The sequence below is a fragment of the Pogona vitticeps genome, chromosome 3 (genome assembly GCF_051106095.1).
Source record: "Pogona vitticeps strain Pit_001003342236 chromosome 3, PviZW2.1, whole genome shotgun sequence".
In the NCBI taxonomy this organism is placed as follows: domain Eukaryota; kingdom Metazoa; phylum Chordata; class Lepidosauria; order Squamata; family Agamidae; genus Pogona; species Pogona vitticeps.
This window is the reverse complement of record NC_135785.1, coordinates 185,949,805-186,238,162: the sequence shown is the minus strand read 5'-3', so window position 1 is coordinate 186,238,162 and position 288,358 is coordinate 185,949,805. Positions and strand designations below refer to the sequence as shown.

Here is a 288,358-nt window from a genome sequence, read left to right as displayed (position 1 = left end):
TTAAATCTGTAAAATGGCTTGAAGCTCAGTAAGGTGTGCCATTTCTTTCAATCATTCCTTGTAGGATTACTGTGTGCTGAGCTCCTGGGGCCCTCCATCTTGGATATATGCCTGCCTTCCTGCCAAATATCTATCAAGGATCCCTTTCCTTTTTGCCTTTTTTCCTTTGGGGGCGGGGTGGACTTTCCTCCTATTTTTAAGAATATTATCCCAGTCTGATTTCTTGGAATTATTTTTTTTCCATTTTTGGAAAATTATTTCTGGATGTATATATTTGTGGGGGGGTGTGTGTCACAAGAGTAGACTTTGTGACTGTGCCAGTGTGCCACTGGGCTGTGGGCCTGGCTGTCGTTATTGGTTAGGCACTGCTTGGGACATGTCTCACTAATTCTTTTTGGTGTCATGTTGTTGTTAGTTACTTTGGTAAGTGGGTATCTCTGTGTGCTAGGCAGCCAGTGCCTGGCTGGCAATAAAAACTAATACAGTATAGTTTATCTGCCAGCCAGGCATAGTCAGATAATGATTTATCTTTGTCATCTGTGTCATGATAATGATGTTGTTGTTGAATGTAATAATATAAAGAAGTGCCTGCATAGGTCAATTAAATGATTTTGCCTTCTCATGACCATTGCCTGTTTATAGAGTAGACTGATATTCTGTTGCCATGCATCTGCTTTTTTGGAATAGTTTTTAAAAGTTCTTTAGGGCTTTAGGAGTACCAGAAACTACAAATGAGGAAACAGAAACTCAAAAGAAGACTTCCGTTTCATTTAAAATGAAATCACCAGTATATAAAGTATATGAAAACAAAAGAATGATCCCCAAAAGAATCTGAACAAAAAGAAAGAAATGATTTGGTTTTGCCATACATCTCTAATAATCAATTTGTCGCGTGTCTGATACAATTTGGACTTTCTATCTTTTTTTAAGGCAAAGAAGTTTCAGTGTATACACAAGATATGCTATATCGAGATCTCCATAAGATGGCACTATGACTGCAAGAAAAGATTTCTCATAACTATAGCTGTGATAATCTGTTTCAGTACAACAACAAAAAGAAAGAAATAGAAGTCTTGTGGCACCTTTAAATTGAACACATTTGTTTTAGCATCAGCATTTATGGGTTTCAGTCCAGTTCTTCAGATGCAAGGAATCTGTGCACAGTTTTCCATCCTCCGTTTTAATGTTCTTATCCAGTAGCAAAAAAACAAAACAACAACAACACCCAGCTAAAAACTGTGATTTGTTGATTTGTGTGATATAGATTGCTTGTTTACTTGGAAAAGTAGAGTTGCAGCATTATTAATGAGACCACATTAAAAATAAACTTTTTTTCAGTGCAAAAGAAGTGGATGTTTGATTGGTAAAGACTATTTGCTGTTGTCCCTAATCTTTTTTTGAAGAGGAGAAAGAATACAAAGAGTAAATCCAGTTTTCTTCCTTCTGTGATACTCTGGAGACTGAGATAATCAGTGGCTGAAATCCATTAGTAAGTAGCAAGTAGAGTAGGCCCATTGTATCAGTGGAATTTATAGAGGAGTTGACTCACCAAATCTCCACTGATCCAATGGGCCTATTCTAGTGCAGTAATCCTGAGTAGGGAAGACTGGTGCTGCTCCGAAATGATCCAGTGCACATGTAGTTAGCTATTTATTTCAATAATTAAGTTCCCTCCTCCATTATACACACTCCTAGTGTTGCTTGCATTCAGGCAACACCAACAAAAAGCCTGCAAAATTAAGAACAATTTTTTTAAAGGAGATAAAAGCGGTATTAAAAATGCAGCACAGATTAAAGGAATCTGGGGAAAGCATTCCATAACCAGCATCCCATTCATGCACATACCATAATAGAACACAACACAACACATCAAACTGGAGGTTATCAGAGTAAGGAGAACTGCAGCTAGGCAATCCCTGTTACCTCTGTGTAGCTCCCTGGTGTCTATAATGGATGCATTTGGGGGACTGGCCATGGTTGGTATCAGCCATAGTTTGTTGCTTACGCTGTACCGCAGACAATTAGCCAGACTATGTTTGTGGTTTGTTTCTCTCCTGAGTCTTGTCTCTCTTTTCATGTCTTATTCCAGGTAGGGAGGTGAAGAAACTAGAGATGGGTTCAGAGGTCCATGATGATCTGTACGTGCAGCACCACAGGTGCACACGTTCCCTTCCCCCACCTCCCTGGAAGGATCCCCCGCTCACCAGCCGGCACGCATTCCTCTCTTCCTCTTCTTTGGCTATTCAGCAAGTCTCTGGCAGGAGCATGGGCTTCCCTGCCCCGCCTCCTCAGCTGATCGCCCACTTAGACAAGGAGGCAGAACAGGCAAACCTATGCTCCTGCCAGGGACTGGTTGAATAGCCAAAGAGGTGGAGGAGAGAAGCACGCCCCAACTGGTGAGAGGGTTATTGACCAGGCAGGCAGGGGAAGAGAATGCACAGCATATACCACATATACAAATCAGCACATATCTCCGAATTAAGGCTTGTGCCTATCTCTAGAAGAAACCAGTTAGGGACACGCAATGTATTTTTTGGTTCAGATGTGACAATAAGCCACAGTTTAAGCAAGGTTTAATAAAACAATTTCTGCCTTCTCACCATTCTCAATATTTTTTGCTATGGCCATAAACACAGTATGGAAGACATACTGTATACTGTAGGCTGAATCAGGATTGTGTAAGCCAAATAATGAAACTTACAAGGAAGGTATTGTGTGAAGAGTTGTTTCCAGTTTGTGGCCCCCTTCAAATGTTCCAGGGCCCCCTCATAATTTATGAGAAAAGGGCATCAATTCTTTCTCACTGGTGAAAGTGTTTCTTCATGTTCACAGTGAAGCAGTCAATAAAATCAAATTAAACAAGTTTTCTCTCTCTGTTCTTTATTGTCCTGATTCACCCTCTTTAAGTGGCTCTGTTGACCAAAATATTGCAATAGTTTCACACACAAAAAAGGACCCAGAAATTACCCAGTTACTGCCTTTGTTAATCTTGTATGCTTTTTGCACTCCAGATACGGAGCATGCATATTGTACATGGATGTCAAATTGACAGCCCCCACCCCTTCCCCCTGTGTAAATATTAACACTGGTGGAGGGTGAAGGCAGGGTGGGCCAAGGAAAGACGAGAGCAGAAGCAAGGAATAATCAACCAGCAATGTGCCAAATTGTTCAGCTGCTGCTTTGGAGCACTGAGAAACCCCAAAGGCATAGGGAGTGGCATGAACACTGAACTTTCATAAACACCTATCTCCTTTTGACTCAATATCTTAAAGGAAACACACACAAAACAAACCCTATGCACAATCCAAAGGATCAAACATTGTGATTCCACTTGAATGTTCTGCATGGCAGATGCACAGGGGCTTTTCTGTGGGAGCAACTTGATAATGGGGCTTCAGTCATGGCTTAGTTTTAATAGTAACATATATAAAATGAATACATTTTATAAATAGTCATGAATATACAAAAAGTTCTGTTGTACAAAAATGCTGGAAATACGCCTGTGCAATGGTATAATCTTGGGTTGCCAAAAGTGAAAAATTGCCCAGGGGTGAGTGAATTGGCATGTAACGTCATGTTATTCATCTTGCAAAATATTAATTAAAGCATTTAGCTGAAGAAAAAAATATCTAAAACATCAGTTTACATAATTCAAGAGCAAGACATCTTTAAAATATTCAAAATATATAACAAATTTGTTGTATTTGTAAATAGGAGGAGTTGATCATGATAAGTTGCTCCAGATGTAATCTCTCTTGTGTAATGAGTCATTAGTGGTAATAAATTCAATTACATGAATGCTTGCCTGGGACACATTTATTTTGCCCTCATTATCCTCAGTGCACAATATTATACTAGAACATTTACACTTGGCACATGTTGCATATGTTTTTGTACACATGAAATATGAGGTGGCACTAATTTTCCATTGTTCAGTATTTTGAGAGAACAAATAAGTATTTTCATGTATTTAAGGTACTGTTTAAAGATGGCCAAACATTCACAGAACAATATGTATGTTCTTGTAATATGCCGAACCAGCTTTTCTTCACAATGGTGTGTCCCCCCAGATTTTTTGAACTACAACTCCCATCAACCTACACAATTGATGGGAGCTGTAGTGCAAAGGATCTAGCAGGCACCAGGTTAGGGGAGGAAAACACAGCCTTAAATGTAATGCATCAGAGCAGGAGACCTGGCTAATATTTCTGTCAGTTTAACCTTGCATGAGTTGAACCGACCAGGAAGAGAGCATTCATAATATTCTACTCAGTGTATCCATGACATTGTTACTTTTTAAGATTGTGTAATACTGTACTGTCCCCTGACTTCACATTTTCCTCAACTGTTTCCTAGTGATATACTGATAAAACTTAAAATGACAGTCCCCATACCTAGCCCCTTCCCTCATAAGAAAAGCCCCAAAAGCACAGCCAAATCATTCCGTATTGACAAATCAGGCCTTTTGTAAAGTTCACGGCTTTCAATTTTCCATTCAAAACCAAACCATCCTCAAATACTTTGCACTTCAACAAGGACAGGTTGCAACAGTGTCCTGTTCCCAAGAAAACCCCTTTTCCCCCTCAGCCAGTGTGAAAACTGGAGCTGAGTTCAGAGGAAACAGGAAAGACTGAGGGGCATGGGCTGATGATGTCATAGCCCTTGCTACTCAAAAAATCTTGGGCCTTTGACCCTGCAGCCTTGATTCCATTACACCACTATTTAGTTCTTTCCTGCATCCTCCTAGCACAGCCTCAGGCTCAGAAGGTCAGAATCTCATTGTGTATCCAGAATGTATTTGCAAGGGCAATGGCACAGCTTAGAAGAAATCCTATGTCCCAGCTCTGAAACAAGGGCTGAGTTGCAGCCTCCTGTGTAATTAGTAAATATGTGAACACTAAATCAGTAGTTTCTGGGATGATCTAAGTCCAGTTCTGGTAACATGGAGCCTTACAGTGTCCAATAAACATATTAACCCTGCAATCCTATGTATGTCTGCTGAGATATAAACCCTACTGAGTTCAATAGGACATAATACCAAATCAGTGTACATAGCTTGTAACCTATATGTGTTGTTTGTTTGCTTGCTGGTTTGCAGATTTGCTAGTTTGCTTGCTTATGTACTCCAATCATCCAACTCAGGATGCAGCAAGAAGCATCGTAAGTTTCACAAGGAATAATAAATTTGAGAATGAACCATCCTTGGCTTCTGATAATGTGGTCAATTTTAAAGTCACACTATATTACTTATTAATAAATGTCTGATTGTTTAAAAAATCACTAGTTCTAGCAAAGAAACAAAGAATTTCAGGGGATTACAAATGTAGTTTTGGATTATTTAGAACGTCCCTTTTTTTAATCAAAAGAATGAAAAGCTCAGTGCATTGGAAACAATAAATGAGAGTGGACACGTTAACTAAAAAGAAATTGAAGCCGACCTAAGTTCAGGAAAAGTATACGTAAGTCATTACGTTTTAAATGCCCTTGGGAAACATGTTTATTGAAAGAGGTAGAGGGGAAAATGAATAATTTGGAAACGATTCCAACTGATGAATTTTATAGAATGAGGGAAATTAGAAAGGGTTGTTAAGGTGTTAAAGTACTAAAGAGAAATACAGGTAATCTAAAAAGTGAGATCTGGGAGCCTAAAATCTATGTTAATGCTGCTGCCAGTGGAAGGATGGAAGAGGATGTATGGCTTGGCTTGCTTGTAGGAACAGATGTAGAAATTAATTTAAGCAATGATATCCTGGATGTATTGGACAGACATGGCAGCAGAGGAGTTTGTAAAGGCCATTCTTTTTCCACTGTCAAATATATATTGAGGATAGGGAAAGGATTATATGGTTGGCTTTGGCTGCATCTGTTTCCATGAGATTTCTGCATGACTGGAAGAAAGGAGCTTATTAAATATTGTGGGATTGGAAAGAAGGGGAATCTGCCAGCCCAGAAAGCATAAGTAAATGACATCTTGCAAATGTGATTTTTACATTATTTTCATAGCATGCAGTGCCCTTCTTTAGAGGCATCAAAATTACTGCACTTAAAGAATATAGAAGCTGTAGAAAGGAGAGTTCACTGAGTACTGTTGCATTTTTCATTTCACTGAAAAATCAGATTTATGTACTGTATTTCATCTATAGAAAATGTTGATGTGCAAGCCCTAGACAACTGCTAGTAGTGTGATGTGACAAATGGAGAGCAAGACTTGGAGTGACAAATGGAGTACAAATTACTGTATTTCTGGTTTCCTGTCAAGAGGGGATCAGAAGGAGTTCGGACTTTTTATGTAGCATTTTTACTCCTAGGAGTGTAAGCTTGCTTAAAAAGCAAATAAATGAAATGTGACAAGAAAAGGAGTCTTTTTAAACATTATGAATGATTGAAACAGATGGCCACAGGCACCAGCTTCTGGAAACTTCTCATTAAGTGTAGAATGAAGTATTGAATATAAAGAGTTCCTAATATAATGTGCCCTAAATGTACAGTAGTAGTGTTTAATGTGTTACTAATTATGTATCCCTGGTTAAAAAACAACAACATATGCTTAGCCAGTTAACCCAGAAAGGTGTTATTTAAATAATATAATATTTTTCATGTAAGGTATTTTTTTTATTTTAGTCACCTCAAAAAGAAAAATAAGCATGAACTCTGTAAGCACAATTATTTGTTGCTGCTATCTGCTACTAAGTCTCTTCTGACTTACAGCATTTTAATAGGTTTTCCATGATAAAGAAAGCTTAAATATGCCATAAAGGAAGACATATCTAATACTTTAAGAAGAAGCATTTAAGTCCTAGCAGAAATTAGCAAACCTAATTAGTGGCACATTTGTAACACCTTTAAATCCATATTAAGGATTTAAAGGTAAAGGTAAAGGTTCTGCTGGTCTTCTGACCTTGCAGCACAGAGGCTTCTGCGGTTTAACCCACAGTGCCACCACGTCCCTTAAGGATTTAGTCATACGTAAATCATTGATCCCAACAATTTTTTGCTGGCCTTCAAAATAACAGTTTAATGTAAATTGGACTAGCCTTTGAGGAAATAATTCTCATCTATGACTTCTGATGTGGTTTATAGAAAGGTGTAACTTTTAGTGCAGAGAAATAACTTCAGTGGTAGATTGATAACAATGTTTGATCATAGGATTTTTTAAAAAAAACTTCAGCAATTTAGGATGGGCTGGAAGGGGCAACTGTTACACATCTAATGCTTAATTACATATTAAGAGTGCATCATGACTGAATGATTTAGAACATAACCATCCCACCCAGTACAAAGCCTTGGGGGAGCTCAGGTAACACAAGCGAATGTCAGCAACAAAATGAAGTTTACAATGCAACTGTAGCTCCAGAGTCGTACTGGTTGCAGGGGGTTAGCAATATACAGAAGTCTCATCTGCTAGTAGAAATTCTCTTATGCTGCTGAAAACATCCTTATGGGGACAGAATCCAATTCTGCCAGCTGAACTGTTCTGCTGACTAAGGTCTGCCAGCAGAAGAACTGTGATAAAAAGGGCAGAGAAGTGAGAAAGGAATTGAGATGCCAGTCCATACCTGTTCCAGTTCTGGTGCACAGCCACTTTACCAGAACAAAGTTATACCAGGATAAGAATAGTCCAGTAATTTTCAACACCCTGAGACTGGAAGAAACTTGGATTCAACTCTTGTGGCCCTCATTCAACATGGCTAGTCTGAACTGTGCTTTAAGTGTCCTTGTTTATCTTGGTCAGGTCCTGTTTTCCAGTAATTGTTCTGGTAAATCATTACTCCCTTTTGCCTTTTGGAAAGACCTTGTTAATGTTTTCTTAGTGTGAATTGCTAGTACAGCAATGCCTTAGTTTCCCATTTCATGCAGTGGATTTTTAATTTGTTCAAAGACAAATACTTTATTGGTTTTAAAAACAGTGATGGAAAGATGTCTTAAAACAGAAAGTGTCTGGTAGCAGGTAAAATCTGAGTCACTGGGCAAAAATCATGTGTATACAGGTTTTACAAACATGTCTATATTTTCAAGTGTTTGCTACTAGAAGGCACAGGATAAAATTTTATCCAAATTGATAATTATGTTTCCTCAGTATTTTAAATATCAAAACTGTGAAAGCTACCCAGAATATAGAGATTTCATAATGCTAGGGATTTAGTGAATCCATGGTGGGATGGAACTCCAAAATGAGGGAGGGGGTCACCTTCAGGAGTGTGAGAGTTTTGTGATCAGTTTATCAGGACAAATTCTAGCAGCATTTTGCTGCTTGAATCAGAACAGTCAATAATACAACCTACGTTAGCGCCAGAGAGTGATCTAGTCTGGGTTGCTTTGGAATGGTTTGGAATGATGGGGCTTAATTAGATCACTCCCTCCATTCACATGGAAATTGTAGCTCCTGCAGGTCCTGTAGTTGTAGTCTGGTCAACCATATGCATGTTGCCATTTTAGCTCACTTTGTTTTGGTTTGTTCAGTCACAGTGTGCCCCTCTCCCTTCTCCCTTCCCGCATCTCGCTTCCTGCCTTCTCTCTTGCAATCGCTACGAACTGATTGAGAAATAGGTTGCTTCTGTTTGCTTGTGGGTGGGCATTAATGCTTTTTTTCTGTATGCACTAAAAGAGGGGAGGAGTACAAATGGCCGTTTCTGCCCCACATTTTTCCTTTTCTCCTTTTTAAAAATTAAGCTTTGGTAAGCCTAGTGCCCTCCCTGTGGACATTCAGGAGGCAACTGAAGATGGGGCTTTTCAGGGAGGCTTCCCAAACCAATCCTAGCTGACCACCTTTTGTCAGCCATTTTGTTGCTCTATAATTTTTGCACCATCTGGTTTATTGGTTAGCTCTTATCTTTGTTTTAAATATGTTTAGTTTTATTTTGGTTTTGTTTATTATTGTAAACTGCTCAGACTTGTGCTTTGGCACTAATGGGGAGCAGTATACAAATTTAAATAATAAATAACATTTGGTAAGTGGCATAGTGTTTAAGTGATGCAGTGCAATAGTAGAAAAGTATTGTTTTTAACTGAAATATGCTTTTCTCCACTCCAAAATGGGGCAGAGGGTGCCATCTGCAGTAATGTTCCAAGTAAATAGCAGGCTCCAACCCTAGACCAGTGTAGCCAGCCTCACACCGAGTAAAGCTAGTGCCAGAGTATGTCCATGTTATTTCAACACTTGAAACTGAAAATCCTGTAAGCCGCTGTCCCTGGAAGCAAAACATTCAACAACAACAAGAAGAAGAATGACAAAAACTTGGCTGCTTGAAGTGTCTACCTCGCCCTTTCCCAGATTCAGATTGGTCAATCAATATATGTATAATATGCAGTCACAACAGATAGAAGTCAAACACTGAAACTGTTTCTTGTTCTGTAGCTTATTCAGTAATATTTTATTGTTATGCAGGGGGCAACCATGCTTATATATTGGTGTCCCCTTATAGCAGGGGTCCCCAACATTTTTCACCCCGCAGACCAGCTGGGGAAAGTGGGGCACCCTCACTCTTGTGCACATATGCGAACAAATGCACGCGCAAATGAGCAAACAAGCGCATGCGCAAACAGCAGCATGGTGCTCGTGCAGGCGTGCCCATGCTGGAGCATGCACGCATGTGCAAACCAGCTGTGCAGGGTGAGTTTGTGGGGTGGGGGTGGGCGGGAGGTCTGTCTCTGCAGCCTGGTCTGGCCCAGGCCATGGACGGGGGGTTTGGGATCTCTGCCTTATAAAATGGTTTCTCCTTTGAGTTCCAATGGTTCATGTTTCCATTATCGAATAAGACCTATCTGGTTACCCAGTCATTTTCCTGATAATTTTCCTGATTATTAATTAGAGATGGGAGTATTCGTATACGAATATCCCCCCCCACAGGTGGAAATAATGAGGGGATGGCTCCATGGGGCTGGACTGTCCACTCACTATTCCACCACATACTCACCCTCGACGGAGCCTTCCTATTGTGTTGTTGTCTGCAATAGATTAGCCACTCCTGGCAGGAGGTGGGATCAAGCCTCTCTGCCAGGTCACAGAGTGGCTAATCCATTGTGGACAGCGGTGTGATAGGAAGCCTCTGCAGAGCCAGTGGCAGCAGCAAAATTGTTTCCACCTGTCGGGGATATTCATATATGAATACAAATACCCCCATCTCTATTGTTAACATTATCACTTGCGCCTAGCTTTTAGTAAGTAGGTTTTAATGAATTGTATTTTTAATTATTTTATTATATTCAGCTAGTTATTTTATTGTGTTTGTTTTCATTGTAAATTGTCTTGGGTTTTTTTTTAGTTCTTGTTTTTTTTTTTATTAAAAAGAGATTTAGAAATCATGTCAATAAATTACTGAAAAATATAGCACTGAAAGACAATATAGATATGGGATGGGAGAAGTATGTGAAAATTTCCCTTCCATCTACCTGTTCCACTTGGCTACAGCTGTCTCCTTCCAACAAAGAAGGATGTGGAGGTGTCAGCAGTGCTCCACCAGCCACCCTAAAGAAGATGTGAGATGAAGACGTTTTCAAACACAAAGGATGATTCAAGACGGGTCTCAGAATCTCAAACCTGATAAAGAAAGCAAGGCTGCACAACACATTCTCTCCAGGAATCTGACACCTTGAACTTCCAGTTTCAAAATGGAGAGATACTATAAAATCCTATGTCTTGATCTGTTTGTGTGTGATAAATAGCAAGAAGAATAAATAATGTAACATGTTAGAGTTAAGATTATTACAGTGGGTCATATGACAAAACCGAGACACATGTTGTATTATGTGGGAGCAGTGGCTAGAAAGCTGGCTGGATATCTCAATGGTTTAGGTTTCTAGCTGCAGAGTCTGAGGCTGGGAGTTCAATTCCCCACTGTGCCTTCTGTGACTAGAGCCAGCCTGTGTGGCCATGGGTAAGCTGCGCAAGAAGGGAATGGTGAACTGCTTCTGAGTGCTTTCTATGTGGAAAACCTTGAAAAAGGTTGTCATTGGCCAAAATTGACAGCACGTTTTTTTAAAAAAAGTGAACAGAAATATTATGATCACAGAAAAGTTAGCTGTCAAAATGTCATACTGTGTTTGGCGTTAGAGGTGCCTTTGTTGCTTCCTTGATTAATATTATGACTCCTACTAATTTGTTTCTAGACACCAGGATCTTTAAGTATAATCTGGATAATACACCCTATTTTACTAGTTCGCCTCCACTGATGCTAAAATAAGATTTATACACATGTAGATGGCCAAATGGCTTCCAGTTGGATCTACAACTGAGAAAATTCAAAAATATAAATTATTCCTGCAAATGTCTGGAGTATGTTACTCAACAAATTACCTCCAGATCCACCATTCCCAGACATTAAACCTAGGAATATATTACTCATTTCATTTTTTAAAAGAAAGTAATTTGTAGCCAAGTTATGCCCCTACTGGAACATGGCCATCAGGACTAAGCAAAAAAACATGCAGATAGGAAAACCCTGCCCTCGCCCACGGAAGTGATTATTCACTGTAAAAGCCTGTCTGTGTTATTTTAGCTAAATTTCATACTGAAGTTGCTAGTAAACATTCAGCTATACTAGCTTGCCTAATCCAATTGCTGAAGGCTTCCAGTACCTTTGAGGACTGCATAAAATAGATTTTTAGGCAACTGTTTTTATTATCAGCATCCCATATTTTCAAAAAAACTAGGATAACTTCAGTTTCTATGCAGTTCTAAGCAAACAAATCACATACTGCACTGTTTAAAAAAAGCACTTCACATCTATTTTACACGGCATGAGACATAAAAGATAGGCGTCTTTATAGTGGCTGCTTAGTTTACTCTTTCTTTGACACACATCATGACAATACTGATTTTCTTCACTTCAAAAATCCAACTGTCTACCTCAGTATCCGAAATCAATACAATCCACACTTTCTCCCCTCCCCACCCCCCGATTCCCACTGCACACCACAGAGTCTTGTGGCAGTTCAACGTTAGATGTTTGTAATTAATTTTTGTGCACTATATTTATTAAGGCAAGACAATTGTCCATTAAAAATACCTTTATTTACCATATTTGAGAATCCCATTCAAAGTTCATAAATTACCTACAACCATTCTTCGTCATACCTACTATAAATAGCTTGCCAGCTAATACTTTTAGATGGAGAACAGGATGCTGGATGTGTAAATCTTTCTGCTCATGGCCATATGATAAAGCCATATAGTAAGACTCTGTACTAAAAAATGTACTAAACTGAGGTCCCCAAGCCCTTTTTGTGCTGTCCTCCAACATGCTTCTTTAGTGCTATCACCCTCAAAGCATTTTCCCTCAGATCCACACTCTTCTTCCTTCCTCAGGCAGCACCATCTACTGTTTTTATTGCTGGAAGATGGGATTTTAGCTATACTCTCACTGTGTGTGTATTTTCTTTGTGCTGTAGCTGGTTTATTTTGTACTTCATACTCTGTTAACAAAATGAATCAGCCAAATTCCAGAATAAATGCAACACATATTCTACTCTTCTGCCAGCTTTAAATTACACTTCTCCCTTCAACAATGCTGGTTCAAAATCTGTATGTAACTCTTATGCCCCCGAAAAAGGTACTACAAAGCATACACAGCTGATTAACACACAAACGCACATCCCTCTCCCCTGACCCATATCAGCCTCCCAGCATGCCTCAGCACCCTTCCCGGTTGCCACGTGGAACCACCGTGGCAGGAGAGGAGGATGGCTGGGCCACCACCGTGAGACTGGGGGCTGCTGCATTGCTGGCAACAGCACCCTAGGTAAGTCTGAGATCCACCTTTCTCAGGCACTTTATTGAATGTTTGTTTGTTTGTTTGTTTATTAGAAAAATTTTGTGCAATCAAAACCCTGCTGCCCAGATGTGTGCAATTCAAGGGAAGATGTATGTTCAGTCATTTTCAAAGCTTAGGTACTCAGGGACAGCGCAGGGAGAACACTCAATCCCCATTGCTGTTGTCTCAATATAGAAGATGTATAAAGAAGGGGAAAGTGAGAAGTGTGTGTGTGATCTGTCGCTATGATTGATGGGTGTTATTGGCTAGTTATCACAACAAAAGACCCATAACAAAAAAGACGCTGATCACAGGAAACACCCAATCTCCTGAAAAGAACAAAAACCTTGGCCCCACAGCTACAGTACTCAACAATCCCACACACTGCACCAGAACACAGACAGAATTCTAGCTCCTGTCCTCTGAAGATGCCAGCCACAGAAACTGGTGAAACATTAGGAAGAAAAACCTCCAGAACACGGCCGAACAGCCCGAAAAACCCACAACAACCATAGGATCCCAGCCATCAAAGCCTTCGAGAACACACAGCTGAGTTTCTTTACGGTTTTAAGAAGTAACTTTCCAAGCTTTGCATCTTGGGTAATCAATAGATAGCTATTATGATCCTCCAATATGTGTTTACATACCAATGGTGATGTATGGTGACTAGGTGCTGAATTAAATATCCTAAAATCTGTTCTAGCAATGTGGATGGACCAACTTGACATTGAAGGCCATTTTTGTATGTTTAACCTTCCCATGAATTCAGTGGAAGAGATCTTGTACCAGATCTTGGTAAGGGAAAAGCTGTGCCATCAACAGGGTTGTGGCTGTGGACTGAAGGGGTATAGGATATGGTTTGTGTTCCATCTCTGTGCCATTGACATAAGCTCTGCTCTGTATCATCCCCTTGACCAATCTTTGCCAACTGCAGGTCTTTGTCAAGAAAAGCTTCTCTTAATGTAGCTGGGATGCTTTGCCAGTATACTCGGCTTGCCACCAAATCCTATAATCCTTCAACTGCTGGTTATGTAGTATTGGATTCAGAGCATGAACTTTTACTGTTCCAAGCTCTTGGTAGGATTGTGCCCTTAATCTGCCTCTTTGTACATATGAGAATTTTGCCATCTTGCATTCCATTGTAATATTCCCTTGCTGATTCTTGTTTATAGAGACCATACTGTTGAAGAGGTTCATTAGCTTACTAATGGACTGTTTCACCTTAAAACTGTCAGCAAAGATTCTGTGGGAAAGTCTTTGGACGTCTTTAGTACACATGCTGAAATAAAGTAATAATATGCATCTATTTGATTAGTAATGGAAATAAAATTTCAGACTTGCCAATGCTCACTGAGCTATATTAGGAATATAATCAATGTAATTATGCAGGGAAAAAAATCTTGCCAGGGGCTGAAAAACACAGAATGAAATAGTCCCATGTGCTGCCTAATTTATGTCTCCCTGTTAAAGTCCCCATTTAAGGATAATTAAGCTTGTGTTGTCTCTGACAGATAAAAACCCAAATGCACTTTGCCAGCTGGTTTTATTTTTGAAGCATGACTATTTGGTTTTATAATGGAAAAAATGAGGAAAATAACATTTAATCCTTCAAATCGCATCAGTTCAGCCTGAAGACCTCGTTAAAATAGCATGTAATAATGTAAAGAAACAAGACTAATTTGACAACAACTTTGTAGAATGTACCAAATAAGATCCACATACAACTATAAAGGAACATCAGCTTGTTTGTAGGTTGTTTTTGTGTATAGTATCGACAGAACAAACAAGTGCAATACTGGAATCAGTGACAAAGTTTTGAGTAATCAAATACTCAAAAAACTCCATTTAGGATTCGATAAAGCCAGCATTTGAAAAATCAAATATCAGTGTGTTTAAAAAAACAACAACCCTGTTCCAACTTCCGGGAGGAAAAAAAAAAGAAATAGAAAAGGGGAATTCTTCTGTCCTGCCCGTGTACTCCCCATCTTGGCCCTAAGTGTCTTTTTGTGACATATATTGAAAACATGCCCAAGAAGCGTCAGGTTATTTTCTTTCCTTAAAATGTTAAGATAATACATATTAGATTTTAGCACTGAGATGGGCACCTTGCACCCCAAGGCACTTTTATCACCCACATGGCCACCCCTGAGTACTCCCTAGAAAAGATGGTCCAGTTTGGGCTCATGGTGGAGTCTCAAAGTGTGAAATTGCCCCCCTGAAGCCTTCAGACTTGTTTTAAAAGTTATTCTACTCCATTGCAATTTGCAGGTTAATATTTCCAGGAAGGTTTTTTAAAACTCTGTCTGTGGTGGCGCTGCGGGCTAAACCACAGAAGCCTGTGCTGCAGGGTCAGAAGACCAGCAGTTATAAGATTGAATCCACACGATGGAGTGAGCGCCCGTCACTTTGTCCCAGCTCCTGCCAACCTAGCGGTTCGAAAGCATGCAAATGCAAGTAGATAAATAGGGACCACCTTGGTGGGAAGGTAACAGCATTCTGTGTCTAAGTCGCGCACTGGCCATGTGACCACGGAAAGATTGTCTTCGGACAAAACGCTGGCTCTATGGCTTGGAAACGGGGATGAACACCGCCCCCTAGAGTCGAACACGACTGGACAAAAAAAATTGTCAAGGGGAACCTTTACTTTTACCTTACCTGTCTGTCTGCCTGTCTATCCTGGCTGGATAACACTGTGGTTTAAGTATCTGGCTACAGAGTCAGAGGCTGGGAGTTCGATTCCCCACTGTGCCTCTTGGGAGAAAAGCCAGCCTGTGTGGTCCTTGGGCAAAGCTGCACGGTCCCAGGATGCCCCCCCCCACACAGAAGAAGGGAATGGTAAACCACTTCTGAACACTCACTACCTAGAAAATCCTGAGAAGACAGAATTGACCTGATGGCACATTACTTATTATTTTATCTGTCTATCTCTGTCTGTCTGTCTGTCTGGCATTGTTATAGACCATAATATTGTTTCTGAATTTGAAATGTCTATGAAAACTGAACTTCCAAGAAGGAAAGGAAAGTATATAAATAATATGTCAAAGTTCTCTATGTCAGCCTTTCCTTGTCCATTGTAGCTCACTAGCTTTTCCCACAGAGCTTAGTGATAACCATGAAGAACCACTCCTTCCTCTTCACTTGCTTTTACCTTCTCAGATCCACCCTAGCGTCTCCTTCTTGGTTCTGGTAGAATGTGTTATGAGGATAAAACTCAGTAGTTAATCTTTATTTATTAGAAAATTATCACATTGAAACTCATATTTGAAAGGGGGCACCATGAAGGTGTCCTAAAGTAATAAATCTATAATTTTTACAAGTGATGATAACCAAAGGAACATTCTTGAGATATTTTTAATTGTTACTCAAGAAGCACTATCTTTAAATATGTTTCTGCAAGTGTGTGCTTCAGTTTCACTGAAAGTATTGACTCATCCTAAGGAATGTATTCCATTACAGCTCTGCTGGCTCGCACCATAACTTTATGTAAAACCAGTTAGTTACCATGGTGTCTAGCCAACACACACATGCAGAGACAGCCAAATGGGTAACCTTTCAAGACAAGTCAGAGCACTTTCAGTGACTGTACCCACCAGAAGATGGGTTGTATGAAGTTCTTAAGAAAACAAAGAAGAGCCCACTTCCTCTATCCCTCCTTTTCTCGCTCCCTCAGAAGCGATCTCCACTTACTGTTTGGAGACACCTGAAACCATTGTATGTCACAAACATTTCTTAGTTTCTAACTGGTTGCTATATGTCTTTGTGGAATAATAATAATAATAATAATAATAATAATAATAATAATAATAATAATAATAATAATAATAATAATAATAATAATAATAATAATAATAAAAATAATAATAATAATAATAATAATAATAATAATAATAATAATAATAATAATAATAATAATAATAATAATAATAATAATAATAATAATAATAATAATAATATCATTATTATTATTATTATTATTATTATTATTATTATTATTATTATTATTATTATTATTATTATTATTATTATTATTATTATTATTATTATTATTATTATTATACAGATACTTAGGTATTTGGCTAAAACTTGTATCTAGTACAGTATATAATACCAGTCAGTGTTTTTAAAATGTTGATTGACTGCGCCCGGTATTTTTGAAGAAGGAGAAGAAGGAGAACTTATACTAGAGTTGCTCTTCATATGTGTGTGATAGATGACATTTATTCTTCAGACAGGAGTTTTTCCTAAGGCAAAAACAATGGCTAAAACCCAATAGTTATTCCCAAATACAGTAAAGCCACTGAAGTAATGTTTACAGAAGCATTGATTTAGCAGGTTCTGAATATTCTGGCTTTAAACCAAAATTTGCCGAACATAACTATGACTGGGTATCTGCCTTGTTTTTGTTTTGCTGTTTAAGGGTGGTGGAGATCTCTGCCTCATTTAAAACCAAGAGGACTTGGTGCTCAAAAGAGTCATAACACTACACAATGCCAGAAGATCTGTGTTAGAGGTAACCTAGCTGACACCATAACCGACAGAAGCAGATGAGCAACCATCCCTGCCACTAAGTAGGCCTGCAAACCAGACCCACTGCAGTTTCAGCTCAATCAGTTTCCACATTCTTCTTCTGGTACATGCTTTGGAGCCATTTTCCAAATCCCTCTGATTCCTTTGAATAAGCACCTAGGTTGGTTATGGAGCTGTTCTCACAAGAATCAGAAAAATTGGACAGCAGGAAGGATCAATAGAGCCTAATAATTGCCCATTCTGTTCATCCACAAACCAAACGGATCCTTTATTGTTTTCTTTTCTGAATCCACCCACAATGGGTGATTCTTTGTTTGTTCAGTAGGAAGAGTTTTAAATACTTTATCTTTGCTAACCATATGATTTTTCCCACTCAGCATGTATAATATTAGAACATATCATATTTGCTGTGGACATAGGAAGAAAACTGAGATGGTGATTCTGGGAAAGTGTGACAAGAGTTTTCTCTCAAGCCACTGCCTATTCTCCAGTTCTGTTCCCCCACTTTCCTTTTGTCAGTGAAGCCAGAGATTTTTCCAAGCTAGAATTATTACTCATGCAAGATACGTTTACAGCCAAACACACTTCTCTACTCAGAGTTCCATAATAACTAGTATTCTGAGCCAGGACTTTTCTCATGGGAGCATGATGAGCACTTTCCCTTTTTTCTTTTTTTTCTTTTTGCTTGCTGAAACATACTTTCAGTTGAGAGCTCAAAATTTCTTAAAACAACCCTTTTTGATTCAACTTTGGATAGGTAAAAAAATGTATTTCTCAAATAATCACAGGAACAACCTTTTGAGGGGGGGAAAGAAAGAAAAGATATGAGGAATCCATTAGGAGTCAGCATATTACTGTAAATATACTAAATTGTTTACTTGATTAAAAAATAAATAATCTTTCTCTTTATTTCTGGCACTGACTACACAACATCGCATGGATTAAAAATGATTATTAAAACAGGGTAAGCAATCATCACAGAAAAATGAATTAGAAATATTATGGAATTCGGAGGCTTCAAGTTTTGATATGTGGCTAGAATAAGGAAAAGGTCTTAACCAGTGGTCCTTGCTCCTGGAAAAGTGGGTGGTTTGTGCCAGCTGGAGGTACAATCACAGACCATGGTCTCATAGGTAGGGGGCTGCTCTGTAATTAGCAAGTTCTAACTATCAGAAGACCCAGTGTAGTTTAGTGGAGAGTAACAGACTAGGACTCAGGAGTCCTGGTTTCAAATCCCCATGCAGCTTTGGAAACTCTCTAGCGGTATGGAACTAGTAAAACCTCTCCTTAAATTTTCATTTACCTTAAAAGCCATGTTAGGGTTGCTAAAGGTCTGTTCCAACTTGAAGGCACATACAATATATCACAGAAGTGAATACACCCCCTCACATTTCATAAATATTTTAGTATATCTTTTCATGTGACAATATATACTTAAATATTTATGAAATGTGAGGTGGTGTACTCCTGTGATACAGTGGTGGCTTGCATGATGAATGCCTTGCGAAATGAAAAACTCGCAAGACGAAAGCATCTTGCAAGTTTTTTGGTGACTCGCAAGAGGAAAACATTTTTGTCTTGCGAGGCACGGTTTCCCATAGGAATGCATTTAAATGTAATTAATGTGTTCCTATGGGCGAAAAAACTCAGAAAAAAAAAGTCAGAACAAAATCACTTACAATACCAGGTACTGTAGACTGAGCCCCGCTCCTCACGGTGCCTTGGTAGCCCTGGAACAGCCAGACTCTGTGGGACCAGAGTGCCGAACAGCTGAGAGGTGGCAGCCATTTTGTGGTTGTCTCCGCTCCCCCCCGCCGCTCAGCTGTTCGGTGCTGGGTCTCAGAGGCTTCCCAGGGCTTGCCCAGCACAGAAAAAGGCAGGGGGAAAGGGTGCTTTTCCCCTTCGTTTTTCAGTGTTGGGCAAGCCCTGGGAAGCCTCTGAAAGCGGCGCTGACCGCAGGGGGGGAGGATGGCCCCCCGCGGCCAGTGCCGCTTTCAGAGGTCCCCCGCCAATTCTCCCAGTACCATCGGAGGACTTGTGGGAGACCTCTGAAAGCAGTGCTGGCTCCCCACCCCCAGCCCCGCCTCTCAGCTGTTCGGCGCTGGGTCTCAGAGGCTTCCTGAACAATACAGTGTTCAAAGCTTTTCTACTCAGGCACAACAAGCATAACATCTGAGGCACCTTCATGATGTGCATGGCCAAGCCAGTTCTTTTGAGCCTGAAAGTCCAACTCCCTGCCCTGTGACCTTAGATAACCACCCTCAAATTATGTATAAATATTTTACACATGCAGCAAAGGTAATAGAAACATTCCTTTCACAGTATTGGTGTCTGCTTTTTTCTTACTATAGTTTGGGATCAGTTACCAGCATGAAGCTGGTTAAAGACAGTTTTTTAGCTGTTGAGCCTGAGCAACCATATCCGGTCTGAAACTCTGTTTTTCACCTTTTACCCTGGAGAGTTGTAGACAAAATGCATTGTCCATGCTTTGCCACAAGAGAGGACATGAAAGAGCTTATATGATTGATGGATGGATGGATGCATGGGTTGGTTGGCTGATTTTGTCTATGTAATTGTCGTATTGTAGTCGCATTTGTTTATTTACTACAGTACATGGAAGGCTGGAAACCTGGTCACTGTTATAGTGCTTTGTTTTCTTATACAACTGTTTTCGTTTATACAGTGTATATCAAGTGGAAATGAAAGTTTGCATGAACAATGCAATACCATTTATGCCTAGTGAGTTAAGGAGGTTGGAAAACAAACACTTGCTGTTCTTCTAGGCCAGTGATGGCAAACCTTTTTGGCTCGCGTACCCAACGGGGGGGGGGGACGGGGTGGCTGAATGGGAAGTGGCGGTGGAAGGGGGAATTCCAGGCACGGCGATGCCTCGAGACCCCACTCTGGATCCGCCGCCAGCGCCAGCTGCTCTGGATCCTGATCCACTGCCTGTCCAGGCACCAGAACCGCAGTTGCAGCTGCCTGCACAGATTTGGATGCAGGGGGGAGGGGAGAGTAGCAATCCGGCGACATATGGCTCGTGTGCCGGCAGAAAGGACTCCGCATGCCAGCTGTGGCACATGTGCCATAGGTTCGTTATAGCTGTTCTAGACTGTTTCTTGAAGTTCTTTTTGTTCAAACACTGCCTAAATAGTAGAGTGCCAACTTTGCTATATAAAATAGCTCAGGAATAGGATTGGGTTTTTATTGCTTGTATGTATATGTACACACACAAGCACATTTCATGTGTCTGAAAAGTGAAATTTAATATATGGACAAAGTCCATTGACATCCATTTATATATAGACAGAGTTCCTGAAACATGAACAGCCCCTAAACATTATGAACAGATGGCAAGCTGGTTTGGAAATTTTGTTTTGTGCAAATGTACTTCAATAAAGGCCTTCCTTCTGAGTCAGACATATGCAAACAAGTATTCTTGATTTTTAAATAGGAATCACTAGCAGAATATAAATGCAGTTGAATGACTGTAGGAAGAAAAAGAAAAGATCCATTGACAAATAAAATGTCAACATTAAAATGGAAATGTAATAGAATTACAAAAGAAAAGAGGAATTGAAAATTACGTAAATACAGTGGGGTCTTGACTTAAGAACAGCTTGAGTTAAGAACATTTTGACTTAAGAACCACTCTCATAGGAAAATATTGACTTGACTTATATACTTAGATTTGAGTTAAGAACTGAAAAAACCCACGTAGGAGGCAGGGAAAGTGCAAAATTTGAACTTTCAGTTAACTGTTGGCCAGTGAAAAGGGTGCCTGTCTGCTTCCTCACTCCTCCCAGCGTTTAGAGAGTGGATTGGGAGACAGTCTTCGGCCTGCCTGGTACTGTACTGCCTGGACTGTATTTTCCCTGCCTTCCCTGAACCTTTCTTGACCTAAGAAAAAAAAAAATCTCCCTCTAGTGGTCGAAGGCAGAATAGCAGCTTCCCATTAGTTTCTATGGACGGAGAAGAGCAGATACGGATCAAATGGTTTTCAATGCATTCCTATGGGAAATGCAGATTTGACCTGAGAACTTTTTGACTTGAGAACCGCCTTCCAATACGGATTAAGTTCTCAAGTCAAGACCCCACTGTATAGGTAAAAGCAGACAGAAGTTTATAATGTTAAAAATCAATATAACAAAAAAATCAATATAACAGCTTCCTTTATTGGTATCAAAGTGTTCCAAAATTTAAAATTGTCGCTATATATGGAATATTTGTTGTTTGTTTAGTCGTTAAGTCATGTCCTACTCTTCGTGACCCCATGGACAAAAGCACGCCAGGCCCTCCTGTCTTCCACTGCTTCTCAGAGTTGGGTCAAATTCATGTTGATAGCTACGATGACACTGTCCAACCATCTCGTCCTCTGTCATCCCCTTCTCCTCTTACCTTCACACTTTTCCAGCATCAGGGTATTTTCCAGGGAGTCTTCTCTTCTCATGAGATGGCCAAAGTATTGGAGCCTCAGCTTCAGGATCTGTCCTTCCAGTGAGCACTCAGAATGGATAGGTTTGTTCTCTTTGCAGTCCAGGGGACTCCCAAGAGTCTCGTCCAGCACCACAGTTCAAAAGCATCAATTCTTTGGTGGCCAGCCTTCTTTATGGTCCAGCTCTCACTTCCATACATCACTACTTGAAAAACCATAGCTTTGAGTATGTGGACCTTTGTTGGCAAGGTGATGTCTCTGCTTTTTAAGATGTTGTCTAGGTTTGTCATCGCTTTCCTCCCAAGAACCAGGTGTCTTTTAATTTCATGGCTAGTGTCACCATCTGCAGTGATCACGGAGCCGAAGAAAGTAAAATCTGTCACTGCCTCCATCTCTTCCCCTTCTATTTGCCAGGAGGTGATGGGACCAGTGGTCATGATCTTAGTTTTTTTGATATTGAGCTTCAGACCATTTTTTGTGCTTTCCTCTTTCACCCTCCTCTCTTTCTGCCATCAGAGTGGTATCATCTGCATATCTGAGGTTGTTGATATTTCTTCTGTCAATCCTAATTCCTGTTTGGGATTCCTCTAGTTCAGCCTTTCGCATGATGTATTCTGCATATAAGTTAAATAAGCAGGGAGACAATATACAGTCTTGTCGTACTCCTTTCCCAATTTTGAACCAATCAGTTGTTCCATATCCAGTTCTAACTGTTGCTTCCTGTCCCATATATAGATTTCTCAGGAGATAGATAAGGTGGTCAGAGAGTGCTTTAAGTGCCATGGGGCAGTATATAAGCAGCATACTTTGCTTTTTTGCTTACTGTGCGATGAATCATGGAACAAATACAGTAGTAGCCTCCCAGCAGGCTAGATTTGATGCAGAGATAGCACGGAGGTAGAACAAAAGAATCAATCATAACCTTGCGTCGTTTGAAACCCCCCCCCAAAAGGGGGTCAAAATTCATGAACAGCAACTCAGAAACTCTTTGCTGATGTAACCGCAGCCTGAGTCATTATGCTTTTCCCATTTGTGCAAGCAGTTATGCTTTTCCTGAACTTGAGTAAGGAGACATTTGAGTGATGCTTCATTGCAAACAATAGCCCCCAAGCCTTGAAATGGGAATCGGTTGTCTGGAGCTTGCCTCACTCTGATCCTTCTTGGGGGACTGTCCTCAGAGAGTACAGCTTGGGAAGAGTGTTTCGGCCCCATGGAGTCTCAATTGTGGGGTTCTGCAGGGTTCGATTATCTCCCCAGATGAGGCCTCTGGGTGGGGTCATCAGGGGCTGTGGGGCTTTGTGCCATCAGTATGCAGATGACACTCAGCTCTACATCTCCTTTCCTCCAACCACAGTGGATGCCATTCTGTCCCTTCGGCGCTGTCTGGAGGCTGTGCAGCAATGGATGCAGGAGAATGGGCTAAGGCTGAACCCGAACAAGATGGAGGTCCTGAGGATGGGTGGCCTCACCATTGGTGGTTTGGGAAATTCCCTCTCTTTTGGAGGGGTGACTGACTCTCACCGCAAAGAGTGAGGTTCGCAGCTTGGGAGTTCATCTGGATCTGGCGCTCACCATGGAATCCCAGGTGGCATCAGTGATCCACTCCGCCTACTTCCATCTGTGGCAGATTGACCAGCTGCATCCCTATCTTGATGTTGGGGCACTCACCACTTTGGTCACTTGTAATCTCAAGATTAGACCACTGCAATGCGCTCTACGTGGGGCTACCTTTGAGATTGATGTGGAAGCTTCAAATGGTGCCAAATGTGGCGCCCAGACTTCTTAGTGGGATGAGAAAACATCAACATATTTCCCGTACTCTGGCTGCCTTGCATTGGCTGCCCGTTCATTTCCGCATTGATTTCAAAGTGTTAATGATGACATATAAAGCCCTAAATGGTTTAGGACCTCGATATCTAGCGGAACGCCTCCTCCCACCTAGATCTACTTGAATCACTCACTCTAGCCAGGAGGGGCGGCTGAGGGTCCTAACGCCAAGGGAGGCCCAGAGGGAAAGAACAAGAAACCAGGCCTTCTCGGCAGTGGCCCCTTGCCTTTGGAACAGTCTCCCCTCCGAGATCTGCCTGGCTCCCTCGCTGGATGTTTTTAAGAGCCAACTTAAGACCTGGCTCTTTAGGCAGGCCTTCCCTCCCGTCCCCACTTGATTTTTGTTTTCCATCTTGAATGATACCATTATTGCTGTTTTAAATTGTCGTTTTAACTTACTATATTGTTTTGACTATTTTTATTGTAAGCCACCCAGGGTAGACATAGTCTAAATGGGTGGGGTATAAATTCAATAGACAGACAGACAGACAGACAGACAGACAGACAGACAGACAGACAGATAGACAGACAGATAGACAGACAGACAGATAGACAGATAGATAGATAGATAGATAGATAGATAGATAGATAGATAGATAGATAGATAGATAGATAGATAGATAGATAGATAGATAGATAGATAGATAGATAGATAGATAGATAGATAGATAGATAGATAGATAGATAGATAGATAGATAGATAGATAGATAGAATCAGCCTTTGTGTGATGTGGTTAGTAAACAATAATTTGAAGTCACCCATTTTATAAGCGGAGCAAATTTGGCTATGTTGTTTCAGCCTTAATCCTCTAGGTAGTTAAATTCTGGGACTTAACTTTGAACTGTAATGTCAAGTATAGGACAGAAGGTATTTCTAGTTTAATGAAAGAACAGGCACAGCATCATCTACTTTTGTCTCAGTGTGATTTAGGTGGGTTTCATTATGTTCCCTTGATGTACCAGAAAGCAAGATGGAGGCTGGAAACGTTGAGAGGGAGAAAAATACAGAGAAGGAGGAGGAGGAGAACGATGTGGGAGGGGAATAAAAAGGCAGTGTTTGTGCACTCCAGAAAGCACACACGTTATCAGCAGTGTCACCACAAGTGGTAGCAGCTAAGATTAAGACATGTTCCTGCCTCCACTTGAGCCTCTCCTCGTCCAGCAGCAGCAAATTTAATTTATCAGGGTATTCAATAGTGTAGTGTTGCATTTTAGGCCAAGGCATCTGATTGTATGCTATTTCCACCACCACCACCCCAAAAAAAGAAAGAAAAAAAGGAAATAAGACTGCCTTAAACCCCACCACACATAGGGCTTATATACTTTATCCCAGGAACCTCAGGCTGCTTATTGGCTAAATAATGCATTGCATGCACTTGAAAGCATGAAACTGGGAGAGGACTATCAGGTCATTGGAAAGGTTTTTCTGACTGAAACTGGAGCACTGTTGGAAAAATCAAGGAAAGGAGGGGGAGAGAATGATATCAAGGTCGCTGAATAGACAGTTGCTTTGATAAGCACTAACAAGGGGACATGAGCATGAGCTAATGGCAGGAGGACATTAAAAATTTAAAAGGAGCGAATGATTTAAGAGGTGCTGCTATAACAGCAGCGAAGGGCCATCAACTATTGAGAAAATGGCAGACTGTCTGTTTCTGACAATGCATGCTGTGGCCTGTCAGTATTTATCGGACTTTCCCAGATGTCCTGTAAATGTTAGCAATCTTGTATTTAAGGAGAACAATTTTCATCTACTTTTTAAAAACATCATAAATAACTTTAATGGACAAGCCAGCCTTTCCAGAAGTCATGGCAAATGCTAATTCTGTCTTTATGGGGGAAAGGGGGGGGGGAGTGATAAAAAAAATGAGAACCACACTTTTTAAAAAGAGAAAAGGCTTGCAAAAACAAAGACAACAACAACTACTTCAAACATTTATTGCCTTGTCAAGAAATAGGGCTGCCTTTTTTTTGGATTTGGAAAAGTGCAGTTGCAAGGGAAAGCTGGAATTTGAACCTAAGTCTTCTGAGTTCTAGTCCATTAGTCTCTTCACCACATCCCATTGTTTCTCTTTGGGGAATATGTAACCCTCAAGATATTTCAGACTTTAATTAGCAGGGAGAATGTGTGACTTACAGTCCAAAACATCTTGAGCACCAGAACTTCCCCATTCCTATAATGAAAGTTCAGGAGTCTCCTTGGCCAGCAATCTGAACAAAAGAAAGGGAGATGTTGAGCTCTTGTCTTTCGACTATCTGCAGGACAGCACAATTCCCTTAAGAGACACATTGTTTCCCACTGCACTTTGTGACCGATGTACACTTTCTAGAATAGCTATCATTTCTTTCAGGGGGAAAAAGGATTCTAGAAGGTAAGTACATGGATATGTGTGAACCAAAGTGTATTTTGCCGGATGCAAAAGAGCTTTGGAATTGCAGACAGATGCAAGACAAATGGCCAATCTCGCCTTTGAACTGCCCCGTGTTGTTAGGCATCCTTCAGTCTCGAGAGACTATGGTAACATGCTCTGTATGGAGGACTTGGAACAGCGTCTAGTGTGACTGAGGAGGCCGATTTGAGAGTGGCCATCCCTTCCACACTGAAGACAAATCCAATCTGTCCCCTGTCCAGCTCCCTGATTATGCTGCTTTTGTGACTTCCTCTTTGCCTCGGCCTGCTGGACAAGGGTCTCTTCAAATTGGGAGAGGCCGTGATGCAACGCTACTTTAACAACTGTGGTTAGATCTGAAGCAATTAACAGCCAATAACATTTAGCTCTATAATATTAAAACTTCCATCTCCTGATGTCTGAATGTCAGACTTTTATACAAAACAACAAGAGTGTGTCAGACCACTTTTCTTACCTCTTCTTTTTTTTGCCAAGTGGTAATCTAACAGCTTTTTCATATACTTAGGGCCTATTAATAAAACAGTCAAATTTCCTCTATCTTATGGCAGTGGAACTGATATATATATATTTTACGGTTACAAACATTATTTTATCAAACATTTGATAAAATATTGTTGCGCTAGACTAAGGAACAGCCCACACAACAGCCATTCCTCATAAGCTAAACAAATACAGAACTTAGTTTTCTTTAAAATTGGCCCCTTAATTTCTAGAATGATGACATACCAGTTGGTGTTGAAAGCTGCAAAGGCCAAACTACTGACATCATTTTTAAAATTTGAAAACAACCTTGACCAAAACATGCTTGTTGCGAGATTAATGTTTCAATCCACCCTGTGCTACCTAGAATGTTTGTTTCTAATCATGAAAGAAAACTTTGCATGCTGTTTGTAGTTTGAGTGGGTGGGAGGGCCTTTTCTGGGGTGGGATTATCTATCTATCCAGCACTAACAAAATGTTCCTTCTAGCCTTTGAAATGCAAAGAGAGTCCCACCTCTATGTAGAGTACTATTGCATCCCTCTCTTTCATTTGTTGGTGGCAGTTGTTTCATTGCCATTTATCTGTTTGTTTGGTTGCTTGGTAGTATGTGTGCAGTAAAAAAAGCAGTATACATAAATCTGTAATTTCAAGCAACTTTTACTAAAGAAACATTTTTAATTCTTTCTCTTACAAAAAGGAGTTATCTCTTACAAGAGTAAGTTATTGAGACTTTTAAGTGCCAGTTAATGAGAAAGGGGGACTTGTAGCTGTTTTCCTCTGTGAATCTCTGTACTTCTTCTGTATAACAAAAAGAGAATTTTACCAGATATTCAAAACATGGCAACAGAGCACGCCTCCCCTCCCAAGGCATCCCAGTTACTTAGCGGGTCTTGAGAACTTTATTTTTAAAATGTATTTCTTGTATATTGAATGTTTTAGGGAGCTCAAGATGGTGCACCCCTTTCACCCTCACAACAGTCCCATAAGGTAGGTCAGGCTGAGGAACAGTGGATAGGGTCAAGTTCACAAGAGTAAGTTCCATGGTTAACCAGGGATTTGAATCTGCATCTCCCTAAAACTTGTCAACAGTCTGAGTGTCAACACACTGACTGGGTCTGTGAAAGTTCCTGTTAAAACCATTATTCCTGCTTTTCAACTTGAAACAATAACCTCAGTTTTGAAACTCCATCCTGGGATGGTACCAGGACAATAGAAAGAGGTAAAATAAATGTGCAAGCTTTTGCAGCTATTGCCTTTTCCTCAGGCAAAATGTTACAGCATTATGTGGTAAGAAAGGAGTGGAAGAAGGGAGGGTTCACCTCAAGTCCTTGTGGCCTGTATGTATGTCTTCGGATGTAATGGAAGAGACCCGCTGCAAACAGTGACTACATCCTTATGCCCCAGTCAACTGATTTTGGGATTTAATTTTATGCCAACACAGGTACAACTGGTTTTGTTTCTGACTCCATATATTAAGGCACTCATGATCCATATTGTACATTTTTTTATTTGTGAATCTCAGTTGAAACCCAAGAGAAACAATCTAAGACTGTGACTGCACTGGCTCTTTTGGAGCAGACTGGTGTGGGCTAAATAGGGTTGCTTGAAGTCAGGAGGAGGTGCAACATGCCTTGCATCCAAATGGCATATACTGTAAATCTCAGGCAACCCTATTTAGTCTGTCTCCTTCCGCCATCAGTTCCCAGTATCATGAAGTGGCTTAATAAAAGAGCCACTTCAGAATATCAGCAAGTTGAACAGTCACCTTGCTCTTTGTGGAGGAGCAAAGGATGTGAAATTATTTTTTAAAAATTGCCTTCTCTAGATCATTGCTGATGTGCTGAATCACTTAGGTTAAATTTTAAAAGTATTTTCTTTGCCATCTATGTAGTGCTGATCAAGAAACTGCCCACAGCCAACACTTCACACAAGGCAAAAAACATACTGTATTTGTTTATTTAAATCTAAGTGATTCAGTGATTCAAGGTTTGCCTACCAGAGGCAAAATAATAATATTTTCAACTCCCCTGCCCCTCCACAGAGAAGCAGGGTAAGTGTTCAGTTTCCAACATCTTGAAGTGGCTTGCTTATTAAGCCACTTCACGATATCATAAATTGACAGTGAAAGGATCCTTGGCAGCTTTGACAGCTGCAAGACTCACTTTTGGTACTCAGTGATCACATGCACTGGAAATGGATCTAACTAGAGCATACCAAGTTCCTGACAGGAGCTCAAAAAGGTATGGGTAGGGGCGCTCTGAAGACGGATTGGTTCTCTCTAGCAATCAGGTTGTTTGATTGCTGGAAAAAAGAGTGAACCAACCTTTTCCTGCAAACAGTGGGACAAATGCCCGTCTGAATGAGCCCTTAGATTCTTTGTTTTACAAAATGTTAGCAATCAAGGTAGCCATAAGTATTATTTCTGGCAACCTTGCGAAAATAATGCAGTGGCAACTCAGCTGAGCTTCTGAGAGTTTACAGCTGAATCAGAAAACAGAGGCATTTTTGCTTTCTAATCTTGATGGTTCTCTCTAGTCCCAGTCCTCTGCTGTTATGCCCTTCATAGGAGATTGAATGTATGGAATGGAGTGGGGTGTCAGCAGGACCAAATGGAAAACAGGCAGGAGACACTGCCATTGCATAATCTTCTGACTCAACCGTGCATTTAAAGATAGAAGGGCAATGGTTGGCAGAACAAAATAAATGGGAAAAAAACCTTTACTACATCTTTCTTAACTTTGATCCTAGTATCCTAGCTAATATTTGTCTTCAGTATTTTCTCAAGCAGCACTAACTATAAGTGTAACTCATGTCTGCTAACTGTTTTGGAAGAGAAAATTTGATATCTCTAAAATATAATGTTTTTGTAAGGAATGTCCTCTTCTTTTGTAAAGTTCGTAAGATGGCATACAGAATGTGTGTAAATCTAATAGTTGTTTGTGCTGGAATTTTTGATGTACAGTATTTAAGTGAAATGGAAGGGTCACAAAGACAGAAGGGCAAGGCTGCACTTACTGAGGCTGTTGACTCAAGAAGCAGAGTGCTAGGGACAGCAAATGAATCTGCATTCCGTACACATACAATTCCCCATGCCATTTCTTCCATAACACATTCGCTCTGAGGAGCCTCTGGGAAATAGGGAATTTGAAGAAACAGTCAATTTGCCTTTGATGGGGTATATGCAACCTCCTCTAGTGGCACGCAGGATATGTGGGTGTACAGCAGGTGACTGGAGCAACAGCTATTGTCTCTATTACTTGGCATAACAATTCCAACACGTCATCTCCCCTTACCCATCTTTGTCCAAGCATAGAGAGCCTTCTCAGTGGCTGCTCCCAGGCTTCAGTGTGCACTGTCCTGAGAAGCCAGGGTGATCCCCTCCCTCTGGTTCTTCCATTGTCAAGCAAATACTTTCCTTTTAAGGCTGACCTTTAAGCAATAAGTGTGTGGGAAGGTATGAGGAACATTGCATTTATTAAATTTAGAAAATTTTTTAGATGTTTTAAAGATGTTTTCAAAATTGGTTTTAATTTTTGTTTCAATATTGGTAAATATTTAATTGCTTTTTAATGTAGTTTCTATGGTATTTTAAAACTCTTGATCAGCATATAGTTTTAATTGTTGTGAGCCACCTTGAGCCCTTTATGGGGAGAAAGATGGCAAGCAAGCAAGACACAGCACTGCCTTTTTCATCTTCATCCTTATCCCCTGGGGTGCCTGCTGGCCTTTCCACTGCTGCCACTGCCTCCTCCTATCAAAAGGAATGGTGGAACACCTCCCTTTTCAATGGAATAAGGCCACTTGGTATGGGGAAGACCATCTTTCTCCTTGCCTCAGGAAGAGGGAGAAGATGGGCCAGCTGCAGAGATCTGGAGAGAGGAATTTAGCATGATGATGGTTTTCTCTTTTTTACACACCATTCCTCCAGGTGTGGGAAAGATTGTTTTTATTTCAGAAAATAGGATAAGTGTAGTTGTCTACTGCAGGATAAGGTACAATTGAGGCTCATGAGATTTATTGTCTTGTCTAGAACCACAAGATCCAGCAGCTGGAGAAAGAAATATGTTAAAGAATCCTGAGCCCAGGGATTTGTTTTTAGACCCAGAGATTAAAAGAGCTCACAATCCTGTCATACTCAGATCCTGCTTCTGATTACCTTGAGCTCTGTTCGTTAGAACAGTATTTAGCTGGTGGGAAGTCATAATTTTGTCACTATTTTTTTCAAACAACTGGGAGTCAGTAAACATCGCTAATCCATTATAAATCACATCAGATGTACCTTCTACCCATCCCTATACCTCTGTTTTCAACATACTGATGCTGAGTTCACTTATATAATAGACACACAATGTCATGTAATTGTTATTGTCTATCATTCTTCATTGGGTAAATTAAAGCTTAAGGGTGCTGTTCCACTATGAGTGTAAGCTACTTGTATGGAGATTATTTCTGACTAAAGGGGAATCTGTCTGTTTGAATGATCGACCCATCAGAGCCTAGAGAATGTGAGAGGCACACCTAAGCTTCAGGGAGAAGGCATGTGGGTGAGAGAGACTGAAAGAAAGAGGAGAAAGCTGTTAGCCCTGGGAGTGTAGAAGGGACAGAATGAGAACTATCCAGGGGAGTCTCATTGTCTCTTTCAGCAAAAACAACAAAGCATCTCATGGCACTCATAGACTTTTAATCCAGTATAATCCTTTGTGGACTACAGCCCATTTGTTAAGATGCAGTTTCTCCTTACCAGTATGTTTTACCCTTGGCACTGTTTATCTAGTGACTGCTGACCCGAGACATCCAGCATGAGAAAGCATTAGAATGCAAGATTTGGGACAAATTCAAATCCAAGCTTCGTCTTAAACTGACTTACTTTTCTTGGGCTAATCCGTATCTTTTAGCCAAACCAACGTTACAGGGTTGTTGCAGGGATAAATGGGGAGAGAAGCACTTACAGTACATTGTTATAGATATTGCTGGCATATACAAAGAAATAATGACATTTGATGATATTCTTCTCAGATCACTGTCAGCTTCACCACAAGTGTTTACAGATTGATAAGAATGCTAAAGAAACTCCCCACATGGCACATTCGCGGGGGGTGGGGGGCGGAATGTAGGAATAAGGATGTGACCAAATTGGCATAAAAATAAAAATGCAGGAACAAAACAAACAAACAAAAATAAAGTGTGGTTGTTGTGGGTTATTCGGGCTCTTTGGCTGTGTTCTGAAAGTTGTTCTTCCTAATGTTTCTCCAGTCTCTGTGCTACTCCTGTCCTCTGAAGATGCCGGTCATAGAGATGCGAAACGTTAGGAAGAACAACCTTCAGAACATGGCCAAAGAGCCCAAAAACCTACAACAACAATTAGATCCTGGCCATGAAAGCCTTCATGAATACAAAAATATGCTGCTTATAAACTACCCTGTAGAGTTTATGGTAGTTTACAATTTAATTATGCAGGCTACACATTGCCAACATCACCACCCCAGCAAACTGGGTAATCAGTTTACTGACTTTGGAAGCATAGAAGGTTGAGTGAACTTTGAGCTGGCTACAAGGGATTGAACTCGGATTGTAAGCAGAATTTTGTCTGCCAGACACACAGAAATGCTCCTTTCACACACAGTGATGGAGTATTTTATCTTTTGTCTCTGATTCCACAGTGGTTAGAGACTTTGTTTTTTAAAATAAAAACTGGGAATCTAGGTTAGAGGATGCTGTTGTGTAGACAGAGTAGAATCTGGTCAAAATTCAGAAAATCAGGTACTGTGGCATCCCTGCCTTGGGACCATTATACCATTTGGAGCCTCTCACACATACAGACACCTTAATGCTAAGCCAATAAGCTATGGTGCCAACTGGAAACTTTGGGAAATGGTTGCTCTACAAAAGCATCACAAACAAATCTAGGTGTTGGTGATTGACAGAGGTCATTAGGGTGACAAATATATTCATGCATAGATAAACAGATTAACATGTTTTTTCGTAGAGCCAAGTATGACCAAAGAATTTGGCCTATGCATGTACACAGCTGATACAGGATTAGAATTAAAAGGGTGGGAGGAAATAGGAATGCAAACATAAGAATGAGGATTGCGGACTAAATAACACTTGATGTTAAATGCATTGACATCACTTTTTGTTATCTAATAAGTGCAGCAATATCTGCTTGTCACAGAGCTTGGAAGTTTAACTCGCCCTTCTGTAACTAAAATTCTATTTGTTGAATTCAGAGGAAAATGAGTGTGTGTTTTTTTTTCCAATTCTAAGGCTAACAGCAAAGGGAAGTGATTTTCACTGGCCACACAGTTGAGAAGGGAAAGTGTTAATGTTTTCTATGCCACACATTAAAATTATGCCTCCATGCCATTTGAATGAAAGGGAACCCAAGTGTAGTTTTTAACTGTGCATTTAGCCTCATGAGTACTTTGACCCTGAGGGTTTCTAAACTGAAGTTAACGGGAATATTTTGAAGAATGGAGCTGCCCAATTTGCTCTCCAGAGAATCTGCTGCATTATGTGATTGCATGTTTGTTCCGTGTCTCTACTTTAAAATGCAACATGCTTTATGAAGCCCACTGCAAAACTCTTTGTCTCTCTGTCTGGGTTGTGCTTTCCATGGAGTTTTCCTGCTGCAGGAGAACTGAACACCAGACCAGAGTGGGTTTTTTGAAGGACTGTTGAATCCCATACCTGAAGACAAGAGATTGGGGGTCTTAAAGTTGCCAATCTACCATTAGCAGCACCCGGATAGCGAACGTAGCAGGCATACAGGTCACCTGGCCACTCTCTGCCCAACGCAGTGTACTAAGTTCTATGTTAAATCATTAGAATGATTTGTATATTTGAATTTGTGCATATAAATTAGCATTGGAAATTTTAGACAATTGCTGTCCTCTTTCCAATGCTAATTTGATGTGAGTGATGTAGAAATCATCACCCTGATTGTAGGCATCCTTCAGTCTCAAGAGACTATGGTAACGTGCTCTGTGTGAAGGTCTTGAAACAGAGTCTTGTGTGGCTGAGAAGACCAATTCGAGAGTGACAATCTCTTCCACATTGAAGACAAATACAGTCTGTCGCCTGTCCAGCTCCCTGGTTTTGCTTGTTTCAGGACTGCCTCTTTCCCTCGGCCTGCTGGACAAGTGTCTCTTCAAATTGGGAGAGGCCATGATGCACCACCTGCCTCCAGGCTGAACGCTCAGACATCAAGGTTTCCCATCTGTTGAGGTCCATTCCTAAGGCCTTCAGATCCCGCTTGCAGATGTCCTTGTAACGTAGCTGTGGTCTCCCTTGGGGGCGGCTTCCCTGCACTAATACAGGAGATCTTTTGGAATCCGACCATCAGCCATTGTCACGATGTGCCCAAGCCAACGTAGACAGCGCTGTTTCAATAATGTATACATCATCACCCTATGCCATTGCTATACAGTATATTTTTATGGCCAGCCTATCCTTCAGTCTTAAAATGGCTCTTCAGAACAGTCCTTATGGGTAGGGACATGGGGCCCTCTAAACATTGCTAAACTCCAGTTCCTATCAGCCCCAGCCCACATGGCCAGTGGTCAGAGATGATGGGCTGAGGTCCACTTTTTCTTACCACTTTCCTGCCTGTCTCCTACAACCCCTCATTAAGGAGACAACAGGAAGTTACAGCAGACAGGTATTGGAAATTGACACATCTTGGGAATATATTGTATATGAGGAAGAAACCCTAATGCTAGAGAGAGCACGCATATCTGTTACAGGGTTTATCCTATGTTCTGGAACAGTATAAATGTTTTCATGGATCAAAATGTGTATAGAATATGAAGATTCTGTATCTTCCATTCAACTGTTAAGTTTTCTTTCTCTGTCTTCCAGAATGATTTATGTTAATAATTGACAACACTCTTAATACTCCTCAGTCACAAGGTTATGTGAAGAACAGATTGCCATAAGGAAGGAATGCAGTAATGCCACTTTTAAAGCATAAAGAGGAACAGATGTAAAACTATGATTTCCTTGCCAAATCAGTCTCAGCATTGACAAATCAGAATTTTACAAAGTACTGTCTTTTTTGTGTGCTGACCTTGTGAACCAAGTACAATTCTTAGTCCATTATCAATCCATTTTTGTTGCAGTGTATTTATCATATAATAATAAAATACAAAAATAATCTATGAGGAAGCCATCCCCCGGAATACAGTTCAAGTGCAGATGTCCAAATACCTTTGTTCTTACTGGGCTTCCTCTCGGGGAAATCAATGTTAAACTGTACTCTTAATTACATACAAAACTGGCCCTTGGCACTACCATACTTCTGGATTTCCCCCTCCCGTGTGCCTTCAGACTGCTCCCTGTATTCATTCTCTCTCCCTTCATCTTTCCCAACCTTATCATATTGCCAATGCCCAACCCCACTGCCATTTGCTGTTTAGTTTCTCTGTGATGTTTTCAGCTCCACCTTGCTCTTGTCCCTGCTGTGGGTGCGCTCTCTTTCTCCCCCCCCATTTGCTGTCTGCCCCTTCTCCTCACTCGTGCCCAACAGGAGGTGTGCTACAGAGCTCTACCTGCAGTTGAACTTGGCTCTGCATTTTATTTCTAAGAGTGCCTGTGGGCAGATATAAGGGCAGGGAGATGCTAAGCCTAACTATGGATTCACCTTGTTTGCCAGAACTCTTCTGTGACATAGGGAAATCAAAGTGGTATCTTCCCGCCCTCAACTGTTTTTCTATTTATTTATTTATTTATTTATTTATTTATTTATTTATTTATTTATTTATTTATTTATTTATTTATTTAACGTATATGAGATTAGTGCTAGGTCACCTTATCACTAATATTGATATGTTAGTTTAGTGCTTTAATTTTTTTTAAAAAAATTGCAAACAAAACAGAACAACTCCAATGAAATAAGAGATATTCTCGTGGTATTTAGCATTTCTGTTCACATTAAGAAAAACTTTGGAATACTGCCATCTTTTCTGGAACACTGTGCAATCCCTTCAAAACCTGGTGGCTTGATGGCAAACCATAAAAGGATCGGCATACGTGGGACCAGAGGAAGGAAGTAAAGAAGGGGGGGGGGCTTTGGACAGAAATGCAAATTGCATCACATCAAATCTGAACGTTGAACCTCTGAATCAATTTATATCCCCCATGTGAACACTGACTGAGAATTCAGCCATAATACAGGCTGGGAATCAAATCACAGCAAAGCCAAATCAGGGCGATTCAGCTTGTCAGTGGGTCACATCCACATTTTCACACTCTGTGTTGTGCTTTTTCCTTTAACTACCCTATTCTGAACACCAGATGGCAATTAAGAGTAATTAATAATCTACCCTTTTCAATCTGCTCCCAAATGGGCTTAAGGTTGCATGAAAAAGTATATTGTCTACCACATCCAAAGTTGTGCAATCTGTGGGAGTGGGAACACTGGGAAGCTTTTGAATCCATCAGATCCAAGACCATGCCTATTCCACTTTTGCAACACTCTGCTTCCTACCACAGATGTAGTCACTGCTAGAAACACAGGTACTTCCACAGACAGAGCTTGGAACTGTTAACTCTCAGAATTACAACTCCAAGAAAGATCCAACCAGAGGAATTTGGGGACTTGCAGTGGAGAAAAGCTATGTTTCCAAACTCAGGATGGAATTGAGAAGCAGGAGAAATAGGTTTGAGGCCTAACAGATGTAAAGTAAAAGCAGCCTCAGTCATCTTTTGTATGCTTGTGCCGAAAAGATGCCAGTCAAGGAATTGGCATATCGCCGAGTACTTAAAATATCCATGGCATAGGCCTGCAATCAAAAATGTGCACAAAATTGGCACATACTAATTATATGTATCAATGTAAGTGTAGATAAAATTTTGTTTAGTAAAATCTGTGTCCAGAAGAAATTGTCAATTTGAATTAATACTGCTCTGAGGTTTGAAAAAAGTTAGTATTATCAACTTGCTATGCATCTTTGGGGGAGCGTAAAACAACAATAATAAATGAACATCACCATCATTACATTGATTTTGACTTTTAGCCACCCTTTCCAGTTTTTTTTTTCAGTATAGAATACTCAGAACTGATTTATCACTCCCTTCTGCTACGGCAGTGGTTCCCAACCTTGAGTCCCCAGATTTTCTGGGACTACAACTCCCAGAAATCCTGGCCAGCACCCCTAGTGATGAAGGCTTCTGAGAGTTTTAGTCCAAGAACATCTGGGGGACCCAAAGTTGGGAACCACTGCTCTAGGAACATTTGGGGGCTGTGCAGTTTGCCCAAGGCTACACAGACCAGTTCTTCACTCGGGAGGCACAGGTGGGGAACTGAACTCCTCAGCTTTGCATCTGCAAGCCAGGTACACACATCACTGAGCTATTCAGCGAGCTAAAGCAATGCTAAAAAGAACAACCCTAACTACTGCCCTTCAATGGGTTCTGCTGCTATTAATCAGGGGACTGCAGATGTGAGAGCAGGACATGCACAATTTAATATTAACAAGATGTCAGGCATTCGGGGTGGATTGCAAAGTGGCAATGGGGAGAAAAACTCATTATTATTTTACACGATCAGAGTTGGAGTACAATGTTTTTAAAATGAAACCAATCTGCAAGGCACAGGTTTTGATGAATGTTTGCTTTAGTTTCTCAGTTTAAAAGAGTGCTGTTATTCACTGGCATGGCGTTTCGATCCCCGTCGACCATCCCTTCCCCATATTCAGAAAGATCTATTGTGCCTCATGACAAGTTCAGGTTTTTCCCTGATAGTCATAAGCAAAGTAAACACAACAGTATTTACATATGAAATCCATCCTGACTAAAGCTAGAGATTAGGAATGGTCCTGCCAAGTTTAAATAGAAGGGGGGGGGAACTCATAGCAAAGTTTGAGGCAGTAAAAATTAAAGCTAATATCCTAATATCCAAAATTGCCATGAGTTAAGTCCTGTCAGATTCAACTGAGTTTCTTCAGAGTAGACTTGTGGGACTGCAGTGTACATTGTGAAACAAGAGTGTACTTTGATAGCTTTGACTGATGAATATTAATTGATCTATAATGTACTGTATAAAAATCCCTATGGTATAAGAAGAACCATTGTAGAAACCTCCTGAATTTTTGTTTTGCTTTTTTTTAAATGTTCAGACCTTGATGCCACTGATATATATCGCCCTGGCAACAAGATCTAAAATTCAACAAACAGATATGTTAAACATGTTTCTACAGGGCCAGTATCTGCAGTAATATTTATGGGCATTTCAAGCCCAGTGTGCTTTTGTCATTGTTTTGTGTCAAAGTAACATGTTCTAGAAATCATTTTAAAAATTCTCTGTAGACAACGTCCATCATAGTTTATAGTCAACCTTAACCATAGATGACACATTTTCAGAGATTTCCTCATGTGAATGAACTTTAGCACCTGCATCCATCAATGTTTTAGAATTCCAGTTATGTAACTGACATTAGCAAGATGTTCGGACAGAATGAGGAACACCCAAAATCTGTACAAAATCTGTTAGAGATCTAAAATGCTGCTGCTAGTATTGCCACACAATAGAATATTTATCTTTATTTTTGAAGTATTACATCAACTGTAATACTTGAACAATTAATTACCTTGGGCAGCTGAAGGTATTCTAGTGAACAGACAACATGTTCGCTAAGATTTAAAATGTGTCTTCATGCATTGTTCCTAAATAACTTTAATACATTAGCAATTGTAAATTTTTTATCATTCTCCAGTCAAAATCATTTCAGATATTTCAATCCATGATTTCAATGAGATTGTATATCCAGACTGCATGCTCTGTCTGGCAGAACTATTGTAGTTGTCACTGTCAAATGACTTTATGTTATAATTCAACTACTCAATTCTAAATGTATTTTTTAATTCCATAGCAAGGATTTTGGAGCAGTTTACAGTAAAACATGGAACCATAGAGAGATCCATGTGAGATCAGACCCAGAAAGTTATATTTTAAAATGAAGCTTTTCCTACTTTTTCACAGCCAAGCTGCTGTTACAGTTGCTCTGATCAAGCATGTAATTTTTTTGCATTACATGTTATAACTTGTTGTCTTATGCTTACAAACAGACTGGAAAAATAAATAGGAACAGCAGAGTCTGATTGATCTTGACCTTCTTCAACAGCAACACATCCATACTTGTAAGGGTCTTCTCTAATTCTTTCATGGTTGGCCTTCCAAATCTTAATCTCTTTCTGAGTTCCTGATTGCCATTTCCATTTTGGTTAATAATTGAACCAGAGCATATGAAGTCTTTCACAGTTTCACTTTCTTTACTGACAACCCTGAAATTATGTAACTCCTCTGTAGTCATGTGCTGTTGTTTTGTCTTATGCATCTGTAGTCTTGCTTTTGCCCTTTATTCTTTCACCTTCATCGGCAATTGTTTGAAATCATTGCTATTTGCTCCCAATAACATAGTGCCATCTCTAATCAGTGGTTTCTAAACTCTTTCCATTTGTGGCTCCCTGTACTCATCCTGGAGTCTCCCCAGCACAAACAAGGGTGCTGCCACTGCTGCCACTCTGCCTCTTGCCCTCCCGCAGAGGCAGGTATCTGGGGACAGGGGCATGGCTCACTCCAGATTGTGCATTAGGCATGATCCTGGCCAGCATGCAGGGAGACCCGCCAGCCAGAGAGAGAGAGAGGGAGTGAAGGATGAGGTGATTCCGTGGTCCCCCTGACTGGGTTTGCCACTTTATCTGAGTCTAATCCAGCTTTTGCCATGAAATGTTCTGCATATAAACTGAACAGTCGGTGATACAGAATATACCCTCTTCCATCACCCTTGCCAAGTGGAAACCATTCCATTTCTCCATATTCTGTCCTAACTGCAGCCTCTTGTCCAGAGGAGAAATTACGCAGCAGGACAACAGGTGTTGTTGCACATCTGTTTCTTTTTAAATGATCCATGGCTTTTTCTGATCCACACAGTTGAAGGCTTTACTGTAATCTATAAAACAGAAACTACAGTAATTGTCTTCTGAAATACTTTACTGTAAAATCTTGAGCATCACTTAATGCTAAATTAATACAATGGTCTAATAGTTGCTACCTTTCACCTCTCCTCTTCTGGGGCGGGGGGATTGCAATATATATTCAATATTACCACCCTGTACACCATTACTTTGTTTTCCATATTTGCTAGAACAGTGTTTCCCAACCTTTTTCACATCACAAACCCCTTTTATAATAGCCAAGGTAACCTTGTGACAACAACAACAACCATATTTGCATAACAAGCCATTTTAATGGAGTAAAAAAACACATTACAATTGATTTGTCAGCATATAATTTTAATGTGATAGTTGTACTTGCATCTAACCAATTAGCTTCAGAATTCATGGCTGAGTGTTAAGGGGCTGTGAGAGGTGGAGATAATGAAAAGGGATTAAAATTGGGTTTTACTGGGGGAGGGTGACTTGTCCCTCAGGAAAGGAACCATTGCCTTCTTTGTCCTCCCTTCAAAAGGGGGCCCCACTGCCACCTCCTCCTCTGTCATCCTCCCTCTGATGGTGATGTGAACACACAGCTGAGGCAAGAAGGGGGCAAAATCACTTCAGTGGAAGCAGTGGCCTTTTTCTCCTCCACCACCATTTTTTTCACTTCCCCTTCAGGTTGCTGCTGCCTTCTCTCATCTCAACCTCTGCTGCAGCTGGCCTGGCTCCCACCTCCTGCTCCTCCCCAACCTGGACCTCCACCCAAGTCGCCAGAGCCAAGGAGGACAGCATGTAGTCAGGGGGTCCATGTGCCCCATAGCAGGGAGTGAAGGTTATATAGAGGTTAAATCTATAACTTCTTTGCTCTCTTGTTACCCCATCTAATCCTGACATTTTTCCACATTGCTTTGGAAGCAGCTTTCCTGTCACTTTCTAAAAACCGCCACTCACTGATAAAAGAATGATGTAAAACCTGAAAAAATACTGTAGTTAGAATGCTTCTAAAATGTTTTAAATAGATATTTAAAAGTAAAATACAATAGTAATAAATAACAAAGTAAATAGAAGATAGTACTTCTCACACCTAGAAAATAACTTTACAGTTATTTGTGGGGGATGGGGTTTGCCACTGACACCCCTACCAGGCCATCTGCCCTTACTCTGCACTGCCACTAGATGTGATAGTGCCAGCCCAGGAGGAGGAGAAGACTGTGGCAGAGGAAAGCCTCCTGGGGAAGGAGGAAGGGGAAGGTGTGAGCTATCAGCTGGAAGCCATAAAGGAGGCCCTGGAGGAAACTGGGGAGGAACCCTTGGAAAGAGAAGTGGGAAGAACTTCTAAGGAAGAACTAGAGTCACAGAATGTATATATAGATTGGTGGCCTAGAGCACAGTTAGAATCTAGATATGCAAAAGAAAAAACAGAGGGTTTCTACTCAGAGCAAACGACTTTTGATAAGCTGCTGTTAGGTACCAAAGAAAAATTTGTCAGGAAAATGTATAACTATATGTTGGAATTTAAAATGCAGGATGAAATGGTTAAGGAATGTATGATAAAGTGGGCACAAAACATAGGGCACAATATTGATATTGATCAATGGTTGAAAATATGGCAAAGTAACATAAAATTTACAAAATGGGTTAATCTTAAAGAGAACATATATAAAATGTTTTATAGGTGGCACATGACCCCAGAAAAACTGTCAAAGATGTATACAGATGTATCAAATAAGTGTTGGAAATGTGAAACACAAGTGGGAAGTTATTATCATATGTGGTGGTCATGTGGAGTAGCGAAAAAATACTGGAAAAGAGTACATACTATGTTACAACAAATAATCCTCTGTAATGTGCCATTAACTCCAGAATTGTTTTTATTGAGTATGATGCCTGATAACATAGATAAGTCAAAGAAACATATAGTCATGTATATTGTTACGGCAGCTAGAATTTTATATGCAAAAAATTGGAAAAGTCCTACGATACCGAAGCAAGAAGATCTTATTGAAAAAATACGGGAAATAGCAGAAATGGACATTTTATCAGAAGTCATGAAGGACTACCCCCTACAAAAGGCAACAGAAAGATGGGACCTATTCAACAAATGGACTAAATTAACAGGCAACGTGTAAATAGCATATACTGAAATGAGTGCTTAATCTAAAAGGCAGAAAAGAGAAAACAGAACAATTTAAAACTATGATATGGCATTAAGTTTAGAATGGTTGTTAGCATGTTATGGTCTCTCTTCTTCCCCATAAATTCCCAAGTCCCCTTTTCCTTTTTGTCATCCCTTATCTTAAAAATAAAATTGTTAATTTGAAAAAAAAAAGGAAAGAGAAGTGGGATATGGTTGGAAGAGATGGATCTGAGCATCTCCAAGGTTGAGGAGGAAAGCACATGGGAAAATGTTCTAGATAAGCTGGAGGAGACCATAAGAACTGATAAAGTTGTACATTGCACCTCTGTCCAGCCTCCTTGTGTTTCGGTGAAGTAACACAGATGCCTCTGTCTTTATTTGCTGCTGAAGCTCAGACAAAAGCTGACTCCAGCTTGTTTATAAATAGGTCATATGACTGCACTGTTTGGATTTGATTTCTTTGAAAAATGGAGGATAAGGGAGATGTCTATGGCATCATCTGTTTAAAGTTTGTGGGACTTTCCTTCCATCAGGAATGGGATTTTTGGAATTAATGAAGAAGTCTGTATTCAACGGTGAAAAAATCAATTACCTATTATTTTAAGTTATCTTTCATGTTCAGGTCCAAAGTGAACACGGCAGCACCTCCAGAAAAGTTCAGTGTGGAAGAGCCACCAATGACTCAGATATATAGTTCCATAATCAAGTTCCTGTTTCTCCAAGGGAAAGGTGCAAAGCACATCCATGATGAAATGTCACAAACTATGGGTGACGGTTGCCCTTCAGATGCCACAGTTAAACTTTGGGTTGTCAATTTTCAAACTGACCATTTCGGTGTTGAAGTGAGAAACCCAGTGGAAGGCCTGTTCCTGTCTCTGCCTGCAAGTGTGAATGCCATCCATGACATGATCATGGAGGACCGCTGAATATCAGCCAAAAGTATTGCTATATATCTGAGAATATCACATGAGAGAGTTGGTGCCATTATCCACAACAACTTGGAAATGAGAAAGCTGGCAGCAAAGTGGATTCCCAAACTTTGGACAACCGAACAAAAGAGGACACGTGTGGAGTCATAGGTGGCTGTTTTGGAACATTTTGCAAGAAATGAGTCAGATTTCCTGGGCAAACTGGTAACTGGTGATGAGACATGGATCTACTGTTATGATCCTGAGACGAAGGAACAGTCTAAGGAATGGAAGCACAGTGGCTCCCCCAGGCCAAAGAGGTTCCAAGTGCAAAGGTCGGTGCAGAAGCAAATGGCAACAGTTTTTTGGCATAAGAAGGGAGTTCTGCTGGTGGACTACCTCCAATAGGGTTCAACCATCAATGCAAAATATTACTGTGCTTTATTGACAAAGTTAAGGCAAAACATAAAGGAAAAACGTCAAGGAAAGCTCTCCAAAGGTGTCATCCTGTTGCATGACAACGCCTCATCACACACTGCAGGTGAAACAATGGCAAAGCTGACGTCCTTAGGCTTTCAAGTGATGCCCCATCCACCCTATTCTCCCAACCTGGCTCCTTCTGACTATTCCCCAAACTCAAAAAACCTAAAGGGACCATGATTTGGGAGTGTTCTGGAGGCAAAAGAAGTAAAAAGTTTTTCCCCCAACTCTGTTTGCTCTGGTCCTTGGTACTTATGATCTAATCTCCACTATTCTTATGGCCATTATTTTTCTTCCTGCTTCCCATATCTGGCCATCTGAAACAACCTCTTAAAAACTGTATAGTATTCATCATTTGTCATTGTGGAGTTTTGCAATAATGCTCAACTTTTCACTTGTGCAAACATTTTGCAGCATTAGGCAAAATTTCAGCTTCTGTAAAATTAGTCAGAGTCTGTTTACAGTACTCCACCTAGCACGGAAAAATAGTATTCTGTAAACAGGACTGTTTTGTAAAGGAGCTCTGAGGCAAAGTCTACCCAGCTACCCAACACCCCAATTCTTGCTTATCTCCTTTTCCATAAACTGACACAATGTTCCCTCAGTTCTTTGAACAACGCGGGCAGCTTTCACTGCCAGATACCTTAATTTGAACACAGGGGCACCATTCCTCTCAGGCAGCAAAAGATCTTCAGCCTACCCGGCTGCATAATAGAAATTTAGATGTTGCCTTTGCCTTCCCCAAGTAAATAACACCATTTTTAAAAAATGTATTTCCCATACATTTTCTTATCATCTTCAAGATATAAATGCCCAAGGATGGATAAGCCCCCCAGAGTGGAAATGTTCAATATGCATTCAAATCCCAAAGAAAAGAGAAACCAAAAAGTGAAGCAATTAACAGGACATCCCATGAAGTCCCCATGCAACCAAGGTGATGCTCAAGATGTTACAATATAGTTGTTTATTACATATGAAACAGAAATGCTAGATATTCGGCCTAGATTCAGAAAACAAAGAGGCCCTAGAGTTCATACAGTGGGGTCTTGACTTGAGAACTTAATCCGTATTGGAAGGCGGTTCTCAAGTCAAAAAGTCTGTAAGTCAAGTCTCCATTTACCTACAGTACATTGAAAACCGATTAATCCTGTAACAGGCCGTTTTTGTTCCATTTTGGATTTTTTCTGGTCTGTAAGTCAAATCTCAGTCTGCAAGTCAAACCTAAATTTTGCGGCCAGAGAAGTCTGTAACTCAAAAAGTCTGTAAGTCAAGCCGTCTGTAAGTCAAGGGTCCACTGTACTGCAAATACAGTATATGCTGGGTACTGGTGCACATTAGAGATGGGGATATTCATATATATGAATACAAATATCCCTGAAGCAGCTGGACCTAATGAGGAGTGAGTATTGATAGAGGAAACAGCAATAATTTAAATTAGGCAGATGACACTATATTACTGGCAGAAAATAGCAACAATTTGAATTGAGTACTGATTATTAAAGAATAAAGCCAAAAAACACCAGAAGAAAACATAGAAGGAAATCTGTGAAGGAACTAGGGAATCCTCAAGTTTAAGGATGTGTAAATGGAGATCAATATCATCCATACTATGTTATTGCTGATGACTGTGTATTAATGTTAAAGTTAGAGAATGAAGAAAGCAGACAGAAAAGGGTGATGGAAATATGGAATGGGAAGATAGCTTAATGCACTGGTTTTTAACCTTGGGTTACTCAGGAGTTTTGGACTGCAACTCCCAGAAGCCTTCACCACCAGCTGTGCTGACTGGGGTTTCTGGGAGTTGAAGTTCAAAAGCATCTGAGTAACAAAGGTTAAGAACCACTGGCTTAATGGATACCATGGGCTGCCAGAAAGACAAATAAATGAGTTCTAGGTCATGTCATGAGAATCTAATAGGACTAAACTGTCATCCTTTGGACATATAATGGAGAGGCAAGACTCACAAAAAATACCAGAATTGTGGTAGGAAAACATGGAGGCAAAAGAGGAAGAAGACCAAACACGAGTCTTCAACAAATGATTGAAGAAAGCCATAATCTTCAGTTTGCAAGATGTAAAGCAGGGTTGCCTATTACAAGATCTTCTAGAAATCAAGCATGATTTTTTTACTTATTTTTTAAAATATGCAACATACAAACAAGTATTTATGCAATATGTGAACAATAAAGGTTGACTCAGCCTTCCATCCTTCCGAGGTCGGTAAAATGAGTACCCAGCTTGCTGGGGGGGCAATGTGTAGCCTGTATAATTAAAATTGTAAACCGCCCGGAGAGTGCTTGTAGCGCTATGGGGTGGTATATAAGCCCAATTAATAATAATAATAATAATAATAATAATAATAATAATAATAATAATAATAATAATAATAATAATAATAATAATAATAATAATAATAATAAATTGTCATTGTAAGTATATACACAGTATACCCAACAAACGAAATTCACAGACACCCAGAGGCCAGACACATGCACACACATAAAATTCCCCAAACACTCCCCACCCACTAAAAGTCCCCCACTAAAAATACAAACATCTACACCGCAGGCCAAGTAACACAGTCCAACTAATTATTCACTACTGGTGGTCTTTAAGCTCATTATTAATTGCAATTATAGCTCTGGGATAAAAACTATTCAGAAAACGTGCAGTCCGATTCTTAATTGTTCTATATCTTCTGCCAGACGGTAACAGTTCAAAAAAGTTATAAGTTATTACACTAAGCTACAGGATTTCAACATTATCATTTGCACACTGAGTCAGAGGGTGTTGTCTTAATTTACAGCAATTCACCTCCAGAAGTTATGCAAGTAGTGCTGTGCCAGCAAACATGGTTAGAGCAATTGGACCAATCCACCATTCACACTAAACAGATTAGGACCAGTATGAAAGAATAACAGCATACATCATAAGAAGTAATTATTTTGTCAAACACTAGAAAATCTAAACACATTCAATCAATTATAACAAAAGTATAGATGCTCTAACCGAAGTTTATGTAATCATATTTTTATATTATCTCTTCTGTTCCAAAAAGGGTTGTCATTTATTGGAAAAACATTCTTCTTTAACACATTTTTCTCTTAAGTTTATTAAGTCCATTTAGTTTTGTTGAGATTATAAACTGCCATATTTTAATTAACTGTACTTTTAGACAGAGTACTTTATGGCTTCTCCATTTTTTTAGCTACAGTATTTATATTCTAGCCACTGTTAGCACATTCCGTAGTAATTATTTTGTCTGTGAGTTACTAAATGTGTAGATTAAAAATTGTAAGTTTTAAGTTGTTCAAATTTGTAAATGTTATATGCATACAACTATTTTATATTCTTATTGTTGTACTCTTCCTTGAAACATTGGCCAACATCCTCTTGTGTAGCTACACAAATGGAATACTTTTGGAGGCAAATTGCCCAAATTAAGAAATTGCTATAGCCATTGTCAGTTGTACACTGAACTTAGCATGCAACTAATAATGGTGGTTTCGCAAGACAATTTGCCTCTGAAACTTTCACCATTTGGGTTGTACTAGCAAAACTAGGCAAGAGGATTTGGGGTTCTGTGATGTAGGATGGGACAGAAGGATTTGAAATACATAAAATGAGGAGCCTGACGCCGAGAGAGGCTTGGAAGGAGAAGACATGAAACCGGGCCTTCTCGGCGGTGGCTCCTCGCCTCTGGAACAACCTCCCTCCGGAGATTCACGCGGTCCCTACGCTGGGTATCTTTAAAACCCAAGCAAAAACTTGGTTGTACATCCAGGCCTTCCCTCCAGCTAATTCCTGATTTCTCTTCCTATTATTCCTCTATTTTATTTTTATTTTATTATAATTGTTAATGAATGATTATGCACATTCTTGTGTTTTATTGTCTTATTCTGTATTGGAAGCCGCCTAGAGTGGTCTGGTAGTCCAGATAGGTGGGGTATAAATCAAATAAATAAATAAAATAATATAAGGTAAGATATAAATATGCTAAATAAATACATTGCATATGTAAATAAGCAAAATTGATTATAATCACATAAAATTATGCCGCTCCACCCATCAGTGGACATTTATTCCTACAGAAACCCAAGTTTTCAAAGTCTCCTAGCTCAACAATTTGAGAGATCACAAAATTTCGTGATTGTAACAGAAAGCTTTATTGTTAGCTAGGGACAAATTGTGTGACATATATGGCAAGAACAGAAGAACGTACCAATTACTATTGCTTGCAGAACTAATGGGAAACAAGGGATACTCAGTCATGGTAAACTGATCGTTACACTTCTATACCAAAATCATAATCTGTACAAAACTATGGTTTATAGGATCCCCAAACTAACATTTCCTTTTGTTTCTCCCCCAACCATTGTTCTAATTAGGCCTTTCAGTTATTTATAAACAAAAACAAAAAACCCTTTCCTCAGTAGATAGTGACTAATGGTTTTTATTTTTAAACTGAGGCATACAGTCCCATCTCATCTCTTAAAATACTTTAACAAGCCACAGTAAAAAGAGAAACCACAATTACAGAATCTTTGACAAAGGAGAATGACATTTCCTAAACACTGCACAACATATTGTGCTAGTTTTTTTTGCTATTTCATGGTCATTTGGGTTAGGGCCAAAATGTGTTATTTCGATAAAGCAAAACCTTTTGTTAAAATACTATAGCTACTATCAGAATTCCTATGTGTTCCAATTCAACGTTGTCACAAACACTTTCAAAACTAACTTGTGTGGGTGGAAGGAGCTGATTATCACAAATGCCATGCAGTGCCTGCTGAGCTGACAGGAGACGATACTGAGAACAAACAAAATGTCCTTGGCATATTGAAAGCTATAGGATTATTTTACATTATCTTCTCTCTGTTAGGCTGCTAGAAGGGCCTTTTCTGTTCTTCCTCCTCCAGCAGCCAAACTGGCCTTGTCTAATATTTGTAAAAGTGAAACTGCACTTTTGTGATATTATAATGAGCATATGTGCTGTTGGAATTTTCATCATTATTCATTTATCTTATTTGAAAACATTTTGTCCACCAGCTATTTTGTCCATACAATAGTTCTGGCATCTCCTTTTGCTGTGGCTTTTGAAATCATTTAAAAAAGAAAGAGTGATAGAGGTCGTGGTGTTAATTTCATGAGATTTAGAGAGCAATCCTAACCAGTCAAGATTTCCGAAGAGCAAATGAGTTGATGGCAAGCCAGCTGAGACTTAGCTGAATCCAAACTCTCCCAGAATTATCATGTTGGAAATTGCTTAAGACGAAGTTGACCCTGGCCTAACTCTGTACTGGCTTCGTGGCTATGAGTCTGGGCCAAGAGAGGATTGTATCTGGTGTAGTTCAGCTCCTCCCCTGCTCCTCCCCTTTTCTAATCCTTTTTTTTTTTTGCTCTTGTGCCAGCTGATCTCAGTCAGCATAGCAGATGTGCTTGGCAGACCCAGTTGTGCTGGCAGAACTTAGATCAGCTGGTGTAAGGGAATTGTGCTGGTTCATGAGGCTACAACCCATTTCAGACCTGCTACAGAGTTTGGTTTGGTTTGCACTGCTGGCTAAACAAAGCATACTTTGTACATCACATTGTGGAAGGTACACCGTAGGACGTCAATCCGCATACGGACTAGACATTTTACGTGGGTTAACAATCTTAACATCTTGTTAGTGACGCAACATGATTGCACCAAATGAAGGCTACTTCACAAACTATTAACATAGCTATTAACGTACATGATGCTTTTAATAAAGACTGTAAAACACACTGCAAATAAGAAACAATATTAAAAATGATAAATAGTTGGTGTTTTGGATGATGGGCAAACACTGGAAATAAATTAGTGTTTGAGAAGTCTAGTTCTGCAACACAAAAAAGGCCATAGTAACATTACCACAAATATGCACGTTGGTGGACTGTGGTTTCACTTCCTTTTAAAAAGGGAGGGAGAGGGATCCCGTACTGTTAATCATAACTTTATTCTGTATGTGTTCATAGTTTGTGCAGTATTCCACATGGACAGCTTTTTTAAAACTGAAGTTTGAAAGCTAACCACACGTTTAGCAATGGCGTTTATCAAAAGTTACATAAGGCCGGTGTGAAATATCTACACAGATATCCGAACCATGGTTTATAAGCTGAGTATCTTGAACATTACCTCCTAAGATGCTGTTTTTACCCTCAGAATCTTAACTTACAGCACACGGAAACACACACACACAAGGTTTTAAGGTGCTAACCACTTCAGGCAATAGGGAGCTACTGGTTGTATTATTTCTGCCAAAACAAGAACACTATAATTTCTTCTAAGCATTTTGATACCTAAATAACTCGTTGAAAATCAGGCCTGACAATTGCTTTGTGTTTGGGTGAGAAGTGGTTGACTGATGAAAAAAAGAATCAGATTCTGGGATTTTCCCCTGCTTGGTATCTCTTTGTGAATGGTAGTGAGCACAAGAAGGTATTCTGTAGACCATCTGGACTGCTGGCAACGATGTTGTCAACATTCAGGTTGCCCTTTGTTATGTAAAGTTTGGCATCCTTTTTTCTTCTGGCAACGTGAGCATGATATTGTGCAACAATATTGGGCCATTTCCTGACATTTTGAATCATAGACACAGAAGCACTATATCCCACACAACGTTTTTTGAAGAGTCAAACTTCCTGGCCTTTCAAAATGAATGTTTAAGTGGACATCAACTGCATACAAATCCCAACAGCAATCTCCCTCATGTAGAATTACCCAGTGCAAGAGGATTCCAGAAGATGGCCACATGTTCTGTAATATTATTGCTGAGAAAGGGGAGAACCAACAACAGCTGGAATATGGTTACAGTCCCACTGTGTCAAAATATTTTGTAGGGCTGTTTTGGAGTTAATGAAATGGTGAAGCAAAAGTGTGAGGTTTAGGCCTACCTAATCTAAAACTATGTTATGTAGCTAGTCAAATGAGATGTATGTTTGATATTTTAATGCAACTTAATTAATTAACATCATCAAAGTTGGAATTTCAAGAAGTTGGTAGTGACCTGGAACATATTCTCTTTAAACAAAATAATATTAATACTGCAAAGAAGATTGACAATCCCTTTCTTAAGAATGTGATACAAATATGGAATAGATATAGAAAAATATTAATCCCATTCCTCCCCACTACATCCTGTAACAGAATTAGAGAATTTTCTAGGGAATTTGAAGATAGAAAAGATATTAAGGAGGAAACTAGTTATTAGAATAAAAGATTGGATGGGAAAGATGAGTAGTAAACAACAAATAATAGAAGTGTTGGGAATGGAAAAGTGTTCATGGTTTACTGTCATTCAGTTGAAATTTTAGATTGGAGAATGGATTAAAAGATGGATGTTCAATAAATTGTATTGGAAGAAAAAGAAAATAGGAGTAAAAGAATGAAAAGAATTAGAAGTAAAAGTTAAAAAATTGTAATAGAAACATAGGATCAGTAAGATGTATTCAAAATTTATGAGATATGTTGGAGATGCGAGCAGGAAACGGAAACCTACTTCCACATGTGATGGGAATGTGAATATCTAATGAAGTTTTGGAAATTCTTATTTAAAGAGATAAGTGAAATATTAAAGTTAAATATAGCAATAGGTCCTAAAATAGCACTTTAAGTATTATTTGAAAGTGAACAATGGAATTGGACAATGAAATAATTGATTACAAATTTAGTAACAGCAGCTAAAATAATAATAGCAAAGAATTGGAAAGTCAAGTTCCATCTCCAATGAAATAATTGGTATAAAGAAGGAATATACTGTAGCTATTAATGATAAATTGACATGTAATATCAAATAAAGAAAAGAACTTTCAAATAAGAATATATTTAGCGATCTATGGGGAGAACTGATTGATTTTCTCCTAGTAAAGGGGAAGGGTTGTGTACCTTCTCAAGAGTCAATGTATTTTTGGAAGGGGAATGGGGCTCCGTTAAAGGAAATTAATGGAATATAACTATTGGTCCCAGTGGGGGGAGGGGCACACATTGTGTGTGTGTGTGTGTATTTATATTACTCACATTTTTATTTTTTATTTCCAATTTTATTTTAGTTACATACAAAACTAAACCATATACAGTATATAATTTTTTAATATATAGATGAACTAATGTTGACATGCCTGCTCCTCAAAATGCAGACTAGAAGGTTATATTTTGATTTCTTAACTCTTGCTCTACAAAGATGTTGTCTGAATGTTTTCCAGAATGTGTCCCCTCATCTTTTGAAATAAAAAAAAGGGATAGGTTGGAGTTAGCAAATATTGTCACTTGAAACCAAGGTCAAAATCATCATACTATGTAAAAGATGGTCAGTGAAAAAGACGAGGGTAGGATTATAAAATACAAATCCTATCTAGTAAAGAAGACACAAGTCTTTCACTTTGTGTTGCAGCTATGCAAAATGGATGGCCAAGCACTTGCAAGAGGAAATGCAATGTCCAGTGACCTCAGTCTGAACTCTTCCTCAGTGGTTGATGAGTCTAGGAGAGGTTAGGGCTATCTCAGGGTTTCACTGCTTACTCTCTATCTCCTTTGGCACTACTGGAATCCTCCTGGATACTGTATATTACTATTGATTTCCCTCTCCTCCCTTGGAATCACAGCATGGCCAAAGTTTGAACCCAAAGAACAGAGGTGGGAGAAGGTTGTCTGCTCTGTGGGCTATCAGGAGCCAGGTGTTCCACCCTGTGGTCATGCTAATATTGCACAAATGATCCAACTTGGTCTGTTTTCACACATTTGTCCAATGACATATCCCTAATCTTAATGATGTAACCCCAGCAGTTTCTCAAGCAGTTAAAATAATTGTGTTGTTGCCCTCAGAGAACAACAATTCACCACTCCTGTTGCATTCTACTGTATACTGATATTTGGCATAAGAAACGGAGAGACATTCTGCAAGAAATGTGTATCAAAAGGCCAAAAATGGAATGGATATAATGCACACATACCACAAACAGAGCAAAAGTTTTGAGCTCTTAATATCATGCAATGGATCTAGTCTTGATCATTTCTTTCTTGCAAAGTAACTGTTCTCAGCATTGTTTATTTCATTGGCATTGTTTATCTTGTCCTCAATTAGAAAAACATGTCTCTTTTCACTGAGCCATTTTTATTGGGAAAATATCAATATATTTATAAAATAACGTTTCATGAAACAGCTGGGACAGGTGGGAACCAACCAAATGCAGTTATCTGCAGGGTAAAACATCTTCAAGGGAATAATTTATCTTGGTCCTTTGACAATTTGAGCGGATACAAGGGAGGGCCTTCTTACTGGCTACACCCAGAGAATCTTCCAGGGGAGACTTATGTATGGTCCTTCTGCAAGTCTTTTTATTAGAAAATTGTGTAAGTTAATTAACAGTATTTCAAACCAAAGGCAGATGACCTGAATCCAATGTTAGTCTTACCTAGAGTAAGTTCCCTGACATCAGTGAGGCTTATGTAGTTATAACTAACAAGTCCCATTCAGATTGGACTTGTACAGTGGACCCTTGACTTACAGATGGCTTGACTTACAGACTTTTTGAGTTACAGACTTCTCTGGCCGCAAAATTTAGGTTTGACTTCCAGACTGAGATTTGACTTACAGACCAGAAAAAAACCAAAATGGAACAAAAACGGCCTGTTACAGGATTAATCGGTTTTCAATGCACTGTAGGTCAATGGAGACTTGACTTACAGACTTTTTGACTTGAGAACCGCCTTCCAATACGGATTAAGTTCTCAAGTCAAGACCCCACTGTAACCAGAGCTTTCCCTTTACAAGGCCTCAAGACTGATTCTTTAAAATGTTTATACTAGGTCCAGAAATAAGTACTTTGGATTTGCCTTGCATGTGTATTGGGCCATTGACTTCCAACAGCATCATCTCCCCTTTATTGACACTCAAGAAGGCTTTGGATGTCATGCCAAGTGGAAAATCCCTTTTGACAGTAAGGATTGTGTTTCAAAGACAGTTGTGATTTGCGTGGGGAACATTGTTCGTTATTCAAAGAAAAAAGGTCCAAAATCCCTTTGCCATGCTTAAATCCTTGGATGCACACACTGAAGCCCTGTGGCTGCTAGCTATTATCTGTACAGAGCATCCTGTAAGAAGAATTTGCCAGCAGGAGACAAACGACAATGACTGTTTGCAGATGCTACATGTTTTATTTTAGAATGGTACCCTTTGACTTTTCGGCTGAGACAAAGTGGTTCACACAATTAAAGATATGTTAGTTCTTTAAAGCCCATTTTGATTTACCTTGGAAATTACCTAAGGCATTCGTTGGAAAAGGGAAGATCTCAGGGTCTCGATTTAATCAGCAGGCCAAGCTACAGTGCACCCTTCAAATAAATTGGATTTATACAAGTGTTGACTAGCCATTCAGTTATTGATTCAGTTGATTTGGCCATAGAAATGTGCAGGGGAGAAGAGAGGAGATAAGGGTTTTCTCTTTCCTCTCCCATGTTCTACATTGATTAAATACTACTGAATAATCTAAGCCATAGGATTAGGATCTTGTACTTTGCCCAAGACTAGACTAACACAGTTTTGAGGGACAGCTCAAACACACTTAAAAATGGGATGTCTCCATGGAATAAAGTTTAGATTAACCTGAATCAATGTATCCAAATGGGAAGCTGAATTTAACATAATAGGTATTTAATAAGGCCGTGTCAGGCTAAATATCATCTATTTGAGAACTCTTGCAAAGCACTGTGACAAGAGGTAACAGAATGATGTCTAGCCTGAAGGCACAGGGAAAAAGGTTTGCAAAGCAAGGTTTCATGCTTACAATTGTTGTCCATCAACTAACAGAGGTAGAGTGTTTGTGGATTTTAGAGATGTGCTGAAGAAATCCACAACACTGTTTCTGTGGCATTCACATTGGTCTTATTTAATGTTATGATTTGGCTTCTCATTGTAAGATAAAAGGGCTTGTTCAAGCAGAACAGCTTTCTTGTTTTTTTTATAGCTGGATCATTTGCAACTTGGATGTTAAAAAACTGAAATTGCAAAATGCTAAACTGTTCCAGGATGACAACTACTTGCCAAGTTCCACCCTGAATAGACTTTTTTCCGCCAAGTTACAACTCATTGAAAATATGTTTGCATAATAAACATTAACCAAATATAAAGGACTATTATTACAACCAGAAATATTCAAGATTTTACAGGGGTATTCAGGTGCAATCTTCATAGCTACTACATAGCTATTCTGGCAGCTACTTCCTTGCCTCTTGTTCATAGCATCAGCTTTTTTGAAAAATGATGTCAGCCTTTCAGGACTTTGTGGGTTGCAATAGAAAAGCTGCTGTTTATTCAGCAGTGATCCGATATAAACTCCTTAAATTTAAGGACTGCTAGCTGTCCTAGTCAGAGCCAGTGTTGTAAATTGGATAAAGTGTGAGACTGGGACTCAGGAGACATGGGTTCAAAACTCTGCTCAGCCATGGAAATTCATTGCAGGGTGGCAGTGCTAAACCCATCCTGTAAATATCTCACAAACCCTGGAAACCCTACTAGGATTGTCATATATTGGAATCAACTTGACAGCACATCTCTCTCTCTCTCTCTCTCTCTCTCTCTCACACACACACACACACACACACACAGAGAGAGAGAGAGAGAGAGAGAGAGAGAGAGAGAGAGAGCGCAATTTGATGTAAAATGTGAACTCTAACATTGCCTGTTGCCTGACATGAAAGCCCAACCAGAGGCAAAAAAATTCCAAACAGTAAGAATGTTTTTTTAAAAATGTTTCTTTTATACACAAGTTAAGAATTCCGGAGACAATTCTTAACCTATAGAGTTATTATCAAAAAGACTTAACTCTTTCAGAAGAAAATAGTTTTTGTTATTAGTTCATGTTGCCATCATAGCTGCTGGCAGTCTGATGTTATGACAAAAATCTCAGTAGACTAAATAGACACAGCAAATGTAGACAGTAGATACTGATATAGGTTAGGTTTGGTTCCATTTTGGGGAAATCAAGAATATTGGGGACTACTAGGACCCCAAAGTCCCAAAAGTGCTGATTATAATGAGTCGTTCGTCCCATCCCAATAGAGATTGCCAATATGGAACAAGAGTTAGGGAAGCCATACTGTTCACCCACATGTAATGGAGATGCTAGTGAAGTGAATCCCATATCTTTTAGTGCTGATTCTGACATACATTTCACTACCTAGTCCATGCTTATTGTTATTTATAACAGATGATCAGCTTGCCTGGTTCAGCTTGATAGAGATTACGTTTCTTCACTCATTGTCAAGATAATTGGGGGGGGGGAGGCAAATTATTGTAGCACTCTAAAGACTAAGAGTGAGCTATTATGGATCTAAACCCACTTCTTCAGAGAAATAGATACTGTATCCCCTATATATTTTTTCTGTTACATGAGATTCTTAACTTAGACAGAATCACCTTTCCTCAACCACAGTAGTGTGAGAACTATTGTTCCCTGTCTACTGTGAAAGAAGATACCTTCTACCAGCCATTTAATGTGGCTGAAGCTCATGGAAACTACCTGGAAATAAATTATCCAACTGGTTCACTCTATTGAAGGACACAACTGTGGGTCCTGATGATGGCAATTTTAACTGTATTTTAATTGTATTTTAATCATTTTATCTTTTATTGTATTGAACTTTAATTGTTGTGAGCCACCCAGAGATCTCTGGGTAGATTGGGCGACATAGAAATTAAACAAACAAACAAACAAACTGTGTGGCCCATGAAACTTGTCCTGGCCTCTCTTCAAGTGTGATGCTGAATGCTTTCTCAATACCACATCAAAATTCTACTAGTAGTTCTGTCAGATTCTGTACATGGAAAGGTGAAAGGGACACCATTTTGTCCTTTGTCTCAGCTACTGAAATGTCTTGGATGGCCCTGGTTAGGCAAATTTTCCTAATTCTTACTCTGTCATTTATTATATGTCAGCAGAAATTCCTGGGGAGCTTTGGCTCGTATTAAGGTTAGTTCTGGCTATGTTTCCTGGTGCAAAATCCCTTCTCTGCGTAAGAACTTTCCAACTGTTAGAAGAATATCCAGAGCTAAAACTAGTTCTCAGAGACCTCTGTCGGAAAAGATTCTTGGACAATTCCAAATATCATAACCGTGTCACTGATGCAGTTTTATGCTACCTTGTAGACTCATCTTCTGGTTCATTTCAGAGCCTGGGGAGAGGATCTCCTCACTGGGGGTGATGATAAGAACTTGCAGCAGTAAAATTCACTAGTGCCAGACAAATTAAAGTCTGGCCTATACAGGAGGTGATGCAAGTGTCCCAGATTTCTCTGGACCTTCTAAAACATGTGATTTTTCCCTTGGATTATATTCTATTTAAAGCAAAGAATCTGTTTATAATTCCTTCCATATCTCTCTTATAGGAAACTGGATATATAGTCAAGTTAGTGAAATATTGGCAATCCTACAGTGGAATAATTCTTATTTTGGTGTGTACTTCTTCCCTTTAATCAGAACATGTTCCAGAGATAGATTCCATATTTCTCTAAAATCATTATTTTTTAACACACCTCTTATAATTTTCATATCTCAAGTCAATTTGTCGTTAATTGCCGTATTTCCACATTTCTCCGTACCACTCCTCCATATCGATCCGATTGTCAATTTTTTGTAATAATTGCAAAGAATCTTGCCATAACTGTGTTATGGTGATTAGCTACTTTTCTTCCCTTTTTACTTGTTTATCATTAACAATGTATATAAATTCCCATTATATATCTTATTTTGTTAAAAAAAAACAGCCTCCATTCTTTCCTTCTGATTTCATGAAACCAATCAATTTGACCAAACGTTCTCATTTTGTCATGAGTCATCAAATGACAATTGTCTAGAAATGCTAAAGTTCCTCCCTATCAGTAAACAGTTCATTCCTAATCTATAATCTCTGGCATGAGTTAATACAGCAGGGACTCTTCTGACTGGCACCCATGCGGGGTCTTTTCTGGCTGGAAGCAGATATGGTTCAGTAAGCACAGATAATTATTTGGCAATCAAATACAAATCAGACAAGCCTGTGTGTTCTCAAGCAAAAGGATTAATATTACTTAAACTGAAGTTATGAACTCAGCAGAGGGGCTTGTATGTTTTCCACAGTCACACTTGACTGGGACTAGAGAGAGGGCCTTTGCAATGGCCACACCCGAACGATGCAATTCCCTGACTAGATAGATCCACCTCGCCCCTTCCCAGATGGTGTTCTACTACAGTGTTTCTTTCTTAGGAAGACCTTTATTAGATTGGTGATTTTAGTGAACTATTCAGAATGTATTTGGATTTTAGTAAATAGTGGATGATAGTTTTTTTTCCCAGTTGTTCTGATCCAGATTATTGTTCTACCTTTTGATACTCTGTTTCTTTTTGTAATTAATGATGTTTTAGTGTTTTATTATATTTTTATTGTGGTTTTATGGTCTTTTACTCTAAACTGTATATATTTCTTCTTTTGTCTCTCACCTTTATCTTTACTGAAAGGTGGGACAGAAAAATGTTTTAAACAAATAAAACTATTCTGTCTCTTCCAATTATATGAGATCTCAAACTGCTAAGAATCATCTGGTCTTACAGGGAAATCTTTCCCTCACATCTGGATTTGTGGCGATACATTTTTGGTTGCTCAGAGATGAGGCAAAGGAAAATCCCTCTATATTTAGAAGTACTTGTCATTAAGCTTTTTCTATGTCCTGGCATTAAAAAGATAATGTAGAACTGAACAGAAGTGGCCCTTGAACAAAATTAAACCCCCAGCTTCAAGCCAGAATATGATGCCCCCTGCTTTAAAACCAATGGATTTTACTGGTCTTTGCTTCCTACACATTTTTGTTAGTCTCTAATTTCATTCATTCATTCATTCATTCAATTTTTATACTGCCCATCTGGTTACAAGGCCACTGTGGACAGTTCAAAACATGATAAAACAACAAATAACACTTTAAAATCACAACATACCAACAGTAAAAAATTTAAATTGAATATATCAATTAACTTAAACTAAGAAAAAGAGAAACTAAGAAAAAGACAACATGAAAACAATAAATAAAGCAGGGTGGCAGAATAGATAACTTAAGCTCTGATATGACTTCTGCCCTCTGACAATGTGATATCTGGGAAAGCCTGTCTGAACAGCCATGTTTTCAAAGATCTCTTGAGAATTCCCAGTGAAGGGTCCAGATGTATTTTGGGTGGGTGATTATTCCATAGGTGGGGAGCAACAACTGAGAAGGCCCTGTTTCTGGTTTTCTCTTTCTGGGTCTCTTTTGGGGTCAATGCTCTCAACCGCCTGGCTTGGGAAGATCGAGTAGGTTGGGCAGATCTCACTGGAAGAAGGTGTTCTGCTAGGTATCAAGGTCCCAAACCATTTAAGGCCTTGAATGTCAGCATCATTACCTTGAAGCTGGCACCAAAATGAATAGATAACCAATGCAAGGCAACCAGAGTAGAGAAGATATGATAGTATTTATTTACTTCACTCAGTAATCAGTACAGTAGACCTGCTGGAGTTACCATAGCAGCCCCATGGGCAGCCCCATATAAAGAGTGTTACAGTAGTCTAATCTTGAGACTACCATTGCATGAACCAGCATGGTGAGGGACCTGGCATCAAGGTAGGGACACAGTTGAACAATCTGCCTCAGGTGGGAAAAGGCAGAACAGACTACAGATGCTACTTGGGACTCCACTGATAGTGCTGAACCCAAAAGTATGCCCAGACTGCGAATATCATCCTTAGTGGAGAGTGTAGCACCTTCCAGGAGAGGGAGGCCTCCAAAGAGCAAACACTAAGGGCACCCACCCTCGGGACTTCTGTCTTGTCTCAGTTCAGCTTTAATCAATTTTCCTTTATCCATCCCAGCATGGCATACAGGCAACTCTCAATGGACGGGATGGCATCCACTGCAGAAGAGTGGAAGGAGAAATAGAGTTGGGTGTCATTTGCATAATGGTGACATGAAGCTCCAAAACTCCTGATGACCTCCCCCAGCAACCACATATAGATATTGAACACAATTGGAAGATGATTGACCTCTGAGGGACTCCACAATTAAGAGTCCAAGGGGTGGACACTATCTCCCCAGGTTGCACACTTTGAGGATGGTTCTCTAAGAAGGACAGGAGCCAGGACAAAGCCAGACCACCAATCCCTAACCCAGAGAGCCTCCCCAGGAGGATACCATGGTCAGTGGTATCAAAGGCCACTGAGAGGTCAAAGAGGACTAGCAGGGACATTTTGCCCCATCGGTCTCCCTCAAAAGGTCATTGTGCAGGGTGACCAATGCTCTCTCCGTGCCTTGACAGGGCATTAACCTGGACTGGAATTCAAGCAATAGTTTTGTAATGTTGTCAGCTATTATTGTTGTCAATGTCATCTCTACCCTTGTCTTCTTTAAAGAAGCTCAAAGTGGTGTACATGGGCTTTCCAGAAGATCTGCAAACAAAGAACCTGACAAAGTGGATTCTGAGTGTATTAATTGTATTCAGATAGAGCTTGCAATTCAGACATAAACCCTGATTGGTTCTAGATCTGCATCGCTTCATGAAAACACGTGACTCCACAGAGATATCCTGTAACGAATTGCTGGCTTTCAAAATTCCAAATCAGATGACAAACTATGGCTGGATTTTCTCCAGTGATTTCACTGGACACTGCCCAATTCTAAAGGATCATTATCCCGCAGCCAAAATAAATTACTAGACTTTAACTTTTGTCCTGGAAAGCACAGAATATTTTTTGCTTTGGCAGCTAAACTTTAACACAAATGAAAGGGTGGTTACTTACTTCTTGACTTTTCACAGTAATTTCCAAGACTCCATTGTGTGCTGCTTAACCATTCTCTGAATTTAAAAAAAAGGTTTATGCTATATGAGAAATAATTTTGAGAACTGTGGAAGACACTGTGCACTCTTATAGCAGTTATGTAGACCACCATCTTTTGCTACATGAAGCAGCAGTTCGAAGCTTAAGTAAATTAGGAGTATCAGGTCTCTTTTTCATTTCCAGTTCACTGCCTATACGTCTTAGCATCTTTAGCCTTTTTTTAGTGGACTAAGGACAGAGAAAACTATATTAAGATACAGATAGATTCATACCTTCATGCAAAAGGCTGGACTGGGGGAATTAAAGTTGCCTCAGATATGCAGACGATACCACTCAGAAGATGAGGAGGAATTAAAAGAACCTCTTAATGAGGGTGAAAGAGGAGAGAGCAAAAAAATGGTCAAGCTCAACATAAAAAAAAACTAGGATCACGGCCACTGGTCCCATCACCTCCTGGCAAATAGGAAGAAGAAGAGATGGAGGCAGTGACAAATTTTACTTTCTTGGGCTCCATGAACACTGCAGATGGTGACACCAACCATGAAATTAAAAGGTATCTGCTTCTTCGGAAGCAAGCAATGACAAACCTAGACAGTATCTTAAAAAGCAGAAACATCACCTTGCCGACAAAGGTACACATAGTCAAAGCTATGGTTTTTCCAGTAGCAATGTATGGAAGTGAGAACTGGACCATAAAGAAGGCTGACCACCAAAGAATTGATACTTTTGAACTGTGGTGCTGGAGGAGACTCTTGAGAGTCCCCTGGACTGCAAAAAGAACAAACCTATCAATTCTGAAGGAAATCAAACCTGAGCGCTCACTGGAAGAACAGATCCTGAAGCTGAGGCTCCAATACCTTGGCCATCTCATGAGAAGAGAAGACTCCCTGGAAAAGACTCTGATGTTGGGAAAGTGTGAAGACAAGAGGAGAAAGGGACGACAGAGGATGAGACGGTTGGACAGTGTCATTGAAGCAACCAACATGAATTTGACACAACTCCGGGAGGCAGTGGAAGACAGGAGGGCCTGGCGTGCTCCAGTCCATGGGGTCATGAAGTGTCGGATATGACTTAACGACTAAACAACAAAAGATTCATACCTATTAAAGTGGTACTACCATGGCACTAATCAGTGTAAACAAAATGGGTTAACAAAAGTGCCACCTACAAAGTAGACATAAAAATGCCATGTAAAAAATGTGAATATATAATCTTGCAAGTAATAATTTTGCTTCTGTTAATTAGGCATGGTTTCAAAAGGCAGATGAAGAACAGTGCATCAGCTTACTCAGAATCAATGTGAGGGATGCAAGTCAGGCAGAGTAGGCCTTCTCTAGCTTAGTACAGAGTTTGCAGTCTGGACAGTAATGCATCTTCAGTGTAGAAAGCGAAGAAAACAGAAATGAGTGACTTGAGTCAAATGCCTGTGATCTAGATCTTTACTGACCATTAACAAGCGTCTATCTAGGGAGAATGTATCATTTCAGCACTTTTCAGAACTTTTAAGCACTCAGACAATTTCTAGCATCCTTAGATGTGCATGAACAGTCATACCTTAAACAAACGTTCACCAATTTTTCTCTGTAGAAGTTAGACTAAGTATAATTATTCTTTCATACTTCTTCTTTACCTAATTATTTGCCCAGACTTTTTCTTTCTCCATACTATGTGGTGCAAGGTCTCCAGTGGCTGGGTGTGCACTGAAACGGGAATCTGTCCCAGGCACAGGGATGATTAGTTGTGGTGCTGGTGTCCTTTTCTCATAGCTTGGATTTAATTTGTGGCACACTTGCCAGAACACTTTACCACCATTGTTCTACTTTATTAATCCTTATGGTACATAGTGTGTTCCTTGCTTAAAGAAAAACAGTTTTAATACACTGCATTGTCAATAACTCTCCAACAACATAAGAATAGTTATGTTATAAACAGCTCCAATGGATAAATCCAATTCCTGCCTGTTCAGAACTTGATTTACCTATTGGGGCTGCAGCTGCTTCAAATTCTGACAAATGTTTTGTCTCAGCCTTGACGGGAGAAAGACTGTGAAAGCAGAATGCTGCCCCATTTGTATAACTGCAAGATGTATAAACAGATGACAGTGTATCAAATATTAAGGTAACAATTATTAGCATTTCCAGAAGCCTATATTCAAGCTGCTATGAATTTTTTCAGAATGTCAGAAGAAAACATAATAAGGAAGATCATAGAATCATAGAAAAGTGAAGTTGGAAGGGGCCTACAAGGCCATTAAGTTCAACCCCCTGCTCAATGCAGAAATACAATCTAAGCATATCTGCCAGGTGATTATCTAAGGTTTTCTTGAATGCCTCCAGTGTTGGAGCACTCACCCACTCCCATGGTAACTAGTTTCACTGTCATACTGCTCTAACAGTTAGGAAGTTTTTCCTGATATTCAACAGAAATCTGGCTTCCTTTAACTTGAGCCCATTGTTGCGTGTCCTGAACTCTGGGATGATTGAGAACAGATCTTGCTCTTCCTCTGTATAACAGCCTTTGAAAAGTGCTATTATATCAACTCTCAGTCTTCTTTTCTCGGGATATGTATAACAATGGGACAAATATTTCTACGAGGAACAAAGCAGTATAGAGTATTATTTGCCCTCAATGTTTTCTAGCATTAGTTCAATCCCAGAGCAGAGAAAAGTTAAAGGGATGCTTCTAGTTTTGTATGACAACACTAAAATTTACCAGCTAGCAAGCTCGCTGAGATTCTTGGAGCTGTAACACACACAACTTCAAACATTTCTAAACATTTTTCAGAGTAACTGAACAATGATCCACCATGTGATTGCAATTTGAAAACAGTGAGATGTTGAATCCACAGTGTTGAAGCTCCTGACTGTATTTTTTTAAAAAAGAGACCCAATGCAATACACCATGAAACCACATATAATCCCAAAATTAGTTAAATGACAAGTGGCATTCTGAATGCATGGTGAAGCAATTAGATAGCACTTTGCCAAAAATCTGAAAAAGCAACATTGCTTGCCTGTTTAATCTAATCATGCCAAAAGGGTCCATAAATTGAAGCTTGCTTAGCTTTTCCTTTGGGTAGCAACATTTTGGAGGAAAATTTGCCACAACAAATATACAAATTGCAAAACAGTATTCAAGTAATTAGGCAATAGCTGACCACATTGTTGCCTCATATTCTTACTTAAGGCTTTCTTTCTTTCTTTCTTTCTTTCTTTCTTTCTTTCTTTCTTTCTTTCTTTCTTTCTTTCTTTCTTTCTTTCTTTCTTTCTTTCTTTCTTTCTTTCTTTCTTTCTTTCTTTCTTTCTTTCTTTCTTTCTACCTAACAATTAATCTTCTGTTTTAAATTACTGAACTATTATACCGTAAAAATATACTTTATCAACAAATACTTATTCCCAGGCCCAAACAGAACAGTGCTGTTAAAATAACTTCTTTTTCATTCAATAATGTGGAGGATTTGCTGGATTAGGTAAAGGTAAAGGTAAAGGTTCCCCTTGACATTTAGTCCAGTTGTGTCAGACTCTAGGGGGCGGTGCTCATCCCCGTTTCCAAGCCGTAGAGCCAGCATTTGCCCAAAGACAGTTTCTGTGGTCACGTGGCTAGCACAACTAGACACGGAACGCCGTTACCTTCCCACCATGATGCTACCTATTTATCTATTCGCATTTGCATGCTTTCGAACGTCTAGTTTGGCAGGAGCTGGGAGAAGCAACGGGAGCTCACTCTGTTGCATGGATTAAATCTTATGACTGCTGGTCTTCTGACCTTGCAGCACAGAGGTTTCTGCGGTTTAACCCACAGCACCACCACGTCCCTTTGCTGGATTAGAAGGACATACTAAAACACAAAATGCTCCTTGCACAATTACATTGTAAACCACCCAGAGAGTGTTCTAACCTATGAGGCAATATATAAACTGAAACACAACAACAGTATTATAGCAATGTAAGGGTATGTGCAGGTTCAACAGATGTATCTATTTTTTTATATTTGGCAACCACTTTTCTATTGAAACATAAGTTCTTATCTAATTGTATACAACAGAAATCATGGTAAAGCATTCTGAATCGTGATTATTCCTAATTCCAAGGAAAAGAAATGTATGAACCTGGTTTTAATTATCAATTACTGCCTATGTGGAGATTTTTATAAGGTTAGCACAATTACTCCATGCTATTAGGAGTCCATCCTAAGAAAACAGAATAACTCAAATTTTCTGCTAATTAAATAATAAAACAAGAACAATGGTGTTGCTGAGCCAAAGAACATAACTCCTAATGATCAAAAAGCCTTTCAGAGCATAATATAAATATGCTGGTTTGTTTAAAAATGAATGAATGAATGAATGAATGAATGAATGAATGAATGAATGAATGAATGAATGAATGAATGAATGAATGAATGAATGAATGAATGAATGAATGAATGGAGTTATTATGACTCTCTGAATATCTTTTCCCCATATGACTGACCTCCTGTAAAGAATAAAATGTGAATTACTTTATCTTGTTAGATTTAAGAAACACCTTTACGAAACCCTGAATGTCTACAGCCATTCAGTGTAGTTCACCTTTCCCCAACTTGATAGCTTCCAGATCGGTTGCGCTGCCATTCATTTTATTTTATTTATTTAAAATATTTTTGCCCTGCCTTTCTCCCCAAAAGGACCTAAGGCAGGCTAAATGATATAATAATATATCACATGATATGATATGTGTGCATGTCTGCTTGGATGTGCTACAATTAAATTGAGGCAATCATACTTTTACAGATAGCTGGATAGCTCAGTGAGTGGGAATCAGGAGTTGGGAATTTGATAAGCTGGAATCTGCTTAATGGTAGATGGTGGTGGGTGGTGCTGGTGGCGGCAGCAATGGCTACTACGTATTCTGCTTTGAGCATATCATGAGAAGATGCACTGTAAAAGACAACAAAAGAAGGAAAAATGGAAAGCTGGAGAAAAAGAAGACCTAGCATAAAGGGGATAATGCCCTTCAGTTAATGATGGGATCTTTAGAAGGCCATAAGTCCTAAGTGACTTAATGATACATCACAACATTCAAACAAAAGCAAATCTTAATGAAAATAATCTCCATGGCTCACACTTTCTAACATACTTATCTTCTGTGGAGAAAGCAAATCAGAAGTGAAGAAATTTATTGGGGAAATTGTCCTTTTTTGGGCACCAACTGGAGTTGATGTGTCTCTACCACTTTCATCTTACTGCCAAAAATATTCTGTATATTTTGTTCAATATCATATACATAAAAAGCAATAGAAGCTTATTATAAAATATCTTTTTGGCCTCCACCTTCAAAGATTTCTATGTTTGATAAATAAAGGGCTTGACATAGGGGAAAAATTATAAAATAGAATATTGTTATAGATTACTTAAGGTTCTTTACAGCTGGCTTATTTGGGCAGTACTTCAAAGAAAGAATGAAATGGAGACCAGCTGAAATTTGCCATCTAGTGCAATTCTTAATATTCAGTAAATCACAATACAGTGGTGCCTCGCACAACGATTGCTTCATACAACGATGAATTCACACAGCGATGGGTTTCTTTGAGGAATTTCCCCCATCGTTTAACAATGTTCTCTATGGGGGAATTTCACTTAACGATGTCCCTTTTTCGCTCCTGTAAAAGTGTCTTAAACTGTTTGAAGCCTGTTTTAAATGCTTGCAATCGTTAGCCCACCTCCTGAAACCAATGCTTTTCAATGAGAGAGAGAAAAAATCACCAAAAAGTAACGACGACTCAGAACAACACCAAATTAAGTTTGCATAGGTTTCAGGAGGTGGGCTAATGATTGCAAGCATTAATCCGTTCCAATTGGAACGGATTAACCGGTTTTCAATGCATTCCTATGGGAAATGGTGTTTCACTTAACGATGTTTTCACATAACGATTTTTTTAATGGAACCAATTAACATCATTAAGCGAGGCACCACTGTACATCCATTCACACACACACACACACACACACACACACACACACACACACACACACACACACACTTACATCCCCTACTGTGGCTGTGTAGGCCAAACAAAGGGGTGTGGGGTGGTGGAGGTGGGCACACATTGATTTTTTGGTGAGAGTCTCTCCAAAGAAGGGCTGCAACCTTCTTTTATAGGTTTTTGCAGTTTTGGGGTCCTGCACCTGGAAGTTGCTTTCTCATCATTTCCAGATCTCATCTTCCATATCTTTTTTCCCCTTTGATTCCTGATGATTCTTTGTTGTTTATCAGTTTTTCTTCTGGTGACATATTAGTCCAAACACCTGTTTACAAGTTATTCTCTGCATGGAGCATTCTATCCTTTGGACACTTAGCTTGCACAGTTCAGGTGCCTCTGTCAGCAAAAGAATCTCCTTGTCCTCTGGCAGTGCTTCCACTGGCCAGGCCTTATCCTAACTCACTCCATTATTATCTATTATTATTACTAATTCATAACCTATTCATAACAATACTTCTTACTATCTCTTACAAGTCTACTTAAGAGATATGTGCATGGCTGTATTTTGTGAGTGCTGTGGAAAACACTATAATAATAGCCTTATTCAAACATCACTTAACCCAACGATGCCTTGTGTTCCCCCACTCCCTTGTCCCTGGGGACAACAAAAACAGATTAGCAGCATCCACTTCTTATCCAAGACTGACTATAATTTATCATTACATCCCAAAATGGACAAGCCATGGTTAACTAAATGTCTGACATATTATTAGGTTCTTAATAATGCAAGATTAATAAAAAAAGAAAAAAGTATGAAAACCCCAGAAAGAGTTGCCATAAGTTGGAATCAACTTGACAGCATGTAATTATTACTGTAAACCATGGTTTCAACTAAGGATAAGCAAAACACAGGTCACATACAACTAAGGATAAGCAATACACAGGTCACATACAAAACTCCCAACCAGTTTTGTGGGGACTGCTCTGTACCATTGATAGATTTGTCACTACTCAATTGAAACTGCAGTGGCACTGACGACCAGGACTTTGTAAGACAAAGCACTAGGGATGGGACTTTTGAAATTCCAAACCATCCAGTCTCAGAAGTCACCTAGAATCCCCCAAGCAAACTTCTGGAGAAACCAGAAGGCAAAAGAGATGCCTTTCTACCACCATGGTATGTGTGTCAGCTGGGAAGAAGGGGATGCTCCCTCAGTCACACTGCTTCCTGGGAATAGCCCTACCCATGAAGAGTGTAGCTCAGTGAAGGGCTCCACCAAGAGTTAAACACACATTGAGACTACCTTGCCCATGGTGTGGTGCAATGGGACAATTCCAAGGAAGCAATAAGACTGAAGGGGACATTCCTTTCTTCTTCCCCACTCATGCACATAGAATGAAGAAGAAGAAAAAAAGGAATTTGATTTGTATTCCGGTGAATGCTGGGATTCAGTGTTAGCACTGAGGCCCTGTAATTTGCATGCTGCATAAACTTACAGAAGGACTTTATTTCCATATTTGTTCTGTAGTAATAAAGGACAGTTGTATTTGGAAGGCCTTTTTGATCTGATTGTGCATTCCTGCCACTCCAAGCCAAGGAGGAATGAGGAGAGGTTGCCAGAATAAGGCTTGATCAGGCTTGTGCAATAGTTTAGCATTACATCCAAAGTTTCAGCAGAATTATGCACATAATGACATGAGTAAACATATGTAACAAAGGGAGAACAAAGATATTCTGGCAGATAGAAGAATATGTAAAATATTGATCACTGAACATGAAAACCACACCAATCATGACAAAAAATATATAGCCAGAATTGTCTTTGTGGTCACTATTCACAAACAAATGAAATGCATTTGTCTTGCTCTTGATCAGTAATGGGCACTACCCCAGGACCAAATGCACCCAAGGCCATTTTTACAGTTCCAGAAAGTCACTCCAAGAAAAAAGTGAGGAAACACAAAAAATGAAACCAGAAATAGATCTCCACCAACATTCAGTGCCTTTTGCACATTTGTGGGGCTAACATGGGATCCAGTGGGTCCTGTAAGTAGAAGAGAGTTCTCTGGGTCCCCTTCAGTTGTCCACCCTGTTCTTCAGCTTTCAAATCATGATTATTGCATCTCATCAGTTACTGAACTTGACATGCACTCACAAGGAAGGTGCTGTATCTGACATACAGTATACAGTATGCATGGTACTATACTCTCACTAGAATGGATGTACATATGGTCTTACTTTGTTATCAGTCTGGTTTATGTTTTATGTGCAAATACTTTGGTTTAGATATCAGGTGAGCAGCTTTGGTGGGTCTGGGAGCCAATTTTCTGCTTATGTATTGGCAAAAAAGAGCTCCAAAATCCATAAAACCTCAAAAAAAAAAAAAAAGGAAACTCAAACTGCGTAGAAGCCCACTTCCCATTTTGAAAAACAGGTCTTTGTGTTAGATGGGGGGGGGCAGGGAACTTGACCAGTTTAAAAGGTGAATTATCTTTTAGGCCAGATGGGCGGGGTATAGATAGATAGATAGATAGATAGATAGATAGATAGATAGATAGATAGATAGATAGATAGATAGATAGATAGATAGATAGATAGATAGATAGATAGATAGATAGATAGATAGATAGATAGATAGATAGATAGATAGATAGATAGATAGATAGATAGATAGATAGATAGATAGATAGATATCAGTCCTGGAGTCTTTGTTGTTGTTGCCAGGAAAATAAAGTGCCTGGAAGAGGGCAAGAAGCCAGAAAATGGCATACATAGCTGTCCGGCCACATTTTACTCATCCTTGCTAATAATTAAACTTGGATTACCAAGTAACCTGGATAAGATTAGAATTGTATCATACTTATTCTTATAGAGGAGTGATTCCCAACCTTGGGTAACTTAGGTGTTCTTGGACTACAACTCCCAGAAACCACAGCCAGCACAGTTGGTGGTGAAGGCTTCTGGGACTTGAAGTCCAAGAACACCAGGGTTACCCAAGGTTGGAAACCACTGTGACAGAGGGCTATAATCCCTCCTTATTAACTTCATCACTGTTGGTTGCGTGAGTCATTGCAGCTCTAGCAAATGGATTGGTCCCAGCTTTGCAACAGTGTGACTCAATATCTGTACTCCATTCACCTTAAATTATTACTGCAAAGTATTGCAAGGAGCAACTGCAGGATAACATGTCTGATCACTGTTGCTTTTTATATGGCAGGGGAAACTTCAAAGGGTAATTATGACCATACAATGTTGTTAGCTGCCCAGAGTAGTCAGTGGACTAAATGGGTGGGGTACAAATTCAATAAATAAATAATAAATAAATACAATGAATATAATACCTTTGTTCCTCCCTTTGTCAAAAGCAAAATGAAGCATAGCTTTTAACGTTTTGCTCTTTCAATTGCATGGCATATTTTAATGCCCAAAATGTGGCTTGCTCAGCTCTCCCAGAACAAATCTTAAAAGAGATTAGTAAGTGTATACATGAATGCATGGACACAAACACAGGTTGCTATGGTATTCTCTCACTCATTTGTGAATCCCAGAATATACATGCTTGTGACCTCGTTCCCTCAGGAGGCTGATCTTACTTTCAGGAATTAGAAAGGCACACAAAGGATTTATAGTGCAAATCCTATACACACACACATAAGGAAGATAACTAGGCTTTATTAGTATGTAATATATAAAATAAACTAACAGGCCAGTGTGTGTAGGACAGCAAGGAGGCCCTGAGAAATGGACGGGAAAAAGCTTCAGTCTCCTAAAGATGCACACCTTTGGTTTAAAGCAGTTGTTCCCAACCTTTTTTGAGTTGTGACCCACTTTTATAATAACCAAGTAACTTTTGTAATGTCTGGGAAGTAAAAGAAAAATTAAGATGTCCATGTTTTAAGTGGGAATTGAGATGGGGTTGATCCATCATGTGAATTTCCTTCCTTTTTAATGTAGCTTCAAGTGTTTTGCTGTAAAACAAAAGGGATGTTTTTTTAAAAAGATCTTATACTAATTTCCTGCTTTTTGAAACATAGTAACCTATCAGCACCAATGCTGGGAAAATAAAGCCGTCCTTTAGTGAACAACTTAAGACATTAGAAAAATACAAAGACAACTGTACAAATCAACAAAGCAATTTGTCAACAGCAACATAACACTTCAGGCATATGTTAAGAAACACACAAGTATCTCCCAGCCAGTTCTACCATACCCACTCACAAAGGAGAGGGAGGTGCCAGTTAAACCTCTCTTAAAGTGATAGTTCTGCATACTATAAAATGTTATTTATAAATCTGCTCCCATTGGTTGGTAGTGTGCTGCTCAAAGTTTCCACTGGGAAACATGTTTCATGATCAGCCAAAAAGTATCAATATTGAAGCAGGAAGGTAGAAGACTACAATTTCCTCCAGATGGATAGAACTGCAGCAACAGTGTATAAAACAGTAATAATAAAAAGGTTGCAAAAAAGAAGAGGAAAATGGTTGGCTGCAGTATTCATTTCTGCAGGGGATGTAACACAGAAATGTTTAATCAACCATTATATACAGTGGCTAGGTCTAACATTATTATTCTTATCTACGGTAATGTATTTCAGCTGCAGTTAGCTGCATTAACAGCATCATACCTAAAAATATTCCAGTCCCATTGTCTCAAAATCAGGCCAATTTTAATCTCCCTCTTTCAGGATTGTATTTTGTGAATTCTGCTTTAAAAGCAAGCAGCCTTGATAAGCAACCACCAAAATAAACTTCATAGACTAAAGTATGTGTGTATGTTGGGGGATTTTTGTTTTACTTACATGTAGAATGCAATTTTTCCATGGATATAGAGGTAGCAACAATTATATGAGTGTTGCCATCCACCTTGTAGAATGTTGAAATATGTAATGCATCCCTCAAAAACACCTCCAAGTTGAGTCATGGCAACTGGAGTTCTTTCTTGTTAGGTTGAAATGTTTCGCTACTCATCCAAGTAGCTTCTTTAGTCTGAGGAGAGTTGGTAGGAGATTCCTGATATATCTTATACATTGGTTTCACTTCACCCTTGTCTGAATAGACTTGTTAGATGGACAAAGGATGGGGGGTGTGTGAATGAAAATCCCACCTCTGCAGTCCTTCTCCACTCATTGTTATGGGTCATTAACAGTTGTTAACAGTAGTCTTTCTGGTGTTAGGGTAGACAAGTCTCTGCCTTCCTGTGTTTGTGGGTTTGAAGTGACTCACCGGTATGTGGTGTTTACCAAAAATTCTTTTGAGCTTTTCAGACACATAGGCTCTGGGTCTCAGACTGTTCCATTGTCCTCCTGGATTGGGACAATGCCTTGTTAAAGGCCCATTGTGGATATCCACAGGCCTTAAGGGCTGTCCTCAGATGCCCATCTTCCTTCTTCTTGGCTTCTGTGGAGGTGGGGATGTTTCTTACATTTAACATGCTACTCTTTTATCCATCCCCAGAAAGATTAGGACCACAAACACCAGAAAGACTACTGTTAACAACTGTTAACGACCCATAACAATGGGTGGAGAAGGACTGCTGGAGGTGGGATTTTTCACTCACTCCCCCATCCTTTGTCCATCTAACCAGCCTATTCAGATCAGGGAAAGTGAACCCAACCTGGAGGATACATCAGGGATCTCCTACCAACTCTCCTCAGACTGAAGAAGCTACTTGGATGAGTAGCGAAAAAGTTTCAACCTAGCAGGAAAGAAGTCCAGCTGCCATGACTCAGCTTCCAGATAATCACACCTAGATGACTGAGAATCTTCACAAATATAGTCTCTGTGTATGTAAAGTGTACCATTTATGCATTTGCTACATTATGAGAAAATGCAGAAGGTTGTCTGACTATCTTAGGCACTGAAATAAAAAACCATATGAGCTAAAATCTACCAGAACTACTTTGTATATTACAAAAGTTTAGTCATCAGTGAAACTAATATTCTGATCCTAGGAATGTGCAATGCCAACCTGGCCATCGGGTACAGGTTGAAGAACAGGAATGAGTGGTAAAGTGTTAGAGAAAATGTGTATCCTATGGCCCCCTAGGCCAGCTTGGTACCCTCAGTGAAGGACACATCATCTTCTCTTTATCCTTTACCAGTACTGAACTAATAATAATCAACAACACTAGGCATGCTTTTTTGTACAGTACATAAATTGGGAGATGGATGCCACCTTGTCTGCCTCAGGGAGGAAAATGTCTTACAACTGCTCTGAGGGTATGTGCCCATGCAAAAAGTGCAGAATGTACAAGTAGTATAATAGACAAGATGGCAATAGGCTTCCCTATTAGAAGTTATGTTTTTGTTGATTTCCTCTTTTCCTGGAACATTTGTCTATTGCATTAAGCCTTGTCTTATTAAAATATATCCAAAGTATGATAGGCTCAGTTTAGTTAATTTACCTTGTGAGATTTCATTTAATCTGATCTAGAACCACTTCTTTCTGGCAATCTATGGTCTTCATAACATCCACCACCACCTTTCAAATGAGTTGATTTCTTTGTCAGCTTTCTTCATTGTCTATCTTTCACAAAGTGTGAGACAGGAGTAGAGAGAGGAGGTGTGCCATCTCCTCCCAAGAAAATAGTTGAGGTAATGTCAATTATGTTAAATAAAGCAGCTGAAATGAAAGAACTCATTATCAGAATGACAGGCAAATGTGATTAAATCTGGAAGAATTGGAAAACCCAGGAAACAAATAGCCAGAAGAGCGGGTAGCTTTGGCAGGAGGAAAAGAGGATAAAAGGGGAGGAGAGTAGGAATGAGGAGCCGCAGCAATGGTGGACGAGTGTTGGGTAACAGCAGAGGAACAGGAGGAAGAAGATAATTAGGTAAAAAATGTAAAAGGAGACCCCTAGTCTGTGGAGTGGGTAACTCTTAAGGTGTCCAGGTAAGCCCAAAGAAAATGGAGAAAGAAACCTGTAAGAAAACCTCCATACTGGGGAGAGATGGACGAACAAGAAGTGAGAAGGAATAAAAGGGAAGGATTGTACAGTCATGGCCAAAAATATTGGCACCCTTTGCAATTACGTCAGAAAATGCAATCCTTCTCTCAGAAAATTATTGCAGTTGCAAATGTTTTGGTACACGCATATTCATTTCTTTGGTTTGTGTTGAAACAACACACACACACACACACACACACAAACCAGAGAAGAAAAGTCAAATCTGAAATAATCCCACACAAAAACCCAAAAATGCACTGGCCAAAATTATTGGCACCCTGTCTAAACTGTAAGAAATAATTGCTTTTCAAGCATGTGATGCTCTTTTAATTTGTATTTAAACACACCTGTTGCAAGTAAGAGGTATGGGCAATATAGTAATCATACTTGTCAGAAAGATGCATCTCCACCAGAGGTCATGGGTCTTCCAGCAGGACAATGACCCGAAACATACTTCAAAAAGCACTCAGAAATGGTTACAAACAAAGTGCTGGAGAGTTCTGAAATGACCAGCAACAGAGTCCAGATCTGAATCGCATAGATCACCTGTGGAGAGATCTCAAAACAGCAGTTGGGAGAAGGTATCCTTCAAATCTGAAGGCCCTGGAGCAGTTTGCAAAAGAAGAGTGGTTCAAAATTCTAATAGAGAGGTGTAAGAAACTCATTCATGGTTGCAGGAAGTGACTGATTTTAGTTATTTTTTTCCAAAGTGGGTGCTACCAAATATTTAGTTAAGGGTGCCAATAATATTGGCTAGTGCATTTTTGTGAGATATAGGAATCTGGGTTAGATGGGCCCTTGGCCTGATCCAGCAGGGCTCTTCTTATGTTCTTAATTTCTTTCTTCCAATTGCTTTGAGAGCAGCTTTCCCTTCATTTTGTTGAAAAATATTTATAAACACATTCTGTTTTGGCATCTAATTAATTTCCTCCTAGACTTCTGCATAAAAGCTTTAAATGTCTTCTTCTTCAGCCATACTACAGTATTTGGTTACACTTAACCCTGTAGCTGGTATTTGTCTTATATTTTGCATCACTATTAAAGCCACTCTGTTTTTTTGAGTTTGTTGCTTCCAGAGTAAAACACTTTGTAATAAATTTTTATATTTGTGTTGTATTCTATGTTGTAAGCCGCCTAGAGTGGTTGAAATCACCAGATAGGCGGGGGATAAATAGAATGAATGAATGAATGAACGAATGAATATCTGATTGAATATGTTCTATTCAAGTTTATTTTTATTCACTCACTCCAAGTATTATATATTAATTAAACATTCAATTTCTTGTTATATCATTTTGAGATCACCTTGATTGATATGTCTCACATTCTAAGTTCCAATATACGTATGGTGCAGCACTGAACCTCCCTTCTGCACACATCAGCAGCTCGGCTTCCTTTTAGCTTTAGCCTATTAGCAACAGCACTATTTGTACATAGTGTTTTGCTTTTCTCCAGTACCAAACTGAATGTCTCTGACCTCAGAGCCTCCTCTCTAAGCACTATCTCTTGTTTTGTAATGGATTCCACATAAGGTTTTCAAGCATAAAATATTCAGAAATGGTTTACCACTGCCTTAGTCTTTCTCTAGGTAAAATGGGTAGGGTTAGGGCCCCTGGTGGTAGAAAAGGTTGCTACCAGAGATCCTGCTAGTTAGAATAGGTAACACCAGAGCAAATAAATAAACTGACAGCTAGTCTAGCTGGCATAGGGCAGTTTCAGGATGCTCTGGATTTCACACTGCCCTAGAGTCCGCTCGGACTGTATACTGTATAGCAAGGCTGCTTGAGGTGAAACCGAAAATGGCCAAAGCCAGCCATTTTATTTTGGTACTGTAGTGTACAGGATATAGAAAATTCCCTTAGTCCCTCTCCTCAATCTTAGCCACAAAATTACAACTATAACATTAAATACCACTTTCCTTTTCTCAAAACCGGCTGCCTAAGGTAGCTGCCTCACTCTGGCCAGTGTCATGGCCTGCCCTGATACATTGACTCCATAACACTTTTCTATCTTTTATTACAACCCTCTTGCTGGTGGAGGGGGGGGTCCTCCAGGAAAGGCAGTGGAGACCTGGAAGGTGGTGGTGGAGGGCTTTCTTTCTCTGGAGCTGGTCAGGGATGCTTTAGCTGGGCCTATCCTGACTCCACACTGAACGGGAATCCTAAGGGACCCTAGGAGAGCCTTCCCAGCTGTGATTCTGGGCACGTCTGAGGGAGCAGCGCCTCCGTTTCTAAGGCGCAACTTCTCGCTAGCGCCGGCCCGCGCAGTCCCACGGTCTCCTCAGTTCCCTCCTCCCCGCCCGCGTTGCCTCCTCCCTCCCTCCCCCGCCGCCGCCGCCGCGGTTGCTTCTGCAGCCGCCGAAGGAGCAGCTCCGCTGCGCCCTCGCCTACGCTTCAAAGCCAGGTTCCCCTCAGGCACGCGAGGCGAGCCAGGTGCCTGGTTGCGTCTTTCAAGTGGTCGGGCGGTGGAGTGGCGCCGGTGGGCGACTGGTTTGGCGCCGCCAGAACCGAGAGAAGGACGGGCACACGCGCGCTCAGGGGCAAGCCCTCTCCGGCTTCTGCAAGGGGCTCTCTCGCGGAGAGACAGGCTCTAAAAGTGCTCGGAGTGCCTGGACGGACTGAGGTGAGAGAAGGGCACGGCGGTGTCCTCTGTCAAAGGTGGCCAAATGTCTATATTGGGGAGGGCATAAAGGGGAAAGGGAAAGAGATGGGGTGAGTTGTTTATATATGTCCGTGCCCCATCCGTGGGAGCAGGAGGCGGTGTCTTTCTTTCTTTCTTTCTTTCTTTCTTTCTTTCTTTCTTTCTTTCTTTCTTTCTTTCTTTCTTTCTTTCTTTCTTTCTTTCTTTCTCTTTCTTACCAATTTTTAAATTAAAAGTACGGCTGGGCTGCATGAACAAGACGGAGGGATGAATGGAAATCGGGAGGAAAGCTCCGTGGCAGGAGTTCTTTCTGCCAGGAGGACTTTGCTCTTCCAAGTTAGAAACACTGGCTAACGGGAGTGGAAAAGGGAGAAGTGGCTTCTGCCGGGGAGGCGCTGAGAAGTTTCCTTTCTCTCCTCTGTGAAGAGCCAGATCTGGAAATCCTTATTCAGTTTTTCCATCAGTCAGATGGTGGAACTCGGGAGGAAGACAGGGAGAAATGTGGCCGGAAATCACAAGCTTCCAGCTGACAGTTTTGAAAAAGAGCATCAAAATAAATTTCACAGGCGAAGACGGGGTTTTGTTTGGTTGTTGAATTGGAGGTGAAAGACAGTTCTGTTCCAGAAGCAGGATGATCAACAGGTGTTAGGACTGGTTTGTGCTGTGGAGTGATGAAATAAGGGCCCTTATTATCTTAGAAAAGATAATGCATCAGAATGTAAGAAGAAATGAGGCAGATGATACTGAGCTGAAAGGATATTGGTATAATTTCTTTACCATTGTGTTATTTCTTATCACACTTACTGTTAAGAGCTGCTCCAGTGTTGTCTGGAGACTGCTGCAGGCATGGACTTTCTACTTTCCTAGAAATGCCGAGTGGATAGTTAATATAATCTGTTTACCAAAGCTGTTTTTTTTAATGTAAATAATATGCCAGATAAATTAACAATGACTAAACAGAGTGGTGTGGCTCACAGATCCTTCTCCTGCTTTCCCCCACTCCAACAACTCACCTTTAAAGACCAAGGGGAAATGTATCTTCTTAGCAGTGTTTGATTAACCTGGTTGTGTAAATAAGAAGTGTGCAATGGTGTAATTAATCTACTTGAGATGACTGTCAAAGGTATGTGGGTCTGTTTTCTTAAACTGTGGATGTTTAAGAAGTCGCTTTGTACCCATTGCTCATAACATATGTATCATCACAGTAGATTTAATTAATTTCAGTGGGACACAATTCAACATCTTAGAGATGCATTCCTAAACTCTTCCTTTTAGGAAATTAGTTTTTCTGAATTGCTCAGTTTCCATGTCTGTATGCCTAAGATCATACAGAGTAAATACTTAGTTTTGACAGGCCCTACTTTTAAAAGTTTAATCAAACTAAACCTAAGCACTTTTATGTTCCATAGATTTCAGTCAGAGAGTGGAGGCAAGCTTATGTCTCCAGTTAAAAAGAATGGAACATTTCATCCAACCTACCCCTGTTTACCTGTGCATATTAGTCCCATTTTATTCAATGGGTGTGTCCCTTGATATGTATTATTAGGATCTAGGTTGTTGGGGCAGGGTGCAACTCAGTGGCAAAATACATGCTGTATCCACTATAAAACCTACATTAACAAAGTCCCTGACATCTCAATATAAGGGTGGGAAAGTCTTTAGAGCCGGTATAATATAGATCAGTCATCTGACTCAGTGAGGTAGCTTCATATGCTTTTATAAGACCGTAACCTTAAGTAATTTACTTTGATTTGGACCATAGTTTCATATTCGTTCTAATATCAACTTGGGGAAAAACTAGGAATGACCAGAAATGAGGACTGGAAATTAGTGTAACAAATTGAAATACAGTACAGTATTTGCTTTCATCTTATTTTATAGATTTATTTTTAAATACCACTTGTATTCTGCTTTTAAAAAATAAAAATGCTAAGAGCAAATTGCATGCCATTTCCATAGGACAACAACAAAAGAGCCTATAGTTTTTTTCCCTTTTAAATCTCTGTCAACACATAGTCTGATCTCAGTTTGTAAGTAGATAATGAGCAGAAGTAACTAATGACCAATATGGATAGCATGGGTAGCAAAACAGGTTTTTCAGTATGTTAAAGGATGAGGTTGAAGGGTTTCTCAGTTTAGTGAAATTCATCTGTAGTCTTTTGCTGGAAGAAAAAGAAATGATTTACTAGCAGAAACAACGTGGGTGCAACCCACATAGTGAGCACTTTAACATTAGGCATTTTACAGCCCTGTTAATTTCACTGTGGGAAAGTGATCCATCCCTTAGCTGTACTACTGAAATCAGTGAATCTGTATAAGCTAGAAGTCAGTGTTGCAGTTTTGTTCTCCCCACATATGTGTACACACACACACACACACACACACACACACACACACACACACACACACACACACACACACACACACACACACACACACACACACACACACACACACACACATATGGAAATTACTTTAAATTTATGAAAGGCAAGTACATCAGACCAGAAGAAATCTTGTGCATGCACAAGAGAAGTTGTATAGTTCTATTGCCTTTTTCATGTGCAGCAAACCTCATAAAATACTGCTGCACAAAAATAATAAAAGTGGACAAAGTTTAATAACTCATTTGGCTTATTATTGTGGTACAGTCTGTGAACCTCAAGTCCTCTGATTAGCTAGAAGTAAGTCCCACAGAACTGTGGTAATTGATTGCTGATGGAGCAAGGTAAAGCTGAGGTTTTGCAACTTGAGAATACAGTACTTAAATTGGCTGCAATCTTGCATCAGAGCTGTGGGACTTGGCTCAATATTACCACTGAATTCTCAAGAAAGTAATTGTCTATAGAAATACTGTTTCAGAATCGTAGTTAACCTAGCAAACAGCTTCATTCTCCCTCCATCTGTTCCCTTCCAAAGCCTCCTGCAGCAGGTTTTAGCTGAGTAAGTGAAGAATCAGGTGTATCATAAATGACACAGAAATTTTCAGCTTCGACCACAAGCTTTTTGGAAGAAATAACTATTATTAGAAGATATAGCTGAGCCTAAACCAACTCTTGATTTAAATGAGTTAGGAGTGTTCTTACTTAATATATACTGTTGAAGTCAGTAGGAATTAAAAGTGCTTGGTGTTGGCAGAAATGTGGACTAATTTATCAGATTATGTCTGGATTTGTGCAATACTTTTGTGCCGCATTCTTGTAAAGGAACTTACATTTCATATCAGCCTATTGATATTTTTGTGCCATTCCATACACCCACACCTTTCCTGCAGCCAGGACCCTCCTGCGTCACTCCCTGTTGGTTCTCTCACATCACTTCTGCCCTCCCCTCCCCTCAGGTTGCCATGGGCTCATGTTGCTTAACAGTGGCCCATCCTTCAAAACCACTTTCCATTCACGCTGCAGAGGGATATCATCTTGTGCACACATGCTGGCAAAGTCTGGTGTTCAGCATCCAACTATTGTAAGCAGACAGGTAGGCAAGTGAGAGTGCGAGTCAGCTCCCTTCACCTTCAACAGAGCATGGTGTGGGAGAAGAGTCTTTTTCCATTCAAGGGGAAAGAGAACTGATGCGAGGGGAAAATATATAGAATTCTGGATAGCTTAGTGGTTTAGGTCTCTGGTTGCACAGCCAGACATTGGGAGCTCAATTCCCGACTATGCTTCCTTGACAGGGTCTGGATTCAATGATCTATAGCAGTGGTCCCCAACCTTGGGTCTCCAGATGTTCTTGGACTACAACTCCCAGAAGCCTTCACCACCACCTCTTCTGGCCAGGATTTCTGGGAGATGAAGTCTAAGAACATCTGGAGGCCCAAGGTTGGGTCCCTTCAGCTTTGCAGTTCTAAGATTATTTGCTGATTCAGAAGCTCTAAATGAAAACTTTGCACCTTCTTTCACCTCTATGCATCCCAAAGTAAACTTGTTTCTTGTTCTTTCTTCTCTGAATTAAGAATCCATTCTCGCTCATAGGCTTAGCTAGATTAGGATAAGGGAGGAGAATTTGTGATCCTCCACATGTTAGACTCCTACCCCTTTCTTATCAGTATGGCCCCTGCAACTCAACAAAACTCATAGAGGGCCATAGGTTCCTCATGTCAGCTTTAGGATATGAGGACTACAGGGTTAGGCAAAAGGCTTAATTGGAAAACGTTGATTTGGGAAGGCAGAGTGAGATATTACATGCAAATTTCTAGCAGATAAAGATAAGTACAATTGACAAGTTGTTCAAGGAAGCAGGAAGTCTTTCTGGAGCAAAGGGTGATAGTACTAATACAGCAAAGTTCATAGAAGTGACATATTTTGTTATATGAGATCACAGAAGTAAAGGGTACATGGCTGGATTTGAAGGCAAGGGTGAAAAATCATGTTGGGAGTGGGCAGAAAGCCATCACAGGGATGTCTGGAGAGATGGTAGGCTAATGAGAAGAGTCAATGATTTTCATTGGTAAGAATTTTGAGCACAGGTGAAGAAAGAATTTGCCATACTGTGACAAACAAATGCTGAGGAAGAACGTTTTCTGTAGTTAAGAAGGGAGCTGAATCTAAAGTTTTCTTAAACAGCTGCATTCCTCTGTATTGTAAAGATTGAAACTATATTGCTTTTGTCTTTATAAAATATTGTATTTTTTATTTACAGTAGATTTTTAAAAAACTTTATGACTTTCAAATTATTGATATATCAATTCATAGTTTTCTGTTATTTGTTTCAGACCATTTCTTGATTTCCATATTGTTTTTGATCTGTGGTTTTTAAACAAAGTTTATATGGCTCAGTTATTGTAGTGTTTACATTGTGTTATCTTAAACCATACGACTAACTGAATTTTAGGATTAGGTTTTCCCATTTCTACGAGCCGCTTTGGGAGAATATGTCCAAAAACATTAGAAGGCAACATAAAATATTTTAAATAAATGAATAGATTTTGGCAACCTAGTGAGTATGGCGGGTGAGTGCAAGAGAAAAAGTGTTCAATGATAAAGCCAAGAGAAGAGCTAGGGAAGAAAGAAGAGATTTAGATTTAATAAAAGTTGCAAAAGAGAGCAACTAAAATGATTGCTGGGCTGAGGCACCTCCCTTATGAGGAAAAGGTACAGCATTTGGGCCTCGTTAGTCTAGAGATGAGACACCTGAAGGGGAATTGAGACGTATAAAATTTATACAGGAGATGGAAAAAGTGGATAGAGGGAAGCTCTTTTTCCCTCTTACACAATACCAGAACCAGGGGACAGCCACTCAAACTGAGTGTTGGGAGAATGAGAACAGACAAAAGAAAATATTTCTTGACCCAGAGTGTTGTTAGCCCATGAAACTTGCCACACGATGTGGTGATGGCATCTGGCCTAGATGCCTTTAAAAGGGGATTGGACAGATTCCTGGAGGAAAAGTCCATCACAGGTCACAAGCCATGATGAGGATGTATAATTTCCAGGCTTAAAAGGAAGGTACCTCAACATGCCAGATGCAGGGAAGGGGTATCAGGAGACAGGTATCTAGTTGTCTTGTGCTCCCAGAGGCAACTGATGGGGCCACTGTGAGATGCAGGAAGCTGGACTAGATGGGCCCTTGGCCTGATCCAGCAGGGCTTTTCTTATGTTCTTAATATATTGAGTTTGAAATTATGATGAAATATCCACATGGAATATCAGACATGCAATTAGATGTAGGATGGGACAGAGAAAGTTCTATATGAATTGTGTATAGTAGAGATAGGGGTATTCATATACTGTACAAATACCCCTGCACAGCACGACTTAATGAGCATCTGGCCCCTGGGGCTGGATCCACTCATATGTCTGGTGGCGGCGGCGGCAGCCCCTCTCTTCCTTCCAATCACTCCCAGAGTGTTGCTCAGCTAGCAACTCAGCAGCTTTGCAGGGAGACTCGTCCTCCCTCCCATTTCCAGGAGTGGCTAGCCAAGCGGTACTCCAGGAGTGATTGGAAGCAAGAGAGGGGCCGCTGCCGCTGGACCTATGAGTGGACCGTCTGGCCCCAGGGGGCCGGACCCTCATTAAGTCCAGCTGTGCAGGGGTATTCGTATTTTTATACAAATATTCCCATCTCTAGTGTATAGATATTAAATCTGTGGGAGTCAAGGAGATCATCAGGGATGACCTGTATAGAAAGGACAGCCAAGAACACATCCATGAAGGAAATCACAGATGAATTCCTGCTTAACGCAGAGATGAACTGGGCGTAGAATGAATACGCATGAATATATAATGGCCTGATTTATCCAGTCCTACAACCATGTGTGGTGTTACGGATAGAATAATGGACTAGGATTTAGGAGGCCTGAGTTCAAATCTCAACTTACCCAAGGCAACTTTCTGAGGAGTGGCACTGGTAAAAATCTCTCCTAATTGTCTCAAATAGCTTGAAAATCTTATTAGGGTTGCCATAACGCAGATGCAACTTAATGGCATGTAGTAGCAGCAGCAGCCACCAATCTTAGTTTAACTCATTAGATTAACTTTGAGATCCCTTCTAAAGAACATGCGGTGCAGAAACATAAGTGTTTATAACAATGTTATAGTGTAAACCAAAGCTCACAGGGTTGGGTTGCCAGGGTCAAATAATGAGCAATTTTTGGAGTGTGTATGCGTGTGTGTAAACATTTATATTTTGCCCTGTATCTTAAAAATTCAGGGTGGAATAGAGCAATAAAACAATTAAATGTTTTAAAACCATTAAAAACTATTCAAAACCAAATAAATATATTAAATCCAATAACAAGAAGGAAGCCCCCCCATTCCCAGAGAGAGAGAGAGAGAATATGCTGTCAATGCAGATCAACTAAGCTACCGTACTTTTATTTCCCCCTCTAGCAGTGGCTATGGGGACCGTCATGATATATGGCTGTTCTTCCAAATTTACAACTACACAGGTTTACAACATAAGATGTCTGTGTATGCTTACTTGGATGTAAAGCCTACTGCTACATGTGCGCAACATTTTTTTAGTATGTCCTAGGTCTTAAAATGTAAAACTGCTTTTCTGCCAGAAAGGTGTTCAAGATGGCTAATAACATGATAATACAAATTGCTTAACGGAAACTTAAAACACAGTGGAATAAAAAATACAATAATATGCAGCCACTTCCAGACTAGTTCAGCCCCCTTCAACAGTACACCCCTCTCAACATCAACCCACAGAACAAAGTCCTGCCTGAATAAAAAATATCTTTGCTTTCTGATGGAAGAACAGGAGAAAGTATATAGCTGTCGAGGCTATTGCTTTTTGAACCAAATATATTTAAAACATCAGCCAACTGGTTATGTGCCTTGAGATGTTTGTGGCCATTTAACACTTGGCTGTCTTGGAAAACACTGGTTATAATGAATCTTTTTGGAGTTGGTTTTATTACTGTTGGCCTGACAGATTGTGATCCTGCTGTAATAAGGAAAAAGAATCCATAATTACTCCATCTTGAAGATCAGTAGGTATTTGCAATTTCACCCCCACCAGTGTGTATTATTTGACATACTTGTAACCCTTTGTTTTTATTATCTGTATGACAGACAACATGGAAGATTCTGTACAATACCATGAACCCTAAAAAAAAGAAGTACTATCTTTTTGTGTTCACATTTCCTATAAATCAAATGGTGTATGGACAATTACCTAGTAAGGGACTTTAAAAAAATATTATTTCATGACTATGTGGGAGTGGGAGTAGTGCTGTTGGCTTCACTGAGAAGTAGCTTGCTTTCCGAGTGCCTCCTGGAAAAACCTACAGGAAAATAAAATTAGGACAACATTTTATAAAGAAGTTGTTTCTTTTGCTATTAAATCAATGCCAGTTTTCACAATGACATAACACTTTCCAGTCCTTGTACCTTCTTCATTGCATCCACTTTCCTGTACCAAGATATATTTTTTTAAGTAGACGTTTTACTATTTTTGTATGCCAGTGTGGAAACATGTAACTAAATTTCTGTTCTAATAGCTGCAGAAAGTAATGGGAAGAACAGAGGCTCTTGCAATGCCATGCCAATTGCCTGATGAGCTCTTACTGTTCTGTCCATTTATTGACTTGGATTTGCAAAAGAATATCAGTTAAAACGCAGTGTGCTTAAATAAGGATTACTCTGCTAATACTGGTGTCTTCTTAATGAAAGTAAATTAAAATTAGCAACAATAATAAATACATTCACTTGAGTGATGCTGATTACGTTTTATTTATTTATTTATTTATTTATTTATTTATTTACTTATTTACTTATTTACTTATTTACTTATTTATTTATATGATAATAGGGGATAAAGGCAACTCACAACAAGTGAAACCATAAAACAACAACAGTTCTAAAAATAGATGCATATTAGACATCAGATATTTGTATTCGTATCCCTGGGAGTACGAATATCAGTACTGTACCACAGATGCCAGGGAAAACTGGACCTTCTCCCCTAACCTGCAGGCCCACTTACCGCTCTCTGTGCAGTGCACACAGTTGGCATCATTCTTGTCACACCAATCTGGGAAGCAGCCCAGCCAGTGCTTCCCTGCCTCCCCGTGCAGCTGACAACTCCACAGAGGAGACAGGATGATGAGTCACTCAGCTGTTGAGTGGTTGGGTGTGCGGGGAGTCAGGGAATTGCTGGCTTCACATGCCGTGCTTCCCTGGGTGTGCTTGTGGCATAGTCAGCAGTAAGTGGATCTGCCAGTTTGGGAGGGGTTTCCAAGGCATCTGTGGTGCCAGTATTAATATTCAGATCCCCAGGGATATGAATACGAATATTCCATGTCTAATAAATAGTGTATTAATAAATTAAACATATATTTAGATTAAAACAAAATTTAAAACAACTTTAAAGATCCGTAAGTTAATAAACAAAGCGGTTTAAAAACCTGCCTGAAGAGGAAGGTCTTTGCCTGACAACAGAAGGACAAGAAGGACAGTGGCAACCTGGCTTTCCTAGGTAGCACATTCCAAAACCTAGGAGCCAGCACTGAGAAGGCCCTCTCTCATGTCCTTGCCAAAGGAGCCACCTTCCTAGAGAGTGCTCAAAATAGTGCATGACAGAACCATGAACTCTACAATATACAATTTCAAATTAAGGTTAAAATAAAACTGGTAAAATATATAACAATGAAACAGAAGAGCCTGTTAAATTTAAATTAAAAAAAATCAACAAATGTAATAAAACAATCTGAAGGTCTGATTGCTAAGATGGGAGTTCCATAAGCACAGTACTAGGTACATTGAAGGCCCTCTGTCCCATCCCCTGGAGATGGAGGGACATGTAAAAAAGGGGATTCAGATAATCAATGTAAATGCTAGGCTATGTAACATAGGAAAAATAATTTTACAGATATCTGGATCATAAACCAATTTAAAAAGAGATCTTCTGCAGTGGAATATCGGCAGATGGTTCTGGAATAGCTTTTAATAGCGCTATCCTGTGGGCCTGTTTTATGTAAAATCATATGACCCTAATACATGATACATTTTTTCACTGCATATTAAAATCACAGCAACCCCTACATTCATCCCGTTCAGAAATTATGTGTCTCTGAATATCTTGTACTGGATGGAAACCAGAGGCAAACATTCCTGATCTGCCTTTTTGTTCTTCTTATGGGCTTCTAGGAAAAATGTGTTTGGTTGCTGATGGAAATAAAATAAAATTAGATGGTACATGCTCTGATCCAGTGGCAAGTTCATTAGTTATTGAACATCAGTTAAATATTTCAGAACAAAATAGCCGATTTATTCACTTGACCCTTGTCCTGCATGATTTATAAAAGCTGCCAATGGGATTATGGTTGACTGGGCCATGAATATTGTGAACACCTCACTGAGGGAGGGATGTCTCCCCCTACTCGTGTGAAGGAGATCATTATCTGGACAGATTCAAGGTTCATATGGTCATCTACAAGACCCTCCATGGTTTGGGACCACTCTGCTTGCCATAGTGTCTTTTCCCAGTGTCGTCTACCCACACCACTAGGTCTTTCTCAGGCACTGCTCTTTTGGGTGGCCACTCCGAAGGAGGCCAGGAAATCATCTACCAGAACTAGGCTCTTCTTTGTGGTGCCACCAAAACTTCAGAGCCAATTCCCGGTGGAGCTGCACCTGGCTTCCTCCTTCCCAATGTTTAAAAGGAGCCAGAGAATAGTTCTTTTCAGAGAGGCCTTCCCTGGTTACCTGGCCTGATTTTTCAATATGCCTTGTGTTCTGTGTGTTAGTTGTAATTTATGCTCCTTGGAGTTTGTGACTATTTTCTGTTTGTTTTGTTTTAATTTGATCAATTGATTGTTTTTATCATTGTAAACTGCCCCAAATAGTGTATAGCACTAATGGGGCAGTATATTAAATAATTGATTGCTTGATTGCTTGATTGCTTGATTGCTTGATTGCTTGATTGATTGATTGATTGATTGATTGATTGATTGATTGATTGATTGATTGATTGATTGAACGAACTGAAACTCCTTACATTCATTATATATTACTGGTACCTTATATTCAGGTTTGGCATACAAGCAGTATAAAAGTTTTCAGTATTTCAGGGAAAAGCTGCAATTTCTTATTCTAAGTTATTCTTTCTTTAGTAGTTAGGATGAAGGAAAAAATTCTCACATTTTTCCAGCCTTCTTGGTGCTGCACTAACTCTTCCTTTCTTGCTTCGCATTCAGGATTTGACTGAGGGAAGCTGCAGAGTAGATCTGGAATATTGAGTCACAGTATCTGCTCTGTGTCTGGTGTTTAGTTGTGCAACCTGAGAACAATGGCAGAGCAGCCATGTTGTAATTATTCTTCCCAGCATCCTTCAGGTACCACGGCCACTGGGAGTTGTAGCTGAAAAAAGATAAACATTTCTAGGTTCTGCAATGGTAAAAATAAACCCACTCACACAACCAATACTTCTTGTCACCCCCAGTTCTCAAAAAATTAGCTCTAGCCCTTCTGAGATTGGAAGCAAGAGTCCACACTGCAGAGTACTGTTACCTTTAAGCAAGACAGAATAAACTCTGTCTGCTTTTGTCTGTGTATGTTTTTTTTTAAAAAGCACTGAATTTAAAGCCTTCAGTATTATTACTTGTTTGGGTTATTACAGCTGTGCAGAATAGCAAACTTAGGCATTCTATATAAATTATTTAGAATCACAGAATTGTAGAACTGAAAGACACCCAACAGTAATCTAGTCCAACATCCTGTCAATGCAAGAATTCACAGCTAAAGCATCTCTATCTGATGGATGTCTAATCAGTGTTGAAAAACTTCCAAAGAAGGAAAGACCATCACCTAAATTAGTCCATTCCCCTGCTGAACTCTGCGTACTATCAGAAAGTTCTAAATGCATAGTAAGGATCACCTTCATTGTTACTTGAACCAAGTTCTGTGCTCTGGAAATATGGAAAACAATCTTCCTCCATCATCCACATGGCAGTCCTTCAAATAGATGGCTATCATGTTACTCCCCAGGAGTAGTCTTCTCTTCTCCAGGCTAAACATGCCCATCTCCCTTGACTGTTTCCTCACAGGGCTTGGATTCCAGACTTTTTACTGATGGAAAGAGAGTACACATACAAGAGTGTTGTGGATTTCAGGCCTTTGAGCCTTGGACTGCTTGTGTGAGCACACTTCCCCCTTTTGTAAAGGAATCACATTTACACTCCACACACACACAAAAAGCTTGTGGATGGGTGTGATTACACTGCCAGTCAGAACAGCTGTTGATTTTAGAACAGTTGCTGATTTGGGTTTTAAAAAATTAAAATCAGTTTATTTGTCTCCATAACATAAATTAAATCATGGATTTCTTTTACCCCCCCAGCAGCATTTGGGTGGGGGTTGGAAGGCGAGGCAGAATACTCCTCCATCAGAAGGTCATTTATTTTAAATTACATGCCAAACTAAATTGTTTCAATTGGTTTGGCATGTGTAAACCCCTCTATCAGAGTAAACGGCATCTTACCAACAAGGGGGAGGGAGAGAAACGAAGTGGAGAAGAGGAGGACCAGCCACAACAGAGGCAGGTGGAGGAGTGCTGGACTTTGCTACCTGGATCAGTTGTGCTGCATCCTGGATCAGCTGCCAGGCCTGTCCACACACACCCCGCCTGCCCAATCACTCGCTCACCCACTCACTCAGTCACCTGCCCCCATTCACCCACCTTTGTTCCCTTTCCACCCCTTTCTCTCTTGTCCTCCTCCCTCTCCTAGATAGCATTTGCCCCACTGCCCCTGCCAAGCCTGATTGGGCACAGCAATTCTCCATCATCTCGCATCCTGATTCTGTCTTCTGAGATATTAGCTACCCTTCCCGTCTTGATGTCATATGCAAATATGATAAGCATTCTCTCTGTGCCTTAATCCTTAGTAAAGATGTAAAATAACACTGGGATAATGTCAGAACTCTGCAGCAGCCCGTTTTTCACTTCTCTCCAGGATGATGAAGAACCGTTTCTAGGCTATGGTCTGTCAACCAAATACAGTTTTATCATCTCTAGACTATATTCTACTAGCTTGTCCGCAAGAATATCATGAGAGACCTTACTGAAATCAAGATACGTATTCACAGCATTCCTCACATCTATTACACTTGTAATTACGAACAAAAAGAGATAAGATTAATCTGGCATGTCTTGTTTTTTCAGGAACCCATAATCATAGCACTCTTTCTGAATACTCTCAGACTGTTTAATTATCTGTTGTAGAACCTTTCCTATGTCACTCTCAAGGTGATTCATTGGTAGTTGCCAGAGTTCCCTTTCCCTGGCCCTCTTTTTTTGAAGAGTTACTTCTTGGGCTTTGCTTGGGCTACTACAGAATGAAAATATGAGACCAGGACAAGAAACAGAGCTGCTAGTCTCTTGAGGTTACATATTGGTTGTGAACAAGAAAAACAGGTACGGTGTCCAGAGGTAGAGTGTTCTGCTTTTTAATTAAAGAACTTCAAGCAACTCCTGGGTACCCTTAGAAGCTCAATGAGTTCTGACATAAGTGAAGGAAGAAAAATGCTTATCACCAATTAGGAAGTCTGAAATTTATATGATTAAGTTGCTTTCTTATGTATTACAGGATGACTGCCTGTGGACTACATTGCAGGTGGGCTGACAGAATAAGTGAAATCTTACTAAGATGTAAGGTCTCCGTCTCTTTCTTTCTGCTGCATTTGATTCTGGCTACTTCTGGCAGAGGTAAGATTTTGTTTCCCACCTAAAAGCCAATATTATCTCTCTGTAAATATGTTATTTTATTTTATAATTTGCTGTCAAGTTGATTCAGACTGATGACAACTCTTCTCCCAGGCTTCCTTGATATAGAGTAGTTAGAGGTTATTTGCTATGTGCAGATTGTCCAAGCCATAGTATTGAAATTAAACTCCCAACCTCTGGCTATGCAGCCAGATATCCAACTTACTGGGAAATCAAGCCACCATAAAGAATTAATTTTTAAAAGAAAATACTCTGAACGGATTTTATTTTCACAGGAATCAATAGGCACACCAATATATGTAATCCAACCTAACTATTAGGAATATGTTTTATATGTATAATTTTATGGCACTTTTTGAAGTATGCTCACCTATCTTGGTAATAAGCTAATCAGAGATCATGATTTAGTTGGCAATGAATCAGAATGAAAACAAAACAAAATTAATTTTAGCATTAAAATTCATTTAAATGAAACAGCATATGGTTTTCCCATATAAAATAATGTGTTTTTTGACATTTTAATGGGGGTCTTCTCTAGAATACAGACATACTAGATCAAAGTATGTTTCTGGAATTATTATTTACACCAGGCTAGAAGCCTTATGGTAACATCCATTGCCCACAGAACAGCTGAAGGCGGCCTCTCTCTCTCTCTCTCTCTCTCTCTCTCTCACACACACACACACACACACACACACACACACACACACACACACACACAGAGAGAGAGAGAGAGAGAGAGAGAGAGAGAGAGAGACCCGGCACCTTTAGGAAGTGTGATTGGTCATTTTGGGCCGTTCTTCCCCCCCTGTGCAATCTTATTTAGGTCCATTGAAAACTTACTTGAAAAGGATCTGAGGAAATGGCTCTAGTGCTACTTGAATCATGAGAGATTGTTACTCTGATTTGGTATTGGGAGAAATGGAAGGATATCAACCCAATAAAATATGGATTGTTACTCTAATTAGGTATTGACAGAAAGGCAATATATAAATCAAATGACTAAATATAGTGTTTAATGACCATTTTAATGCCCCTATACCCTGTATTTGGAAAATAAATAGTAATATCCATCAGATATGCAGTATTTCAAATGTCATTAACAAAAGGGGACTGAATATTAAGCTGTAAATTTCCACAGCTATGCACTCAGAATAAGTTATCACTTAAAAAGAATAATCTATTTTTCATTCATTGGCCAGAATCCTGTTTGTTATTCCCACCAGCATAATACCAGCTGTGTAATTTTCAGTGATAAATTACCACAAGCTAGAAAATCAGCATAAGTATTTCTTATCTTGTACTCAGCCATGCAGTTGGTGTGTATTAGGAAATGCTGCACTCATTTATTCTTAATTCATCACTGCAGTTTACACCAGAGGTGATATGCTGATAGAAATAATGAATCAAATGTTGGCCCTTAAATCTATTTATTCCTTAGATTAATTTATTACCTTTTTAAAAAATGTTAGATTCACCTGCCATTACATGCATTCCCAATAAGACAGGCAGGCATTTCACAAGAAATCATCATGCTGTATGCTTGCCTCAACCTACTGCACACAGCAGTGGTTCTCAGCACTTCCAGGTGCAGGATGAGGAAGCAGACCCCTGTAGGGGAGACAGATGGAGAGAAATGGAAGTAAGAAAGAAAGGGTACGTAGGCCACTGCTGCAGAAGAAAGAGAGGGGAGAAGTAATTGAACAGTCAGGACTGTGGTAGTACAGGAGGGGGAGAAAGGATCCCAATATGAGGTGCCACACAACTTCAGTGACATGGACAAGGAAGAGCAGGGAGAAAAAAACAGAGGTTATTTTCAAATGAAGAAAATTGCACATTGCCTCCACCCCACTGCTCCATCTGGTCTGTCTCAAGGCCAGACCTAAAAAGGGACAAGGACCCCAATGCAGGATGGTCAGGCCCTAATCCAAACCTCTGGGCACCCTAGCTTTGCGTGATGTTTTTTTCTGCAGTGGCTCTCACTAATAAAGAACTTATCATTTGTAGAAATTCTGGAATAATTAAAACGGAAAGAGAGCTCTACACAGCTCATATGCTCATCAGTGTTTATTTTGTTTGGGTTATACACTATATGTGTGCAATAATTTAGTCAGCAAATTATGTTGCCAAGCAGCTGAACACTTAGCATAGAGGTGAATTCAGCTTTATAGCACACTGAAAGATTCAGAATTGCTCAGAGCCAGTCCTACTATTAGGCAGAATGAAGCAGCAGAGGCCACAATCCACATTTTGCATGTTGGGAAAGGATGCAAAGCTATTAGTTATTTATTTAGTCCATTTGTTGTATATTTAATACCAGATATGGGAATAGATGCATATAGGATTTTCTGTGCTGTGTGTTACTATTAGGTGTATGGGTTTTCGTAATACAGTGTATGTTGTTTTGCCTGAGAGCTCATCCTCCCTCACAAGATAAGAAGCAAGGGGGAAGGTGCTTCAGCAAGGCACTGTTTTCTCTCTCTTTGTGTGTGTGCCTTTTCTGCATTGGTTCAAGTGATCACATCTCTGAATCAATGCAAAAAGATCTGGATTTTTTTAAAAGCAGAAGCCCCAGCAGTTGGAGGGAGTGGGGACTCTGGGCTGATTCACTTTCTCTTTGCATTGTGTGATCAATGCAAAAAAAAAAAAGTGAATCAGCCTACCCCAAACCTGTCATATTTCTTGTATTTTTTGTCAATGTGGTTGTCCCTTGAACAGGTTCCTTATGTCACCTCTCTAGTGTACAGGATCCTCTGCAGCATACAGAAACATGGCTTCTTCCCTCATCTTTGGTTTAACTGAACAAGGAAAGCCTACCCTCGTCTGGAAGGAATTCTGAGTTTAATATTTTTTAAATCACCTCTAATCTATCAAGGCAGAGTTTTTAATCTTCAGCAAAAACTCTTCCCATGCCAGCAAAATGGCATTAAAAACTGTTGGGGCTCTTTAAATATGAAATGTTGTAGATTTTTTTTTAGGTGTTCTTCACATTTTAAACATTTTTATTTTGTCATAAGATTAGACATACAGGTACAGAAAATCACAGTAATGTTGCATAAGCATGTAATTTTTGCACATAAATACTTTAAAAGTTTGTTTTCTTTCAAATAGCTGAGGTTGGTTTCTTGGGAAGATACAGAGCTGTGTTTAATACTTCATGTGAAGATGCCTGGACTTTATCACCAAGGATTTCTGTGCCTGCTCTTAGAAACTTCACAGTTTGTGTTTATTTTAAGCTGTACAGTCCCAAAAATAACTGGACAGCATTTGTCTACAGCAAAGCACCAGATGGTAATTTATCAGCATCAGACCACTATGAACTTGGACTGACAGGAAGTGGTGATAAACTCACTGTTTGGATGTTTGGCAAAGAAATCACCTGGTCAGAAGAACTGGATGAGGACACCTGGTACCAAATATGCATAAGATGGCAAAGTGGACGCCAGGAAGCAAGTGTTTATATTAATGGCAAAGAAAAAAGGTCTGAAAAATTATCTGAAACCAGACAACTTCTTGCAAATGGGCAACTTTTACTTGGATGCCCACAAAATCCTGACGTGTCCTCACCTTCTCCAGATGGGATGGTTGGTGAACTGTACATGTTCAGAATGTGGTCTAGTGGAGATATAAATCATACTCAAGATTGCCGAGATGGCACTATTATACGCTGGAGAAATAATAACTGGGTCTACAATAATAAGACTAAAGAATACAGCCGCTCTTTGCCTTGTGGTAAGTTATCCTATATTGGTATTTCTGAATTTGAGAATTTCTTGGCTAAATGTTGATTAAAAATGTAATTCCTTTATCAAGGGTGGGAAAATTCTGGGAACGAATTTCCTGGCTCCTCTGGCTTGCTGGGGGCCACACAACTGCCCCCTTCCAAAGAACAACACTGATCAAAAGTTCACTTCTGGTTTTGCAAAACCCTCTTTTACTTTAACAAAGATGCTGGTGGAGGGGAAGGGCTTCACCTTGTTAATAAGGAAAATGGCTGGTTCTGGAGGCTCTCATGGGTATGTACATGTCAAATTAGACACTATAGTTAGCACATACAGTAATTAGAACACGAAAGCTGCTTGATGAGCTGTTTGCTGGTCTTTGACCGTAATAAAGTATACCTACCTACTTACCTTGATGAGCTGTGTTAAATTGCATATTAGATTGTGGGATTCCTTTTGATTCTTAAGGAATTGCTGCTGCTTATAACCAGTGCTCTGTAGTGTCTTGTTTGGTCCTAAAACAGTAGGAGGAGATCTGAGTTTACAGGCTGATCTGCATCATTACCAATGTCTCACCTGAAAAGAGTTCTTTAGTCCTCATGAAAAGGAATGAAATGTGTGATTTAGAAACATTATCTGCATATCAGTTGCTTGAGAGTCTACAGCCTGGTAAACAGCCAGAAGCGTGGGTACAAGCTGGTACCATGGACTAAAGTAAGTTGGCTTGCTTTATATTACTGCCTCCATTATCCCATTCAGCTGTGCAAATGGGTGTGCCACCCAGTCTAAAATCCTCCACCCATGGAAACAGACTTTAGAGAAATGGAAACTGTTGCGTTCATTGTGAACCTGTTACTAGAGACTAGCAAGATGTAGTAACACATTGCACCACCTTTTTTTAAATGTCTAGGAAGGCTGTCTGGAAATACATCTAAAATAAAACTTATTGAAATGATATTCATAAAATATCCTGTTGAAACCTTGCATTTAACTGTCATGGTCCATTTTGGGGAAAATTTTTGTTTTGTTAGTGGGAGTCAAAAGTATATTTAAGCTTCAGACAAACCCTGGACAACTGTTTGTGCTGAGAAACATGTAAATAGTCATTTGCAACATGCATCTATATCAGTATTTTTTTCTCCTGTGTAAAATTAAATGTACTTGCAATTTGCATAGTTAGTTGAAATGAACCTGATCCAGATTGGAACCACAGCAGAGCAGTGAGATTAGAGCTCCCCGCACCCCACTAAACTCTCAATCCAGACTGGGTTCACTTTACCTGTTTTCAAAGAGGAACAGATGTATGTAATTAGATGCTACATATTAAAGCCTACTGTATGAGGGTTGTCCATATAAGTATGGGACATCTATTGATCTCAAAATTACATATGAGTTTTGATTCAAAGAATTAGCAGTTGAAAAACTGGCATATGAAAAATTGTTGTATCAGTGATTCATAAATGCTTGAGCTAGGGCTACATCTGCATGCTATGGTTCCCAATAAGCACTTAAATTTCAACACCCATACTTAAACGCCAAATCACCTTCTCCCAACTTCTGCATTCTAGTGTTGCCTTTATTTTGTATCATCTTTTTGAGTATAGTATATAGACTGAAAATTGCAACTGTAAACCTTTGAATAATTGAGGTTCATGGAAGGACTCTGGTGTGTGTCAGAGCAATGCCACAGCTAGCCAGAATTACAGCAAGTTGAGTATCGTTGAGTACCTGTGACAGAAGGCAAGAGGCAACGGTCTCTTTGGCTCTCTTCCTGCCTCAGGAGGTAGAGTGGCAGCAAGCAGTAGTGCATTTGTGCGGGGATAAAGGCAGGGCCAACTCCAAAGTGAGGATGTTCAAGTCTAAGCATGCATTGCCTGGGCGGAAATCCTGGTGACTAGAACTTGATCAGTAGTGTTTCTGTGGCACTCTGGGTTGCAATTGTGTTCTGCTAGTGTTACAGGGACTGCTGAACTGAACGTTGATTCTTTATGGTGCATGTCAAGAAGAGGAGAGGACAATTAGGAATTTTTGTCATTGTCGTTTCTTTACTTTGTTTTTGTTACATCTAGTAGACACAATTGGCCAATAAGCATGCATAACTCTGAAAATGCTTGCACACTATATTTCAAAGGGCAATGATTAAACATGGGGGGAATACTGTAACTCTAGAAATGCTAGACTTGCTGATTTACATACCTGCTTCTTCGTCAAATGTCGAAAGAAAGAGCTCTAATAATATGACTTTTCCTTTATTTCCCCCTTCTAATTCTTTTATTTGTTTCTCATACTGGGTGTGCTGTTTAAAAGGCATTCTCCTAGACTGCATGACATAAGTGCAGGTAGCCACCCTTGCCTCTGTGATAGTAGCAAGTGGGTCTTATTTCAGTGACTATTCCATGCGTATAAGTCAATACCTTTATTCTAGAAAAGGCATATGTTGCTTTGTTTGCATAGATATTTGCCACACATTGGCCATGTAGTCTGAGGACAATGGAAGTCATTATCCAACACGTCTGAGGGTTTCGCCTCTCAATAGGTCTTCCATTAACAAATTCATTCTGCCCTGAAAAAAGGGGGCTGGATGGGAAGATGATACCCACTCCTGCAGTCAGAATGATTGTTAGGCATAGCAATTTCCACTTCCGTACACAAAGCAAGCAGAAGCATTTATGGAGAGTATGGAGGATGCTGTACCTTCTAGAGAACAGCATCTGTCAAGAGTCATCTGCTTTGGCCAAATATGTGCTCCCACAGATGATGACAAAGTTATCCATCAATCAGCTGCCGAGATTATCAAGGGAGCCTTATCTGGGTAACTCTTCATGAAATCTTGACAGCCTTGAGTGGTTTTGCAGTGCTGTAGTTCCTCTTGATCAACTGAACCTCTGATAAGTTTGGGGGCTTGACATATCGCTTAGTCCCATTTACTCTCTTACCTTCCGAAGGCAAGCAAAGACCCTTCTCTTCAGGCAGTTTTCCCCCCCCAATAACTGGTTGCCTAAGAGGGGGGCTGCTTTTTGCCTCCACTTCCAAGTTTTATGTTATTTGTTTTAATATTGTAAGCTACTTTGGGTTCTCTCGAGGAGAAAGGCGGGGTATAAGTATTTTAAATCAATAATAAATGAGTAATTACCTAGAAATGTTCCAGGTTTGCATCAAGTTAGCACACTTAGAGTGCAAGACATGCTCATTTCTTTCAATAAACTGAATCCAAAACCTTCTGAGCTTTGGTCACTAGCCTTCTGTGACATTGACACTATTAATAACATGATTAATAATTTAAAGGATTCAAGGGTACTGCTGTATTCTCCAAGGACACTGCTGAATTCTTACCTTTTCAGCCCCCTAAATGATTCTGGTACCAGAAGAATAGTATTTTCTAGCTCATTCCTGAAGAAGTAGGGTTTCTTCTCCAAGTCCCACCCACCCACCAGTCCTCTGCAGTGAGGGGGATAAGTAGGGAATATATTCATTGTTCACTGTACTTCTGCAGCTTTTGATTTATCTTCCCAGAGAGGTCTGTCTGGCATCAGATGCATTCTCACTGCCAAATTCAGAACTTTCTGTTTGCTTGACCTTTTAGATATGTTTTAATTCTGAGGTTTTAGTTTGTGTTGTTATTTAGATTGTGCTGATGCTGTTTTAAATTATTAATGATGTTACTGTATTTATATGCCTAAGCCATAAGCTGCTCTGAAAATCTTTGTTTTAAAATGCAGGATGATAGTGATTATGGTGGTAATGATGGTGACACATAAAACCATGACTGCTGGCAACCCCAGGGAACGTTTCATAGAATAAGAGAGCAGGAGTAGCTTGTCTTATTCCCACTGGTGGGAGGAAAGGCACTTTTTCCACATACCTCTCTGTGAGCAAGTGAGCAGGACACTCAAGAAAGGTCTATCTCCGTGTTATACTGACTCTTCAAGGGTCCCTGCCAAAGCTATGTGGCAAGCACAGGGTGGATCCCTTCTCCTGGAGATTACCCTTGACTGAATGCACCAGTGGAGCCAGGAGGATAGAGAGACCCAGAAGGGCAAGAAGAGAAGTGGGGGAAAGCCTGCCAATGAAAGTTCCCATCAAGCAAGGAATATAAAGGAGCTGGAGGAAGAACTGAGGAGAGTTGGTGGGAAGGAGGAGGAAGAGAGTGAAGTAGAGGACCTGGGCTAATGCCCCTCAGTGGAGTGGAGAAGAGTCAGACTCCACAATATATGCTGGTTCTGTGGCTTCCAAATGCAGCCTTCTCTTGCCTGATTACATTCTGGACTATCTAAAAAGCAGTGATTCCCAACGTTGGGTGGCCCAAGTGTTCTTGGACTGTAGTTCCCACAAGCTTTCACCACCAGCTGTGTTGGCTGGGGTTTCTGGGAACTACAGTCCAAGAAGACCTGAGTTACTCAAGGTTGGGAACCACTGTTGTAGACCCTTCACCTGTTAAAGGCATGATGCTTTCTGTCTTAGTGCTATTTATAAAAGGAAACAAGGTGGCTACAGAGCCATTTCTTGGTGAATGATGCAAAGTTTGGAACTTTATTACTAAATATATAAAGTATACTATATATACTTTATATGAGGTATAAAGTTGCATGTGGTGTAAGTTCTACTGTTTATACCCTCTGGACTTACATTTTGACCTGGCTACCTTGATCTAACAGTCTATGTGTTTTTTACTAATAAAGAGTACATTTACCCTTAGTGTGTTGATTCTCTTGACACATAGTTTTTAATTCCATAGAAGTGATGGAAAGAATGCTTACTGCACTGATCAATTAAAAAACACACACACACATTTCACATTCTTTTGCAATAGTTTGAAGGATATTATGTTTCAGATATATTACTAGTATTTATTTTTAAGGCTAACTGTAATGAGGAGAACCATACGGTATGTTGAAGATTCACTAAACGTTTGAATGTGGATTGTACTTTCAGATGTTTCCTTTAGTTTTTTTTATAGTCATTTCTATCTAGAGCAGAGGCAGAACTCTTTTGTACGTTTTCTTTTTCCCCCTGTAGCAAAAGACCTAGGAGCAAGCAGGAAGACATTCCTCATTGTATATTCACTGCTGCTAAGGCGGGATCCTGCAAGGTGCTGAGTTGTCCTGGATGAAATACAGAAGTCCTTTGGAATGTGCAGGATTTCTGCTTTGATTAGTAGCCATGGAAAATAGCTTTCTTCCCGGAGCTCCTGAAACTTCTTTATGATGTCTTTCTTATGCAGAAATATCAGTTGAAGCAGTCCCTAACCCCCCACCCCCACCCCCAGCATTCATCCCACTGGATATTGTGCTTAGATGCCTTGGAGATGGGCACAAGATAAATTGAATTTTATCGGCAGAAAGTTCAGGTTTGCACCAGCTGCTAAGCTAATCTACTTTTCTGCCTCCTTTAAAATGCAGGGAAAGATTTAATCACAGCTACCGTGTTTCCCCAAAAATAAGACAGGGTCTTATATTAATTTTTGCTACAAAAATGCATTAGGGCTTATTTTCAGGGGATGTTTTATTATTATTTTTCTTTACAACCATCTATGTTTATTTTTTTAAAAAAAAAACCTTACAACCATCTATTTTTATTCAGAAGACAGGAGCGCCTGGCGTGCTCTGGTCCATGGGGTCATGAAGAGTCTGACAGGACTTAACGACTAATCAACAACAACAACGTTTATTCAAATACAGTCATGTCATCTACTTCTGATTGCTGCACAGTGGTGGAGGACGGGCTTTCACTTAACTAAGGCTTATTTCAGGTTAGGGCTTATTTTCAGGGAAACAGGGTACTAACTTGGTTGTTCATTGCAACAGGTAATGTTAAAGACAAATGAGAAAATGTATGAATTGGATTTTTCGGGACACCTTTAGTGCAGGGCTTAAATTGAGGAAGGCTCTAAAGATAGACTCTTTGTTCTGTGATCCACTGAACTGAACATAAGTACTGTGGCCTTGCAGCACCTGGCCACTCACCTGTTTGCCCTCGCCACACACACACACACACCCTGCCAATTTTGCAGTTTCAGAAAGAGAGATTAAAATTGTTTAATGAGATGCTAATGGGCTGTCATTATCTGAACAGAGTCTGGGTAAATTTGTGTCATGTAAATCAGAACATTTTCATTATAGATACAGAACATGATCATAAATACTTATCTGGGGGTAAGGTTCTTGCTTTATTAGAGTAGTGCACATAGTAGCAGTTTAGGGAAGAGGATCTCAGTGTAGGTTGGACTGTCATCTGCCACATAACAGATGTATCTGCAGTGTTAGGGCTATTGAAAAGTTTTTTCAGAAGATTGTTTTTGTTTTCTGAGGATGGTCTCAGGAATACTTTTGCACATATGAACCAGTGTAACCAACCTGGTGTAAGCTGTGATTTCTGTTATTGTAGCATTACTTTGTTGTCGTCTGCTTTGGTCATTGGAGTCATATGCTAAGAAATGGTAGTTGTACTTGTACAGAGGCTCATTCATAAGAGGCCGTGTCTGTGCAATTGCATCCTTAAGGAACATCACAGACAAATAAAGCTGGCTTGGTTCCAACCCTTACATATGGATGGATTCTACCTAATTAGAACTCTAAGAATGGTGAAAGCAGCCTTGTGAAGGTTACCTGTTCTAGCTCCTCTGATGGTGATCATACCTTCCTGCACTTTGTTGCCTTGAGATGGGGAAACTTGAGAGACTGAATATAAGTACCTGGATTTCCTCTGTGCTCAGAATCCAACCAACACCTGGATAGGATTTTCAGTATTTTATTAAAAGGAAAAGGAATTAAGCGAAGCTTAAATGGTTACAAAATGATAAAAAGGAAAAAAGTTACTCAAAAGATTCTGAAAGTAGTTTTGGAGAGTTACAAAAGAAAATACATACTTAGATGATGATGATGATGAAACAACAACAACAACAACAACAACAACAACAACAACTACTACTACTACTACTACTACTACTACTACTACTACTATTATTATTATTATTATTATTATTATTATTATTATTATTATTATTATTATTATTATTATTATTATTATTATTATTATTATTAAGAATAAGAATAAGAATAAGAATAAGAATAAGAATAAGAATAAGAATAAGAATAAGAAATCTAGCTAACCTAGCTCTCTAATGTGTCCCTAAACAAATCCATTACCCAAACCTGGTCTCAGAAGCAAGAAGCCAGTTCACGGAAGCAAAGTTTTTCCCTCATGAGAGGTTGCTCAGCTTCCAAGATCACAACACTTCAATTACCTGTAATCCTTTTAAGCTTTCTGAAGGATAATGAATTGTTCCTTTGATGGGTCTTCTTGCCCTCAGCCCAAATTTCCATACCCTTAGGCCAGAAGAGTTTCATTCAGTAAAACCTAGTGCATGTCAAAGCTTACTTTGAACTGCCAGATCACCCAGAATAAATAAGAGGGCAATAGCTTAGTTCCTTTGAAATGCATCCTTTGATGGAAGGCAATACTTCTTCTCTTTGAATTCTTCCAGCCCACACATATTCTCATATTAAAGTACTGCCCATAGTTGTTGTGGGTTTTTTGGGCTGTTTGACTGTGTTCTGGAGGTTTTTCTTCCTAACATTTTGCCAGTCTCTGTGGCCAGCATCTTCAAAGAACAGGAACTAGAATTCTGTGTGTGTTCTGGTTTACTGTGTGGAATTGTTGAGTATCTGTAGCTGTGGGATCAGGGTTTTTGTTCTTTTCAGGAGATTGGGTGTTGTCTGTGAGCAGGGTGTTTTTTGTTATGTGTGTTTTGTTGTGATGAAGGGGGGGATGATCTGTCACTGTGATTGATGGGTGTCATTGGCCAGTCTTTTGTGTACCGTGGTCATCAGTCCTTGTGGCCGGGTAGAGTTCATTGACCTTTCCGCAGACTGCATTTTTCAGTGCTGGGAGCCAGGCTTTGTCGGTTTTTAGACTTTCTTCTTTTTGGTTAAAACTATAGTGGTGTTTGTGGATTTCAGTGGCTTCCTTGTGTAGTCTAACATAATGATTGCTGGTGCTGTCCAGTACTTCTGTATCTTGAAATAGGATTTCATGTCCAGCTTGCTTCAGGTTGTAGCATCCGGACCAAAACGGAACAGCATGAGAGACACTGCAGAATCTTTGATTCTGGTCTGGATGTTATGCCCTGAAACAAGCTGGACATGAAATCCTATTTCAAGACACAGAAGTACTGGACAACACCAGCAATCATTATGTTATACTATACAAACTAGCTCCTGTCCTCTGAAGATGCTGGCCACAGAGACTGGCGAAACATTAGGAAGAAAAAACTCCAGAACATAGCCAAACAGCCCGAATAACCCACAACAACCATCAGATCCCAGCCATGAAAGCCTTCAGGAACACAATATTGTCCATACTTCACAGGTTCCACCTGGGCAATTTCTTCACAAGCCTTATATAACTGAGTCAAAGCACTGAGGTATCTAGTCCAGAACTGGCAACTTTGACTGGCAGTAGTCACTCTCGGGCTTCAGGAAGGATTCTTTCCCAGCCCTACCTGGAGGTACAAGGTATTCTCTGATAGTTTTCCATCCAAGTACCAACCTGATCTTGCTTAGCTTTGGAAATCAGATCAGATAAGATGTTTATGTGTCAGTATGGTATAGTGGATAGTTTGACAGACTTGACTCAGGAGACCTGGGTTCAAATCTCTGCACAGCCATGGAAATCCATAGAGGGTGTGGCAATGGTAAAACCACTCCTTAATTGCCTCAGATACCTTGAAAACCCTATTAGGGTCACCATACGTTGAAAGCAACCTGACAGCACCTGACACATATGGTATATTTAAGGTACTGTGGTCTGAACTCTGAAACAGAGTGCAGTTTGCATACAGGATAATTTCTCGTTGGGGGAAAATAGCTATGCAGGGCTTGTGTGTATCCCTTAAGTGCTTTAAGAGCATGAAGAAAGTGGATGGCTGAGTAGTTCAGATTATATCATCAAGCCCTTTATGCTTTAACAATGAAGCAAAATGTGAACTGAGCTTTTAAGCTTCCTAAAACAATGCCAAATAAAAACATGTCTAAGTATTTCCTTGTCTAGAATTAACAGCTAAGCATTTATCTGCCAGAGTTTGGTCCTAACATTTTGGATTCACGATATCTTTCGAATCAAGGGGATAATATCGACGTATATAAATTTTTTGGAGGGTAAAAGGTAAAAAAGTTCACTGACCCCTGAAATAGCTGAATTTGAGCATTTGATACAAATGCCGCTTTACAGCATTTTATATGAATACCTGCTTTTAAAAAATTCTTACCGCTTTTTAAAACTTATTATCTATATTGTATTTACAAATTATTAGTTGCTGTACAATACACATGCATATAATTAGAATGCTGTTCCCTATTCACACTCTCAAAATCAAAAATTGAATAAAGCAGAAGGAAATGCATGGATATTGATGAGGAAGAAATATTTGGAAATCTATAAAAATGGGAAGTCTGTTTGCCAGTATGTCTATTTGTTATGTTTGATTTTTGCTAAGAAACAATGAACAGCCCTGGTGACCTAGATCCTTGGGTGAGAAAAGGCATTCAGTTCTGCATATTGATAGAAAAATGTAATTGATAATACTAATTTAAGAAATATTCAGCCATGGATAATATTTTTCTGTATGTTACGTTTATAAATCATAAGGGAACCTATGCTTTGCTTTATATCTGAGATTACTGTATAATCTTTTCCAAGAATAACTGGTGCAGCCAGTCCTCGATGTATTGTTGTTCAGTAAAGGATCATAGTTTTGAAATACTACACACACACACACACCCTTATGCACGCACACATACATTGCCAAACTATAGAATGTATGGAAAAGATGAACAGCAAAGCACTAGAAACTGAATGACATAGTCTTGGAAAGCCATGTGTCCTGGTTTTGAACGTCTTGATTTATGACTGAAAACGCATTTCTTCTTCAAATATTCCTGCTGATTCTACCCTCTTTGCAAGATTGTTTCTTGAGAGAGTTTAAAAAAAAATCTCACAAGAGATGTACGAAAGCTTGGAATCATTAAGTTTGCCTTCTTAAATGTTGTAGCATGTTTCATTGCACAGTGAAAAGGGGGCTGTAATGTCAGGGGGCAACGCTACTGACAAACAATTCAGGAGATGCTCTGGGATAGGAATGGTCAGGTTCTTACTATTCCTGTTGACTACATGATGTAGAAGTCAACATGAATCAGCCCAGATTCTCCCCCCGCCTCCATTTTTTCCCCTCTGCTGTTGAGACTTCTGCTTTTTTGACACTGAATGCATTCACATCGCTTCAGAAGGTGTGACGGTTTGAGCTGATGTGGAAGGGTTTGTAGCTATTTTGTTTGAAGCTATTGCACCTGGCTAGAGCAGCAGTGAAAGAGCCAGGGCAGCAAGAAAACTGGCTGAATCCTGTCCATCTCAAACCTAGTGCCTGGGTCTGCTTATTTTTCTTTTTCTTCCCTTCCCTTCCTGTTCCATTCTGTTTCTTTCTCTCTTTTTATTAAGGTTTGGTGTTGTTGTGCCAAGGCAACTAGATAACCACATGGTGATGGTTATCAATGATTAATAAAGGTCCTTGGCAATACTATTGTCAGGGGTCATTAAGTAACTTTTAATAAGGCTATGAATGAATCTTCTCCAAAAAGTCCTTAGTTCAACAGTCTTGGCTCAGGTCTTGCAAACTGAAGGCCACAGCTTCGCTTATTGAGTCAGTCTATTTTATGATAGTCCTAGGGGCTGATAGCTTAACAGTAATAGGTAAGAGGCATTCAAAGGTGGGTGACAACATAATGACCACTGATTGACTACACCATGGGAGGTGGGCAAGGGGTTGGCAGTCAAATTATCTGGGAAGAAAGTGCTGATAGAAGTTATGTTTTGTACTGTGCTTATCATGACTCTGTTCTCAATGTGCAATAAACAACTGACCACATGAGGGAACTAAGGAACATTTTGGCATATTTTCCAAAGGCTGCACAAAATCATGGTAATGCATAAAGAGCAACAAAACAGCATACTTTTGCAGGCAAGAGCAATGATAATGGCAGCAATCTGCTATTCATCCAAAAGAATAAGTAAAAGAAACACATTTATTTTAGAAAGTAACAGAGTCTTAATTTTTCAATGTGTTTAATCACAGCTCAGCTGTTGGCATGAAATCCTTTACTGAATATGACTTAAATGAAATTGTTATGCCCCCATAGTACTAGTCCCTCTTTGCAAATTGTCACCAAGGTGTTTTAGCTCAATTCTGTAACTTGCCTTTTTAAAAAAGTTTTATTCATGCATTTACCTTCTCACATATAGGACTGCAGTGGTGGTGGGGCACAAGCACATTAGAGACGGGGCATTAAGTACTTTGTGCCTCTTTGTCATACGTCGTCTGCAGAGTAGCACAGCTGCCATGCATTCTCTTTCCCCTCCTCACCGCCAGCTCACCTACCAGCGTGTGCTGCTCCTTCCCTCCCCACCGTCTGATCTTCCAGTCCAGGCAGGAGTCTGGACTTCCCTCTCCACCTCCTCCAGTAGCTGACCACTCACAAGCAGTACTGCAGGAATCCCTGCCCTGCCTCCTTGTCTGAGTGGCCAGCTGCTAGAGGAGGCGAAGAAGGGAAGTCTGGGCTCCTGCCCAGATTGGAAGATCATGGAATGGGGAGGGAAGGAGCAGCTTGCACCAGCTGGTGAGTGGGTGAGCCAGGGGGAGGTGGAAGGGAATGCATAGCAGCTGCGCTGCTGTGCAGGCAACTTGTGATGAAGAGGCACAAAGTGCTTCATGCCCATCTCTAGAACACATACATAAGCCCCACTCTGAAAGTCCCATAACACCTGGCAACATCATGGATCTTTGCATGTGGAACATAATGCTCTAAAGAGATCTCTGATTTTGTTCAGCTGACCACAGATATAGAGCTCTTGTGACTGGAGATCATGATAAGGATATTTGATTGTGGGAGCTCTCTGACTGCTTCCAGACCAAAGTGCTTACAGAGACCTCTTTAGACCGTTGTGCTCAGCACATGAAGGTCCAGGATGCTATCATGTGTACATCATGTTTGACTGGGGGTGCTTACACACACACACACACTTATCACCCCCCATGCAGAAAAAAAGCCTGAATAGTGATAAAATTATTCAGTCTTGCAGAATAAAAATAAACAAGATGAAGAAACAGACCCATATTTTTTTTCTGAGTTTGACAACTGTTACTTGCTTTAATGGTTATTGTGAACATATTGTCCTTGTAATTGTTTAATCATTTTGAGTATCACAGAAAGAACGTAAGGGTAAGTAAGTAATTTAAAAAACTGGTTAAACAATAGTATAGCAAGCTTATATATGTTTACACTGAAGTGAATCCCCCTGTATTCAGTAAGGCTTAGGCTTAGATGTGCACAGGACTGAAATTTTAATAAACCTGTAGAACTGATGCCCATTTCATACAATCAATTTCTTGGCTTTGTTCAGACATGATGCTGAATCATAGTTTAGTACAATGGGAATGTAACTGCTTCATTTTCCCTGCTGTCCTTTAGTGTGGCTGAGATACTATGCTATCAATCCTGGTTTCTGCTTTAAACTGGCTATGGTTTGTTGTTATGTCAGAACAGGGAACTACAATTACTTTTAATTATGGCTTATCCAAAAAACCCTAGAATTATATTTCATGTTTGAGCTTGGCTTATTCAGACAAGTAGTCGCAACTTGCCTCTGTTCAGATTTAACAGAACACAGTTGAAAGCAGAAATTAAAAGCTTCTCGATGTTTATATTTTGGCCACTCTAGAGGAGGGGAGGGGAGGGAGGGGAGCATATGACCCCATCACTTATTCAGCCTTGTTACCCTAGCCTGGCACTAAAAAGTGGCTTAGTGTGATACTCAAACAAGAAAAGGGTCAGTATGATTTGATCATCAGCAGATAGGTTTTTACTGCAGTCGAGATTTTTTTTCTTTCACTTGAGGATGTGATTTTTAATTAAGAGCAGATGCAGCAGAGTTTTAAAGGAAAATTAAATATAGATATATCAATTTATTTTATCCAGTTTTGTGTGTTGTTGGGAAACATATGCTTTCTAATTTAAAGTATATCTTTCTACTAGCAAGGTTTATGCAAGCCCTGAAACACTACCCTTGTTTTAAACAGAAGGCCTAAGTTTATTAGTATGTGAATTATTCCACAGGGTGTCCGTAATGGTTCTCTGTGTGGCATTTTCCTGTTGTGGGGCTTTCTTTGAGGCTGCTTTCATTTTATATAGTTTTATGTTGCCCTCTTGTGGTGAATATTTAAACTAAATATTTATTTAGTTATTTAATTACTGTATTTATTAATTAAACTTCTATGCCACCCAAGAAGACACATCTTAAAAAAAAAAGAACTATTTAATTCTCATCTCACAAATGTATTTAACTGTTGTTTATCCCTACAGCAGATGCTACTGACATTTCATCAGGATTTGACAAACTTTCAAGCACACCAGGTATCTTTATTTTTGTTTCTTGGGTTTTTCCCCTCTAAAAGCTTCACTTAAGAAAACTAGATAAAGTATAATATCCTTCATTATATTGATTAAAAAGTAATGCAGGTGGTCAGAATGGAATGCAATGACACACTGAAACCATTAATAAATAAGCAGTGGTTGGATGATGTTCTAGAAAGCGAGTGTTGTTCTCATACTGTTCAGTTGTGGCTGGCTTCAGCATATAATTATATTCACTTTTCTTGAAAGTAATTACTCAGGCTCTGCCCTTTACTCTGATGTACAACTTTACGTTGAAGTCCATGAGGTAGCAGACCATTAAAAAAAATCTGCTCCTGTATATGAATGTGGACATTCTACAACAGAGAATATAAGCAAGACATGAATATATATATATATTCATGTCTTGCTTATATTCTCTGTTGTAGAATGTCCACATTCATATACAGGAGCAGATTTTGGATGATGCATGCGGCCCTCCTACCCAATTTCAGTTAGAACATTTTAAAAAATCACTCTTTGTTGTTGTTGTTCAAAAGTCCCCTGATATTGTCTAGGGGGCATAGAAGGTGATTTTACCATGTTATATCCTCTATATTACCTCTGTCTGCTCACACTCCTCAAAGTTAATAAATTTTAAAAAATGGTCATCAGGGCAAGTGAAGAGGCATTTTCAAATTTAAAAAAATATAAAGAAAAATATATTTATATTATATGTATATTTTAGAAGTGGCAGTGCAAGGGGTCCAGGGCTGAGTGTATGTGGCCCACAAACCTTTGGAAGTTGCTCATCTTTGGTCCAGACAGGAAAATAGGTTTCTTATAGAAGTCATGTTATGCCAAATTGGGAATTAGGTGTGTGAATCTTTTACTGAGTTATGCCCCTCCCCCCAAAAGGTGCTAATCTAGAATAAAAATAATAATATTTTCATTTTCAGACAGTCTTCTAATTAATTTCATGAATGCTGGTGAAAAATTGTTTGTTTCTTGATTATTACTTTGCCCTCCAGTATTCATGCTTTACAGTATTTTCTTTTGCTTTATCTTCTTAAAAGGGTCAGTGTTAGCAGATCACCAGAGAAACTTGTGAAAAACTAACATCTCTAAACTATGCATAACTATCACAGTTTCTCAGAATGACAATTGGAACTGTGTGAATTATAAAAGCAGCTTTGGGAAGTGGGAAGTGACAACAACAGCAGATGCATGAGTAACTTGCACATCTTTGTTGTGTGCTCTGAGTACAAACAGGTTAAGAGGAATTGTTAGATGGGAATGCAATTTACCAATCTCGTGATCATGAGACTGTTTTATTTTTTCTCTTCGGTATTATTCCCTATAGAAAAAGATTTTCAAATAGTATTCAAGAGTATCTTAAATAATAATTGGCCTTTAACCACTGAGCCTCATGGCACTGTGCTTAAACTGCAGTACCGCAGTCAAGACTCCGCTCACAACCTTAGTTCAAACCCAACAGGCTCAGGTAGCTGGCTCAAGGTTTACTCAGCCTTCCATCCTTCTGAGGTCAGTAAACTGAGTACTCAGATTGCTGGGGGGGGGGAGGGCAATGTGTAGCCTGCATAATTAAGTTGTAAACCACCCAAAGGATGCTTTAAGCTCTATGGGGTGGTATATAAGCAGCATGCTTTGCTTTGATTTTTGAATATGAGGAGTAGGGAACATGTGGCATTCCAAAGCTTGTTGGACTCCCAACGCTCATGAGCCCCGGCCAGCATAACCAGTTGTGAAGGATGGTAGGAAGTGCAATTCAACAACATCTGGAGAATAACATATTCTTCATCCCTCAGTATAAGAATGTATAAGAAGGATCTGTAGAGCTGGTTCCCATATTAGCCTGCCTGCCCAGGCCTTGCTCTGCGTGGTTCCACTCTCAGAATTCCACAGGATGGCAGGATTTTAAAAGCTATAATGTTTCTTTTTGAGATCATCTAGTCCAGTGGTCCCCAACCTTTTCCCAGCCACGGACTGGTTGGGGGTGTGTGGCATGCTCGCACAGGGGGCATGGCATGCTTGTGGGGGTGTGGCGCACCCGCAGGGGGTGGAATGTGCTCATGCTCATGCGTGTGGCTGCACTCGTGGGAGACGCTCGCACGCATGCACATGGTGGGGCATGCACATGGTGGACTCACAGTGGATGGAGTGTACTTGTGCACATGCGTGCAATGGCACTTGTGGTTGGGTGCTTGCAGGGGGGGCAGGAGATCTGTGTCCGCGGCCTGGTTCTGCCTAGGCCACAGACCACTGCCGGGTCACGGACTGGGGGTTGGGGACCCCTGATCTAGTCAATTTTCCTCCTTGAGGTTGGATCTACTGTGCTAGATGCAGGTGGCCTTCCAGAATCTGCTTAACCACTTCCAGTGAAAGAGGGGTCACCATCTCCTCAGGCAATCTGTCCAATAGCTATTATTGTTGCTTTGTAATATTTAGGCAGCCATCTATTTCCTTTTAGTTTGCACCCATTACTTCAAGTTTCGTCTTCTTGACCAACAGATAGTAAGAAAATTATTCCATCTTTACATTTGCATTTATATTAAATTGAATCTTTCTTCACAGCAGACTCATCCATTGTCACTTTTGTCACCTATCCTAACAGTGCTACAGGCAAGATTTTATTAGTATTCTTAACATAGAGTAGGTTTGGCATTTAAAATTATTTTTTCTTCTCAGTTTCTGCCACCTATTTTACTTTTGCCCTTTTTTTTAATCCTTAGACCCATCTACAGCTGTAACTCTGAATACTGCAGGTAAGAATCATTTGCACAAAGAATTTGTCTATGTTGGTAAGTTCTATCGCCACTTTTAATTGCAAAAGATTCGGGTCCATCCCCTTTCAAGGAATCCCCAAGTCTGAAACTCAAGTGGAAGTTATATATGAGAAAGTACTTCAGAAAATAAAGAGACACACTTATAGGCACAGCTGTGGTTGTGCCTAAACCTGGTCTTTGCACTTTTAAAAAAATTGTAATTTAACAGGTTTATGTCGAATGTTAACTTTATGCATAGTTTGGGGGGTGATAGTGAAAGTCCTGCTTTTGTAGGAAGTGTCATGCTCTTTCCCTTCAACAGTTTTTCTGGCTAAGTGCTGCCCAATGAGAAGTAATTTGTAAATGTTCACTGAAACTAGCAAACATTCTGCATAGTTGCTTCCAAGGAATAAAGTCTTAGTCAAAAGGGGGTCAAGTAGTGAAAGAGGTGTCATTGTGAAACCAGTTCTCAGGGAGGGCGAAGATTCTGGCCCTCTTTTTGAATGGTTAAACACTCTGAGCTCTTTCTGAACTACTTGTACCACGAAATATCCAATAGGAAATATGCACCCATCTGGTTCAGCCCTACAATTTTATTATCTTCATTTAAAACCATTTTTCCAGGCAGTTTTCTTAGAACTGCAGACCTGGAAGGTACTTTGTGGATCATCAAGTCCCATCCGTGTCAAGGAGCCACAGTGGGGTATTGAACTCCCAACCTCTGGCTCTGTAGCCAGATCCCTAAATCGCTGAGCTTTGATCAGATGCTTCTAAGACCTACCTTCTATTACATCAGATCTTTCGTCCAGGCAGTCCACTGTTTTCTTTGTTGACAGTGTTTCTCTTAGGGCCTTCTCTGGTGGAACAAAATTTGAAACCTGTGTGAAAAGCATCTGATCTGTGTGGTTCATATATTTTAAGTAACATAGCTAACTAGCTACACAATCAATTTGTGCATTTTCATTTACGTGTTCTTTATAAGCAGGAAAGGGCTGGCTAATATTATTAAAGAAATGCCATTGTGACTAATGGCAAAAATTTAACATCTTATCAGTGGGAAAAACCAGACCTTGTCATTTGCTGTGACTGTATTTATAGGTATAGCAAACATTGCTAAATCTATTTTCCTGAAAGCAAATATTCTTTTATGTTAACACAAAGAGACTCTTTGTGCTCAGACAGCTGATGGTAGTTTATTATCTTAATTATACTGTTGTCACAGTGCCAACAATATTTAAATCAATATAAATCAAATGCTAAATAACAATAAGCATTTTTTATTATTGTACAATAAAGTCTTTTCCTTATTATTAGCAGCAATTGTGACTGCAGTAGTAGTAGGCACAGACAGATATGTTGTTCCATTGTACTTAACATTGCTGAAATCAATACAACCCTTTTGCAGTCGAGCCGGGTTTTGCCCCAGACTTACCAGGGAGCAGAGAAGATTGTGGTAATCATGAGGTCCTGAGAATGGAAATGAAGGTGGCAGCTGGGTAACCCCCTCCAGCTCCTGATTGGCTGGCTGGCTGGGGATTCTCCCTGACAGCCTCACATTGGATGGCAGAAGAACTGTGGGATAGGCAGACCAGAGTGGAAGCCCCTCTTTTCCAGACTGGGTGGCAGAGAGTCATGGAGTGGTGTACACCTGTGTGGCCTCCATAAGATGCCTACTTTCAGGGAAGAACCTTCAGCACTGCTGAAATAAATGATAGTGGTGGTGGGCATTGGGGGCACATGGGCTTCTCAATGGACTGGATCCAATTGTCCAGGGCTGGCTAGGGACTGCTACTGCTGTAATTAATAAAGCCGTGGCCTTTTCTAATATGTAAGTATTTATATGTAAAACCTGAAATCCAATTGATTTGCATTTCCATTTCACACAATGTTAGTGGATTAAACAAAACAAATTACCAACATATAGTTTGTTAAATCCACTAACATTGTGTAGAATGGATATGGTTCTCTTTGTTTCAATTGAATAGCTTCTGTGTTTTATGATATTAATAATTAATGACAATAATAAATAAGATTCAATATATATCATTACATTTGGATTAATTTGTTTCTTTTTCTCTAGAAATGACGACTGGGATGGAATATTTTCCAGCAACAATGGGTATGCCTTTTTCCCAGTTTGTTACCCAAATTGTAACAATGGTTTCTTTGTTTGCAACACCAGCGTCAGCCTGCTAGAATGCCATTAAAATAAATGTTGTGGTGTTGCCCGGGTGTAACTGTTGCTATGTTCCAGTCTTTATTTACTGACATGGCAAATAATTGGGTAGGGTTACTGATCTGTATTTTGATTACTGTGGGTAATGAAAATACAAATCAGTATGTTCCGAACTAAATTAAAGCATTCTTAATCTACATTTATTTCAACTGGGAATTCGTCTGTTCTTTTTTGGCTAATTTATGCAATTATTTTTATTTTGTAACAGTGACACTTACTATAAATACTGTTAACGCAACTATAGCTGGCTTTCTGAAAACCATAATTGGCAAGCAAATATGATTTCATAGCCAACAATGAGAAAGCACTAGTTTTAGTTGCATGATGCAACTGAACATTTAGCTCTCATTTCTCATATTGTGGCTATTATCCAAACAGGTTACTATGGCCAGTATCCTACTGTAGAAATACAGAGTGGAAGAGCAGTCATGTGAACATTCCCACCACCATTCCAGCAGATGCTCCTTATTGTATGCCTGTTGTTTCATTGGTTGCAAGATCAGTTATGCAGCAGGTTGCAAGGTGGAGCCTGCTGGAGGGGAAGGGATATTTACTCAACAGCCCTTTTACTCTGCACTTCTGCAGTAGAATATTAACATAAGTGTTTAATAAAAAGGTAGGGGATAAAATACGTTTTGACACACCTATTAAGAACATTTCTCTTAGAATGACAGCAGCAGGCATAATCATGAATACAAGAATCAATAATATATCTGTGTCTAGTGACGTGATAGGTAAGACAAAACGGAAACGTAATATATGTTATGGTTGTTTGCCATACAATTCACTCTGCTTATATAGTTTTTGTCCAAGCTGGATATGTACTTAAATGGAAACCCAAAATCCACTTTCTTTTCACTACATTCAGAAATAAATTGATGAGTCTACGTATGATGCTACCATCATTCTCCATACAGATTGCAAAGTTAGGAAGTCACCACACTGTCTGACCACCATTAAGCCAAACATGCCCAATTGGTGCCCTTCTGATGTGGTGCCCAGCAACCCCTGCCGTCATCAGCTAGCTTGGTATTGGCACTAAGAAGGCCCAAGAATGGGGTTGGCAGGAACTATAAGCTCATTGAAACTGTGGAATGCCAGCCATGCTCAATGTTGCACATTCTTATTGTTTCAAAGGCCTGTTATACAGTGGTGCCTCGACTTACGAAATTAATCCGTATTGGAACGGTGGCCATAACTCAAAGTTTTCGTAAGTCAAAGCACCATTTTCCATTGAAATGCATGGGAACGGGATTCATCTGTTCCAGCACTTCAAAAAAAAACAAACAAAAAAATATATTAAAGCACATAGAAGGCCCATCGGAAGGCACTGGGGCTTTAAAAAAGCAACCAAAAATAAACAGAGCAAGCCCCGGAGACTGCAAAAAAACCCCACACCAAACCAAAAATAAACATCGAGCAATCCCCACGCTGGGACTGCAAAAAACAAACAAACAAACAAAACACACACACACACACAGCAGCGATCCAGAGCCGCCCCCGCCTCTCCTTGTCCTTCTGCCCCACAGGAGTAAAAAAGTCCCCTGATCCCCTGCTCTAACCGCTGGGGAGAAAGAGCTAGAAAGAAGCAGCCTCTTCGCCACTAACAGTTTGAATTTCCCACCCTTTTCCCCTGCCTTTTTCTGTTCTTAGTTTGAAGCTCTGGCCACAAGTCGAAGCAAAATTTTGTGGCTGGAGCTTTTCATAACTTGAAATGTTCATAGGTAGGGGCATTCGTAAGTCGAGGCACCACTGTACTAAACCTGGCCAGTAATGAAAATATAGCTGCCCCTGCAGCAGGGTTGGACATTCTAGATGATTTTGAATATCAACTCCAAGGAGCACTGCCCGGCATAATCCATAGTAATGGATTCCAGAGCTTGGGAAAGTTCTTTCTTTGGACTATAATTCCCAGAATCCCCAGCCAGCAAGGCAAAAAATATTCTGGGAGCTGTAGTCAGAAAAGCAATGTTTCAAATCTCTGCACTAAGCCAGAAGATGGTTGCAGGACCTGCATTTTGAGATTTGTTCCTGACTTTTTCTCATGGTGTTCCTGGTGTTCTGACAAGATTGTGAGATTCTTTTTAGGGTTAGAGCAAAATTCGTAAGGAATAGAACTGCTATTTATTTTCTGCTATGTTTTTCATATTCGTTCCAACGGTCCACTCATTTTCCATTAACTATGCTACATACTTGAAGTGTGTGGAACAAGTTGCATTAAACAAACCTTTACAAAATTATAATCTAGTCACTTCCATTTTTAAAAACACACTGATTGCAGATAACACAGTCCAAGACAAATAGTTGCTGTGGTATTTTGGGGGTGAAAACAGTACAGGACCCCAGTTCAGGTTGGTAGCATAATCTGATTGCATGTCCAGGCATTTCAAAGTAAAGTGGCTATTATCATGGTAGGTGTGTCTCAGCTCCTACCAGGCTCCATCATGACTGGAAAGGATGTGTGGAGCAGGCAAGCCAGTTTTTATTTACTAGCTTCATACAGGGCTTCCTTGCAAGCTAAAAGAAAGCTCTATGATGAAAAGCTGGTTTCTGGTAACCCTCAGGCAACCAGATTCTACAATGCTAAGGCTCTTTGAATCCTTAAGAGTCTTGTGTTGCCCTCTTCTTGACTGAGCTCCTTATCTCCTCACCCTTCCTCTCATGTTGGAAAAAATGCTTTTATTGATTCTTTTCATTCAGTTCCATCCTTCTTCCCTAATTTGGTCTGTGATTGCTGCCAGCTGCCTGTACTTTCCAGTCCTATTTAGTTATTTAGAAATGGTGTCTACTTCGTGTGGTTAAAGGAGAGCACTCTAGCCCCACCTGCTGTTTCCGGTGTTGTCACTTTTGTACACATAGTGAGTGACAAATCTGAAGAAGAGAGGGATTACTCAGCAGTGCCATAAGTCCCTTCGATCAGGAGGGGGAATATTTGTTTTCCAAAAAAATTGCCTTGGCTGGTAATGTCATCAGCCTTATGCTATGGATATTACACAAACAGGATTTCAGCCAGTGAATTTAATTAATTTTTAATGTTTGTAACTTTATTTTTTAAATTTTCTACTGTTTTTAAAATATATTTTCAGCTGTCTTGAGTTCCAGTTCTGGGAAGACAGTTGCATATTAAACAAGGTGGTGCCTCAATTTACGACCATAATCCGTTCCAGAAGATGGGCATAACTCTAAATGGTTGTAAGTCGAAGCACCATTTCCCATAGGAATGCATTAGAATGCAATTCATCCATTCCAGAAGAGAGAAAAAAACCAAAAAATAAAAAAATAAAACACTGCAAGCCCCATAGGAACATGCTGGGGCTGAAAAACACACCAAAACAAAACAAAAAACACAGCCAGCCCCAGCAGAGTGCCATGGGGCTGGGGGGGGGTGGAACCGCTCCAGGCAAGCCTCCTCTGACGCACACACTCTAACCATTGGGGTGAAAGAGCTACAAAGAAGCTCTTCCCCAACCAACGCTTAGCCCTCTAATTTGAATTCCCCGCCTTTTCCCCCTGCCTCTTTTGATTGCAACTTGAAGTTCCAGACACAAGTTGAAGCAAAATTTTGCGGCCTGAGCTGGTTGCAGCTCGAAATGGTCATATGTCAGGATGATCGTAAATCGAGGCACCACTGTAAACAAATAATAAAGAGCAAGGAAGCTGGTTTTGTAAATGGTTGAGTAGTTGAAGCTTGGTACTGATAGAATGAAGGAAGCAGAAATCCAGAACTACTGCTAAGCTCCATAAAGACCTTTGGAAAATGCTCGCAGAGAATTAGAAAAAGGCAAATTAATAATCTCCACCAACCTTTCCTACATACACTGTGACAGAAGAGTGCAGCTGAGATTTTTGCCTGCTTTGGAAGTTAGCACTGCCAATGAGCAAAGTCCAGCTTCCCTCCTCTCTCCTTTCACTGCTTGGCATTTTCCCTGTATGATACTATCTCACAGTATTTTGGAGATAACATTTTCTGTTCTTCTTTTATTGTCTGTATCATCAAAGTAATCCAACTCTTTTTGAATTGATCTAATCTGATCCAGACATACCTGATCTGTATCTGAACTGGATGGGTTCAGTCTGTCTGGATAGGTCTCAGTCAGCCAAGTTCACCATCTTGCCAAAACACTTGCATAACCTTTGTTTGTTTGTTTAATGAACTTGTATACCACCCAATTAGTACTGGGCACTACTCTGGGCAGTTTGGTATTAATATTTAATTCCACCCATCTTTATGCATTACAGTATAAGCCATCACTCCTTTTGAAAATGCAAACATGTTGATTCCATAGGACGTGCACTTAATATTGATAGAGGAAATGGAGGAAAGTCATTGTTTTAAAATACGAACTTCTGTTTTGATCTAACTTTTTCTTTTCTTTGCAGGAACAAAAGGCATAGACAATAATGTATGTAACTTATCAGTCCTTTGTAATGATACAGGTTAGTTATATTTTCTTCATCTTCATTGTAGCCTTGTTAGTCTGTCTTAGCATGTTGGCAACATTTAAGCGGGAAGAGAGGAAGAAAGGCAAAATATTCTGGCACTTTAAAGACTAACAGATTTATTTTAGTGTAAGCTTTTGTAGATCATTATATTTGCTCTTTTAATAACAGACCATGGTTTGTCATACATCTGAGTCAGATGAAACATAGTATAAAATTACAGAACATCACATTTAGCTTTTATGTAAAGAACATTAGGCAAGGAAGTCTGTACTTCAACTATTTTCAGAGCTTCTCTAAATACTGCTATTCCTAGTGATGATCCTTATGCATTTATTGTATTTCCTTTTTAGTTTTCTACATGGGCACTATGAAATTTCAAACCACTGAAAACAGCTCAGATACTTCATACAACCTGAAACTAGTAAGACTCCTTATTGTGATAATTCACTAGTCTGTACTTAAATTATGTTATTTATTATTTAAAATATTTTAAATCATTGGAAAGTTTGTATCCTAGTATTACAAAGAAGCAGATACTGAGAGTGATGATGATAATAATAATCATAATAAGCATGATCATTATTCAACATGGGTATGGTTAAACTGAGGACCCTTCAGGAAGAAACCAAAGACTTGATTTTTGCTGCACAAGAACAAGCACGCCAAACCAACATTGATGAAAGCTAAGATCCAAGGAGTTAGTGCTAACAGCAAATGTTGACTCTGCCAAGAAAAAGATGAAACTGTGTCATACCTTATCTTTGAATGTCCAAAGTCTGTACAAATAGGTCACAAAGTTAGACATGATAGAGTGGCAAAGTTAGTGCTCTGGTCATTATGCACAAAATATAACTTATCAGCCTCCAAAAACCCATGGTAACATCAGGTAGAGAAGGTGTCAGAAAATGAAGAAGTCAAGAACCTGTGGGGTTTCCAGATCCAAACGAACAAACACCTTGAACATAACACACCAGACATAGTAGTACTAGAACAAAGAAATGTCCGGATCATTGAGAGAGCAATTCCGGGGGATGCCAGAGTTGAAAATAAAGAATTGGAAAAACTAACAACATGCAGAGACCTGGCAATCAAAACAACTCCCCTCTGGAAGAAACACACTTCAGTGGTCCCTGTAGTCATTGGGGCTTTGGAAACAATATCAAGAAATTTCACAGTACTATAAGCAGTTGCAGATCTCAGAAATCACACCATCAGAGTTATTAAAAAAAACCAGCAGTATTAGGAACAGCATACATACTGTGCCAATATTTAACAGATACTTAGTTTTTTGGTTAAAACTTGTATCTGTTATATAATACCCGTCAATGTTTTTATAATTTTGACTGTGCCTTATGTTTTTAACCACCACCACCTTAGGAGGCACAGTGGGGACAAAGTCCCAGGTGCTAAGCCACTGAGATATCCTGATAAGAGGAGTAATAACTGTGCAAGCATAACAGAGGTAGGAACTAGTGAGGCTACTGTGTTCTCCAGTATGGCGAAATACTGTATATGTTTATTTATTACCTTAATCCCACCCTCTGTTGTCACTAATATTTTGCCCAGATTTTCATTCACAGAATTTGCTTTATTTCAAGTATCCTATATTACAGTAGCCTTGTATAGGCATTTTCTTGAACATAGCATATGGGTAGAGGGATAAGGTTATGTATGCTGGCCTCATTCCCAGTCATCCCTTCAGTCCCAGACTTTGACATATTTGTAACAGATCCTCAGCAATGCAGGTTCTGCATTAGTGGTTTTTACATCGTGTTTTTACATTTAGTGTCTTTATGTAGACTCTTAGCCACTCTTGGCTTTTGTGAGGAATGGAAGACCATATATCAAATAAATGAATAAAGTTCAGCAGTAAAATCTAAAGGGATGTCCTTATCATGATCACTTGAATGTGAATGGAGTGCACCATGTATTTAAGGATATTGATAAAGGAGGGCCCCTGATCTCATACAGTGTTCTACTCCTGTTAAAGTGAATGCAGATCGATCATGATTTTAGACTTTCCTGCTCATTTGGAAGCCTGAGAAGGCAAGCAAGTACAGGGATGTGATGGAAATATATTTTTGATCTCCCTTCTACCTGACACTTCTATTCCTTGTACAATTGACTGAATGCCTCAACTGGGGATGTACTGTCACTATGGCCCAGATGGATATCAATACATTTAGACATAGGCTATTTGTATTTGTATTCTTGGGGATACGAATATGAATAGCGGCACCATGGATGTCCTGAGGGCCCATTCCCGAGAACCAGCTGGTCTACTCACCACAGTGGTTGGCTGCACGGGGAGGCAGGGAAGAGCTAGCCAAGCTCCTTCTGCGATGCATGCAATGACAATGACAACGGAGCCGAGCACCACACTGAGACTGGCGAGCGGGGCAGCTGGTTCTGTGAGGAGGGAATGGGCCTCTGTGGCACCTGTGGTGCTGATATTAGTACTCATATCCCCAGAGATATGAACATGGATAGCCCATGTCTAATTACAGTGCTCACTGTGAGGATTTTATTGGGATGCTGACAGACAGACAGACAGACAGACAGACAGACAGACAGACAGACAGACAGACAGACAGAAAGAAAGAAAGAAAGAAAGAAAGAAAGAAAGAAAGAAAGAAAGAAAGAAAGAAAGAAAGAAAGAAATGTGGCTATTTATGGATTCTCTACTTTCCTAGCATTATCCTGGGGACAACACCAGTCAGTATGAAATAAAGGCTACTTCAACTGCACTGTCACGAGTAAAGTAAGTGTTTTCTAATTATTTTTTCCCCTATTGTATAATTTGCAGGTAAATCACATTCCATTTTGAATATTGTGGTGCTGAATGGATTCAGAAGACAAAACCTATAGGTCAATTTGCATAATTATTTTACAAAGCAACCCTATACATGCATACTGAAAAGTCACTCACACTGAGTTGGGGAGTTAGATTTACATCCAGGTGAATAAATAAAGTTAATATAGCCCAGGTGTGTGAGCACCTAGGCTGAAGGCAGCAGGGGATTGCTGTGTCCTTGGTGAAGCCCATGGTGAAGTTGCTCACCTTGTATTTATATACATATTATACCTTTTCTGTATAATTCAGCTCTGTCGGACAAATAAAGATATTTGTGTCATGAACTTGGACTTTTTGCAGTTGTCTTTGGAAGGCAAAAGCACATGAAACTGTACTTGCACGTAGGGACCTTTTCCTGCTTCCTCCTCCAGAGGCTTCCTGAAAAGTCACTTTGAAGGACTGGGACCTTATCTAGAATGGCATGGGTGTGTGTGTGTTTGTGGGTGGGTGGGTGGGGGGTGGGGGGAAGGACTTGGGGACTGTTTACAAGTGAAAATTAGTTATAGAATAATTTATGATAAAGCTGCTGAAAACTTTTATTTCAGAATTTCAGATTTCAATGAAACACTTCAGAGGTTAAGTGATGTAAGTAAGTTATGGCTTATTACTACAATTATTAACTGGCCAAAATCCTGTTGGCATAAAATTACATCATGGAAGCTGGATGTCATCATCATCATCATCCAGTGCTGGTAATATTTAACTTAAAAGCTTCTTCCCTGCTTACCCCATTTTTATTTTATTTTAGAGGAAGGCCTCGGTAGTCCTGGGACAGGTAGTGGAAGCCTTTAATAGTAAAATATTGGCTGTGATATTTTTTATATTAAAGGCTTCCGCTTCCTGGTCCCAGTATTAGCAAGGGCAAAAGGATGCCCTGGGTTGTCTTGGAATCTGAAACAGGGGGAAATAAGTTTTCAGTTCATTTAAAATAGTGTAACTTTGTGCCAACAGGATTTTGGCCATTTTATGCTATATTATTATAAATATGTTGAATGCGTATTTTGATGACCTAATCACTTGTTTTAATTTTATTCTCTCATAGTCTTCCCTCATGCAATGTGCTCCAGTCAATCAGAGGTTTGTTATTTTTAATAATTACTATATTTTTGATTCTGTAAATGACTGTAAGTGTATTAAAAATCACTATCATTTTAAAATGGAGACACTTAACTGTGCAACCTTAACATGTCTGCCCAGAAGTAAGTTCTACTGAGATCAGTGGGACTGATTCCCAGGTACGTCTGTGCAGGATTACAGCTTAGGGGGTCTGTGTATGGGATAAGTCTAGAACTGCCTGGAGTAAGAAACTTGGTCTAAATAAGAATCGCATGCCATCAAATCAGTTCTGACTTATGGCAACACTTTTCAGAGTTTTCCAGATAGAGAATGCTCAGAAGTAGTTTACCCTTCCCTTCTTCTGGAAACACCCCAGAACTGTGCAGCTTGCCCAAGGTCACACAGGACGGCTTTGCTCACAGGAGGCACTATGAGTGAATCAAACCTATAACCTTTGGCTCTGCAGCCAGATATATAATGATGCAATTTGGATGGCACGTGAGAAGGAAATGCTATCCTCCTAACCTTCTGTAATGAAAGAAGTCTTTAAATAGAAGATCCCACCTTGGAACACGCTACTGCATCTGCAGGAATCCTAAGCAGTACAAAACTTATAGAAAATATAAAACTCACTCTAATCATTTTTGTTCATTCTATAGCAGGTTTCCCTTGTATTTCTTGTACTGTGGGGTATTTCCTAAGTGCAATGAGTCCGAGAAATTTGGGGGGGGGGGACAATTGAATGGGACGTAACCTGTTGACAAACAGAATATATTACTTCTGCTTTGCCACCTCAAGATATGCCAAAAAAAATTACAAGGGATATTTTTTGTGCCAGTATATTTCATTGGCTGGGAGAAAAGTGCAAAAATCAATAGATACATTGAGATGACTTTTTTTTGCCAGCTGTTTCACTCTTTGTTGTTTGCAAGGAAGAACTATGTGAAGAACTATGGCTGAAATTTGGGGATATGGTTTACATCTATGCAGGTGACAATAAAATATAACTTTTAGCTTTTAATATTGTGTTTTTAAAGATCTAAGCCACCTGGGGTAAAATATATTTAATAAAATAAATAATAAATAATGTAATGTTCTACAGTGTACTGTAGGTCTAGGTCTAGGTCCATTTTGCAAGAAAAAAGGGCCTTGGGGGGACTAAAATGTCTAATTCTAGTTCATGAGAGTTAGTTCATTGGCATCAGATCCAATATGTAGCAGTAAAAAGTGACTGTACATTTACTTAGCAGATAGAGCCAAAGGAGCATACACAGTTTTATGGTTGATAAGAAAATGATTTCACAGAGGCATAATGCTTATAGAGCAATCAATTTTGTAAGGCTTACATTTATTTTTCTTCCACATTGTAGTATATCAGACTGCAATTTCATAATCAAGCTGCAGAAAAATCTGAATATAAGCTACATATTATTAGATTTACAAGAAAAAGCAGAAATCGGGCCAGTTGGTAAGTAGTCTTGAATATATTTCTATTCTACAGATGATGCATCTCATATTGGGCCTAAAATTCAGAATCTGAAGCTATACATTTTAAAAAAAAGAAATTGCTTGCCAATTTTAGCATGGATTTTTCTGGATTTTAATTTAGGGCTTGCGTATATCAGCTATTTTGTCACATCAGACATTTCAGTGTATCTGTGAAAATTCTCAGTCATCCAAGTGTGGTTATCTGGAAGCTGAGTCGTGTCAACTGGACTTCTTTCTTGTTAGGTTGAAATGTTTCAGCCTAACAAGAAAGAAGTCCAGTTGACACAACTCAGCTTCCAGATAGCCATTTCAGTGGAACATACTGGCAATATTTATTTATATTGTTCAGTTTATCATAATACTTAGTTACCAGTATCATTTAAAATGTGCAGGTTGTTCTGTCTGTTTTACAATGTTACTCTGTGCTAGTATTTAATGAGAGGTGGCCTTGGATATGAAGAGTTTTCAACACTGAGTGATATATTTATCAGAATGTGGGCGCAGGCAGAGTGAACTGTTTAGCCACCTTCTCCCCCTCTGGAAGAGAAGGAGCCCATATTCTACTAGAAACCAGAATTCATTAACAACAGAATAAGGAAAATTGGCTGGGTCTCTGTATGTGCGGACACTCTCTGCAGTAGTACATCTTGATAATGGAAGATACTGTCTTGCGTAGATCTACTGTGTCATTAGGTGACACTGAGCATTTTCCAGGCACCTTGCAGTCCTGTTCTTCCCCTCTTTCGGTAAGCAAACAGGTTTTCCACTGATCAGTGCTCAGCAGCTGGGGATCTGCGCATCCCATTACCAGCTGCTGGATAGACTTGCATTGCATCCAAGTTATGTAACTTTTGAAAAAGAACAATTATCTGTTATAGACATACTGTAATACTATCATTCTGGTTTTATCTGTATTTTATTATTTGTCACCTGGGACATGACTATTAGTGAAAATGCAGGATGTAGATTTCAGAAATACATTTGCTGAATAAATATATTAAGTTTCTACCTCACTTTCAGGCAACTCCCTAAGTTGCCTAATTATGTACAGTGGTGCCCCGCTAGACGTTTACCCCGCAAAACGGTTTTTTAGCTAGACGTTGACTTTTTGAGATCACTATAGCAATTCGCAAAATGGGTTTTCCTATGGTCTAGCGGTGCACCACTGTACTTCATTGTGAAGCTAAATAATGTTATATATAGCATATTCATACAATTTTAAATGCAAATAATACTTTATTTCAGAAAAGGATTTTGTCTCTTTTTTCAGTGACAAATATTTTGAATCTTTTATTATTATAGAGTCATGCTGTTGTTCACCTTTGGAACCTCACACTTGTCCCTCAACAGTTGAAGAGCTGCGACTACTGCAGTGGTAAACATGACATAAACATAAGCCTGCTTCAGTCAGGTTTTGGTGTAACTGTAAAACAGCATAATAATTTCCCATGCTGCTTTGCACAGCATTTCTTAGCTCTGGATTGACTGAGTGGTGAAGAGGAATAGGGAACAAATAGGTATCCTGTTTATATTTTGGGTTCCAGACTGGACATGTGATGAGAACCAAAGGCTCAGATATCCCCTTTCCCATGTCACACTGCTATCTCTGTTGTTTAGGAGGGAAAAAATCAAAGCATGTATTATGCTAACTGTATGATTATGTGGCATCTAGTCTGTTCCTTAGTAGCCTTGGGGGTTCACAGAAGGGGAGACAATGCAAGAATAGAATAAAAGTATATCTCACAACATTTTATAAGTTCTTAGAAGATGCTGTTCAAGAAAAAAAGCACAGCATAAATAAACAAATCCAAAGAATACATGAAAAACCCAATAAGGAAGAATCCACGTTCATGTGGCTGGCCACAGGGCTTTCTTTCTCCTTTCCCTCCTTCCTTCAAGTATACACATGGGCTAATTGGATGGCAAAACATAGTGGAGTCTGCAAGACCTGAGTGTTCCTGCTATATTCCCATCTGCAGAGTGGAGAGAGTGAAAATAGGATTTGATAACTAAGGCATGCTCAGGTTCTCTATTCTTATACTACTTTGATATGAGAGAGCTTTTGAATGTGTCTATGTGCTTGCTCAGAGGAAAGCCAGTCTTCTAAATGACTATGAATATATCTAAAAGGAATTTAATTTCATATTTCATTAATATTTCAAAATATTTTACCACATAATTCAGAATTCTGTGATATTTGAGTGATTAATGATTGTGGCCAAAATCCTGTTGCTTAGCTTAGTATATCTCATTAGAGTAGGCCCTCTGAACCAATGGGGATTTGGTGAATCAATTCCTCCATGAACTCCATTGATTCACATGGGCGTACTCTGTAATTCAATTTAGCCGCCTAGAGTGGTGTTAATTGACTAGATAGGCGGGATATAAAATAAATAAATAAATAAATAATAATCATAACATAGCAAAATCCCTATTAATATAATGGGACAACTCTGCTCTGATTTACCACACTGAGCAACAGGATCTGGTTCTGTGTCTAATAAAGAACATCCCTAAAGACATTAGAAAAATTAATATTATTAAATTTGAACTTGATTTACTGTACCCCTTTTGGAACCTTGTAGGGTTTTTTGTGCGTGTTCATATGGGTAAATCAGCCTATCTTTCCCCCCACACCCCTGTTCTTCTTACAGTGGCATGCATGAAACAGTTGCTTGCACTGACTCTAGTACTGGCTTACCGGTTGCTTCTTCGACTGCTGTCACTCCTTTTTTGACTGGGCTGACAACAGCAGAATATTCTAATATATCTACTCTGTGGAATACAAATACACATCCTCCCACTGAAGAGATTACTCCTGCACCTTCTATAAAGTCTACAAATACAGTTGGTCCATTTGGAACAACTAATCCAGCATTTTCTGCGATGCCATCTACCAAGACTACTACTTCTTTGGCAGTACCTTCCATCACTGCAGCACCTCACAGTTCCTCTTCCACCAAAACTACAGCAGCAGCTTTCACTTCCATGTTGTCCACTTCTTTTGATACACATTCTACCACTGGTGATGCTGGAAATACAAGTAAAGCCACCACAGGTAAATCTAATTTCTTACAACGGATCGTGAAGTCCCCCGTCAATAGACTAGATGTACATACGCAGTTTAAACTGTGGTGTTATACTAGCAGTGTAACCCAGAAGTGTTTCCTCCATGTCAACAGCTGCAGTTTGCTGTGCAGTTGTTAAGTGCAAACACTACTGTTTTACCAACTGCAGTTTGACTGGTAAAGCTGTTGTTAAGTGAAAACATAACTGGCGATTGCATGGTAATATCCTACCCTTTGCCCTATGGCACCAGGACAGAGGTAGGGTGGGACTGTGCAAGTGCAAACCCGAGCGGGTAGATGTTCTGGCATGAGCACATGCTGCTGGCATCAGTAGGAGTAGATACCCACTAAATAGCTATGTACTTTCAGGGTGCTTCAGCACTCACAATCTCTACTTTGTACTGCCACAAGGTAAAAAGTAGCATTTCTTCTTTGTCATGTGGCAAGCAAATTCATTTGGCAAATGGCTTCACCCCCTGTTGTTCCTCTGCCACATCTTGAATGTTTGGATCAGGCTGCCGTGAATCAAGGTACTTTATTGGAAAAAGCAGAAACCTAACACATTTCTGTGTGGGCTATTGTTAAAGGCCTGTCTGTAGTTTTCCAGTACAACTGATTCATGCAAGTGATACATGTCACATCCTGAACCTGTATCATATTCCTACTGATCTGCATATTAGAAAAAGAAGAATACAGTTGCTACCAAGTGTATCAATCTTTTAAGACGAGCTGCAATTGGGCATGTGGTTTTCCCATAATACATGATGGGCCCATTTACCGGTGACTTCTCTAGTATGTTTTTACAGGGACGTGGTGGCGCTGTGGGCTAAACCACAAAAGCCTGTGCTACAGGGTCAGAAGACCAAGCAGTCATAAGATCGAATCCACGCAACGGAGTGAGCGCCCGTCGCTTGTCCCAGCTCCCGCCAACCTAGCGGTTCGAAAGCATGCAAATGCAAGTAGATAAATAGGGACCACCTTGGTGGGAAGGTAACAGCGTTCCGTGTCTAAGTCGCACTGGCCATGTGACCACGGAAGATTGTCTTCAGATAAAATGCTGGCTCCATGGCTTGGAAACGGGGATGAGCACCGCCCCCCAGAGTCAAACACGACTGGACAAAAATTGTCAAGGGGAACCTTTACCTTTACCTTTTTTCTCTAGTATGTTTAGTCTAGCTCTTACATTGGAAACTGGAAGAAGTCCTCTGGAGATTGGACTTGAAATTGATATCGTAAGATCTTTTAAACTATTAGCACTGAATCAGCACCTGCCTTATATTCACAGATTGTGAGCAGGGAAAGGGATATCTCCCCACATTCTGAGGTGAGGCAATTCTGCCTTCTAGCCCACAGGCAGCCCCTCCTTGTATTGTACAGTATTACACTAGGGGCAACAATATTTTACTTACATGATGTTGAATTATTTACTGAAACAATAGTTGAATGAAACAAATTCTGCTTTCAGTATGAAAAGGCTTCATTTTCCTTTTTCTTCCCATTAGACCTAAATAACATACTTCTTTCCCTCTTTGTCTGTTGCAGAACAAGTATCCCAAAATCACCCAAACATTACTGATAGCAGTGGTGGCCCAGATGTGGAGAAAATAGTATCTCAGCTGGAAGGCAATTTGACTGCGGAAACAATAGCACCCTCTTTTGCAAAAACAATGCTGGAAAGTGTTAGCTTTCTCCTAGACAAGCCACAATCACAGATATCTCCAATGTCTAAAAGGTATGGGTTTTGTAATTTAAGGAAACTTTAGTGCACCTTATTGTTATACTGTTTATCTCTTCCATACAGTCTTAATGCTCTCAGATGTAATTTTGTATATCACCCCTCTATATGAAATTGTTTTACTGGAATGAACATGCTGTGCTTCAGCAAACAGAACTTTCCTTAAGGCCAGTATCCTGTTGAATTGCACGAAACATTTGCAGCATTTGGTGAGGTGCCCTTCTTGTGAAGAGTCTGACACCAAACTCCCTGCCAAATGCTGCAAACTACATACATATACTGTTGCATAGACATTTACATAGACATTTTCAATAAGATATGGGCCTAATTCATTATATTAGAATTATGTTAATTTGTTATTTATTCAGTATTGACTGAAACCTGTTGCGCAGCTCCATGTGCACTGTGGAAAGCTCCTGCAACATTTGTGAAAAACATGACATTGTGGAAGTGCTATTCACAAACCCGCTTCCACATGTGTGCTGCTGTGGTTGTGATGGGAACTATATAACTGATAATGCAATCTAATTATGCAATGCTCTTTGCCTAGGTGTAATGGCCCTTGTGCTTACACAGGCATAACTTTATGTAATGTCAAAACAAACAAGATTTCAGCCAAAACAACCTACCTTTCCATTACAAAGGATGCTTAATAAAATACAAGCAAAAACAGAATCTCAAAGCATATAAACAAGTAAAGGGGGAAAAAGAGACTGGTGAAACATCAGGAAGAACAGCCTTCGAGGATACAAAGGGGAAAAAACCTCAGTAAAAACCACAGCTATGAAAAGAAATAAACAGCAGTCAATAACCACTTCAAGAACAAACCAGTTTATCTGCCTCCTAATAATAATCGTGTGCCATCAAGTCAATTCTGACTTACGGAGATGTTTTCCAGGGTTTTCCAGGTAGAGAATACTCAGAAGTGGCTTATCATTCCCTTCTTTTTGGGATGCCCTGGAACTATGCAGCATGCCCAAGGCCACACAGGCTGGTTGTACTTGCAGAAAGCACAGTGGGGAATCAAACTCCCAACCTCTGGCTCCTCAGCCAGATACGTAAACCAAGGAGCTGCTTAGTCACCTTTAACTGCCTAAGATCTCAGCAGTTAAAACCATTGTTGTCTTCCTGGAAAAGGAGAGAGCCAATCTAAACACCTTTGGCATAGATTCCCAGAGCCTTTTGAAAGGCTCTTTCCTACTTTCTAATCTGCCTCAGAGTAAACCTTCAGAATTAATGGCCTGAAACTTACCCTAGCCCTTTTGAGAAAAAGTGGATGTTAAAGACCAGTTCAATAAATCCTTCATTTTACTCAACAAATTGACCCTGCAGCTTCTTATTATATACTGTGACAAACCCAGACCTACTGGGATCTATCACACAGTTACTAAGCTGCCACCAACCATTCCCTATAATAAGTCACACAGACCAGGGATGGATTTTTAAACAACAAAAGAATAAGGTTTATTTTAAATACAAACAGGGTAAATAAAACAATCAGGTGAATAAAATAAAGTAACGTGGCTTATTCTCACACACACAAGCATACAGTTTGGTTCACCTAGAACCTTTAACTTAAAGCACAGACCCTGAACCCATCAGTTCTGGCTAACCCACAGACACCTGAACTTATCAGGTTGGTACTCTGACACACAGTAGTACCCTGTCAGACACCCAGACTCCCACAACAGCTTCTTCTTCCCCAGCTGCTGCTTCGTCCCAACCCAGTGTCTCACAGTCTGTCTCAGCATCTCCTCTTCACCACACAGGCATCACATATTTATACAGTACAGCCCCTCCTCCTGATGTCCCGCCTTCCACTCCCCATAGGATGGAACTTTCCCTCCAAACCCATGACAGACAGGTAACATCAGTGCTGTTATGTAACACCTCCCCTCTTTAAAAGTTGTTTTGTAGGGGGAAAGCTAAAAGTGCTTTTCACCAAAAAAACAACCTGCATAAAATACACAACAACATTTATACATACCATATAATACTTACATATACTTACACTCCAAGTTAACCATAGCAAATATGCATTTAAACATTTTACCATATACAGTACATCAATTTACCTTTATTAATACCAACCAAATTCAAAACCAGGTACATTTTAACTTTTTGTTTTCATTATATACATATAGTCCATGTTCTTTCGCCGTCTTCAGTCTTCAGGTCTTCTTGATAAGGCGTCAGCAACACAGTTCACTGACCCTCTGACCACCTTCACTTCAAAGTCATAGTCCTGTAAGTTCAAAGCCCACCTCATAAGTTTGCTATTGTGGGTTTTCATCGTCTTTAACCATTGCAATGGTGAATGGTCAGTACACAGAATAAAATGTCTTCCCCAGATGTAAGGCTTGGCCTTCTGGATCGCGTAGACTATGGCCAAACACTCCTTCTCCACGGTTGCCAAATGTCTCTCACCTTTTTGGAGTTTCCTACTCAGGTAGGACACTGGATGCTGGTCACCATTCTCATCCTCCTGGCACAGAACTGCTCCTACCCCGCTGTTAGACGCATCGGTGTAGATGATGAACTCCCGGTCGAAGTCTGGAGCACGCAGGACAGGATAGTTGATCAACGCCTCCTTCAACCTCTGGAACGCCGCCTCACAGTCGCTGGTCCACGGGATGCGGTCATCAGCCTTCTTCCTCGTCAGATCGGTCAGCGGAGCCGCAATCTCGCTAAACCTCGGGATGAACTTTCTGTAGTAGCCCACCAACCCAAGAAATGATTTGACTTTTCTCTTGGTGGTGGGTCTAGGCCAATCTCGAACAGCTTCTATTTTGGCCTCCAGGGGTTTTATCATTCCTCCCCCTACCATGTGACCTAAGTATTTTATTTCTGGGCTACCCAGCTGACACTTGCTGGCCTTTACTGTTAGCCCTGCTGCACTTAACCTCTGCAGCACTAACTCCAGGTGTATCAGGTGATCTTCCCAGGTATTACTGAAGATCCCTATGTCATCAATGTAGGCCACTGTAAAGTCACTGAGCCCTGCCAAGGTCTGGTCCATCAGCCTTTGGAATGTGGCTGGTGCATTTCTGAGACCAAAGCTCAGGACTCGAAACTCATAGAGACCAAAAGGGCTGCAAAAGGCAGTTTTTTCTTGATCCCTGGGATCAATTCTTAATTGCCAATATCCCTTTACCAGGTCCAATGATGAGATGAACCGACAACCCCCTATGGTTTCAATCAGGTTGTCTAGCCTGGGCATTGGGTAGGCATCAGGAGTGGTTACACGGTTTAATTTCCTGTAATCAACACAAAACCTAATGCTCCCATCAGGCTTGTCCACAAGGACTATTGGAGAGGACCAAGGACTAGAAGAGGGGACGATTATGTTCTCCCTCAGCATTTCGTCCAGCTCCTTCCGCACCTTGTCCCTATAGGGTCCCGTTACTCGGTATGGGGATACTGCCTGCGGGGGTGCATCCCCTGTGTGGATCCGATGCATCACTCCCTTCACTATCCCCGGCTTGTTGGAAAACACCTGTTGATATTTACTAAGCAGCATCTTTAGTTCTTGCTGCTGGTCTTGGGTGAGTGCAGGACTGATCTTTACCTCCTCTGGGTTGTATTTTACTTCCCCTCTACCCTCCCAGAAGGGTAATTCCGCTTCCTCACTCTCAGCTGCTTTTATCGCGAATAAAACCCTCTGTTCCCCTCTGTAGTAGGGTTTTAGGGCATTCACATGAACCACCCTCCTTGCTTGGTTCTCCTCCTGCTCTATTAGGTAGTTCAGGTCTGACATCTTGGAAATGACCCTATATGGTCCTGCCCATTTGAGCTGCAGTTTGTTCTCTCTGCAGGGCCTAAGCCAAAGCACTTCCTCCCCTGGGTCAAAGTGCCTCTCTCTAGCTTTGTGGTCATACCATGTTTTCTGTCTGACCTTCTGAGCTTGCAGGTTTTCTGCTGCCAGCTCTAGATTTCTCCTTAGGTCAATCATCAAGGTGTCTATGTAAGTCACAACGTCTTGTGGGTCATCCTGGGTGATCTGCTCCCAATTTTGCTTGATCAAATCAAGGGGCCCTTTCACCCCTAAGTGTGCAGCAAACATGTCAGAGTGCCCCCTTTGTAAGATCATGGGGCGATACTTTTCAGGTACCACCAGTTGACTTCTGATCCCATCTCCCCCTTTTGAGATGTTCCTCAGGGTTTCTCTATATAAAATCCCCTTTTTCTCCAGAAATCTCACTGGGGTTTCAGGTGTTAGCTGGGCGTCAGTCACCTGTTCAAAACACTTTTGGAGAGTGGCGTCTGCCTTTTGCTCCTGTCCAAATCTGCTGTCTGTGGTTAAGGTTTCCACCACAGCTTCTGAACTCCCCTCTGCTTCCGCCTCTGGCTCATCATTACCCCCCTGAACTGTCCCCGTGGTGGCTTGCGAGCGTGTAATCACTAGCACCCTTTTCACATGTTCAGCCAGGTCATTTCCCACGAGCACGGCTGCTGGCAGAGTAGATGAAATCGCTATCCGCCAATCTCCCCTCCAGCCTTGAAAGTTGACAGGTACCTCTGCTACTGGCAGAGAGATTACCTGCCCCTCAATACCTGCTACCTTTATGCTCTCATTTGGGATTATAAACTCCCGGGGAATGATATCGGGATGGCACAGGGTTACCTGGGAACAAGTGTCCCGCAGCCCCCTATACTGACGGTCAAGTATTCCTACGTCCACCCCGGCTGTCTCAAACAACTGAGAATCTGTTTTTATCAGCAAGCAGCGCTTTACCTCCACAAGAGGACCATTTTCCTCAGCCTGCTCAGCATAGGTAGCTGTTCCAGACTGAGTAGCCATGGCAACAGGCTCCCTCTGTGACACTGAGCCTTGCTCTTGCTGGACACAGAACACAGCTTTTGGCTTGGTCCCACTAGAATTCTGAGGCACCATTCCTTTTAGCTGCTTCAATTTCTCACACTCTGAGATCAGATGACCCTTTCCCTGACAGAAATAGCATTTTCTGGTGTATTTTGATTCTCTCTCCTCTTGTTTGGGTTTTCCCTCCAAATTCTGAGGGCTTGGTTTCATGCCTGAGGGCTTCCCTTCACCATGGGCCCCTCCCCCTTGCTGGCTTTTCCCTGGTCCCTGAGAGTACTTGCTGTAGGTTTCTTTGGGTTTACCTACAGATTTCCCCTCACCCAAGGGCTTTCTTATTTGGGAGATAAAATCCGCGATCTCTGCGGCTGCTGCCACAGATTTCGGTTTCCTTTCCCTCACCTGGAAGTTCAATTCCCCATGCAGGACTGAATAGAACTGTTCCAGGGCTATCAAGTCTTTAAGCTGTTCATAGGTCTCTGTTCCCTCCTGCGACAGCCATTTCTCAAGCAGCCTCACCAATTGGGCCCCCACTTGGGTAAAAGTCTGTTCTGGCTTCTTGGTGAGGGACCTGAACCTTTGTCTCAGCTGCTCTGCATTTATCCCATGTCTTGCGAACACCAGTTTTTTAAACTCTGCAAAATCTTTCATCCGTTCCTCAGGCATCTCGGCATAAACCTCAGCCAGGCTACCACTGATTAAAGAACGCATGATGGTCATCTTCTCAGTTTCCCTCACTGAGAAGTCCACAAACGCTCTTTCCACTAAGGAAAAGAACACCTCAGGACAATCTCCCTTGTGGTACACAGGGAATTTCTTCAGGTCAGCTTTAGACAGTTGGCCTCCCTCAGAATCCCTATTGTTATTATTGTTCTGGTTCATCAGTTTCAGTTTTCTTAATTCAAACGCCATTTTCTCTCTCTCCAATCTTTCTTCTCTTTCCAATCTCTCTATTTCAAATTGCCTTTGTTTCTCTCTTTCCCTTTGCTCCATTTCAAATTGCCTTTCCCTTTCCTCCCTTCTTTCTCTCTCTAATCTTTCCTCCATTTCCCTCACCCTCAGCTCATGCTGTTGGGCTAGGAGTATTTTTCTGAGTTCTGGGTCCTGCTCTCCTGTGCTGTCACCTTGCACTGAGCCAAATTCCTCCTCAGAACCTTGGTCAATCTGGGGGTCTTTCACTTCACTCATGTCTGCTATCTTGCTTCGAGTCAAGGGCATAATCCCCCCTCAGAACAGGCTGCTTTAAAAAGTCAAGCCTCAAAATAAAATGACCACTTTTTTCCTTCTTGCCTCAGAACCAGCTCTCCCTAGAGATTGCTGCTGTTCTTCAGCACTACTTGCAACAGTATCGAGTCAGAGCCTACCCCCCTCTGCTGGGCCTCTCAGCTGGCAAGCTAGCTCGCTGTTGCTACGCAGTTTTGCCTCAGCGTTTTCCCGCCAAAATCAGGCTGCCTCAGAGCACCTTAATCTAAGTCTCCCCAGTTGGCACGTTCTTCTACTAGTGCACCTCCCCGTGAGGTACACCTAGAAGATTACCTACGCGCCTCAGACTGTCCCTGACTGGACCCCCCTTGCTCTGGGCACACCTGCCAAGGCTTTGCTGGACCACTGGACAACTGGACCAGTCGTATCCCACACGCTGGACACCAATCAATGTGACAAACCCAGACCTACTGGGATCTATCACACAGTTACTAAGCTGCCACCAACCATTCCCTATAATAAGTCACACAGACCAGGGATGGATTTTTAAACAACAAAAGAATAAGGTTTATTTTAAATACAAACAGGGTAAATAAAACAATCAGGTGAATAAAATAAAGTAACGTGGCTTATTCTCACACACACAAGCATACAGTTTGGTTCACCTAGAACCTTTAACTTAAAGCACAGACCCTGAACCCATCAGTTCTGGCTAACCCACAGACACCTGAACTTATCAGGTTGGTACTCTGACACACAGTAGTACCCTGTCAGACACCCAGACTCCCACAACAGCTTCTTCTTCCCCAGCTGCTGCTTCGTCCCAACCCAGTGTCTCACAGTCTGTCTCAGCATCTCCTCTTCACCACACAGGCATCACATATTTATACAGTACAGCCCCTCCTCCTGATGTCCCGCCTTCCACTCCCCATAGGATGGAACTTTCCCTCCAAACCCATGACAGACAGGTAACATCAGTGCTGTTATGTAACATATACATTGACATATTTTTCACTAGCATGTCAAAATTCTTCTAATTTTTAAGTGAAAGATGGAAATTCAAGCAAAAGTCTGGAAATTTAAGTGAAAGTTTCTGTGAAGATTCTCAGTCATCCAGGTGTGGTTTTCTGGAAGTTGAGTCATGGCAACTGGACTTCTTTCTTGTTAGGTTGAAACATTTCGCTACTCATCCAAGCAGCTTCTTCCACTCTCCTCAGACTGAAGAAGCTACTTGGATGAGTAGCAAAACGTTTCAACCTAACAAGAAAGATGTCCAGTTGCCATGACTCAGCTTCCAGTTAAGTGAAAGTTGTTTTTGTGAAATGTTTACACTTTGTGAACCTTTTTAAAATGGAACAGTGCAATGTAATCTTGTATGTTTTTACTTTAATAGAATAATAAAAATAGTGGATGCAATTGGCTTAAAATTGAACTTCTCGACAGAATCCATTGAACTGACCTCTTCTGCCTTGGCTCTGGCTGTCCTAAAAGTCAACAGCAGTTCCTTTAACAGTGTATCTTTTGCTGTTGAAGATTCCTCAGACCTCCAGGTAAACCCAGTTATCTGCTTTCCTCCAAAAATATGGCAAGGCAAGAATCTGTTTAGGGCCAATCGTACAAATAATTTTTACCTGAAATACAATATCTTTTCAAAAGCATTGAGTTTAATGGGACTCATTTCCAAATGAGGGAGAATACAGTGGAGTCTTCTTAAATGTTTGGTCTGGGATGGATGGATGGATGGATGGATGGATGGATAGATGGATAGATGGATAGATAGATAGATAGATAGATAGATAGATAGATAGATAGATAGATAGATAGATAGATAGATAGATAGATAGATAGATAGATAGATAGATAGATAGATAAGCTTTAACAAGGGGTTCTAAGAGCAAGTGGTGATTTTTCAGAGCTTGGGAATTTCACCTAAAATGGCTAACACGTTAGTTTTAGCTGTTGCTTTAACATTTTTATAATGTGTTATCATCAGTATTCTTACCAGGTTTGGGAAAACAGATTAGTACCTGTTATTTTTAACCTTTTCAAAATATATTTGAATAATAAGAAAAGGGGGGCACAACATGATACTAAAAATAATGTTCAGTATGTAACAAGTTAGCATTGCCTCCGATTAGTACAGGGGGTGGGCAGTTTCCCCAGGTCTTGGGACCAACTTACCCATCACTCCTGTGACCTTGGAGGGCCACAAGCATGTTCCTCCTAGAATATTTTCCTTATCCCTCTCTCCTTTCTGAAAACGGCAGATGTACTCTAGTGCCCACAGGGAACAATTTGGCTGTTTTTAAATGTTCTTAAGCTGTCCTAGACTTTGGGCAGTTCCCCCCCTCCCAAGAATGTGACTTATGATTTTGAAAAAGGCTCCCATTTCACAACATAAAACAGCTCACAAGGCTCAAAGTGTAGCAGAATTTCTCCCTTAATTGAAGAATCAAGCTTTGAAAAGGGCTCGTAAGGCCAACTTTTCAAAACAAATTATATAATCTGATCAATCCTACTGTAGTCAGTTTATTTATCCTGCTATTTATTGTGGCTTTCTGACCACAAGCCTTTTTATGAGATAATCATAGAAAAGTTTGGTGCTTAGAGAACATAAGAAATAAAATTAAATAAAAACAAAAATGCCTCTCTAAAAAAATTGAAGCTGTAGCATTTGTTATTGCCAGTACTGTAGGAAGAAGATAAGAAAGAGACAAATATTTATCATTTGGAAAATAAACATGTGCATGAGTCTTTAAGAATTCAAAACTGAGTGTGATATTAGATAGCAGGGGTTTTCGAAGACTTGGGGCCTGACCACATAAGGCAAATGTTCCCCACTTCTAAAGGTACTTTGTTGTACTTAATTGTGGTCACATGGTATGGACAAACATTCCCAATTGTTTTAATGTTACTGATTCATTTCTTCCTGTTTGTAATGTTGTCAGCAGCTACACCATGGAACTGATTTATTTCCTCTCTTGTTTCCTGGCCCATTGCAGCCCCTTACTTTAATTTAAAAAAAAAATACCAATACATTAATATGATGGGAAGGGGTTACTGTTCAATAACATTTTATCTGTAGCATTGTAGGCTTTTGAACAAATGCATTGCACACAGTGCATTCCCCTCCCCACCCCACCCCACCCCACCCCTGTGCAAGGCTGTGTCACTTGCCAGACAGTAGGTGAAGTATTGTTTCTTAAAGCTATATCAATATACTATCACAAAAAAATAATTTTTAAAGAGCAGGGTAGCCATGAGGCAATAATGGCAGCCACCTTCCCCAGTGACATGGCTTTGGAAAAAGATCAATAGGGTTGTGCACACATGCCATAACAGTAGGGAATGAATTGATACATCATCTGAACAAAATAACACAACCCTCTGGGCAAAGGGGAAATAACTGCAGTTACACTGCTGGCCCAGAAAAATGATATGATAATGACCGTGCATCATGTGACTGGAAATTTATAGAATGATCTAAGTGGAGTGTAACTAGGGAACATTTGCCTCATATGATCATGCCCTTAGAACACATGCTTCCTTCAATTGTGGGGAGCACCTTCTTGTAGTGAAGTCTATAACAACAACACCTCCTGATGAAATCAAGGGTCTGTGGGCATGTAAGGAAAACAAAAAAACAATTCCTTGACCATTGCTACAAACTGGCTGGCGTGTCTGTGCAATTACAAACATGATGGAAGTGCCCCCTTTATGCATAGCTGGAGTATAAGTTCCCACACGTCCCATGCATGCATGCTTTCTCTCTTCTACTTTCTCCTCTTGGGTCTTCTGTCTCTCTCTTTCTCTGACCACCCTTTTCTCTTTTATTCTCACTTTGTATCCTCTTTTATATTTCTCTTCCTTCTCTTCTCTTGGTCCCATCCCCATGTAAATGAACTGAGCAATTGCTGTATTCATTTTTGTGAAAGAGGGAACAGGCTGCCCTGTACTGCCAACCCCTGTGTTTTTCCCAAAGGCACTTTGGGAGAAGAAGCTTCTTTGCCATCTAGCTGTGAATGGAAAGGCTACTCTGTTCACTCAATTAAGGATGGAAAAAGTGCTCTGCCCAGATTAGGGTAGGGTTCCAGCCCTCCATCTGTCTTCCTGCCTATGCAAATAAATGGAGAAATTGATTTACAGTGGTGCCCCGCATAGCGACAATAATCCGTGCAGCAAAAATCGCTGCAAAGCGATTTCGTCACTATGCGGTTTTAAAAAGCCCATAGGAATGCATTGAAACCCCTTCAATGCATTCCTGTGGGCTGTAAACTCACCTTTAAGCGAAAATCCTCCATACGGCCATCATTTTCGCTGCCCGGTAAGTGAGGAATCCGGGTGAAAACACAGCGGACGGCCATTTTTTTTACCCGGCAGCCATTTTGGAACCGCCGATCAGCTGTTGGGAAATCATCACTATGTGATGATCGGTATGAGAAACAGGGTACCGATCATCGCAAAGCAATTTTTCCCTATCTAAATCATTGCAATGCAATCGCAAAAGCGATTGCAAAAAAATTTGTTGCTATGCGGATTCGTCGTTAAACGAGGTGCCTGTTAAGTGAGGCACCACTGTACTGTTTTCTGTTGTGATGGGAGCCAGATGGATGCCTTAGTCTGGGTGGGCACAGAAGGTATGGGGACCTCTGCACTAGACTACACATAGAACAAAGGATAGGATAGAACAGTCTCCTCGCCTTGTTAAATATATATTTTTATATGTTGATTCCTTAAAGGTTACTCTTGGAACACAAGTACCTACAAACAATGTTGGAGCCATTACACTTCCATCCTCAGTAATGTCAAATTTGCCATTTGAAGATAAGCATCTGGCTTCTAGAATTACATTTAACTTTTTTGAGAAGACGACTCTCTTCCAGGTGATATCTCTATATTTAAAATATGCATGCAGTGTAAATATTTATACTTCAGTTTAACAAGAAATTTTAATCCCATTAATTAATATGAACATGTGCTTTTTCCAGGATCCTTCACTGAAAAATATGTCTCTGATCAGTCATGTTATATCATCAAGTGTTGCCAACCTCACAATTAACAATCTGAAGACAAATGTTACCGTCACCCTAAAAAGTGCGGGGCCTAGTCAGGTACAAGTAGATTGGGGCAATTAACAAGCTTCTTCTCCATTTATTAGAATTGTGTTTAGAGTAATCACTTCATGTGTTTGGAGTTTTCTTCTACTTATATACCTACTGTATATATTTTTATAATTAATATAACAGAATATTAGAAATGTGTGAACAATTTTCTTTGCAATGCTTGTGCGGTTTCCTATGTGTATCTAATAATAATAATAATTGTGTTCCTATTTATGGAGACCTTTTCCAGGGTTTTCTTAGGTAGTAAGTACTCAGAAGTAGTTTACCATTCCCTTCTTCTGGGTGCACCCTGAGATTGCGCAGCTTGTCCACAGCTACACAGGCTGGCTGTTCTCCCAGGAGGTGCAGTGGAGAATTGAACTCCAGACCCCTAGCTAAACAGCCAGTTATCTAAAACCATTGAGCTATCCAGTCTAAGTGTATCTAGGATACAGTAGTATTTTTGAGTCTGATTATTGAAGTTGCATTTTGCACCAAATTAAATTAAGATAATCTCTCCTCCTAATGAGAGGAAACTGATTAATCATTTTATTATGAAGATCCTTGTGGTGCCCCATCAAGGATTCGGTGTGTGTAGTTAGGAACTCCCAAGTATACTTGCACAAAACAAATCAGAATCACTCCTCTGCCCACCCTTATCGCCCCCTTGCTTCTTCCATTCCACTACCCTGAACATAACCAGACTCGTCTGACTTCAGAATCTAGGCAGGGTCATGTATGCTTAGTACACTGTCCAGAGAGTGCTTGTTCACTATGGGGCAGAATAAAAATGTCATACATACACGCTTGCTTGCTTGCTTGCTTGCTTGCTTGCTTGCTTGCTTGATTGCTTGCTTGCTTGCTTGATTGATTGATTGATTGATTGATTGATTGATTGATTGATTGATTGATTGATTGATTGATTGATTGATTGACTGATTGACTGATTGACTGATTGAATGGGGAATCACTAAGGAATCCCAGGGCTTCCTAGACAGGGCTGAAAAATGATGCTGCCTAAATCACTGGAGAAAAGGTGCTGTCAATCAGAGTTGATAATACTCAGCTTGGTGGACCAATGATCTTGTTCAGTAGAAAGCAACTTCCAAGATTTCTGTGTTCCAGACCCTTCCAGCTTGCCCTGGGCAGGTAAAAGGGGAGGTGGTGCCTGCCCCTCAGTGGGCCTCCTTTTCTTCTGAAACAAACACATGTACCCATGTCCATGAAAGAAAAATGGCAGTATTTGTGTCAGTTTCTGCTATTGTTGGGGGAAATGGGCATGATTGGTGTCACTTTTCACAACAGTGCTGGGTGTATCCTCAGCACATGTTAATTGGCAGGAACAAATGCTCCATAGAAGAGTTGGCTCTATAGCAAAGGAGGGGCAAATAAGGAGACACTTCAATGTATTTATATGTGCAAAACATACAGACTAGATTTACTGATATGCAAGCAAAAAACCTCCGATATGCAGATGATACCACTCTGATGGCAGAAAGTGAGGAGGAATTAAAGAACCTTGTAATGAGAGTGAAAGAGGAGAGTGCAAAAAACGGTCTGAAACTCAACATCAAAAAAACTAAGATCATGGCCACTGGTCCCATCACCTCCTGGGAAATAGAAGGGGAAGATATGGAGGCAGTGTCAAATTTTATCTTCCTGGGCTCCATGATCACTGCAGATGGAGACAGCAGTTCTAAAGGAAATCAACCCTGAATGCTCACTTGAAGGACAGATCCTGAAGCTGAGGCTCCAGTACTTTGGCCATCTCATGAGAAGAAAAGAGTCCTTGGAAAAAACCTTGATGTTGGGAAGGTGTGATGGCAAGAGGAGAAGGGGACGACCGAGGATGAGATGGCTGGACAGTGTCTGCGAAGCGGCCAACATGAACCTGACACAACTCCGGGAGGCAGTGGAGGACAGGAGGGCCTGGCATGCTCTGGTCCATGGGGTCACGAAGAGTCGGACACGACTAAACGACTAAATACAAACACAAGCAAAAGTGTATCTTTATTTTGAATGTATTATTCGTTATGGAGGACATGGTTTAATTCCAAAATGCCTTCAAGATGAGTAAGTAATCTTATTTTTCTCTCTCCAAACAGGATAATTCAACAGTAAGATGTGCCTTCTGGGACTTCACTAAAAATGGTATATCTGTGAGGTCATTCCTTTTAACCTGCATTAATTTTATAGTAGTTTAAAACTCTGCCAGTTCTATTTTGATAATGGAAGCTTCTGATTTCTGGCAGGTGGTGTTGGGGGCTGGGCATATGAAGGCTGTGTAGTTAAAGAGAGAAGAAGCAATGAAACTGTCTGTAGCTGCAACCACCTTACAAGCTTTGGAGTTTTACTGGTAATGGGTGTACTAACTACATAACTGAAAGTTGCATAGCAGCTCAATATATCCCTAGGTTTTCAAAGTGGATTTATTTATTTATTTATTTATTTATTTATTTATTTATTTATTTATTTATTTATTTATTTATTTATTTATTTATACCCTGCCTATCTGGTCATATTGACCACTCTAGGCAGCTGTATGACAGTAGCCCCCTCTCCATGAGCTTTACCAAACTTCAAGCTTCTTTCAAAGTACTTTTATATATAGTACCTAGATTGAATTTTTAAAATATTAATGCCTTGCTAAACTTTCAGGAACTATATTTCATTTATGGGAGGGAGAGAGAAAGAAATGCCCCAGTTCAAGCTACCACGTGTGCTAGTTAAGCCAACATATGCACACATTTCATGCTCATATATTGGTCAAGTGTGCCTTCCTAGAGTCCACAAGGACCCTGAGTACCCCCACCCTGGACATTACCCATTTTCATAATCATTATTGTTATCATAATCTTAGATCTGCAGAGCTGGAAGCAATCCTGTGGTTTACATACCTAAACCACTGAGCTATTGTTGTTGAAAAAGTCCCTTTATATTCTCTAGAGTAGGGGTCCCCAACACCTGGTCCGCGGCAGGACCAGGCTGCAGAGACAGATCTCCCCCCCGCATGCACAGAAGTACATACACACACAGATGCACGCACCACCCCGCATGCACAGATACCCCCCTACATGCACACTAAACTGGTCTGCGGTGCCAGAAAGGTTGAAGACCACTGCTCTAGAACAGTGGTTCTCAAACTTAGGTCTCCAGCTGTTCTTGGACGGCAAGAAATCCTGGCCAGCACAGGAAAAGGTGAAGGCTTCAGAGAATTGCAATTCAAGAACATCTGGGGACCCTAGATTGAGAACCACTGCTCAAGAGCACATGGGAGCAATCTTACCGCATTTGTTTTAGGCTCAGTATGAGCACTGCCCCCAAAACTGGAAGTGACTTCTAGTTATGTCCAGTTTTGTTGGGAGAGCATCCCATCCTGGGCCTTAGACTGCAGTTTTCTTGCTTAGGGTGTGAAAACATGGCAGCATTTGCCCTTGTTTATGGCAGATTTTTTTAAAAAAAAATGGTAGGTGTAGGCAGAGTATAAGGGGGTACATTTCTCCAAGGTCTGGGATGTCCATTGTGTCCTGTGGATTTTTGGAAATCACACACTCCTGTTGTGTACACTGTCCTCAAATTGCTCCTTACATATTGTTTTTTTAATAGTTAAGACTTCCAGAGTTAATTTGTTAAAAGTTTTTCATTACATGTGAAATGTGGATTATCGGTATAGGAAGAAACTAAGATCTTAAAATAGCTTTAAACAGTGATTTGAAGGTCTATTCCACTTATGGTTGTCTGGACTGAATGTAATAAGAAATTATGATTTATGATGCCAGGAAATTATGAGCCTTAAGAGAGGAGGGAAGGGCTAGCACAAGGACAGTAATGCAGAAAGCCAAGGTTTGTATAATGTATATGTCAGCTTATTTAGTCAAAAGCTGTATTCCATTGATGGGAGCAGAAAAACATATAATCTTTCCTATATTCAGAAATATTTAGTACAGTTTTGAAAAAAATTGGAATGCTATATTTCTATTTAGCTGAAGTATTTCTTGCTTTAGGTTGTATTACAAAAATAAGCTATAATTTTCAAGGAACATCTTTTCTTTGCATATATAAAAAGAAAGTTTTTTCCTCTTGTTTTCTTTTTCAGGATTTATCGAGAAATATCACTATACCCGCTATTCAAGTGCTAATTTTAACTTTCATCACCTACATTGGTTGTGGTCTTTCAGCCATTTTTCTTTCCATTACCCTTGTTACATACATTGCATTCGAGTAAGTACCTTCCCAACCCAAATTATAAAATGCAAGTCATTACTTTTATGTATCTTTGATATAGGTATAATGAAACTGAAGGACTTCCTGCACTGCTGAAGGGCATTGGTACAGTATTTTCTTTTAAAAGAATAATTTAAAAAGAATAGCTATAAACAACCTTGTATTATCACAGTTTTTCTTTTCTTTAGCAGCTAAGCAACTTTAGCTGGAGATCAAAGGTTAGGACAGAAAAATGTCACAGAAGACATAGAATTTTAAGAAGAGATGAAATTGATGGCTAATGTCGTATTAGTTATGCTTGCCAGCTTACTGTGTTTGAAATAAATCTCAGTGGTGAAGAAGTCTAGGCTATTTGCTGTGGCGCAACTCAGCACACAGGAGCAAACACTGGCCTCTTAACATTGGCTTCTTAATGTCCACCAATTCTTTGTGATATTTGTGCCGATTGTGTTACGCTGGAATAAAAACATAATACAGTACAATTCTGGCCACTGTATCCTGGAATGTTGCCCCCAAGACCCAGTGACATATTGTGGGGGAGTAGCCACTGGTGACCTGGGCAGTCTATCTGCCCTTGCCTTGCCTGCCTGGGGAGGCTCTGGGAAGCAGGGGAAAGGGAGGGCAGCTGTCCACAGAGAAGCTGAGTGATGAGGGGCACCTGAAAAGGGAGGGGGATGAGGTGGCAGCCACAATAAAGGAGGAGGAACATGAGGACTCAGGAGCTTCCCTGAGAGGATCAGAGGGAGACATGGCAACCTCGGAAACACAAGAGGCCTGGTGGGAGGCTGTCAAGGCTTGTGACCTCCTTGGGAGAGGTGGAAAGCAGGTGGGAGAAGGAACCCCAAGCAGAAGTTCCTCAGGGCCACTTTCCTGACCTTGGTACCCACGCCATCCAGTGGGAGCAGCGGTGCTGCGTTGGCCCAGCTGCAGGGCTGGCAATGAAGGCACCAGCACAAGAGACAGAGGAGGCGCCAGGAGGAGCCAAAGAGTGAACCCTTCCGCCCTCTGCCCGTCTCCAGTGGCCATCATTAAAAGGACTCTGATCAGGGCAGGCCTCTGACTAGGGCTACGACTCCTCTTCCTCTCTGTTTTTAGAAGGCAAAGACTTTCAGGGGCCTTGTGCCTTCTCAAAAGGACATTGCCTGGGAGGTTAGTGCAAGGATCTCAAACGCCAGGAAGCATATTGAGAGAGTTAAAGCCTCTGGTTCTGTTCCTGTGTGTCTGTTCAGGGGAAATAAAGGCCGATGGTGATTATTCTTACAACTTGGAACTGGGAGACCCTGCGGCTGCCAGCATCACCAGGGCTGGGACCGACAGCTCTCACACATATAGAGAGGAGTGGTTTGCACAGTTCACACATCATATGACAGCCTTTCCCAGCCTGTGTAATCAGTTGTGCTGGCTGGGGATAATGGGTGTTATAATTTGTGACTCAGAAAGACCATTTGGATTGCTTGCGACACAAAGATGTCTGCCACATATGGAGGGCACCAGATTAGGAACAGTTGCCACATAGCATGGCTTTCCAGTTTGCTTTGCCTGCAGAAGCATTTCAGGCAAATTTACAATTAGACAACTCTTGCGACCCAGTAATTTGACTCTGTCCAGGCAAACAATCCTCCTACAACAACCTTCTACTTCCAGTCAGTCCTTGTTACTCATTTCTCTTCTGTCTTGTTTCTTGAAGCATATATTGTTTTGAATTATATCTAATATTGAACAACATGTATGTTAAATATTTAATATAAGAGATGATTGAGTACCTTACTGCATGTCTTTTCAAACATAATATTAGAGGATTACTGGAGAAAATGCATCACTTGTAGCATTTCATTTATTTCTTTTATAGGAAAATCAGAAGAGATTATCCCTCTAAAATCCTTATCCAGCTATGTGTTGCCTTGCTCTTGCTGAACCTAGTTTTCCTCCTGGATTCCTGGATTGCTCTGTATGAAAACAAAAAATTGTGCATATCAGTTGCTGTGTTTCTCCATTATTTCCTTTTGGTTTCCTTCACTTGGATGGGACTTGAAGCTTTTCACATGTATCTTGCCCTTGTTAAAGTGTTCAATACTTATGTTAGGAAATACATTTTGAAGTTCTGCATTGTTGGCTGGGGTAGGTATATATTTTCCTGTATTTCTCTTTGTGATAGGTATTATTTATCTCCAATTTGTTTAGTGACTAGAAAGTGTTCTGTGTATGCTCAATTGTAGAGTAGACCTATTGAAATCAGTGGGATAAATTGGATTAATTTATTTTGCTTTCAGTGGGTCTGTTCTGAGAAGGATTAAATCTAGATCTAGCCTTATGTGTTGTGGTGGGCATGGAGTTGGAACTGGAGAAGGATGCATTAAGATAGATTCAAATAATCTTTTGCAGAACTTGGTTACAGTCTTTATCCTATTCCCTTCCTTGTAGCTGCATTTTAGTTCAACCTTCCTATCCCCGGTGCTGGGAAGAATAGCTTCCCTGTGCCTGTTCTGAGTCATCAAGGTGTGGTATCTGCTCCTACAAAAATGCACATTATATTCATTGGCTTGAAGGTTGTTAATCAAGTACATTAATTCACTTATATATGTTTTAAAATATGTTCTCTAGAAAACGTATAATACAATAGGCAACTGTTTTAAAGATTATACAGATTGGTTGTTGTGGGTTTTTCGGGCTCTTTGGCCGTGTTCTGAGGGTTGTTCTTCCTAACGTACACAGATTATTTGCACAAGGTGATCAGTGAAAATTGTTGAGAATTCTGTCTTAATGGTAATGAGCAGAGTGATGAGTGCAGCCTGACTTGTTACTCCCATTTGGCTGCTCCTGTAAAAAGGAGGCATTATAATCCATGGCTTCTCTCCCATACAATAAGACAAATTTTGAGGTTTGCTAATGGATCCAAGCTTGTTAGAGGAAAGTTAAAATTGGGGACCTGGGCTCAGATATGGTGATATAGTGGACCCAGGGCTTACAGGGTGGAGGTTCAAGAACTTTCTGATTAAAAGTTACATTGTCCACCACACTATTCAGGCTTCACTGCTCTCTCTCAGCTTAGCTGCGATCATCACATCATGCAGATGAGAAATGTTGCCTATTTGATGGTGGTTTGGCCTTAAGTGGGCAATTGAATGGGATGAGAGCCATTAATCTTATCAGAGGCCTACTTCTCATTTTTTTTAATATGAACTCAACCAAGTACATTCATTTGGGGACTCTCCTTATATGGAGGGTGACCATGGAGACTATCATGATGAGTCTTTGAACTTCCAAATTTACCATCACACCACTGTTTAGTTGTAATGCTAGTTACCCTGGTAAATCTGTGGTCACGTTTCCTGTTCCAGTTTGCGGGAAGAAAACAGACAACATATGGTAGTGCGCTGCTAATTTCTAGTAAGGTAAAATTCACTAATTTTAGCCTAAAGGTTTGTGTGACCATGGCCAGTGTATATTAAGTGATCTAAATATGTGAAATGCACTAGATAAGTCTTTATTATAGTTGTTGTTGTTGTTGTTGTTACTCATAATAGGTTGAATCCACTGAAGAGTGACTAGAAATTCTGCACAATAGGAATTTCCTGATTCCTCACATCCAAAAAAGCCTGTCCCTTAGAAGCTGTTCTGAGAGGGTAATGGACCTGGTGGAACAGCATGAGAAAGTGTGCTAAGGCGGATTAAGTAGGATGAGAGAGAATGGGGGCCTTGCCCAGGGCTGTCTTGCAAACATTCAAGTGCTTTTCCCCTCTGACAAGACATCTCAGGATGATGGGCAAAGTGTCTTTTTCAAAGAAACATGTTTTGGTTATATATGCAGCTCCCCAGGGTAGACCGGTGGATTTTTTTTTTAAAAAAATTATTTTTATTTAATTTTTTTTGCTCTCAGGCCTCCAGAGGTTGTCCAGCCTCAGCCTAAATGCTTAATGGTGTAATTCTCACTATTTCCCTCAAAACTATGTAATGACCTTTTCTCTTTCAGGAGTACCAGCAATAGTCATAGTCATTGTGTTGGCAATATCTCCAGATAACTATGGACTGGACTCATATGGAAAGTTTCCCAATGGTTCATCTGATGAATTGTAAGCCAAAAAGAGGCAAATGTTATTTATTTTAGTAATGTATGTTCAGCAATAAATGGAAAAGCAACAGTAGGCATGCAATCCATAAGCAGAAACAACATTTTAGATTAACTAATAATAAATTCATTAATTAATCAGAACTAAGAAGTTGCAAACAGGGTGAGCTTTTGTGATTTGCAGAACTATTCTTTTCTAGAGAACTTGAAAACCTAGAATTGTTTGTAAGTTTTTAATGCTTCCACAAAAGCAAATTTCAAACCAGCAGTTTTCAACTTAGAATAGTAGTGTACAAGTATTTTTTTAATCTTTGGAAATGCATTTAAAATAACCCCAGTGTTATATGTATGATGACTTGAGTACCACACATTAACTTGAGTGTTTAAAGTTTAAACAGCAGAAAATTGAGGGAATCAAAACTTGAAAATGTGCATATTTTGATTTTTGTTTAAATTGGGTAGTAGAAAGAAATAAGTGGTTGTTCTGGGTTTTTCGGGCTCTTTGGCCGTGTTCTGAAGAAAGAAATAAGCTTTACTGTAGTGGGTAATTTTTTCTTTGTACAAAATACAAAAAAAGTGATAATAAAAAAGCATTAAAGTGAAAATCTCATTAAGAAATTTTAATTTTTATTAATGAAAGCGTACTAGTTATTAACTGCAACTGACAGAGGTATACATACAGTATATAAACCTCAAATGAAGTCTGAACTCTCACTAGAAGCTAAAATGGCCATACTGCGGGGAAAAGGTGCTGTGAAGTTGCACCCAGAAAGTCAAGTTTCTATGGATTAATTTGCTTCAGCCAACCACATAAGAGTCATCAGAGAAGGATGAAGAAATAAGCCTTGTCTGCAGCTTGCGATGTTTGAATCCTCTCCTCCCTACACCTAGTGCATAGAGCTGCTTGTTTACCTCTTCCCTTCTATTTCTTTATTTTCTATTTCTTTTCTTTTTTAAGGGTTGCTGGCCTATTGCTAGAACAGCTAGGTGACCAAAGAGGGGGTGGGGGAGTGAAGTATCAGCAGAAAAACAGGAGGAAGTTTTGAATTTAGCTTGTTAAGATAGTTGTGCTCTGGCTGTCCAGATCTACAGGAGGCACAGTGAGAGCAAAGCTACCTTAAAGCTTCCTCCTCTCTTGTTGCCAATTCCTTGCTCTTTTTCCCCCCTTTGGTTGCCTAGCTGCCCCTGTGCAAGATTAGCAAGTCTTTAAAAGAAAAAAGAAAAGAGTGGGAAGATTAAAGCAGACCCTGGCACCAGATGTGGGGAAGAGAGGATTCAAATGGCAGCCAGTTTCCCTGCTGCTTTCTCACTCTCATTGATGCTGGAAAGTTGGAACAGCTTTAAATACAACAGCTACAGACTTCTCCACATTGGCTGAAGCAAGGACACCTTCTGAACTAATGCAAATGCATTAGAATCCAAAAAAGTAGAGACCCCAGTGGCGGAGGAAAAGACTATATGGAGCAGGAGGGGACTCTGGGCTGATTTGCATTGACGTTTAGGTTATATAGTCAACAGAAAACAACGTGAATCAGAATGCCCCAGTCCCAGAGCATTTTCCACATTATTTGTCAATGTACTCATGCCCTGAGGCTATCATATTGCAAGATTCAAAGACAGTGGCTGAAATATTTTTGCCTTATATGTAATGCTGGAAGAAAGAGCCTGTTTAAAGGTGGGGGCAACTGGACAAATGCAACTTTCAGCATTTTATCATATGTCGTTTCCTTTTCAGCCTGTCTGTGATACTGATTGATACTTTTTTTCATTTCTCTGTTTTGTATTTTTAGCTGCTGGATTAACAGTGATATTATTTTTTACATCACTGTTGTGGGATACTTCTGCATCATATTCTTATTAAATATCAGCATGTTTATTGTTGTGCTGATTCAGCTTTGCAGAATCAAAAAGAAGAAACAACTTGGTGCCCAGCGAAAAACCAGTATTCAAGATCTCAGAAGTGTTGCTGGTCTTACTTTTCTACTAGGAGTTACTTGGGGATTTGCCTTTTTTGCATGGGGTCCTGTAAATCTTGTATTTATGTATCTCTTTGCCATCTTTAACACTTTGCAAGGTATGTACTTAATTTTGGACCTAGAAAACAATAAGTATATATTAAACTGATAATAATAATTGTTGAATGCCTCCTCGGCGTGGCATTCAACAAGATAATAATGACCATTATTATTAAACAGATAATAAATAATTATATAAACAGATAAACAGATAATAAATATTTACATAAAATAGTAAGAAAAATTAGTTCTACCTGGGTTTGCAAAAAGTTATCTCATACTGATATTTAATTAACAGAATATAGCTGTAGCTGTATTCAAAACACTTTTTATGTAATAGTTCCATTAAATATTTAAGGAGCCATGTGTTCATTCTTAATTTCACTAGTCCAGAATGGCCAACAGTTTAATGAGTTTTCCATATCAGATATTTCCTACACTGATGTTATCTGATGTTGTAGTTAGGACATTATTGGAAGATAGTAGGTTGCCATGAGAGTGAAACAAGAGTTTGCATCTTTTGGTTTAATACATAAATTCTGTCAAAAGCATTATTTAATAAATGTGAAAAAAATATAGCACTTCAAGAAATGTAAGAAAATGTCAGATTAAAATGCAGGAAAGTATTGGGAATATTTTGTTTATAGCAGTACACAAAATGCTGCAATGAGAACACCTCTGTCATCAATACCAAGCTGTAATTACAGGCAAAATTCATTTTGCTCTGTGAAGTTTTTTTATACTTCACACAAATATTTTGAACATCCATACCAGCACATGTATTTAAACTTTTTGTAAGAGAATAGTAAACATATTCCTCCCTTCTTTCCTCCTTTTTTCAAAAAAATATTTCATTGGTATTATTTACACAATAATATATCTTCTGTGATAATAATGGGAGTTGTGTGAAATGACCTCATCCTTCCACTATGCAAATGCAATTTCATCGTCAGGGAAGAAAGCTACCCTTTGGTAGTGAATGGGATGATTTTGCAACTTTATCTAAAATTGGTAAGCAGAATAAATTCAGTGGTATCAAATGTGAAACACATTATTTTGCAGGGTTTTTTATTTTTATCTTCTACTGCGTAGCGAAGGAGAATGTTAGGAAGCAATGGAGAAGATACCTGTGTTGTGGGAAGTACAGACTGGCTGAAAATTCCGGTACATATTAAAACATTGTTATTTGTAATCGTACAGTGCACAATGATAGTAAGACGGAGTGAAAAGTCTCATGCTTCAACTGAAAAGCACTTCCACTTGTGGAAGGCAACCCTCCAGTTCTGCTGATTCCTCAGAACCTGTGCTGTCACATTGTGCAATCATGGATAAGTCCTGTAGATGTATGGTTATTCACACTTTCCACTGAATGTGAGGTGGTTGTTGGCACATCTAATAGTGTTGTCCTGCTGTTCTGCATCTTCTCCAGCAATGTTAATCAAAGCAGATCTGAAGAGTTGAACAGGGGTTCTATGCCCGCGCAGAAAGAAGTAGATGAGATGGATTTCCTAAATTAGCCTACAGACACAAGGATTCCATTTACAGAGAGACTTGAAATGTAAAGCCAGTATCAGCAATAACAATAATAATGCTAATTTTACAAAGAACTAGCAAAATTCAGAACTGTAAAATCACAGAGAATAAATATGGATTGCAAATCTAGATTTAGAATTAAATTCTACAGTATTTCTGAATTGAACTTTTAACATACTACTATTTCTCTTCCCCTTATTCTACTGCAGATTGGAGTAGAACAGCTACTAATGGGTTAAAGAAGCAGAATGTTAACCAGGGTGTATCCAGTTCTTCCCACTCCTTACAATCAAACAGCAACTCCACTAATTCCACCTCAATGCTGATGAATAATGATCATTCAGTACACGCAAATGGGAATGGTATGTATAATTTAAAATATTCAGGTCCCCCCCAAAAAAGTATATGATAAGTGGCTGTATATAATAAGAGAAATGAAACAATGGCTGAGCTGTAAATTCATAAAAAGTATTATTCCAACAAGCATTTTATTCATTAATTTATTTTATTTCATACATTTATATCCCACATTTCATCCAAATAGTCCAATGCAACAGACATATTCCTCTATCTTCATGTTCACAATAACTTTGTAAGGTAGGGCTGGGCCAAAAGCTAGTGATTGGCTCCAAGGTCACTCACTGAGTTGAATCAAGAAGTGCAGATTTGAACAAAGGCCTCGCAAGTTCCAGTCCAACACTTTAAGAACTACAACTACACTGGCTATACCATACTGGCATATGCCTCTATAGCATATATAGCTTCCTGTATCACACTTGTTATTTTGATAATATTTCATGATCTGCTTATTGAAATGTATTGGAGATTCTATTTTAACTCTTATATTTATTCTCTATATGACTAAAGAAAGTACTGTACCAGGTGATGCTCCACAGCATTAGAATGGTCCAAGAAAGTTGACTCAGTGAAAAGCATGTATGTTGGTTTACTCTGGCTCCTACTCAATAGACAGAAGCAAACAAGAGTAATTTTAAATTGTGAATATATATTGGCTGTGTTTGAATGTGAAACTAGGAGTGCTTGAAATATTGCACAGTGACTTCCGAGGTCTTTGCCACATTCTATATTTGACCTAAGGTAGGTGCTCTAGAGTACAGATCAATAATAAATTGGAGTCTCATGGATCCAAGGCAGGCAGACGCAAAACCAACCATGTCTTGTTGGCTCTGTTAAGTGCCGTCCATAAGATTTCACAACACTATTGTTTTCACCACAACAATTAAACCCTCATTTTCATGGTATGTACTACTGTGGTTAAAAGTAAGACATGCATGTGTGGAGCCATTTCTCAGGACCAATTTATATGTTACTTGGGAGATAACTGCATGTGGCAGTATCTTTTATAACTAAGAGCCTGCGGATATCACATCTGGAAGGGCCCACAGAAGACTCCAGTTCTTTATACCATACAGAAAAATATAAAAGATGAAACTGGACCTTAGTTCGCAAGGAATCAAACTGCTCCTAAGGGCCAGTGACTTGCCACAGCTGACAAACATTTCTAACAATCATTTTGCTTAACATTTCAGGTAATGCCCCTAGTGAGAAGAATGGAGTTTCTTTCAATGTGCAGAATGGTGAAGTACAACTTCCTGACTTTTCAGGAAAACAATTTGTATTACAGGAAAATAATGACACTAGCCTTAAAAAATCTTGTATTTCTTTGAGAAGGACTTCAAAGAGGGGGAGCCTGCATTTCATTGAACCTATGTGATATTTTAAAAAGGAGTCTTCATTCTAAATCCAGTAATGACATACAGGCTTATTTTCATTGTTTTATATGATGTAAGAAGACTAAGAAGGACATTATTTAATATATAATAGCAAAGCTTCAAGGCAGCCTCAAATGATCAAGACTTTGTATTTTTATTTTCTTTTAACATCAGTGATACTGAAAAGGTACTTTAGACAAAGCACTATGGCTAGAAAACATGGTTAGCATAATCTGCTTTTTTTAAAGATAAGATGTAGAAGATATTTTTGCAATTTAATTATAAAGTTGAAAGTTAAGAAAAACTCAAAACATTGTGCAGTAAAGTTGTACTGATACAGAAAACAACAAACTAAATGTCAAAAGAGATGCTTAAATTCTCTTTCAAAATAATATGTCTATAGTTTCCTTCCATTACGATGTAGCCACATACATCGGAGTATGTATATAGACAAAACAACATCTACCTTTGATTATGTTATTATTTTATATTTATTTCTTGTAAATTAAATTTATTATTCATTTGTACAGAAAAATATGCATGTGTAGTCTTGAAGCTTTATTGCAATTATAAATTGGTACAAAGTTTATAATTTCAGTTATATTTACATTTAAAGCTTGTCCTAGATAGAGGATAGCCATGGAAGTCTCATATTGAAAACCACAGACTCTTGTGGTATCTTAAAGATTAACAGTATTTATTATAACTCTTCATGGACTATAAATCTCTTCATTAGTCCTTTTTGTTACATAGCTTTAATCCAGTATAATTTGGTAAGAGCAATGTTGGAAGAACATGTAAAATGCAAGAGGGATTTCTCTAAAAACACAGAATCAGGTTTATCACAATTAAAAGTGCCATATGAAAGGCTAATATCAGACTTTTAAAAAAATCCCTGTAATTCTAAGACTGTTAGTGCTAAATCTATTACTGTCTTCCCTAGAATAGTATAGCAGTATTAAAATAAAGCCAGTTATACAGGCTGAGGCTTGAAATGTGCTTCAGATAGTGAGCATCCCATGAAATTCATTGGGGGAATGAATTGCAAGGGAAATCCATCCTTCATTGCTCTTTTTGAAAGAAAGGGAAAACTTTCTATTACTCTCAAGACAACAATTGCAGGGAGGAACATCAGCAAGCATGACTTAATTCTTCCAGGGCTACTGTATTCCCTAACTGATGAAAGATATGGACATGAGCCATCCATGGCTGGAAACAGGTTGGGGAATGTGGTGAGGTGCAGAATAATTTTGACAAACAGTATTCCCTTGCAAGGAATGGGACTCCACCCTACCTGCAGATTTAGCTTTCAGAACCTCTGTGTGAGACAGAATAATTCTATTATAAATATAGAACAGCAGTTTTTCCCAGCCAAGCCAATGAAGGCCCTGCTGTTGAGAACTTATATTGTTTGTCATTCGTCAATCAGTGCTTTATCATGAAAGCTACAAAGTTACTTATTAAGTTTACCTTTCTCTGAATTAATTCAACATGAATGAATGATTACAGTATATTAATTCTTAGTCTGTATGAACACTATCTTATATAGATGGAAAACTCAAGGACCATTCTTAGAGGAGGATGACTACTAGGCCACACGTAGATGATACAAATACTGCATGCTCTATAATAATCTCATATTTTACAGTAGAATATGGGGATAAGAGGTCTTTGAATCAGATCATGTCAGCAGTCATTCACAGGGAATATTTTGTGTTTCTTTAAGGCTAACAAGCCAAGATTTTTCAAATGCCTCAGAGATTCAACTAGACCTAAGCAGACTAATATTGGTATGGCTTCCTATCAACATGTCTCCAAATAGCTGAATAAAGCAACAATTCATATTTTTATTTTAATTTATGGTTATAATTTTCCATCCCAGCCCTAGACCGTTTGAATGCTAATATGTATAGACAGTGGCAGGTAAAATTTTATTCATCAGATGTCCAGAAACGAAATAACATGAATAGAGTAACCAGATGATATTCTTTCAAGGGTTATAAATAAAGCTGTGACTACACTGTGATTTGATCCACAACCTGTATTATAATCGAATTTGAGGTCAGTGATCACACAGGGGCCACAGTTTGATTCTGGACTTCAGTGGTCACACTCGATGCAATGTGATTCGCATCTCAGTCTACAGTTTCTCCTTCTTTCCTTCCTTCCTCTGGTCCTGCCTCAGCTGATCCTTTTATGGTTTGCTATCAAGCTGCTTGGTTTTTAAAAGGTTGTACAGTGTTCTGGAAGGGATGGCAGCATTCCAAAGTTCTTCTTAACCTGTACAGAAATACCATATACCAGCGGAATGTCTTTTGTCTCTTTTCTTCATATTTTTAAACATTTTTTTACCAGAAGTGATCTAGCATTAAACTTATCACATCGATACTAGTACTCTAGCATTAATCTTAAATATGTAAAATAAAATTTAAAAAGAGGACAATGTGAGGCTCCCAAGGTGGAAGCCATGGTTGGAGTGCCGCTGCTCTTGAAGAATAGCAGCCAGACACAGACTTCCCCCCCACCATCCCCACCGCGACGGGAAGAGAAAGGAGTGGGAACCCCTGACTGGGGAGCAGAAGGCGGCGGATCCCTCACCCTAAACAAGGGGGTAGACACCCGTGACTTAGAGGAGGACATGAAGGGGTTAAGGATTGCCCGCGAAACGGGACGGCCTCAGGCGGGAAAAAGGGAGGAGGAGATTGAGGCGGGGATGGGGGATATAAGGGGGAGACCAAGGGATATTCCGGGCGGTTGGGAGTGGGTGTGGATGGAGGATCCGTGGACCCACAAATGGGAACAAGTCCGGGTGCCGCATGAAGAGGCGGAGAAGCGCCGACAGCTTGGGCTGAAGCCCCGTCCGTCTTACTGGGGTGAGACGGAGGCGAGAGAGTGGCGCAGAAAACTCAGGGAAGAGAGAGAGGCGGTGGCTCGAGAGCTGGAAAGGAAACGCCAATGGCACATTTCCGAGCTGAAGAAGCTGGGGGGCTACCCGGGCCCTGGGGCTACACCCTAGAAGATGGGTCATCATGGGACGGTTGGAGCGGAGACGAGGAGACCCTTCCCTTAATCTCCTTAGAAGAAGAAGCGAACCCTGGACCAGGCCCTGTGCCGCCTCCAACAGGTCCCTGGAACCCAGAGAACTCTAACCCTTTTATACATAGTTTGTGGACCCCTCCCAAACCGAACCCGGGTCTCCAGACGTCTCTAAATCCGTTTATGGGAGTTATCAATGAAGATGTTAAGGTTGAAATAAATACGTTGCCGTTTGGTTTATCACAAGAGTCTCGTCCGTTTATTGGAGAAGGGACAGCCCGCCTACACGAACCCTCACATATTGGCGCCCAACGCGGGGGGCTGTCTGCCATGCAAGAAACGGACGGATGGATACGGCAAATAACAGAAGGACAAGAAGCATTGATGAAACAACTGGCAGATCAACAGAAACTCATCATAGATCAACTAAGCAGAACGCAAATAGGGTCCTCGGCCAAGACGCCAGCTGCGGAAGGAAGAGGGGCAATTGCACACCGCCCACCGATCAAACTCCAAAAGATGGGTCCCCAAGATGACCCGGCGGCGTTCTTGAATATATTTGAACGAGTGGCGGTGTCAGCGCAATGGCCAAAGGACCAGTGGGCTCTAATTGTCACACCTTACCTAACGGGCTTACCTCAGGAAATAGTGGACACGTTAGACCCAGAAGATGCAGGGGACTATGAAAAGGTCAAAACAGCGATCCTCAACACACTGAATCTGAATGAGGAGGCCTACCGTAGACGATTTAGGGAATTGCGACTGAAGCCGGGCATACACCCGCGGACGGTGGCGCAAAAGATGCGGGTAAACGCTACGAGATGGGTACAACCGAAGGGGAAAACGGCAGAACAGGTGTTAGAATTAATAATACTGGAACAATTGGTATCGACATTGAACTCTGGACCCAGGAACTGGGTAGTGAAACACAAACCCACATCGGTAGAGGGCGCTGTGACGTTACTAGAGGACTATCTAGGAGCCGAAGATCCATGGTCAAATCGCCCTGCAGCAGGGGGAGAGAAACCCCGGAGCAAGGACAAGATGGCGGAGACGGTAAACGCAGGAGCTCCACGAGGAACCCCGATGGCGACTCCGAAAAAACAGGGCCCCGACCGTGTCGAGTATGTGAACCCAACCGGATCACGGATCCCTCGCCCGACGATCACAACCGACCCGGCGAAAAGCAAGCTAGCCCCCACCTGGAACCAGGGGAAAGAGAAAATGACTGCCTGCTTCGGCTGCGGCCAGTTCGGCCACATCCGGAAATTCTGCCCCGCCGAAGAGTATGCGTGGGCCAACATCTATGCGAACGCGGCTAAGGTGGGTGAGAAGTTCCATCCCGGGTGGGTGGTGACTGCCGAGGTTAACGGACAGAGGAAAAGGGCCCTAATAGACACTGGGTGCACCCGATCCCTGGTACGAGAACTAGAGGGACCGAGACTGGGGGAAACGGTGGTAGTAAGGTGCATCCACGGGGACGCCAAAGAATATGATACGGCCAGGGCAAACGTGACTATCGGGACCCAGGAGGCCATCTTGGAAGTAGGAGTCGTCCCAGGCCTAACCCGCGAGATGTTGTTGGGCAGGGACCGGCCGGGCCTGGAGGACCTGGCGCGACGAGCAGAGGACGGACTGGTTGGCGAACGAGAAGAGGGAGAAGGGGAAGGAGAGATAATGCAGTTGTCCCGAGATCAAGTAAGGGGCCTGCAACAAGACGACCCTTCCCTAAGGCCTTGTTTCCAAAAGGCCCACCCTGAAGGGGAGACCCCGGTAAATGGGGAAGGGTTTGAAGTGCGACGAGGACTGCTGTATCAGATACGAAGAGGGGAACAGGGGGAGGAGTCAACCCTGGTAGTCCCCGACCACTTGAGGAGCTGGGTAATACACTGGGCCCACGATTTGCCAGTGGCCGGTCACTTGGCCGCTCAGAAAACGTTGGCCCGCATCCGCCAGAGGTTCTTTTGGCCAGACATGGTGAAGCACGTGGAAGATTATTGTAAATCATGTCCCCAATGCCAGTTAACGCAACCTAGGACCGGTCCGGGGGCGGGCCTGGTGCCTATGCCGTTGGTGGATAGGCCCTTTGACCGCATTGCCATGGACATTGTAGGACCCCTGACCAAGTCGGAAGGGGGACATCAGTACGTGTTGGTGATAATTGATTATGCGACGAGATACCCAGAGGCCCTCCCTTTGAGGTCAACAACGGCGAAAGTACTGGCCAAAGAGCTTTTGGGGGTGTTTTCGAGGGTGGGATTCCCAAAGGAGGTGCTAACGGACCAGGGAACTAATTTCATGAGCTTAACGTTTAAGCAAATGTGGGAACTATTAGGGGTCAAGCCCCTCCGGACTTCCATTTATCATCCCCAGGCCAACGGATTGGTAGAAAGGTTCAACCGGACTCTGAAGGGGATGTTGAGAAAGGTGGCGATGGAACACCCTAAGAAATGGCATATGTTTGTTAACCCTCTAATGTTTGCCGTGCGGGAAGCCCCTCAGTCCTCGACGGGCTTCTCGCCATTTGAATTGTTGTACGGGAGGAAACCTAGGGGGGTGCTGGACCTCATCCGAGAAAAGTGGGAGGAGGGTGAAGATGCTTCACGGAATGCCCTGCAGCAAATAGTAGAGATGAGGAATAATTTGAAGATGGCCTGGGAGGTGGCTCAGGAGAATCTGGCCCAAGCACAGGGAAAACAGAAAGAGCGTTATGATAGGAAAGTGAAACTTAGAGAATTCGAAGTGGGACAAAGGGTATTAGTGTTGCTGCCGACTGAGACTTCTAAATTTCTGGCAAAATGGCACGGGCCGTATGAGGTGGTGAAACGGCTCAGTGAAGTAGATTACGAAGTGGAAACCCCAGATAGGAAAAAGAAAAGGCAGGTTTTTCACGTAAATCTACTAAAAGCGTGGGTAGACCGTGAATGCTTCTTCGATGGAGAGACGGATGAGGAATTGGGGCCGGAAGTAAGCCAGATGCAAGAGGAAGAAGAAATCATTGTGGGCAGGCTCCTGAACCCCACCCAGAGGGAGCAAGCCCTATCCTTGAAAGGTGAATTTCCCCAGGTGTTCTCAAAGATTCCGGGTCAAACAAATTTGGTAGAACACCATATTGAAACTGACCCCGGGGTGGTGGTAAGGGAGAATGGTAGAACGTGGCCCCACCACGTGAAGGCCTTAATAGAAAAGGAAGTGGAAGACATGTTAAGTATTGGGGTTATAGAACCGGCTAAGGGCCCCTGGCGCAGCTTTCCCGTCATTGTACCCAAACCCGACGGGTCCCTCCGGTTCTGTGTCGATTTTAGGAAAGTTAATGCGGTCTCAAAGTTTGATGCGTATCCCATGCCCAAGGTGGGAGACTTGCTAGATAAATTAGGGAATGCCCGGTACCTGAGTTCGATCGATTTAACTAAAGGATATTGGCAAATTCCGGTGAGAGCCCAAGATAGAGAGAAGACGGCCTTTTGCACCCCTAAGGGGCTCTTCCAATTCGTTAAAATGCCCTTCGGGCTACATGGGGCAGCCGCGACCTTCCAGAGGCTTATGGATCGGTTGTTAGACTCGCAACGGGACTGGGCTGCGGCTTATATAGATGATATCATTGTTTTTAGCACCAGTTGGGAAGAACACCTAACCCACTTACGGAGGGTCTTCAAAGAGTTGAGGAAGGCCGGCCTAACCGTCAACCCCAAAAAATGCAAAATCGGCGTAGACAAGGTAGAATACCTGGGCTTCAGGGTAGGACAAGGGGAGGTACAGCCTCAGGAGGAAAAGGTGACCAAGATCTCGCAATGGTATAAGCCACGTACTAAGAAGGAGGTACAGCAATTCCTGGGTCTGATTGGCTATTACAGGCAGTTCATACCCCAGTTCGCATCCATAGCTGCCCCACTCACGGACCTCACCAGAAAAGGGGCTTCAGTTAAAGTGAAGTGGGGACCTGCCCAAGAAAGGGCTTTCGAGACCTTGAAGGGGATCATATGTGAACTGCCCATAAGATTCTCCCCGGATTTCAGCTATCCCTTCATCCTCTTCACTGATGCTTCGGATAGAGGTTTAGGGGCGGTATTGTCCCAGGTTAGAGAGGGTAAAGAATACCCTATTCTCTATTTGAGCCGGAAGTTGAAACCCCGAGAAGAAAGATACGCGGTTATAGAAAAAGAGGCGCTGGCCATAAGGTGGGCCACCCACACTCTGAAGTACTATCTCCAGGGAGCCCCCTTCACCTTGGTAACAGACCATGCCCCCTTACAATGGTTAAACCGTATGAAGGAAACGAACCCCAGGCTTACCCGCTGGTACCTAGCACTACAACCCTATTCTTTCAAGGTCCAATACCGTAAGGGTAAGGAACACTCTAACGTAGATTATTTTTCCCGGCAGGGTCCGTGGGCGCGGAGCGAGGAAGAGCGTGCGGCACTCTCGGATGGGGGGGTATGTGAGGCTCCCAAGGTGGAAGCCATGGTTGGAGTGCCGCTGCTCTTGAAGAATAGCAGCCAGACACAGACTTCCCCCCCACCATCCCCACCGCGACGGGAAGAGAAAGGAGTGGGAACCCCTGACTGGGGAGCAGAAGGCGGCGGATCCCTCACCCTAAACAAGGGGGTAGACACCCGTGACTTAGAGGAGGACATGAAGGGGTTAAGGATTGCCCGCGAAACGGGACGGCCTCAGGCGGGAAAAAGGGAGGAGGAGATTGAGGCGGGGATGGGGGATATAAGGGGGAGACCAAGGGATATTCCGGGCGGTTGGGAGTGGGTGTGGATGGAGGATCCGTGGACCCACAAATGGGAACAAGTCCGGGTGCCGCATGAAGAGGCGGAGAAGCGCCGACAGCTTGGGCTGAAGCCCCGTCCGTCTTACTGGGGTGAGACGGAGGCGAGAGAGTGGCGCAGAAAACTCAGGGAAGAGAGAGAGGCGGTGGCTCGAGAGCTGGAAAGGAAACGCCAATGGCACATTTCCGAGCTGAAGAAGCTGGGGGGCTACCCGGGCCCTGGGGCTACACCCTAGAAGATGGGTCATCATGGGACGGTTGGAGCGGAGACGAGGAGACCCTTCCCTTAATCTCCTTAGAAGAAGAAGCGAACCCTGGACCAGGCCCTGTGCCGCCTCCAACAGGTCCCTGGAACCCAGAGAACTCTAACCCTTTTATACATAGTTTGTGGACCCCTCCCAAACCGAACCCGGGTCTCCAGACGTCTCTAAATCCGTTTATGGGAGTTATCAATGAAGATGTTAAGGTTGAAATAAATACGTTGCCGTTTGGTTTATCACAAGAGTCTCGTCCGTTTATTGGAGAAGGGACAGCCCGCCTACACGAACCCTCACAGACAATTGAGAGGAAAGAACATGGAGGCAGGTGTTTCTGTAGTCCTGAACATCATGCCCCAACTGCCTGCGTTGTCAAAACACCACCTATAGATGTGCCTCCAGTCCTTACAGGAACAAATCAACTGACCACATGGGGAAAAGTCCATTGAAATTGCTCCAGCTTGAAAAAAGGAGAAGACCCCAGCAGCGGGGTTGGGGGGAGCTGTATTGGGAGCAAAAAGAGTCGGATTGATTCAAATTTGTCTTTATGTGACATGATCAGGGGAAAATAATTCAAGTCAATTCATACTATAACTGCAGGAAATCCTGCAGAAATTGATTGTGTAATGATAGCCTAAAAGGGAATTTCAGCAGGTATGTACCTTGGCAAGAACATTTAACCTGCTGAATAAATGCCTTCTACATAATTTTGAACTGTGCAGGAAGCTTTTGAACCTGGCCACTCTAGACAGTAGGAAACAGGAGATTGTAGACCACAGGTATCCTGACTATTACAGGAGTTAGTCCTAGCTGTAAATTCCTGCCATGTAAAGATAATGAAACCAGTTTATGACTTGTAATATGACTTGTAATTGCATTTTTGTTCTAATTTCAGTGGCTGGCTTGTTGAATTTACAGAGCTTTAAAAAGTATTTATTCTTCTGTTGTCTGTTTTTTTTAAATTTCAAACACATAGAATGTTTGTAACTTTTTAATAAATCTGGTTTGTAATAAGAAATGTGTATGGTAGCATATAATCTTGTACTCTGCACTGCTACTTTATCAGAAATCTAATGGAAAATCTATCTCTAGCTCTAGAACTAGCTGTGAGAGACCCATCCTGGTTGTGCACAAGAGGAATGCCAACCTGAAATAGCTATACGTACACATATTTTAAGCCCTGAATGTTACTGATCTAAGCTCCTACCACGTTACATTTTTGGATTACAACTCTCACAATACCTGAAGCAGCATGATAAAAGACCATGCTCTCTATGGTATTATGGGAGCTGTAGTTGAAAACAGTATCTTCTGTCTTTGTATGAACTAAACTTCATCTCAGGTTTAAAGTGGCAGTTATGGAAGTGACAGCTAGTGAATACTTGCAGTGTTCTTAATAGAATACCAGATATTCCATGTAGATCTGGTAAAGTGTCAGACATTGGGCAATGGGTGGAGCAAATAGTACCGTTTGAAAGTAGCCTTTTTTTTTGGACTATAATTCCCAGAATTCCCTAGTTGGTGTGGCTGTGCTGCCCAGGGGAATCTGAGGTAGAGAGGGGACTATAGGCTGCTTCTGAGTTGACTGACATCCACTCCAGTCCAGAAAGGGCCCTCCGAGCCAAAAGCTCTCAAAGGCATCATATGTAAGTTGCAACATATCCAAGATGAGAATGGCTCAATTTTATAATCACAGCGATCTTCCAAGCACAGCATTTGTTTCCCTCCTTTATTGTTACTTGATGGTAGGAGATAATGGGATTTACTGGGACTCAAAACCCTCAGTATTGACAATTTAGCAGTACTAGTACTTCAGTGCTTGTCAACACCTCACCCCACCCTATCTTTTGAAGACTACAATAAATAATAGTTTGCTTTACTGGCCAATTCTTTGTTAAAACAGGGGAAAAGTGCAAGGGTGTGCCTGGGATTTTCATGTGGCTCCCTTCTCCATGGCAGCAGGCAAGCTAGCACAAGGCAGGATAAGGAAGCAGCTGCGAGCAAGCAGTTGTGTATCTTACATAATGGCGATCTTGAAGCTCAACAGGCTAAATTTCAGGGAATGGAGAAGAAAACCTGATTCTCATTTCCAGAAAAGCAACAGCCTGCAATCAGTCTGTGCTGAACTTGTACTTCCCTGCTAAAATGGCAAATAAGTACCACAAGGCTATATGTATTAAAGATAATATAAAACAGCACAAAAAGATAAGAGTTTGGGGAAGAAGGAAAGGATACAGGGACTTGGTGGTGGCAGTGTTTCTGGGACAAAGAGAGATAAGAGAAATATTTAGAGACGTGGGGAAAGTTCCAATAAGATCAGTGCAGAACCTGAAAGAAAAGTGGAAGCAAATGCTATGGCTGGAAGAGCCCTTAGTTAATAGTTGTTGAGAGACTTATCTGCTATGAATTTATTTAACCCCTTTTAAAAGAGAGCTAAGCTAGTAGGTAACACCTTGCATATAGAAATGTTTCTCTTAGAAAGAATCTACGCATATAGGCTCACAGAGGGAATGTCAGTTACCTCATCAGCTGGCCGCCTGGCTTTTGAATCTCTCCCAACAAGCTGAATTTGCTTTGACACTTGGGCCTGACTTAATACACTTCACAGGAATGCTATAATTTCCAGTCCACATTGTGATCAGATACAATTGGAGAACAAGAGATGGGGAAGGCTAATTTAAAGAGGCACCCTATCTCTACTGGCTGTACAAACATGAGTATAAGCAGGACCAATCATATTGTGGTACATAATACGTACACTTTACTGTTATGGCAATAAACAGAGGTCAGATAGGATTAGAAGAAAACAACAAAGATTTCTGATTCCCATTTCCTTAACAATAGCAATAACAAATATCCCCACCTTTAGCCTTCTGCCTGGAACAAAGTCAACTTTAGGAAAAACAAGGCAAATTCTTATATTAATGGACTCTGAGCTCAGTTCTGACATAGTTCTAGTACTGGAAACAATTTCCTAGCTAAACAGCTAGTCCCTTAATACTAAGTATATACAGTATATGTCTGTGTCCTCCTGCATCTACTTTGCACCTTGTTCTAGCTGACACATGTTGAGGACTTTAGAGAAAAACAAGGAGAGTACAATCCTGGATTTATCACCATCCATACACAAATCTCCCTGGACTGCAAGGAGGACAAACCTATCCATTCTAAAGGACAGATCCTGAAGCTGAGGCTCCAATACTTTGGCCATCTCAGGAGAAAACTCCCTGGAAAAGACCCTGATGTTAGGAAAGTGTGAAGGCAAGAGGAGAAGGAGACGACAGAGGATGAGATGGTTGGACAGTGTCATCGAAGCTACCAACATGAATTTGACCAAACTCCAGGAGGCAGTGGAAGACAGGAGGGCCTGGCGTGCTCTGGTCCATGGGGTCACGAAGAGTTGGACACGACTAAAGGACAACATACATAAATCAAACATGCTAGTTCAATGGAAATATATGGACCCTCCATAACACGAAAGCAGGCTTAGAGCATGCAGCATACCCCTCAGTTTATTAATATGGCACTCAAATAATCTGAGGTGAAACCTCCAGATAAGACATGAATTCTACGTATCTTATGCTACACTATTGAATGTTGTTTTCCTCACACTACATCTCAAGGCCGTGACCACCATACAGACACTATGACTTCAGGGTCAAGTGAGCTTCTCCCTGCTTCCACCTGATCTTTATAATATCTTGTCTTATGGGGACATCTAGAGATTTTGAAAGCATGCATTTCTGGGACCCTGTTCACATAAGTATTAAACTAGCACAGGTTTTGAAACTGTTAGCTTGCTTCTTACACCTATATGCCTCCTTTCTTCCAGTCAACTCAAGGCAGATTATGCGGCTTCCCACCTCCTCACTTTACACCCTAACAATAACTGTGCAGTCGTCCTGATAAATCATATGAGAGCTGGACCATTTCACATTGTAAGGCCTCCTCATTAGATCGGGCCAAGAAGCTAGGCTGGCCTAATCTTTGCTGTTGTTCTGCAAGTAGGCAAAGATCTATTCCTTCAGGCAAGCTTTCCCTATGTGCATGACTGGCTGTCTGATTGGAGTTTTTTAAGGGATTGTTGTACCTTAATGCTTTTGAATGTGTCTTGATGTTGCTTTTTTTAATGGTATTTGCTCGATCCTTTTTAGTACTTGTATACTCACTTTTGTAGCTTTAATATTGTCTTTTAAGCTGCCTTGGGTCCTTTCAAGGAGAAAGGCGGAGTACAAATATTTTAAATAAATAAATAAATAATTATTTGGGAAGAAGGGTAAAAAAAGAGGAACATTTCAATGTAAAGAATGTAAAATATGTAAAAATATTTTAATGTTTGTAGAATGCATGAGTTCTGCACCCTTGGCGGAAGTAAGGTAAAAATAAAGGTTCCCCTTGACATTTAGTCCAGTTGTGTCCGACTCTAGGGTGCGATGCTCATCCCCATTTCCAAGCCATAGAGCCAGCGTTTGTCCAAAGACAGTTTCCGTGGTCACATGGCCAGCACGATTAGACACGGAACGCCGTCACCATGGTGGTACCTATTTATCTACTTGCATTTTTACATGCTTTCCAACTGCTAGGTTGGCAGGAGCTGGGACAAGCAATGGGAGCTCACTCCGTTGTGTTCATTCGATCTTATGACCGTTGGCCTTCTGACCTTGCAGCACAGAGCCTTCTGCGGTTTAACCTGCAGTGCCACCACGTCTCTTACTTGGCTGAAGGTATACCCAATGAGGTATGACACAGACTAAATGGCCCTCATGTGCGCACACCCCCATAGGGCCTTTGAAGTAGGTCAGGCTGAGAGACTGAATCAATCCAGTCTGAATTTCTGAACGCAAACTCTTAACACAATGAATTCTAAATAGTGGCTACTATTTTCCTCATGCTGTATTATAACACACGCCATCAACAAGATCCACCCAAATGATATTTATTCATATTTTAATTGAGTCTTTCTTCATTAAGGGCAAAAATGGTTGCATCCTATGCATAATAATTTGCCTTAGCTCAAGTTCCAAAGAACGCAGTCACAGATGGATCCCGTCGCGGGAGGACTTTCGGAAAGCAGTTCAACCCCCATCCACCCAAACAGCGGATTGGGTCCCGCAACACCGCAGGACTCACATCCCGTTTTGAAATAATGGACATAATACAGTAATACTTATCCTACTAATCATGCCATGCGGGTTGGTGTCCAGGGTCTAAAATTACCGACGGCAAGCACTGAATAGCCTACACAGGGATTAACAGTATACTGTACTTCATGTGCATTGACGGCAAAGCAAAACGCAGGCACGCGCCAGCCCAGGGTCCACCTCAGGACATGCGCGCGCTCACCAGGCGCTCGCCCGAAGAAAAGCAGCTGGCAACCAGATCCTGGCAGCCACATAAAGAAAGCTAGACAAATAACACCAATCCGGGAAGACCAGAGAGGCTCTTTCCCTCATCCTAATATAGGGCACATATAATATTTCTCTTTTCGCCGGCCCACTCTGTCTTCAACCCCACCGTCACAGGGGGAAGAAGGTGTCAAAACGGATACGACCGCACGTTCCTGTTCAGTGCCCTTGCAGGACCCGCTTGCAAAAAGGGCGGGTGACTCCGCGCACAGGCGGTCGCCTGCCTTCTGCCAGCCTCCCCCGTAAACAACCTAATAAAAAGGAAGAGGCATTTTCCTCAACCCATCCCCTCCTCAAGGGCGGGTGCCTCCGCAGGTAACCTTGCCGCAAGGGGTTGCCAGCCGCTGGCTTCTGCAGTCCTCTTTTTCGGCCGGTCGGGAAGCGACCCACATCTTCCGTATTGGGTCGGGCGGGGTGTGTTGGTTTACGTCGCAGCCGGCAGGAAGGTGGGTCTTTTCGTGCCGGCTGGTGAAGGAGGGAAAGCAGGATTTCCCCTTCCTCCTGAGGAGTCCAAAGGATTCCCTCGCCACCCGAGGTACCGCCGTCGTCCTGGAAGGATGGGGACCGGGGAAAAGGTAAGGCGCAGATGATGGTGGGGGTCACGGGGAAGTGGAAGAGGGTGCCGTGAGCTGGGCTATTCTATGGGAACTGGAGTGGAATTGGGGGTTAGACTGGATGACCTTGGGGAACCCTCTCTGCCTTGCCTTTGCCTCTCCGTATATGGTGCTTAGCCTTCCGGGCCGGCGGGTGGAAAGGATTTTCTGTTCAATGACAGAGGAAGACATTCCAAGGAAAATGGAATTCTGGATAGACTATCTAACAGGATAGCCTGATTACAATACATCTAGAGATGCCCCCAGAGCAAAGCAGAATTTAGATGTTCTTTAAACAAGCATCATTAGATCATTATTATTTTTTTGCTTAAAACGTGATTGAGGCAATGGCATGTGTATTATTAGACCACATATTTCCCCCTTAGTTCCCCCCCTCTTGTTTCTCTGGCCTTGCCAAACTCACATTTTGTGCCCTGGGCAGCATATAGGATATTAGGCAACAGCAGGTGAAATAGCCACAGTTATCCCGATTACTGCTGCATGTATTTTTAAATGTTTTAATATACATACCACATAGTTCTGCTTTGTGTTGTGGACTAAATTCCCCTTTCATTACTGACAACTTCAAGTAACTTTGATTTCCGGGGAGGCTCACTGAATTGTTTTTTCCTGCTACTTATTTATTTAGCCAGGTGGTTTGTGTTATAACTTTTTAAAGGTGTAGCTAAATCACAGTCAATACAAATGTTAAAGCATGATTAAATCTATTATAATATTAAATTTAAATGGAAATTAAAATACTTTTAAAAATCTCTGTTAAAAGGCATATCATAATTTACATTAAAAATAAAACAAGCTCAGTATATCTACTACCAGACTCGTTGCCATCCCAGAGTGCAGGACATGCAACAGTGGGCACAAGTTAAAGGAAGCCAGATCTCAGTTGAACATCAAGGGAAACTTCCTAACTGTTAGAGCTGTACAATAGTGGAACCAGTTACCTCGGGAGCTGGTGAGTGCTCCAACACCGGAGGAATTCAAGAAAAACTTGGATAATCACCTGGCAGATATTTGATTGTATTCCTGCATTGAGCAGGGGGTTGGACTTGATAGCCTCGTATGCCCCTTCCAACTTCACTTTTCTATGATTCTGTGATTAGGCTATCAAAGGCCTACATGAATAAAAAGGTCTTAGCCTGTAGGCTAAGAATCCAGTCATACAGATAGCCTGAACTAAGACCATGTGGTGCTTTATAAATTATAATTAGCACTTTGAATGGCACCCAGAAACAGACTGTTAGCCAGGAAAGCCATACACTAATTCTGCTACCCTTCTGGAAATGGCTAATCTAGTACTGTACAGAATTTATATTTCAGTTGTAATTGGTGTTGTTTAAAGACAATTTGCCCTCTGAGGCAGAACAGCAGATAGTATCCACTCACATAGTACCCAAAACCTGTCTGGGTAGTTTGGCACAAGTGGCAAAAAAATCCCCAAACACTTAATTTCATCTCTAGGTGGAAGTATATCATAATAACCAGTTAAATAACCATTTGCTGCCTTTTAATCACATCCCAAATCAGTTACGTGACTCTGCTTAATGGTAAGGTGGGCCCTGTTTTACAGAATGCATTGGAAAATCCCTGGAGAATCTAAATGTGCAAACAGTGGCCCTCTAGGTACAGTGGTTCTTAACCTTTGTTACTCGGATGTTTTTGAACTGCAACTCCCAGAAACCCCAGCCAGCACAGTTGGTGGTGAAGGCTTCTGGGAGTTGCAGTCCAAAACTCCTGAGTAACCCAAGGTTAAGAACCAGTGCTGTAGGACATCTCAAAGAGTAAGGCAGACAACTCTCGAATGCGACTCTCAACAGCTGCTTAGTTTATATCTACGGTTGGGGTGCTCCTGAGGCCATGTTTCATGATTGCAACTTTGCATCCATTTAAATAAGAAATAGAGAGCAGGGCAGTTGGATGGAGGCTTCCATGATTTATGTTTGTATTGTAAAATTCCAGCAGTTTATCCCTCTCTTTGATTGTTTTCATTTATAACCCCCTTATTCATTCTGCACTAAGGGTTTTTTCAGGACATTGTAGTTGATCCAGACAGAATATGTTCCTGATTTTATTACTATATATACAGACATCTAACACTGAAATGAGAAACTACTGATGACTCTTGGCAAAGAAGGAGTGTTGGAATGCGCAGAATCTGTATGGTGTGTGCCGTGTACATGAAAAACACATTTAATGAACATTCTGTTCCATTTACACTTAATTGGCATAGGATCTTTCAGTGTAGCCCAGTGTTGTTCTCTTGTGGTATGGAAATCATGGTGGCTTTAATAATTGTATGTAATTACATCGATCTCTGCTCATCCATAATCCCCAGGGATGGTCCAGGGGTCAATCTCAACTTCTATATCCAGTCTATTCTGAAAGACTTTTTATAACAATGGGATGGGGAAAGTCCAGATAGCCTGGAGTTATCTATAGTATGTGAGTGATCTCAAGTTTGAAAAAGTTATATTCTTGGAATACGGGTTCCAGAACTTCCCAGCCAGGACAACCAGTGACTTCAGGGAGTTGTAGCTCAAACAACACCCCCCACAAGCTGAAAACTTCCTGAGCAAGGGTGACATAAAATGTGGTAAAGAAACATTAAAGTTCTTATGACATGAAGCTTTGTGTGGATTGTATCATAAATATATTAATATACTAAATGCAGTTTTAAAAGCATAATCTGAAGAGACAATAACCAATCAGTTACCATATGTTGCAGTATAAGTAGTTTAGTATGTAGGTGGGTTTAATAATGGGGATGTAGTGTCTTTTTTCCAGCATAAGTTTACATAGGATTTTTGCTTCAACATTGTCATTGTGACCATGGCTTGTATGTATGCCAAAGGGAAAACTCTTGTGTAATGCCTGTTTTGCTGACAGCTATTCTGTTTATTTTGGAACAAGGATGCCTGTTGCCAGCAAGATTTACTCTCCAGTTTGCTGATGGATAAATGAGCTGCAAGTATTAACAGCTGCTAGGGAAATATAAGCTCCTCCTAGCAACCACACTTTTTGCCTTGAAGAATTGTGACAGCATTGAAGATGAGGAGCAGGAGCAACTCTGGAGTCCGTTTGGATGGCTATGCTCGTCTTGTTCAGCAAACCATTTTGAATCATCAGGTTAGTGCAAGTCTTATGGGTGAATGGGCCCCTCCTGGTCTTAGGAGTCCTCTTGTTCCTTTTTACTGTACTTTTGTTAAGCAGTTCTTGTTTATTCACCCCTCTCTTCTATCTGATGCAATCCTTAAATTAGCTAAATGTCTGGAATATTTTGGATAATGTACTGTACAGAATTTCTTTGACTTGTACGAGGAACAGTATTTGACCAACATACAGTATATAGTGAAGAAACGTGTTTCTTTGAGCACCAGGTGTATGATATTTTACAGAATCTCACTATTACATGGTCCATGGCAAAGACAAAATCTTGAGAGATTTTCTAAGCAGTTGTGTTGCTAAGTACCAGAGTTGTTTGGGGGAGCTAAGCAGGGTTTAATTAGCTCTGATCAGCAGATTTTACAGAAGTTGTAAAAACAATAGAAATTTCCATTATAAATTTTTTGTCTGTGCATCAAGTCCCTGTAAGTTACTACATCAGCAATAGTGAGTTGTTTACAGTTGAAAGGAAATATAAACATCTAAGAGAAATATAAATCTGGGGAGGCAGGAGACACACACAACAACACAACAAACTATGTCATGCAGCACTCAAGGTGACTTACAATCTTTATGAAATAATAAAAACAACTTCCTTAGTTCTCATGGATGTTTCAGAATTTTATACCTTTTGATACCATTGATCATTGTGTATTGTTGCATCACCTTGCTAGGTTGGGTGTGGGGACACTGTTACAGTGGCATCACAGTGATTCTAGTCCTTGAAAGGTAATATTGAAGGAGCGCTGTTTGATGCTATGGCCTTTGACATCTCTTAGGGTGCCACCTTATTCCATATTATTTATGTGAAGCTGCTTGAAAAGGCCATGTTAACCTTTGGAATGAGGTGCCACCAAGTGTGTTGAGGACATCCAGCTCTATCACTCCTTCTCCTGCAACAGCAAGGAAGCAGTCAAGACAAGATGGAGGTTCTGCTTGTCAGTAGAAAGTCAGATTTAAGGACCTGTTCTAAAAAGGCTTCCTCTTCCCCTGACAGGCCAAATTCATAGCCTAGAAGTGATCCTTGACTCTGCCCTGTCTGTGGATTTCGTAGAGACAACAATATTGCTTTTGTACAACTTCATCTACCCTGTTTCGCCGAAAATGAGACCTAACCTGAAAATAAGACCTAGTGTGATTTTTCAGGATGCTCGTAATATAAGCCCCACCCTCCACCAGGGACTCATTGTACAGCAACCAGAAGAAGATGACATGACTATAGTTGAATCAATGTAGGTTGTTGTACATGAAAAAAAAAATCCCCTGAAAATAAGCCCTAATACATTTTTGGAGCAAAAATTAATATAAGAACCTGTCTTATTTTCAGGGAAACAGGGTAGTGCTCCAGCTGCTACATTTTCCGAGTCAATCTGACTTAGTATCAATGATTTTGTTACATCATGTCTTGACTTCTGTAATGCATTCCATGTTGGGTTACCCTTGAAGAGGGTGTTGAATTTTCATGTGGTGCAATATGTGGCGGCTAGGTTAGTACTGGTGCACAATAGTGTGAATGTATGACCCTGCAAGTGAAAGACAGGCACTGGTTGCCAGTTCTTTACCAGGCCAATCCAAGGTGTTAGTTTTAACTTTTAAAGCCATTAAATGGCTTGGGTTATCTGATGAGTCTGTTTGGATGTTAAGATCTTCAGGAGAGGCCCTCTTAAAAACAACAATGGTTTCAGAGGTCCGCCTAAAAAGCATGTGGGAGAGGGCTTTCTCCTGTATGGCTCCCAGTTTGTGGAATGGATTTCTTTCAGAGTTGCAATTAGTTTCTGCTCTAATTGATCTTAAGCAAGGTATAAAACACATCGTTTTAGACCAGCATGTACTGTTTAACATGCCTCACTGTGATGTTTTTCATTGTAATCTTAATTGATTTGAATGGTTTAAATCAACGTTCCGTTCCCTCTAAGTCGTGTGGGTGCGCAGCTCTGCATGGGGGTTGAGCAGCCGAGCCAGTGTGTAGCTCATTTGCTTCCAGTTATGGCTGGAATTCCTTATGCGCAGGGAGGGGCCCCTGCCCAGCGCTCCAGAAAATCAAAGGGAATGTTGGTTTTAATCCTTGGAGTTTATTTTAATGGTTCTGTGGGTTCGTTGGTTTTACTAAATGTTGAATATTTTGTAGTTAAATGTGATTTTACTTGTTTTTATTATTTTATAAATATTGTAAGTCACCTTGAGTGCTGCTTTCTAGTGGAAATGAATTGATGGTGGATGTAAATGAATGAATTGATGTATGGATGAATATTGCTGTTGTTCCTTCTGTATCGTATTTTTCCTGCATTAGTTTGGTAAATTTGAAGTATCCTGTCTCGGGTGACAAATACAGGTGTGTATGCACAAGACGTCCCTAGGTGAAAGAGACTAATGCTTGGTATAGAAATAATTAGGAAGAGGCCATGTGGTCTTTAAGCTTACAGAAATGTAAGATTGGGCGATAACTTTTATGGGACCACTAAAAAATCGAACACATTGCAAGCTTTTGCAGAGAAGATTCTACTTCATTAGCCTGAGCACTACTACTTTGTGGACAGTGCAGAAAAATTGTAGATTCTGAATACGTTTTCTTCCACATGTGTATTGTAAAAGTGTGTTGTAATTGGTGTACAGTATATGCTTTCTTTTACATGGAAGTGATAAGTTTGTTGTGCTCCTTAGGCTCCTTAGGGCTGTCAATGGAGATAATATAAATATAGGACATACTGTACTCTGTTTAAAGGTTGGCTCCAGACAGGGTTCCCTCTAAGGTGCACAACTGTGTGAGCCTCCACCTCCCTCCACATAGATTTCCTCCTCCTTCACGCACCCACAGCTATCATTTCCAGCCCTCTTTGTTCTGATCGGAACTGAACCCTGTACGAGGGAGAGGCGAGTCACATACGTGGGGCTGAAAATTAGAGGGAACTTTGGCTGCAGATATTCCTTGCAGTGGGATTAAGTTAATACTAAAGATGTCTGGATATGTAGCTCTTTGAGTTAGATATCTAACTGTGAAGTCAGAGGCTGGGAGTTTGATTCCCCACTGTGCCTCCCAAGAGAAGAGTCAGCCTATGTAGCCTTGCACAGTCTGCACAGTCTCAGACCATCCGCATAAGAACTTAATGGTAAACCAGTTTTGAGCACTCTGTACCTAGAAAATCTTGGGAAGGCTTGCCATAAGTCAGAATCAACTTGATGACTTGTTGCTGTTTTACTTGTTGTTGTTAAACATTGCAAAATAGGGTAGGTAAAGAGGAGCCAAACCTGAAGGATAGCATTTTTTCCTAAATTAGCATAATGCTCTCATTCTGTCAATTCATTAAACTGAAGACCTCCTATGGTAGAAAATAGCACTGTTTTCTGACAGTCTTCAGTTAAATATCCTACAGTAATGAGAGCAGGGTTTTTTTTTGTGAGTCATTTTCCAAATATACTCCTTACTAAGTAGTGCAAGCTGGAACAGGCTGGTAGAAGGGCATAATACACTATGGAGTCAGATTTAAGGGCATAATACATTGTGAATTGAAATTCAAGACCCCAAACATCAGTGGAAACTTTATTGCAAGCTATTCAAGGAGTGGATTCTGCAGTGATGACAAACAGGCAGTAACTCCCACTGTAATGGTCTTCTGGAATGAAACAGTAGTTCATGGAAAGCTGGAGTCCCATGACAAGAGAAGTAAGCCTTCTTAGCTCTGTATTGCAATTTTTTAAATAAATAAATAAATAAATAAATAAATAAATAAATCTTCATTTAAATTTTAGTTAACTTTGTGGGAAACTGTGAAATTTTTAAAAAAGGAAACAATCCTGGAACTCACAATTTATATACAGTACTGGAGATTCAGTATGGTGTTGGTTCATTATGAAAAAGAAAAGAAAAAGCTCCTATTATTTAGCAGCCAGGCAGCTCTCTTAGGCATCATAGGAGGCTAGAAAATGCTTAGTTACTTGCTTTGTTATTATCGAGGATGGAGACAGATACTTGTGGGATTTCCAGCCTCACATGCCAAAATTACTTGGCTAGCAAAATTCACTTTGATTTGATTAGTTGGGGACAACCCATTGCTGCCCCCAAAGCATCCAGCAAAATATCTTGGTTTGACTTTGCTCTCACTAGTTACCAGTTGAGGGAGTGGTAAGCCTTTGGCCAAGGGCCACTGGAATGCTGGCTAACGGTCAAAAGAACAGCATACTTTTTGCTCATCACCGAGATAACTGGGAATGAGGAGAAAAGCTAGCCTGAAGGTATCCATATTGTTCAGAGGCCTGCTGCACAAACAACTTCTGTTGTGAACAATGTGATCCTTCAAGCTGTTCAGTAAAGTCCTAAATAAAACAGCTCTCTGGTCCCATTAATTTTCTATGATGGAAAGGAAGCCTTCCATGTGCCATAATATTAAGGCTATCTACTGGTGCCTTGGCGGCAGTGTAGAGCTGGGAGTCTCACAAGGAACCATATAAAAAAAGAGAGGCTGCATAATGCATCATTGCTCTGGTAAAGGCAGGAGACATGGCTGCAATGCTTCCTCTTGGTTCAGGAATCCCACCTCTCAATATGCCTTAGTGTATTGCTTAGTGATCACAGTTACTTACTATACACTGCAGTTACGAGATTCATATTCAATTGTCACAGCTACAGGATTGAAACAGAACTGCAATGATCAGGTTTTACTTCAACATGAATCCTGCCTGATTCAATCATGGGATTCTCAGTTTATTTATATTACATCTGTTTATAGAAAAAGTGTACATTGCACTCTTCTAATGCTTACACATCACTCAGGGAAGCTAACAGTAGTTAAAACCAATCATAAAAATCCAATAAAGCTATGCTCCCAACAGCACACTAAAAGGAAATCAGCCAAGAAACATATCAGTACTCACAAGTAGAATCAGGTTTGATTCAATGAAAGATCCTGACCCTCAGTTACACTGGTGTAACAGCTGTATAGTTCCAGTGTCTTTCCTGGAGCCACTGAAGACTGATTAAACTCATTAGATCAGAATCAAGAGATCATTCCTCAGGGTTATTATGGTAAACATGGCAGCTTACATAACACAGGATTCTTCCAGTGGTGCACTGATGCTAGAGCCATCTTAGCACTGAAATAAAAAGGGATCACCTTTTCTTGAACGGTAGGATGTACGTGACCATTAAAATGTTACCTGAAGCATACACAGGCACCTAGTGGCACAGCCAAGGTTTGGGGGAACTGTCATCTGAAAAAGTGTTGTTGTTTTTTTAAAAAAAGTTCTACACATGAATCGTGATCCACTTATTCTGCCTGCCCACAGATAATCCTGGAAGGAAGGAAGGGAGTCCTCTTTACTATCTTCTGTCCACCTATATGTGCATGCAGTACTGTATAGGTAAAGGTTCCCCTTGACATTTAGAGCAGTTGTGTCCAGGCCACGGTGCTCATCCCCGTTTCCAAGCCACAGGGCCAGCGTTTGTCCCTAGACAGTTTTTTTGTGGTCACGTGGCCAGCGCAACTAGACACGGAACGCCGTTACCTTCCCACCAAGGTGATACCTATTTATCTACTTGCGTTTTACATGCTTTTGAACTGCTAGGTTGGCAGGACCTGGGTCAAAGCGACGGGAGCTCACTCCGTTGCGTGGATTCGATCTTACGACTGCTGGTCTTCTGACCTTGCAGTATAGTGAGGCATTAAAGGTACAAAAGTCCACATACCATCAACTAACATTCCCCTTCTGCCTGGTGCATGTCGGTCACACCCAGAGCACAAGTAACTTGCATGATTAATATTTAGAAAGTTACTTTTTAAAAACGAGAACTATGTTACCATTACAACTTGGGGGCTCAAAATTAGTTACATGTATAGCTGTAATTTACTTGTTCAAAAGTAAATAAGATGTTTTTTTCTCCCCTTGGTACACATAGACAAACACACATGCACACACGTTTCTGGCACCAAAACACCATTATGGCTTCAAAAGAAAGTAAAATAGCTACAAGAGAAGCAATGTTCCTTGTTATAGTCAGAGTTTACCTTTTGACTAGACCTCCTACAACCCTCGGTTAGCACATAGCTATATCATCAGAGAGACCCTAGGGCCAGCAGCTGCAGAAATTAACTTTTCTAAGCTCACAATATGTTTTAATCATAATATAGCATAGTTGCATCTTACTTACTGAGCCTCGTGGCGCAGTGGTTAAACTGCTGTACTGCAGCCAAAATTCTGCCCATAACTCAGGGTTCAATACCAGGTAGCTGGCTCAAGGTTCACTCAGCCTTCCATCTTTCTAAGGTAGGTAAATTGAGTACCCAGGTTACTGGTGTGTGTGTGGGAGGGTAATGTGTAGCCTGAATAATTAACTTGTAAACCACCCAGAGACTGCTTTAAGTCCTATGGGGCAGTATATAAGCAGCATGCTTTTCTTTACAGCAACAAAGTCTTGAACAAGTACTTCCAAGATCTACACAAAAACACACAGAGAGAAATTAGATGGGGATATGGGAGCAGCACAAAAGCACCTCCTCTCCTTCTCACACTATGATATGCTGACTTCATACACTTGTAAGCAAGGGAAGGGGCAATGTACATTTTTTCACTTATAGGGACTGCTGGAGTACCTGTAGGGTGTGGGGTGCTCAGGATGGTCTGTACAGTACTTGGGAAGCTTGTCTTTTACTCTTGCTTCGATGAGATATGTTATCCTTGCAACCTCAACTGCAATAACAAAATTTAAATTCAGGGTCCATGTTTGTCTGTGGAGTGCATTGTCCCTTCTGTAAAGGTTCCTGCATGTCACTGTTTTGAGTTCCCTTGTATGAGCGAGATAACAAAATGATGTTCCTTTCAGGATTTCCCTTACCTTGAGGAAGAATGAGGTGGCTGCCCTAGGCAGCAGATCTGGGTTGTCATAAAAGGGAAAGCAGTTATTTACATCATTGCTGTCATTATTGAAATGTAAATAAACAAAAACATGCCATATTCACTATGTTTTTAATATCCAGTATAAAATACTTCCAAAAAATATACAATTTTTTTTTGCTCCAGATGATTAGTTGTCTTTCACTTGTGTTATCACGCTGGATAGAAAGGGATATATGAATGTATTCCCCTGAATGAAGGGGTTTGATAATTAGGAGGATTTGGAGTTAAATCTGAAATCCATAATACACCTCCTGCCCCCATTTCCCAGAATTCTAGGAACCGTTGTTAATGTACTAGTTAGTTGTGTCTCCACAGGATTTCACAGCATGTTGGCCTTTAAGCTGAAGAACACTCTCTGTTCCTGTGCAGTGGCAGTTCCCTAGAAATCTCTTGCTGAGAATGTTCCATCTCTTCTCTGGCACTGAGCCCAGACCAGAGCTACTAAAACAGAAAAGCAACAGCCCTCCCCCCCCTTGTTCCTCCAAAAAGCAAGAAAGCAGTGCAGTGACCAAAGTGCGCCGACACATAAAGTTGCCGTTAGACCAGACTACGCACGACACACATAGCTCTTTGTCTTTTCATTGAAGTTTTCGTTTATTTAATGTTAGATTAAATATTGAGTAGATTGTCATGTGCCACATTTTAGTGGCAGAGCAACGGAGAGGGAGTAGCTCCTTAACAGCCACTCTTCTGGCCACTTGCCTTCTCAAAATGCCTAATCCTTGGAAGCAACGCATTTAAAGTTACTCGTTGCCCTTTTTAAAAGTAAAGACGGGTAGCATTTTAAACATTTAAACAATCCCAATTTACACAATGAAGATTGTTTGTTATTTCAAGAATGTTACTTTTGAGGGGATTGACGGTTTGCTTTGTGGCACAGTGATTAAACTGCTCTACTGCAGCTAAAACTGTGCTCACGACCCAGGGTTCAATCCCAGGTAGCCGGCTCAAGGTTGACTCAGCCTTCTATCCTTCCAAGGTTGGTAAAATGAGTACCCAGCTTGCTGGGGAGGCAATGTGTAGCCTGCATAATAAACTTGTAAACCAGCCAGAGAGTGCTTTAAGTCCTATGGGGCGGTATATAAGCAGCACACTTTGCTTTTTGTATCAGCGATAACAATGCAGGACAATTGCCATGTAAGATTTCACCTGAGACACAAATGTCAAAAGGCAAGACAGTGATGTCTCCAAGAGAAGTCTGGCAGACCTGTAGCACCATGGCTGCTCATCAGTACAGTACAAGCCCTCCTTGAAGGGAGCAACTTGTATGACTAGGATTGTGAATTGTGCTGATGCCACTGGAGTTAACCAGGGGCTGTTGGAGAGACGGCGAGACCCCTGGGCTAGTGAAGGGAACTAAACCCAGGAATGGACCATGGAAAGTGAGGTGAACCCTGATATCGAGACTGTCAGTCCTGCAATAAACCCCATTTTGCATCTCGATCCGATTCCTGAGCCGCTGGATGTTGCTGCTACAGTCCTTAGCCCCACTATCCCAGCTAAGGCGAGGGTGGGTGGGGCAGAGTGAACAGCCAAATATTTTGCTTCAGATGTTCAAAGAGCTTCAGATACATCTGCCAGAAATCCAGTTTGTTGGTAACAAAGTTACACAGGCATATTTTGCTGGATATTAAGCACAGGCAACACAGATTGTGCAATTTGACCGCACAGAAGTTTGCAGAGTTCCCCTTGTGGCCAATTGTGCAATGCACCGGCTGAAATGTTTCCTTGATAGCATTTCCTCTTGGACACTGTCGTAGCTACCATGGGCGTAACATTATAGATGGGGGTATAGGCAGGTAGTTTACCTAAAGCCATCTGAATTCATGGTCACAGCTCAGGTTTTTATCCATTATAGAAATATTGATAGTGTTAAACTATCAATATTTCAACTTCTTATTTTAACACAAAAGTGTTAAAATAAGAGGCTGATAAACTTTCTCTTTGTGTGCTTCTATTCATTTATTTTTCTTATTGTTTATTTTAAAGAACCCAGTCACGGGACTCCTGTCTGCCAGCACGGAGCAAAAGGATGCTTGGGTTCGGGACAATGTATATAGCATTTTGGCTGTGTGGGGCCTAGGAATGGCCTACAGAAAGAATGCAGATCGGGATGAAGATAAAGCTAAAGCATATGAATTAGAGCAGGTATGATCATGATTTTTCTTTCTTGCTAAATAATCTAAGGACAACCTTTTATTATAGATAATCTACTTATTACTTGGTCTACATGAGGAGTGAGGCACCTCAGGCCTAAGACTGAATCCAAGCTTCCCAGGAGCCAAATTTAGTCATCTTGGGACCCTTCCCTGTGACTCCATTAGTTAATGGCTTCCTACTTTTGATACAGGTTTTCCCCCATTGTAAAAGATTAAAATATTTCTTAAAAGTCTTAGTCAGTGGCTGTAAAAGTGTTAAAATAAACAATGTTGGGTTGTTGTTTTTTTGCTCCACCATTTTTATCTATCATTGGGATAAAGCTCCTCAGAACTTACCTGAAATTGAACTTGGCCCAAGGCTGAAAGGATTCCCACCCACAGTCTTTACCAGCATCAAAAAAACATGTGTCAGGAGGCAGGGAGGGCCAGGGTTGGTATTTGGGATGAATAATTACAAGCCAAACATGAGCATCAGAATGGGCTGACACTTAGCATGTAATTCACTTGGACATTCTGAACTGTGTTTACCTCCTTATTTCTGAATTTCAGCAGCATCACTCCATACACAATTTCCCAGTGTAATAGAAATGGGATACAGCTGCTCTGAGTGTGTCTTCGGAGGAAAATGGTTTCTTCTGGTTCAGGAATGATACTGTTAAGGCCTTAGTATTATTTAATTTAATGGCAACTCATTGACTTTAACAGTAAAGTGGTGACACTGTTGTAGTATCAAAATGTTGGATTCCTCAAATGAACAAGTTGTGTTCTTAAGCAGCAATGGTTGAATTCAATTGCTCTCTAAATTGAATGGCCCCTTCAACAATCAATAGGACATACAAGATCAGCAGTTCATTATGTAAGTCTACTCTAGTTTGGACTAGGAATTGCATTTAATTTATGGAAGGTTAATTCTGTAAACTTAAACGCTGATAATTAAATTTTAGCTTAGAATATCTGATACAAATATTATAATAGATAATAATTGAGTACCCTCTTTGCTCCCTTATATTCTCACAGAATGTAGTGAAACTGATGCGGGGACTTCTACAATGTATGATGCGACAGGTAATGATAAACTCACAATGTCATTATTGTTTTCTTCAGCAGAATGAACTAATCTAATAAAACTGTTGGTTTCTGGAGTGAAGTGTGGGAGAAAGTAAACGTTAGAATCAAGCTGTCCGGGTGGCTCACAACTTCTGTTTCTGACAATTCTGTGAAAATCATTTTAGTTAGAATGAACAAGCATTGTGGAGTTCCTAAATTTGAAAACTAGTGCAAATAATGAAGAGTACTACTCAAAGGAGCCTCCACATGAATGTGAGTAATATTAAACTATTTCAAGTGGGGGTTCTGTTGACACAGGATGCTCTTTCAAGGATCAGTACTGACTCCCTTCTGTTGAGACTCAGACTGCACTGGGGTGAGAACTTTAAAAAGTGAGTGACCTGGACTTAAGCTCCAAGAATACACCAGCCAATGTTCTAGAAATGGGGGTTTCAGGTTCTGATAAAGATGTGATGGGTGGGAGGCTGTTCTCTTGAAGAGATACAGCACTTGCAGAAGAAGCAAGTTAGAGAAGAAAGAGCTACTCTGGTTTCTAGTAGGTGTACTGTGGCCACTTCACCCTCATTTACCATGTAGGATAGCCACACTATTTTCTTTTATACTGAACCTTGTTTTGTAAATTTGAGTTATTTAGAAAAGTGGCTGCAGTCAACGATCTTAATTAAAAACCTAATTGTGATCAAGGGTTGGGAATTTTTTTCCAGATTCAACTCAGTTTTGGCTTTGCTTGCATGGACATGGGGCTCTATGACATTTTAGCTACATAGGTCTGCCTTCCATTTGGGGAAATTTAATTTCCTATATATAAACCACATTCCTGTATAGTTGCCTGGAATAAAGAACTTTGTGTAGCTCTTCTGGCCGCAAACATTGATTATAATGTTGCCTATTTAGTTAATTGTCTCATTGTGTCGAGAATACTTAATGTTTTCCCAGTTAAGTTTCTGTCTGGCTTTTAAACACATCCAAGATGTGGACTAGTGTGGTCATACATCTACACCCAAAATTCCTTACTCAGTTAAAATGTTTTGTTGTTAGGCACATAGTTCATTTAATAGTTCATTTTTTGAGATTAGGATCCATTGAATGTAACTGTACCAAAATCTGGATTCTGAGACAGTATTGTGATCATGAAAATATTCAGGTTGCAGGAAACGCTTTCAGAATGTTAAATATTCTTTCTAGGTACATAAGGTTGAAAAGTTTAAGCACACACAGAGTACCAAGGACAGTCTGCATGCCAAGTACAACACAGCTACATGTGATACAGTTGTTGGAGATAATGAATGGGGACATCTACAAGTAGATGCAACTTCACTTTACCTTCTTTTCCTCTCTCAAATGACAGCGTCAGGTAAGATGTTTTAGTACTGATAATAATTCTTTCAGGTATTAATTCAACACTGTTGCAACAACCAGTTTTCAAAATAACCAGGATTAGTATGTCATTTATAGAATTCAGTTACTTATGTATGCCAGTGTAGGTACAGTGATACAAATCTCTGTAGTGAATTGCAGCTAACTAGTCTGCTTATATTCCTTGTCAGATGCTAGTTATTTTACTTGTCACACAATGATGAATGCATTCACATTTGTTGGCTGGGTGCCAACTCCAAACACAGATGTGGCGTTTGCCTCTCCAGAAGCTTGGAGTCAGCGTTTGGATACTGAAGCTACAAGAGCACTCTGTTGGTGAAAACAAAACCTTGGAGCCCAAGATAATAGGTTAAACAGAGCCCCTTATCAGGCAGCTTCAAATCCTCCCCTTTTAATAAGCAGAATAAAGACGCAGAGAGTTTAGGAAAAACACCAAGAGAATGACAAGAACTTATGGCATAATATATTCAGACTTCATATATCAGCCTAGATCATACATATCTACATGGCATTATATACATAGCTTGTGCATAAATCACTTTGAGCAACACAGACATTCAAAGAAGTAAAGATAAGGTAAGGCCAACAGACACAGTACTAAGTGGCAAAGTGCTGTTCCTACTCTTCTGATTATATAGTGAGAGCAGCCTATCACTACAGACAATGGAGCTGAACGTGGTTAACAAGCACTACCTAAGCTTGTTCCAGCTGCATGTCATCAGTCAACCATTTTATATTGACTTTTACAGGCATGGCTTTGCATTTGTCATCCATTTCACATTCCCTCTACAATATTAAATTTAACTCCTTGTTCACATGTTAGGAACAAATCCTGACAACACTGTCATACGCAAGCAGTAGGGTTCTGGCTACTATAATCCCTTTGTCACATTGCATGTGCTGCATCTTATTTATTTATTTGACTTTTATCCTGCTCACATATTGGCATGCCATTACTCTGGGTGGCTTATATAGATGAAATAATAAACATAGAATAATGTGAAAAACAAAGTACACCTTCCTTGAATTCTATGGTTTATATATCAGGACATAAGAGAAATTAACTGCTCCTTAGCAGGTCTGAAAATTAGCTAGATACAACCTCAGGTGAACAACAACACATGACATTTACACTGTGCCATGATTTATTTTTTAAAAAAAGCCAATATGGAGAAGCCATGTCTGAAAAACTAAGTACACCTTATGATTCGATAGTTTGTAGAACTATCTTTAGCAGCAATTACTTGAAGTAATCATTTTCTGTATTACCTTATTAGTCTCACATAATTGTGGAGGAAATTTGGCCCAATTTTTGGAGTGATGGTTTCGACTTGTTTTGCAACCACAGGACCTAGGCAACTTGCAGTCATTGAGTCTACCAAGAACTGTTTTCATACATGACTTCTCCCTTTTGGCTTTATTTTTGTTAAATAAATCATGACACAGCGTAATATTTCATGTGTCGTTCCTCTGGGGTGGTATCTACCTAATTTTCAGTCCTGTTAAAGGCCAGATGATTTTTTACTATGTCATGATATGTAAAACCATAGAATTCAAAGAGGATGTCCTTTCTTTTTCACATGACTGTAAACATACAGTCCCCAACAGACAAACCTGTTGTCAAAGAAACTAAAAACACTAGCAAAAAAAATATTTTCCAGCAGCAACAGCAGTCAGAAAATATAACATAATAGGCTATCATGCAGGGAGGATGCCTTGAAAAGATTCTCTGAAAAGATTTGTTTTAATCTTCACATAAGGATGGGTGTGGATGGATTGCTATTATGTTTTCCAATAGTTATTTAAAACAGTGGTTCTCAGACTTTGGCACCCCAGGGGTTTTGGGCTTCAGCTTTCAGAAACTCTGACTGTTGAGCATACTAGCTGGAGCTTTTGACAGCTGAAGTAAAAAAAAATTGAAGAGTCAAAGGGTGAAATCTATCACTCTAAAGAGCTTGATTTTCTATAGAATAAAGATGATGACCTGTTAGTTCTGTAAAATAATTCTCAGCTAAATCTTATGCAAAGCATTCCTTCCATATTACCAAGGACACTCAACCTACAGATAACTGACTGACTACCCACATAGCAGATGGTTGTTCCAGCAGTTATCAATCTGGCCTTCATAAACCAGTGTTGCTAAAGGTTTTTCATTTAGCTGAAAGTTTAGCTGATAAGGGATGTGGGTATGACATTTGGCTCAGTGAAACAAAACAGAATGGACTGTTGAAAAATCCATCACCATGTAAGAACTGAATGTGCATTTTATTGTTTATATACAGTAACTATTCTCAAATTAAAAGCTATTTTGGTGCTGTTTTTTAAAATTTAGAAATAGATTTAAAGGTAAAGGTAAAGGTTCCCCTTGACAATTTTTGTCCAGTCGTGTTCAACTCTAGGGGGTGGTGCTCATCCCCATTTCCAAGCTGTATAAATTTATACTGGTGAAAGCAGAGTGAAAAGTAATAGAATATCTACTTCAACAGTCTATTAAATTAGACTAATAATACATCCCCAAGAATATATATGCTATCCAGCTGCCTCCTGGTTATTCCAAAGGTTTTCTTGATAATTTTCTCACTGCAGTATTGATCTAAGACTATATACATGTTCAAATTAGTCCAGAAATGAACTGTTTGTATTCTTGTATCATTAGAATTTATGTAATACAGCCTAATGATGGTTTATTCTTAATTAGGATTACGTATTATATTCACCCTCGATGAAGTTTCCTTCATACAGAATCTAGTGTTTTATATAGAGGCTGCCTACAAAGTTGCTGTAAGTATCTTCAAGATTATGTGAATTTATTTATTTATCCTATTTTAACTTCATTAATCATATCTTGAATCTACAGCCACACAATAAAAAACAACATTTGGGTTTTATTTTATATCATATTTTTCCATTTATAAGACACCCCCCAATTTTCTAACCCCCAAATTAAGAAAACTTAGCTTTGAGGATTCAGCCTATGAGCTCAGAACATTGGACATTTTCTCTCTGTTGAATCTTGAGCCTACAGGCTCCACCTCCAAGGAGGTGTGTTCCAGTTGGTTTGTTCAGGGTCAGCTGATGTCAGTTCCATAAGGCTTGTGATTGGAGGAAGCTAAGTCTCCTGACTGTAGGAAACTAAGCCTCATGGCTGAAGGAAGCCTGTTTACAGAGGCAAGGTATGTGCCGTTTTGTTCTTTTCTCAGCTATCTCAGCTTACTTCTGTGTAAAAGATGCCCCTCAATTTTTAGGGTAATGATTTTAGGAAAAAGTAGCATCTTATAGATGGAAAAAAATACAGTATTTTGTTTATATAAGCTTTCTTGGATAAATTTTATCTTTATCCTCATGACTATCAAGAATAAAAATGAAGAAATGAATCCTATGAAGTATATTTATTAAAGAAGAAAACTCAGTTCTAATGCTTTGATTTCCTTTTTTCGTTTGTTTCAGGATTATGGAATGTGGGAACGTGGAGATAAGACCAATCAAGGTATCCCTGAACTGAATGCAAGCTCTGTGGGAATGGCAAAAGTGAGCATTTTTAATGGTTTCTTTATGTAGATTGAAAACAAATCATAATACAGTGGTGCCCCGCTTGACGACGATAATCCGTTCCAGGGAATTGTTGTTAAGCAAAATTGTCGTCAAGTGGAAAAACACCATTGGAATGCATTGAAAACCAGTCAATGCGTTCCAATGGGGAAATACCTCATCATCCAGGGAAGATTGCCCATAGAGAACTGCCAATCAGCTGTTTAAAATGGCTGTCTTCTGAAGCAGGGGTCTGGAAGGCAGCCATTTTGCAAAGGGAGGGAAGCCATTTTATGAAGGGAAGCCATTTTGTAGAGCTGGAAAAATCATCATTTAGTGAACAAACGGTTTCCGAAGCAGGCTCCTAATCGACGTCAAGTAAAAAAACCCCATTGGAACCATCATTTTGCAATCTCAATAGCGATTGCAAAAAACTCATCATAAAGCGATTTTGACGTCATGCGGGGTAAGCGTCAAGCGGGGCACCACTGTATATTTGTTACCCTTAATTGTTGTAATTCCATACAATGTGTCATATATGTTCCACTGAGGTCACCAGAGCTTATATCTGCCTTCAAAGTGTTAAATTGTGATACAAGTTCGAGTTCAGTGTTGAGTCGAAAGCTACTGCAACAAATGGAAGGTCTGCTACATATTTCAAGGTGCTTTCAAATGCATCCTGTAGCATTCTGGATAGTTCAATTTGCTACTCTGCCTCCTTGACATGGGCTGGACTCAATAATCCATAGGGTCTCTTCTAGCTCTGCAGTTCTATGATGATGATGATAAAGTATACAAGATTTAAAGCATGCACTGAAAAGTTTGCTCAGTGCCCAATGTCCAATATATATCTGGGTGAATAAATGTACATGTAGTTCTTCCTTATGGACTTCTCATCATTGTAGCTGGAAGTTAGAATATTTAAATGCAAAAAAAGAGAAGGGGAAATAACTTTTATATTTCTACCTGGTAATTTCAGATAGACCCTGTTAAACAGTCAATTCAAATACTACATGTGTGCTGGTTGAAAATTGTCACCAAAGATTTCTTTCTGTTCTTGATTGCATGTTTAATATTGGGGGAAAAGCTCTTGGAAATTAATCAGTAGTTTGTATTTTAAGCAAGAAATTTGAATAAAGGATCCAGAGCTATGAAAGTTTCCCACCAGGAGAAGACTCTATCTGGACTATTTGAAGGTCACTTAATAGACTTTGAAGCAAAATAAGATCAAGAATAACCCATGAACTGGGGATATTTGGATACAGGACAAATTTTCTGTGACTGTTGAAAAATTGAATCAGTGCAACACTTTTGAACAGGCAATTTATGCCCCACCACATGTACTAAAGAAGATCTGGCAAATGGTCGAGATAATGCTATTGAAGTAACCCTCTTCTGGTCAAAAATAATTTAATTTTGTTAACATTTTATTTGTTTTTAATTTTACTTATATTTCATATGCATCCATAAATTTAAATTGTGCAGCATTCTGATGTAAAGAAAGAAAAAGTGTTAAACATTCCACTGAGAAAAATAGCAGCTCAGAGTTTACTTGCATTTCTTTCTTTCAAAGCAAAGCTCATCAAAAAATAATAACACATGTATGTTTCTGAAGGCTGCACTGGAAGCAATTGATGAGCTGGACCTCTTTGGAGCTGGCGGAGGACATAAATCAGTGATTCATGTCCTTCCAGATGAAGTTGAACATTGTCAGGTAAGCCTGTGTCTTCTTTCAGTGAGATATCTGGAAGGAACTGTAACGAAGTGCCTTCCTTTTGGAAAACCTAACCGAGCTACTAGTGCCAATGGGTATATAAGATGTAAACAGCCCCTTTGTGAATTAAGGTATGGGGGAATAGTCTGAGTAAGTCTTATTTTAAATATGAACAGGATACTCTTTCTAAATCAGATAAAATATTTGGGATGAAATTAATTGTCTTTTACTTTTCCCTTGTTTTTCATTGGTGCTTATTTGTGTTCTTCCCAGTCTATTTTGTATTCCATGTTACCAAGGGCATCTACATCAAAAGAGATTGATGCTGGACTTTTGTCTATCATTTCTTATCCAGCCTTTGCCGTAGAGGATATGAATGTTGTTAATGCAACAAAAAATGAAATTATCACCAAACTGCAAGTAAGAGTTTAATTTTGACTTATAAATAAATATTGGATTCAGTTTCTGAGTTAGCAATGCATTCAGGCACTTCAGTAACCTAAGGAAAGATGAAAGATTATTCTGTCTTATTAAGATTATGTAAAATTATGCTTATGCTCCTAAAATTTATTTATTTATTCATCTTTACAGGGACGGTATGGTTGCTGTCGTTTCCTTCGAGATGGCTATAAAACACCAAGAGAGGTCTGAAACCAAGAAAATGTTATCATTTCCCAAATAATATTTCGTTTAATTTTATTTTTCCCTTGCAGCACACAATAACCATCAAACACCAATATTCAGCATCATAAAAACACAGAGTTCATTGTGAAATGTCCTAAACAAAATATAGACAGAATGAAATCAGAGAAATAAATGCATTGTTTGAGTGAAATGATATAGACAGATGCCAAAGCAAGATCAAAATAAAGCAGTAAACATTTAAAATAGGCAATCCAGTCTTGTGCTGGCTTTGTTCTTCTCCAAGGTGGTATAGCAACCTAGCTTCAACAGAATTCAGGATCTTAGAGGCAAGTTAGACGATGTGCACCTGGCCCCTTAACCATGTGACACCAGGATGCTGTGTTTAGAGTCATTTCCCCCTCAATAAATTATGTTAGCATTGACTTCAGGTATAACTTGTGTTGTCTTTAGAAAGCTAGAAGGAGGACAACAAAATGATGGTGGGAATATTATCTATGCTAAATTGCACTTCCTTGAAAAATGGGCAGAATACATGAATGATGAGCATGACAGAATAAGAGGAATAATATAGTATTTAACAGACAACTTTATTTCTAGGATCCAAATAGATTGCACTATGATCCTGCTGAACTCAAGTTATTTGAGAACATAGAATGTGAGTGGCCTGTATTCTGGACATATTTCCTAATTGATGGTGTGTTCAATGGGGACAGAATTCAGGTAAGGGAAATAATAAAAGTAAGGAGAAATAAATAAACTATAATACATTGCTGATCTTTACTCCATTTATAGCTCTGTGCCTCCAGTGGAGGTATTCTTGACCTTGTATATTTACACTACAATGCTGCTTAAAAATAAGTTCCATTAATTCTGTTCAGGCTTTCTTCCAGATGAATTGAGTGTAGGATTGCACTCTTAAAGGAATTTACTTAGGAATTTATTTCTAGACTTAGTAGGCACAATACTGGGCTTAGGCTGACCAGACGGAATGTGGAAGAGTTCCTTTTCACATAGTTAGTGTTTTTTGACTATAGCACTAGTCATGCTAGCTGGGAGGTTCTGGACATTGTAATCCAAAAAAGTGGCCTTTCCAGGCTGGGCACCCAGTGTAATGCAGCATCTCTTCCCTTCCAGCAAGCTCCTACTGCAGTAGCAACTGTAACACCAATTGTGTAAAAGGACAGAGCCATACTACTATATTGCTTTGGCCTATTAATCAGTAAATGCTTTGACACGAACATTACGAGGTGTGGACATATTCCCTTCACACAGCCTACTCTATTCTAAAGCACCCTGTATGAAATATTTGGGGGAGGCGTTGGGGGACGAAGTCCCATGAAACAGCACTGCAATCTCTAAGCCAGGGGTGAGAAATGTGTTGTCCTCCAGAGACTGGTGAATTGCTGCTCCTAACCTCTCTCACTGTTGGCTGTGTTGCCTAGGCCTGATGGGAGCTGCAGTCCAGTAGCATTTGAAGGGGCACATGTTCCCCATCTGTGCTTTAAGTCTAACATATGGAAGGAGTGCTTTTCTGTCCAGAAAAGGACAGCCAGCACATGAGGCAGCAAGTTCCTCGTTCTGATCTCTGCCTGCTGCTTATAGTGAGTGGTGTTTTTTTGTTTTTTGCCCTGCACATCATTCAAAATGTTGACTCCTGCCTGTAACTTTTCAGTGACATCATCCATTCTGCCACCTCGGTGTTCAGTAGAATGATGCCCTAAGCTTCCTTCAGTGTAATTGTTTTGGGTGAAGCATCTGGTGCATTGTTCTTTTAAGTATTATTGTGCTTTTATGGATCTTGATTAACTTTCTTTGCCAGGCAGTATCCAGAGTCCTACAGCAAAATACTGCACATGTTACTGGTGCAGTTTTTCTAATTTAATGTTTGCCAGTCTTGTGCCTGATCAGCAACCAGTTGCATGTCCCATTGCAGAGGACTATGGGGTACAAAAGAGAGCCAACAACCTGTTTCTTGCTGTTAGGTGCTCACACAATGAGATAGGATTCTGAAAAAAATGTTAAACAAAGAAGCATTCGCTTGCTACTTAAGGGGTAGTATTTCTTCCTTGCATAAATATTTCTCTCTTGTTTCTTTTACAGAGCAACATTTTATTTTAAGTCCTCCTTGTGTTTTCCAGGTGCAAGAGTACAGAGAAGCCTTGGAGGGGATACTCATTAGAAAAAAGAATGGGATTCTTTTGATGCCAGAATTGTATGCTGTTCCATCAGATAAGGTAATACAGAAAAATACAGCAGCAACTTCATGGCATGGAACAAGAACAGATTGTAAAATGTATGCCTCACCTGTAAATGTGTTCTGCTTTTTTAAGCTTCCCTGGTTTAATGCAAGTATTGTATTTGTCACTTGTGATTTCTGGCTTTTAGTATTAAAATATAATTGCCTAATAATTCTGTTAGGCTATTTAAAAGAACAATTTGTGCTTGAGTACAGTATATATCTCATTCCAGCGCCATTTCTTTTTATTAGAAGTCTTCTAAAACCATAGAGCTAACCGATTTGTCAAGGAAAGTATTGGAAATGGCTTTCTCATTTAAATTGACATACTTCTTTATAATTCAACAAAATCTACTCACAAATAAATTAATGGAGAAAAATGTTTGCAACCTTTCGGAATAACGTTTCCAGCCTTGGGTCCCCAGATGTTCTTGGACTAAAACTCTCAGAAGCTTTCACCTCTAGTGGTGCTGGCCATGATTTCTGGGAGTTGTAGTCCAAGAACATCTGGGGACCCAAGATTGGGAACCACTGGATAAAGAATATCAGTTCTGTTCAAATCAAACTGAATTTCACCACCTAGCCTTTCCTTTAGGATGAAATAACATATTTTATCAAACAGTGCTTTCTAACTTTAGCAGCTTTGGTCTATTTATATTGACAGTATGCTGTATTTATTTTTTATTTTATTTTTAATTTTTTAAAAAAATTGATTAAGTTTTGAAAAGCTATCACCCTGTTTGTGGACAGGACCCTAGAGAGGGGAAGGCTACCACATGTCTGTTAGAACCCTGCTCTTTCTGACTTATAAAAGCTGCTTCCGTCCAAGCTATCTAAAAGACTCTGCATGAGCCTCACATGTGTGCTTTGTGAGAACACAGGAGAGGGCCTTCTCTGTTGCTGCTCCCTGACTCTGGAACTCCCTCCCATGGGAAGCCAGACTGGCCCCATCTTTGCTGTTCTTCCCCAAGCAGGCAAAGGCCTTTCTCTTCAGGCAGGCTTTCTTTTAGTGACTGGCTGTCTCATTTCTGTGTTATAGGGAAATGGGGCAGAGGTATGAGTAAAGTACACACTACCTTGTTGTATCTTCTGCTAAAGACTAATAAACATGTGGGTTAAGTGCATTGCTTGAACCCCAGCCTGATAAACTATTTCATCATTGCTTGAAACCTTGTAAAAGAGATAGAGTATTTTGGGATTTTATTTATTGGGCATCTGCAAGCTTGGCACCTGCATTGTGGTCATAATCTGTTATGTTTGTAGCTTTGTTGTCTGTTGGAGATGGTATTGCAACTGGAAGCTTCCAAGATCTAGAATATTGTATTGTCAAGTGACAATTTGCATGATCTACTAAAGTTTTGTCTGTGAAGTTTGATCTTCAGCAGCCTATTCATGCATCACCCCCAACTCAATGGCCAGAAACCTCTTGGTATAACTTATGCCATGCAAGCAAGATGACATTTTCATCCCACGATGGGAATGTTTAATTTAAATTAATTAAAATCAGCTCTCTAATCCCCCATCCCCTCACTTTCAAGGTTCTGAAGCTCCCCAGGGTTCCCTTTTATCCAGAGGAAGCCTTTGGGAGCCTCAAGATGGTGGTGGTGGGAGCCTTTTAGAGCCCAGACATGCCACTGGATCACCACCAGTGGTCCTGATCCTAGTGACAGTGACATGGCAGTGATTTTTGGCTGTTAAGGGCCCCTCCTGTGCTGAAGTTTTCAAAGGCTTCCCCAGAGCAAATGGGAGCTCTAGGGAGCCTCAGAACCTGAACTGGTGATAGTTGGCTTTCAATTAATTTAAATGTTGTGTCATGGGATGATGATATCATCCTACTGGTATGGTGTAAGATTTTGCAAGAAGATTTTGGCCAATGACTTCCAGTGGAGTCAGTTCAGACATTTAGTTACTCAATTTTCAAATTAAGAGTATGAAGTAATCCACAAGGATCCACAAACCAATTCAAAGTATTTATTTTGTTTTTGAGGTGAATGAAGAATATGAGAATCCTCACACAGTGGACCGTGTCCCAGCTGGAAAGCTTCCTCATCTCTGGGGTCAATCATTATACATTCTGAGTGCCCTCTTAGCAGAGGTAATTCTATCTTTTACACAGCTAAAGAGAGTCTTTTTACCACTTTATTTGGGTATGTCCTAACTAAGAGCTGGACACACTGCTGGGTTGTTTTTATCCTTCTGTTGGTGAGCCCCATCTAGCCATCTGGACAGCTACCAAGGTTTAGCTACTCCCCTGACATCATGATAAAAATTGCCGTTCATGTCCCCAGAAGCCTGGGAGAAGGGGATTGATTAGCAACTCAAAGGCTATCAAGAAGGTTAAGGCTTTTGGGGGTCCCAAGATAGCACAGAAAAGTCCAGTTGATATGTACATTTTTTTTAAAAAAACTATTTCAGCATTGGGATAGAGGCACTTAAATGGCTGTTAAACAGCTAATTGTAATTTGCCATTTTTGTTATAAAACATTTTAGGCATATCCAGCAGGCCACAGGGACTGCACATTGCCTCCTGTATCTTAACTCCTATTTATGTGGAAGATTTGATTTCTTAGTGGATGGGCATCCGTTATCAAAGCCAACTGTGTCTGCCTAAACCCCCATTAATTTCCCTCTGCTTGCTATTCAACAAGAAGCAGGGTTTGGCCACTTAAATCTATCTTGATTTTAATCTACTTCCCTTCTCAGGGGTTTTTGGCACCTGGTGAAATTGATCCCTTGAACAGAAGATTTTCAACTGCTTTTAAGCCTGATGTTGTAGTTCAAGGTTGGTGACCACTGTTGTGCAATGTTTTTGCTTCTGCTAATATTAGAAATGGAGATAAATCTTCTGAACCTGAGGTGTCTGGTGTTACAGTGCTCTGTTACCTTAAAGAAGGGAGAGATAGCAATCTGTGCTATCTTCCTTGTGCATGGGTTGAGGTCAAGGAACCTGCTGGGAAGGAAATCCTATCAGTTGTACTTTTCCCACCAGACTAGCTTTGAATACATACCATAAAATTGTTTTCATATGTGATTAAGTTCCTTCCAACCTATGGTGACCCTCACATATGTGAGATCTTCAAGGAGCTATTTACTCATTGCCACATCCTAGTAAATTTCCATGTCATATAAGAGATTTGAACCAATGTCTTAAGTCCTAGTCCCACTACACCACACTGTCCACTACGCCACACTGGCATTGAATACAACCCATTAAATTCTTGTCCAGCAAATCCATTTTTGTCTCCCAGAAGATGATTGCATATAATGTTGTATACTGAAAGATAAACTCTATTCCCTCCTTCCCCATCTTGTGCAGTAAATGTCCTAGCAGAGACAAATGAAATTAAAAAACTCTTGAGACATCATGGAATCAATGTTCAGAGCATTGCTGACATTAATCCTACCAGAGTGCAGCCAGCCCGGATCCTGAGCAATCTATATGCCAAGCTTGGTAGGTATTGTAGTACCTTATTGGCTTCTTCAACTTTAAAAACCTTATTTGCTTCCCCTATGTGGCCCTTCACTTTTCCCTTCTTTTTAAAGCAATGTTGACATCCTTTGACATTATTCCTGTAAGTAAATTTCATGAACTGCTCAAAAGCAGTTGTGATTTCATGTATAAGGAAGTACAGTGGTGCCTCAACATACGACCATTTCAAGTTGTGACCAGCTCCGGCCGCAAAATTTTGCTTCGAATTGCGGCCGGAGCTTCGAGTTGTAAATAGAAAAGAGGCAGGGAAAAAAGGCAGGGAATTCAAATTAGAGTACTCACCGTTGGTCGGCGAAGAGGCTGCTTCTTTGTAGCTCTTTAGAGTGTGTGCATTCGCAGAGAGGCTTCGGACTGCCTGGTGCTGCTTTCTGCTTCTGGGTGAGTACATTTACAGGGTTTTGCAGAGTGGGTTTGGGCTGGGGGGTTATGTTTCTGTGCTGTGATGTTGTTTGGTGTGTGTTTTTTTTCAGCCCCATCACCTTCTGATGGGATTTACTTTGTGTGTGTTTTTTTATTTTATTTTTTCAGCCCCATCGCGTTCCGATGGGGCTGGCTGTGCTGTTTATTTTTTTTAGTATTATTATTTCTTTCAGCCCCATCCTGTGCTGTTTATTTTTGGTATTTTTTTTTCTTTCATCCCCATTGCGTTACAATGCAGCTTCCTGTGCTGTTTATTTTTTGTTATTTTTTTCTTTCAGCCCATCATGTTCTGATGGGGCTTCCTGTGTAGTGTTGGGTTTTGTTTTTTACTTTTTTTCCCGGCCGGAACAGGCAGCTTACAACTATATAAAGTTGAAAACAATGAGTATGCACCGGTAGTTAACATCATTAAAAGAAGACATTTAAAAACTACGGACAATGAATAAGGAGGCACCTTACATCCATGATAGGCAATAATAAGGCAAAGATCAATAAATATACAAAATTTTTAAAAATGGAAAACACAAAAATGGAAAACACAAGTAGTACTAAAAATCCAGTCAAAGCCATAATGCATAACGATCTATAAAAATCACACAAAAGTAGCTGGTTACTGGTTATTGATCACAGTTCAGTGATTTTTCTGACATAATTTGTTATAAGCGCAGAATGTTACCTGTGTTGTTCTGTTTCACTAGGACGCAACAGGAACATGAAACTCAGTGGGAGACCTTACAGACATATTGGCGTCCTGGGAACATCCAAACTATATGTAATAAGAAATCAAATATTTACTTTTACTCCACAGGTGAGCTTGTAATATCAAGAGTAAAATTGCTTATTTTCTGCTTTTTCCTCTGTCATTTCTTGACTTTATGTAGTGCAAGCTGATCAAAATTTGTACTCAATTTTAGCTATTCACAGAGCTGAATAATAATAAAACAGGAATATTGATAAAGTACCATGTTTCCTGCTAACAGAAGGGTAGCCTTTCTAACGAGAGAGGCCAAGATTGTACACAGGGGTTAATAATGTTGAGTATTTGTTAATTATTCCAGTGCTGAAAGCAAGAGACATAAAAACAGGCCCTTAGCAAAGCCTGAACACATTACTGAAAATGTATGAAAATCTAGTTCCAGCTAAAGCTATCACAAATTACCACGCAACCACTTATCTAACCACTTATTTGCTATGTGCCGTGACAAAGAACCAACTTGCAACCAGCTGATATTATGGAAATCTTTAATTCATTTCCATGGCATCTGGGGCCTCTTTATTTCAAACAGGTGATATTTGTCTTATAAGAATAACCATAATTATTATACAGTCATTATCACTGTAGGGATGTGGTGGCGCTGTGGGCTAAACCACAGAAGCCTGTGCTGCAGGGTCAGAAGACCAAGCAGTCGTAAGATCGAATCCACACGACGGAGTGAGCACCCGTCGCTTGTCCCAGCTCCCGCCAACCTAGCGGTTCGAAAGCATGCAAATGCGAGTAGATAAATAGGTACCATCTCGGTGGGAAGGTAAACAGCGTTCCGTGTCTAAATCACACTGGCCATGTGACCACGGAAAGATTGTCTTTGGACAAACGCTGGCTCCATGGCTTGAAGAGCGGGATGAGCGCCGCCCCCTAGAGTCGGACACGACTGGACAAAAAATTGTCAAGGGGAGCCTTTACCTTTACCTTTTTAGCACTGTAAGTGCATAATGGATATGTTACAATGTCCTCAGCTTCAGGTTTGCAGGAACTTGAGTCATTAGAATTCATCCGTACAATGTTTTTCCTTTAATAAGCAAGCAACATCGAATTATGTTTAACTGGACTTTATAAATCCAGCAGGTGATCCAGCACGGTGTCTGGTTTTACATATTCATTCCATGCTGGTGGTGCTGAATCAGCATGAGGAAGAACCTGTACAAATATCTTCCTCCTCTTCATTGCAGACAGACTCTAGAATATGAATGCCCAATCAGGAGAAACCCCAGTCCAAGTTATTATCCTTGGGTTCTTTTTGTTTGTTTTGTTTTTGGGCAGTGGTGATGGATGGAATCTGGCAAAGTGAGCCTCTCTGCTATTCAATATCACAAAAAAAACAACAACAAAAAAGCCACCCAGATGTATTAACATTTGCGGCAAAGTGTCCCGGAGCATTTAATATAAGAGGTTGTTATTCAATTAATGTAAGATATTTAGGTACCTCTTTTAAGGTAGAAGCCTCACAAGTGTTTTATGTAAAAACAAGGAATAAGGTTGCCAGAAACAGATACAGCATAGTGCTGGGAGGAGAGCACTAAATTGGAGTGAAATCATTATGTTAAAAATACACTTAAAGCTAATTTTAAAAGGTAATAAAAAGGTCTTCATCTGGCACTGAAAACACAGCAGTTGGTGTCAAGAAAGCCTCCTGGTGGAGAGTATTACATAAATGTAGTTTCTAGTAACTATACTAATGGAACTACAGTATCTTAAAGGGAGTCCCGTTTAAAGTATATATAACAGTAGGAGAAAAAAGGATGTTAACAAAGCATGAATAAGTGTCACTGCTGTGTTTTCTCTGTCTAGAAGTGGTCACAAGTGGAGCACAAGTTGGTGAAAGTTATGATGGTCTTACTCAGACCATATATTTCAAGAACACAGGGTCAGAGCTTCTGTTGGGAAAGAAAACTTACAACATTTATTTGCAATTTGTTCTTCTTTTCAGTTTACGGATCAGCATCACTTTTACTTGGCTTTAGACAATCGCATGGTTGTGGAGATGCTAAGGACGGAATTGGCCTATCTTACCTCCTGCTGGAGGATGACAGGAAGACCAACGCTCACTTTCCCAATCACCAATACAATGCTTGGTCAGTAAAATATTTACCTGAAACAAGAAATGAAAAGGGCTGCTTTATTTGGACAACTCTCAGAATTTAGCTGCCAGCATGGCCACTGTGATTCTGGGAGCTGTGTCCAAAAAAGCTGGAAAATGTTCACCTCTGTCTTAATCACTGCAGCAAAATCCAATATCTCTGCATTCATGCAATTTATGAGAACAGCATTTCTATTTTTATGCTACATTTCTTATTGGATTCAAAAGCAGAGGGATAATGAAATAAATTCCTGTTTTTGTAAATATGTTAGACTATAAATGTTACTTTGTGTTAACCTTGAATTTAGACAGTTTTTGTTATGAAAGGGGCAATCTGAAACTTTCATATGCAGAGAATTATGGGGCAATTTTATGTACCTATTTAGTAACAGGATCAAAAGTACCATCTGTTTTCCAGTAAAACAATGTAGTTTCTCATAAGTCATTAGGATCAATGACACCTAACAAAGTAGAGTATAAAGACCTATATCAATGGTATGTGGGGTCTTAGGTGGCAGACAGAAGACAGATAGACAGATGTGCAATTAAATTGATGTAATAAGTGAAGATATTTTCAGCAGTACTGCAGATGTAACATCTGTGCACAATGTATAGGAATCGTTAAGCAGTGCATATAATAGCAGTGCATGCTTTATAAAATATAAACATTCTGTTACATGTTGTTAAACTTGAATGCAATTGTAATAGTTATGCTAGCATAAACATATAGTCATCATGCACTGGCAGCAGTAATATTAAATCTAAGAGACTTTGCAACCATTGCTCGTGCTTTTCTGAGCAGTCTGTGCACAACCACCCCGTTTCACAGCTGCTTGAGTACAACAGACAAAATGGTTACAACAAGGTTACTATGATTTACCGGCATTGTGTCAATGAGATAGGACAGTTGCCCCTGATAGCAGTTATGAAGGTACTACTTTCTGAAACTATTGTTCTCACTTCTCTTTATGTCCTGGGGGGAAGGACTGTAAAATACCACATAATCACATCTCTTCATGGAGAGTTATGGAAGACCAATATGGAACAAGGTTTTATGACTCCCACCCAGTGTTGTGAGTGTGTTTGGCTGTTGACTGAGGGTTAAGTAGACATGATAAAACTAAGGACACACAAGGCTTGTATTCATTGCGTAACACCGTCCTCTGAAACATTCCTCTAGAATGCAGTGGACCAAAGGTCAGACTAGGTGAGGTTCTCAGTCCACATTTAGAAGCAGTTGGGTGATGAAAAGTGTATGTCCTATTTGTCTTGCAAATTAGTTTACTGTGTTTTGCAATTGCCTAACTAAGGCTATCGGGCCTAGTTTGTAAGACTGATTGCCTAATTCACAAATCTGATTGCTCAGACAAACAGCTAGGAGAAAATCTCATCCTGTTAGGAGTGGGAAAATATGTAATCCCTTTTAAGTTTAGTTTGACCCTAACAGCAGCCACTGCATCTAACTGAGAGTTCTGTTCTCTTACCTTGTTTTTTGTGAGGATGACACCAAGTCAGAAGGAAAACAGAAATGGAAATGTCTGATGAAGTGGACTTGTCCACAGAAGCTCACATTAAAAAAACATTAAAGTCTTTGACCATGTTTTTGTCTGTTTTTACTTATTATTTCTGTTTATTTTATTTTATTTTGCATACTGCTCTATAGCCTAAAATCAAAATAAATAGATTTAATAAGTGAAGATGTTTGCAGCAGTACTGAAAATGGAAATGCGGTGCATAATGTGCAGGATTTTTTATGCTAGCTATCTAATAACAATGCATGCTTGCTCATAAATTTCATTCAACTCCAAATAAAAGAAGTGTTGTGAGATTGCTGCAAAGTAAAAATGCTTGCAGTTAGTTTGTTTTAATTTTTTCTCCATCTTCATCCTGCTTATGCAGAATAAATTTAAACCCACCAATGCTTTGTTTTAGGTGGAGCTGGTTCTTTTAACATGAAAAAAACAATAGCAATGTATCATTTCATATAGAACATCCTAAGTATTTTTTAAAATGAATTGGTTAAATAACATTATTGCCCATATTCACATCTGTTTTATTTCCTTTTTGAGTGGATGATGGGTCTGATGTCGATCCAGCCATTCTTGCCACTATAAGAAAACTTGGGGATGGATACTTCGGAGGGGCCAGGTAAGATTCCAGTATCTCTGTTTTCATTTGAAGCTGTTCCTCTTTCTCTGCTTGAGGAACACATTTCAAGACCTTCTCTGTTCCATCTGATGCAGGGGTGGATAACCTCAGTGAGTGCAGCAGCCATTTTATGGTCCCTGATAGCCTCCATTTTATTGATCTCCAAAGAATGCAAAGGAAAAAAGAGAAAGATCCTATAATGGGGTATTTGGGGGTGTTAAACCTGAAAGAGGCCCTGCAGCCTATTTAAAATGTAAATTATTGCCCCTTGGGAAATTTTGGCAGGGGCAGGGAGGTCACCAAAAAAGCTGTGGGGATTGCAGTTTGACCACCCCAACCTAATGTTTCATGAGATTTAGCTGCTTCTCTGTTGTGTTCTTAACAGGCTTAATTGTCTGTAACCAGAGATTCTTTGTATTCTTACTACTGGTCAGAACCCTATTGTTTGTGTAAAAGTGTGAAGTTTGTGTAAAATTGCTGCATCTAATTGTTGAGGTGCCAGGACATGTCTCAGTTGCTCAGCCTGGTCATACAACTGATTGTGCAAGCCAAGATGTGGGCCAGCATTTCATCACCTAGCTACAAATAGTCATAGCAAGTTATGTGAATCTTATGGAAATATCAGTAGGGTTCTGGTTACTAAATTGTATGAGTTTTAGACTTTCCAATAATAATTTATTTTGTATTCGATTTTGAGTGCAGAAGTTGTAGCAGAAATTTCAGTTCCTGGCATGCCCTGGTAGGCTTTGGAAACAGTGGTGTCCGAAAACTCAGAAAACTGCTGGTGGTGAATGTATAACAGGGTAGGCAGCTGTGTCTCCCCAATGTTGTCAGATTACAATGCCCATCACTTTTAGTCAGCCTAGCCAGGAAGCTGTAGGCCAGCACTATCTGGACAGTAAGACAGGCTCACCCTCAGGTCCTGGTGTAAAGAATATTTAGTCAGCAGCACTGAACAAGGGTGGCCAGTGGTCTTGTGGCAATATCTCTGTGGCCTTCCTTACACATATCCAGTGTTCTGTGCTCAAGTTTCCAGTCATACGACTCCAAAGACTTGACAAGAAGAATGTGATTATTACCGGCAATAGGAATTAAAAATAGTTTACCTTAATGTGAAGACCATTTTTCTGTCATGGTTAGTAGACCTGTTCTTTATGAATTTGTGAAACCACTGTAACTGCCAAAATCCCTTTTTCCTGTCTAGTGATCATCGATCATAGAAGTCTAATAAATGTTTTAGTTATTGTTATTAAAAGATTAATTTACATGTAGAAAACAACGTGATTGTCTTATTTTTATTCTCCCGTTTATTTTTCTTCAGAGTGAAGTTGGGCAAATTTTCAGACTTTCTGACCACTTCGTTCTACACAAACCTCAGTTTTCTGGATCCTGATTGTAATGGAAGGCTGTTCGATGATGGCAGTGAAGGTTATTCTAGCCCAGAAAGTGGCTATGAACTAGACTATTATGGAGACTTTTGTGACAAAGGTAGTGCCACATCATTCAGTTTACCCATGGAATATCTTCATAAATGTGAAATGTGTCCCTTCTTACTAAGTAAAATGCCTTTCTGTGGTCTCACTAATATAGAGAGATGAAAAATGTGTGACCTTCCAGAGGTTCCTCTTCTGTGACACCTGATCCTTCCTCACCATCAACTGGGCTAACTACCGCTGGCAGGAGTTGATGTCCAACGGCATCTGGAGGGCCACACATTTATCATCCTTGGCTAAAACATCATTTTAACACAGCACTTCGTAGACATTGGGGCAAGTGTTGGTATTGTTTTCACTATAGTTCCAAGTATCCCTGACATAGCATAGCCACTGGACATGTTGGCTGGGTGGGGTTTTTGGAAGTTGTAGTTTTATAAAAGATAATTGAAAGTCTGAGACTTTGACTATAATTTCATATTTGCATTGTTTGTATTTTTCTAATACTCAAAGGCTGTGAGATTTGGAAGGAAGGATAGTAGCTGTCTCTGTCCCAAACTGCTTTGGTTTGTGTATGTCTTGACAGAAAGCCAGGATGAACTGGACCAGTACATAAATAATCTGTTGCAGAGCACTGCTCTTAAGTCACATTTACCTCCTGTATCAAAAACCAAGGGTTCATCCACCGTATTCAGTGCTGCTCATTCCACTAGAGAAATACTGTCCATCATGGCCAAGACAAAGGGATTGGAAGTTCCAAGTAAGTTTCTGTCTACAGCATTTTAACCTTTTTCCTTTCCCCAGATGGAATGCCTGCACATGTCAGACTCTTTTGTTGCAAAGAAAAAGTAGCCCACACTAATTGCCACTGCTCATAACTATTCCACTGCTATTATGTCATAACCCTTTAGCCCAATGTAGCCTTTGAATAATAAGATTCTTGTCACAAAAAGAAAGTGAATGATATGACATCATGTACAAATTTGGCGATTTTCTTCCAGAATGTTTTGTATTCCAAAGTTGTTGGTAATAAGCATCTAACATTATGCCAGTTGAAATAAATACAAATCCAGAAAACTTGTAAATCAGAAGCATGCTGGTAAAGTTGAAGGAGGAGGAACAAAGGAGTGGATAAAATGAAATGCATCAAGAAATGTTGATTGAAACCCTGAAACTCAAGTTGTTCTCAAGATCAAAAACTATAATGTATAATAAATCCTAGTTGACTTGATAGATTGGCTTTAGTGGGTGAGATTAGCTTATTTTAAAGCTGCCCAGTTTTTATAAAGTGTTCTCCCAAGGCTGAGTGACGCAACAAGCCTAAATTTTGAGGAGGTGAAACTCAGTGTTGCCAAGTCCCTGAAGAAATAAGGAGTTGTGTGACCCAGATCTTACCCAGGCTTCTTCTGAGTCCTGGATATGGTGTTAAAATAGTATAATATTATAATTTATTATTGTGTGTTAATATAGTTGGTGTAAATGTTGAAATGGTTTGGACATGAAATATATAGAAACAATGCTTACTGTTTTGTCCAGTAGCACATGAAATAATGCTGACATATCAAAGTCTTTATTATACCATCTTTTTTCCTGGATCTGAACACATATATTCTGATTTCAGGCCAGAGGAAACTGGTTTCCTTTCCTAAGGGCCTAACAATGTGTTAGACAAAAATATGTGTAAGCAAGCCCTGATGACTTCATCTGCTTCTTTCTTCAGGAGAAAATGTGATTGCAGCATATTTAGGGAAAGGGGTGATGCATGATGTTTACTCTGCCTCCTATTTTTGGCTTTTTAAATTGCTTCTCTGTAAACAGTTCTTCCTAGAAAGGGGAGAAAGGGGTGTTGCATTATACCTGTTTGCTAATACTGTATGACTATACCCTTAATTTCATTTGTAATTTAATTTCTGGAAGACTTTGAATTTTTACAATCGCAGTTCCGTATACTCAGAATAGCCTGATATGTTTTCATTCCAGATGTTTCAATGTCTTTACCTACAAAGGTTTTAAATACTCACCGGAAATCTCTGAACCTTGTAGACACTCCACGTGCTGTGATGGACAAGGTAAAGCTGCTCCAGTGTTTACATTTGGAAAACATCGTGATTTATTTTTGCTTGAAAATGTTGGCTTTGGAAGAAAAAAAGTAACTGAAAGGTATTAAGTTGCGTTCAGTAACAACATATTTCAGTTTGATTCTACAAAATGAGAATAGTTAGTGAATTAGAATTTTTCTACTCCGTACAGTGGTGCCTCGCACAACGATTGCTTCATACAACGATGAATTCACACAGCGATGGGTTTCTTTGAGGAATTTCCCCCATCGTTTAACGATGTTCTCTATGGGGGAATTTCACTTAACGATGTCCCTTTTTCGCTCCTGTAAAAGTGTCTTAAACTGTTAGAAACCTGTTTTAAATGCTTGTAATCGTTAGCCCACCTCCTGAACCCTATGCAAACTTAATTTGGTGTTGTTCTGAGTCGTTGTTAATTTTTGGTGATTTTTTAAATTCTCCACTGAAAGCCTTTGAATGGTCCATTCAAAGGCTTTCAATGGAGAATTTAAAAAATCACCAAAAATTAACGACGACTCAGAACAACACCAAATTAAGTTTGCATAGGGTTCAGGAGGTGGGCTAACGATTGCAAGCATTTAAAACAGGTTCCAAACATTGTAAGACACTTAAAAATGAGCGAAAACAGACATCGGAAAGGACTTCAAAAGCACTGAAGCCGGCTTCAGTGCTTTTGAAGCTCTTCCGTTTTTGCTTTTTTGCTACCCTTCTCTTTTTCGTTTTTGCTACTCTTCTCTTTTTCTTTTGGCTCAAGACACCATTGTACTTTCTTCCCTTTCCATCTCCATTTTGTGTTTTCCTTCAAATCTCAGTGGCAGACAAATCCTTAAGATTCTCTCCAGTTTGAAAATTATTGGGCACTACAATGGGGCCTGCTGTCTGCTTACAGCGATCGTTCCCCACCTTGGATCCCCAGATATTCTTGAACTGCAACTCCCAGAAATTCTGGCCTGCGTGGTTAGTGGTGAAGTTTTCTGGGAGTTTTAGTTCAAGAACATATGGGAAGCCAGGGTTGGGAACCCGCTGGCTTACAGATTACAAGGTCCATGTGTGTGTGGCTCTTTCTAAAGAAAGACTGATATTGTTGGTTCAGGTCGCAGTCACATTAGAGAAATGCCCCCCTTCTTTCTCACATCTTCTGCTTCCTGTATAGTCACAACGTTGTGGCAACATGGCGTATATCCTGTGATAGTGGTTCATATGTTTTTTAATCATTCTGCTTTTTGGGGGATGAATTAAATGTGGTACGTTTATCTACACCCCTTGAGCGGGATATATCCCCTTCCTTTTCTTGTGTCTCTCTCTGCCCCCTTCCCTTAATTTTTTTTTCTGGCCATGTACTGATCTGGGCCATTTCTTACTATTTCTGTGCCTCATTACCCTCTATGGAGGAGAACCCACAGCGTACTGAAGTGGCAGTCATGTTCCATATTTGACAGAAGTATACCAACACACTGACATTCCCCTTTGAAAATTAATAAAAATAATTAGGGAAGTTGAATGACATCAGATGAGGGAGGTGGGACCGCAAACTAGATGCATAGGAAATTAATCAGATTTGGAGTACACAATGGAATGTCGGTTGTACTGTATGATGAAATGTGGAAAAAATATAATAGTAGCCTCCCAGTGGGCTGGATTTGATGCGGAGGTAGCTCAGAGGGGGGAACGAAATAATTGGTAATGGCCTTGCATTATCTGAACCTTTAAAAGGCTCAAAATTCATGAGGAGTAACTCAGAAACATTTTGCAGGTGTGACTGCAGCCTCACCTAGTTATCCATAGAGTTAATGACACTTATTACTTAATCATAGCAAGAGTTGGGGATCTAGATATTTTGGTAATCGTCAGAAGTGCCACAGACTTTGTGGGACAGCATCTAGCTGTGAGAATGAGCTAAACGTTCTGCAGCACACATTTTAAAAATGAAAAGTGGCTTGGGGAGGGAATTAAGAATGTTTCTGAAAGACCTTGTAAAGCTTACAAGTTGCATTGCTATATCCAGCCCTAATCACCTGCAGCTTAAGCACCTGTGGTTTCAACCTTGTCTTAGTTCCAGTTTGCTTAAGGCAGTGTTTGTAGAGTTCCAGAATCAGAGCAGGCTCTGCTTATCTTCACTGTGGTTTTTGCATTATCTGCTCTGAGGCCAGGAACAGGTCATGGAAATTCTCTTTTGGATTAAGGCACCTCCCTGTCTGGCCAGATGTTTCTTGGGGGGTGTTGTAGTCCAAAAAAAGGAACTTCTCCATGCTCTGTCTTGGACTCTTCCTCCTGGTGAATGATACCAAGCACACAGACTTACCAATTTAACAGTGTGATACAGTGAGGAAAACAAAGTTTGCCTTAAACAAAGTTTGTTTTCCTTCTGTTACAATGATATATTGAAAAATAATGTGTGATCATATCACTATTCTCAGAAAAAAACAGAAGCTGTTTTAAGTGGGAAGAAACCAGTACAGTGGAGCCTTGACTTACAGACGGCTTGACTTACAGACTTTTTGAGTTACAGACTTCTCTGGCCGCAAAATTTAGGTTTGACTTGCAGACTGAGATTTGACTTACAGACCAAAAAAAAAAACCCAAAATGGAACAAAAATGGCCTGTTACGGGATTAATCGGTTTTCAATGCACTGTAGGTCAATGGAGACTTGACTTACAGACTTTTTGACTTGAGAACCGCCTTCCAATATGGATTAAGTTCTCAAGTCAAGACCCCACTGTAAAAGCCAAAACTAATCAGGATGCAGGCACAATTTATTACCTTTCATTTTTATTTGTCATGCTTTACAAGTTCCAGTTGTTGCCAGGATCCAGTGAAGTATTGCTTTTATTTATGGCATTTCTACCACACTTTTCCACTACAAGGTGGTACTTAAAATGGTTTGCAATCATCATAAAACACAATAAAAATACATAAGAAATTCAACAAGTATTAACATCAAATAAAAGAAGAGACCCCCCCCCCAAAAAAAACCCCATTAAAATCAGTTATATCTACAAACAGGTACAATCTGGCATACCTCCACTGGCTTCTTCTGCTTTCAACAGTGGAATCAGGACTTTCTCCCTTCCCTCATCTTTCCAGTCTTTCATGTAGCAAAAATATGCTCTGGTTTCTTTGCCTTCTGGAGCAGATTTTTAGGATACAAATGAGGGGCTGCAGTAGAAAAGGGGGATTACCTGTCTTAATTCTTCTAGCAGAAGCAGAAGTATATACTGGCCTTTGGATATAATGGCTGATATCCTGTTGCTAAGCATAATAAATCACAAACAGAATCGGCCCACTGAGTCACTGGATATTTGATGTGATGTGTCAACTCCTCCACAAATCCCATTGATACAATGGGCTTATTCTGGTTGTGTCTTACTACACTAAGCAACAGGATTTCAGTCATTTCTTTGTATGAATATTAACAATTTGAACAGCAAAGCTTCAAATGTAACCACAGTGTTCATTTCTATTCTGGAGGAAGGGTGGCAAAGACAAACAGAAACCCCACATAAAAAAAAAGATCAAGGCTGAACTGGCCTTTTCTATCACCAGCAGTTGCAGTCTCTCATGTAAACATAAGAATAAACAATATCCTGTTCAGATAGGCAAGGTATTATTTTTTCCAAATGTTTGTATGAAAAATGGTGGCACTGAAGAAGACGAACAAGTCATGGTCAAAATGCATTTCTCCTATACTAGGAATTTTGTGTTTACTGCTCTATCTATTCATCTGTTTTTAATTTGTTTGACTTTTTGTTTGTTTTTAATTCATTTTACTTTTCTTTTTGTGGCTCTGAAACTTCCCAAGTATATCCCAACCTAAAAGTACAAAAAGTACAAAAACCTGAAAGTACAAAAAGTACAAAGTGAACCTTCCAGATTTGCATAAGTCCTCCTTGAATAAAATAAACTGCAAAGCTGCAGGAAAGAACAGAAAAACTTCTGTAATTTAATATTTAATTACATGTATGTGCCCCTCATGTTCTCTGGGGATCAGCTATGGCTAATAAACTACACATCACCTTTTCATGTTCAGGCTCTTTTGACTTCTGGTCATTTGATGTTTGTCTTTGATTAATAGGAGCTAGAGACTGTTCTGCATTTACCCAAGGATGCTCATGGTGATTTGGACTGTGAGAAATTAGTTGAACAGCTAAAGGAATGCCCTACTTTGCATGACCAGGCGGATATATTATACATCTTGTACCTAATAAAGTAGGTGTTGTAGTATCTACTAAGAACAACTCCATTTTTATTTTTCTGATATTTACAATCAAGGTCCTAGCTATGCTAATTTTTATGAGATTGCTCTTGTACATTACCCTGACAGCTGGAGCTATATTGGTTTCCCTCTGTTCATTCATGGGTAAGAGCAGAAATGTATTTACAGATACTGCGTGGAGATCTTTGTAATTCTTATGGCTCATGTAAGAAAGTCTTATGCTTCTTGTTCTTTGACGTTTACAGCCAAGACATTACCAGTGCTTATTAATAATGTTTATAACTAGCTTTTTTAAAATCCCAATCATTTGCTCTTAACACTTACACAAAATCATTTGAAATCCTATCTAGATTTTACTCACATTTTTCACTTTTTCCTGTATAAGGTTGGCTATTCTATCACAGCACAGAACATAATTTTTGTCCAGACAGAGTTAAAAAACAAAAACAAAAACTTGCATTGAATTACTCCTGTGGTCTTTTCTGATGTCATGGCTCCTATACTAATGGAGTCGCAGAAATTAGTCTTAGAGATAGCAGGTATTGTCTGGCCTAAAACCACAGAGAATTCCAGCCGGCTACCTTGTCCATGTGGCCGAACTGCTGTCAGCAAGCAGCAGCAGCCCTGGTTCTCAGCATCCTGCTTGTTGAGAAAGAGCAGGAGACATTCATCCTCCCATGCAGTACTGGGAGGAAAAGCTGGGAGGAAAAGCTACCCAAATGGCAGAGTGCATTATATGGGGGAAGGGGCTTTTTTGTTTGTCCCAGCTGTTTTTTTCCTATAAGAAAAATCCTGTATGTTGTGCATGGCTGAAACTTGGGGACACAGTATACACGGTTCAAGTGACAGCGCTGGAAAGTGTCTAACCTGTGTGAACTCTATAAAACCAATTACTTTACAAAACAAGTGGTTTAGAGGTGGTAGAATGTCTGCCATTTGGCTGCATAAATATTGAAGTGATGTAGCTCCTTGGAATTCTTGCATGCTTCTATTTCAAGACCTGAGGATACATCTGTGCAAAGCTTTTCGGAGCGTGAATGGAGAAATACTTCAGTGCCTGTTCTGTACTGAAGCGATGAGTAATGCACTTGACTTCACTGAATTGCTCATAGGCCTAAATCAAGTACTGCTTGCTGTGGTTTTCAAAGGGACTGTTGGAAGTTAAATGTCAAAAACCTATTAATTTTTAATCTCACTTGGTCTCTCAAGTGACTTTTAAAATTACAGGTTTTAGAGAGGTATTTCAGGATGGAGTTTCCATAGACTTTTAAGAGCGATTTCCTGCTTCCCTCTAGGGAAAATGTTTAGTTGCACCTGCAACTTTTTATTAAGAAAAGAAAAGAAAAAAGAAAACATAATCTAACAAAGTGTGTGTGTGTATATATATGTGTGTGTGTTTCTGTCTCTCTTTTTAAGAGGCCTAGACTGGGAAACACAGCTCTATGGTCAATGTGGGGTCACAGTACATTGCCTCCTGAATGAGCTCTACAGCAAAGCAGGTCTGAACCAAGAATGGGGATTGATCCGCTACATCTCTGGTATACTCAAAAAAAGAGTGGAAGTTCTCTCTGAGGTATAAAGCCTTTACATATCTTACTTACCCTGGGGTTTAGTAGCTGGTACCCTATAAAATCCATCCATATGCCCCAGGCAGCATTGTCATCATTGGGGTTATGGAACTTAACAGTCCAAAGCACCTGGATGCACCAAGGGCGGGTGATAACTTTATTAGTCCAGTAAAGAAAATCAATAGACCAATTAAAAAAATCAATAAACAGGCACTACCTTTTGACCCCATACAGGACTTCATCAGGCCAGGCACCACAAGGCTGTGGATAATACAGAAATAAGGACTAAAGAGCTATTATTTCCTTTTCTTTTTTTTTCATCTTCTTTTTCCTGTTGAATCATTCAAGATGTCAGTCCTGTCTTAACCATGCCTTCCTCTGCACGTTAGGGAGTAGAGAGATTCCTCTAGTAGTAAAGAAATGTCCTTGCAGTACAGTGGTGCCTCGCTTAACGAGCGCACCGCATAATGACGAAATCGCATAGCAATCCATTTTTTCGGATCGCTAATGCGATCGCTTAACTTTTTTTAAATAGGGCTAAATTCGCTTTGTGAAGACCGGTAAGCGTTTCGCTTACCGATCTTCGCAAAACGAAGCCCGATGATCAGCTGTTCGGCGGCCAAAATGGCCGCCGGAAGCCCGGAAATGGCCCAAAATGGCCGTGCGCAGTGTTTTCGCGCCCTCGTTAAGCGATGCGAGGGCGCGAAAATGGCTGCCAGCCATTACGAAGCTTCGCTGAATGGTGAGTATTTGGCCCATTTGGAACGTATTAAACCATGTTTAATGTGTTCCAATGGAAATCCCTGCCCCGTTCAACGATGCTTCAGCATAGCGAAGGTTAATCCGGAACGGATTAACCTCACTATGCGAGGCACCACTGTGTATCTGGAAGCTGAGTCATGGCAACTGGACTTCTTTCCTATTAGGTTGAAATGTTTCGCTGCTCATCCAAGTAGCTTCTTCAGACTGAACTAATAATGACTCAACTTCCAGATAATCTCACCTGGATGACTGAGAATCTTCACAGAGATATCCCTATAGCATAATTTGCAACTGAGTCCTAGATTGAAACAAATGTATGGTGTCCTAATAGAAGATGGCCAATGGTCTCTGCTGAGGTTACTGATCACCCTGATTTGAACAATGTACTTTTATACAGAGTGTGAACTATTGAGTTCCTAGAGGGAAGGGGTGGTATAAATCAAATTCATCATCATCATCCAACCCATTTAACTGTAGCAGCCCTGTGGCATAAACCTTGAGACTCTTGCTATTCATACAAGTGTAACCTTTAAGTGTCATGGAAGTAATTTTGAGGAATTGTTTGAACATATATCTAATGCATTTTGAGACATTTATTTTCAGTGTGGTGAATTTTTCAGGGTCTTAAATCATGCAAGTAGTCTTTATGAATAGAATGAGGGTCCCTCAGCAGCCAGTTGCCTTCCAGCTTGTGAGAAATAATATCAACCTAGGCAATACACCTACCATGAATTTTTGTTTGTTTTTGAAGAACTGCTCACCTAAGTTGCAAACTCCATCTATTTGTCTTAGCATGGATTTTTGTTACCTATGTATCTTGCATTTATAATGCTTTGTTTTGAAGATAAGAACAGCCTTAAGATGTAGGTCTGATTGCCCAGGTATATGTTACAGAAGAAATCCAGTTGTGGGAGGGAAAATGATTACTGAGTATATATGCATTCACATTAAAGTCTAATTTAAGGGGCCAGGGTGATTGGGCTCATCCCCATCACTTCTCCAGGCAGTGTTAAGCATGAGGAGAAAGAGTGCCTGCGTAGAGGAGCTAAACTCAATGGGCTGTATCTGTACCAGGTAGAGAAAACCTGACCATGATTCCTCTGCTTCTGCTTTAGGGATAGTTTGGAGCTTGGAGGACTTATTTGATTAAAAGTTGGAGGAATCTGGGAGTTGTAGTCCCATAAAGTGGCTTTTTCAAGATCCTGGGAGACATAGTGAAAGTGCTACTTCTCCTACCTTCATGATGACATGAGAAATGGTGTCAGGTGCCCAGAGGTGGAGCCATGGAATAAATAACCCAAGCAATGTGCTGTGTTTTTAAAATGTAAAATAGCAAAATTCTGTTGGTTCCTGCATGGTGAACAGATTAGTTTCACTCACTCCTCCCTTTGTTCTCTGCCAGGCATGTACAGATCTTTTGTCACACCAGAAGCAACTTACAGTTGGTCTTCCTCCTGAACCTCGGGAGAAAACAATTACAGCGTAAGTGTGGCCATACCCTATCACTGTCCCATAGCTACATTACCAAAGCAAAGCAAAGCAAAAAGCAAAGCGTGCTGTTTATATACCGCCCCATAGCGCTTCAAGCACTCTCTGGGCGGTTTACAATTTAATTATGCAGGCTACCCATTGCCCCCCCAGCAAGCTGGGTACTCATTTTACCGACCTCGGAAGGATAGATGGCTGAGTCAACCTTGAGCCGGCTACCTGGGATTGAACCCCAGGTCGTGAGCACAGTTTTAGCTGCAGTACAGCTGTTTAATCACTGAGCCACAAGGCTCTAACCCCTTCCCCCAAAGAGAGGGAGGAGTGCCCCCCTTGTTTCAAGCTGAATTGCGCTTTTGAAGGTTTCCAGGAGTGAAATTAAGTTTGAAGAATAAGGTTCATGCTCCTCACATCATTTGTTTAAAGAAAATTTCGGGGATGCTTTGCTGCTATTAACAAAGTTTGCGAGGGTAGCAGTGAATTTGTTTGTGAGGGGAAAGACAGAGTGGGCCCTGACAGCAGGTGAGTGAGGGCATGGTTACTCACCGGTTAGCCGTAGGCAACCAGTATTTCCATGCTCACAAAGGAGCGAATCATCAGAGGAGAAGCGGCTTGCTCCATTTCTCCTCATGCTAGCCTGCCTTTTCCACTTGCTGTGGAGGAAGGAAAGGCTCTTCCTTTTAACCAGACTGGAAACACAGAAGTCTTTTGGAGAAGTAAGAACCATCCATCCTTTTCCACTAGTTCTTTTAAAAATGTTATTACATTCCTGCGGGCCTTCCATCTTTCTGAATAGTCAGATTAGAAGCACAGGTTGGTGTTATCTTAGTAGTCTACTGAGATATTTTGTGGACCATCAACTTCTGTGGTTATATTCAGAAGGCTGATTTACTGAAGAATTGGGGGTGGGGGGAGAGAATTATTGATAGGAGTTTATCCTGCAAAAAAGGTACGTATTGACAGTTTGTAATTATACATTTGTATTTTTTTCAAGGCCTTTACCACCTGAGGAACTGACAAAGCTAATCTATGAAGCCAGTGGCGAAGACATCAGCATTGCAGTTCTTACACAGGTAGTGTGGAAAGAAGCCGTTCTGTGTTTGAGGAAACTGGTTTCATTGTTCTTCTGGTGCTTCAGCTTTTACAAACATGATGCATGGACATTCTTTCTCTTCCTTGCACACAGGAAATCATGGTCTACTTGGCAATGTATGTCCGCTCCCAGCCCAGTCTATTTGCGGAAATGCTTCGTCTCCGCATTGGACTTATTATTCAAGTGATGGCCACAGAACTGGCTCGCAGCTTGAATTGTTCAGGTGAGACTGGTTTTATAACCTCCACTCAGTACTAAAACGGGAGGAAAAACATTTTCAAAAAGATACTCATGTTCGCTCTCTGTTCCAGTATATATAACAAAAACAAGAAAAGGATTGTGGCACTTCTAAGGTTTACAGATTATTTTAGCCTGAGATGTTATGGGTTACAATCCAATTCATCAGGCACATGGAGTCCAGGACACAATGTACATGGTTGTGAAGACAGCGGCCAAATGAAGAGGGATTTCAGCTGAAGTGGAATTTCTTCTAAGAAAAAGGAATTTCAAAGAGAGATTTTAGAGAGCCGTAACTGAAGTGAGCTAAATCCATAAATTGCAGAGCATTAATCAGAGACCTGGTTGTCTTAACTTTGCTCTGTTTATATCAATAAGCATGTTTTCACTGTAGTCCTGAGTATAATAAAAACACTGAATTTCTTTGACACAAATCTAACCACAACACAATCAACTTTTTTCTGAGCTCATAACTCATTGCTTCAGCACTGCAGAGATTAAAGCCCACAGTTGTTTTGTATTATGGAATTATTCTATCTATTGCAAGGATGTTAATATAACAAACGCTTTGCAAGTTAATAACTATTCAGTTTCATTTGTTCCCACCTGTACATTGGGGAAAATTACAGTGGCAAATAGGTAATGAGTTGCTGTTTGTATTCATTGCTGAATGCCAAGTCAAATAAGTCACACGTGATGAGCAATAAAAGCAGTGACTAGTCTGCTAGTGACAATTTTTCACTGCACTTTACACCATGGTAATTTAACTAGCATAAATAATATAAGTCTGGCCCCTGTGTTCTCCATGTTGAATTCCATGTGCCCAAGGAAGGTAGGTCATAAAGAGATGGGCACGAACCACGAGTTTGACAGTTGTGCTGGTTTGGATGATGCCTGAATAGATGTTCCATGGTTTGGCCTCCTTCAGTGGGCGCCCACTTCAGAAGCAGTGCCCTGATTTCCCTGCCTCACCTCCTCTGGGTGCTGCTTCTGAATGAGTGCCCACTGGAAGGAGCAGGGCACCAAACCACAAAACACCTGTTTGGCCGTTGTTTGTGGCCATCTTTAATTCATAATTTACAAAGGCACACATAAATCTTTTAGTCTTAAGTGACACAGTCCTTTTGATGGGGTTTTGTTTTTGTTCTAAAAGAGATAGTCCACCATCTCTATTTCACTTGCAGCAAAGAAGTCAAGATGGATGGGAAGCAGGGTAGACCTGCGTGAGGTTGATATGCATAGAGGGAGTGGAGGGGGAGAAAGGTGGAGGAGAACAAGGAAGAAGGGGGCTTCCAGAAGGAGGGCAGAGACCGGTAGACTTTACAGTAGTACAAAGACACTGTGAAGTCTAACAGAGTCTAAGTGGATTATGGAGCAAGACAGTGGCAGGGCCAGGACAATAATAATAAGCATGTATAAGGGCAAATCTCTATGTTCTACTGCAGTGGTCCCCAACCTTTTTAACTCCACGGACTGGTTGGGGAAGGCGGGGCACACACATCCCGCTCATGTGCATGCACAAAGGAGCAGGTGCGTGCACACTCACACAGGTGCGAAAGAGCGGGGGGTGCTCACAAGGGTGGGTGTACTTGAAGGGCGCTCGGGGCACTGGCATGCACTCGTAAAGGGGTGTGGGGCGCTTGTCTGCGCACATGCATGAAGGGACTGTGCAAGGGGCAGGAGTGCGGGGAGGGAATCTGTCTCCACAGCCTGGTCCGGCCTGGCCCAAGCCACGGACCGGCACCAGGCCGCGGACCAGGCGTTGGAGACCCCTGTTCTACTGGCTTTTATTGATCACTGCATGCACTACTAATTCTACATCCAACCGTGGAAGTATCATTCTTTTGGACAACAAAGTCACACTGTTGCTGACTAGAAAATCATGGGGGTCATAGTCCAAAAAGTAACTTCCCAGGATCACTGTTTGTTGTGCTCTGAGCCAGTTTTTGTTTTTGCTCAATATTTCTCTCTTTAAAAAATTCTTAAAGAAGTCCCACAGTGGTGGACCTACATTTTGGGGACCCTGAAGTTTGAACTGTTATGGGGGTCCCTTTGCAACCAGTAACGAGGCCTGGGTAACCGCTGTTACCTTCTTCTGTTCCATGATAGACCACAACAATTTTTTTTAAAATGTGAATTAAAGTCACATCTGGGGCCCTTCCAGGATTAGGGACCCTGCAACTTAAGCTTCATTAGTTCCATAGTAGATCTGCCCCTGGTCCCACTTTGTTCAGTAGGTCTTAGCTGATATGAGAATGGATAGGACTACCATGTCAGGTTTATCACTAGTGATTTTGCTCCTACATTAATTAAATTTGTGAGTTGCCCTGTAACCAAAGCTCTCAAGTCAATATATGTGAATCCCAAACTAAATGCCACAAGGGCACATTGTAGTATTGGGGGGAAAATGTTCTCAAGAAAGTACTAGAAAGCTTTGAAAAATCATCTGTGGAATTAAAAACATGTTTCTGCAATTCAGAGAGATACCAGTTTTTTAATAGGTTGGTTCATTTGTTGTATGTTTCTGCATTGCTGCAAACTTTGCTGCAAATATCCAGTATGTATTTTATTAATAAAGAAAATTAGTCTCAGATGCTTGACTTAGGTAGCTGCAGGTTTCATGAATCCGGTGTTTTAAGAATAATGCACCCTAGGAAATCAATCAAGTTAGGTGGTGTTCTTCACAGTAAATGCTATTCATAAGATAGTCTGTTTTTAGGAACAGGCAGGAAGGATATTAAGGTAAACCACATTGTTTGTCATGCTTCTGGATATGAACCTGACATTTATGACTTAAAGGTGAAAATGCTATTGTGATATAGAGAGAGAGCAAAATTGTGCTACTTATCCCTTTGATGTAAAATAATGCCTTTAATATATGTAATGCAGTTTTATACTACATTATGCAGTTGTGTAGGGAAACAGTATGTGAAAATTATCCTACAGCAGAAAATCATACCAACTCTATTTTTAATTAAGGGGTAAGAGATGAAAACAGCTGTTTCCATTCAGTTGTTAAGTCAGGAAAGAAGGATGGAGCCATTATTTTGTTGAAAATCGTCTGTGCTTTCTTATTAGTGGTGATTACATTTGCAAAGTAGGCTTGTCCTGTTTTCTCTTACACAGGTGAAGAAGCCTCTGAAAGTTTAATGAATCTAAGCCCCTTTGATATGAAAAATCTCCTTCATCATATTCTCAGCGGGAAGGAATTTGGAGTCGAAAGGAGCAGTAATATCCTTTTTTTAAAAAAATCTGCTCATTATTCTTTAAAAATGACTTTTGTGCATCTTTAATTTTTGTTAACAAGCAACCTTCTTTTCTTCTTTCTCCACTCCGCAAGTGCGTCCTCTTGATTCATGTACATCAAGCCCAGCTATATCTATTCATGAAGTGGGTCATACAGGAGCAACTAAAACCGAAAGATGTGGCATTAATAGGCTGAAGAGTGAGATGAAACAGGTGAAACTGCAACTCTGCATCTACATTCACATACCAGCTTGTCACTACAGCTGACCTATAATTTATATAAGCTAGGATGGGGACCATGTGGTCTCCTTGACTACAACTCCCATCATTGACCATGCTGACAACAGTTCCTGAGAGCTGAAGTCCAGCTGCATGTAGAGGCCCAGGCATTTTTCTAGCCACCATCTAGGCTCCTCTGAATTTGAGAGCATATTCAGCTTGTTACCCCCAAAGAGTTGTACGTAGGCTTCCACAGCCACCAGGGATTTTGGGTCACTCCAGCCCATCTTCATGCCCTATTGCCATATTTCTTAACAAATTTTAAGAGGTCTTGGTGGTGGTTTTACACTTAGGTTGGAAGTTAATAATTTACCTGTGCAACCAGGTGAGACTTCAATAGCTTCTACTGCTCATGTGAAATACCATAGTCTAAGCTTACTTAACAGTTATTTCTCCTGCTAACTTTTAGCATCTGCTCTATTGTTTTCGTGTTGTTGTTGTTGTTTTTATTCTAGAGGAGTAGGCGACCAAGTAGTGATCAGGTGAAAAGAAAACAGCACATGTGTGTGTAAAAGCATGTTTGTCTTTGGAATGGCTTATTTGCATTTGGTGCAAGTGCACGCATACACACTAGCATAGGTGTTTAAATTCATTTGAAGAAATACTAAACTGGTATTTGTGTGGGAGAGAAAGAAAGAGGTTTTCAGTGCCTTTGCTCGTCCTAGCAGGGGGTCCCGGGGCTGTTTCCAAGGTGACTTATCCTGTTCCCTGGCTGTGGTTCTATTCATCTCTTAAATTATCTCAGTGCCACCATCTAAATTACTTCTCTAAATTAGTTTAAAATGTAATGTTTGGGAAAAATTGCAATTGTAGTTTGTGCTGGTTTATAATGTTGACAATTTCAGAAGTGACAAATCATTTTAAAAATTATCCTAAGTGTTTAGGGCTGCCATCAATCCAGAGCTTGTAAAAACGTTATTCTTATGAACTGTTGTCTGGTGGTGTTGGTGGTTGGACAACAGCTTGACAATTATTTCAGCTAATATAGTAGTAATAATAGACTGATGTAAAGATGTTGTGTAAGTGATTGGTGCTATTTATGTAGGGTCACTCTGTTTACAAATAATACTTCCCCAATCTATACTGTTCAACAAATCTATTGTGTGTAGGTTTAATTAATTTAATGTAAGGATACAATATACAGTGGTGCCCCGCATAGCGACATTAATCCGTTCCGGATTAATCATCGCTATACGGAAACATCGCAATGCGGGAGGGAAAACCCCATGGGGTGAAAACTCACCGCTATGCGAGATTTTCTTCATAGGGCCGCCATTTTCACTGCCTTGGTAAGCGAGGGCAGCGAGGGCGGCCATTTTGGAACCGCCGATCAGCTGTGTGAAAATGGGGCCTTTGGGAGTGCCGGAGGGGGGCCCTTTGAGAGCTCGGAAGACAAATGTCGGCGGTGGCTTCGGGGTCCTTCCGAGGCCGCGGCCCACCGCTGACATTTTCCCCCAGCTGAGCGGCGGGGCTCCCACTGAGCTGGGGGAAAATGCCCCTTCCAAAGGGGAATGCAGGCGGTGGCTTCGGAAGAACCCTTCGGAAGGGTCCTTCCGATGCCACCACCGGCATTTTCCCCCAGCTGAGCGGCGGGGCTTCGAAGCTCCCGCCGCTCAGCTGGGGGAAAATTGGGCTATGGGGGAAAATCGCAAAGCGATTTTTCCCCATAGTCAACATCGCAATGCAATCGCAAAAGCGATCGCAAAATCCGTATCAGTATGCGGATTCGTCGTTAAACGGGGCGCTCGTTAAGCGAGGCACCACTGTATAACAGCCCACTAGAGGTCAGCTTAAATATCTTCCTTTTAATATCTGCATTGTAGTACAGATTGACTGTCATCTTTGTATCTGATCTTGCATCCAGAGGTTCCCTTGCACTTTTGAATATTATGGCTAAGCCTAAAAATAAAGTAGTTTAGGAGCAGTGTTCATTCCCTCTGAATGTTTTCACTAGCTCATTATATCACTGCTCTGTTTGTTTGGCATCTCATTTGCATGTAGCTTCTTGATGTGAAAGAAGGCTGGGGTTATGGGGTTCATTGCATAAGATATACAACCCTACAGAGGTCCAAACATGCTTCAGGCATTGAAAACTGGGCGTATTTTTCCTTCATTGCTCCCTGGTACATGAAGGCCAGTATTCTGTGTAACAGTGTTGAATGCAAAATCCGAAATATCTGCCAATGTTTGTAAAACATTTTGCATTCTGATACAGATTAGGGCTGGAATGGATTGGCAATTGTTTCTAAGATGGTACATTGTTAATTTTTTTTCTAACATCACAGCAGGTTTCAATACAAGGGGATGCTGATAAGTATTGAGCCTTACCCTGAAAAAATTGAGGTAGGAAGCTATAAATTGCAGGGTGCATTGGCCAATTTGTCTGTATTCAGTGGTGCAAAAATCAACTACCTGTGATTTTAACTTATCTTTCATGTTCAGGTCCAGAGTGAACACGGCAGCACCTCCAGAAAAGTTCATTGTGGAAGAGCATAGTGTGACAAACCCAGACCTACTGGGATCTGCCACACGTTAACTAAGCTGCCACCAACCATTCCCTATAAGAAGTCACACAGACCAGGGATGGATTTTTAAACAAATAAAAGAATAAGGTTTATTTAAAACAACACACAGGGAAAATAAAAGGATTATGTGAATAAGATATAGTAACGTGGCTTAGTTTCACTCATACATACACACAGTTTGGTTCACACAGAACCCTTAACTTGAAGCACAGACCCTGAACCTATCAGTTCTGGCTAACCAACAGACACCTGAACCTATCAGGTTGGTACTCTGACACACAGTAGTACCCTGTCTGACACACAGACTCCCACACCAGCTTCTTCTTCCCAGCTGCTGCTTCTTCACATCCCAGCGTCTAAACTTCTCCACACACGCATCACATATATATACAGTACAGCCCCTCCTCCTGATGTCCCGCCTTCCACTCCCCATAGGATGGAACTTTCCCTCCAAACCCATGACAGACAGGTAACGTCAGTGCTGTATGTAACACCTCCCCTCTTTATAAGTTGTTTTGTAGGGGGAAAGCTAAGGTGCTTTTTCCCAAAAAACAACCTGGATAAAACACACAAAAACAGTTATACATACAATATCATACTTACTTATACTTACATTCTAAGTTAACCATATCAATTAGGCATTTAACCATTTACCATATACATTACATCAATTTACCTTTATTCTTACAAACCAAATTCAAAAAAACAGGTACATTTAACCTTTGTCATCAATATATATACATAGTCCATGTTTCTTTCGCCGTCTTCATTCTTCAGGTCTTCTTGACAAGGCGTCAGCAACACAGTTCACTGACCCTCTGACCACCTTCACTTCAAAGTCATAGTCCTGTAGGTTTAAAGCCCACCTCATAAGTTTACTATTGTGGGTTTTCATTGTCTTTAACCACTGCAGTGGTGAGTGGTCAGTGCACAGAGTAAAATGTCTTCCCCAGATGTAAGGCTTGGCCTTCTGGATCGCGTAGACTATGGCCAGACACTCCTTCTCCACGGTTGCCAAATGTCTCTCACCTTTCTGGAGTTTCCTACTCAGGTAGGACACTGGATGCTGGTCACCATTCTCATCCTCCTGGCAAAGAACTGCTCCTACCCCGCTGTTAGACGCATCGGTGTAGATGATGAACTCCCGGTCGAAGTCTGGAGCACGCAGCACTGGATACTGGACGAGCGCCTCCTTCAACCTCTGGAACGCCTCCTCACAGTCGCTGGTCCACGGGATGCGGTCATCAGCCTTCTTCCTCGTCAGATCGGTCAGCGGAGCCGCAATCTCGCTAAAACCTCGGGATGAACTTTCTGTAGTAGCCCACCAACCCAAGAAATGATTTGACTTTTTTCTTGGTGTTGGGTCTAGGCCAATCACGAACTGCTTCTATCTTGGCCTCGAGGGGTTTTATCACTCCTCCCCCTACTATGTGACCCAAGCACTTTACTTCTGGGCTACCCAGCTGCAGTTTGTTCCCTTTGCAAGGCCTAGGCCAAAGCACTTCCTCCCCTGGGTTTAAGTGCCTCTCCCTGCCTTCCTGGTCATCCCAAGCTTTCTTTCTGACCTTTTGAGCTTGCAGGGTCTCTGCTGCTAGCTCTAGGTTTCTCTTTAGGTCATTCCTCAAGGTGTCTATGTATGTCACAACGTCTTGTGGGTCATCCTGGGTGATCTGCTCCCAATTTTGTTTGATCAAATCAAGGGGCCCTTTCACCCTTCTCCCAAATAAAAGTTCAAATGGACTAAACCCGGTACTGGCTTGTGGCACTGATCGATAAGCGAACAAAAGGGATTGCAGCTTCTGGTCCCAATTGTTTGGATTCTCTGCCAAGTAAGCCCTAATCAAGCGCATTAGAGTCCCATTGAACTTCTCAGTTAACCCATTACTTTCCGGATGATAGGCAGTGATTTCCTTGTGCTTAATTCCACAGATTTGCCATAACCGTCTCATGAGCTTCGATGTGAACGATGCTCCCAAATCTGTGATTATTTCTGAGGCAAATCCCATCCTGGACATATACCCCACCAAGGCATCTGCCACTGTGTTAGTTTCAATGTTAGTCAAGGGAATGGCTTCAGGGTACCTCGTGGCATGGTCCACAATGGTGAGAATGAACCTGTTCCCCCTCTTTGTGGCCTTGGGCAAAGGTCCCACAATATCCACCCCTATGCATTTGAACGGAGTGTCAATCACAGGCAAAGGGCACAACTTTGCTTTGGTCCTGTCGCGGCTATTCCCCTGCCTTTGACACACATCACATTGTTTACAGAACTCCCTGATCTGCTTCCCTATGTCAGGCCAGTAAAAATTCTGTGTGATTCTCTGCTGTGTTTTGTTCACCCCTAAGTGTGCAGCAAACATGTCAGAGTGCCCCCTTTGTAAGATCATGGGGCGATACTTTTCAGGTACCACCAGCTGACTTCTGATCCCATCTCCCCCTTTTGAGATATTCCTCAGGGTCTCTCTATATAAAATCCCCTTTTTCTCCAGAAATCTCACTGGGGTTTCAGGTGTTAGCTGGGCGTCAGTCACCTGTTCAAAACACTTTTGGAGAGTGGCGTCTGCCTTTTGCTCTTGTCCAAATCTGCTGTCTGTGGTTAAGGTTTCCACCACAGCTTCTGAACTCCCCTCTGCTTCCGTCTCTGGCTCATCATTACCCCCCTGAACTGTCCCCGTGGTGGCTTGTGAACGTGTAATCACTAGCACCCGTTTCACATGTTCAGCCAGGTCATTTCCCACGAGCACGGCTGCTGGCAGAGTCGATGAAATCGCTAGCCGCCAAACTCCCCTCCAGCCTTGAAAGTTGACAGGTACCTCCGCGACTGGCAGTGAGATCACCTGCCCCTCAATCCCTGCCACCTTCATGCTCTCATTTGGGATTAGATATTCCCTAGGAATAATATCTGGATGGCACAGGGTCACCTGAGAACAAGTGTCCCGCAGCCCCCGATACTGATGGCCAAGTATTCCTACGTCCACCCCTGCTGTCTCAAACAACTGAGAATCTGTTCTCACCAGTAGGCAGCGCCTGACCTCTACAAGAGGACCATTTTCCTCAGCCTGATCAGCAGATGTAGCTGTTCCAGATTGAGTAGCCATGGCAACAGGCTCCCTCAGTGACAATGAGCCTTGCTCTTTCTGGACACAGAACACAGCTTTTGGCTTGGTCCCACTCGAATCCTGAGGCACAATTCCTTTTAGCTGCTTCAATTTCTCACACTCTGAGATTAGATGGCCCCTTCCCTGACAGAAATAACATTTTCTGCTATATTTTGAGTCTTTCTCATCTTGTTTTGGTTTTCCCTCCAAAATCTGAGGTCTTGGTTTCATGTCTGAGGGCCTCCCTTCACCATGGGCCCCTCCCCCTTGCTGGCTTTTCCCTGGTCCCTGAGAGTACTTGCTGTAGGTTTCTTTGGGTTTACCTACAGATTTCCCCTCACCCAAGGGCTTTCTTATTTGGGAAATAAAATCTGCGATCTCGGCTGCTTCGGCCACAGATCTAGGTTTCCTTTCCCTCACCTGGAATTTCAGTTCCCCATGCAGGACTGAATAGAACTGTTCCAGCGCTATCAAGTCTTTGAGCTGCTGAAAGGTCTCTGTCCCCTCCTGAGATAGCCATTTCTCTAGCAGCCTCACCAATTGAGCCCCCACTTGGGTAAAAGTCTGCTCTGGTTTCTTTGTGAGGGACCTGAATCTTTGCCTCAGCTGTTCCGCATTTATCCCATGTCTTGCAAACACCAGTTTTTTAAACTCTGCAAAATCTCTCATCAGTTCCTGTGGCATCTCTGAATAAACCTCAGCCAGGCTACCACTGATTAAAGATCGCATGATGGTCATCTTCTCAGTTTCCCTCACTGAGAAGTCCACAAACGCTCTTTCCACTAAGGAAAAGAACACCTCAGGACAATCTCCCTTGTGGTACACAGGGAATTTCTTCAGGTCAGCTTTAGACAATTGGCCTCCCTCAGAATCCCTATTGTTATTATTGTTCTGATTCATCAGTTCTAGTTTTCTTAATTCAAACGCCATTTTGTCTCTCTGCAATTCCAATTCAAATTGCCTTTGTTTCTCTCTTTCCCTTTGCTCCATTTCAAATTGCCTTTCCCTTTCTTCCCTTCTTTCTCTCTCTAATCTTTCCTCCACTTCAAATTGCCTCATCCTCAGTTCATGCTGTTGGGCTAGGAGCAATTTTCTGAGTTCTGGGTTCTGCTCTCCTGTGCTGTCACCCTGCACTGAGCCAAATGCATCCTCAGAACCTTGGTCAACCTGGGGGTCTTTCACTTCACCCATTTCTGCCATCTGGCTTCGAGTCAAGGGCATAATCCCCCCTCAGAACAAGCTGCTTTAAAAAGTCAAGCCTCAAAATAAAACGACCACTTTTTTTTTTCCTTTTGCCTCAGAACCAGCTTTCCCTATAGATTGCTGCTGTCCTTCAGCACTACTTGCAACAGTTGCGAGCTAGAGTCTACCCCCCTCTGCTGGGCCTCTCAGCAGACAAGCTAGCTCACTGCTATTTCACAGTTTTGCCTCAGCTTTTTTCCCGCCAAAACCAGGTTACCTCAGAGCTCCCTAATCTAGCCCCCAATCTGAGGTTACACGTTCTTCTACTAGTGCACCCCCCCGTGAGGTACACCTAGAAGATTACCTACGCGCTCTCAGATTGTCCCTGACTAGACCCCCCTTGCTCTGGGCACACTTGCCAAGGCTTTGCTGGACCGCTGGACAACTGGACCAGTCGTATCCCACACGCTGGACACCAATCAATGTGACAAACCCAGACCTACTGGGATCTGCCACACGTTAACTAAGCTGCCACCAACCATTCCCTATAAGAAGTCACACAGACCAGGGATGGATTTTTAAACAAATAAAAGAATAAGGTTTATTTAAAACAACACACAGGGAAAATAAAAGGATTATGTGAATAAGATATAGTAACGTGGCTTAGTTTCACTCATACATACACACAGTTTGGTTCACACAGAACCCTTAACTTGAAGCACAGACCCTGAACCTATCAGTTCTGGCTAACCAACAGACACCTGAACCTATCAGGTTGGTACTCTGACACACAGTAGTACCCTGTCTGACACACAGACTCCCACACCAGCTTCTTCTTCCCAGCTGCTGCTTCTTCACATCCCAGCGTCTAAACTTCTCCACACACGCATCACATATATATACAGTACAGCCCCTCCTCCTGATGTCCCGCCTTCCACTCCCCATAGGATGGAACTTTCCCTCCAAACCCATGACAGACAGGTAACGTCAGTGCTGTATGTAACACATAGGACCATAATCAAGTTCCTGTTTCTCCAAGGGAAAGGTGCAAAGCAGATCCATGATGAAATGTCACAAACTATGGGTGACAGTGGCCCTTCATATGCAACAGTTAAACATTGAGTTGTCTTATTTTAAAACTGGCCATTTCAGTGTTGAAAGTGAGAAACCCAGTGGAAGGCCTGCTCCTTTCTCTTGCCTGCAGATGTGAAAGCCATCCATGACATGATCATGGAGGACCGCCGAATATCAGCCAAAAGTACTGCTATATATCTGAGAGTATCATGTGAGAGAGTTGGTGCCATTATCAACAACAACTTGGAAATGAGAAAGCTGGCAGCAAAGTGGATCCCCAAACTTTTGACAACCGAACAAAAGAAGAAACGTGTGGAGTCATGTTTGGCTGTTTTGGAACATTTTGCAAGAAATGAGTCAGATTTCCTGGGCAAACTGGTAACTGGTGATGAGACATGGATCTACTGTTCTGATCCTGAGACAAAGGAACAGACTAAGGAATGGAGGCACAGTAGTTCCCCCAGGCCAAAGAAGTTCCGAGTGCAAAGGTCAGCGCAGAAGCAAATGGCAATAGTTTTTTGAGATAAGAAGGGAGTTCTGCTGGTGGACTACTTCCATCAGGATTCAACCATCAATGCAAAATATTACTGTGCTTTATTGACGAAGTTGAGACAAAACATCAAGGAAAAATGTGAAGGAAAGCTCTCCAAAGGTGTCATCCTGTTGCATGACAACGCCTCATCACACACTGCAGGTGAAACAATGGCAAAACTGATGTCCTTGGGCTTTCAAGTGATGCCCCACCCACCCTATTCTCCCATCCTGGCTCTTTCTGACTATTATCTGTTCCCCAAACTCAAAAAACACCTAAAGGGAACAACGCTTTGGGAGTGTTCTGGAGGCAACTAATGCTGCAAATGAGTGGTTACACCAGCAGTCAGAAGAATTTTATTTGCAGGGACTTAAGAAGCTGCAGGACACATGTTGCAAGTGCATTGACCTCCTGGGGGAATATGTAGAATAGTGTGGCAGTTACACCTTCCTAGCTCATTTTTTTCTTAGAAAGGCTCAATACTTATCAGCACCCCCTCATAAATGGCCTTAGGTGCATTTGTTGATTTTGTGTTTGTTTTTCATGCATAGCATATCATTTACTGATTTTTCTCATTGTTTTGTATTTCTGTTTCATAGTTCTTCTATGGGGGCCATTCCACTTCCAGCAGTGTGCACTCTTCCAGGTCTATGGTAATTCCTCACTCAGAAAGTGGCATTTTCTTTCTTTTCCTTTTGATGGGTACAGATATATGCCATAGTCCATTGCATCTTGGCTTGCATATTAAGGAGCTTTTTTGGGGTCATCTCTTCCATCCTTGTAAATATTTGTTATAAATTGCAAAAATATGCATAGTGGGTTACTAAAGCCTACAAAATTTACAAAAAGACTATTGAATTAAGGATAATGATCCTTATCTTATCTGTTGATCCGTAAATTTATTGGGAATTTAACTTCGAAAATATTCAAAGACGTGAATGAAGTGATGCATTAGCTGCCCAGAGTGGTAGAATATACCAGATGGGTGGGATATAAATCAAATCAAATCAAATCAAATCAAATCAAATAAATAAATAAATAAATAAATAAATAAATAAATAAATAAATAAATTAAAGTACAGAGTATCTGTTAGAATTTTCCATAAATCTTGAGAAACAGCAAAAATGATAAGTAAAAGTTTTGCTGTTCTTCTCTTCCACTGTCCCACTAGCCATGAACTGCCATGATATCACAGAAGGATGAAGGTCAGAATTATTGGGTTCTTGGCTGGATATCATTAGATTTAGTATGTATAACCTCTGACTGTACAGCCAGAGAATTCAAAAATTCAGGAAAGGGTTGGAATTAATTTAAATTAATTGTAACTTTTATAATTGAGTTTTTTTACATGGGTTCAGAATGCTAAATAAGTGTTTCCAGAATGCTAAATGGCAAAGAAGGTACACAGACAGACATATGTGCATGTGCTTATGTATATCAAATTAAATTCTAAGAGCAAGTAAAAAGTCTAAACACAATACTGATATTGCTTAACACAACACACATGAAAGCAATCATATAGGGTTAACACAGTGCAATAAAGAGTCTGCTTTTTGTCCATAGTTCAGTAATATCATTTCTACTGAACTATGGGGTGACCACAGGTCAACTCTGCTGAATGGAACCGTCTCATTCAACATCTGAGATCTTTTGTGCAATATCTCAAAGGGGGGGATTCCTCCCGGGTTTTAAGTCTTTCATTTAACTGAAATTAAAATGGTTGCAGCCTTGGATGGTGCATGTCACTGGATCTGTGGCATTAGTCATTCGGTTTCTGATGCACTAGATATAGCTCATTGGAGTACTTTACAAGATTCTTACAAATTTTGAATTTGACCTTTTTTAAAGTATCCAGAAGAAGGAGCTGCACCAATCTAGCTTAAGCCTCACCATGGGAACAGTCCATTCTTCATTGCAGGTCTATTTCCCAATGGACTATTTTATGTGCATGCCAAGAAACCTAACCAATCAGCCAAACAATGGGAAAGTTACTTGTCTGTAACTAATAGAATCTTTCAGCCAATGGCCATCCTGGCAGGAGATTGTGATGGTTGAAAAAAGTAACTATCCAATATCTCTATATTGTAGCCATAAGTTGTCACCTAGCAGTACCTCGGTTTGCGAAGGCCTTGGTTTACATAGTTTTCGGTTTACGAACTGAAATCCATAAGAAATAATGCCTCGGTGTATGTAGTTTTCCTCCCCCCCCCCGAGTACAAAAGGGTTTTCCCAGGGCTCATTGTCTATAGTGCCACCCCTTTCGTAGCACAGTTGGCATTTCGGTTTACGAAATTTCCACATTACGTAACATCGCGTAGAACAGATCAGTTTCGTAAACCGAGGTACATCTGTATCTGATAGCAGATTATTTGTATTTAAAACGGTTTTTGATTCTCTGTCTCAGAAAATTACATATTCACTTTAGCCAAGTAATTATGTAACAAGTGTCCTCTTTCTAATAAGAGCAGTATTTGATTTCTGTACATGTTTGTTTAATGTTACTGGACTAAATACAATAGTTAGTCCTAAGTAAAGTCGTCTCATAGTGTGAAGTTGTTAAGTCATTGTTTGTATACTCAACATTGTTTCAGTCTGCATCATCTGGGACTCAGTTGGACTTCACCCATTATTTTGAAATTGTTTCAAAGTCCTGTGTCAAACTATCACTTCTTATTTAGATGTTTAGAAGCTGTTATTATAACCATAGGTTACCAATTCCCTTTCAAACTAAAGCCATGTTTTTAAAATGTGGAAATAAAGAAAAAAAGGCATAGGAACATACACCAATTAAACCAAGCCGAAAGGGTTGCAGCCTTGGATGGTGCATATTCCTGGATCTGTGGCATCAAAGCGTTAACAAGATTTTGCCAAAAATATGTGTGCAACATAACCCTTCTCCCTTCCCACCCGCACCCACCCCAAAAAGGAACACAGCTTAGGGGAAGAGAAATGGTGGGGAGAAGCACGGAGAGTGTGGAGAATGGCATGTTTAACCCTTTCTTCACCACATGTGGCCTTCCCAATAAGTCTTCTCTCCTTGTGAGGAACAAGCCCCATGTTTTGGGAGGGTGAAGAGTAACTGGCTCTTTGGGTGAACTTTGTCTTTTTCTTCAGAGGTGCAGCAGCCCATCTTCTCCGACCAGCACCTCCTCCCTTCCAGGTTCCACCGGACACGGTATCAGTTGGGGCGATCGACAAGGCCAGTGGCTTCGCAGGAGGCGGCTTGATGGTGCTATTAACAGAGTCCCTGTGGGTTTCTACCCGAAAGTATGGAAGATCCTTCAGAAGGTAAACTACAAGCAATATACAGCTGAAAATACTTTACGTTAGCCAATAAACTTGGCTTTTTAAGTATCCTGTGTTGGTGTGGATTATAATGGCTTCATTTGAAGATATCAAACTGCTTTTCTCAAAGGACTGCACAGTGGGAAGTATGTTGAATTCAAGGTGTAAATGAGTTAAAACAGGAGGTTCCTTTCTTCCTGGCTGGGAGCTTACAGGATTGATGTGCCAATCCTAACTAGAAAAACATATTTATTTGGAAGTAGGAGCAGCTTATACAGCGACATAAGGGTAGCACCTCACTCCGCAAAAATCTTTTGGGGGGGAGAGGCACGGTCCACTTTATTTAAAGGCAAATTTTACTCTAAATGGAACTTGGTTTCCTTATGCATTGGATCAATATTCCGTAGCTCAGTCTTTGTTGTCTCCATCACAGTATATATGAGAAAGCCTAACACACCTTACGAACTAAAATCCTTTGTAAAGGAAAGATTGGAGGTTGTTTCCCCTTATGACAGAGTTCATTAAAGGAAGAACAAGTCAGCCATGTTCGGGAGGGAGTTTCAAAGCCTAGGTCAGATCTACCCTTAAGCCCTTCTGTCTATCCCTGCCAGACATTTTTGGTTGTGTGGACTGAACACACAAGTCAGTAAACTTAATGGAGAAACAGAGTTATTTTTTTATTTATTTTATTTTATTTAGATTTATACCCCGCTCATTTAGTGTGCATGTTGCTACTCTGGGCAGCGTACACAATATTATAAAACATACAACTAAAAATATTATTAAAACCATATAAAACATATAAAAAGAAAAGGAACAAAACCCTACACCCCCCCCCCCAATAAAATCACCAGTCTGGAACATAGGATGAAAGACAACAGGCCAGCATAATTTTATGAAAGGGTGGTGCTTGGGACGGCCTGGGTGAAGAGCCAGGTTTTAATTTGCTTGCAGAAGCTCAGGAGGGAGCGGACCGGTTGCACCTCCACAGGAAGAGAGTTGTCTTCTTCTCCAAATCATGAAAGGTTCTAATCTCTCATCCCTGTGCCTTTGAATTGGGTCCAGAAGCTCATGCAGCCTTCCCTGCCATAGGGAAGGCTTCATGCAGAGCTTCAGATGTGTGTCTGACTCACTTTTCAAAAAGGAGCACAAAAGGGCCATAGATCAACATCCAGATAAATGCTTCTAAATTGGGAATTCTTTCTCACGTTTTTCTAAATAAAGAAAACTCGTTTCTTGCCTACATGTCTGCAACTCATTTCTTTCCAACTTTACATTTTGTGCAGTGTGCTCTCTCTCTCTCTCTCTCAAGTATTTTCACACCTCCAACTAGTGTGCTCTGGACAGGAGCAGGATTGAACTGTTATGGGGATGTTTTTTCTTGTTCTTGTTCTACCATGAAAACCTTTTATTTGGCCATCCTATAAACCTGCCAGATGTCACAAAACATCTGCAGGAAGAGTTTATTTAAACCAACTAGCCCTTCCATCCAGGTTCTCATAAACCAGATCTTTACATTTTGACTATTTTAATGAGTTTTATTCACTATTGATTTAATGTTTGTTCTAGTGTCACGGTCTATCCATCGATGGCTATGTTCTTCCTTCTTCAACAACAAGGGAGGTAAGCCTTACAGGGCATTGGTAAAGGGAATACTGAGGTTGTTGAGTCGAGTAGACTTTGTCTAGAGGGGCGGGGTATACATCTAAATAAAGTAAAGTAAAGGAATGAGATCAGTCTCAATACCTGAATTCAGTACTAGAGCTTTCCTTCTTGAAATTTTGTGCAGTAGACTGCCACTGTATCTTTCTCTGAGTATTTTGGTTTAAGAAAGCAGGTCAGAAATCGAGGTTATTGGCACTCATGAGCTGTACTGCTGTTTCTTTTGAGATATTACTACATAATTGGAAGTATGAGATAGACTGGAGGGGAAGTGGGGGAAGGTGAACTCTTATCTAGTCCACAGTCATCAACTTGCTTTTTCTCCACTGAGTTTGGTAGTAGGTGTGATGAATGGAAAGTTAAGTAACAGTTTTCTTAATTTGAACTAATTTTAACTGGTGAATTAAAATGCACGCTTCTTCAGGCAGGAAAATGAAGAGATTCTGTGAATAAAAAATAAATCTAACAACCCAATTCTGTGCAAATTTACTCTGAAATTCCCAATACCTGTGTAAGTTTGCAAAGGATTGCAGACTTTTATTACACATAGTGACGAAGTATATTTCTTTTTTTTTAATCAGCTTGCTAGATTTTGCAGCTTGCATGAATTTTATTTTCTGTTGGAAGCTGAAGAAAGCTTGCATTAAGTTCCACCAAATAAATTATCGGTTGATCTGGAAAGTGTGCATTGGCTGTTTCATCTTCTTTGGTGTGTGTATTGCATAAAAAAGGGAGGTGAATATTTCCAACAAATCAGTTCAGTGAACAATGTAAGTTCAATGCTATGAACACTTTCCCCCCGAATCTTAATTTAATTAGTCATGTGATGACACGAATGCCTTTTGTGTCTGAGTTCCTTTTATGATACTGTTTCTTACACACTGGTGTGTTCTGTTTTATGTTTAAACATTGAGCCTTTATTACAAGCAACAGTTCAGTTTTTTGTGGCGTGATATCAAAGAGTTCTTTGACAGCTGTTTCCTAAATACATTGAAAAAAAGGGAGAAAGCTATTAGTAATAGGTGCGGATTTGTTAACAGCTGCACATTTGCCAGGTGTTCATAGTTGCAGCTTAATAGAGCATCCTGATTTTAGAAAGGCAGATTTATTTTTTTGTCACATGGAAGATGGAAATGGAGTTGTTGACTTCTGGATCCTTGAATCCGTGTGGGTGTTGTTGATGTTCTGATGTTTTTAATGGAAACAAGGCAGTGATAAAAAAAATCTTCTGGAGGTGCCAAGGTTGTGTAGACATTCTCTCTCAGTTTGTCTCCTCATGGTTGCAGACAGGATGAGTTTTCAAATAACATCAAGGGGTATGCCCTTTTCTAACACAAACACTTAGGACAGTAAAGTCTTCTAGAGGTTCACAGAGCTACAATTAGAAGAGTTGTCTTTAATGGTTTGTTAGTACCTGTAAGAATACCAGTTAAAAATGCTTGGATGCTGTGGTTTGATCTTAAACTGTGCCACAGTCTCTGACATGCTGTAGTCTCATGAAAGGATTGTATCATGTATCTCCCATAAATGTGTGAATAAACTGTTATTCCTGCGGAATTGTATGTACGATTAGAATTTTCATAATAAGTTTGTGATCCAGAAAGCAGAAGTGCTACTGAAACTGTCAAATCACAAACACAATATGAGAAGGGGCCCTCCATGGTATTTAAAATTCACCTTAAGTGTGAGGTGATGCCCATAACTCACAGCAGTAACTGTAAGAACAAAGGCATGTTACTAGATCACTTTGCTGGAAGACGTGTATGGCTTTTGCTAGTTCTTCTGTGAGCCAAAAAGAATCAGAATAGTCATTTCTGTTTTATTTATGTATATACTGCCCTCCCTCTGAAGAAGTGGAGAATTTTGTATGGCAGGAATGGGCCTTCCAGCTGTTTTGGACCAGAGCTGCCATATTTTCATTTCATGTGCCATTCTGGAATGGAAGGGCAAAATATCTAGAGGGCCACACGTTCATCAATCTTCATGTAGATGGTTCTGGCCTTTTAAAAAAACACCCTCACTATCCTTGCTATTAACCCTGTGAGGTAATTTAGGGAGAAGGGAGGTGACCAGCCCATGATCACCCTGTAAGCAGTACCGCTGAAAGCTTGACAGTCTCTGGCAATTGCATTACTACTCCAGAATCTACTAGTGTGCAGTTTTTAATGACTAAATAGATAAATAATACAAATCTATTTTCTTGATAGTGTTAAGTTCTAAGAAACAAAATGTGCTCTGGAATCTTTGTATCTTTGTAATGTAATTTATGTGGACATGATAAACTATTTTCACTATCAGGAAAGTGAAGTTGTCAAATTGTTTGTGCAGGCCTGTCAGAACATGGCAATATCCAGTTTTGTTGCTTAATGGAAGTCAAACTTAATAAGCAAAAGATCTCCTGAGACCAAGTGACGCTGTATGACGTGTGAGCCCTTTCCCCCTGCACAAATTAAGTTGCTTGACACTGCTTGCTGCTGTGATGAGAGTGTTCTTTGGGAGCAATGGTCATTTTAAAAAAAATAAGCAAATGGCTGTAGTATTTTGTTTTGATGTCATCTTGCCACTTTCCTTCCCTGCATGTTAACAACATAAGAGCAGGAAACTAACTGCCAACCTCTTAAATACTGGTGGCTTTTCAGGGAAATTCTATGTTACTCTCCCCACTTTTTAATAGTATGCCAGGCGATGGGACAGCTGCTAGGACCAGACCTGCTATTAATCTGAGTAATGAGGCATCATGTTGTGGGTGTCCTAAAAAGGCAGCAAACTGTTACTTATTTATTTTGTTATTTATTTTGCTAAGGTTGGGGAGAAATCCTTCTGGCCTTCCTAACCTTGTGTACCAAAATAACTTGTCGGACTTTACCAATTATCCACCTTGAATTTGGCCTGGGGCAGCTAAATATCTTGCACCAATACCTTCCTATGAAGGCATGGGCTTCAGTGAATCCACTAGTCAATCTATTTATTTGATTTGTCTCCCTCTTTTCTCTTAGAACTTCCAGTGTGCAAGAGAATGGGGTTCTCAGGTGAACCCACAAGTGCTGGGTCTTCCCTTTCACCCAGTAATTGTAAGAATGATCCATTTTGCTGTGGGTCCCCCAATGGAAGCATAACATCACTCAGCATAACTCACTCAAAGATTGTTAATAGTGATGAGAGGGTGGTAAGAAGCACCCTTTGTAAAAACGTTTTGGTACAGAACTCCAGTTGTGTATCAACCTGTGCTCCACAAAACACTATCCTTTCAGGTTCCCCTTTCCTAAAGCAGATGTGTTCAGTTATTCTAACGGAATGTGCATACATTATGCTAGGAATATCCTGAAATGTTTACCTCCATTTGGGGTGTAGGTTTAGGATGTGGGGATGGGTGATCTCTCCAGAATATTGTGGCTTGCCTGCTGGCAAGATTCTAAGACACCATCAGGATGTGCAACATTTGTACCTTACATGCACTCCAGCCATTCATCTTCAATTAGACTGTACCATAGATTTAACGTTCACTGCAAGATTTAGCTTCAACTGCAAGAGATCTCATTGCCAACAGTGTGTGTAAATGTTTGATATGCTCTATTAGCAATGATCACATGCTTGTCTGGTTTCTTTTTCTTTTTTCTTTAAAAAAATTTCTTGGCACCAATACTTGCAGATGACTGCATGTGAAATCAAGTTTGCTGTCCACGTGGAGTCAGTGCTGAATCATGTACCCCAGCCAGAATACAGGCAGCTGCTGGTGGAGGCTATCCTTGTCCTTACACTGTTGTCAGAAATAGAGGTGAACAGCATTGGGGGTATCATTCATGTGGATCGCATTGTGCACACAGCCAATGATCTCTTCCTTCAGGAACAGGTATGTGTGCCATGTTTTCTTTCATTGGCTTTATAAAACTCTTGACAGCCTGAATTGCAGAGGATCTGCAAACAAGATTCTTTTAAGGAACCCCTTTCCTTGAGCAGCCTCACCTCTTTCTTTATCCCTGATGTTGGTGGCTGAGATGGCAATCCAGTCAAACAGCTGTGCTTGCCATGTTCTTTTATGCTGAATCCGAACCACCAACTCAAAGGAGAGAAGAAGGTAGAGGTGGGAAAGTTTCCTGTTCTGGACAACGACTCCCAGAATCCCACAGCATGGCCAGCCAATGGCTGCACTGACCATTGGAAACTGGGAATTGTAGCCCTGAAAGAATAACATTTCCCACCTCTGGAAGAAGCTGGTGCTCCTTCTCCTTGTTCCTTTCTTTGCTTATTGACTCAAAGAATACAGCTAAGTATGCAGAAACAAGCAGGAGGAGAGTCAGAGAATTCTAGCAGTTGACTGTGGGCACCTTGTTAAGATATGAGACTTGGCAGATGCCTGACTGCCAACCTCAGATGTTCAGCCCTGTTTCTGGTGGTAATGTTGGTCTCTGTGGTAACACTGGTAGCTTCATTCAGTAAGCAGACCTTAACTGACCCTGTTATAAATCTGTTTGTTTTGCTACATGTCGCTGCATTGGGGCATGCACAAGTGGAGAAATTGGCAAGCAGGTAATGCTTGGAGCCTACAAATGTTCATGCAATGATCATCATTGTTCTGCGGTCACAGCACTGAAACATACAGTTTCAAGAATTGAATAGACCATAGAAAGCTCTATATAATATTGAATCTATATAATATTGAAAGCAGTGTAGGTTAAGGCTGAACTTAAAGGCCTTCATGTCAAGGATCCTTGCATTATGATACAATAGGCACTGCCATGGTGCAAATGCTAATCTGCTGTTCTTGAGCTGCTGCCTGGGAAATGAGATAAAACCGGCACTCTTCACTTTGCTTTGGAGAACAATTTTACCTGCTTCAATACTGCATGTTTTGGCTACTACAGTTTTGCCTCTGTTTGGGGGCTTGCAGTTGGAACGATGCAGTTCATGTTGCAGCTCCTCATGGCAGTGAGAAGCGAGAAGTATCAACAAAGATAAAAGCAAAGAAACCTAAAATGGATCAAGCCAGAGCCAGCCATGGGGCTGGGGCAAGGGCTGGCAGAGCCATTCCCCCCCCCCTCAGGTCTGCCCCAGGGAGATGATCAGGAGGAAGCTTGAAAGATACTGCCCTAAGTAATGGGAAGCTGTAGTTAATCCAGGGGGTCCCTTTGAGCATTCTGCAAGAACATGGCTGTTTCACTGGATTGTTATCTTAGCTGACGTTAACAGTCTGAAACAGGGAGCGACTGGCCAGTCAGCAGCTGCTGTGATGACTGAAGAGTACTCTGCCTCCACTACCGTTTTATGTTGTTTTAAAAGTATGTGTGCCCGTCCTCCTCCTCCTCCTGCATACAGCTGGCTAAACAATTCCACTGGCCCGGTCAGACAATGAGCCATGGGCCATCCATTGCTGTGCTGAAAAGACAGGGAATCCCTGCATTTCTAAGAGGACTCTTCAAATGCGAAACCCAACTGCTGGATCAGGAAGGAAATATATATATGAATGAATGTTTGGATGGACATTGGATGAGGCCTGGTAGGATCAGGCCATTGTTCTATGAAACACTGCTTTGGGCCGTTTGGTGGCTTTCTGTAGGTTGCTTTGTGTTCCCTCCCTTTTGAACTCATTCCTTTCCCTCCCATCCCCATTTTTCCTTCCAGAAGGCGCTTGGTGCAACTGATGGCTACTTGGAGCAAGACCTAGGCACAGGGATCTGCTACTTTTTCTATGACAGTGCCCCCAGTGGGGCTTACGGGACAATGACTTACCTAACAAAAGCGGTGGCGAGTTACCTGCAAGAATTCCTTCCAAGCACAGGCTGCCTGATGCAATAAGTTGTACGATATGCCAGAATCTGGTGGTTGGTTTTAAAAAAACACTTCTTCTCATGCCATCCTTCTGGAATTGCTCACCCACCCTTAATTACTCTACATCACCCCTCACTCTACCTCAACACTGTGTGCATGATTTGACCATTTAGAGAGAGCATGGGCATAGAGGCAAGGCCCAGGGCATTATTGTAAACAATGCTCCTCTTGGTGATATGGATTTGCTCAGACTCAGGTACTTGAAATGACAGTTTGTGTTATGGGTACAAAAGAATAGGAAGATTACCTTTGAGGTTATTCTTAATTTTAATGAAGAGCAGGGCCTCTTATCACAGTCATTTAAATTTCATGGTTATTTTAATATAAATATAACAGTGCTTGTTTTTAGGTGGCATCTCCAGACCATTTGGTAATAAACTGGGTAGAATTCTACCCCAACACCAGTGATGAAGAGGAGGAAGCCAGTCCAGCCTCTTGCCATTTTAATTTGCCATTTTCATTGAGAAGACCACTTGTGAGTTGGAAAGATGCAGGGAAGGAAATGGAAATTCATATTTAATGTGAGGTGTCTGAAGCAGTCAAATTTAAATTCCATACAAAGAGAAAGGAAAAGATACTTCTAGCCAAGAAAGTCCTGTGCAAAAATTGGCCCCAAATTGGCTACCTGTAATTTGAAACACTTACTAAATACTATTGGTATTTTTACTTTGGATTCATGTTGCAAATATGTGCTAGGAAGGTATGGCCAATCATAATGGTGCATGTACAGATTGTAAAAACTATACATAACATTTGACAGACCTGGAAATCTTTGGGTGGTTTTCATATTGATTCATGAACGTATGAAAATCTAGTAAAACTTTAGAGGAATAATTGAAAATGGGCTTTTATAGAGGATTTCAAAAATGTAAACATTTTTGAATTTTTTTCATATATAATGCAATTAAACATTCACACGAGCACACCATATCATTTTTGAGACTATTTCAAAGTGCAGCTTGGGGAACTCCATGTTTGAATGCTTATCCATACTACAAAGTCCCTGCCAGTTGAAAGATAGCACAACAGGTATAAAGGACTTGTTATCCTTTATGTTGTAAGCCGCCAAGAGTGGTCAAAATGACTAGATAGGCGGGGTATAAATACAATAAATAAATAAAATGAAACAGGACCGTGTTTCATTTTGCATCTTTTTGTCAGGGTTGCCCATATTGACAAGTTTGGACTCTCCTGTATCTGTTATTCCTCTGTTTGCTGGAGAATGATCTCTGCATATGGCATGCTTGTGCAAAGCTCCAACTACAGGTAAACTTACTAAGCTATGATCCGGGAGAAAATGCTAAGTAATGTGGTACCAGAGTCATCTTTTGTCCTAGGTTTGTACATTCCTTGCCTTTATAGAGCTATTAAGATTCCAAGCGTGCTCAGTCAACCATGGTCAGAACAGTTAAATGTGCCAGGTCATTGTTGCTAATTGGAAATGACTTTTAAGAACAGTTCTCTTTTAACATAGCATGTTAAAATAAGGTGGTAGAAGAAACTACATCAAAGGGGCAATCTTGGGATTCAGAATAAAGCTTTTTGTGTCCTGTATAGATTTAAGCTATAATCCTAGGCATTGTTCATTTACAGATAGGGAGGGGGACAGACTTCTTCCACAACCCAAAACAGAAAGAAAAACACTGCCTCCGCAAACATACCACATAGGCAAGTGGGAGCAGCAAAGAGAGACGTGCCACTCCCTATGCTCCTCCCTATGCTCAACTGTTCTGTGGTGCAGGTGATTTTTGGGTACCTATCTTACATGCCCCTCTCGAAGATAGCAATTGTAAGTAGCTGATGAGTGGTTGAAAAGCACACCTGGACTTACCATATTTGCCGGCGTACAAGATGACTTTTTGGCCCTGAAAAATATGCCTCCAAGTGGGGGGGTCGTCTTGTACGCCGGGTGCACGTCCAGCAAACCCTCCCTCTCTCCCTGTGAAGTCACTTACCTGGTAGTAAGACCGAGTAGAGCCCCGCTCCTCCTTGGTAGCCTGGGAACAGCCTGACTCTAGCGCTGAACAGCTGACTGTCGGGAACAGCAGAGAGGAGGCAGCCATTTTGAGATACGACCACATGGCTGCCGCCTCTCCAAAATGGCTGCCGTCCAAAATGGCTGCTGCCTCTCTGCTGCTTCCCGACAGTCTGCTCTTCGGCGCTGATGCTGTCCTTCTTCCAGGAAACCCTCGGTCTCTCCCAACAAAAGGAACCAGAATCACGCATGCTGAAGAGGGGGTAGTCTTATACAGCAAGTATGTAACAAACTACATTTTGAGTGCAAATGTTGGGGGGTAGTCTTATACGCCCAGTCGCCTTATACACCGGCAAATATGGTAATTTGAAACTCTGAAAGCTGAAGGATGTACTTCTAGTGCTAACCTATTGTGAAGGAAAACAGGTCAGTAATAGGGAATATGCATTTCCCTTAATATCTAGCTTGCCCCTTATGAGATTTGGGCATGCTATAGTAATAGCATTGTAATTATTGTTCAAAGAGTCATATTGTTGGATCTTTATTGCAAATAATGTAAGCATAACATTTGAAGGTACATATTAGGGACTGGATCTTATTAAAAACAAAAGGAAAATCACAAAAGAGGCTCTTGTCTTTTGTTTTGGACTCCTGAACACAAACAATTTAATCACACAGAAGAAGGGTACGCAGAAATGTTATCTGTTTTTTCATGATTCCCTCTATCATTATTCTCCTACATCCTTTGTCTCTCGAATTGCCCAACAGCATTGCAAGAGATGCTGCCTGCAGTCAGTCAGAACATCCAGGAGGGAAGACCAGTAGTTTTGAATCAGTAAAAGGCTCTGGATTGGTTGGAATCCAGGGAGGTGGAGTGATGCACTTTTGCTTCAGCATGATTGTACAGTCTGCTTGATCAATTGATTCTCTGTTGTCTTGCCTCCGCTTTCTTGGAGTAACTGTGCAGCTGCCACAGTTGGGAGGAAAGTGAGCCAGTGCCGTGGTTGCCGCCTTCTCATTCCCTCACCGGATCTGGAAGTGGGGGCATACTTGCACAGCGTAACTTTCAGTGGCAGCAGGAGCAGCACAGGGAGAAGCAGCGGCTCTGGTGGAGGTGACGGCTGCATTTGGGGTTGGGCTGGTGTAAAGGATTTCATGTGCCATTCTTTTCCTTGTCTTTTTTTCTCCCATTTGGACTGGCTCATTGTTTTACCACCCTTGCCGTAAATAGGCACTTGTTCCCTCCCCGTGATCCACCCCACCACCAAAAGACACCTCACTTTGAGACTGTAGGACGAGCCTGGGCTAGAGTATCTGCTTCCTGAAATTACTGCCTCAGTTTGACCAATGGTAGGGTCCATGATGTTTCAAATTAAACATACAATGTCTGTAGGCAGAACTAAGGGGAAATTAGAATGAAAATACAGCTGTGGATCTATTTTTATCCTACATGCTGCCTTTATTTTTACTCATTCTAGCTATAAATGCTACCATTCCATGTAGAAAAACTAAAGAGGACAGGAGGTATCTTGAGCTTTTCAACTTTAGCATTATTTCTGATATAGTTTAGTGCTCTCGCTCGCTCACTCTCTGCATTTGAAGAAAAAATATGGCTATGTATTTCTGGGAACTCATTAGCAAATGTAGAAACCTAACCATTCTACATTTCAAACATCCATGATGACTATGTTAATCATTCCCCTCTTTCAGAGCATTATTTTGGTCTATTTGGTCCTCAATATTTTGGTCTATTTTGGACAACTGACTTCTCAAGTTGTCAGAAACCTGCATGGGTTCAAAAAGGAGTTAGAAGTATTGAGTGCTAACTAGATGGAAGATTTTTCAGGAACATAAAGCATCTTGTAAATACAGAGGCCACTAGAGTGAAAATAGAACCAACCTAAATATGTTGGTTCACTCTGCAATGAAATGGCTGCAGCTGCTAGGAAAGAACCACCTACATTTCTTATTTTGTCATTCTTGGCATGTTTGGAAAAAGAATGCCGTTTTGGCTTGAGCTGGGGTAATAAAGCCTTACTGGCAGACACTGAATGCCAAGGACTATCAGTTGACCCAGCTTTCCCATATAATAAATATGTAATTAGTTTCCAGATGTTTCTGGGGTGATAAGCAAATAAGAACACTGAGACACGTTCACTCTTACTGTTTTACATACACTTGATATTTAGAAAATATTTGGCATTTATGTGCTTTTGTTTTTTACACTGAAACACTTAGTCACATTTGGGGGGAAATCTAGGATACAAAACCTCTCTGTAAGTATTCTAAAAGAGATAGAATACATCTAGTGGGCATTCATTTTTATATTTTAAGAGAAGGCTGCATGCACACAAGCACACCACTTATGTGCCACATTGTGAAGAGGTTTAGACATTCATCTTAATTTGTTGTGTGTACTTTATGGGAAGAAAGAGGGTTGTAATTTGAGAAAGGTAAGTCCTACACTGTGGTAATGTTTATCATTGCTTCAACCATCACGGTCATATCACTACAGAAAGATGATCTAAATTTAATAAACTTAAGCTTAGAAGTAACTAGATACGAATAACTACTTAATTGTAATTAATAGGGCATGCACCTAATTCAACTCTAAATGTGCCTGTTGGAAAAAAAGAAAGCAGACCAGTCAAGTGTCCAGTGAGAATAAAGGGAGAGCGAGCGGCTGTGTTTCCCTGCTTTTCACATCTCAAACAGCTGATGAGATTAAGTGCCAATTTCCTGACAGGTGGGGCACTGCCTGAATAGGAGGAAATAACTACATATATGGAATATGTTTACACACAAAGCTCATTGTGCAGCTGTAGGTGGGTAGAAACTTGTTTGCTAGCTAGATCATGGTGTGTATGTCTATATTTTCCAGCAGTTTTTAATTACTTTCTGTTGCTATCAACATCATATCCTGTGGAAGTAAATGCTTCTGAATTGAGTGGGAAATATCTCCCAAGTAATCTGGATAATTCTACCTCCAACTAGGTCCAGGGAGTCAATCTAGAAATGTTGGATTAATGAATAATCCTTAATATTCTATGCCAATACACATTGGCAATAGCATGCTTTTACATAGTTGCAGAGTGCAGGTACAATCAGCAAGCAGAAAAATGGTGTGAATAAACCTGTTATAAAAATGTGGCCATCACCTTCCAATTATAATAATATAAGAAGAGCCCTGCTGGATCAGGCCAAGGGCCCGTCTAGTCCAGCTTCTTGTATCTCTCAGTGGCCGCACCAGATGCCTCTGGGAGCACACGAAACAACTAGATACCTGTCTCCTGATACCCCTACCCTGCATCTGGCATGTTGAGGTACCTTCCTTTTAAGTCTGGAGATTGTACATCCCCTTCATGGCTTGTAAAGTGTGATGGACCTTTCCTCCAGGAATCTGACCAAACCCATTTTAAAGGCATCTAGGCCAGATGCCATCACCACATCCTGTGGCAAGGAGTTCCACAGACTAACAATAACAAATTATATTGAACTACTTTCATTATTAAGGGGTTGCATGCCCTGTTTGTGTATGCTTTGATTTTTCCTTGGCTCTGTCATTTGGATTTACTTCCTTTAGCTATTTATAGATTTTCAGCTTCTACCATCATTCCAGAATACAATGGCTGAAATCCTGTTGCCTAATATACTAAGTTGCAGCTAGAGTATGCCCACTGAATCAGTGGATCTCTGATCTTATCAAATGAGTGTTGACTTACGAAATCCTCACTGATTCAATGGGTCTATTCTAGTTGTGGGTTACTACAGAAAAACAAAAGGATTCCAGCTCTCAAAGGAACTAATTTACAAAGTCACCTGAAAGTCGCTGGTCAACAAATGTCTCTACATACTAATTACTTTTCAATGATGGCAGTATTCATCCAGGCAGAACTGTAATCTGTAATTCAATATAATGCCTAGTTAAAATGATCCATTATTTCTAGAGGAACCATTATTGGGGATGCAGAAAAATTTCAGTGGAAATTAATTTTGAGAAGAAAGGATACAATGGAATGCAGAAACAAAATGAATGAATGTAGTTGTGTGCTTTCTTGCATGTATATAAATGGATTCACTGACCACAACTGTATGTACCTAGGATAGGGTTTGGGATGAAAACAACAAAAGTGTGGCAATTGTTAGGCTGCTGCTCTCCTTTCAGCATATCTGAGCTTGCATTAGCAGATCTAATGGACAGTTAGTTTGAAACAGAAGCAAGTTTGTGTTGATATGAAAAAACCATTTATTTGGGTGGAAACTGTGATGGTATAAAACCAGTTCTGGTTACTGTAACCTTAATTTTTATTTATTTTATTTATTTATTTCATTTATACCCCGCCTATCTAGTCAATTGTGACCACTCTAGGCGGCTTACAACATGCAGTTAAAAAATAAACATATAACAAACCACATCACAAATAATAATTTACATAAATTAAAAGATAGAATAAATTTTTTTCCCAAAGATGGCGAGAAACGGGATATATTATAACAGAAAAAGAAGGTATTAGGTAGAAAGGGGGAAGGCCTGCCTAAACATCCATGTTTTCAGTTGTTTCTTGAAAATACCCAGCGAGGGAGCTGCGCGAATGTCAGGAGGTAAGTTGTTCCAGAGGCGAGGAGCCACCGCCGAGAAGGCCCGGTTTCTTGTCTTTTCCTTCCGGGCCTTCCTCGGCATCAGGCTCCTCAGCCTCACCTCCTGACTTGCTTGGGTGACACGGGTAGAACTGGGTGGGAGTAAGCGTATTATTAAAATAATAATAATAAAATATTGCAGAGTGGGAAAAATGTGCAGAGAACAATAACTGAAGTCATTAAGGTGCTGCATCAATGAGGAATGTTTGCACGTTTAGCTTGGAAAAATGCATATCAAGTAGAGAGACATGATACAGATGTGTAGAATTATGCAAGGTATGAAAAAACTTGATGTGAAAATTTCTTCACAGTGCTAGATCCTCACATCATACCATGAAATGAAGGTAGGAGAGTCAGGTCAAACAAAACAAACCAGTTCTTCACACAGCATATACTTAAACTGGTATTTTTAATTGTTATCTTTTAAAAGTAAAGTACTTGCTCATGCCTTTCACTGACAGTATCTTAAGATGCAGAGGTGGCTGCCAACTTGGGATGGCTTTAAAAAGTGATTGGATAAATGTCAGGAAGATGTAGCTGTCAGTGGCTACTAGTCACAGGGGAGATATATATAATCATGCCAGTACCATGGTATAGCAGTTAATGGGAAGCAGGAGTACGGCACTCATCCCTTGCCTGGGGAGTTCTCATCAGCAATGGCTGCCCGTGCAAGCCTAGACGGGTCTTTTGTAATGGTCATGCACAGTTTTCCTAGGCTTCAGGCTTCTGACACAAAACAAATACAAGTGGCAATAACAAATACTTCATACAGGTGCATCTACCAGTTTTTCAAATATTTCCTTCAAGATTACTTTTGTAATCTTTGTAGTTTCTTTGTGTACCGTATAATAAAGCCTGTTTGCTGTCAGCAATTCCTGAGAGGAAAAAAAAGTAGAGCTGGTTGCCCTTCTGGGATAGATGCTATATACTGGTGCAGGAAATAAGCTATATAAGATGGTGGGGCTGTCTATTTTGCCATTGAAAGCCACATCGACAAGATATGCACTGTTCTTCTTACTTGGCAGTGCACCTGGTTGCTTTTGTCGTTTCTCTGATGCCATTGGTAAAGCACTGCGCCACTCCAACACAGTTGTTTTAGAAATGGTAAGTGGTATATAATGTGATTGAACAGATACCCAGACCTTGTTCTGAAGTAGCCCTCTGAATCAATAAAGATCATAATAAACCCTGAAATTCTCAATATGGCACTGCTGCGTTCACTGCTGACAACACAATTTCTAGGAAGGTTTTTAACAGTAACTTCCCATCCGCCTGTACATTTCTGGCTCTCATTAGAGCAATCTGCCAGCTTTCACTTCTTCCCATGTACCAGTAATTGGTCTCAGCCCAAAAGTTGTGAAGTGACACTGTGGATTTCAGTTCATAACAAATGTACATAATCAGATAGCGCCACCTCTGTAAAGCCTATTTTCCTGGAGTACTGTTCACTCTGACCTATCAACATCAAGGCATCAAACATATAATTAGGAAATTACAGAGCAAAAACATGATAGGAAAAATCATTATGAAGAATCCAGCTCCCTTAGGAACTGTACCTGTTCTCAAATTTGTGGACCACGTGAAAAGCCTCTAAAAATTCATTGAAGTCAATGCTACCATCTTTGTTAAAATCCATGCTACGGGCTAAGTTGTCAATGGATTCATTATCTATACTGATTTTCAGGTGCAGGCTGAAGAGCTTCCATGTGTGGCGGAACTCATCAATAGAGATAAGACCTAAATGAAAGAAATGATGTCACTGGTGGTACCTAAGATATAGAAACATGGCTGTATTTTAATTTTATTGAGGAGCTAAAGAAATACAGAAATGCAAGAAGCCTCTGGGCTGGTATGGATATGCTCTAATAGTCACATCACTGTCCAGACCAAGTCACTTCATAAGGCAAGGAAGGGACAGGATGAATTTAGATGGATGGAAAGAGGGACAGCTTACCATGGAAATGCTGGTTAGGGCAATTATAGTTTAGATCTCCCTGTGGACATTCATAGTTCAGATAGAGGGAATCTTCTATCGCCCAGATATGACCAGAAATAATGACAAATATCCCCTTTCCAAACAAAATAGCACTACTGCCCAGTATTTGGGGAAGAATGCCACAGGGTGGAACAACTGAAAACAGTTTTCAACTGTCACAAATTTCTAGTGTCAGATCAAAACCAAGCAGCTGCTACAAACATCCCTCAAAACTCATCACCCCTCATAGCATTCTACTACACTACTAGCACCTACCTTCCCAATTTAGATACACCACTTTGGAAAAATTAGTGTTAACATACCTGAATGATCTCTGTCAATAATATTAAAGATTATCTCCAGATCAGCTTTGTATCTACACAGGGTTTCCACCAAAGATGGCTGAACCTAAGGAATATTGAATTAAAAATGAGAGCCTGACCAAGCTTAGTACAAAATTCCTTCATAGCAAATAGTTTCACATACTATGTTCATGCAGTTAAAACAAAATAGTAATAGTATTACTATTCCTAATAGTAGTGATAGTGAAGATAAACGCACACAAAGTTTCTTGTCCTTGATATTAAAAAAGTTTCTCTATCAAAACATTGAGCTATTTTGTGGGGGGAAATGGCAGTTGCTGCAAGATTTTTCGTGGTATTTTTTTTTTTTACAGAAATAGACCAGTACTATTTTCGCCCAATATAAAAATTCACACAAAACATGTTTGTGTGTGCAATATATCTTGTATTTTTGTCTGAAACCCTGGCTAGTTGCCTAAATATGAAGCAGAAAGCAAATTGCCTAAGTCTGCGTACCCCCACCCCCCACCCCGCTCCAGTGGGCTCCCTCTTGTGTCACTAGATAGGGAGACTAACACAGTGGGAGGAGACATGAATATGATTTGTTCCTTCTGCTCCACATTTAGGCAATAGGATGCTGACCCCAAGGTTTTATTTGCACATCAAATTTCCTCCAAGAGTGGTGAAACAAAAAACACACAGAGTCTTTTGTAATCTCACTTAGCAAGGAGAAAACTGCAAGAATAAAGCAAGATTTTTTTATCCCTAGCTGATAGGGGGTGATCCAGCATTTACGTTTCAAATTCTAATAGCAAGCATGTGTATTCCCTTCTTCTTCCGCTAATAAATAAATAATTCCATTTTATGAACAGGAGAATGAAGTAAGTGAAGGTTTCTGTTGCTAGATCGGTGGTCCCCAGCCATGGTTCCCCAGACAGTCTTGGACTACAACTCCCAGAAATCTTGGCCAGCACAGCTAGCTATGAAGGCTTCTGGGAGTTTTAGTCCAAGAACATCTGGGGAAGCAAGGTTGGGAACCACTGCTCTAGATCAGTGGTTCTTAACCTTTGTTACTCGGATGCTTTTGAACTGCAACTCCCAGAAACCCCAGCCAGCACAGTTGGTGGTGAAGGCTTCTGGGAGTTGCAGTCCCAAACTCCTGAGTAACCCAAGGTTAAGAACCAGTGCTGGTTCTTAACCTTGGGTTACTCAGGAGTTTTGGACTGCAACTCCCAGAAGCCTTCACCACCAACTGTGCTGGCTGGGGTTTCTGGGAGTTGCAGTTCAAAAGCATCCGAGTAACAAAGGTTAAGAACCACTGCTCTGATGATTGGTAGTGATCCAACATTAATATTTCAAATTCTAATACAAATCCTATTATGTATTTCTTTCCCTTTCCACAATTAGTCATATTTGACAAAAAGAGTTGAGGGCTTTGACATGCAGTGCACCATTTAGCTTAAACATGAACAATGGCTTAAACGTAGTGTAAACTTCAGTATGAGGGAGCAAATTCTGATTAATTACTAGCTGAGAGTGAACCTATGAATAGGTTGAAGTGGCACAGGTGAGGGAATGCTGTAGGAATGCACTGAGTGTGAGCCATAAGTCTTCATCCCTGGAAAAATGCCATGTTTTCATTAGATACAAATTGTTGCTGTGAATGCCAATGACTTGCATGGAGTTGCTCATGGGACATTAAAAACAATACAGCTTCCTTGTTGTGTTTAGAAAGAAAATGGTTGAACAGAAACCAAATTTTTCTTTAAAGTATATTATTCAGCAGCTTTTATAGGTCTCTGGCCGTGGAGCCAGAGGTTGGAAGTTCAATCCCCCACTGTTCCTCTTTGGTAGAGGCTGGGCTGGATGATCCATAGTGTCCCTTCCAGCTCTGCAGTTCAAAGGTTATTATTATTATTTAGCAACCCAAATAAATATTTCCATTTCAAATAGACCAAAATTTTAAAATCAACTTATGAAAGCACAATAATGCCTCAAACAATATATAGGCTGGCATTTTAAAGAAACTACCAAAGAGTTGAAATAGAATTAAGGAATGTAAAAACACACATTGAGGTGCGATTTTGTAAAATATCAGTCACTTTCAAAATCATCTTACCTCTTTAATAGGTAGTTTGATTTCTAAATCATCAAAAGATGAAAAGTATTCAATGTTTCCATCCTGAGCTACATAAACCAGCCTAGAACGCAGAGTTCTCCAGGGAAGGTCAAGATGCAGGACAGATTCCATTGCAGAAGCCCACTCAGTGGGAGAAATTTTCCCTATAAAAACAATACTTTTTTTAAAAAAAAAGAACTCAGAAAAAATTATAGCTGTTAAGTGACCTAAGGATGGAATGGAATGAATAGTATTTGATTGAGCCAATACATTCGAAATTTTACTTCAAGAAAAATAAAATAATCATCCTAAGATGTTCAACAAACATAAATAATTCAATAGCAAAATGTTCATCTTAACCAGTCACCTGTCGATCCCCAAATGCCTTTCACAACAGCCAGACAGTTTTGTGAACAATGTGAGAAGAGCCACAGTAGATGGAGCAGGCAGATAATTTTATTTCCATGATATTAAACTGATATACTTCAGAAGTCAAGTCTAAATGTTGGGTGTTGCCTTACTTCGAGCTCGCTGTACTCTGTAACACATTGTTCGAGCTGTCCATCCAGAGAAGCTTTTAAGGGAATACTATTAACTGTAGAAACAACAAGAAGAAAACTTTGTACAAACTCCTTTAAGTTAGACTCCAAAGCTAATGTAATAGTACCTCATCCGCACTCAGCCTTTTGTTCCCAGCCTTCTATTGGGTTACAATACTCTTACAATAAAGAGCCAGCAGCTTACGAAAAACCATAAGCAACCTTAAGAATCTGTTTTCAATTGCTATTACCTGTATCATTTGGATCATAGAGCCTAAAGGCTGCAATCAACTCTGATTTATGTGCATAAAGTTTTTCTCGCAAACATTTTAAAGCAGACAACTCAATTGTAGTCACTCTGCAAAAAAAGTAATCAGAATGAGTAAACATCTTTTTAAGTATTTTCAATGTACAAATATTTCACTACTTCTAAATCTCTGAAATTCCCTCCTTATCCTTATTCTCATATGACTATCCTTCCCAAGGTTTTCTAGGTATACACTTGGAAATGGTTTATCCTTTCTTTCTTATGGGGAGCACTTCTAGGACTGTGCAGCTTGCCCAAGGCTACACAGTCTAGCTCTGGGAGGCAAAGTGGGGAAATGAACTCCCAGCTATGCTTTGTTCACTGAGATATCCAGCCAGTCTCTTCTAATAGATATAAGCAATGACAAAATTACAGGTATTAAAGGGTTGGATAAACTGGTACATAATCCAGACAGAAAGCCTGAAAAACATAAACCTACAGAACAATGGCATGAGTAGAAGAAGCTTAATACTTCTTAGATCAGTTTCCATGTTATACTATCAGTTAAAAGTGGGTTCACTTTCTTAGTACACATGTACATTGTGGCCATGGGAAGGGAGACAGAAAAAAAACAGAGTAGCATTTCTCACCACATGTACGCATAGCAAGAAGGTCTGACTAGCTACTAGTACCCTCTATATTTTATACAAAAAATACAGGTTCGTTTTCTGTAGTAATATATGAAATGCAAAACAATTAAAATGTCCATATTAGATCAAACAGTCTCCGTTTAGCAATTATTTGGCAGTATCGTCCTAGAGATCAACTTTAACGACACTAATACAAGTTAAGCACTGTAAGACACAGCACATAACATCGTTCTAATGGCTTCCCATTTTTTGCAGGCAGTGAGAAGTCCAGATGTAGCTCTACCACAGGTTTGGAGAGTATGTGGCTCTCAAGATCTTATTGAACTAATAGCTGTTGCTGCCTAGAACAGATGGAATCGGCAATTATACAATATTTGCAGGTCCACATGCTGCCCATCTTTGTTTCTACAGAAATTACAATCCTTCAGGTCACAATATAATGGGATAGCAATAGTGTCCTTATTGATAGCTGTTTGTTTATACAAAGAGAGATAGTGCATATTGGGAGCAAGCAGATTGCTAAAAACCATGGAGCACCATCAGTCATCCTACATCAAATCCCCAAATATGCCACTTTTGTCTCACAATCCCACACTGTTGTTTTAGGCAACTCCAGTCCTTTCTCCTATCTCCTACTCACAAACATCTAATTATTTCCTAAGCTCTCTCACTGGCTGATAGTAACTTGCAGAGGCAAGGCAGAGATACTTCGCTCAATTCACAGGAATCTCAACCAATCATGCAGAACTGCCAGAAAACAGTACATTTAACAAAAATTGATCTGCCACTAGCTCTGGCATAGTGGACGTTCATGGACCAAGTAGGGATCCCACCACAGAATTTCTGGGGGCACCCTCCCTCCAGTCATACGCTGTCTATGCTTTAGCACAAGGTACAGTACAGTTAGTCTGCTTTGCATTTTCAGTTCCTATCCATGCACTTTGTTTGTAACTAAGATGCATGCTTTTCTTACCCTACCTTTGATGAAGTGTCTGCTTACGTGTAGATTTGCTGACTTGATACTGAACAAAGCGAGGGATCAGATCTGGGTTTAGTTTGATGTAAGCCCCACGATTACTTCCCTCTTCATAGTAGTTTGAGGCGGAAAAAATTGTAATAACCTTATTTTCAAAAAAGGGGGGGAAATTATATTAAGAAATTAGGATTTTAAAATAGATCTGGCATAATCTAAAACAAGTTGCAAAATTAACCAACAAGTGAACATACACTTTCCTGCTTGGAAAAAAAAAGCACATAAGCATCTCTTTCCACAGCTGCACTGGGAAATCCAATGCTCATGAATCCATGAATGGAATCAGCTAAATAAAAAAATCAGGCCCTGTCCAGCAGTCCTTTTTTTTTCTAGGATGACAGAGATGAGGTGTTTTGACCCATGCAAGAAGCTCCAGTAAGTAAGTAAGAGGGACTGAATTCCATTCCAGGAAGGATCCATGGTGCACACACATTCACTGCTTGTGTTTATAGAGCTACTGTCTCGGCCGAACCATTTATGGATCTAGAGAGGAAGTTACACCTCTCTTGACAGGTATAGGGGTCAATAGGGAGGGGCAGGGAAAGGCATGTGGAAACATACATGAACAAAGAGGTGTGCCAGTTTCTGGCACTCACTCTGTGGTACGGAAAGAGGTGGGAAAGAGTGGGAAAGAATGCAAGCAAAAAGGAAGGCAGGACGATTCTTAAATTGTGACTGGATACTTTGAAGAGCAAACTAACCAAGCTGATTGCCAAAAACAAACAGTATCCTAATAATAATTATTTCCTCTGTCCATTAGGTTTCTTGTCCTGAAATTGGATATAATGCACTGGCTCCTCTGTTCTGTATTTTTCAGGAAAAAAAGATAGGAGCTACGAGTATTAATAAGACAAAAGAAAACACTGTGCAGTTCTAAAGGATCTCACACATGGGCCATGATGGCTTCCACCCTATTCTGGAACTATTCTCCTGGATTATACTTATAGTTAAACTGTACACAGATGATTACCTTTCCATTATGGCTAATCTCATAGCCTTCCTGTTTGCATTCATGAGATCGGATGAGCATTTTTAAATTATAACGTTTCAGCAACGTGGCAGTAATGTCTGGTCCAAAGTAGCAACCTCCCCCTCGATGTTTGTTTGGTGTACAGCCATTTTGATGTTTAGGATCACTCCAGAGAATATCCACCACCTAGCAACAGAAAACAAATTCTACTGTCTATACATGCAAAGTGTATATAAAGAAGTAGAAACAAAAAATATTGGCAATTAAAAAAAACATTTTTCTTGGGTTTACTTCAAACTTATCTAAATATTGTTGCATTTCTGGCAATTAAACCTCAGCACTGAATAGTTAAAATGGCATCGTGGCACAGAATGCTGGTTCATTTGTGAAAGCTGTCTGAATGTTCTCAGTATAGATTTGCTGTGAGTAGGGACAGTTTCTGCTCAACCGGGATTAAAATCTCCCAAAGTCATTAATTTAAGCCTAATGAAGATTAGAATGTCATTGGAGAATACATTCTAAGAGAAAGAGAAGCTAAATAGGCAGATTTGATCTTTACTTTGCAACTTGGAAGCATGTATATGATTGTGGAAACAGAAACCTGATGAAGAAATGTCAAGAAAGTTTGCAAATGATGGCAGGGGGAGATGCTAAGCCAAAGAGGTATACAAACAGAAACATCTCTTCCCATGTTGATAGGGAAAGTGAGATTACTCCTGTCTGGGATGGCCCCTGAACACAATTAACCCATTGTCCACAGTTTTGGTAAACATATGGGGCAACGTACCTCTACAAAACACAGATTCTCCTTGCACATATGTTTGGCTATGAACATAAGCCCTCCTATGTCCACAAAACGTGGCCAACAGGGAGCATAAGCAGCAGCCATCAACCCACTTTCCCCCTCCGCATGGGTTGGTGTTCAGTTGAACGTCTATACAAGTGATAAGTTAACCAACCAACTGGGGTGGGGGTGGACTGCAGGTCTCTGGTAAAAGTCATTTCACGTGTTTCTAATTAGTATCCTAATAATGCCACTTTAAAGCCTAATTTTTAATATTTACAAGCATATATTGAGGTGAATCCAATCTGTAAAACACAGCTTCAACATACCTGCTTCCACTCCATTTTTGTTAATTCTGGAGATGAGTGTGGTGTAGTAACACTACAAGGCTTTAAATGTTGCACCTCCAGATGGGGATGGGAAATATATCTGTCACAGAGGACATCAGGCTGCTCCCTGCTACTGTATTCTCTTCTCCCACCAGAAACTGATGTGGACCTCATGGCTTCTTTATTGGAAGCAACCTGCCCAAAATGGCACTTCTCAGATTTCTGTAGCTGATTATCAGCCTGTTCAAGATGAGCTTCCTCCAACTCAGAGATTACTCCTGTATTTGACTTTGGAGGTCTCAGCACAGACTTCAGCTGTGAAGGCAAAACACACATTCACCAGATCATACTTTTTGGTGCAGATGGACATATATTTATTACAGGATGCTGTTCCACAGAATTTCCAACAATTCTATCATGAAACTGTAGGAACTGCTCCAAAAGCTCTAGGTAACTACAGATTTATAATTACCTTGGCAATTAAAAAAATCACAGAAATAAACTAGAACAACGTTAGGAAGAACAACCTTCAGAACACGGCCAAAGAGCCCGAAAAACCCACAACAACCATTAGATCCCAGCCGTGAAAGCCTTCGTGAATACATTTAACTAGAACAACCTTCAACTGTTTTTTTAATTTAAATTAGAGCTGTAAAATTCATTAATATATCAATGAAATCACTTAGAATCATACTTATTAGTCATGCCACCAAACATGTAAATTATAGTAACAAACTGCAGCTAGTTATGGTTGCTTTGGGTCTTTCAGGCTCTTTGGATGTGTTCTGAAGGTTGTTCTTCCTAACGTTTCGCCAGTCTCTGTGGCCGGCATCTTCAGAGGACAGCACTCAGTGCTCTGGTGTAGTTTGTTTGGGAGTGGAACATTTATGGCTGTGAGATAGGCTTTTGTTCTATTCAGGGGATGGGTGATTAGTGTGTCTTAATGTGGGTGTATTGTTGTGATAAGGAGAAGAGATTATCTCTCACTGTGATTGATGGGTATCATTAGCAGGTCTTTTGTGTGTAGTGATCCCCTGTCCTTGTGGCTGGGTAGAGGTTGTTGTCCTTTTGCACGCTGTATTTTTCAGAGCTGGAAGCCAAGTTTTGTTGAGTTTCAAACTTTCCTCTTTTTGTTGAAGTTCTGCTGGTGCTTGTGGATTTCAATGGCTTCCCTGTGCAGTCTGATGTAATGATTGCTGGCGTTGTCCAGTATTTCAGTATTTTGAAATAGAATTTCATGTCCAGCTTGTTTTAGGGCATGTTCAGCTACTGCAGATTTTTCTGGTTGTTTTAGTCTGCAGTGTCTCTCATGTTCTTTGATTCTGGTGTGGCTAGTTAATTACTTTCTGCTTCTGTTTCTTGTTACATACAAAATCAAGCAAGTGGTGCACAATGGATACAAGCAGTGAATTCTCAGCTAGTGGCAATTTGTCAATGTACTTATATTGTCATAACTGACCAATATGATTCTGGCCATTAAATGATAAAAATAATTAACAGACCTCAAGATTCCTGATCTCACTGGTGGTGCTCCAGCTCAGTGGTTCTTAACCTTTGTTACTCGGATGCTTTTGAACTGCAACTCCCAGAAACTCCAGCCAGCACAGCTAGTGGTGAAGGCTTCTAGGAGTTGCAGTTCAAAAACACCAGAGTAACCCAAGGTTAAGAACCACTGATCTAGCTGAATTTTTTTTCTCTCCCTCTCCAAAGGCTCCCATGGCAAAAGGGAACCGTAGGGAGCCCTGGAACTTGAAACAAGGGATAGGTTTTCAATTAATTTAGATTAAATATTACCAACAACCAATGAGGATATCATCTGGCTCTGTATCATCACTTTATGCCAACCGGATTTTGACTAATAAATTTCCCTGTTAATGTTTCACCATGGTTCATCTGAGTTTAAATTTCCCTTTGAGTTCTTACATCTGATGCAAGAGATATGTTGTTTTTTCTTTGCCATTGGTGTTTTTGATTATGATGATCATCATCATTTCTTTTGATGATCATCATCATCTATCTTAAATTAAATTAAAATTCTGACTCTGTTTCTCTCACTTTTCTTTTACTTCTCATACATTATTAAGAATTTTAAGAATTTCATCACTCAACTGCTAAAGCTTGTTGATTTATCTGTTTTAAAATACAGGCCTAGGTTTTTTTTAAATTCTTCTTTATAATATCTCTGATTAAAATCCATAAGTTTTCTGGTTCATAGTCATTTGATTTTAGTAATGCACATCTGTTCATTGCATTATCTTTAAATAAAAGGAATTTTGTTAAATTATATTTTAATACCATGGTTATTTAAATGCTCCTCTTCAGCTTTGCTCTAATATTTGATACATAAAGTTCATCATCACCATCACAGTGTTCTCTTGGTCTTGTTGTCTACAGACAGAATAAAGTTTCTCCATCTTTTGCTTCCAGTTATAGAGTCTATTTCATTTACTGTGTTGGCCATCTAGCAATGTCCCTGCCTACAAGCATTTGTTTGGTTGCCTGTTGCATGTATTTATAATAAAGAAATAGCTGGCTTCACAGAATTCTATGAATTTGCTTGTTTTTGTTTTGTTTTGTTTTGTTTTTTTACTCCTAGGCCAATGTTTGGATCTGCTTTATTTCCTGCTCTCGTGTGCTAATTATCCATGGTTATCAACATATATTGTTTCAATGAATGATCAACTTCCTCATCAAGGCTGATATAAAAGTTTTCAATTTGTTCTTCTTCAGCATCAGTATTTGGAACATAGATTTGAATGATGGTATTAATGATAAGATTAAATGAAGTTAAATTGCTACTGTTCAGTCATACATTGCACAGACCCTGACTGCTTGTTAGGTATCACAATTACAGCTACACCATTTTTTCTATGTCTATTATTTCCAAAGTAAAATGCTTCATAATTATTTGATTGGACATGTCCTGTTCCAGTTCACTTTAATTTGCTCTCCTCGGGTATTAAAAAGTTTATATTCTCCATTTTTTTACATATTAGTTCAGCTTAACCTTGATTCATACTTCTCACAATTCATATTCCAACTATATGTGCCATGCAGCATCTAACTTCTCATTTCCTTTTGTGCTCATTAGCAATTAGACTTCCTTTTGATCTGAATCAAGGTTTTTCATCATTGACAGTGCTCTTTGTACTTACCCTTACCTCTCCCCCAGTAGCAGGCTGACTGCTTTCCAACCTGGGAGTTTCATCTTTCAGCACTACATCTTATTTCACTTTGGATTGGATTGCCATAGGTTTTCAAGATAAGTGGTTTATCGTGGCTGCCTTCTGATCAGTAATTACCAAGAATTAGCTTGAGCATCACTGCCATTGTCCGTGAAAGATCCTCTAAAAGGGTCATCTTTCACTGTTGCTGCTTCCCAATAGCTACCCTTCAATAATTTCTCCAATCCTCTCATCATTAGAACTGTCAGTCCTCTTTTGCTGATATATGTCATATAGAAGGCACAAAATTAGTTAATTAAAATATCTAGTTATCTTTTAGTATCTTAAGATACAATCCAGAGGAAGCCAAATACGCTGCCGTCTCACACAAAATGATGAATTAAGTAAATACATTAACTTGCTGTAATGTTCTTTACAGTATTTTGTTTCTTAAATCTTAAAAATTTCATGAGATTTTTTTCAGACATTGAATGCAGAGACTCATTAATTTCAATAGTATTTAAATGTTTGTGAACTGAATTGAAACAAAAAATAGGCGAGTACCTTATAAATTCTTACCTTGCTTCGCTGAAATAAATTCAGAAAATGGAGATCAGTTGTGTTTGAAATCCCACCGTGTACAATAAGAACTTTGCTGTCAATTACAGTTGCAAGTGGAAGCCAGCTGTAGACATCTTGAAGAAGATGTAAAATTGTTTGGCCATGGCACTATTAAGTGGAAAACATGATTACATCCCATTCTTGGAGGCCCTAGGAATGTTCAGTATGGTAAACCTTCTGAACAACTTTGCATTAACTTCATTATTTTACGGCTTATGAAATTTATAGGATTAAATCTAATTTTAGTACCAATAAGAGTAGACTTATTGAAATTATGTTAATGTTGACACATCCAATTAGTTTAATGGATTTACTCTAGCTGAAACTATCAAAACCCATAGAAAAATACTTAAATTTATTCAGGTAATATTATGTAGGTAATACTTGCAACATGTGTAAACCAAATAACGCATAACTTTCATAAAGAGTAAGGTGCAACTCTGGCCATAATAAATCAACTTTAGACAGCCATTTAATATATGTCTACTCAGAAGTAAGACCTAATGGGTTTAATGGGACTTACTTTCAAATAAATAAGCATGGAACTGCAACCTTAGTAAATTTAAATAGAACTACACATTCTACACAATTTAATCATGTTAACCTAACAGGAGTTACCAAAAAAAAAAGGGCATTAGCTGCTTACCCGGTACTTTCTCATAACCTCTTTTGTGAAACCATATCTGAAATGATAAAAGAGTTAATGAGTTGTTTTTATGCAAGAGTATTTCAATACACAGCTTCTGGTTGACATGCATTGCATGTACATAAAATATTATTCTTTTACTTCCATGTTTTATGTTCTTGATTGGGAATGGAAACATGGTCTCCTTTATCAAACTACAAGACCATAGTGATCTCCAGAAATCAGAAATTAAGGAGATTCTATGTATTCGCGAAGGCTTTCACGGCCGGGATCTAATGGTTGTTGTGGGTTTTTCGGGCTCTTTGGCCGTGTTCTGAAGGTTGTTTTTCCTAACGTTTCACTAGTTTCTGTGGCTGGCATCTTCAGAGGACAGCACTGACCAGAGCACAGAGTGCTGTCCTCTGAAGATGCCGGCCACAGAGACTGGCGAAACGTTAAGAAGAACAACCTTCAGAACACGGCCAAAGAGCCCGAAAAACCCACAACAACCATAAGGAGATTCTATTGCCTTCTTCTTTGGACTCAAAATATAAATTCCTAAATTGTTTAATTTGGAGGCATGACTCTAGTTACTGTTCTCCACTTTGGAACATTTAATGTAAAGAGAGACAATAAGTGTTTTTGTCCAATCTGTAGACCAAAGCAGTGGTTTCTAATCTATGGGTCTCCAGCTGTTATCAGACTGGAGTTACTTTCCTCATCACTAGCTCTTTTGGCTGAGTCTGTTAGGAGCTGCAGCCTAACAATATCTGGGGAAACCACTGTCTAAAGATTAAGAAAAATAGGTTGGCTAGTACTTATATACATTATAATGATAAACAATGTATTTACAAGAGAATAGTGCCACTATACAGTACTTAGTCATCAATACAGTTTCTAAGTACTTGGTGAATGCAAATTCTATGTAAACTCTCAGTGCTGCTTCAAGATCTTCACAGACTGACCCACACGTCTATCTAATTGAACTAACCTTAAATGGTTAGGACTTCAGTCTACAAGAGTCTACACTCCAATGAACTCTGATGATCTACTTAGTGTACATTTATCACATGCAAATAATGTAACATTGCACTATAAAATAATTTCTTTTCCAATATGGCTAAATTTCATATATAGCGAGCAACAAAACTTTGCGGATCCAATATTTTATTTACAGGTTCTGGGAAATCAGCACAGTTAATAGATAAACCTTGAAATAATATAAAAACAATGCTGGTACCTAAGATTTATGATGTAGTCCTCATGATTGCCTCTATTCAAGTGCAAATGGTTGGGGTACACAAGAAGAAATGCAAACAGGATAATAAGTATTTCAATGGAATTTTTTCCTCTGTCAACAAAATCACCATTAAAAACATAAGGATTTTCATCTGAAGGAAGGCCATTCTGTAGAAGAAAACAAAACAAGTCAATCTGGAAAGTGCAGCATATGTTAACATCAGATAAGAGATGAATGATCAACACTGCACTGCAGAGCTATATGTGTCTCCACATTTCACCTGTTCTTGCAGAATGCTCTTTTGTAGCAATGCAACTTTGATTAGTTGCTATACCTGTGAAGGGTTCATATCAAGACCTTGCCACAGGATGAAACCACCAATCACAGTACTAATCTAACCACAAATCCATCTGCTAAGCAGCTGTGTCCAACATCACTTGGTCCATAAAACTGTTTATTTGACATTCCACTCATTTATTGGCTGAAATCTAGTAGTATGCCACAGCTAGAGAAAGACCAGTGACTCAGTGGGGGATTTGGTGAGCCAACTCCTCTGTAAGTTCCTTTGATTCAATGGCTCTACTTTAGTTGTATCTCACTATTGCAACAATTATCTACTTACGCTACAACAGTTCTCTAGGTGGTTAGTAACAAGAAATAAAATCATAAATTGTGATTAAAACATAAAAGCAACTGAATTAAAAATATGTAAATAAAAAAGAAAGAAAACAGACATGTTTGTATGCAACATGGAGGTCCACAATTAACTTCAAAGGGAACATATACATTTCAGGTGAGATGTCAAATGTCATCATCATCCCTCTAAGTGAAAAGCCCTGGTGTTTGGACAGAGTGAGCAGTGGTTCCACTATGCTTTTGGGGTTAAAGGCTACAAGAACTGTTCATATAATATATCTCATTAACAGATATAAATAGTTCCCTGCTGACTCCACCCTTCCCTAACAATAATTGATGACGTAAGGGAGGATTTCTATGACATGTTATGTTTTTTTCCTGCAACCTATGTAGGAATTTGGTGGCGCTGTGGGTTAAACTGCAGAAGCCTCTGTGCTGCAAAGTCAGAAGACCAGCAGTTGTAAGATCGAATCCACATGACGGAGTGAGCTCCTGTCGCTTGTCCCAGCTCCTGCCAACCTAGCAGTTCGAAAGCATGCAAATGCAAGTACTGTAGATAAATAGGTACCACCATGGTGGGAAGGTAATGGCATTCTATGTCTAGTCACACTGGCCACGTGACCACGGAAACTGTCTACGGACAAAACACTGGTTCAATGGCTTGGAGACGGGGAAGAGCACCGTGCCCTAGAGTCAGACACGACTGGACTAAAGGTCAAGGGGAACCTTTACCTTTATCTATGTTTGCACTTATGGGTAGGTTTGAACATGCTTATGAGTAATCTGGTGGAAAAGTCCAGATTATTCATAAATATGTTTGAACTTGCTTATGGGTTCAAATGTAGGTTGCAAAGAAAATGTGAAATGTCATAGAAATCCTCCCCCTTCTGAGCCACTCAGAAACCCTTGTAGAAACAGTAGTGATACGTTTTTCCAATAAACAAAAAGTTGGAATTTAGAGACTGCCAAGATATGTACATGCTTACTCAGCCTGGGACATCTTTCTGCTACATGAGTCTTTCAGGCGGTTTTAGATCTGACTTTTCATGTACATTTCAAATGCCATAATTGCATTTTGTTTAAGATATAAATATGGTATTCTTGTCCCAATTTGTTTTGCTCTAACACCTCTCTGGTTTTAGCAAATGCCTTTTGCAGACTGGTTGACAAGGAATGAAATTCAATTTATAGCACCAGGAAACAAGAACAAAAAATAGCTTTCCAAAGGTTTATAGAATTGAGAATCGCCACTGTCTTATCTGAATACCTTTTGAATTTGTATTTAATTAGCTTCCCTTTGCCAATCTATCTATTAATTCCACTACACTATATCTATATGTATAGCATCAATTTAATACAATTAATTTAGCAACAGGCAATTTAAAGTATTAAAGGTAGTGTTACTGCATGTGGGTTTTTAAAGGGAAATCTATGATGGGAAATGTATGAAATAACATTCTGTACAAGGAATGAAAGTATCTCCATGTTCTCTGCTTTAATTAAGCAAAGGTGACTAATTTAATTGTACTAAAGATATGTTCAGCTTCAGAAAACATTAGAGTCATCATTTAAGGATGTTTAACTGCATTCCGTCCCCTACTACCTCCAAAGATAGTGTTGACATGCAAACAGTCGTTTTGAGCCAAACAGGGCCTATCTGGCAACGGTAGCTACCTGCCTTGCACCCCATTGCAGGGCACTTGCTAGTTCCTATATGTGCTGGTGCTCAATTTCTAACACACACACAAAATTTAAAAAGCAGACAACAAATGCTATGTCAGTTAGAAAAACTAAATGGAAAATGGAGATTTAGCAGAGGATGAAATGACCTATTACATTCCCGCGTCTTCTTCTGGTGCCTTCAAAATTCACAAAGGCATCTACGTCCCAGAGGATTCTAACTTCCTATGTACTTTTCTGAAAATTATTTTGATTAAATGACTGTCTTTTGGTGAACCAAAAGCATGAGAGGCAGTAAGAACAGCAGGACCTCTATTCATAATGAGTTTCATTAACATAAGTATACTATTAAAACATATACCAGATCTCTGAACTCTTAAAGAGGTAAATTATATCCAGGGGGAAAGAATTTGACACATATTGTAAGAAATAAGTTGGTTTTGTGACCATTTAAAGTGCTGGCTCTTCAAACACTTAAATGGCCAGGGGCCTGGCTTTCTATCTGTCTTATTATGAACCCGAGGTCTTTCTCCTGCATGGGTCGCCATCCAAGCTTCCCTCTAAGATGCGCACATGCACATGCGTGACTCCCCCCTCCCCCTCCCCCCCCCCCAAAAAACACGGTGTTCTTCTTCCTCTGTGCAAAAACAGCAATAGTTTTCAGGCTGTATTCTCGAAGGCTTTCATGGCCAGGATCTGATGGTTGTTGTGGGTTTTTTGGGCTCTTTGGCCATGTTCTGAAGGTTGTTCTTCCTAACATTTCACCAGTCTCTGTGGCCGGCATCTTCAGAGGACAGGAATAGGAACTCTGTCTGTGCTCTATTGTAGTTTGTTGGATAGTTGAGTATTTATAGCTGTGGGAACAGCTTTTGTCCTTTTCAGGAGACTGGGTGATTATGGTGATCAGTGTGTTTTTGTTGTGGATGTATTGTTGTGATAAGGGGGAGAGATTATCTGTCACTGTGATTGATGGGTGTCGTTAGCTGGTCTTTTGTGTGCAATGTTCCCCGGTCCTTGTGGCTGGGTAGAGGTCGCTGACCTTTTGCATACTGTATTTGTCAGTGCTGGGAACCAGGCCTTGTTGAGTTTTAAACTTTCTTCTTTTTTGTTGAAGCTCTGCTGGTGTTTATGGATTTCAATGGCTTCCCTGTGCAGTCTAACATAATGATTGCTGGTGTTGTCCTGTACTTCAGTATTTTGAAATAGAATCTCATGTCCAGCTTGTTTTAGAGTATGTTCAGCTACTGCTGATTTTTCTGGTTGTTTTAGTCTGCAGTGTCTCTCATATTCTTTGATTCTGGTGTGGATGCTGCATTTTGTGGTTCCAATATATACCTGGCCACAACTGCTAGGTTTCTGGTATACTCCTGCAGTGGTGAGGGGGTTCCTTTTGTCCTTTGCTGACCGTAACATTTTTTGTATTTTTGTGGTGGGTCTGAATACTGTTTGTAGGTTGTGTTTTTTCAAAAGTTTCCCCATGTGGTCCGTGACCCCTTTGATGTATGGTAGAAATACTTTATAGTTTTCAGCCTCTTTGGTTCCGGTTGCAATGGAACCTTCCATAGAGGAGTGGAGTCACATCCACGTAAGGGCGGAGCCCTGTCCAGCAGGGCTGAAAAATGAAGGAAACATTTTCCCATCAGTTTCCACTCTCAGTTCTTTTAGGAACGGTGCAAAGATACATCTTTTTAAATTGATTTATGATATCATTTAATTTATTGTGATTATTTTAAGTATTTGTAGAAAATTGTGATGTTAATCTTTGTTTTTACCAGAATTTATGTGTTGTTTCTATTATGCTTTATGATTTTCGGCACCTTACCTATTAGTACAAAGATAACATAGATACTGAAGAAAACATATTTCTGTTCTCAACTAAATGTAAAGAAAAGTTTAAACTGTGAACTGTTTCCAGATTAGCTGATTACCGTATTTTTCTGTGTTTAAGATGATACTTTTCTCTAAAATATTTAGATAAAAAATTTAGAGTCCTCTTATACACAGAAATAAGGAGGGGGGATGGATCAAAGCGCTTTGATTCCTGCTTTCCCCCTCCACTTTTTGCAAATAAAGTGGAGAGGGAAAGCACTTTCCTAGCAAGAAAGTGCTTTTCCCCTCCACTTTCCTCACAAGAAAACACTTTCTAGTGAGGAAAGTTCTTTCCCCTTCCACTTTCTTCCAAAGAAAATGGAAGGGGAAAGCAGGAATCACTTCGATGAATTGCTCTAATGATTCCTGCTTTCCCCCTCTACTTTCTTCTGAAGAAAGAAATTCTGGTTTAAAAATGTGGGGGGGGGGGCTTATACATGGGGGTGTATTATACATGGAAAAATATGGTAAAATATGATTTTATTTAAAGGGATACCCAAATAGTTGTCTCAACATTAGAATTAGAACATATGTACTTCCAAAAACGGAAAAGCTTTTAAAGATTAAAAAAGGCCTATGTATTCCATTTTTTGGAAAAAGCACATTTTTTATGTTTCAAAACAACATGGAGAAATAGGGAATTGGTGGTGTTAGGTGCCATGAGTTCACTTACGACTTATACCAACCTTATGAATTTGGGACCTTTAGAAGATCCTTCCATCAACAGCCCTGCTCAGATCTTGCAAACTCAAGGCTTTTCTTTTTTTATTCCAACTATTTATTACTTGGTCTTCTTTTCCTGTTGCCTTCCACTTTTCCCAGCATTATTGTCTTTTTCAGTGGATCTTGTTTTCTCATGATTTACCCAAATAATGATTGCCTCAGATCTCTCATTTTTGCTTCTAGAGAGAATTCAGGCTTGATCTAGAACCTACTGAGAACCTTGTTACTTGTAGTTCTGGAAGTCCATGGCATCTGTAAAGCTCTTCTCCAACACTGTATTTCAATTTTATTTATTTTTTCCTGTCAGTTTTCTTCACTGTCCAGCCTTCACATCCATACAGAGTGATCAGGAATGTCATACCGCAGACAGCTTTCACCTTGGTCTCCAATAATACATCCTTACACTTGAGAACCTTTTCTAGTTTCTTTATAGCTGCCCTTCCATGTCTCAATCGTCTTCTGATTTCTTGGCTCCACTCTCCATTTTGACTGATAATTGAATAGAAATCTTTTAACACTTTTGATTTCTTCACTGTCAACATTAAAACTATGTAATTCTTTGTAGGCATGTTTTTTTTCTCCTTGATATTCAAGTGCAATCTTGTATTTGCAATTTCTTCTTTTGCAATTTAGGAGCAAAGGTTAAGGTGGAGCGAAATAAAACTGTGCTGCATTGTTTTACCTTCCCCACTGTCACCGCTTTTCTCAACATAAGGAAATGTAAACAGTACAGGTGCTGTCTGCTATACTGTATATTAGTGCCCTACATGTTTCAAACTGGGGTTGTTCATCAGGTCTTGCAGAGTCAATGATTACTGTATTTGATCTGTTTTTAATGACCAGTATCCTATTGAGCTTTTACTGAGCAAAAACCCCAGCATCATTTTAATGTGGAACTGCACTGTTCATGCAAGCATGACTACGGTGCAAGTAGCGAAATCTGCAGGAAGAAAACTTGCTCTTTAATTGTGAAGTGGCAATTTAACAGAACATGATTCACGGAAAGTAGCATCTCAATGTATGAGGGTTATAAGAAGTATATTCTTTTATATTATTTTAATGATATTAGAAATTATGTGTATTCCTTAATATATGCAAATAATTATATTAAATAAAATGTTTGGAATAAAAGAAATTATTTTATATCTCCTGTCTCTAGTGCATAGCATAATACTGTGTTTTCTTGAAAATAAGACAGGGTCTTACAATAAGTTTTGCTCAAAAAAAGCATTAGGGCTTTTTTTCAGGGTATATTTTATATTTTTTTTTCATGTACAACAATTTACATTGATTCAAATACAGTCATGTCATCTTCTGGTTGCTGCACAATGGTGGTGGGTGGGGTTTCACTTCACTAGGGCTTATTTTTGGGGCAGGGCTTATATTACGAGCATCCTAAAAAATCATACTAGGATTTATTTTCAGGTTAGGTATTATTTTCAGGGAAACAGGGTAGTACATGGCTGTTTTTCTTAATAAACAGTTTGACAGCACATAAGGTATTTGACCAGTCCTCTTTCTGGAGAAACAAACAACAAACAATTTCAACTTCTGTTTATGCTTGACAAAAACAGCAGGGATCCCTTCTATTTAGGGTTAACATTTTCAAGTCTCTTTTTTAGATTGTGTCCTCTAATTAACAGTTATAATTAACAGAGTGCTATGAATGCAAAGATGAATGGAAAGATGGCCATAGGCCAAAACCTGATATTACAAAATGATAACAGTCTTGTACAGACTGTGAATGTTCATTTGTTGTTGTTGTTGTTCTTATATACTATTAAGTTCCCTCAACTCACGGTGATCCCATGATCTCCAGAATATCCTGTCCACAAATGCCCTGCTCAGGTCCTGTGAACTAAAGCCTGTGGCTTCTTTTAGGGAGTCAATGCATCTTGCATTTGGTCTTCCTCTTTTCCTGCTGTCTCCAACCTTTCCCAGTATCATTGTTTTTTTCCAGAGAATCCTGTCTTTGAATTATATGACCAAAGTAGGGCAGCCTCAGTTTCACCATTTTTGCCTCCAGAGACAGTTCACTTACTTTATAAAAAATCAGCAAAAGATCATCCAACTTTCCATGCAAATCTCCTAGGAAAAAAGCAAAATTTGCAACAATCATATACAGGTAATCAGACAATGTGAGTTAACAGGAAATATTAGAACACTGACCACAATTATTATCCTCTGCAGTTGTTTTTCACCAATATAGGTTTCTGCAGTCAAGCCATATTGCTGACACATAAGGCAGCAGAATAGTGCTACAAGTTTACATTTGTTTGGCAGCCCATCCCTGAGACTACTCTACTGAGGTAGCATATTTTAATGTATGTATTATTTATAGCAGATTATAACAATACTCATTCCCATTTTCATCATAACAGTGTACATTATGTGCAAACATATAATAAACAAAGACGGTGACAGTAACCAGGTAGATGAAGCCCACAGAGTGTGGCAATAGCAACAGGGAATGTAAGAGGAAGCAGCAGTCTTGATGATGGCATCATGGAGCAAAAACATATAAAAGGTACAATAATGAGACATACCAACTTTGTAAATCCAAAATTAGGAGACTGACATTTCATTACATCATATTTTTTCATAATATCTGCTACCTAAATATTTATGCTAACCTAAGACGGAGCAATAATTTCTGGGCATCGTGTTATTTAGATTTGTTTCAGTCTATCTTCAGTCTTGGATACAGAGCCAAAACAATTTTCTACAACCAGAATAACATTCCACGGAACTCACCCATAGTAACTGTTGTTAATAGGAATATAATACAGTAATTATGTGCCAAGTCAATTATGGAAAACCTTTCCAGGGTTTTCTACGTAAACAATACTCAGAAACAGTTTGAGACAATAGTGTGTGTTTTGGTGAAAATTCCCATAGTATATACCCTGTTTCCCCCACAAATAAGACCTAACCTGAAAATAAGCCCTAGTATAATTTTTCAGGATGCTTGTAATATAAGCCATACCCCCAAATAAGCCCTAGTTAAATGAAACCCTGCCCTCCACCATTGTGCCGCATTGTGCGGCAACCAGAAGATGACATGACTGTAAAAGAAAACAACCCCTGAAAATAAGCCCTTATGTGTTTTTAAGAGCAAAAAATAATATAAGACCCTGTCTTATTTTTGGGGGAACACGATAGCATGCTAAGTAAGCATACAGTCCTGTGCCACACAGAGGTTGAAAACATACAGACATACTGTGTACTTAGGAGCAAGTCAAACGGAACACATTTCCAAGTAAACATGCAGAGGACTGCATCGTTGGTTTGACAAGAGTATATAGTTGTTGGTGACCATAAACAGGAAGTCATAAGAAAGTCATTTTCACTTAAAAACACTTTCTGGTTTAAAAATTCAGTAAATATTTTGCTAAAACATATTTGGGGAACATACCATGTTTTAGAAGAGAATCATAAACTAGAGGTTTGATTCTCCTGTTTTTTCCAGAAGCAAAATAATAATAATAAATCATGTAGAAAATAGGTTTTTGGTCCAGGGCCCCCACAAAAACAACCTTGTTAGGCCACATAATTCCAATTGCCTTTCAAACTTAGCCTTCACTGAATGTTTTGCGTGTTGTTTGAAAGCACAGCCGAGGGTTGAGCTACAAACTGAGCACATAGTTCACCTCTTTCACCACTACACCCAAGGGCTATTACATAACTACCACAAAAATGCTCATCAGATGAATTATTCAATGTGGAGAGTTAAAAGAGATTTGCAGGAAGCGATATAGATCTCGTGTAGTGGCAATCAACATTTGGCTTCGACTTCAGTAAAAATTGCACTTTCATCTGCTGCTTAATCATGTTTCTGAAGAACAGATCAAAATCTCTCTCAGATGCCCTTTCAGTTGAAGAAATTAGGATAACAACTGAAGGATGTACATACACTGATTTGTAAGGACATGGAAGAGCAACTGTAATCCCATCTGACTCCAGAGCAAAAATCTCTCTTAGATGCACTTTCAGTTGTTCAAATGAGGATGCTAAATGCAAGATGCATGCACATTGATTTCAAAGAATACCTTTGTCTCCAAGAGCAACTGTAGTCCTATCCAATTTGAGGTGTTTGTAGCTTTTTAACGTGTAATGATATTCTGTACACAAAGTAATTTGCTGACTAGAATTGTCCATTGAATTGTATAAATAATATGTAAATTCTCTTCTTTACTACAGCAGGTAGCATTTAAAGCAACTTTTATTAAGGTCCCTGCACCTGCAGCATTACTAGTAATTCCATTTCCTAGTTACTCTTTGGATTTGAAGATACAGCACTGAATATCAGAATATTTATTCTGCTTTGGGACTGGGCTTCCTTAAGCAAATTTAGAAGTATCATTCCCTCATCCATAATTTATGACAGAATAATCAAGAATAGCTGATAGGGAGGTAGTGACATGTTTACCGTTTCTACTATAGACAGAAAGGACCTTTTGCATATTTATCTTGATATTTAGCCCATTAATGATATGAAGAACAGATACAAGTAAGCAAATGATTGTCCATGATCACAATGATCTGGCGTGTTTTTAAAAATTGCTTATGAAAGAGAAAGATTATTTGTTGGTTTCTACCAATTTTTCTGTACCTCATACTTGTTTTCTTGTTATCAATTGTTATCAATTAGTTAATTGTTATCAATTAGCAGTTTTGAGGAACAACATCATAACTACATTATTTTACAATTTTACCTTATTTAAATATAGCTTATCTTATTTTACAATATGGTAACTTTAAGCATCTTTTATAATTATAGGTGGTGGAATAATTTATTTATTATTTACATTTTTTTTACTCTACTTTCCTCCTTAAAAGGATCCAAGACTTCCTAAAAACCAGAGGAAGGTTATCATACAATTACAGTAATGTGTCAGCTCATGCTGTTCTTTTTTCTGTTGTTTAGTGCTGTGTTGTGGGTATTGAGGCGAAAACACCGTAGACAGAAAGGGATACGTTTTCTACCACAGACTGGCACCTTCTAGCATTTGAAGTTTTAAAAGTAAGGTAAAGGTAAAGGTTCCCCTTGACATTTTTTAGTCCAGTCGTGTCCAACTCTAGGGGGCGGTGCTCATCCCGTAGAGCCAGGCCGTAGAGCCAGCGCTTGTCCGAAGACAGTTTCCGTTGTCACGTGGCCAGCTTGACTAGGGAACGCCGTTTTACCTTCCCACCGAGGTGGTACCTATTTATCTACTTGCATTTGCATGCTTTCGAACTGCTAGGTTGGCGAGGAGCCGGGACAAAGTGATGGGAGCTCACTCCATTGCGTGGATTCGATCTTACAACTGCTGGTCTTCTGACTCTGCAGCACACAGGCTTCTGCGGTTTAGCCGGCAGCGCCACCACATTTTAAAAGTAACTAACAGTAATTTTCACTTCCTTTGAGAAATGATAAATCATAACTTTTGAGTATGGCTATAATGATAATCCACTTTTGAGCCTTGGAACTAAAACAGTAACTAATTACTTTTTTTCAGAAAAGATGTTTTCAAGCTCCAAAACAAATATTTCATAATCCTTTAACATTGAACTTCATCAAAGATATTAGAAAGCTGCTCCCACTTCTCAATGAAGCATTCATTCTTATCAATTAGTGTGTTTTATTTTAAATAACCTCAGCAGAAGTGCCATTTTTTACATCGTAATCATGTTCAGGAAGGCTAGAGGTGAAAGAAATTATTTACCAGACAAAGTAGCATTTTACAGATGGAAAGGCAGCTCTTTTCTTAAAAGTTTGCCTCGCTTAGTCGGTGACTCACCCAGTAACATCTGACAGAAAATAAGTGGGAGGAAGTGTTTGGCTTACTTAAAATATTTGCCAGTGGATGAATCACCAGTCCTTTTTCTTCTCTATTTTACATAATAAAGGAAAGACAGGAAGAATCTGGTGATGGGGTGCAGCAGGGGAAGGAAGGCCTGGAAATTCAAAATGCAGCAAAATTTTGCACTCAAAATGCAAAAATAACTTACCGCAGATAGTTATTTCTTTGGCATAAGAGGTTGACAGATAAGTGATGTTTGGCATCTGCTGAAGGATCTTTCTGGTCTCATGCAACAGTTGAAGCACATAGCGAGCATGAAGCTTCTGCGCAGAGTAATGCACAAAGACAGAAACAAGCTGTTATGGCAATAATTGGCAGGAGTCCTTCACCAAAGCTAAGCAGCAGCCTTTTTTCAGCCTTCGGATGTCCAGATGTTACCATTACCCCTAGCAACTGGCATGTTGTGGGGATGATGGAAAAAGCAATCCAACAGATCTGGAAGAGTGCCATTCTGGAAAAGGTTGGCTTCATATATAGACCAGGTTGGATATGGTTGGACTGCAACTTCAATGATAGCTGCATAGTTCCTACCTATAACATAATGGCTCTTGTCTGCTTAACAAAAACCATTGCTGCTGTCTTGCACAACTGAGCAGATGGCAGAGATCACTAATACAGTTGCAGTGCTGGGGTCCATACTTATTAGAAATGAGATCAATATTGTGAACATATTTACCACTCATTAATTGAGAAACTAGGAGCTGAGAGGATAAGTTAAAGGTAGTCTACTTTGCCACTTGGAGACATCACCCATCTTTACATCCCCACAAGAGGTAGTTTAACCTTCCCACCCCTGGAATCAACAACAACAGAAGGATAATTCCAGAGTTCTTTGCAGAAGGACCAAATTGTAGAGGCAAGGAAGCATCATGGTGGGCAGGGGCCTTGCTTCAACAAGTTTGTGGTTTTATTATTATAATATATATTTTTCATAGTAATTGTTTGTCCTTTATAAGCAGAATGGATTATTGATAGCATTATTCCTCTCATCCTGTTTTTTTTTTAGAAATTATACCTATTTAAATTTTAAATAAATAATAATGCATTTCAGAGGAAATTCAACTCCAACTAATGATTTCATAAAGGATCAAAAATAGAACATTAACTAGGAGAAGAAGAAAACACAACGTTTAACATCCACAAGTTAGGCAGTGGTAAGAGGGGAATTTAAAAGTGGAATATCTCTAGGGGCCAGAGAGAGATAAAGTATACAGTAATACCATTCAGTCAGTAGCCAGAACTTGCCTGTTGATGCTTGAAAGCCTCAAGGAGCACATCTGTGTCAGCAACAGTGAGGGGAAAACAAAGATGAGGGCCATGGTAGGAGGCAGGCACTTCTATTGTCCTTTCATACTCTCTCATTGCAAGATCTGGGCTGCAAACATTAGAACTGGAGAAAATGTGAGAGCCAACATCTACAGAGAAAACAGAAAAGCAACTTATGAATATTTATTTTTAATTGATAGCAAGGCTGGGACTTCAGTTAATGACAAACCCCAGCCAGAATCCTATCATGTAGTTGCACCTGCAGGAGGCAAGCGGTATAATTGCAATTGTTTTTTGCTGGCAATTAACAAATCCCTGCTTAAATTCTCAGATGTGCAGCAACCCACCAGACAGGTGCATACCTGAACTTTAAAGTAAGGACTCATTAATCAGCAGAGGGAGGCTGTCTCAAGTTAAACCAGTCAAGGTATTGCTTTTTTTAAAACATTTTATTAGCTTTTCAATCTATCTACATTGGTTTGTGCTTGTCAAACATCGTGTTACATGCTTTGCTTACAATTATTTGTTTTTTACATCTCAGTGTCTTCCCGGTTGTCCCCCCCAAATTCCAGACATCTTTCAGACATTCAAACCATTTCATGTACATATTTTAGTATATAATATGACTACTATCAGAATATTACTCTCATAGTGTACAATATTCTCAAGGTCTTCTAATAACATTCTTATTGAAAGTGGTTCCAGATCCATGCCCCAGCTTTATATCTAGTTTAGTTTACCTAAAATGAAAACCCACCATAGTACATCTTTACCCTGATTAGAGCTCCCTTATTTCAATTTAATTCTCCTTTTTAATATAAAGGATATACCCCTTTACAATTTCCGATGTTAAATATATACATGTTTTTCAACATTAAGGGGGCCCTTCTTGTTTTCCCCTTTTTCATCTTTCTAAGCAATTCCCTCTCTCATTTCTCTTTTTTCACTTTGTGTTTCTGTGTCTCTAAGCATTCTGCCATCTTTCATGCCCTCTGAAACCATTTTGTGCATCTGATTTATGTCCACTAGCTCTTTATGCACTTGGTCTATCTTCAATAGATCTTCCAGGCTTTTTTTGGTTAATTTTGCTGATTTTCTCCCCTTGTCTTCCCTTAATACTCTCTTCGGATCCAAGATTGACGTTGTTTCTCTTAGGTTTTCCCCATTAATTTCCTCCAGCTCCTCTTTTGATTGGCATACATCATCCGGCACACTCTCATTTCCTTCTTCGTTGTTCCTTGTCGCTTGTTGACTATAGTTCTTCAGATGTTGATTGAATAGTTTTGCCTCTTGGTAATGGGATCTCACTATTTCTAGTATTGTTTGAAGAGCAGATTTTGTTTCATCCCAAAATTGTCCTTGTTGTGCCATTCTGTTCCAGCTACCCAAGCGCTTAAGCCAAGACTCGAAGTCCCCAAGTCTCACAGTCCAGATTGATGATTGTATCTGTGTCCTAATTGATCCCTGGCAAATGGATGCCAGCTAAACAGATATTCCAAGTTTCCAGAGTCATTTCAAAAAGTCCTGTTTGGCTAAATAGGCCTGAACCAAATTTAAACCCCCAAAGTACCAGGGTAGAATGCAATGGTTGTATCCGTGGCCTGATAGCCTAATTCCCACAGGTTTACTAATTCCCAAGGCACAGTTTTTTAAAAGTCCACTTTAGGGTTAATTTATTCAGCCAGGCATAAAAAAATTAAAAAGAAATAAACAGGTTTCCAAGCTTTAAGCAGCAGTAGAGTACTCAAGGTCACTGTCCTGGGCTTTATGCCAAAAGACTTCAGGTAGACAAAACAAAGTCCAGATTTATTGAGTATAACTTATGAGAAAATTTCTTAAGATTTATAACGCCATATTATAATATTCTTGAAGCATATTTTAAATGTATTTGAATGAGTAGTTAATGTCCCATTAATCTTTAAATTATTTTCTTTGCATCAGCTATCCCTCTCTCCAGATTTTCTGCCGCTTTATGATTGCTGAGATTGATAGCAGGTTCTTTTTTCTGTATATAGGAATTGTCTTCTCCAGGGTAATCATAAGCAATTAGTTGTAAAAATATATCTCACCCGATAGTAACACTCATGCCAGATAGCTGATTCTTGCTTCTCTTAGCCGGCTGCCGACGACTTGCAAGCGAGCCCAAGCTGCTTGTTTCTGCCCGTTGGCTGATTAGGGAGTTTCCTGGATCAAATGGGGATGACCGCCGTCCCCCCCCCCCCCCGTGATCAACAGGCTCCCCCCCAGTTCACCACCTCTTTGGGTGGTTTCGACACCCTGGGATGTCCCAAACAGGTCAGAATTCAGCCCAGGTGACAGAGCTCTGTCCTCCTGCTGCTGTCTCATCGCGGCATCAAGCCGGAAGTCTGCCAGTCAAGGTATTTCAGCATCTGAGACAGAAAACCTATAAGTAGCCATCCCTCTTACTGGTGCTAAAAATACAATCATAATAAATTTAATAACAAACAATTTACTGTACTTTCATGATATTCAAATGCTGCTACTTGGAGCAGCTGCCTCTCAGTGCCTAATGACAGGCTGGCCCTCTCAATTTTGATTTTTTTTAACTTTTAATCTTTATTGCATTTAAAAAAGAAATTATAAAAATAAGTAAATAATTATCACAATATTAGCAGTTTTTTATTTTGTTATGTTGTAGGGAAAAATTAATGAGCTCCCATTTTCTTACTTCACTACATCATTGGTGTATTCATTAGTTAATAGTTAATATTAGCTGTGGGTCCGATGGCAATTTTTAAATACATTTTAACTGTATTTTAATTGTTCTAAATTTTATTGTATTTTAAATGTTGTAAGCCGCCCAGAGACCTTTGGGTAGTGTGGGCGGCATAGAAAATAAATAAATAAATAAATAAATAAATAAATAAATAAATAAATAAATAAATAAATAAATAAATAAATAAATAAATATCATCATCATCATAATTTGCTATCTGTACAGGTGTTTTCATTTGCTATATGCACAGAGACATTCATCACTCTTTGAGGGCAGTGCCAACTCTCGTTCCTTTTTGTTGGTTTCTACATGTGGAAAGCAGTATGTCTTCCGTATATGTTCCTGCTTGCATCTAGGCTCTGTTCACAAGACAGAATCCTGGGTTCTTTTCACATGTAGAGCTTACATACAAATAGGAACATTTCCAGAGCAAACACATCGATTTGGGGCTGGGGCTGGATACTCTTCTCTATGCATGGTGAATATATCCATGCAGATAAGGACAGAATATTCCTTATATTAATGTTCCATATAACATGCTTTCCCAACAATGTTCTTTGAAATCCCTCGGTTTTCCCAACATAATTCTTCTAAAACTGCTCTGTGACATCCCCTTAAGTCTCTACACCCAATATATTCCTTTACATTGCTGCTTAACCACTTAGGATTCCTAGTCTTCCCCTTCCACTTCACCTTGTGAAAGGATTTTATTTCAGCCTTCTGTTATGACTCTCAACTCTTTACTAATGCTACCACCATGAATTAACTGAACCAGAAGCCTTTCAATGATTAAACTTTTATTTACACTCCTCCTTTAGTTGTGCTATGGCAAAGCAGGCAGTGTGTGTGTTTGTTACTTGGTAATCACTACTGGGAAATGATGAAGAGAGGTTTGTTATATCAAAATAAAAAAAGTTTTTTATTAAATAACAATATGAATGCCACAGATTTAAATAATAATACAATTAGTCACAAGTATATCAAACAATCTTGCTACACATCTAGGTTAATTCTTATCTTTGTACAGCTTATATCTTCTTTATCCCATGTTCCTGCTTAACATAAGCATCTACCTACACTTTGCAAACCCAATCAACTACATTCCTGAAGTCCTAATCTGAGATTTTCTCTGTTAAATTTAAGCCCTGTCTTTCACTCAGACATTCATTTATAATCTCCCACCCCTCCCCACACCCACTAGAGACAATTGCCAATCATAACTAAGTTCCATTAAGGCAGAATCTCACCCCCTTTCACAACAGACATAATGGTTTTGATACTCACCCAACACTCATCTGTCAATCAACCCATTCATACTACCATGCAACCAACTAACTTATCTATACACATAAAATAACCATAAACACAAACAGAGGGGACTCAAAGAAACACACATCTCTGGGGGTGGGGGAAAACATACAAAGAGGGGAGGCAAAGTTTACTAAAATAGAAATATCTACTTAATTCAAAAATAGCAATCCCCTTCTATCTTCATCAAACCTGCTGGAACTCCTTAAGAATCTCCTCTGCCTTTTTTCCATGGTGTTATTCTAGCCACCACTAGATAAAAAAATCAGTGACAAAATGTTCAACCAACGGTTCTCCAGTTCTGTTATTCAGAATGTTGCTTCCAATACATTTTTAAAGCAACCCACATTTTAAAGTATTTCAATAGGTAGCTGTTTTCCTTTGCAAAGATACTCAATAGATTGTAATGTTAAATCTACTACAGGTTTCAAGCAGCTGTTAACTATTGTTTATACTGACTGAAACATGGAAGAAGGTTTTCCAAGTGTTGGCTTAGAATATACACAACCCCACATGGAAAAAGTCTTTGCAGATTTGGCCTTGAGGTATTAGGGAACACTGACATTCACTGGATGAGATACCATCTTCTACTGAAAACCACAGTAATAGTTATTTCTAAAAAGACTAAGAACATGATGAATCACAGTAACATCCATTAAAAACCGCAATTACCAATGTTGCCAGGAATTGCTCTTCGAAAGAGATGTCTTCTAAGGAAAAAGTGTATTATATTCAAGATGTGTTACATGTGATAATAATTTCAAATATTTATGAAAACAAAACATTTTCCTAATTTTTAATCAGTTCTAGGGCTGGCCCCACTAGTAAACAAAGTGAGGCAGGCATCTCAGACAGCAATTGTTTGGAGATAGCAAGCTAGGCTGTATCATTAAGTGTGGTGGAAGATGCTTCCATATTGCTATTTTATGAAGAAAGAATTAATTATCAGTCAAGTCATAATTTGCACATGAAATGGAAGGGTGTGTCTCCTTGTTCTTTGCCTCAGACAGCAAAATATCTTGGGCTCTGAATGATTCTCACATTAACAAATAAGAGCCAGAGTCCTTGACTGTCTGTGTAAATAATGCACAGCAGAGGGGAGTATTGGAGTGGGTTAGTGCTCTTACGCTCTTGCTATCCTTAAATAACAGATTTTTACTCTTGCGGACATTTGGGACTTGTGTATATAGCTCCAGCTTTCAGATTTTCAGCCATAGGAAACAGACACCAGCATCTGAACACACAGTTCCTCAGGTGACTAAAGCTGAGGGGGCAGGAGACAATGGCTCAAATCTGTTTCTTTACTATGCATGCAGAAGGCAAAAAGCACAACATTTAGTTGCTGCTAACTAGCATTTAAGGAGTTGCCACTGAATTTATGGGGGGGGGCACTTGCTGGCTTGACATGCACTTAATAGACCCAGCAGAAACAGTTAGAAGACACTGGAAGTTACACCATTATAACCTCTGTATGCATAACAAAGCAACAAGATTTAAGCCAATATCTTTACATATATAGCTTTGGCTATATTTGCACCACATTTACAAATGAGAAAATACCCACAATTACTTGGAAAACATATCAAACCAATCTACTGCAGATAGAGAGTCTCATCCTCACCTGCATCAGTTCCATCGGATTGAGTAAAATGGTCCAGCATGAAAGTGAAGAAGTTGGATAACTGGGTAAGGAAACACATCTGTTAGTTTAGCCTGAAATCCATTTCCAAGGCACCTGTAATGATACTGGTCAAAATTCCAAGCTCCATGATTATTGAGAGTGCTTATTTATGGGAGGAGGAGGGGGTTTTCAATATACATCAAGGCTACCCATTGTAAGCATGAAGAACTTCCTTCTATGTCTGAAGTAGCTTTTCACCATTTTGTTTTATGAGCAAGGAAGTCAGCTAACTAACTAACTAACTAACTAACTAACTAACTAACTAACTAACTAACTAACTAACTAACTAACTAACTAACTAACTAACTACCTTGCTCATAAAACAAAACAGTGAAAAGCTGTTTCAGACATAGATACCTTCACTATATCTGACTCCCACCTTCCTCTGCCTTCACATGCAGAGCAAAGCTGATAATTTAAGACATTTTTAAAAATCTATCCTTCAGCAAGCATAGCAACCAATATGTTTAGTGTTTAGTCTAATAAAACATTTTCAGTGCATTAAGACTACTTAAGCTGCATCCTGTTATCTTTTCTACAATGATTGCATCTTATACAGTTTCCAGAGAAACTCAAAGAACTAATTTGATCATAGGTAAAGGTAAAGGTAAAGGTTCCCCTTGACAATTTTTGTCCAGTCGTGTCCGACTCTAGGGGGCGGCGCTCATCTCGCTCTTCAAGCCATAGAGCCAGCGTTTGTCCGAAGACAATCTTTCCGTGGTCACATGGCCAGTGTGATTTAGACACGGAACGCTGTTTACCTTCCCACCGAGGTGGTCCCTATTTATCTACTCGCATTTGCATGCTTTCGAACCGCTAGGTTGGCGGGAGCTGGGACAAGCGACGGGTGCTCATTCCGTTGCGTGGATTCGATCTTACGACTGCCGGATCTTCTGACCCTGCAGCACAGGCTTCTGCGGTTTAGCCCACAGCGCCACCACGTCCCTCAATTTGATCATAGAGAATACATCAAATTTATTATGTAAAAGGTGTCCAAGTACAGAACAATGTGGGTTGAAGAGCACTCCTAAAGTTTAATATAGGACTTTTCTAGAAAACACAGTTGCCATCCTCATTTCCTTTTGCCAAGCGGTACTGGACAAGTACCAAGGGATGTGGTGGCTCTGCGGGTTAAACCGCAGAAGCATTTGTGCAGCAAGGTCGGAAGACCAGCAGGCGTAAGATCGAATCCACATGACTCCCATCGCTTGTCCCATCTCCTGCCAACCTAGCAGATCGAAAGCATGTACAAATGCAAGTAAATAGGTACCGCCACATTGGGAAGGTAACAATATTCTGTGTATAGTTGCGCTGGCCAAGTGACCACAGAAAAACTGTCTAGGGACAAATGCTGGCTCTATGGCTTGGAAACGGGGACAAGCACCACCCTCTAGAGTCAGACACGACTGACTAAATGTCAAGGGGAACCTTTACCTTTACCTTACCGGACAAGTATGAAATTTACTGAGATCTACACATACACTCACCCCCCCCCCTTTGTCTTCTTTTTCAGAAAGATACTTCTTTTTAAGATATCTCATTATCTGGATCCTATAGTAAAACAATTTTTCACCCTTAATCAGTTTCAGAAAATGGCTTGGTAGTCAGTAAATGGCAAGGTCCGGTCCTACCATTAGACAGAGTAAACCAGCTGCTTCAGGCAGCAGATTTGAGATTTTATGAAAAGACTATCTTTTATTTTATTACAGTGTCTCTTCTGTCAGGGAGGGAGGGAGAGGGGCTGATGGGATTTTCCCTTTCAGGTCCCAGAATTAATTGAGAGGCACTGGACACTATGCGTATACATCTTCACTCAAGTAGCAATGGGTCATCTGCTGCTTCACTTCAGTTAGCAATATATCCACCTCAGGTAGCAAAACTTAAAATATCGTCCATGAAAATGAATGAGTACACACTAGCTGTGTATTTCCTGTGAAGTATATAATCTGAAAACTCAGCCTGTTCTATGTGAATAGCTGTTTATTGTCAAAGAAATTCAACAGAGCACAAACCTGAAGCTGTGACTGTTCCTCTGCATATTCAATTGACTGAAATATACTTAGAGCATATCGCCGCCTCATCTCCATCCGGGCCGTATAAGACCGATACCACCTTTGAATGAGGATAGCTGCTTTAATAGCTGCAAACACAAAGCAGCAGGAAAGAAAAGTGTTACTTTATACAACTAATGCAGGACTTTGAATGGAGGCAATTATGCTTTCTTAAGTGAGGTTTCCTTATTTATTTATTTATTTATTTATTTATTTATTTATTTATTTATTTATTTATTTATTTATTTATCTATCTATTTATCTATCTATTTATCTATCTATCTATCTATCTATCTATCTATCTATTTATTTATTTATATACCACCCATCTAGAATGTGTCTACTCTGGGCGGTTTACATATAATATAAAATGTAATGTAATAAACGTATAAATGTAATAATGTTTATACAGACAGAAGAAATATAAGTTAACAATGTCTCCAGCATTAATCACACAACACTGCAAAGCTTCAGGCCCAAAGAAGTTTAATGAACCTAGAGTGTGAGTTGTAGATAAATGTACTCATGTAGAAATGTGTTCTCTTCTTTCAAAGGACAAAAGGCAGGCCATAAAAGACCACTTATTTGGCATTTTTGTGGCTTCCAGCACAATATGATACATCTTCAGGAAAGACATCACCACTATAACAGACCTCTTTTTTTAAAACAACAACAACAACACCATGACAGCAATCCTGTTGCATAGGCTTTGATTTTCTGAGGAAAACAAGTCCTCCATCTTAACACAGCTGAGGTGGCATTAAGATGAGGAAGGGACTGCTGTCTTAGAAGTGAATAAACGCATCAGAGAGTCTTAGGGTACACCCACACAATCCTATCACAAGTAATCTAGGAGTAAGTACTTGTCTCTCTAAAGCTGCAAAGGCAAGAAATATGCTCATACAACTGTCATAGACTTGTATTGTGTCCTATCTATTTAAGAGACAAGGTTAGAGGGCCTCGGTGCTATCAGGCTTATGCAGAAGGGTAGGAGTAAGTGGTTTAAATCCAATTGCTAGTTCCCCACTGGAGTAAGGCTCCAGGATCAGTTGGTGAATGGTGAGTTAACACTTATGTACATCCCTTTACTTCAGTGCACCTACTCTGGTTGAGACAACCAATTGGATGCTGTTGTGGTGACACTTGAGGCCTGTATAACTTCCTCAAGATTCCAGGACAATCCTGGGCCTATCAGTTAAATTTCTTTATTGATAGACAACATAAAGTCTGAAGTCAGATATTACTCTGTGACCAATTAGATTTTAATTAAGGAGTAAAATACAGTGGTGCCCTACTAGACGATGTTAATTCATTCCACTGAAATTGCTGTTTAGCAAAAACATCGTCTAGCAAAAAGCCTTTTCCCATTGGAATGCATTGAAACCCATATAATGCGTTCCAATGGGGAAAACACCTCATCGTCCTGCGAAGATCGCCCATAGGGAAGCCGCATTGTGAACTGCCGATCAGCTGTTCTAAATTGCTGTCTTGTGAAAAACGGGCCCGAAAACATCCGTTTTGCGAAGATCGCCCCTAGGGAAGCCATTTTGTGAACCATCAATCAGCTGTTCTAAATCGCTATCTTGCGAAAAAGCCGTCCCTGAAGCACGGACCAAATTGCCGTCAGTGTAATTCCCCCATAGGAATCACTGTTTTGTGAAGCAAAACAGTGGTCGCAAAACATCGTCATCATGCGGATTCATCGTTCTGAGAGGTAATCGTTTTGTGAGGTACCACTGTACAGGTATTTGCGTGTCATGCTGTTTCTCACATTCAGAAATTTGGATACAAAGTTTTGAACACAGTTTCCAAGACACAGCTGCTCTTCAGCACCTTCATATGTGTCTCAATACGTGTCTCGAACCACCACTGTTGCTGCGTCAAGCATTCTGAAGAAAATACATTCTAAATTAATCAAATAAACATTGCCTGAAGTATGATTTACTAACAAGGGGAGTGGACTGTTATTTTTCAGCAGACACATCATTCCAAAACATCAGAGTATACAAAACTGTTAAAGTATGACTTATGAGATTTTTTTTACAGATACATATTTTGAGTTTTTTTAAATCTTAAAATGAGCAATCTATAAATAAGCAGCAATAATATTTTAATGAGTGCTGCTAATTTACATTGGTGAGGAACCAGTGAATATGTTGCAGTAAAACTCAGACTCAAACCAAAGAACCTGCTAAAACAGTTATTTTGTGGACCAGTACAGAGTGCTGAGCTCTACATATATCCTTTGTTATTAAACAAGTAGTAACCTGCTTTGAAGATGGTAGCCATGGCAGACAGGTGCGTTTCCCTGGAACATCACCCTTGTCATAGCTCCTGATTTCATTATTCCAATTCCCATTCAAGTAGAAATGCTGTTGATTGTTAATAAAGTTAATTGACACTTGAGAGACCTAGGTCAATGACACCTATCAATATCACTCCCGAGAGGAACAGTCACTATTTCCATAATCTGTTTGCTATACCAGAAGCACAAAATTGAAATTTCAAATAAGATATAGGGAAAATGTTTTGAAAGGCCTTGATGAATTACAACAGAATTAATCTAAATAGCTGAATCTGAGTTGACTTCTATGGGTGTTGCCACAGACATATAATAGGTGGGGGAAATTGAACTCTGACATTCACTGCTCTAATTAGTTTGTCTTTCCCCAGATTGGTCACCAAGACATCTGTGTTCCTTTCTCACCTCAGCTCACCTCTGGTTGATTGCCCTGTGTGCTCAGAATGTGAATTCATCGGCACATACCCTGTAACATATGCACCACACTGAAATCTTTCTACAAGGAGCCATTTGCATTTCTACACACAATAAAAATGCATCTCTCCTGATCAGTTCTAGAAGCATTGCTATTCTGGTCAAGAATTGTTTCATTAGGGGCTATATGGACAATAAAAGAAAATTAGAGAAGTGGGATTTTGGATGACTTTCAAAGGAGAAAACTTAAGGAAATGTCATTTAAGGTCCTGTTTAACATTTTCTTTTGGTGCTCTTGCAAGAGGCAGCAGGACTCCTTGGTGCAAAATGTCTCAGAGTGTCTCATTCTCTGAAACTGGCTAATGCTTTTTAATTATCTACTTGTACCCAAACATCATTTCTGATCTCCCTAATAAGAATCTGGCTGATTTGCATAATGTAGGCAGACCTAGAGATATATTGTGGAAGCCTGTAGAATCCATGATGATAGATGCATGCCTCCATTCTGGTTGGTCTTGACTAAGAAATATTTCAATATATAATGCATAATTATGACACCATAGAAGGGCAAGTTCAGAGAAAGATTTTACCTTTTTCTGATTTGTTCATTTGGTTCTTCGTACTAGATGTGCCACATCCCATGACTTCCGTAGAGACTGGACACCTGACTCAAATTGTCCTTACAGGTTTCTTTCAACCAGTAGTATTACCGAAACCATATTCTCTTTATATTCATCTCAATATACCACAATTCCACGAAGGACCACTCCTCCCATTAGCCCTATTGAAAGATAAGAGAATGTGGCAAAAGAGATAGCATATAATTGGCCATCATGCAGCAGTGCAGCAGAAATACCAATGCAGATTATCCATGCATTAATGAAGGCATCAAGGAACACATCTGCTTTTGTCAGTAATCTGCACTATTATCCCATAACTTATTCTCTTCACATTCGTTGCAGAACTAGAGTCAGGGTAAGAAACAAATTACATGGTCACCTAATTTAGAGGTGTGATGCCATTCTGTGTACAGGACAGGTTATTTTCTTAAAGGCTATGTATGTTATGTTCCACAAAACTGTTGAAATACCAAAGGTAGATTTCAGGGGGAACACTAATGAAGAGGTAGACCACTTCCAGAATTAAATATAGGAGGGTTTTTAGTGCTTTATTGTGCTTAAACTGGTATTAAATAAGGGTGCCACATGGCCCAGTGGTATGTTGACATGGTAACTGGAACCATTAAATACATATAGTTACTCCTTTTGCTGGTGTGACACAGAAACTCAACTAATTATGTTAATGTTAGGTTTTGTTGCTCTTCTCAGATTTAAATCTCTGTGAAGTGTGTATACTGCTACTGTACCATAAAGCTAAAAGTAGTGCCTACAATATTAGCAATAAAAATTAATAGATCAACTAATACTGATAATCCATCTGAAGAGTAAATTACATTGAGTGTAAATTTCAGTGGCAAATCACTACCACTTATGAAATTGACATTTGCATTTTTATCACACACCAAATGCAAATGCCAACTTTGGAAATAGTAGCAATTTGCTACTGAGATTTATATCAATAGATTTACCCTTGCAGCCATAAATAATAGGATTTTGGTCATTTATTTAAATAAATTGCATCTGGTCCTTCAAGGCCTAATGTTCTTGTCCATTTATAATAATAAAATAGTTTTTAACCTATAATGCAGCATGGGAAGGCAAAACCAGAACTTGGAAATGGCAATTATTTTGTATTATAGCTCCTTGAATCTTATCAGCCAGCACCAGAGATTCTGGGAGTAATGTTCAAAATGTGAAATTTTCAACTCTCATAAAGCATTATCAGCAGAAAACTAATACAAACAACATTCAAAAATAGCTAAAAAATAAAATGCAGTTTGCCTGCTGGATAGCTCAGTGATCTATGAGGAGTAAAAGGTAGGGAGTTTGATTTCCCACTATGCCTCTTGATGATCAGAGTAAGCACACTGATAATTACCTTTTCTGTGACAACACTTTCTATAATAGTCTTATCTTTAGTTCCATCAAAAATCAATCAAATCCATTAAAACTGGTGTTAATATTCAATTTGCTAAATATTTCTCCTACATAACCCAATTTTCCTGTCCTGAAAGCTTTCTCAGCATCACAGCATTAATACAGCTTTCCCACCCCTCCAAACTTGGTGTGTCAGCAGGCTTGAAAAAAATCTGAGGGGGGCACAAAACTGAGATTTTCATAAATCAATGACATAATGTGTTTTCACTGCAAACAAATTAGTGTGATAGCATTAGAATTTCTTTTCTTAAAACTCCCTATTTTGGTTAAAAGTATTTTTGTTACATTTGTATTAATTTTTAATTATAGGTGGTAAGGTATGAAGGTTTCACAGAATCAAAAAGAGGGCCTGATGCTGAACATTTGGCATCTGCTGGTATAGGCTGTCTGTCCAAACAAGCTTTATACAGTTTAACTCAACTGAGCTGTTGAAAAAAATCTTAAAAATACACAATCATTTATCCATCAAATTGTGAAGATTTAGCAGACTTCAGAATTCTAATTATATCTTTTGGCCCAGGATTTCTGAGGACCACTTTTCCCTGTGTTAACCTTCCTGCATTGAACATGTAAACTGAAATTTCACTCTGGGTGCACCCCACATGGTGTGTTACCCCAAATATGGGATGATTTTCCCAAGCATCTGGAAAAGAAACACTTGTATTGGTTAATAAAACACACTAGGTATTATTAAGGTATATACAATATGTGGGAGCCTTTGTTCTTGGAAAATGTGGAGTGTGGCTCTTGGTCATATTCCAACAGAGACATAGATGTGTCCATGCTAATTGAAGTAAGTGGTTTAAATATCTATATCCTTGGGTCAGATGTTCTCCTGTGTATTTACAGATGTTACCAAGTAGAAAAGTTATTATCAAACACAATAGAGTGAAGCGATATCAGAGATGGGATCATTGTTACTATTCTATTTCAGTAAAGTCAAGGTGTCTGAAACCAGTAGGCATACCTGTTACCACTATGCTTCCTACCTTCCCTCCACAAAGATAGGAAAAGGAAGCCACTATTGAGTACTCTATACGTACTTGGATAACCCTCGAAAGGGTCACGATGTGTCAGAAAAGACCAGATGGCACATAATTATTTTTATTAATTATTACAAATGTAAAACATATGGGCATACTTAAATTCATTTAAATCATTGAACAAGTCTTAAAATCATATAATCCTGAAGTTGTAACCCTCTATGGCCCTCTCAGTATGTACAGCAGGTATCAACATTTCATGTCTTGGAGCCAAGGCTCTGATGAAGAGACATTCTTAAGTATTACTATTGATTCATTTGCACAATCTGAATTTTAACTGCTTTTAAAATATATATAGTATCACTCAATAACTAAGGCTTTGAAGCTCAGATCATAACAAACTTTGGAGCTGTAGTTGTGAAACTATATCTTCAAATGAACATTTCAAACCACAAGATTTTGTTTTTACTTCTACCACTGATTATCAGCTACAGTACTTGAGATATTATTATGCCCTCTCATGATTCTAAAGTACGCATATAGGAAATTTAAATTCCAATTAAGTCTGTACTAATAAGAATTCATAATCATTACTCTCAGACGTAACTTCGTCCTTCCATTTCAAATAGCCCCTAAAATTACCATAAGTGAATAATTTTTACAATTACAATGAGATCTAAAACACAACAACAAAAAGTATATACTGCTGTACAATAAACAAGAATTCAAGTTGTGTTCCAGAAACATTGCTATCATATTATAGGCAAAACCAAACTGTATGACTGGCATACATGCATATCACTTGATTAAATAAAAATAATAAATAAGAATACTTGTGGCTGAGTGAATGTAGATGCCAAAAATAACATGAAGATTTACATTTCCTTGGGTGTCACCAGAAGACTGCTTGAAAACTTACCTACACTGGTGTGAATGTGCCCTATGGAGGTAGGGTAAAAAGAGGAGGAGGCTGTCTCAGTATGGCATGGGCTATGAGCACTGATTTGTAGCAGCCCATTTTAACTCTTCTGGATTTTAAAGGTGGATGCAGTGCTGAAAGAAAAGAGGAAATAATGCATAGGGTGAGGCATCATTGGTTAAGACCATAGGAGAGGCAGCACTGGTATAATTTAGTAGGTGTGATCAAAACTGGGTTTTCTTAAATTCCTTTTAAGTTGGTACCTGAGGAATCTATTTGCAAGAGGAAATGGTTTGGGAGAATTGGGGATAGGGAAGGAATTTTTTGGAAGGGAAATAATATTTGGTTGGAGAATCTGGGAGAGAAATAAGGCTGTGAAGCAAGAAAATAGCAAGAAGCTGCAATCCTGTAACTGCCTTGTTTAGCAGAAAACCCAGGTGAATACTATATGACTTACTGAGTCATGAAAAACTGATGCTTTTATTTTACTGGTATATAGTATAAGAACAATTAAACTACTGTACTTGAAAAACAGCCAATCAGATGTCTCTGCGGCTGATAGCCATGACATTTCTCTACTTGTATCCTTTGCAGAATTCAAAGATATACTGCCTCTAAACATGCACTCTAATATTATGGTGGATAGAAGGGCTTTCTATAGGCAAAGCTGGGATGAAGCATGCAGGAAGAGTTAAAGTGCACTTGGGAGTGGCATTGCAAAAGAACCAAATGGCTTGTCTAGAATAATTTTGAATGTTGCTGTTTGTATTAAGACTTTTAAGTTGCATTCCACAAAACAGCTGTAAAATCTGCAAATTTTCAATTCCTCACTCCTGAATTATCTTCACAGGATTCATCATATCTGTGTCTATGTAAATACTTGCAGTGCAGAAAATATTCAAGTTCTAGTCAAAGTTGAAACCCAATAATTTTTATTTTAGATATGGAAAACCTACAGTTGTGTATAGGTGTGGAGGAACAAACCAAAGAAAAGCTAAGTCAAAAATAAAAACAGATGAGGCATAAAGCTGGAAGCATGGCATTCAATTTATAGTTATGCTGAGGAATAGCTACTCATGTCCAATCCTATCGTAATATAGGATTAAAGGAATAGACAATAGTGGTTATTAGAGAACGGCTAACAATTAATTAATTTCTGAAGTAGCAGTGATTTTTCCCCTATAGAAAAACTAGACAGAAGAATTCTGTGGAATTTTATGGGGTTTTTCACTGTTGTTTTGATGATGCAAGCACAAAATTAGATTAACACGCATTACATGAACAATGTTCAAACGTCAATAAGGCTCTTTCAGGAAATACTGTACATGAATTGATTCAGCACCTCACCAAAGTGTATGTGTGTGTATGTGTATGTATTCTAGTTACATGCCAGAATAAAATGATAGACTGAACAATGGCAATAAACTATGGTTAATAAGTAGTGCTTAACTCTGCAATGCTATAATTAACATTAAAATAAATATATAAAGGGTTTCTGCTTTATATCTGTCTAAACACTATAGATATATATATACTTAGAAATAAATATTTTTTTAAAACAATGGGATTTCCTTCAAAAGAAACATATTTAGGATCACAGCCTTTGTTACATCATGCAGTCTGACAACTGACATTAATTTGATTTTTAAAGAATTAGTAACTGGAACGTATCTATGAAAATAGAAGACCACAAAGAAATTACCTGCTTTCTTCCACTGTATCAGCAAAGAGGTTTGTTGCAAGTATTGTAAACATGCTTTCTTCTTCAGCAGAGTGGACAGAACACAACACGAAAGCAATAGACACTCCAGCTGTCTCCAGAGCGGTCACTTTTGTGCCTGCCTTACTTTTATGTAGGCAAAACATTCCCGAGACATCCTTTTTCAGCAATGGTGGATTGCAAACAGCTCCTTTCCTTCATCCAACCTGAAATAAGAGCTCTGTATTACAGATACAACAGCAGGGTAGGCAGACAGGCAGAATGATGTATTGGATCTTTGTTGTTTACCGCACTCTCCGGATCTGTAACTGAACCTATCTGCCTTGTATCAGAGAGAGCTGTGGGGTCTCTTTTCCTCAACAACACCCATTGCAGTAATGATGAAGCACAAACTGGCATTTAGCCATAGTACAGAAGCTAAAATGTGATGTGAAGCTTAAGTATGGGAAGAGAGACTAAAATTTGGAAAGGAGCAAAACAGAGACAGAAATGCTGCTTCCACAGCAGTAATCATGTCTGTTGAAGCAAAGACAAGAAAGAGGATGGGGGCATCTTGCAGATTAATGAATTTATTACTTGTATGGACTAATGTCCACTTCATTAGATGTATGCAGTATTATCCTGAACTATAAGTATACGCAAGGTAGAAGTAAGCAGTGAGTTCAGTGGAAAATGAAATGCAGAATATGGGGTCCAGATACAATGGAAGTTTAGTCTACTTTCTGAAGCAGTGTAACTCTGAGTACCAAGTACTGAGGATAAACAATAGTCAACAGAGGAATCCTTGTCATCTTCATGATCATTTCTTCCCTGTGGTTTTCCAAGGAGCATTTGGCTGTTAGAAACATGGTATTGGAACAAATGAGCTTTGATGACAACTTCTTATTTAGTAGACAGTAAAATACTGTTATATCATAAGGACTTTAGTTCTCAAAAAACATTCCTTTCTTTATTCGTATATGGTGTTGCACAAATGTATCAGCAAAATAATGCCTAAAGATAACATACAGTTTACACAACTGTGACATTGGCATGAACCCTTGGATCTAATCTAGCAAGTTCTCCTAGATCAAATATCTCTTTGGTTGTCTGGACTAATAGATACTTTGTACCTCTGCCTTTATTGGAGGACTACCTACAATAATGGGAACAAAAAAGAGGTGAAGACTCTAGCTACATCTCAAATTGCCTACAAACAGGATCATGATAACAAGCAACCTGAGGAAACAGGTGTGAATTCAATTTAACCTTCTTGTATTTTTTTATCTAAGAAATCAATTCGCACAAACATCACAATCAGCACATCTTTATACTGAATGAAAATTCTATGCCTTTAACACCTGTGTTTCAGGCACTGCTTTATGTACAGTTGCAAAATTAGAATGTATGTCCTCTTTTCCTCCCTTGTTTGAATATTTGTATCTTCCTTTTGGGTAATGTATAAGAAGCCAAACTAACGTGTGATCATCAATGTTTCTGCTGCCTTCAGGCATCTGAGGCCCTCTGTGTGTGTGTGTGTGTGTGTGTGTGTGTGTGTGTGTGTGTGTGTGTGTGTGTGTGTGTGTGTGTGTGTTAATTCTCCCAGCACATACTATTGCTTTAATAGCTGTACAGTACGTACATATATACATATACAATTTTTTTCACATGAGCATGGTGATAATTCAGAGTTTATTCTGAGAACAGAAACAATCACCATGTGTTTATGAACTGAGCAGGCAGGCAGAATTTAATGTATCAAATATGGTCCTGTATTTTACAGTAAGGTACAAAGAAAGTAATTAATGGTTATTCTACTCTCGGTGAGCAGTGACAGCCCTCTGCTGACAGAACACTATACTCTGCTTTGTAGGTAAATTATTGCAAAAGAGGATCTCACATTGTGCTCTCTAGTACATGTTTATTTAAAAAAAATGTAGTAAGTGCAAATTTTTGGGGGAAAAGCTGTAGAGGTACTGATTTTAGGTTAATTAACATCTAAAAATTCAATTTAATTTTTTAAAATTCATCAACTGGACTATTTCATAGTTGGAGTTAAAAAGAATTAAGAGGTCTCCCTGATCTAATTTGTACTCCCTAAACTGTAGGGAGCAGTACTTGTACGATACATTTCCCTATGGCATTAACATATTGTTCAGTAAGAAAATCCCTTCAATTTAAAAATAAAAGCAGTTCATAATAATTTTAATTAGGAGAATGGCCTGGTAAATTCCATCTTGTAAGCGGCAGCACAAGCCATGTATATTTCATTCCAGATCAGAGTATTTTCTCTTTTCAAATTTATTTGTAGCAGACAAGCAATTTTAATAGTAACAGTATTTAAAGATAGGCACAAGTACAGCCTGTGTGTGTTATTGATGTTTATATACTGTACTTCTTAATTGACATGAGTGCGAAGGCATCAAGTACCCCCTCCCCTTCTCAGCATCTTCCATGACCTGATGGCTTGAACTCCCTTAATAATTGAAGGGGCTGCATTATCTTTTTATTGGTTTCCTAGTTTTAAAGAAGAGGCCTGCTTATTAGTAGTAACTGCTTGTGCCTAAGCCTACCCTAAAAAAACCAGAGCGTTCACTGAAGTACTAGAAAGTTTGGGCCTGTGATTCATTAATTGGGTACACTTAGGTTGCTGTGGGGCTTTGCTGTGAAAGTGGGCCTCACACCTTGCTTTATGCCTCATGCCTCACAATATGTTTCATGCTTTGTTTCACACTGTGCTTTATGCTTTTTCCTTTTAGATTGTCCTCCTTTAGTCCTAAATGTGTATTTCAGGGAGGCTCCGTACATTTCTACACTTCATTATTTTCTGCTGGTTGTACTTTTACCCAAATGTTATTCTGTTTTTCTGTAAATTCTTTCCTGTTTCCTTATCCTTTATAAATACATCTCCCTCTCCCCAGGTTCTCTGTATGCACTTTATTTCAAACAGTGTTCATGTTAATGGTTCAGTATTATTGTTCATTTCTACCGTTTAATAGTCTGTTTCACTCCTACTGTGCAATGGTTTGGGCTGAAGGCTTCGGAAACAAAGGATACAGATTTGGCTCTTGTTTTCCTGGACTTATTCAGCTTAATTATGTGGGCCAAGGTACTGATGCTTGGACCTCTGCTGCTCTCCATCATCTGCCATCCCTTGGGTGGTCATGAAGAGAAATCTAGCTAGTTTGCTAATCTGTGTGCACCATTGCTCAAAAATAAGCCACAGGTTAAGTAACCACAAGATTTTTGTGGTCCATGTCCTGTTGTGAAGTGGGGCCAGGGATCTGTGACTTTATGAGTATCAGTGATTATCACATCCTCTGATCCCTTCCTTGGGGTTTCCTGTTCTCTCTGAGTTTAGCTGCAGTCCTCACAGTATCTGGGAAATAAATGGATTTTCTCTGGAACAGTATATTATTGAAAAAATTACTTTATTATGGTGCAAAGGATTTGGGAGTACTGTAGTTTGGCCTTGAAAGAGGCAATTCAGAGGCATTAGGTTTACAGAAAACTTGTTCCTCATTTGTTGCTAAGGTTTGATAAAGATTTCTGCATTTTTAAAAAACTGGGTGGATGGCTATGGGGACTGTTGTGATAAGCACCTGTACCTTTAATTTACTACTATAGGTTTGTTCAAGTATTTGACAAGTTATTGGCATGTCCCCTCGGCAGATTTCTGACAATCAGAAATTTCCTCCCTCCCACTGTCTTTTTCAGATGGAGAAGGCTTCTAGCCCTCATAGTTGAGTAAGCATTTCTGAAAATGGAACAAGAAAATTTCCACTGCAGTCCTTCTCCAGCATTTTCTTGCCCTTGCCTGTGGAATATGCATACAACTTAGTCTGCCTCTAGACACAAATACCGAGCCCACATCCAAGGACCTGAAAGTGCATAGCCCTTCGTGTACACTGCTGCAGAATCTCTTGCCACCCACGCCATGGCTGTGGCTTTTAGTTTTCTGGGCTGTATTTCAGTTGCTGATGGTTGTGGGAAAACAGCCTAAGTCCCCAATTCACTTCAGAAAAAATCTTGGGATTTTATTTTCCTGACACTGCATTACTATATGCCCCTGGACTTTTATTTTCCATTTTATGATATACAAGATGACCTTTTAAGTTAAAACATACCTATCTTAATTCTGCCAGGATGCTATTTGTGTTCACTTTTCCTGGAAAGGGTGGGATGCTGCCTTTAAAAAAAAAAAACATGCTGAAATTATTGGATTGATGATTATTGGTGGAGGTACATCCCATTATCTTTCCTATTTGATGTTCGTAGCTATGAAACAATAATACTTTTATTCCATATTGAACTTGAAATAAATAAGTTTTGTACTTTAGCTGCAAAAGCAGGAGGACCTTTTCGTGCCTGTGTTTTTATCAAACGTCAAGTCGGATACACACACCCGCGCTTTGGACGATATATATACTGTATATATATAACGTGAACGTATGTGCAAAGCTGCCCATTGGAATAAAACAGACTCAATAACATTTTATTAAAAGCTAGCTCTGGAGCCTCTACCTTTAAAAGCAAACTCCTCGGGAAAGTGTTACGTCAAAACTAATAAATTCTTGATGAGGTGGAAATGTCTTCATCCCAGCCTTTTTTTACAGCTTAGTTTAGCCAGAGACTCCGTTTGTGCTGAAAGTGGGCGGAACATCAAGGACCCTGTAGAAAAAAAGAAGCGTCAAAGTGGGAAGCACTTCGGCATAACAGAAGGAGGCTGGCTGGAAAGGCTGTTGCCGCAGCGGTTCCATAGTGTAGTGGTTATCACGTCTGCTTTACACGCAGAAGGTCCTGGGTTCGAGCCCCAGTGGAACCACTTAAATTTTTGCCTTTCTTCGGCCATTTTCACATGTTTGTCTGCCAACTGTTTCTGATCACGAGGAGCCCTGCAGGTGAAGAAATTCTAGCTCATTCTCCCTATCCGCTTGCAGTTAATTAATTAAAAGTGATGTTGATACTACATAATAAATGAAGCTAATACTTTATGTAGCAGAAAATTGAATAGTGACAGCTCTGCCCATTGGAATAAAACTGCTTTTTAACACCGCAGGACTTGTGTTTATTATGTGGATACAATCCCAACATGTTGGTGTTTGTGACGGGCCACCCTTGGTAAGGCTAGAATTAACTGTTTCGCCTTTAAACTGCTGCTGAACTTCGCCGTTTCGTTTATTTGGGATCGCACAGCTCTGAAAGTACTGTACTGTACACCTTCAAAGGCGGGCTGAAACTTATAAATAAATCAGGTTGAAGACCACGCACATGCTCAGAGGCACAACTGCCTCTGCTTCACCAGGGCGAGAGGCAGGATAGCTAGGTTGCGGTAGGTGTGGGGCGCTGAGACCTCTTCCTGACCCAAATGCTCGATTCGCCGCCGCCTGCTTGTGAGGAAAAAGCGCCTTCAGCCCCGAGGAGACAAAGCAGGCGACCGTTTGACACCGAGCCCTCCGCGTGGCTTCTCTAAACCGTTGTGCCCCGCCCCCAACCGAAGGCCCGCCATGGGAAAGGCGGAGGATCTAGGGATGGGCGCGAGGGATTTCTGAGAGGATTTAAGACTCTCTCTCGCCCACCATTGAGGTTTACCTCTCTGAGCCGAAGACGCTTAAATGCATTGCTCTGGTAACGTGCGAATTGAAATCAAGACCAGCCTTTATGCGGCTCCCACCCATTATATATATATTATTACGTTATATTATATTAGCTTTTGGGGTCGTATAATAGCATTTGCGGGTGGCTAGACCTTGCGCATGTCGTGTGAGCTTTCCACAAAGGAGATCCTGAGAGGCGTAATGAAGTGGGCACAGCCTAGCGCAGGCCTACCAGGAGACACCCTCCACCCCCGCCCCGGCTCTTTCTGGGCACGTTTTCCTCCCGGGTTGCCAAGGAAATGGTGCTATAAAGAAACACGGGCGCGCAACGCCAACAAGGAGGGAGCCGCGAAGGGCGGGACGGGCTTTCCCCGACCTGCTGCAGGTTCGGCGCTAATAGCCTTGCTGCTCCTGCCCCGCCGCCTCCCCCCTCGCTCTCCGGCTCTGCACGGGAGAAAACGCAGGCGAGCCGCCAGCAAAAGCTCGCTGAAATAGGGGGAGGGAGTGGCTCACGGGCTCGGGTGGCGTGCTTTCCTTGGAGGGGAACCCACGCGTGTGCAGCGTGGGCCTCTGCCGATCACGCTCTGTTTTAGTTAAAGAAAAAAGTCCCCTTTATTATTCCCCCCACGCACCTAGAGAAAGAGGGGGAGGGCGGGAGCGGAGTTCAATCGATCGATCAGTTCGATCGACCAGGACGATCTGTTCTGATAGGCAGAGCTCTGCATTGTGAAATACACGAGGCCCTTCTGTGCAGCGGGCACGGATGCACACTTGCAACGGGGAAAGCCAGCCGTTTCACACAAAGGGACTTGTCGCCGACCAAACAGGGAGTGCTAAACCGCCAGCCTCCCATAGGTGGGCCTTTGCTGGAACAAACACAGGCCTAATCCGGCTCCTACTGTTTTAGGATCTCTTTGCCCGCATGCATTTGATCCTTGTTACCTTTTAATCACGTTTTGCTCTTAATGTTCGTGGTACCTGCTACAGCCCTACCTACCTGTATGAATCTGAGGTGACTAAAACATTGGTTTTACCGTAGGACAACTCCATTCTGAATATTGTGATGCTAGAGAAAGTGGCATGACTGTTGTGTAATAAAATCTCTCTAGGTGCCATCTCTGTTGCTGAGGTTGGCTACTGCCCAGGCATTTCTCCACCTATGTCTTGTGTGGATTAGGCGTTTTCCATTAAGGCCCAGGCAATCTTTTCAGTTACACATCAAAGAAATTTGTCTTCTACCTTTTCCACATCTACCATCTACTGGGCCAACCGTGAACAGGACAGTGGACTTCCACTCTTTGATTTGGTTTAATAAGGTCTCTATGTTCTCTGTGAAGGGGATACTGTTTGTAGGAGCCTGAAGGTGGAGTCTTCCTGTGTCAAATACAGTGGTGCCCCACTTGACGACGATAATCCATTCTGTTAAAATCGCTGTTAAGCGATATCGTCAAGTGAAAGTAAAAAACCCATTGGAATGCATTAAAAACTGGTTAATGTTCCAGTGGGCAAAATACCTCATCGTAAAGTGAAGATCCTCCATAGGGGAAGCCATTTTCGATAGCTGTCTTTCGGAAATAGGTCCGAAAACAGCGGGCGGCCATTTTGAAAACCCGATGATCAGCTGTTTTTGAGCCTCGTGAAGCGAAAAATCGGTTCCCAAAGCAGGGACTGATTCAAAGTAAAGCAAAAAACAACATTGAATTGTTGTTTTGCGATCGCTATAGCGATTGCAAAAAACTAATCGTAAAACGATTTCATCATCTATTAATCTAGTATAATCTAGTAACCCACCCCTGCCCATACTCAGATGTGTGTGATGTACTTGTAAACACTATCATAGTTATATGCTGAAAGAAAGAAAGAAAGAAAGAAAGAAAGAAAGAAAGAAAGAAAGAAAGAAAGAAAGAAAGAAAGAAAGAAAGAAAGAAAAGAAAAGAAAAGAAAAGAAAGAAAGGGAATTGACAGAGGAAATTTGTGTGAAGGAAATTTTTGTTCAACTGGGACTACATATGGAAAAAATGTGGTTATACCAACAACTGAGTGA

At 40.1% G+C, this 288,358-nt stretch overlaps 3 protein-coding genes and 1 non-coding gene across 8 annotated transcripts; 3 read left to right on the top strand and 1 right to left on the bottom strand.

Annotated features, from left to right (window-relative positions):
• The first annotated feature begins 75,152 nt into the window (after positions 1-75,152).
• Positions 75,153-150,520, top strand: ADGRG2 (adhesion G protein-coupled receptor G2). Of its 2 annotated transcripts, XM_020789189.3 has the most exons (28): positions 75,160-75,272; positions 88,327-88,445; positions 91,575-92,195; positions 105,595-105,645; positions 108,220-108,267; positions 108,378-108,410; positions 110,491-110,529; positions 115,027-115,083; positions 115,440-115,510; positions 117,783-117,850; positions 118,489-118,528; positions 118,986-119,020; positions 120,370-120,467; positions 121,790-121,862; positions 123,142-123,545; positions 125,098-125,287; positions 132,706-132,862; positions 136,052-136,195; positions 136,301-136,423; positions 138,520-138,565; positions 138,667-138,770; positions 140,511-140,635; positions 142,488-142,756; positions 144,609-144,708; positions 146,495-146,778; positions 147,782-147,883; positions 148,462-148,614; positions 149,803-150,520. In XM_020789189.3, the coding sequence occupies exons 2-28, from the start codon at positions 88,328-88,330 to the stop codon at positions 149,985-149,987; spliced, it is 3,738 nt and encodes a 1,245-aa protein (XP_020644848.3). In that variant the 5' UTR covers positions 75,160-75,272; position 88,327; the 3' UTR covers positions 149,988-150,520. The 2 variants fall into 2 exon arrangements, with proteins under 2 accessions (XP_072850424.2, XP_020644848.3); XM_072994323.2 differs by lacking the exon at positions 108,220-108,267 and having other exon boundaries at positions 75,153-75,272.
• Positions 150,521-163,614: 13,094 nt separating this feature from the next.
• Positions 163,615-233,937, top strand: PHKA2 (phosphorylase kinase regulatory subunit alpha 2). 3 transcript variants are annotated; one of them, XM_072994324.2, is made up of 34 exons: positions 163,615-164,032; positions 166,979-167,194; positions 176,108-176,266; positions 177,295-177,342; positions 178,531-178,699; positions 181,421-181,503; positions 182,170-182,250; positions 183,866-183,964; positions 184,238-184,384; positions 184,556-184,609; positions 185,207-185,329; positions 186,748-186,843; positions 188,833-188,940; positions 189,549-189,627; positions 190,162-190,296; positions 191,454-191,563; positions 193,461-193,605; positions 195,680-195,758; positions 197,080-197,246; positions 197,778-197,951; positions 199,172-199,260; positions 203,343-203,476; positions 204,900-205,056; positions 207,216-207,295; positions 208,293-208,371; positions 208,485-208,614; positions 211,755-211,856; positions 211,969-212,087; positions 212,609-212,635; positions 221,164-221,217; positions 223,680-223,853; positions 225,420-225,473; positions 229,162-229,362; positions 231,132-233,937. In XM_072994324.2, the coding sequence occupies exons 2-34, from the start codon at positions 167,117-167,119 to the stop codon at positions 231,303-231,305; spliced, it is 3,708 nt and encodes a 1,235-aa protein (XP_072850425.2). In that variant the 5' UTR covers positions 163,615-164,032; positions 166,979-167,116; the 3' UTR covers positions 231,306-233,937. The 3 variants fall into 3 exon arrangements, with proteins under 3 accessions (XP_072850425.2, XP_072850428.2, XP_072850429.2); XM_072994327.2 differs by lacking the exon at positions 212,609-212,635; XM_072994328.2 differs by lacking the exons at positions 212,609-212,635; positions 221,164-221,217.
• A 4,406-nt stretch (positions 233,938-238,343) lies between these two features.
• On the bottom strand, positions 238,344-281,277 carry PPEF1 (protein phosphatase with EF-hand domain 1). 2 transcript variants are annotated; one of them, XM_020789116.3, is made up of 18 exons: positions 280,721-281,259; positions 279,019-279,152; positions 275,650-275,840; positions 272,305-272,432; positions 270,233-270,293; positions 264,546-264,715; positions 263,449-263,563; positions 259,499-259,545; positions 252,550-252,716; positions 251,331-251,367; positions 250,643-250,792; positions 246,900-247,214; positions 245,787-245,972; positions 244,762-244,904; positions 243,138-243,244; positions 242,348-242,511; positions 240,250-240,334; positions 238,344-239,688 (listed from the first exon to the last, which is right to left on the bottom strand). In XM_020789116.3, the coding sequence occupies exons 3-18, from the start codon at positions 275,699-275,701 to the stop codon at positions 239,495-239,497; spliced, it is 2,121 nt and encodes a 706-aa protein (XP_020644775.3). In that variant the 5' UTR covers positions 275,702-275,840; positions 279,019-279,152; positions 280,721-281,259; the 3' UTR covers positions 238,344-239,494. The 2 variants fall into 2 exon arrangements, with proteins under 2 accessions (XP_020644775.3, XP_078246544.1); XM_078390418.1 differs by lacking the exon at positions 270,233-270,293 and having other exon boundaries at positions 280,721-281,277.
• Positions 281,278-285,469: 4,192 nt separating this feature from the next.
• Positions 285,470-285,542, top strand: TRNAV-UAC (transfer RNA valine (anticodon UAC)). The gene has a single exon. It is a non-coding gene; the product is annotated as a tRNA-Val (tRNA).
• The last annotated feature ends 2,816 nt before the right edge of the window (positions 285,543-288,358 follow it).

What these genes read in the sequence shown, in the direction of transcription:
- ADGRG2 (XM_020789189.3), top strand. Translation starts at nt 88,328, where the DNA reads ATGACTGCCTGTGGACTACATTGCAGGTGGGCTGACAGAATAAGTGAA. An exon ending in TCTGGCTACTTCTGGCAGAG is followed by an intron (nt 88,446 to 91,574) that starts GTAAGATTTTGT and finishes TCTTTCAAATAG; the next exon opens with CTGAGGTTGGTTTCTTGGGA. An exon ending in CACTTCAGAGGTTAAGTGAT is followed by an intron (nt 118,529 to 118,985) that starts GTAAGTAAGTTA and finishes ATTCTCTCATAG; the next exon opens with TCTTCCCTCATGCAATGTGC.
- PPEF1 (XM_020789116.3), bottom strand. Translation starts at nt 275,701, where the DNA reads ATGGGATGTGGCACATCTAGTACGAAGAACCAAATGAACAAATCAGAA. An exon ending in TTTTGCTGATTTTTTATAAA is followed by an intron (nt 252,717 to 259,498) that starts GTAAGTGAACTG and finishes TTTCTTCTACAG; the next exon opens with AATGGCCTTCCTTCAGATGA. An exon ending in TATTGACAGAGATCATTCAG is followed by an intron (nt 239,689 to 240,249) that starts GTATGTTAACAC and finishes TCTTTCATTTAG; the next exon opens with GTCTTATCTCTATTGATGAG.
- PHKA2 (XM_072994324.2), top strand. Translation starts at nt 167,117, where the DNA reads ATGAGGAGCAGGAGCAACTCTGGAGTCCGTTTGGATGGCTATGCTCGT. An exon ending in GGATACTTCGGAGGGGCCAG is followed by an intron (nt 195,759 to 197,079) that starts GTAAGATTCCAG and finishes ATTTTTCTTCAG; the next exon opens with AGTGAAGTTGGGCAAATTTT. An exon ending in TACATCTTGTACCTAATAAA is followed by an intron (nt 203,477 to 204,899) that starts GTAGGTGTTGTA and finishes TCTCTTTTTAAG; the next exon opens with AGGCCTAGACTGGGAAACAC.